Source organism: Buteo buteo, chromosome 1, assembly GCF_964188355.1.
Source record: "Buteo buteo chromosome 1, bButBut1.hap1.1, whole genome shotgun sequence".
NCBI classification, from domain to species: Eukaryota; Metazoa; Chordata; class Aves; order Accipitriformes; family Accipitridae; genus Buteo; species Buteo buteo.
In genome coordinates, this window is record NC_134171.1 from 25,853,739 (window position 1) to 26,142,096 (window position 288,358).

The 288,358-nt window shown below is 38.7% G+C and overlaps 8 protein-coding genes across 19 annotated transcripts; 4 read left to right on the forward strand and 4 right to left on the reverse strand.

Moving 5' to 3' along the window:
- The first annotated feature begins 2,801 nt into the window (after window positions 1-2,801).
- On the forward strand, window positions 2,802-68,506 carry KLHL5 (kelch like family member 5). Of its 6 annotated transcripts, none has more exons than XM_075024525.1 (13): window positions 2,802-2,999; window positions 7,836-7,927; window positions 30,887-31,034; window positions 34,930-35,115; window positions 42,776-42,912; window positions 43,374-43,570; window positions 52,258-52,470; window positions 56,519-56,705; window positions 57,609-57,833; window positions 58,125-58,287; window positions 62,156-62,368; window positions 64,638-64,809; window positions 66,940-68,506. In XM_075024525.1, the coding sequence occupies exons 4-13, from the start codon at window positions 34,973-34,975 to the stop codon at window positions 66,994-66,996; spliced, it is 1,707 nt and encodes a 568-aa protein (XP_074880626.1). In that variant the 5' UTR covers window positions 2,802-2,999; window positions 7,836-7,927; window positions 30,887-31,034; window positions 34,930-34,972; the 3' UTR covers window positions 66,997-68,506. The 6 variants fall into 6 exon arrangements, with proteins under 6 accessions (XP_074880626.1, XP_074880635.1, XP_074880609.1 ...); XM_075024534.1 differs by having other exon boundaries at window positions 34,933-35,115; XM_075024508.1 differs by lacking the exon at window positions 30,887-31,034.
- A 417-nt stretch (window positions 68,507-68,923) lies between these two features.
- On the forward strand, window positions 68,924-116,589 carry WDR19 (WD repeat domain 19). Of its 3 annotated transcripts, XM_075024558.1 has the most exons (38): window positions 68,924-68,992; window positions 70,437-70,528; window positions 70,614-70,679; window positions 70,749-70,868; window positions 73,523-73,648; window positions 76,434-76,549; window positions 77,105-77,220; window positions 78,490-78,570; window positions 80,827-80,939; window positions 82,218-82,391; window positions 83,579-83,649; window positions 84,391-84,563; window positions 84,667-84,781; window positions 85,515-85,621; window positions 86,038-86,160; window positions 87,103-87,252; window positions 87,801-87,948; window positions 88,568-88,772; window positions 89,329-89,488; window positions 90,094-90,204; window positions 90,480-90,589; window positions 91,586-91,643; window positions 92,579-92,725; window positions 92,837-92,919; window positions 94,371-94,454; window positions 95,554-95,700; window positions 96,130-96,254; window positions 97,625-97,737; window positions 98,587-98,655; window positions 101,228-101,305; window positions 106,663-106,759; window positions 108,829-108,953; window positions 109,623-109,704; window positions 110,326-110,476; window positions 112,783-112,906; window positions 114,702-114,778; window positions 115,524-115,644; window positions 116,455-116,589. In XM_075024558.1, the coding sequence occupies exons 5-37, from the start codon at window positions 73,536-73,538 to the stop codon at window positions 115,636-115,638; spliced, it is 3,861 nt and encodes a 1,286-aa protein (XP_074880659.1). In that variant the 5' UTR covers window positions 68,924-68,992; window positions 70,437-70,528; window positions 70,614-70,679; window positions 70,749-70,868; window positions 73,523-73,535; the 3' UTR covers window positions 115,639-115,644; window positions 116,455-116,589. The 3 variants fall into 3 exon arrangements, with proteins under 3 accessions (XP_074880659.1, XP_074880649.1, XP_074880669.1); XM_075024548.1 differs by lacking the exon at window positions 70,749-70,868 and having other exon boundaries at window positions 68,930-68,992; XM_075024568.1 differs by lacking the exons at window positions 68,924-68,992; window positions 70,437-70,528; window positions 70,614-70,679; ... (2 more) ...; window positions 76,434-76,549; window positions 80,827-80,939 and having other exon boundaries at window positions 77,108-77,220.
- On the reverse strand, window positions 113,786-159,102 carry RFC1 (replication factor C subunit 1). Of its 3 annotated transcripts, none has more exons than XM_075024588.1 (25): window positions 158,971-159,102; window positions 152,857-152,985; window positions 151,030-151,105; window positions 148,900-148,974; window positions 135,554-135,783; window positions 134,752-134,826; window positions 132,782-132,859; window positions 131,835-131,922; window positions 131,441-131,739; window positions 130,223-130,330; window positions 129,511-129,690; window positions 129,088-129,192; window positions 127,596-127,992; window positions 126,765-126,874; window positions 125,038-125,152; window positions 124,484-124,572; window positions 123,319-123,456; window positions 122,151-122,246; window positions 121,878-121,976; window positions 121,283-121,437; window positions 121,048-121,165; window positions 119,947-120,092; window positions 119,272-119,485; window positions 118,032-118,223; window positions 113,786-117,499 (listed from the first exon to the last, which is right to left on the reverse strand). In XM_075024588.1, the coding sequence occupies exons 1-25, from the start codon at window positions 158,971-158,973 to the stop codon at window positions 117,404-117,406; spliced, it is 3,411 nt and encodes a 1,136-aa protein (XP_074880689.1). In that variant the 5' UTR covers window positions 158,974-159,102; the 3' UTR covers window positions 113,786-117,403. The 3 variants fall into 3 exon arrangements, with proteins under 3 accessions (XP_074880689.1, XP_074880680.1, XP_074880697.1); XM_075024579.1 differs by having other exon boundaries at window positions 148,855-148,974; XM_075024596.1 differs by lacking the exon at window positions 148,900-148,974.
- Window positions 159,103-164,916: 5,814 nt separating this feature from the next.
- Window positions 164,917-185,102, forward strand: KLB (klotho beta). Its single transcript, XM_075024606.1, has 6 exons — window positions 164,917-165,103; window positions 165,135-165,859; window positions 174,219-174,726; window positions 179,423-179,691; window positions 181,289-182,432; window positions 184,235-185,102. Exons 1-6 carry the CDS (start codon window positions 165,019-165,021, stop codon window positions 184,594-184,596), a joined length of 3,093 nt encoding a protein of 1,030 aa, XP_074880707.1. The 5' UTR covers window positions 164,917-165,018; the 3' UTR covers window positions 184,597-185,102.
- A 2,300-nt stretch (window positions 185,103-187,402) lies between these two features.
- Window positions 187,403-192,876, reverse strand: RPL9 (ribosomal protein L9). Its single transcript, XM_075024617.1, has 8 exons — window positions 192,797-192,876; window positions 192,294-192,340; window positions 192,094-192,209; window positions 191,108-191,203; window positions 190,654-190,786; window positions 189,156-189,236; window positions 188,555-188,671; window positions 187,403-187,518 (listed from the first exon to the last, which is right to left on the reverse strand). The coding sequence occupies exons 2-7, from the start codon at window positions 192,337-192,339 to the stop codon at window positions 188,565-188,567; spliced, it is 579 nt and encodes a 192-aa protein (XP_074880718.1). The 5' UTR covers window position 192,340; window positions 192,797-192,876; the 3' UTR covers window positions 187,403-187,518; window positions 188,555-188,564.
- Window positions 192,877-192,979: 103 nt separating this feature from the next.
- LIAS (lipoic acid synthetase) lies at window positions 192,980-202,913 on the forward strand. Its single transcript, XM_075024653.1, has 11 exons — window positions 192,980-193,091; window positions 193,837-194,009; window positions 194,695-194,788; window positions 195,506-195,586; window positions 195,818-195,974; window positions 196,828-196,885; window positions 197,951-198,079; window positions 198,683-198,828; window positions 200,532-200,602; window positions 201,392-201,503; window positions 202,457-202,913. Exons 1-11 carry the CDS (start codon window positions 193,008-193,010, stop codon window positions 202,507-202,509), a joined length of 1,158 nt encoding a protein of 385 aa, XP_074880754.1. The 5' UTR covers window positions 192,980-193,007; the 3' UTR covers window positions 202,510-202,913.
- Window positions 202,914-207,757: 4,844 nt separating this feature from the next.
- On the reverse strand, window positions 207,758-224,058 carry UGDH (UDP-glucose 6-dehydrogenase). 2 transcript variants are annotated; one of them, XM_075024630.1, is made up of 12 exons: window positions 223,903-224,058; window positions 222,964-223,132; window positions 220,494-220,595; window positions 218,904-219,104; window positions 218,621-218,818; window positions 217,976-218,123; window positions 216,655-216,749; window positions 214,048-214,178; window positions 213,198-213,331; window positions 211,966-212,057; window positions 211,766-211,876; window positions 207,758-209,015 (listed from the first exon to the last, which is right to left on the reverse strand). In XM_075024630.1, exons 2-12 carry the CDS (start codon window positions 223,123-223,125, stop codon window positions 208,905-208,907), a joined length of 1,485 nt encoding a protein of 494 aa, XP_074880731.1. In that variant the 5' UTR covers window positions 223,126-223,132; window positions 223,903-224,058; the 3' UTR covers window positions 207,758-208,904. The 2 variants fall into 2 exon arrangements, with proteins under 2 accessions (XP_074880731.1, XP_074880741.1); XM_075024640.1 differs by lacking the exon at window positions 223,903-224,058 and adding an exon at window positions 223,271-223,857.
- An 8,565-nt stretch (window positions 224,059-232,623) lies between these two features.
- Window positions 232,624-275,413, reverse strand: SMIM14 (small integral membrane protein 14). Of its 2 annotated transcripts, none has more exons than XM_075024667.1 (5): window positions 275,193-275,413; window positions 259,689-259,799; window positions 243,950-243,998; window positions 236,411-236,559; window positions 232,624-235,817 (listed from the first exon to the last, which is right to left on the reverse strand). In XM_075024667.1, the coding sequence occupies exons 2-5, from the start codon at window positions 259,761-259,763 to the stop codon at window positions 235,785-235,787; spliced, it is 306 nt and encodes a 101-aa protein (XP_074880768.1). In that variant the 5' UTR covers window positions 259,764-259,799; window positions 275,193-275,413; the 3' UTR covers window positions 232,624-235,784. The 2 variants fall into 2 exon arrangements, with proteins under 2 accessions (XP_074880768.1, XP_074880774.1); XM_075024673.1 differs by lacking the exon at window positions 275,193-275,413 and adding an exon at window positions 274,926-275,045.
- Between the last annotated feature and the right edge of the window lie 12,945 nt (window positions 275,414-288,358).

The window sequence follows — 288,358 nt, forward strand, 5'->3', positions numbered from 1 at the left end:
TTCATATGCCTTCTAAACAATAAATGAATCATCTTTGTGAAGGAATTTTGTTCTCATTTGTCCAAGAAGATTTTTTAAAAATTAGTCAGACCCTCATTATAAAAATGAGTCAGAACCACATGAGTCAGATATGGAGATTTTATTGTTTTATTTACATACATATGCATTGGGTCCAGGGTGAAGATAATTGTATGTAATACAGAATCTTTAAGGCTTTAATAGACTGTTAATTTGATTTAAAGTTTCTGATCTGGCAAATAAGTGATGTACTGAGTACAATGAACTGAGTATGAGATGTTCATATTATCATTGCTTCTGTATTCTTAAAAGACAACAGATGTGTTTCTGATCTGTAGAGAATCTTCAGTATGTACGTTACTATCCTTTACACCCCAAGAAGGCTGGATAGAGCCATTACTATTCCTATACATTGTAGTCACAATTTTTCAGCTAAACTTTCCAGTTAAAAAAGTGAAGTCTAATTCTGACAACCACCATGATATTCCATAAATTCTTCTTACAGATGAGACTGCAAAGAACATTTCTGAAAAGTTCTGAATAAAAGTACTCTGAATAATGCATATGTAAAAACAATTTGACTCAAATATGGAGTATATATGGTATGAAGGATTTATTTAATTCAGAAAGCTCTCTTCTGATACAGTATTTTTCCCATAACCCATTAAATATTGAGTACTACCAAAATTAAGCAATGCTGTTTAAGTTAAAATAAGAAATGTCCTGCAAACCTGAAATGGCCTTTTTGTCATCTATTTATCTCAGAAGATGAGTAAGCCAGGTAGAAGCAAATACAGTATTCATTCTATAGAAAGACTCTTAATGGAGCTGTAGTGAATATAAATTTGTTAATATGTGTTGTGGTTTAACCCCATACAGCATGTATGGAATACCCCTTTGGCTAGTTCGGGTCAGCTGTCCTGGCTGTGCTCCCTCCCGGCTTCTTGTAGACTGGCTTGCTGGCAGAGCACGGGAAACTAAAAATCCTTAAATAGCATAAGTGCTATTTGGCAACAACTAAAACTTCAGGGTGTTATCAACACTATTGTCACACTAAATCCAAAACACAACCCTATACCAGCTACTAGGAAGAAAACTGACTCTATCCCAGCCGAAACCAGGACAGTATGATATTTTAAATGTAGCACTTTTGCAATGAAAGCAATGAAACCAAAGTAAAATGAACTGATTTTTTTTTGACAGTATGGTACAACAGAAGTACTAAGGATACAAAAAATCATAGGTATGAATTTATAAAATAAAATACACCCACTGCACAATTTATATTTGTCATGTTAGCAAATTAGCTCTACTTCGTGAGAGGCTGCATTGCCCCTTAAGTCTCTTCCATATCAGTTTTTATATTTTTCTGTTTTCAAGGCTGCATGGTGTTCACCCATCCTTTCTGCCCAGAAGGAATGGAGAAAATACTGGAAAATAACAGGAGGACTTTGTCGAGTAGTATGTGTGTCTATCGCTTTCTGATACATGCAGGCTTTCATCGTTGTTGGTAGTGCCCAAGGTCAGAATAGAAATTGCCCTACAGGATCACACTGGAGTTCAGCCTGATACAATAATAGCCTGTGGAATATGTTGAGTCCCAGATTCTACAGAAGGTTTCCAAAAACTCTGCAGTAAGCAGATGGGAAATATCTACTTTAGGACTATTGTGATGGCACATTTTAGTTTAGTTTCTGAGTTCAGGAGGCCCCTGTATGATCCGTCCACATGACCCCCAGGGATACCCTAAGCTTTAGACACTATTACCCTCAGGCAGTTGTGCGCGTGTGTGAACTAGCTGAATCATGTGCATGTGTGTGGCCTGACCTGCCAACTGACCTGAAAAACATGAGTTTTCCTTCTTGGGGACACGCTTCCCTCCACCACACAGCTGGAACAATTAGTACCTTTGAAAACTCTATCCTTCAGTCAAATTTAGTTAAAATTGGCTAAATTGTTTAAAGTCAGCCAGGATGAGAACTGGCAGACAGATGAAGCACACAGCCACGTAGGCCACATTTCCTTACAGAGTTAGGCAAAGAACGCACTCTATACCTCATTACTGCATCAAAATCATACTGCCACGCCTCAGCAATGATGTCGCGCGGCCTTAAATCAGTTTTATCCGTCGGAAGCACATCCAACTGTCACACAGCCTATTAAGCAGGAAAATTATTCTACCTCTGGATGGCAGAGGTCGCAGGTAAGGCGTTGCGTAACATGGCCTGCCAAGGCTGGAGCGTGTTTGCCCATTAGACGGCGAGTACCGGCTGCCCCAGCACCGCACGCTGCCGGGGTTCTGACAGGAGGTTAACGGCTGCCTGGCGTGTCACTGGAGATTTATTTCACTTAAATGGGGTAGTAGGAAGTTACGGAAATGCTTAGCTTTGTGCTTTTGGAAGTCGGGCAAGGGTACCCAGGGACAGGACGAGGCCTTTTACAGGGGTAATCAAGAAACCCCACAAAAGGGGAAACTACCTGCCCCGCCGGGAGGGGGAGCGCAGCGCCGGCGGGGCGGCAGCCTGAGGGGAGCCGCCACACGCAGCCACGCGCTGCCCCGGCCCTCGGGCGCGGGGAAGCCGCGGGCTGGCCGGCGGTGGCGCGCGCCTCCCGCCCTGGGGCAGGAGGCGGAGCCGGCGGCTCGAGGGGGTGGAGGCGTGGCGCGGCGCGGCGCCGCGCCCCGCCCCGCCGCTGGGTCCTCTTCCCCCGCCCCGCCCCTCCCCCCGCGTGCGCGGCCGGCCCTGGGGCCGGAGCCGCCCGAGCGCGGAGGGGAGGGGCCGGGAGCGGGGCCCATGGGGACCCGTTAGCGCCGGGGAGGGATCGCCCAGTGCCCACCGCCTTTCCCGGCAGAGCGGCAGCGCTGGCTGCCGCCGGGGCGGAGTGGGAGGGGAGCGGAGGGGACGGGGGTGCCGGGGCTTCCCTTGCGGTTTTTTTCTTTCCCCGCCCCCTCCCAAGCTCGCCGCCTTCCCGGACCTTGAGAGGTGAGAAGGGCGGTCGGGGCTTGGCAGCGAGAGGAGGGGGTCCGGGGCTGCCGGGAGGGGGAGGAGAAAGCGAGGAGGAGGAGGAGGAGGAGGGCGGCGGCGAGGGCTAGCGAGGGGCGGGCTTCCGCCCTCCCCTCCGCCGGGCTCTCGCCTGCCCGCCGGCTGTGGAGAGCGGCCGGCGTCCCCGGGGGGCGGGGGAGGGGTAACGGGGCTGGGGCGGGAGCCCGCGCCCCGCCGCGGTGGCAGCCCGGCCAGGCGGGGGCCCGGGGAGAGTGCTGGCACCCGCGCGGGGAGGCCTGATGGAGGACGGGACGGGACGGCGGCTGTGGTACGGGGCACGACGCCGACGCGCGTGGAGAGGCGGGGGCTTGTGTCCCGCCGGGCGGGGTATAGCCCCTGTGGCGGACTCGGTTCCAGGCGTTCAGAGCGAGGACCCGGTAAAAGTGCACTTAACGCACTAGGCTGTCACGATCCTAGTGTGAAATAGTGAAAAACTAATTCTTTTTTTTGAGGCTGGTCGAGCAGAGTAGAGCAGCGACTGCCAAATCACCAAAATGGGGAGTGGTGTTACCACACGGGAAAAAAAAAGAAGTGTTGAACATCAAACAACTGCTGTTTTACGTATTATTGGTTCATGTTTTTCCTTAAAGCCTTTTTGTGGCTTTGGGCTTTGAACTCACAGGTCTAGCTGTGTGAACGATGATGTAGCTTAGCAGTCCCGCTGAAGTCCAGCCATCTATGGCTCGTTATCAGGGTGTTTTAGCAGTAATGTCAGTTTTTATCCAGTAATGTTAGAACAGTAAAAAGGGAAGGCATGGTTTTGTTCATTTCTTTTACTTAGAAGTTAATTACGAAACTATAGAAACTGAACTCCAAATACAGACTTATTTTCAAGTAAGAACATCACTCAAGTCTTCTTACTAGCATGAATAGGAATAAAAATTTGAACCATTTGAAAAATGGTTATGTTGGTGTAGCTTTTGTATCTAGACAAACTCGTTGTATTGTGGGGATGGAGCCTTCTTAAAAACAGATCACAAGATGTCTTTTCATGAGCAGTTCATTAATTTTGTCAGAAACGATCTCTGATCTTTTCTCATGAAGGTATTTTTGCATGAGAATTTGCAGAGGCATATGTGGATGAATATTTTTTTTTAAAAAAAAGCTTTGTTCTTGAACTTCATAGGTGCGTTCCTGATAAAGAAGATTGCGTTCCCATCTTATGTTTTTCCTGTTTTCCACTTGCTGAACAATGCTAAGGAGCACAAAGCAGGATAGAACCAAAATAATAATAATAACAACCCTAATCTGAGTCAGTGTTTTCCTCTGCCATGCGTCAGCTTCATTGAACCCTTCCTCAAGTATGTCCTCTGGATGGGCAGGTCCACTACCAAAGCTAGCATATTTACTCCAGGGCAGTAGATTTTAACACATTATGTTTCACAGAAATGCAATGACTGCAAATTTAAAATAGGGAAGAATCTGAGTGAAGATGAAAAAAATCTTCCATTAGGCCATTGTGGTCAAACAGTAATTGCAAACTGTGACAAACAGTGACAATTCATATTGATGAACTTGTTCCAACTCTGGACTTTTGTATCACCAGTGCTTTTAAAAAGATTGTTCTTTGGTTGTGTTGATGTCTCATGTTTTTGTTGATGTAATTCAGTGTTTCATTATATGGTAAAGAAGATTACCTAATCGGATGTAACGTGATCCAATAATGGAAGTTTCTACAGCTTTTAAGAAATGACAATGTGATTTTACATTTCCCTTACAAAACTCTTACAATGGGAAAGTTTGCCTCCTGCCCTGTCAATTAAATTGCCTTTTATTAGAGCAATCTTACCAAGTAGAAGAATGCATTAATTACAAACTTAATTATCCACCGTTTGCTTTTTTTCATAAGAACAAAATCTTTCATTCAAAATTAGCAACAAAGCAACTGCTGGCCATAAATACATGTATTAATTGGCTGTATGGCCTTAAAAACCAATCACATAGGAGAGATGAGGTTACGTGCTCTAGATTGAAGAATGAGCTGATACTATTATTCAGACAGCTAGAAGAACAGAGAGCTTTTGCTAGGACTCAAGAAAAAAGGGACAGTTTATCATCTCTGGAAGAAAGGGTGGGCAATTTGGGAGGAGTACAGGGATCTTGTTAGGTCATACAGAGAGGAAATTAGAAAGGCAAAAGCTCAGCTAGAACTCAATCTGGCCACTGTTGTAAGGGACAACAAAAAATGTTTTTACAAATATGTTAACAGTAAAAAGAATCCCAAGGAGAATATCTGTCCTTTAATGGATACAGAAGGGAACATTGCCACCAGAGATGAGGAAAAGGCTGAGGTACTCAATGCCTTCTTTGCCTCAGCCTTTAATAGGGAGACCAGTTATCCTCAGGGTACTCCACCCCCTAAGCTGGAAGGTGAATGAAGAGCAGAATATACCCCCCTTAATCCAGGAGGAAATAGTTAGTGACCTACTATGCCATCTGGACACTGGGACCCGATGAGATCCATCCAAGAGTACTGAGAGAACTGGCAGAGGTCCTTGCCAAGCCACTCTCTATCATCTATCAGCGATCCTGGTCAACAGGGGAGGTCCCAGAGGACTGGAGGCTTGTCAGTGTGACTCCCATTTACAAGAAGGGTCGGAGGGAGGATCCGGGGAACTACAGGCCTGTCAGCCTGACCTCGGTACTGGGGAAGATTATGGAACAGTTTGTCTTGAGAGCACTCACATGGCAAGTCCGGGACAAGCAGGGGATTGGGCCCAGTCAGCATGGGTTTACGAAAGGCAGGTCCTGCTTGACCAACCTGATCTCCTTCTATGACCAGGTGACCTGCCTAGTGGATGAGGGAAAGGCTGTGGATGTTATCTTCCTTGACTTCAGCAAGGCCTTTGACACTGTCTCTCATGGCATACTCCTTGAGAAGCTGGCGTCTCATGGCTTGGACAAGTGTACTCTTCGCTGGGTGAAAAACTGGCTGGATGGACGAGCCCAGAGAGTTGTGGTGAATGGGGTGAAATCCAGTTGGCGGCGGGTCACAAGTGGTGTTCCTCAGGGCTCGGTGTTGGGGTCGGTTCTGTTTAATATCTTTATCAATGATTTGGATGAGGGTATTGAGTGCATCCTCAGCAAGTTTGCAGATGACACCAAGTTGGGAGGCAGGGTTGATCTGCTTGAGGGCAGGGAGGCTCTGCAGAGAGATCTGGACAGGCTGGATCGATGGGCTGAGGCCAATCATATGAGGTTCAACAAGGCCAAGTGCCGGGTCCTGCACTTGGGTCACAACGACCCCATGCAGCGCTACAGGCTTGGGGAAGAGTGGCTGGAAAGCTGCCCGGCAGAGAAAGACCTGGGCGTGCTGGCTGACAGCCGGCTGAACACGAGCCAGCAGTGTGCCCAGGTGGCCAAGGCGGCCAACGGCATCCTGGCCTGTATCAGAAATAGTGTGGCCAGCAGGAGCAGGGAGGTGGTTATTCCCCTGTACTGGGCACTGGTGAGGCCGCCCCTCGAGTGCTGTGTTCAGTTTTGGGCCCCTCACTGCAGGAAAGACATGGAGGCGCTGGAGTGTGTCCAGAGAAGGGCAACGGAGCTGGTGAGGGGCCTGGAGCACAAGTCTTATGAGGAGCGGCTGAGGGAACTGGGGCTGTTTAGTCTGGAGAAGAGGAGGCTGAGGGGAGACCTTATCGTTCTCTACAACTACCTGAAGGGGGGTTATAGTGAGGTGGGTGCTGGTCTCTTCTGTCAGGTGGCTGGAGATAGGACGAGAGGAAATGGCCTCAAGTTGCGGCAAGGGAGATTTAGGCTGGATATTAGGAAAAAATTCTTTACTGAGAGGGTTGTCAGACATTGGAATCGGCTGCCCAGGGAAGTGGTTGAGTCACCATCCCTGGAGGTATTCAAAAAGCACATAGACAAGGCACTCCAGAACATGGTTTAGTGGGCATGGATGATGGTTGGACTCAATGATCTTGAAGGTCTTTTCCAACCTAAATGATTCTGTGATTCTATGATTCTAAGATTCTTGCAGCTAGTAAAAAAGATCAGACCATGAGAGGTCAAATATTAGGTATCACATTATACATGGAGGTATCTTACAGGGCTATGTTTTCTTTCAGTTTTAAGTGCATATAGTCAATTTGTTTGGTGCCAAGCCAAAAGTAGACACATACACATTCAGCAGGCTAGGTTTTTTGAGTAGAGGTCTTACTTTAAGTGGAAAATTTTTAGTGGCCTGTAAACAGGAAAGGGTTGAGAACCACTGTAACAGTAAGTGTGAATTTTTATACAGCTGCTCCATTTGTTGAAGCATGTTTAGTGGTGGTACTTGGCTTTATTTACCCATAGAGTCAATGTTACTCTTTGGCAACAGTGTTTAAGTGCTTCATGTGGCAGAGCGATTCTTCACTGCTCTTCCCTCCACGGAATTACAGCAAGGTGAAGATAGGGGTGAAAATACACTAAGGTTATTTAAAAAACAAACAAACAAACAAAAAACAGAAAAAAAAAAAGATACTGTCTTGTAACCCCATGTTTCTTGAGAGTTTATGTATTCAACTTTCATGTTAATCTCCCCTCTTTCTTTGGAATCTTTGTTGATGCGTATGTAACTTGAAGTTGTGGAAGGAACTAAGTTGGCAGTTATGCAGTGACACACTTTTATTGCCTTCCTCTCAGAAAGTTTAGGAATCACAGGACAAATGTAAGGAGGTTCTTTCTGAATGGAGCAGGCAATCTGCTTTCAAGTTTGTTTTGTTTTGTTTTTTTTTCACCCCCCCAATGGCTGGTTCTTACTTGTTTGCATTGTTATTTTTCTGCCTCTAGATTTTTTTCTGCTACCTCACATTTTTGGAAAGAGGAAGACAAATGGAACTACACGATTCCTTGAACACCTAGAGATCATTCCAGTGTTTTAGGTAATTATTGTATTTACTCAATTATAACAGTAAGTTATGCTACAAGGAACATGATTTTAGCCCACAAAGGTGCTGGGTCTTCCTTACACCTGAAATTTAATCTTTTTTGTGTTATGCATCTTGTGAGGGCTTCCTTCTGGTAAGCATACACAAGCAGGAATTGACTTTGCTTTTGTGGACTCCACATCCTAGTGTTTGGAATTTTTTTATGTGATTTCATCACTTCTGCTCTATAACAAAGCGTGTTTTATAGAAGACTGCCAGTATTACTATAAACTTCAATTTTAATCTTTTCAGAATGCATGAGAAACCTCTAACTTTGAATCTTTTAATCGTTATAGGAAAACCAGGAAAAGTTGATACTGAATCTTTAAGAGAAAATACTGCTTTAGAGAAATGCTTATGAATAGAGGCCCACCAACTGCACAGTCAAATCTCATTACTCCAGTAATACTGACTGGCTTTCACTTTCTTTCATTTTTTTAGCAGTAAGGTAGTAAGACTGTTCTAAGCTAAAGTAATTTTCAAAGGGAACAGCTTTGACATTTACACAAAGCAAAGGGATAAAAGAATGTTGAAAACATGAATACATGCAAGAATCCAGCTTTATGCGAACTCTCTGTAAAGTAAAATACTGCTGAAAAAATAGTGGTGAGGGTGAGAAAAGCAGTCCAATTAGTTGAGGAATACTAGGTTTTGCCAAAATGAAAAAATCTGCTTTCTTGACTGCAAGATCTCTCTGTTTTGGGAATGTTGATAAAGAAACATACTCCTTTATTGTCTAGAATTTATTCATGTCATGATCAAATACAGAAGAGAGATGGTCTTTCTCACTGTTCATGTCATCATCTGTCACATCACTGGCAATCTACTGCATACATAACATTTTTAACAGTAGATGCTTTAATTTGTTCTGTTGTGTATTTTTCTACCTCTGGTTCTTGATAAACTTTTTGGCTTATTATATTGTACTATTAATTTTATTTTGGGGGGCTGTAACCTTTGACTAGCTTTCCAGGAGCAAGAAGTCTACAGGAATGTTACAGTTCTACGTGCTGGAATAACAGGAAGTCTGTTTCAAATAAATTTAGCCCAGAGTGATAGCTGAGCACCCCCTGCAGTGTCCTTCATGGCTTCATCTGCTGAGACAGTTCTAGCCTAGAAGTACGCAACTCTTGAGAAAATTTTCTTTAAGGGTGATGACACAGTACTTGAGAATTCTGGGTGTAGTTATTACAAGGTCTTGCTTTTCTTTGGGCATTTTCTCTGTGTGGCCATCATATTCATGAGTTGAGAGTCGTGAGTTTGGGAAGTTTAGAGTTTGAGTCTGTTGCCATCCTCTCATTTCTTTAGTGCTCCTTATTAAACTGTTGGGAGACATTTCAGTATTCTTATTTTCTTTTGTACAGATTAATTATAAATGTCTTTCATATTTCAAATATTTACTTCTCGCCCCATTGGTGCACTAAAAAAAGCTAATGTGTTTTTAGTTAGTATAGTGAGTATTTGGGCTAAATGAAATTCATCCTTAACTTCTTATACTTAGAAACATGTATCAAAATAGCACTTTAGTATTCCTATTTCTCTGGTCCCAAAGAAGAAGATGCTTGTAAGACACCTAAGGAGCTTGTTTCAAGTTTATGGTTGCCAAAGCGGTACAGGCTTTGGCAAGTAATTGGCTGTCAGACCACTGGCACTGGCTAGGTAATAATCGGTACCAACAGCAGGGGAGTATTTGGTGTTATATTAGTCTACTGTGTGTTTTCCTTCAATGCAGGCTTATATAACACCAAAACAAGAACCTGTTTCTCACTCTACATTGCTCTTGTCAATACCAAATATTTATACTGCATAGCATAGAATGATGCTTTTGGTACCTGATGCTGCAAACTTAGTGCCCAGATGGAGGTTGGGAGGCACTTGCTTAAGCTTGATGTCTTCCTCTGTGTTTACTCAGGTCTGATAAATTAAAAGCATAGGGATATAAAGAACATGAGAATGAAACTCAAACAAGTGTCAGTCAGTCTTCCTTTAGGTGTGTTGAGATTCAGCTCTGTCTACAAAGATACTGACACTGTTTTATTTATCCTCTCCCTTGTCTGTTTAGAAGCCTTTCCCAGACAACCTGTTAGCCCAACAGCAATAATAATCGGAAAATGATTATCATTGAGTCACGTACGTATGGCATCAAGCAATTGGGGAAACCAGTCCTTCTCGACTGCCATATTTTCTGGGAAATAATAGGCTTTATTTAGTTTCTGGTCATAAAGGACTGATCTCCAGTCAGGCTTTTTTCCCTTTTTCTATTTCTTTCCTCTTCGGTCAATCTATGTCCTTGTCGGTATCTTCCACCACAGATGACATCAACACTTTTCTGAGCTTTAAAAATTATTAGAACTGCTAAGGTTCCCCAGAAGTTACTTTGAGAACAGACTTTTTGTTTTCACTATTTTGCAGTAGTTCAAAATGTGGTAGCTCCACTTAGTAAAATATCCAGCCTCCTCTGGAATGTCAGAATTTTTAGACTTGGCCTGCACCTTTTGCTCTAGTGGTCAGTGAAGTTAAAAAGAATTTGAAACAAATGTCAAAATGTACTCCAAAGACAAGGAACTGAAAAGGTGGATAACTATGGGAGAAATCCTTATTCCCGTCTTACTGCAAAGTAGAATGACTAATTATCAAGCAAAGCTACTGATTAATAATTATGTCTTATGGACTATGCTGGCATTTTTTCAGAGGATGAATTTCTGTAAAGTTAAGAGGGGTATTGATTTCAATCTGTTCAGAGGAATACTTTGCCAATTAATTACCTCTTCTGGCAATTGTAAGTGCAACTACTGTTAAAAATTCTGATGTCTTCCATAACAACAGGATATACTTTGAAGAAGAATTTTTGATTAGTAACTTGCATTATTCCAAGGGCATCTATCAGATTTTCGGAATTAATGGACAACTGTTTATTAAATTGTACAAGATGCTTCTGTAAAACAGTGAAATTTAAGGTAGAGCACTGGCTTAATTTCTTCGGAAATGTGTCTGGATGGAGTTGTCCCACTGCCTTAGCTGATACTTTTGTCAAAATAGTCAATATATGTTGTATTGACTCTATTGAAAATAATTTAACTTAATTTAAAAATTAGTAAGAATTTAACCAACTTGCTTAAAATTTGCAATGCTTTCCAATTTAAGAAATTGCCATTTAAATCAACATTCTACTTTTATTTTGTGAAAACTCCTGTGGCCCTGTATTACACATTCAGTAGCGGTGGTGGTTCTTGAAAGAGTATATCAATTGTTCTAGGCATCTTTTTAGATATAGAATCTAAGTGCTTTCCTACTTCAGGCATAAATACCTTTTAATTTTGAGAAATGTCACCACTTAGTTTCAAAAAGCCACAGCTTGCCCAAGTGTTTTGCATAATTACAGCTTTTTAAGCCTTTGAAAAACATCTTGAAAATGTAAGGTGTTTCTCATGCCTACACTTACTGGATTTTATATGGGAGAGAGGAGGAGCAGAATGTGTCTTACCTAAAAAGAATGAAAGCCTAAGTAACTAACAAGAGTGCTGTGCACAACTTCATGTTTTCAGACCTGTTTCTGATAGTCTTTCCTTAATTATTTCCTGTGGGTTGCAGTTGAAGACTTTTCAGCTATATAACAATAAAGCAATTCTCACCTTGGCAAAGTGTTACACCAGTAGCATTGGAAAGGACAACATTAAATGAAAAATTAATTCATTTTGTGAAACACTGGGTATTATAAGGCCAGAACTGTGATTATTTCTTTCATCACTCTTTGTTTTGTGATTGTAGTATTCTGTGCTTGGTTAAAAAGTAATCCCTCCCCTCCAATCTCAGTTACTTAAACCCATAAGAAGAGAGGCTCTGCAGGAAACACTTTCTTTACTAACTGGTGTCTGAGGTACAACTTTCTTTTGAAATGCCATATTAATAGCAATTACCAAAAAAAAAAAGAGAAAAAAAAGACAGTCTTTTGAAAAGCTAAACACAAAACATAAAAATAGTCCAACTTTGCAGTTGTAAGTTTTCAGTTGCGTGAAATGTTTCTATTTTTGAACTATTTCTGCTGTTACTGCTTCCTGCTAGGTTCCCTGAAGTTCTTTCTCTTTACCTTTTTCAATCAGTTTAATTAATAGGCAATATATTTTAAAAGCCTTACTTAGATGGAGCAGAATGTATTTCCTATTTTTTCTTCCATGTTCCACGCAGTTTTTTCAAAGTGAGAGTATGTGGTAGTATGATCCGCTTATGCTTTTGTAACCCTTTCATGCACAGTGTTGCTTATTGGTGGCCATATTCTTAACTGCAGGAACTGTTTACTCATAACATTTTTTAATACTGACTTTGAAGGGGAAGATCTTGCAGCCTATTGAGCTATAAGCAGTTTCACTTTCTAAGCACTCCTTTATTTTTTTTCTGGCACTTTTGTATCAATTTTCTGTATATGTTGTTCATAAAAGGGAAAGAGCAATGAAGGAAGAAAAAGACAGAAAAGAAAAACTTGTGGTCAGGTCTTTATGCCATCCTGCTCTCAAAAATTTCTTTCGAAGTATGTTAAGCTATCATGCAATCATAGCTATTCAGAACCAAAAAAAGGAGAGAACTACATTATCTCAAATCTCTTTTACGTTACTTTTTAAATGCTGGTGGTTTTTTTTTCTTATGCGTCTTCCATCTCTTCAACCTCCCCTCCTTTCTCCAATATGTTATTAAGCTGTAAGAGGAAATACTGATAACATCTTGATATGGGCTATATATGCATGATAATGATATAATCTGTCTAGTACAGATTTGAGTTGATTTGTGTGGAAATAGTATCATTCATTATTAAAAAAAAAAGTGCAAACCATTCTTATGCTTACAGAACTTGTCAAAGTAAAGCTAAAGTATACCCATAGAACAGATGCAATATTCACAGTACCTGACTATGTAGTATGGTACATATTCATAGTGTACAATAAGACAAGAATCAAGTCCAGAGAGGTTTACTAACCTGAACTGTAAAGAATACAAATAGTAATATGGCTGATTTACACACTACTTGCAAACATTTAATTAATTTGGTATGTGGTGAGGAGACAGAAGAAGCTCACAGGAAGGTGAGGTTTTTGCCAGTGGTTTTGGTGATTGGATTGTTGGCAAGCAAGTTCTTACTTGTTACCAGAGTAGACATTTTATGTTGACTTTTGCACAAATAAGCTATTAGCCTGACAGTTGTCTTCCAGATAAGTAAAGCATTCTACATTGATTATTCATTATATCCATATGCTTTTTTTCTGGTAGATATTATAAAATATATTCTAATATTCTAAAAATAAGTATTTTCAAATATTAAATAATCACTTGGTCCTTGCCAAAGATGAAATCAAAAGTTTAAATCTTGCTCTTCTGAATGCAGTAAGAGAAATGGTATTTTGGATGTAAATGTAATCACAAGCTTGTGCATTCACTATAATTAAAGCATTAAGAAAGTAGAGCATTTAATTATGTTATCATAACTTGATAAGGCTTGGCAAGATCTTCACCAAGAACCATAGCATTTTAAACTTGGAAATATTTGCCAAGGAAATAAAAGTAATTAACTAAAATTAATCCATGAGTTTATAAACATGTGGGCAGATCAAGTGATAAGTAATAGAACTTCACTCTTTAGTACCTCCTGTCACTTCTTAATAGATACTTTTTTCATTAACAAATAAAAATTTAATTGCACCTTTTCATAAGAAATTGACTGATGTTTTGACCAAAGAACAATTGTACTTAAAACAGATTAAGTGATAGTTTCAGTAAATAGTCAAACATTATTGTTTGAAAACTTAAAAGCTCAATGAATGAGAAATATATTTTATAAATACTGAAAGCTAAATTAGGAATTCTTAGAACTTTGTGCTAATGGGGAGGATAGATGGGCAAATGATTGCAGACCATCTAAATTTGATGAGATCCACATGCAGTAACACGACATGTTAGTTTTGTATTTCCCGTAAGATTTAGCCAGAGTTGGTAGGAGAGAAAGAAAAAAACACGTAAGCAAATAATGAAAGTTTTTTCCTAATTACACCGCCGCCTTCTGGCAGTTTAGCCATCTGGGTTCAAGAGTTTTCTTGGTTTTGAGCATGCTACTTCAGTAGTGGACCTGAGGCCCCTGGGAGTGCCAACAGTTTGGATTAGTATCCTGTGTTCCTCCTGGCAGTTTGTTTATTTTGCTGTTGTCTACTTCTCACTCTCTCTGCAGAACAGGAAACATTTTAGGATTCCTGTAAAAACAGGGGTGAGGCAGCTAAGATGGGGATCAGTATGCCTCTTAGGACAGCTGAATGGTTAACTCTGCAACTACTTTAATGATTTAAAGGTTTAATAGGTGGTCTAGATTTCTATCACTGTTGCCTTCTTTCTCAAGGTCATTTCAGTTTTACACAATTGTGGAAGGAACTCATAGTTGTGTTTGAACAGTCAGTTGGATATTGTGATGATTTCTGTTCCACTTTGTTTCCAAATCCTGAGCTTAGGCGATAAAGAGCCACTCAAGCTAAGGCAGTTGTGCATACTCAGAAGCAAAAGATAGGCAACCTGTGAGTCTGTAAGTTCCCCAGACGAGTTGGCTTTATGTCTTTTGGTTTATCAGTTCCTCCCTAATAACATTCTGTCTACTGGCCAATTTCAGTCCAACTCTGACAGAATGGAGCCCTTATTGTGTTTAAATTCCTGAAAGGTTTTGAAAATATGGGTAGATAGGGAAGGCCAAATAAGTAATACTACTTGACCTGCCAGCTAAGGAGCCTGTCTGCTTCTGGGTCTGAATATGACAAAGGATTTGCTTGTCTTGCCTGTCCTGGTACTTAGTAGGGAGGGATATTGCATGCATGTGGGTGAGGGAGACTATGTGAGATGAAGCATGCAGGAGAACTGGAGTTACTGTTAGAAGAGCTTGTAAAATAAATCGTAGTAGGGAACCTGAGATTACTTCTGCATGACACTGCAGACACAGAATGGAGAACCTAAGAAACCAGTTTTCTGATTATATTTAGGAATACATGGTGACTTGATACATAGTTTAATCTAAGATTTAATAGTGTCCAAATACAGAATTAAAGGATATTTTTCCTTATGTGCCTCAAATACATATTATTTTAAGCAACATTGACCCAAGGCAGAGGATTAGTTTTGTTTTAGAGTGGAGGGGATAATTAAATGTAGTGTGATTTGTTCTGCATGTTTTTTCCCTAATAATAATTCCTTGAGCCAAATCACTGGTAAAATCAATGGAAACCTTTAATTAACATCTCTAATTTAATCATGTTGCTTTTGCAACTTTGTGAAGCTTATTGTAACATGAAAAACCTATCAAGATATTATGCTTGTAATTAAAGCAAGTAATACAAGGCATTTTACTGTGTATTTATAAACAAATATATGTATGATCCAATTTAAACATCTCTGGGACTATTTGATTATGAATACTGCTCTCTGGTATTGATCTCTCATTTCAGTGCTTGATTTCAGATTTACGGTTACTGCTGTAAATGTCACTTGTTATGGAGAAATAAGATGAAAGAGTTGGGTTTTCTACTCTATAAGATAATACTTTCCAGTAATGTATATTTGTCAGCTACTAGTGTGTCTAATTATAAACAGGATTTTTAGTAGTGATGGGTGATGATTCATCTCACAAGTCCTTAATCGGAATATGAACACTTAAATGCTCTTTTAAAAATCTTTACTATAATACATGCATTTCGTAAGAAATTGTGGTAATTTCTCTGTGTGGCATTTCTTGTGTAGTCATTGCTTCATCTGTGTTCGATGAACTGTATAAGGAACAATCAGCACTGGCAAGCTGAATTGGAAAAATACTCTTCTGTACCCTACTGTTGTATTAAAGTAAATGATATATATTTAGAGCTGGCATAGAAAATCTTAATACCATAGTGGAGGGGTAAGAATGTGTGCACATATGGTATCCTTTTGATAATGTTCTAACAAAATGCTTCTGAAGTATTTCTTTAAAAAGTAAGGCACTTATTTTGTTTATATCTACAAAAGATGAAAGAAATATTTCATTTAGCAGGGGGATGAGAATAACCTGTTACGGAGCAACGTTTCCATTCAGTAATGTGGAACTGATGCATTGAATTCCTCATCTCCTGTGCACCTAGTTACCATGCTTGGCAGTCATCTTGCGTACTTGTAAAGATCATAACCACAAACTGGCAGTAGATCAAAATGTTTTCTTTTTTATCTGTCTAACCTTGAGCTTACCAAAATGGTTTATTTCTATCCAGCTGCTGGCATGAAGGCACTTAATCCATTTGAGTGCACAAATAGAATTAGGATGCTGATTTGACAGGTTATGTTGCTTTCATATTACTTGTATGATAAATGCAGATTGTTATTAGTTGAAAGAATTCTTTACTTGTCACACCAGCCATTCCTGTAAAGTCCGTTTAAGGAAGGGACATAAGTCTATGGAATAAGTAGCTTATGGTCAACTAGATACTTGATTTCTCTTCTGCCACCTTACAAGCAGATCAGCATTTCACAGAATCACAGAATGGTTGAGATTGGAAGGGAGCTCTGGAGGTCATCTCATCCAACCCCCCTTGCTGAGGCAGGGTCACCAAAAGCAGGTTGCCCAGGACCATGTCCAAGCAGCTTTTTAATATCTCGAAGGGTACAGACTCCACAACCTTCCTGGGCAACCTGTGCTCAGTCATCCTCATGGTGAAAAAGTGTTTCCTTATGTTTAGGTGAAACCTCTTGTTTTTTAGTTGTTGTCTGTTCCTCTGGACACCCCTGAAAAGAGCCTGACTCCCATCTTCTTTGCTCTTTCACTTCAGATACTTGTACACATTGATGAGACCTCCCTCCCGAGTCTTCTCTAGGCTAGACAGTCCCAGCTCGCTCCAACTTTCCTCATATGAGAGAAGCTACAGGCATCTCCATCATTTTTGCTGGACTCTCTTCAGTATGTCCCTATCTCTCTTGTACTGAGGAGCCCAGAACTGGACACAGTACTCCAGGTGTGGCCTCACCAGTGGTGCATAGAGGGGAACAATCATCTGCCTCGACTCGCTGGCAACACTCCTCCTAATGCAGCCCAGGATACCATTAGATGCCTTTGCTGCAAGGGCAGATTGGTGGCTTATGTTCAACTTGGCGACCCCCAGGTCCTTTTCTGCAAAGCTGCTTTCCAGCTGGGTGGCCCCCAGCATGTACTGGTGCATGGGGTTGTTCCTCCCCGGGTGCAGGATTTTGCACTTCCCTTGTTTGAACTTCATGAAGTTCTGAAGGCTAATCTTGCTAGTAAAGACAAAGTCAGAGGTCATTCAGTACCTCAGCCTTTTCCATTCAGCAGCAGGCCTACATTTCCCCTAGTCTTCCTTTTGCCACCTGTGTACCTATACAAATCCTTCATGTTGCCTTTGAAATCCCTTGGGAGATTCAACTCCAGGTGGGCATACGGTGGTAGAATTCTTTATATTGCAAAGATTTTTATGAGAAGTTGTTTGACATCTGTGATGTTACACACAACTGCATTCCTAAAATGTCGTTAAGTGCGTGTTTTGTGTAGATGTAACATTAATTCTTAAAACTAAATAAAAGTTATGTTTCTCATATTAATGAGATATTAATATGGTTCTCATAAACGTTAATTTGATACTTATAAACATTGATATGATTCTCATAAGCATTCTGCCTTTTAGTGTGATGATAGTTGGTTTTATAGTTCGATCATTTCTGTTGCCTTTCTGTGAACCCTGTATTCTGCAACACTGTTTTTGAGTTGCAGTGATCAATTGCACACAAGGAATTCCAGATGAGGTCACAGCATTTGTTTTATAAATATGTAATAAAATGATATCCTCTTATATTGTCTCTTATGCAGCTGAAAGTCTCAATTGGGGGGGGGTGTTAACTGAAGCAGCTAATTCAACAGAGGTCCTCATTGAGAGAGAAATAATGAGTCTCTTGAGGTGTCTTTTGGTGTTAAATCATTCCTTTAGAATGCTCAAGTCTCTATCTTGAAATACTTCAGTACCTGTGGCATTGCACAGCTTGACATTTAAATACACTGTAACTTTTCACCCAGGGACCTCCATGTATTTCTCTGGGAAGTTTGTGCAGTCTGGCATGGAGCACTATCTTGTATTACCTAATAACTTGCAAATCTGCTTCTTCACTGTTCTTTTACTGTGTTGTAATCTGGCAGTTTTATGTATGGGGCCTAATGTAGAAGTGTGAGTACCTGTAATTTTTTACCAAACAAGAACCCACTCTGCTGTTAACAGTGTTGGTAGTGTTGTTCCTTACCCATTTTTTGTGGGTTTTTGAGGAAACTTGAATGTCTCATGGTCAAATCAAGCTGCTGCTGTCTTGGAAAAACGTAAAAATACCTTCTTCAGTTTGTCTGCAAATTTGCCTACAAAGGTGACCTTGGCCATGTTTATATTATCTTGATAAAAGGAAACTATCTCCATGTTATTTTGTTTGGATTTGCCGCAATCCTTCAATCTGTGGTATATGGCCTTTTGTAGCTTTATTAGGCAATACTTTCCTAAACTGGTTCTAAAGAATGGCTTTACTTTTGACAGGACTTCTTTAAATATCTGCAGAATGGCGTTTTTATTATCACTCTTCCTTAACAGTGATCAATTCTAGAGGACATGATTTGTGCTGGAGTATTACTGCCTCCAGATTGATGATTTTACCTTGTTTTCATTAGAATCGGCAGTACCAGTATTCCTGGAGTGTGTGAACTAGGAACCTTTTGCTTGTCTTAATCTTTGTGTGGCTACTTGAGCCTTTGGTACAGAAAGCTGGTTTTGTGATTCCGGGGATTGGCCTTTCACACTGTTGTCCATTTTGTATTATAAATGAGTTTTAACTGAAAAACCACAGCTGACCTGATGGATTCGGTGTGCAAACTTTTTGAGGGCAAATAAGCTTCAGGGGACTTACTGCACTGTTTACTTGGGAATAGCTCTGCATTACAGTTTTACTTGTAGATGATGCAGTTCCTGATAATGCTTGGGTATTACTTGGATAGACAGAAATCAACGTTAATGTTAAAGAAATGTAAATGTCTTGGATCGCAGCTGTTGTTTGGTGTGAACCAGTATGATGCTTTAGCTAAAAAAATCTAGGATCTGACAGTGTAGTCTTCAATTACATATAGAAATCTTTCTCCTCCTCCCCTTTCCCCCACCCCCATCTGAATAAAATAAACAGCAAACCAGGCTGTTGCTCTGTACAGGTCTTTTTATGCTACTGTTAAACTGAATGTTCTAAAGTCAGTGTTTCTAAACATATGTCTTGCACCTCTCAAGGGAAATATGCAATGCAAAGTGGCAGAAAGTTGCCATGTAGTGCCAGTAATTTGGCTGCAGATCATTTCTGCCAGTCAGAACAATGAACTTAAGTACATACAGTCAGTAACTGTAGGGTGTTTTCCTTCTTTTTTTTTTTTTTTTTTTTTTTTTCTTCCTGGGTGAACTATGCTGCTGCTGCTTTAAGGGACTTTTCACAAAACCATAAACCAGAAGTGTTCATACTTACAAAAAACTTTTGGATAGGAAGTGATTATTGTTTTATAGAATCACAGAGCATGAACATACCTATCTTCCTGAAGTCTCTGTTGAGCTATTTCTGTAATTTTGGGGCTGGAACACAGGAATAGGGAAGAAAAAAGAAAGTAAACATTTAACATTTCTTTTAACATAAGTATAGTTACAAGCAGAATTGCAGTTTAGGGTTCACCTATAGCAGTTTTCTTTGAAGTTATTTTAATGCCTCAAATTAATATTTTAAAGTTTAAAAATTCCCTTTTAAAAGTGTTAACATTTTATATGCTTTTTAAGACTGTAAATATGCATTTGATTAATTGATGAACATCTTGTGGTCAGTGAACCTTTCTTATGCTTTAGAATACATATCTAGGATTGCTTAACATTGGCAGTAAAATAATACTTTATCACATCTTGATGAGTCTAGTTATGTCTAAAATATCTTTTTATATTTAATGCTTTTGTTAAGCAGTATTTTTTTCAAGAGAGAAACAACTCTTGCAGTCAGAACAAAGATTTTATCTAATTATTTTTACATTTTCATTCTTAATTGGCACTTAGAAAGATCATTAATATCTTCTAAGGACTAGCTGAGCCTTTATGCCCCTAGATCTTCAATTTTAAAATGGATAATTTTAAATCCATTTGACAGACTAAATACCTTGAAAATATTATGTGTGAGTTGCCCTGAAGTTGAGTGGTGATAGTTTTGTGAAGCCAAAACATAGCAGTGACAGGAAAAGTGTTACCATGAAAAGTGGTGTTGTGATTCAAATCTTAAAAGTGCTTCAAAAAAGTATTCCATAAACATATTTGTTTATTTGAAAATTTAACTGAGTTCCTAGTGAAAAAGGAAAAGTCATAATGAATAAAAGTGCGTAGACCTAATTATTTAAATAATAATTTTTCCATATTTCCCAGTGATGTACTTAATATTTAGAGTGTACCTTCCCTCAAAATATACAGTAGAAGTATCTTGGGAGTAAAAATGTTTTCTAAATTTTAACTAGTTATGCTGGATTGCAATCTTCCTTTAACACTTGTATGAATAAACATATTACATATAATATCAAAGAATGTCAGTGTAGTAAAGTTTTTGGCTAGTAAAAAAAAGATTTTTATATCTCTGTGGAGATAAACTTCTGAAGATGTTGAAAAGAACAATTTATAAAGTTGTCATGCTGTGTTCTTGGTGTTAACTATTTGCACAATTGCAGATTTAACATACGGTATGCATTTAAATGTTTTCCTTTTGTTCACAAGGCAGAATCTGGGAAAGTGTCCCCCACTGCTAACTGCAGGAATTTATTACTCTGTGGAGCTGCTCATGTGAGAGAAGTTGATGTGCTTAAATGCTCAGGTGCTCCACTATTAGGAATATCAATCTGATCAGTCAAAATCGGAGTTCTCAAAATTGTCTTCACAGTAAGCTTACACAACCTCCTTAATGTGAACAGAATTATGTTCCCATAGAGGACAGTGTACTTGTGTTTAAAATGTTATGATTCACCACAAAATAGAAAATGGTTATTCAGCTGCAACAGTGACAAAGGTCAGAAAAGGGTATAAGCACTCTTCTTTTTTCATTAAATGAAAACTTTTGCCTTAGTAATTGAAAAAATATTTCAGAATCTTTGCAAAATCTGTTTATACTTTGTTTGACTAGGATGGTACCTTTCAGCTTACCTTTTTAGCATTTCTCAGAAATGTGTTAGTGTGTTAGAAAGGCATATGATGGGAGGCCATAGACTGGAGGTGGACATTTGAATTTGTGAGCACCAACCACCAGATGAGATGTCAAAGATGAGGTTTGGGTGGTCATAGTAAGTGGAAGTCCTAACAGCTCATCATTTGAGATCTCCCCAAAAATCTGGTAAGTCTCAACTATTATTCATAGTAATAATGATTGTCCAGAACAAGAAGAGGCCCTCAATTATTTCCGAGCAATGTTGTCAATTTAAACTGAAGAATTAAGTGGCATTTGTTTCATCTTGTCATTTGTAACACAAACTTTTATCTAATTCATATGAAACAGAGAAATATTTTAGATATTTATGCAGTCTGTCTTAGAACTGTAATTTGGGAGAGTGTATAGAGGAGCAAGAGTTTCTATAATCTGGAAAAATGAAAGAAAACAGAAAACAGTTTTGTGGTTTGGTGTCTTAAAACTACACCACATTTTGTTTTCTAATCTCTGAGCCCACAGCTTCACAGCCAAAGAAGAGCAGTAATTAGGCTGTTTTTCCCAGTAAGTCATGAGAAAGTGCTGAAAAAGCACTAGAATTGGCAAATCTGACATTGTCTTAGACTTGTACTGGGACAGTTTGAATTTTAAATGAGTCTGCTATACAAGAAAGAGAATCCAGGTCAGTCCTTATGTATAGTGGATTTACCATACCAGCAGAAATAAAGGTATTTAAAGCTTACTTTTCATAGTTAAATGGGTAATTAAAATACTACTGCTGTGATGAATGTTAACAAATACACCAATTGCTTGTCCTGCTTCTCCACATCTGCTTTGATGAACACCTGACACCAACACAAAATGTAGGGAGAGGATAAATAAAAAGATGCGTTTTGTTATTACTTCTTAAGCTGTACTGTAGTTTCACCCAACTTGCGGTTACACAAATGATGGTGTTTGAACACTGCAGTTAAGCTTTTAATGATTAGCTCTATGTGTACGAGATGAGTAGGATCTACGTGTCATATCATTTTGGTTAAATATCCGTACAATTTTTATGCTGATATATTAAATCATTATCCTTCTTAAATATTATCCTGTTTGTCTGTGTTTAAATGAAATCCCCAGCAAAGATGGTAAGAACTTTGTATATTTACCTACTTAATCATCTCACCTTCCAAGTATCTTCAGCTGTTTTCTGGACACGCTACAAAGGCCTTGGTATACAGCTTCTGGTGGGCTAGGATGCTGGCAAGGTACACATTCTGAAATGCAGCATCTTTTTGTAGAGAACAGCTGGAATGCTGTTTCTATAGAAATGAGCTTTGCTAGTATTTGTGAGAAGCACTTTCATAAATAACTGTGTTCTGAGCAATGATGGGTGAGCTTTCCAGGTTAAAACTAGCCCTTTCAGCATTGCGATTCCCCTGAAAACAGCATGATTACAGCATGATTTACTCCTGGCATTGAGTATGAAATGTAGTGTTTGTTTTTTGCATGGTAAAATTGGGCACTGTTTTCAAATGGACTCTGCATATAACCTGCTTTAAAGAACACTGCAGGTATCCTAATTATAAGATCACCTATTTTGTAGCTCATAATGTTCATCTGAGAGATAGTGACTTTCACTTTTGATTAAAACTGTAGGTAGAAAAGAAGCGCTTAGAGATTTCTTGCATATGTGCCCTGCAGAGTTGAACAGACTAACTGAACTGAAGATTGAAAATCTAGATCTGTTTATCAAGGACTGATAAAATCCAGTTCCTCTTTGTTGTTCTAAAATTGTTATTACTGTTTATATGTGATTTTAATGAGTCTCAGCATTTTACACCTAACTAGCTCCGTATGTCATAGAGGAAATAGGCAGTTTTTCATAGGAAATGTAAATTGATCGTTGTGTGTTTTGTCTTTCTCTTCCTCATTCAAATAAAAACTTTTGTTGGATGTTGTAATACATTACGTAAATCACCTATCTAGAGGGAATTCTGTCTCAAAAGTATCCATCTCTCTTTTTCACTGTTATATCACAGTACATTTAACCTGATCTGGAACAGCTGATTGTATATGATTAGAAAGAAGCCTTTTGAGAAGTTGTCTTTTGTCTATTTTGCAGGGGCTGTTTCTGGTGTCTTGGACAGTCACCAGTTAGCTTTTTCTTGCTTTTGCTTTTGGTGATGTGTAAGTGAATGGAAACCATTAGCTCACTTCAGATAGAAATTTTCAGTTACTGCAGACCTACATTTGAATCAAAGCACATCAAGATGAAAGGCTCTATAACCCAGTACTAGTCCCTTGAGCCTTCCAGGCTGTTCTTGTCCTTTTTAAGTTAGTGCGTGTCCTGTAATGGGAAAAAGAATTATTTACAGTTCAGTTTCTCCCCAGTATAATCAGTTATCTTTGGATTGGTTTTAAGTCTTTTCTGTAAATTTATTCTTTAGCAGTGCAGAAAGAATTTAATTTGCTTTTTGCGGGTTTTTTTCCCCTCTGTAGTAGCAAGAGTTAACAGAATAAGAAGCAGAGATGCAGTACAGGAATTACGTTCTCTGTCATTTGTGGTTTAAGAAAAGGGGGCTGGTATTCAGCTCTTGAAAGGGCTTTAATGAATACTGTGTGGTGTTTCTGAAAGCTAATGGTCAGAGGAGAGCAACAGAAACAGCCTTGGAGCTTTTAGGGTAAACTGATTAGCATTTTTCGTGATTGAGGTGATTGTTTCACCTCCTCTTTTTATCTCAGAATTTTTCACCGTCTGTTGCCTTTTGTTTATATTCAAATGACATACCGTTAAAGAAGCCTTTTTTATGCCAGTGCAATGCTTTCTCCCCTCCTTCTGTAGAAAATGTGCTTGCCACAGACAGGCAGAGCATGTGTTTCTCTTGTCTTGGTTGGGTGCGCAAATCTTCTTTTATGTGTGCTGCTTCTTACCCTGTTGCCTAGACGATCACTGGCTTTCACTAAGGATGTCTGGTTCTCGTAAAGAGTTTGACGTGAAGCAGATTTTAAAAATCAGATGGAGGTGGTTTGGTCATCAGGCGTCAGCCCCTACCTCTGCAATTGAAAACCACCAGGGAGACTTCTGGAATAGAGGACAAAATGTAACAACTGGTGGCACAAAGTTTTTAGATTCAGGTAACCTGCCTTTAACATCAGTTGGTTACAGAAGGTCCAGCCAACAGGATTTCCAGAATTCGCCTCCTTGGCCAATGGCATCCACCTCAGAAATCCCTACATTTGAATTCTCAGCAGAAGACTGTGGAGGTGCACGTTGGCTTGACAGACAAGAAACAGATGATAGAGCAAGTGAAGAAGAAAATGAATCGGACAGCAGTTCGTGCAGGTTAATTATTACTTTCCTATTGTGAGAAATGTCTTTTCATTTCGTGTTTACAGATAGCATGCATATGTAGGCTAGCCTTTATTCTAGGTTAAAATGCTTCAGAAATCTAGCAGCTGCTGTGCACCAGGAACAGAAAATTATTTATAATCAGGGTTCTGTGTGTTTACTAGGACCTTTTTAAGAGGCAGCTTTAGTCGATGTGGATAAATAAAGCACAAACATGGATGCACTCACTTGTGTTTTAAATATTATACCAAGTACATGCTGCTATGAACAAGGTGCTGTCCATTACATGGTAATGTTACAGGATGCTTTCTAAATTATTTTGAAGTGACACTGATTGTTTAGTTATGCTAAGAATTAGTCCCATGCCAGTTAGGAGAAAACTATGAAAATGTAGGCTTCTTGTGACTCTTATCTGATGTTTCCACATGTTTCTATAGATGAGGGAGATGAAACTGTAAAAAATACTTAAACTGTAAAACAAAGATTTTATTTTTTTTTTTTGGTGCATATGCAACTTGAAGGAAAAAAAATTATTTCAGCTATTGAAAGCCAAACAATTTGTGCTTTAAAGTTATTGCAGTTATCCATCCAGGTGTCTTAAACTGTATCTAGCTTAAAAAGAAAAAATGGTTTTATTGTGTCTATAAAGATGTTTTGGTGTTCTTCTCTTCCATATCGTCACTAAAGATGAAACTGTAAAATTTGTTCTTAAATGAAAGGTGTTTACCAGTTGTTGTAAATTAGGGAAATTAATAATCTTTCTTGTTAAGTATCAGTTTAATTCTTTTATTTCCTTTTTCTGCATAAGTCAGCCATTCTTCACTAAAAGTAATTTTTCTGTTTTATAGTGCACATAGTGCATAATAGTTAGCTTACCATTTCAAGTAATCTTTATGTTTGCTTTCTCACTTTTAAGATAACTTTGCGATGATATGGCATTTTGGAAAGTATAGCCATTTAAAATGGTACACTGTTTAATAAAGCCTGTTAAGGACAAATCAATCTAGTTAAAGCAGCTTTAGTGTTTTGAATTCCCAAGGAGAAGAATTCATTTAGTGCAAGGGCAAAGTAGTCCGTAATATAAATACTAACTATTTATGGTTTATATAACCTTTAAAGATTCAAGGAAAGGAGGGAGGGTAAAAATGCTGAGGAGTCAACACAGTGTATTTGCTTTTATCACTGAATGGCAAAAGTACTAGAATTACAGGGAAAAGAAATCCTGCGTACTGATGCTTCATAACAGCAGTCTTATCGTGCTGCAACAACTATTTAGCTATAAATAACATATCTCTGTAGAGGTCCTATTTTAAGTGATATTCAAGTACGAATTTTTAAATAGCTGTGGCACTGGATAATATATATGGTATAGGTATAACATCACCTTCCATTTCAGCAATGTCTACTTGTGATGTGAAATTTTTATGTACAGCATTACCCCAAATAGGATATTCTCACCATAGCAAAGCAATCAGTGTAGAAAAACCATGTAATTTTAAGAGAGAAATGTGTAGATTGAAATTAGTACAAATTTGTTCTTAAATGTAGGAGAAGAATTTACATATGACAAAATTTGTTACTTTGTAGAACTGGAGAACTGCAGATACTTATTTAGGTGGTGTGAGAAGTTTATATAGCACTGGGGTTTTTTGTGTTTGGTTTGGTTTTTTTTTTAGGTGGAGTTGTATACTACAGGAAATGCACATAGGATTTGAACTTAGTAAATTTGAAGTATCTTGTTAATTATGTGCTTAATCATCTATAGCATCTAGAGTTATTTGTAATTCCTTTATTCTCTTGTAAGTCTTGCTGGTGTTTTAGTTTCATGCTTAAAAATAAATATTTTAGATAAATTTTGAGTTCAGTGGTGGTACAATTTAATGTCACTAATGGTAATGTAAGAACTTGCATTGTATTGTTACCTGTATCTCTAGTCTCATGGGGCGACTGTACTTAATGTTTTGTTCACTCCCTTTGTTAAGATGTATAAGCTGTTAGGCAGACTACAGAAGTCTGCTTAACAGCTGGAATTTTTCTGATATTAAGAACTTAATTAAATAGTCTTTTTTATTAGTCTAAAATATAGCTTCTTATCTACTGATGTAAGGGAAAAAAACCCCAACACTTTCATCTATGTAGTTTTCAAAGGGCTTTTTACCCATATGAAAACAGTTACCTTCATTAGAAACAAACTGTGCATATGAAAAAATCCTTTTTTTTTTTTTTTAAACTTTTTTTAGACGCTTTGGAGTTACTTTACTTCTTCACTCCTTTGTAACTTATTGCCCAGTTACAAGCCCTAAAAGCATGAAGTGACAGAAGCAGCTCTACTGCTTTGTGTGTATCAATCATCCTTCCTCCTTGCCATGTCATATAGCACAGGTAGAAAAGCATTTAGATCAGGTCTTTGTCATTATGAAAGCTTTAGATCATTACGTGATTCATTTAGAGGAGAGCTGCTGTAGAATTCATTTGTTATTAGTATAGAGCTATTCAGAGATCAGAGCTAGTTGGCTATAATGCTGTTCACATCATACACCTGTGTGTTTATAACCAGCATTAGCTTGAATGATTGTTTACTGGTCCAGTGAGGCTTGAATTCTGTTGCTGGTTTTCATCTCCTAAATTTCCTCTATTGCTGCTGTTTAACTCCCCTACATTCCTGAGGCGATGGTCATTGTTTTGGATTTGTACACTTTTCAAAAATTTTCCAACAGCTGTGCAGACTGTGGTATAGCAAATTTAAGCCCATTAGCAGTAGATTTGTTTTTCTTAACTTTTTGTGGGTGCCTTAGCAGCAGTCTACAGACCTTGAAGGCTCAGTGGATATCAAGCTAAAAATACCTGGAACATACCTAGTATGCAGAGTATTGTATCTGGTTCATTTCACCCAGGCATGCATTAAAATATTGGAATTACTTTACTGTAGATTTAAGTATGGAAATGTATTCAAATATAATATAATATGTATATTTATATTTGAACATTAAATACAAGCCATATTCCAGAATTCATCAGTTGTGTCCTAACTCTGAATAGTTCAGTAAGAAGTCTATAATTGGTTTTAAGACAAGGTCTGAATGTACCAAGTGGTAGCTACTCTGTAGTATTGCTCCTTATGAACAGTCTTGGAGTTAGCATGTTGTAACTTCCCATCTAAGTCTGCTCCCTCCCCCCCCAACAGTTTTCAATCTACAGAAACCTTTGATATGCCTTTTCTTTCACCTCAGTCTTACTGACCTTTGAAGCTGTAAGTTTGTTAGGACCCCCAATTGTGCTGTGTATTTCTGTATATCTTCTATCACAAAATAATGCAAACTGTCAAATAAGGACAGTTGATAGATTCCCTAATTGTGGCCTGATAGTAGTATGATACTTGAAATTAACTGAAAAACTATAAAAAGAGCATTTTTTTTCTAGATATATGCATGAATTAAAAATAAGAAACTTTGTTACTGAAAGGCAAGTTGTTTTACAGGGGAGAATCTCTAGCCTTCTTGTTTCTTTTCTTCCATGCTACTGCTAAAATTCTTTCATTTTCTCTGTGCTTATTACATCTTCACTTGGGTTATGTCCATGCATGTTTGAAAACAGTGCAGCACAATTGTGTAGCATATATGAGGCAGATTTAATCTAGTAAGCTTGAACAGTAGATGCTGTAATGAAGATAAGGTAACAAGAGGCTTCAGCGTGGACTTCGCAAAGCCACAGGGGATTCCAGCTATTTGTTTGGATAGAATGGGCTTCCATGCAAGATAATAATATTTTTGCAGTGATTGTCACATGCTTTGACTACATTAAAGCATGGTCAGGTATATTTTTGTACTACTGCACTTCTTGATCACACTGCAGTATAGATGTATCATGAGGTAGTCTAAGTAGCTGTCTTCCAGACAGAATGCATGTTACTGGTGACATTTGTGTGGATATACAAATTCATTGCACTAAATCCAAGACACCTCCTAGAAGTAAGACAGGAAACATCAGTGCTATAATCAAAGGTCTAGCTGCATTGAAGGATGCCTATGTTATTTCTTACCAAAATTAGAAACAAGCAAAGGTGCAGTAGTATTATTGGCTTAGCAGGCTGTGTATATATGTCTTTGTTGGCCTTGCATAGGTGACACTGGAGTCTGTGCTCCAGCTTGTGTCTGTTGTTACTCGTGCCAGTTAGATTAAGGTTAATGCAGATACATTTGTATTTGCTTGAACCTGTGCCTTTTGATTGCAAGATTGTAATTCTGGCTATTACTATAATTCTTTTCTCTGGCATAGAGTAAAATCACTAGCCCTCAAGTTCACATGCATGTATAGCCTTACTGTGCTCTTCAGTCTCTCCAGAGTCACTTTTGTCCTCTTTCCTTTGTCTTTTTCTTGTCTTGAATTATGATACACTATGGATTTTTAGCAGTCTTTGTTGTTACCATCTATGGCTTCCTCCTTTTATTTATGCTCTTTCCAGCCTTTGAAAGAGTGTCCTGATTTTTACCATTGCTTGCTTTTTCCAAGAAGCCTTTCAGCATCCTTCTTTTCAACAAACTCCATTCTGTGCAGCTGAGGATCTTGTCTTACTACCTTTGAAGAAGGAAATATTTTACCCCTTACAAAGTATAATATAAAATCATGGAAGCTGGCATATTATTATTTTAGTAAGTTGTGTTCTGGTCTCTGTATGCAGTAAAATGTGGGCTAGCTTGAAGACAGCAGTGTAAACAACCAAACTGTTGAAAAAATATTTTTAAAACTATTTTGAAACATTGTATGTAAAAACTGCAATGATGTATTTTAATATGTATCCTAATTTGTCCAAGGAGAGACATACTGTATCTCCTCTAATGTGTATGACCTAAACAATTGACTGCCCTAGCCTAGAGATGACTTGAAATTGCAACAGATCTTCTAATTTTATTATTATCAAAAAAATACCTTGAGATCATGGGTTTGTAACGCAGTATAGCAAATGCAGTGTCCTTTCACAAAGTAGACTATTAGCTTACCTTTTGGCTGCATAGGACTTTTTTAAGTTACAAAGTCCAGCTACTGGAGATTTTTCTGTTCTAGTAAGGGAATAAATGCCTTTGCTGGGTTTCAACAGTAGTGAAACCTATAGCTTATTGGTGATTTGCTACAGTAAATTCTATACACTTCATTTATTATTGCAGAGTTCTGCTTTGATCAGTCAAACATTGGCTTTTGATTTCATTGACAGTATTCTTGGGTTTGCATTACAAGAATGTAAATAGGAGCACGTAATTTATAGTCAGACGTACTATGCATTAGTTTTATTCCTTTTATTGTCTTCTCTAAACACAAGGCTGTCGCACCCACTTTCCTGCACATACTTAATTGTTTTCATCACTTATCTCTAAACCTCTTTTATTATTTTGAACCTTATTTTGAACCTTTTTAAGGTGTGAGTAAAACTAGTATTTTTACTATTTTTCTTCTTTGAAATGTCATACTTACTCTTTTTTCATATCTGTAAACATTGAGATGTCTATATTGGTTTGTTGGTTTTCTGTTTATTTACATGCCGTATTTACAAAGGTAATATTCTTTATGCATGGATTCAGATTTAAGACGTTGATGTCAGTTTTTTAATTTTCTGAGAAACAAAGTGGTGTTCACTGGACATGTACTGAGGACAAAAACGTGCTTTTTTTCCCCATCTCTACAGTTTTGCCAGTGTTTCCTACTTCTAATGCCTTCATCTACACCCAGTTTGTGTTAGAGAAACATATGTAAAACAGAATTTAAACCAATTCTATGCACAGTTTATTCTTGCTCCAGTTCCCATTTTGCACCGTTTTCATTGTACCAATGAAAGCCATTTGGGTTGGTGTACAGTGCTGCCTGGAAATTTCAGTAGCATAGATAGAGCATTTGCTTTTAATTTGGCTTCCTAAAGGGAGCAAGTTTATGCAGTTGTGTTCTGCACCACCTCTGTCATTTCCCTGGTAGCTTTAAAACCCATGGGCCTTTTTCATCTTAATGTGAGGCTAGGCAGAAGTCTCAAAGATAACGTCACTCCTCACAAATGGCAGCTAGTTAATGGAGAGAAACCCAGTTTATTGCCTTCACTGAAAAAGGGCAGAATTCATCTGCTGCAAAGCTGGCTGTGCAACACAGCTTCCCGTTAGTCACATTATTTGCTGTCTCTTGCCTAGTGAGGCAATGCCTTAAGGAATTGAGGGGAAAGGAGAAGAGCTAGACTTGTGGTGGTAGTGGGAATGGGAAAAGGAGATAATATAGAAATCTTTTAAAAAAACAGACTTCATTTATTGATTCTGTGAACTAGCCAGTTGAGTAGATATAGTAACATGTATATTTGGGTTTTTTTCTCCATCAAGATTTTGCAGATAGAAATCCTGTTGTAATGCTGCCTGACTCCTTTGTCCAGTCAAGGCTCTAGTAACAAGCTGCACTTCAACATGTTGCTTCTGTCAAAAGAAATATGACTTTTAATGCAAGGAAATGAGCTGTTACTTGCTGCAAAAGGTTAGTAGAGGCAAGGTGGTACTTACATGTAAGGTCCTCATCTGTACTGCATACCCTTGATCTAACCATGTCACTCTTATCTTGCAGTAACACTACATTTTTGCAGATTCATAGGATTTCATGGTATCTTGTGAAGAAGTTGACCTTTTTTGGAAGTACAGATGAGGTTACAGCTAAATTAGGTGAACGAATCAGACAGTAGAACAGTTTTAAATTTGAGTGAATTTATGCATAATTTTCAGAGATAATTTTTTCAGACAGGATTTTACACAATTTTTCAGAAAAAATATTTTAAAAATCATTTCAAATTTTGGATTTTGTTCCTCTATTTCTGTTTCAAAATGAATAGTTTGAAATGTGTATTTGGTTTTCTTCTTAGTAATAATGAAGTCTTTATTGCTTCATTTATATTTCAAAGACAAACATGGAGACATTTAACCTAAAGGATGCTTTCCTAAAAATAATGTAAAAATGAATAAAATAAAATGTTTGAAAAAAGTTTTGCAACCTTTGTTATAGCCAAGGTTAGTACTTATTGGAATTCATAGGTTATGATTGCTATAAAATAACCATTGTAACTCCTTTAAAATGAATCTCAATGCTTTAAAATAATTAATATAACAAATCCTCTTGATAGGAACAGATTGTGCTTCTCCCCCGTAAAATTTGAAAAACACTGATGCCTCTCTCTTGAGACGGTGAGTTTAGTAAAAGTAGGAGGAGAGAAGGCTTGTGTATGTTATAGTTTGGTTCGGTTTTATATTGAAAACACTGCTGTGGCTTTGTTTAAGCTACAGCAATGAAGCCTGAAACAGCAGCAGGAGAGGTGTGAATTCAGCTCTCCAGTCATCATCATATATGCTTGTACTTTTGAAACTCATTTGTCACCACTTTACTAGCCCACTTAATTGCTTCATTGCTTTGCAATGAACTGTTATATTGGGCAGAGCTCCTTAATCCAAACATCCTGCTTGAAGAAATAAAATCCTTTTAAAAATGAATGTTTTTATAGCATGGCTTATACATAATTTTGATTTCAAAAGGCATACTCATATGTAAGTTCTTTATTAGACAGAAGTTGAAAAAAGCTAGTATCTTTGGTATATGAATGTTTGTCACCAGTGTAGTAAAATGTGTAGCTAGCATGGGAAAAACCTTGTCCTTAGAGTAACTAATATTTTTGCAATCATTCTGAAATTTTACCATACTCAATAAAAATTGGTCAGTGCTAGATGGGATCTTTTTGACATAAATAGGGAAAGAAAAGAAAGGCCAAGAAAAGTGTGATTGAAGTTTAAAAGGAAACCCTACCAACAAACATTCTAAGATACTTGTAATAATATTTACACTTAATGTGTTAAAAATACTATCTTAAATCTTAATCATAAAGAAATATGCAAAAAGGTTCTTTGATACACTTACCTCATGCCCTGATAGTCTTGGTCTTTAATGTAATTTTCGTAGTAGGTGTGTAGAAGTAGCAATACCTCTAGTCTATGAGAGGGGAAATTCATACTAAAAGATAAATTTGAGTCAAGAGCCAAATCCAAAAGGAGCAGAGCTGCCTTGATACTCAGAGCTGCAGGACCTCACAGCTGGGTGTTTGCTCTGAGCGTGGGATTCACAGGTCAGTGTTGGATGCCCAGGTTTCTTCTCTCTAGGTGGAAGGGATGTAGGCCAAGAATTTTGGAAGGCATTTCAGTGCTACTGCTGGCAGAGAGAAAAGCAGGTCCTTCCCTTTCTCTGTCCTTTCCTTGCTTGTGTGTTCTCCCAAGCTGTCATGGCTGTAGCAAACCGAACTGGGAAACAGATTAGTAAAATAGTTTGGGGAAGGAAAGAGATTTTAATTTTTAATAACCAGTTATTGGGTATTAGGCATAAATAGCCTTTGAAGCTGTATCTTTCCTTTTTTGCAAGTGCCTCAGCTGTTAGACTGTCTCTTTCATGTTCTCTTTAAGGACCACTGAAGCTTAATCTTTCTTTCCTTCTCCTTTTCCTTCCTTATGGAAAATGGTTTGTAAGCTACTGACTAGAGGACAGGAATAGGGCTGAACTTCTTCAGGTGAGGGGAAGAACTAAGCTCATCTCTGCTGTGTCCTGAATAAGTGCTTTATCATGGGTAGTGGAAAACAGACACCACTACAGTTATTTTTCCTTAGTGAACAAGAGTGGTGACTGCCACTGAGTTCTGTGCAGAATGTACCCATGTGCAGTCTTGGAGCTACCAATAACTCTACTGAGGGTGTGGTCCAGCAAGGTGCTGGCTTAGAAAGGGTTTTTTTATCATTATTAATGGGGTTAATTTGAGGAGTCTGGGTTAAAATATGGTTCAATCAAAAAAAAACCCCAACCTATATCAACACAGTTGAGGATGTGATAAATTGTGATAGGGAACAAGAATTGCCTAAGCATTTCTTGTTGACCAGCACCCTGTTCTTTCCACTTCTGTTTCTTTTGCAGGGTTGCTGGTTGAAGACTTGCTTTCCCTGAGTACTTCTTGCTCATTCACTGTGAGAATGCCACCCAGTTTTGCCAATATAATGGGGTTTTTTATGGTTACATTTTCACATACCAGTTCCTTGATTCAGTTTCCACAATTGCCACAAAGAATGCTTGTTCCAGCTTGTCAGAGGGCCAGTGATGGAGCAGAACAAGTGACTCATGGGGGGTGAGAAGTTGACCCAGCTTAAATAAATGCCTAACCACAGCTTCAGAGAGCACATTTAAGATAAAGTCCTCTAAAGGAAGTAGGTAGGCAGGTACCTCATTTCTGATCCATTACTAGATTTAGGTTTTAATTAAGTGCCAAATTGCTTGTCCTTTTTAAGCTCTCTGGGCACATGCAAGAAAACATAAACAAAAGAAAACCCTAAACAATAAAATAAAACCTTTACAGAACATTTTCTGCTGAAAATTTAGACTTCAATTTTGAGGAACTCTGTCTTGAAATGACTATTCTAGGCTAAGGACTGAGCTAAGTCTCTTGGTGGATTTAGCCCTGAGCATGCTGCCTGAATTCATGACATCTTTGTGAAAGCAGGGATCTGGATGCAGGTCTTGTGAATCTGTGTCCTTCCAAATATTATGGTAGGTCCAGAGTATTTTATAAGTTGTCTGCATTGTGGAAAAGTAAGTAGTAGTCAAAGAACTGTGAGCAAGAAAAGGTGCTTCCCTCAGTGTACATAATTAGGATTCATCTCCTTTGTCTTAGGCCCATGCATTCCTTTTAAGTTTTCTCTGTTCTTCTTTTCTCCCAAGCTGCTGTGCATACAGACAGGAATATTTTTTCTCTCTGTCCACCTTTGCTTTTCCCCTGTGTTGGCTTCTACTGTGCTAGATCTCATTTCAAACACATAAGGCTTCATGCAGTAGGAGTGGTGGTACATTGATGTGTTTCTTGATGGTTTTTTCTCCTGCATGCCCACACTCTTCTACTATCTCCATATATGCTGAGTTTTGTTCTAGCCACCTTAAGCTAAGTGTGAAGCAAGACTTTAACATACATGTGAAGTAAAACTTTAACATATGTGGCAGGGAGAGGTTTGATTCCTTATTGCATCCTTCCATTGCTTTTTCAGTTTGCAGGGTCTTGGTAGATGTCTGTTCTTCCTTAACCATCTGACAACACTATAGATATGATTACTGAACTGATCTTTGTCTGTCTGCTAGTTGAAGAGTACAACATTAAATGATCCTACCTTTTTCACAAGGATTTAGATTAGGTTTGGAGGAAGAGAGGAAGTATTAATATGAACAGAAATAAAATAGCAAGGGAATATATATTAAATCATGTATGTCAAGTTTAAAATCACATGTGATCTTTTTTTTATCATCTGTAGATAGAATTGTTGTACCTCAATATTGTGTGAACTAAGATTTCTGTTATTGTCTTCAGCAGAACTTCCAACAGCAGTCATACCTTATCACCTTGTCAAACTATGGAGCCTTGTACCTCAGATGAATTTTTTCAGGCTCTCAACCACGCTGAACAAACTTTTAAAAAGATGGAGAATTATCTTAGACACAAACAGCTATGTGATGTGGTGTTAGTTGCTGGTGATCGTAGAATTCCAGCTCACAGGTAAGATTATTATAATTTGAAGTAACTTCATATTTGTTTACAAATGCACCTTCAAAGTGTGTCCTGTGTTTTGTTTAAAAAAGGTCAGAACATCCTTAACAATTTAGAATACTTTAAACATGCTTATGTTTTTTAACATTTATTTGGAAACTAAAAGGTAATTTCTGTCTGTTGTGTGCGATACAGCATCAAAAATAATTGTGATGTTTTCACGTTCTACTTTTTGTCTTTAAGTATATAGTAAGATATTTGCATAACAAAATAAAAGCCCCGAAAGTCCCAAATGCACCCTCAGAATATTATAAGTAGTAGTGGTTTCTGTACCATAGAATGACGTAAAAAAATTTTCTTAGATTTAATTTCTTCTTTGTACTAACAATTAAGTTGTTGGAGTCATAATTAGCAGTAAGGATAGTCTTCCGTCTGCGTAACTTTTTTTGCTCCCATAGTAAGAAGAGTCCTTTGATAGTAGACTACTAAACACTGACAGTAAGTGTTAGAGGGTTAAATTAGATCAAACATTACCCTAATTGTAATCTGTGTAATTAACAAATCATATAGCATGCCATTTAAAAGCTAGGAAAATACCAAATATTGTGAAATAAAAGTATGAATAACTGAAGGACGTTACAGTATTTAGTGCACAGTTATTAATAGTTCGAATAGGAACCTAGGTATAATTAAGCTGTGGTTTCATAAGATTAGGTCTACAACAGAAAGAGCAGCCTAAAGCATTCCTATTTTCCATTGCTCATTCCTACCCCCACAGTGAAACATACAGCTTAATACTGTAATAGTAATAAAAAGATGGGAAGAGGTTGCTGGTTTGGGTTTGGTATTTTTCTTAAAAAGCCAGATCTCTGCTTTTATTCAGATACCATCCACACCGTTGTGCTGACACAACTGAGGCAGTGATAGCATGAGGATGGGGACTGATCTGAGGAGCAGGGAGGCAGTTATACCATAACTTGCTATTGCTCTTAGAGACTTCATTTTAAGAAACTTCATATTTAAATAGTCAAGACTATCCGTGATTTTTCCAAGTTGATTTAAGCAAATCTTAGTGCAGTTACTGCTAAAATGGGTGGTCCTGTTCTCCACCCAACCCCTGACCTGGATTCATTTGTAAACACTTATAGCCACATAGCTGTGGATGATGATGATGAATCTTTTTTGGAGAGACAATAGGGTGAGCAAGATGATTTGGCTTTCCCTGTGGCTACAGGGTTGCTTAAGATTGGTCTTCAGTTTGTTCAAATTAGTTGCAAAACTGTGTTGTCCCTGTGGAAAGACTGAATCAGATGAAAACAGGGAATGCACACACCCCTAGTGGATTTGCACCTGCTGAAGTAATTTAGAAGTCCAAGAGCTTTGGGGTGCTGCAAACAGGAAAAATAGTAATTATAATAAGGAAGTAATTTTACTTTCTTATGTGGCCAAGGTGGCACCTTTGCAGTATACAGTCCTGGAGTATGGTTTATGTAATAGTTTAAAAGTGTAGAAAGGGTACAGAGGACAGCTGTGAAATCTTGTAAGGACTGGAAGTTTTTGGTTTTTTGGTTGTTTTTTTTTTTTTTTTTTGCAACAAAGTAAACAGAAAGACAGCATGCTAAGAAGTTCATTAATGTGGTTCGTACTTGTTTGTTCATTTATTTAGAGACTGACTTTGCTCCTCCGGTTTCTCTTACTGAATCTATTTCTGTAGTGCATTAGGCATATGCTACCACCCGTTATTTGCTCTGGTATTCTCTTCTTAGGAGGAGAAACATCTTGCTGTAGTTGGTATATTGTGTTTTAAACATGCATGAAAGTTAAGGCCAAAGAAGCACACCTTGTGCTTGTAGCAGGAGGTGGGAGGCTTATGATTATCCTGAGTTCACTTTATAATATTGGAGCAACTTAGAAGGAAGCTTTGCCTTTTGCACAGTAGTTCTTTCTCTTTACTGTTTTGTTTTCACAGAGAAACATAGCAATAACTACAGTCTTCATCTCAGTATGTCCAAAGTACCTCACTGAAAATCGAGCTTTTCCATAGTGGGCAAGATAAAGATGGAAATCTTAAATTTGGTTCAGGGTTTTATAGAAATTCAGTAAGAAGACTGGCTTTATGTACTTGTAGTAGCCTATGTTATAAGAAAAAAAAAGTAGGATTTTTTACTGCCTGCATCTAAGTTCTGACTTTTAGTATTGACTGCCAACTGGAGCAGTCAGTGTCTATTTCAGAACACTAGTGATTATTTTATCTTAAGACTTATTAAGCAACAAAACATGTATGAAATAGATATTAGCTTAATGGCTTGGCATTCTAAGATGTGTAAGAAAATAGAAAGTTCACTTGCACTGGACATAGAAATGGTAAGAAAGAACATTTTTCATAATTATTGTCAATCACGCTCCTATATAGAGAGGAGTTTTCAGATTTTCTGGTTTGAACATGATGTTTTTAAAGGTTCCTGTATTTTTTTCTTAATTCTCAGTTTCTTCTTGTGATGATACTTAAATGTTCTGAGGTGTATGATGTATGTTTTTAGAGAGAAAAGAGCAGTGAGTATGGTGCCTGCAATAGTAGTAAACACAGGTAATATATTACTGTAAAATTCTGAAGGGTTTTAGTTTGTACCTATTCAAAGAATTCAGGCTATGAGTCTACTACAAATAAGAGTATCACATGTAGTCATGATTTTTCTGAATAAGACTATTTATCTTCTCATTCTGTGCTGAAATTATAGCTAGGAACTTATTTAGGAGATCAAGAAGCAAGTAGGAAAGGGGAGAGTTCTCCACAAGGGAAAAAATGCATTATATTCCCACTCCCTTAGCCTGTAGTTCCATAAAGAAATTTTGCCAGACATTTAATTAAGTTTTTCATATCAGGTGCTTTTTCTGTGTCCACTGCAATTTCAGATGTCTTAAGTCATTTATTATGTCCCTGTTTATTACATTCACTTAACTGCTATATCCATAATAAAAGTTTGGTTTGTTTTGTACTAACCTGCTGATCAGAACATTCACATAAGAAAAGGGAGGTCTGCATAAATTCCTGGCCAGAGGGGATTTAAAGCCTGTTCTGTGTCCTTTAACCAGCAATCTGAAAATCTGTGCAGAGCCATTTTCTTTCTTCCTGTTGACACTGAAAGATGGAAATACAGAAGACATGGAACTGAAGGAAAGAAGGCAAATGGAAGCTTATGTACTCTAGGGGTTAGGAAGCTTGTTTGGAAGAGCACAAACCCTGGTTTGCAGACACTTTTTATCTTGAGGCTTATTTATCTTTGTACTTCTTTTCCATATAGCTTAATAATACTTCCTTTCTTTCACAGTCTGCATTACCTTAGTTTGTAAGTCCTTCACTGGAGCCTTTTTTTTTTTTTTTTTTTAGCTATGTGTTTATAAAAATTTTAGCACAAAGTGTCTTTCTAAAAAGTCAAAGTGAATAAAAAAAGCAGTTCTATGATAGCTTTGTTAAAAAGGTACTATTGCTACTAACAGTGTGATTGTTTTGAAAAATTTTACTAAATGGTTTATTGTAATCATCGTTTCAATGTCAGAAGCAGCAAACAAATTTTGAAAGGTTTGATTTCCCTGGAAGAGAGCTATAACTGGAAATCATTTTAACATAAACATACTGCATGTATTTTTAGGTATAGCTTGCTTTTAAAAAATTTTAATTTAAATAAATACAGATATATTAATAGTGTGGGGTAGTACTACTTTCATATATTCTTTTTATTACTGACATGTTTTGTTATCAGGAATGGAAATCAGCTCAAGCCACCAGTGTGTGATGTGCTTTGTACTAAGACGCATGAACTATTCAGTATCACCTTACAACTTCAGTGAATACTATTAATGAGTTCCCTAGGACTATTTTCAGCTGTTACAGAGCCACAAACAGGGAGTTTCCTAGGAAGTGTCCCTTTCATCTTTAAGATGTTAAGAAGCTTCACTTCATTCTGTCAGGTGAATCAGGTTGGGAGATACTAAATCTGTAAATTGCCAGGTTTGACAGCTATCATCATTTTATGTAATAAATGCTTTGAAGACCTAGAAAACTGTCTAGATGATGCAGCTTGTGGCAATTCCAACAAGTACAATTTAATTTAGGTGTGCCACCCTGCTTACACATGTTTTACTGGCTCTCAGTAGAAAACTCTTCAAAGTAAGTTAAGCCGTCATGGTGGATCTTTCTGGTTTTGGATCAGTACAAACCACAGAAATTAAAGACATCAGTAGCATTGGAGCCTCCTGCAAGAACAGGGAGATGTACTGAAACACCCAGATTTTGTCAGGATTTAGCCCATAGCTGTTGAGTGTTTTTCCAGAGAGATTAATTGTTCAGTCATCTTATGATCTCCCAGATGAAAAATTCTGGTATTCATGTGTTCCTTTTCCTGTGAACTGAAAAAGAGCAGCCAACCTACTGCATATTATTTAGTAGCCAAATTCTTGTAGTCTTATCTATGCAGAATTGAGGTTTTGGCAGTAGCTGGTTATCAGGTAAGAAAGAGAGTAAATATGTCAAAGAATACAATGCCAACTGTATTAAGATTTTTTGTTGATTTTTTTTTTTAAGAGGCCTCTCTAATGTCAATATATACTGCGTTCGTAAGCATTTTAGTTGAGCCAGTTATGAAAGAAGTATTACTCGTAGGGAAAAAAAAGACTACAAACTCAGAATACAAAACCCATAGCTTTCTTCAGTTTCTAAACTGAGGAAAGGCAGTATTTTATACCAACAGTAGCTCCCAGTGAGCTCTTGGTATGGATGAATATGTTAATTTTAATGATTAATAAACAACACAAAGAGATTCTCTATGTTAAATACTAACAGAGCCATGATGGCTCTATTTAACAAGGAGATCGTGAATATAAGTGTAGTTTTTATAGTCATTGCACAGATTTTCTTTTGAAAAATTATACTTGTCACGTAGCTCTTTTAGAGCTTTTTTTGGAAAAACGTCAAATATGGATGGGGAAAGTCTTCTGTGGATTCTTCAGTTATATGAAGGTATTAGCTGCTTCATGTCGTATAATCTGTATCGAGGAATGCAGTTTAATTTCAGACAGTCCAAAAAAAGGTTGAAAGAAAAATCAGTTACTAGCTATGAGATTAAAAGATCAATGAACAAGTGGGTGTCAAATGGCATGAGTAAAGTAGTAATTGATTTTATTGACTAATGGGAAAAACATAGGACAACAAAATGCTAGTTAGATGAAAGTCTGCCTTTGTTTTCTGTTATGCTACCTTGATGCATTGTCACTGTATCTTTTAATCCCCTTTCTTTGAAAGAACTTTTTTTCTAAATTAGTTGAATTAAGAGAAAAGGGTGGATACCTGTTCTAAGGCTTTTCATTGTGAACATGCTTCTTGCCTAAAATTATTACAAAATTGTTACCAGTATAATTTATGCTTTGGCATATTACTTGTATTAATCTACTCCTGGGCTGCACATCCTGTTTCAGCATAGGCAAGTCACTCTCTGGAAAGCACTTAACACTGTGAATTCTCATGAATCTGAACAAAAGTTTGCAAAAATAGTAAATGGATTGCATTTTGAATTTCTAATAATATCTTTAAGAGGACTTTGAGACTGGAAATTACAGGGAGAAATTTGCTGATATCAAACAGCTGGTAGAAGGTGTTTGTCTGGAGCCTCAGGCTGTTATTTGGCATTTCTTCAACAGTTGTTGCTAAGATATGTACAGTCCAGCCATTTTCTAACTATACTAGCTGCACTGTTGGGGGAACCAATCCCAAAACTGTGTTAAGAATAGGTTTTAGGTTGCTTCCCCTCACAGAGACCTCTCTTTTTCAAGCGCTGTTCCTTGTGTAGAAGTTCAAGTCAGTATTGGCTGAGGTGAATATTTTGTTTGTTTTGCTTTTTTTTTTTCATTCTGTATTGGACCTGCAGAGATACTTGGTTTTTTCAAATCTGTCCCTTCCAATGAGAACTCCTATTTTGTATGTACAAATCTGATCTTGTCATCTCATTCTAGCATCAAAAGCAGTTGCAGAAACTCTCCCTTGATGCTTTACATGAAGGTACTCTCTAATTTCACTAAACTTCTATAGATCTCTAGGAGACAGTATTTTCATTCAAATTCAGGTGTCATTAAACCTGAGGTTAAAATGTCTAGAAGCGATGCCTGGGCGCTATCTTGGCAGAATGTTCTGATTTTTCTCAGCAAGTCAGCCACAGAATATATCTCTTACCTCAAGAACAGTATGTTCCTTAAAAGAACAGAACTTTATTTCTTATTACAAAACTTCCATCATACAAGATGTTAAAATAAAATTAATCTTTTCCCTGTACGCTCTTAACCCAACTCTGTTGCCTCAGCAACCAGAAAAAAAGGGTTACTTTACTGTAGGCCTGACCAAATGGTCAATGGTCAGAAAATTGGCAAGAAAAAAGTAGTTGAAATTAGTCAACAATTTATTACTTTGCAGTTAATTAACTTAGAGACAGTTCTTTGTAGTTCATGACTTTGTGTATGTACCTGCAAATCCTCACCATTAATGTATGTTTAGGCTTACTCCTAAGCACTGGTGCTCACATTTTCAATTAATTTTACTCTTGTTTTGTGGTTCCTGACCTCTGTCATCTTAATGAAGCCAATATAATGAGTCAGCACAGAATAAACTCATGTTTCGTGAAGTGTTAGATTCATTGAATGTGTGCAGATGGACTGTGTAGTGTATTTGCAGAAGGCTTGATTCTTGGGCTTGCAGTTTGTATAGCTTAGTACATATGCAAGTGTATTTATATTTGAATTCCCTGTGAGCAAGGCAACAGTGAACTGCTGCAGCACAAAAATTGATCCAAACCACAAGGCTGTTCCTGGAGGTCTCTTAGGGAAGAGACCAGCAGACCTCATGAATAGTCATGGTAGGTTTCATACAACAGAACTATGGGCTGAAGGTTCCTACTCCACATGGTTTCCTTTCTCTTTCACCTTAGTCCTGTGAACACATACTGAGACATCAAAATTCTTACACTTTGTGGAGTGGCATTGTTACGTGTACTCGGTGTTTCACTCTCAGTAATCCAAAGAAACGTCTGTTGTGCACTAACATGTTTACTTACTCAGCATCTTAAAATACTCAGAATTGTTAACAGAAGGCTGAATACATACCCACAAAAGAGATTACTCTGTCTGTACCATCATGTTTAGTGTGCCCAGTTCTGTTATCAGTATTAGTAAATGAATGCTTATGTGTGCACCAAGAGTTAAAAGCATTTTAAAGCACTTTGAAAAGGACTAGTAAGTCATTCTTTCATGTTTAAAAAAGTAACTGATATAATATAAATGGAAATCAATTCTTTCTTTTTTTTTTAAATTCCATAATGTATTTTTATATTCCATTTCCAATTTATGTATTTTTTGTGGGTTGTTTCTGTGTTGGCTATTAAAAGTCATTGAGCTTTGAAAGGGTAATTCATTTACTTCAGCAGCAAATGTAGATTCAGTAACAGTACTTCATTATTCATAGAGGGGAACTAGAGCATGGAGCAGTTTGTCAATTTTAAAATGTTTTTCTCAGTACGGTGTTTCTTCAAAGGGCAAAGTAATGAATCATAAATTAACAAACATCAGGTTGACTAATTTTTTTTCTTTTCCACTTTGTGTCTCCTTTTCTCTTGCACAATGTACTCAGATTGGTTCTCTCCTCTGTTTCGGACTACTTTGCGGCAATGTTCACTAATGACGTAAGGGAAGCAAGACAGGAAGAAATCAAGATGGAAGGTGTGGAGCCGAATGCATTGTGGGCTCTGGTTCAATATGCATATACAGGTAATTGGAATGAAAATGGGAATTTCATCTGAAGAATTGTCCTCCTTTTGAACATTATATTCCATTACTAGATTTCAAATGCTCTTTAGAAATTATTATTCACATTGTTTAATTCCTTATAAATAAATAAGAAGAAATCATCATTGCCATTACCTGAGGCGACCTGGTAGGATGTAGTTTCTCTGATAATACCATACTCAGTTAGTTAACAAATCATGTTAATGATTTTGAATATGTTAAATGTATCATGACTGACAAAAAAAGGAATCTTATTAGGATTCCCTTTCCTTACATCATTATAGGTACTAATTTTGAAAAGCTGGTTATCAGTTGCTGGGCGTGATGTTTGCTAAGCCTTATATTGTCATATAATCTGTAAATAATTCTGTTGCCTCTGAGTTTTAGGGAATTGAACAAACGATAAGAGAAAACTAATGTGATCTCCTTTTTAATGTTACTAGGTCGCCTCGAATTAAAAGAAGATAACATTGAATGCCTGTTGTCTACAGCTTGCCTTCTTCAGCTCTCTCAGGTTGTAGAAGCATGCTGTAAATTCCTAATGAAGCAGCTTCACCCATCCAATTGCCTTGGAATCCGATCTTTCGCTGATGCGCAGGGTTGCACTGACTTGCACAAGGTGGCTCACAATTACACTATGGTATGTTGTTATTTAAGTATCATCTGCTTTATTTAGTAAGGAAAATACAGAATGTTTTCCTGAATGAAATACTAATGTTTTTCCCCCAGAAAGCCTTGATCACTTTCCAAGCAAGAATGCACATATGTCCCCATAATGAGGAATGACAAAATAACTATAAAGTTGCTGGTTTAGAGTTGGAAGGAAATAGGCAAGCATTACTGGTTCCCTGTAACAGTAAAGGGATTGAGTGATATGCATTTAATAAAATCATTCAAAAACTTGTTCTTATTTCTGTCAAGTCAAAAACTACAAACTTGACAGTGGGCAAGCTGCCATCACCTAGTCCAAAATAACACATTACTAAATGAAACTGTAGAACTGTAATAAGCTGGAGTAACCAGGTTCTAAGTTATACTTGCGGTATGAATGTGGGCATTCATCAATATAGAGTCTGCATTATCCTTAATTTCTTAGTAATGGGATGTCAGGATGGTATCAAACAATTTAATCCTAGGCTAGGCAATATGTGACTAAATACAAATTTGCCAATGATATTTTGAGAGTTAATTTATAGAAAGACTGACCTGCCAACTTAATTAAACTTCATCTTCTTAATAGTCATCCTTTTATTTTAATGTAAAATGTTCTTTTGCTTCTCACGAGCATATTTTAGTAATGTTATCAGCAGCAGGAGGTAGGAGAATTATCTCTGAGGCGTCAGTTCATCTGTTCTTTGCAGTTTTGTGAGGCATTTTGCTCTCTTCTTGATGAAATTTTGCCTATGTAAGCTCTTGGGACCTGAATGAGGGCGTGTAGATACTGCATAAGAGATGTGGGAATGAAGATAGTAATTAATTTGCTTGTGTGGCATAGCATTGCATTACCGTTACACTATTGGCTTAGATCCAAGAGGTGTCATTTCTGTCTTGTAATTAGTATTAGAAATCCATGGCTTTTCCTCTTGCCGCTTTAGTTTTTGTTGGTTTAAAAACTTTATTGTAAATTATTTCTTCTTGGCTTAAAGTAGTTTAGTATGTATAAGTTTAATAGGTCTTTTCTTTTTTTTTTTTTTATATGATACACTGTTGTTAGTGAGTGGATCTCTGATGTACTTAAAATCATATGTACACTGAAATTTACCAAAACAGGTCAATAAGTAGTGTGCAGATTGTAACTTACATGTTTCTATTCTCAATCTTCATTATTGCTCAAACAAAAACAAGGAGACTGCAATTAGGTAGACAGATGAAACAGTAAAGATAAATGCTGCCTATGCCTTTGAGGAGTATTAGAATTAAAGTTGAGCAAGACAGCAATACAAAAAGTACACAAAAAGAGAACCTCCTTCCTCTGACCTATTTGTTCTTTTTCAGAATAAGCGTATATTTTGGTCTGTGCTATTGTCAAGTCCCTTGTAAGTGGACAGCCAAGATCAGAATGGTAATAAATGTTAGACCAGTGCATCTTTAAAGATGAATGTTAGGGATTATAGGCTTACTATTTTGACTGGCAATTTGTGACTTGCAGTGGAAAGGGGCTGTGAACTTTCTAAAAGCCATTCTTTTACAGCACCTATCTTTTTTTTTCATTCAGACCACAGGAAAATAGTTGTATGCCTTTTGGCCATTGTTTACGTCAGTGGCAAAGTTGCTTTTAAGGCTTTGACATGGACGAAATTTAAATTAGGTGGATTTTAAAAAGCTATTTTCAAAACTAATTAGTTGTGCTAGATGGATTCTTCCCAAGGCCTCTTTTAATGTTGTTTAGTTCCAACAGCGACATGAAATTGAATTTTAGTAATAATGAGTAATAGAGAAGCAGCTTCTTTAGTTTGAAATGAATGTTGCTATGGAAACTGCATAGAAATGTATAGTCCAATTGAATCTTCAATTAAAATAAATCCCCAAGTAATTTCATTTGTTTAAAAGCTGTTTGAAAAAAGAAAATGTTCAACAGTAGTAAGTGCTAGCCACTTGATGCTCTTTCCATTAGGAAGTATTAGAGCATAAAGGTTAAGCGCACCTGTAGTACCTGGAAATTCTGTTTGTTAAAACAATTAACTATTTTTATGCTGCAGTGGACAGCAGAGGATTATACTGAGTATGGCATATACTTCTGGCTTTTCCGTGTAATTTTGGTTCTTTTAAAGCACTTGAAGTAGAAGGTAATGAATAATATAAAATACTTAAATTTTAATTTATATACATTACTTTCTATGAGTTTTCCTTTGACAGAAAAAAAACAGATTGCCATATAGCTGTTTTTCTGCAATTAAAACAACTTCTTAGTTTTAAAGGTTTATATGACACATGCTACAATTTGATAATCATCTTAGCTGCTTCATTAAAATAGTTCTTTACATGAAGACTGGAAATTCAGATGAAATGAGCATTTGGTTAAACTGAAGGACCAATCAGTAACTTATCCCAGTAGGCCTACCTCTGTTAATAGACCTGCTTTGTCTAAATAATGTTCATTAGTGTCATTGGAAAGCATTAGCATGATTTTATGGCATGATTTTAATCACATAGTACAGTGTGATTTAAAAAGAAAAAAAGGTATTTGAATGCTGCACTTCATATTAAAGATGTAAGTCGTTTTAGCATAACATACACTTAAGTGTTGCATTACTTTATTGCTTACTGTGTTGACAGTTGATAAGTTGTTTTTTCAGAGGAGAATAATTTTTAAGGTTATCATCAAAACAGGTCAATTTTTGACATGGCAAACTAAAGCTTGAAAAATCCTCAGGATGCATTAAGTGAAACATGAAATAAACTGAAGTGATCAGTAATGGATTTAATGCTGCATAAAGAGCAACTCTGACTCTTATGCATCAGGGTTTTAAAGTACAGTTGACAGAATCATGAGATGTGTCTGGGTAAAGGTATCTTTTGTACAAAGGTTATCCTGTTTTGTTGTAGTTTATATTATAGTATTGGGGTCATACAGTTATAAATTTAGGAATTTTATTCGGCTGGCCAGTAATGTATCTGTTCAATTCGTAAAGCCTTTTTGCACAAGATGCTTTCTGTGCATTTTTCTTTCTGTCTTCACAAAGTCAAAAGAAACACCCCTTTTGTCATCTTGTTTGTTTGAAACAGTTGATAGCATACCTTGAATGAAAACCGATAGCTCCTCTTCCACAAAAAAGCAAACCACAGGGAAGTTAATACTTTCAGATGAGGAAAAGCTAGCCGATGTTATTTTCAGAACATGAAGTGTCTGTGGTGAGTAGTGAGGTGTTCTTAGGTGTCAGTCTTCTTTAATAGCTACATTTTAACTTTCTTAATTGCAACCAAAAAAGAAAAAGCAGACATTCTAAACATTATACATGATAGTGCCTGAGTCAACCCCTGTGTAGATAACTTTGTAATCTTTGTTGCTCAGCTTCCCATGCTTAAAGCAGAGTGAAAAGCCACTTTGATTTTCATCAGAAGTCTTTGGAAGTACACGAGCAGTGATAATGTTACAAGATTCCAAAAAAGCTACTCTTGGAGCTTGCATGATTTCTGAGCACAGCCAATGGCTGTTTATAAGAAGAAAAACTTAAAGGACACTGTCCCACATGACATCCTTGTCTCTAAATTGGAGAGACATGGATTTGATGGATAGACCACTCGGTGGATAAGGCATTGGATGGTCATACTTAAAAGAGTTACTGTCAGTGGCTCGATGTCTGAGGGGAGTGACAAGTGGCATTCCTCAGGGGTCAGTATTGGGACTTTTTAACATCTTTGTTGGTGACAGGGACAGTGGGATTGAGTGCACCCTCAGCAAGTTTGCTGATGACACCAAGCTGTGTGGTGCAGTCAACAACGCAGGAGGGAAGGGATGCCATCCAGAGGGACCTTGACAGGCTTGAGAGGTGGGCCCGTGTGAACTTCATGCAGTTCAACAAGGCCAAGTGCAAGGTCCTGCACATGGGTTGGGCAATCCCAAGCACAAATACAGGCTGGGCGATGAGTGGATTGAGGAGAAGGACTTGGAGGTGTTAGCTGACGAGAAGCTCAACATGACCCGGCAATGTGCGTTTGCAGCCCAGAAAGCCAACTGTATCCTGGGCTGCATCAAAAGAAGTGTGGCCAGCAGGTCAAGGGAGGTGATTCTGCCCCTCTGCTCTGCTCTGGTGAGACCCCACGTGGAGTACTGCATCCAGCTCTGGGGTCCCAGCAGAAGACAGACATGGACCTCTTAGAGTGGGCCCAGAGGAGGGCCACGAAAATGATTGGAGGGCTGGAACACCTCTCCTATGAGGAAAGGCTGAGAGAGTTGGGGTTGTTCAGCCTGGAGAAGAGAAAGCTCCAGGGAGACCTTATTGCAGCCTTTCAGCACTTAAACAGGGCTCCTAAGAAAGATAGGGACAGACTTTTTAGTAGGGCCTGTAGTAATAGGACAAGGGGTAACAGTTTTAAACTGAAAGAAGATGGATTTAGATTGGACATAAGGAAGGAATACTCTGTGATGAGGGTGATGAGACGCTGGAACAGGTTGCCCAGAGAAGTTGTGGATGCTCCATCCCTGGAAGTGTTCAAGGTCAGGAACTTGGACGGGGCTTTGAGCAACCTGGTCTAGTGGAAGGTGTCCCTGCCCATAGCAGGGGAGTTGGAACTAGATGACCTTTAAGGTCCCTTCCAACCCAAACCATTCTGTGATTCTACAGAGTGACAGGTTGAGGCCAAGCATAGAAGCTAGGAATTTTGCAGAAAAACAGATGTGGGACACTTAGACTTGCTTTGTCCTGTAAGGCAGGTGTTGGGTAACAAAAAAATCATTGCATTATGGAGTTTATGATTTGGGAGGAAGAATCAAAGAGGCATAATTGGTCTTTTTTCTTCCAACAGCCAGAACAGTTTGTTCTTTTGGTAGGGAGGAATATGAAAAGGGGAGAGATTTCAGTATTTTTTCGTCCACAAAGGGCCAGACCCAAAGACTGTGTTAGTGCCTAAAATAAGGATTTTATGTTCTTGCACCTGAAATTGCAGTCCAAAATATCCTGCTCAGTAATCATCTAACTTGGAAAATACTCATTTACTTTTTTTCGCTGGTGAAAACCCAAGATAATTCTGCCTTTCAAGTTTCCGAAGTTCTGCCTAGCACAATAGCTCTGTACTGCCTTAGCAAGAGTAAATAGGTTTCTGCATAGTGCCCAGCCTGTTTTGGAATCCAGAAACTATGCAGAGGAGTCAAGCTAGAATAGTTGTACTCTAAACAAACCCTGGCACCAAAAGCATTAGTTTGGTTTATCGCTTAATGCAGCAAAACTGACTAAAAGTAAAGTAGCAGCTATCTGACATCTATCTGACTATTAATACCAGGAGGTCAGATAGCTCAGTTCTTAGTGAATTCATACGTCAGTTGACCAGCTGACTGAAGCAGCCAGTAGACAAAATTGCATTCCCTGTTCTCATTCAGATCCTGTGAGTCAAGCACCTCTTGCTTTTTGGCTGCTGAGGTTCAGAGTTTAAACAGAGCCCTGTGGTTAGAGCTGCCTGTTGGGCCACCTCAGTGTACTGTTCTTCTCAGCCTGCAGGTGTTCTGATGCTCTCCAAGGTTCTAATCCTTCTGACACAGTGTAGAGGGAGACTTAACAATCTCACTGGATCCCACTGTGGGGATTAAGTAGCACTTAGAAATAAGCATCATGATGTCTTATCTTTTATGTTCTCCTAATATTTTTTTGCTTTGTATCAAATCCAAGGCAGGCCTGTGGTTAAGAATATCAGTATTATTCACTCTGCAGTTGCTGACAGGTGAATTTAAGGTTATGATGTGAACGGCCAATTCACAGCATTGAGCACAGGGACTGTGTGTCCCTGTTTTAGCTAATACATAAACCTCAGGCTACTCAATTGATAAAGCTTCCAAGCTCTTTGAGGAGCTAATTTTGGGGGTGGGAAATTATTTTTTTACTTTGAGGACCAGAAAGCAAGGGACTGAAACTGCAGACTGTTTGTTCTCTGAAATATCCTGTTCTTCCACAGAGAGTTCCCATAAGAAGAAGGAAAGAAAAGGCTAATGAGGAGGTTAAGAATGCTAGGAGATACACTGGCTCCTCCTTTTTGTCTTCAGAATCTCTGTCTGTAGAGGAAGAGGAATTGTCAGATTCTGATTATAAAAAACCCCAGACGTAGGCCAAAGAGTGGCTGTATTCCCAGTGGAATGCTTTGATACTATGCTCAAAAGGAGTCCCTGCTTTAAAAATAGAATGGGAGCAAGAGGAAGTTGAACTTGTTCCCATCAGAAAGCCATTGTCTGCAAGCAACAAGAAGGAAAATCAGGCTTTTTACACACAACAGCTGTTGAAGTGATGAAATACAGTTGGAAAAAAGCTTTCCAAAGAGGATCCCTGACTGACTTACACAAGACCAGCTTGTCGTTGCCTTCAGAGACAAAGGAAACTTTCCATGCAGGTGCTTTCCCCTTCCTCTTCCTGTGATCCGGATAGACAATATGGAAAGTTTAAGGTAGTAAGTGTTGGCTTTTCTCTTTGTCAGTGCTCACTGCCTGTTTATTCAGCAAAACTAAAAGCACAGCTCCAGCTTGCATACTCTCTAGGACAGAGAATCAACCAAGAAACAGCAGTGGAAAAAATGAACACAGTGGAATTTTGTGAACTGCATGTTTAAACTCTGGAAATAATTTTGATGTTTTTTCAGCTTCAATTTTACTCCCAAGCATTTGATATCAGAGTAAAATAAATAACAGTGCATGTGTAGCATTACTGAATATTGGTACAGTCCTTTCACTGTTTTTAATTCCTGTATTTGCTCATTTTCTTAACTTTCATTTTGTAATACAGGGAGTTAAACGAAATAAAGAGGAAAAGACAGTTCTATCTACCTTCTAATCTACTACAGTTTTCACTTGGAAGCACTACTTTTGTGTAGCCAATTGGATCTCTCTAGTAGGAAAGCTTTTCAGATGTTAAATGTAAAATTTTCCTTTCCAAATTCTATCCAGGAAGGAATACAGTTAACAGATAACACTTTCAATTCTTTTCCTGATCTCAACTCCAGAGTTACCTATGGAGTGGAGTCACTTTGATCCTTCCCCTTAGGCATCTTGTAGCTATCTTATGTATGTGTGGCTTTCATGTGAGGTGGACTAGTTTACTCCTTATTAGTTTTTTCCTCTTTGCTCAGCATTCTTTAATTAGTTAATATTTTTGGAGTACTGAGGTTTGAAATGATTAGACTAAGCAATAAAAAGGAAGAAGTGTTACCTTTCTCGCTTTGTTGTCATGATGTCCTTTGCATATGCAATGCCAAACTGTACTGTGTGTTTTTGTTGCCATTTTATATGCTAAATTTGTACCTGTTTTGCAGTGCAGGTCCTGCTTCTGCTCCCAAGTTTCTCCCTGTTTTTTTTACCTAAAAATCCTATATTTTTTTTTTCCAACGTGTATATGCTTCTAATCCAGAGTTTTTTCATTAATGTGCAATTCTTTCTTTTTAAATTATTAAACAAGATATTAAGTAAGGCTAATTTTGATATTAGGCTCAGTTAGACTTCCCTGTCTGTGGATCTAATGCACTTTATCCTCCAGGTGTTTTGGAGGTACATGTGATGGCAGAGCAAAACCACCATCCTGTTGGCTAGCTGTGTAGCAATCAACAGTGTGTTTACTAAATTGATTGTGATACTGTTCTATTGTCATTAAGTTACTCTCAGTTTGGAGTATGAGGTTAACTGGGTTTTGAGCTACCAAAATATACGAATATGTTGTGATTCATAGACTGCTTTTACTTCTCTTTCCTTTGCTGCCTTGTAAACGTGTAAATGGGGAGAGAGGATAGACGTGATCTCACCCTTTTATGTTACATTCAGTTTTCTCACTGTAAGTTCATAGTGCTGATTGTGTTTCTACATACTTTTCTGCTGTTTCTAAGTTCATGAGAATCCTTCCAGAATATTCTGCAAGTCCTAGTGTTATGAGGTAGTAGGATATCAATATTGGAAATGTTACCTATTGTGACATTCCTATTTTGAAGTAAGGATTTGTTGCTGAAAATGACAGGATGAAAGTTAGGAAATTGAATCCTATCAAAGTAAATATTGTTAAAAAAGCAAGGTGTGTACAATATTGTGGATTCTTTGTATGTTTTGCTCCCCAGTCAATCAGATCAGCTGTGTAAAACCTATAAAATAGTAAAATAAACTTAAAATAATCCACTTAAAATCAACAATAAACTTGTTAGTGTTGTTTATTTCCTCTGAAAACTTAAGGCCATAGTTTAATGTGGCAGTAATGAAAACAGTTAGATGCGCTCAGTAGCTGTAGCATGTTGCGCTCTCTGCTTGACAAAGCATCTTACATTGTATTCTACATTGTCAACAGGAACAAACTGCACCTTTTTTTTTTTTAACTATACTTCAGAAAGTATTTCTTCAGTTTGCAGTGCCAAGATAGTAACCCCCACAACCCATTGCTCATTTCTGTCCATACACTTCACCCTCAGTTGTTTCAGCACATTTGTCTGTGGGACTGAATGATACAGTTGGGGAAATGATCGGGGTCAAAATAACTCAGTACATTTTTATTTTACTTTTTTTTTCCTCCCAAGTCAGTTCTCCTGTGGTATTTACTGGCACAACTGAGAGATGGCATGAAGTGAAGGAAAAGAGGGGAAAACATAGTAGGAGTCCATAAAATGTCTTCAAAGTATGATGTCACCTGTATTAAAAATACTTTTCTTTTTCAGGAAAACTTCATGGAAGTAATTAGAAACCAGGAATTTCTATTATTGCCAGCCACTGAAATTGCAAAGCTTTTAGCAAGTGATGACATGAATATTCCTAATGAAGAAACTATACTGAATGCACTACTTACATGGGTTCGACATGATTTGGAACAGAGAAGGAAAGATCTCAGTAAACTCCTGGCTTACATTAGACTGCCTCTGCTTGCTCCACAAGTAAATTGTTTGGTTCCTCTCTAGTTTATACCATGGTTACAGTGGGCATAATATCTACAGCATCGATATATTGATAGTGACAAATCCTAAAAGCTTCAGGATTCTTAATGATTTGGATTCTTAGTGCTGCAAATAAAGACTTAGCATGTCGTATAGGCATGATAGTTTGTGTCTGTTTGTGAACTGCAGCATATTCTGATCTTAATCTGAGATCAGTCAGGACACAAGAAGGGGTAGAGCTGCTAGGAAAAAATCGCTTCTGTTACCTAGAAAAATGCTTATCAAGGATGTGTTTGTCACTAGAAGGTGTGTCCTTTTTAAATTTCTTCTTTATGGAACTTGCACAGTTTATTTGGATCATTACATTTCCTTCATATAATTATAGCTATCCTTGAGATTTAGGAAATACAATTTGAATAAATTATTTGGAGTGATTTTTCTTCTATTAACTCCTGGTAAACCATCTTTGGGTACTTTTTTTCTTACCAATCAATACTTTTTCTCCTTCTTGGACATTTACACACAATGTTGAGGAAGACTTGAGCTCAGTTTGTTCAAACTGTTGTGAATTCCAGTTTTCCTAGTCCTGTAGGAATGACCATTCTTGTTAGTGTCATGTGTAGCATTGTTTTAATTATCTGATAGCATGCATTTAAACTAGGTTTGATTTTCCACCCTGCCCCTTCCCCTTTTGTGCTGGCCTTCCTTGCTGGACCTTCATTAGTAATATTTAACACTTACTATACAGTCAAAGGATTTTGCTTTACAGTTTTCAGTTTGTTTAATGAGAATTATCTCTATTAAATGAAGAAAACAGGATTTTTATGGAACCTGAGTAACAAGTAGAATTCACTAACAGAACAAAAACCGAGTTCCATTCATTCATAGTGATAAATCACATACACAGCATTCTGTGTATTACCTCTAATCTGGTATCCTCTTGCTGGATAGTAAGATTCACTAGCAAGCATTTTAGTATTAATATTTCCATACTGATTATTATATATGTGAAATGGCAGGATTTTCTCAGTTGTGGCCTTGACTTTGTAATTCACTTTTTCTAGAAACATAATACAATGTAAGCCACTTGACCTGGAGAAAATAATTATTTCATTGAGCATTTAATTAATTGCTAACTAAGTAACCACTGCTGTTTTCCTTTTACTTAATTGACTGTAACTGAAACATCTTTAGAAACTGAAAGTACAGAATTTATCCCAGAAATATGTACCAAAATCAAATTATGTCCACTCGGTAACTGATTAGGAAAATAGCAGCATGCAACACAAAAGCAATATCGTATTTCATTTATTATTTTTACCTTTAAATTTTCATGTCTTCTCCATAGATATACTTATATTTCAAATACAATATTTTTCTTTAACAAATTAAAGTGTTAAAGCTGTGATTTTAATATGGCAACAATTAGTGCATTGAGTAAATTGGTTTGAAGTGCCCAGAACAGTCTTACTGTTTTCAAAATCATGTTTTGCGTCATGATCACGTGGCATTAGGCAATCTGACAGCAAACATAACCTAATGAAAAGGTTTCCAATTTTACGGTTGAAGGGTTAAAGCTATTTGAAAGAAATGAAATTAGAAAATTGAACAACTTACTGAAATCAATAAAGTTGCAAGCAGAGATGCAAAGAATATTAGATTCATACACTTTAAAAAAAAAACTTGGGAAATACTGTGAAACTGTAGCACTGGAAGAAAAAATTCTAATGAATTGTCAATTTTATTGGTTGTGTTTTCATGCATCTCTTTGTACATAACATTCTGTCATCTCTTTGGTTAATGCAAGCAGTGTCCTAAATATTTGTAAGTCTCTTTTTGCTCTTACAAAGGCTAAAGATGAATATTTGTCAGCTTCTTAAGCTGTAAGGTGGGAAGTCTTCTATCTCTGATAAATTAACGAAAACGATGATTAAGCAATTTCTGAGTTATAAGATGGTTCAGCTTCCTTTTAGACAGAATTCTTAGTACTTAAGTATCTGCACTACCCTTCTCTTCATCAGGTTTCCAATGTCTATAATTTCATGCTAACACATCATTTGTAACTGCTCAGTTATAAATGCTTGTAGTACAAGGAGCTATGCAAATAATAAAACTTGGAAAAAATTGGCTTTCATTTAAGTAAGCCCATTCCAAGTTCTTTGAGTAAAGAATATTTACAGAAAATTGTAATACAGTAGATTTAGTTTCAAGAGCCTGCAGGTTTTTTGAGTACCAAACCAATCTTAGATGGCATTTCTTTTTAACTGAGATGAAGTTGCTTTCAGAGATTGAGACTCTGCTATGAGAAAAATCCATTATAGGTTGGGCGAGTTAGAAACTGAAGAAAATGTAGGTCACATCTTGTTGCAAAACTCATATATACGCACATGTTGTTGCTTCCAATATTAAGTGTTGCTTGTCTATCAGAAAAGTATATTGGAGGTCTGAACTGGTCATGTTGTGTACAAGCCTTAATTTTCATGCATGCAACTATGACAATGTCCAATTTAGGACAGTAGTAATTAATTGATTTTTTTATTATTTTTTATTATTTTTTTTAAACCGTGTGCAATTTTATAGCGTTGCATGCTGGCAGTTAAAAGACAGCCTTTAGTTTACTATTTTATAATCAGAAAGTGTCCCTGTGAAGTGATACAAATGGTAAGTGGTGCTTTGAGTCACAAGAAGAAACAATGGGAAGTCCTGAAAGTAAAGAATGAAAATTAAGTTCTCTCTGCTAATTTACATGAGAACTTTTTAATTTGCTATTTTAAATATAATCAGAACATCAGCCAATTACAGAAATACTGCAAAAGTCAGGCTCAGTTTTCTGAATAGTTGCTGGTGAAGAGCTTTGAAAGTTTTGGGGGTTTTCTTTGGTTTTTTGTTGTTTTTTTTTAATTCTCTCTGTATGTTTTCCGTCATAGTTCCTGTTGGTTGGCCTGATACAGAGATTTCAGACTTAGCAGCCTGTACTTAACCTGTGTTTCTTCTGGAACCGTAGATGTCATATTTGCCACTTTGCAGTCCTAAGGCAGCTCTAAGCCAGGGTTATGCACACCATATTATGCACAACTATTTTATAACGAGTCCCTTTAGTACTCCTGATTACTAATTTCACAGCCATTTTGTACCTGTTATCGGTTGGCTGTCAACAGCTCAACAATGACATCTCATTCTGGTTTGTGGACTTACATTTCTAATATTCACAAAGTGTTTGGATTTTGTGATTGCAGTTCAGAGGCATTTGCCTTTTTCTCATTGTTCTGACAGCTGTCCAGATTCCAATGGGGCATTTCACTTGCTTTTTTTTCTCTGTTACTCAGGCTATGTCTTGCAGCTCAGAAAAATGCCAGTTGTCTAGACTTCTAATATATTAGTAGGTTGAGTGTCCCAACTATAATTATTTTTCCTGCAGTCTGACAAACATGGAGTACAAAAGACTCCAGAATCTTTAAACTTAATAACTTTTATTAGTAGTCTTTATTTAACTTGATTTTATTTAAGTCATATTTAAAATTTAACACTTGTCAAATTTTGCTTGCATCCTTGATCTTAAATTTTTTAACAAAGTATTAATTGATATACTGTGATCGGGGTCACTGTCAGAGTGAGGAGTAGAATATGTATTAAAATATTCAGCCTGTGCCTGAAATAGCTTTTACAGACCTCTGGATTGAGTAAGAGCATGAGGTTAAACTGATTTACATACCCAGACCCTGATTCCATTTCCTTGAACATACCTGTAGTGGTGCTGGAACACCAGATTTTATTTTCTTCCTTTGGACCATTAAACTTAAATCATCCATTAAGATCAGATAGCCTTCCCGGTTTTTTGTACTTAATGGCTTAGCTTAAAAAGTGAATGTTTTGTTTATTACAAGTTTATCTTTACCATAGTGTTCTTTATATGACCATTTTGAAAATACATAGATTTTAAATCAGGCAGTGGAAGTCTTGAGATAAAATGTTTTCTTGTAATCTTTGTTTTTATTCTTCATGTGGTTTATATCAATACAGCTTGTTTAACTTTTTTTCTTCTTCACAGTTTCTGGCAGATATGGAAAATAATGCACTCTTTAGGGATGACATTGAATGTCAAAAACTCATTATGGAAGCAATGAAGTACCATCTGTTGCCAGAGAGACGACCTATGTTGCAAAGTCCTCGCACCAAACCTAGAAAATCTACAGTGGGTGTGTTGTTTGCAGTTGGAGGAATGGATGCAACAAAAGGTATTGGCTTATATAATGATTAGTTGATGAGCTGTTTGGGTTCTTTTTAAAAGGAATGTTTGGTAGATGTTTTTACAACATGTTAATTCTAGAATTCAAAGATTCTGCAGTATAGAACATGAAACGTAATTGTACACAGTTTATTAGGTTAAAAAAAAACTATGTAGCTTTGATAATACTGTAAACATTCTAGAAGCTAGAGTTGTTATTGATTTGAAATTATCAAGGGAATATCTGATTTCTGAAGTGAAATGTTGAACTGAGTGAAAACTAATCTTTACTTACTTGACTGGAAAAGGAAGAAAATGACAGGAAGGGCACAAAGGTGACCTGCACATGCATTAAAAAAAAAAAAAACAAACAAAAACCCCAAAATATGCTTTTTGACTAATTGTTAAATGGTTATGTTAGAGTTACTTGGATTTCCTTTTTTATAGACACTTCCATACTGTTTAATGGTAGTTAGAAGGAATCTGGCAAGTTAGGAAAGTTATGGCAGAGAAAGTGTTTTCTTTTACTTGTTGTTTTAAAGTTAGCACTTTTAGTACTTCATGTCACATAGCTTCAGATTTTTTTTCTAATATTACAAAACAGTTGATTTCAATATATAATTGCATTTCACAAGAGTTGTTTTATATTCCTAACATTTCTATTTCTAAAGGCTTGATTCTGCAAAGCAGTTAGAGATCCTGTTTTTTGTCTTGAAAAGCACTGAGAAAGTCCACCTTTATAATGGTGCACTTAATTCCTGAGGAAGTCAGAAAAGACTTTTTATATACATAGAACTAAAAATATGCTGCAGGATGTCATGCTGTCTTGTGGGATCAACATACTGCTGAAATAAAAACTCCTAATAATTCAGACTTTTTTTTTTTTTAATAACTTGCATATGTTGTCATTCAGGAGCTACAAGCATTGAAAAGTATGAACTTCGTACTAACATGTGGACTCCTGTTGCAAACATGAATGGGCGAAGATTACAGTTTGGAGTTGCAGTCTTAGATGATAAATTGTATGTTGTTGGTGGCAGAGATGGACTGAAAACATTAAATACTGTGGAGTGCTACAACCCTAGAACAAAAACTTGGAGTGTAATGCCACCTATGTCCACTCATCGTCATGGTCTTGGTATGTAGTGTTCTGTGAAGGCTAAATGCATATTTTTAAAAGCTTACCTGTTTTAGGATAGGTCAAAAAACATTCAGAAATGAAGTTTAGGGGGGTGGAAACTTTGTTTTAATGCCAACTGCTTATTGAACGTCTTTTCTCCTTCAGACTATATCCAGCATTGGCTACCAAAAGGAAATTTCTTTTTATTTGTTTTTAAATATTTTGTTGTGCACCCTGGACTGTCACTAGGAAAATGCGATCTTTTTTCCCTTATCCAGAAGTGATTGTTTTTCATATCTGGTTTTTTAGGAGTAGCTGTGTTGGAAGGTCCCATGTATGCTGTAGGAGGACATGATGGCTGGAGCTACCTGAATACAGTAGAAAGATGGGATCCACAGGCTCGTCAGTGGAACTTTGTAGCCAGTATGTCAACTCCAAGGAGCACTGTTGGTGTAGCAATATTAAATGGAAAGTATGTGAAGGCAACTTCTGTTTACTATCTCATTATTTTAATGTAATTACAGGACCATTCTAAATTACTATTCATAATTTATCTTGATAGATACCTGTTGATAGCTTTAAGAACAAAGTTTCTTGATTCACAGAAAAGATATTGTATTGTGTCAAGCAAGTTTCCCCACAGCATCACAGTGTCCCTCAGTATCGCTTATGAGACACCATCTCTATGGCCTAATAAGTAGTTACCATCTCCTTAATACAGAAAGGAGCAAATGGTTGTTCTCTTTCACTGAGACTCCAGTGATTTCCTCTTACTGTGATAGTTTGAACAATCAACTTCCAAAATTACTGTGAAGTCATGGAGGAGTACTCATGTTATACTGCATTAACTCAGAACAGTAAGCTCTGGGAGAATGAATCTAATCTGGAGTGGTATCTGAAATTTCTGCCATAGTTTTTCAGTGAAAATATGACTAATTCCTAATACAAAGCATATTCAGACAACTAGGTATTTTATGTTGCAGTCCCAGGAAATGGCTGGAAGTGACCTCAAGGAGTTCCCTAATCCATTCTGCTACCCCAAACCTGAATCAATTATATCTAAAACCCTCATAGCCAGAGTGATTTTGTTCTTAACTTCCAGTGGTAAAGTTTCCGAAACTTCCCTGAGGAATCTGCTTAACTACTAATACATCTGTGAAGTTGTCCTCATGTGAAGTTTGAAATACTTTTTGCTGATTTATATTATTATTGTTTGCACTATCCAAAGTGAACATGGAAAGCACATCTTTTCTTTACTATTTGCAACAGCCTTTCATATTTAAAGACACATGTCCCCTCAGTATTTTGTCATCAGGACTGAATAACTCCAGCTCCTTCAGTCTTTATTTGTAGACCATGATTCCTAGACTTTGAATGATTTTCATTGATTTCATTTGGACTAAGTGTAATTGTTCTATAGCATCCCCAAATACAAGTGGTACTTGAATCAAGCTGTTATAAAAATAAAGATCAGTTGGAATCACAGAATAATTTGGATTGGAAGGGACCTCTGGAGTCATCTGATCCAACACCAACTCAGAGCAGGACAAAGCTTAAAGTTGGATCTAGTTTCAAAGTTAACTGAAGTAGCTCAGGTCACATCTGAGTTTTTAATATCTCCAAGGATGGAGATTCAATAGCCTCTCTGGTCAACCTGTGCTGATGTTTGACCACCATTGTACGGAACATTTTTCTTCTAATATCCAGTTGAAATTTCCCATGTTTGAACTTGCCTCTTGTTCTTCCTTCTTTCACTGCATACCTCTTGAGAATTATCTGTCTTCTATATAACCTCCCATTAGGTGAAGACAGCAGTAGATGCCTCCTTAGCTGTCTCAAGAATTCTTAAGACTGCACAAAGACAGTGCTTTCGGCCTCTCCTCATATGTCATGTGTTCTAGCTCCCTCATCATCTTAGTGACCATCAGCTCAACTTGCTCCAGTATGGCAAGATCTTCCTTGTACTGAGTGCCCAAAGCTAGACACAGTATCCAGAAGCAGTCTTGTATGTACTGAATAAAGGGGATCAGCTGTCGTTACTTCAAGGGCATGCTGCTGACTCGTTGTCTGCCAGGGCTTCCAAGTCTATTTTTCCGAAGCTGCCTCCTCTCCTGTCAGCTCCCAGCTTGTACTATTGCATGGTAATATGCCATCCCAGGTACAGGACTTTGCATTTGCCTTTGCTGAACTTCACAAGATGACAGTTAGCCCATTTTTCCAGCCTGTCTAGGTCTCTCTGAGTAGCAACCAAGCCCTCCAGCATATCAGCAGCTGCCCTTAATTTGATATTATCAGTAAACTTACTAAGGCTGATTTCTGTTACATCTTTCAGATAATTAATGAAGACATTGAGCAGTATCAGCCACAGTATCAGCCTGGGAGGAACATCACTAGTAACCAGCTGCCAGATGGACTTCATACTGCTGGTCATAGCCCTTTGAGCCCAGTAGTCCTTCCAGTTTTCCGCCAGCCTTGCAGTGGGCTTATCCAAACCATGTTTTGCCAGGGTGGCTACAGGAATACCATAGTAGACAAATCTAACCTGATTTGCTGAGTAGTATTGTGGTTGTGGTAGAATATTTACATTATCTTGACCACAAATTTTCACTTCCTGCCTATGTACTATCTGACACATCTCGCTTGAGCTGTTTGAATGTTGTAATAATTGTAAGGTAGCAAAAACAAAGGGTGCTGTGAGATGTGAAACAAGTCCAGGAATGAGTGGAAATGCTCACTGGGTGCAGGAAGGAGGGAAGAACTTAGAACAACCAGCAAGCAGAGTGCCTTGGACTGCCTTGGAACTGCAGTCTCAGATGCCAAAGTTAGGTCTGAAGCTTCCTATATATTCAGCAGAGGATCCCAGGTGTGGTGAAAAGCACCAGAATTAGAGCCTCACATTTCTCTATTATTATAGAACATTCCTTAGGCTCTTAATGTAGGCAGCAACACTAGATGCCTATAGCTAAAAAACTTAAAAGTGCATGCAGCATTTCAGCTGAGGCAGTGGTAACTTCTGCACTTTCTAGTAATATCTATCTGTAACTCAATATATTTCAGACAATTTGCTCAAAACCTTCATACAGAGAAATTAATATATCTTTCTTCACATCCAAAATGTGAAATCACTGCATAAGTGATCAAAACTCTGTCATGTTTTGCTGGGAGGTGAGATGGGGGCCTTCATTTAAATACTATGTTGCGTAGAGGATTGATTTTTACTCATGAACTTTTTGAAACTGCAACAGGATTTTTTAATATCCTTCAGTACATTCCTTACCTTAAACAAGTTGTGTTATTAAACATGGGATCTTCCATGGAAATGTATTTTTTTTAAAGGGTATTAAAGTTATTACTGAGGACTACTAGGTCAACAATATCTACAAGCTGTTTCTATTTAAGTTTTTTGGTCAGTATATTTAAAAAATCAAACAGCAGTGTTTCCCAAACTGAGGATATCTTGAATAGTGCTTCACAGTAACTGTTGTAAATTGTTCACACTATCATCATATACGGTATCTAATGTTTATTTGATTATTTAACTGTACTATAATCTGCCTTAGGCTATGAAAGCATTTCATTAACAATGTTTCAGGTGATCTTTCAAACTGGACTTCTGATGAGTTGCTTCCTTTTTAGAATGGCTTCCGAGTTCCTACCTTTCCACATAATAGTGCTAGACATTTCTGCTTTTAAGCATAGATTGCTCATAAACTCTGTGCATAAACTCTTTATCAGGTTCGATTATTTGGTTAAAGATTCATCAATGATGGAGTGCTCCTAAACCCAATCTTTTCCTTCTAGCCTTTCCAAAAGTTGAAATCCTTTGTTAATACCAAATGCTAGAAACCTCTTTGTTAGAACCGAGCAAACTAGGCCACCTAGTGGGTGTGAGGGACTTAAGGTAGCACTGTCACTCGTAAACTGCAGCCCAGGTCCAGAAAAATACTTGCGCGTCCAAGATGAGGCAGGGCAGTGTTGTTGCATGCACAGATCCACTACTGAATTTGTCCCTCTGACTGTGTTAGAAATGGGCCTTTGTCAAGTCACATAAGTAATTTTGAAAAGGTTAGCTACATGCATAGGTTGGAACATAAATGCTGTGTTATAGATACCAATTTTCTGTAAATTATTGTTATTATGCATTGATCATGACAATAGGAAGAGGTTGAAGCAAAATCTTATCATGAGTTTTTACAACAGAATATTCTATTGAAAGTTGAAAGTCTCCTTCTGAACTTCCCTTTTTAACAAACTTGAAAGTCCTTTATACGTCACTGGAAACTTTTCTTGTTCAGACAGTATTTATTTACTTTTTTTTTTTTTTTTTTTTAACTTTGTAGGCTTTATGCAGTCGGTGGTCGAGATGGAAGTTCTTGTCTTAAGTCAGTAGAATGTTTTGATCCTCATACAAATAAATGGACCCTCTGTGCTCAGATGTCAAAAAGAAGAGGTGGTGTAGGTGTAACCACCTGGAATGGCTTCTTGTATGCAATAGGTGGTCATGATGCCCCAGCATCAAATTTAACATCCAGGCTGTCAGACTGCGTAGAAAGGTAATATCCTTAATACATCTTTACATAAAGTTATTAATGAATGACTGTATTACAAATTGCAGAAGCACATGTGATCCATAAAATAATTAAAAATGACAGTAAATACTTCATAATGCACTGCATTAAGTCTTTGCTGCCAAGTATTTCTGAAATATGCTTTAATTCTCTTCCTCCTCCCCTGCCCCCCCCCCCCGCCCCAAATTGTAAAACTCTTCTTTCCTGTTATCTCCCAACACTTACAGTGATTATTCATCATCCATCTTCTCCTTCTACTAAATTTCTTTATGCTGGGAGATAAGACTTGCTCTCTACCAAAAAAAAGAAAAAACAAAATAAAACACCCCCTACCCCGTCCCCCCAAAAAACCCACCACAAAACAGAGCTGTAGTTTTCAAACTTTCAGTGTCCTAATAGACCCCAAAATACATATTGTGGCCCATACCACTTAACATACGGATGTTGCACTAAAAAGACCCCGGAAAGGTTTGCAGATAGGTGTTGAGGATTTCTCGGCCGGACAAAGGCATGTGAGCAATCCAGCCGTTATGTGGGAACGAAGCATAAGTTTACAAAACGCTGGAGCAGACAAGGACGCTGTGTCCTTGTACGCTGGGAAAAAAGAAGATAAGAAGAGCTTGACAAACAACACCTGGATGCTGAAGAATGAGATAAGTGACTGCTGGACACCTCGTGAAGAAGCTTGCGCAGCCAATAGAGAATAAGATAGTGTCGCGTGAAACGGGGTATTGTACCAATTAGAGTATTGTATAAGGCGCGTGCACAAGCGCATAAGGTATATAACTGTATCAAACGTTGTAGTAAATGGACTTCACTTGATCACATTGGTCTGTGTGTGATGTCCCTCCGCAACAGATAGGAAGCTACATCTTAGGAAATACCACATTTTTACAGGAATACAGGTAATTAGAAGCCCAAGAGAAAGCAATAGGTCCATGTATTTTTTTCTGCATCAATATTCTCTGAAACAAAGTTACAGAACACAACTTTAAGAAATAGGAATCATTTTGTAATGCATTTTGTCCTCACTCTTTAAGTGAGATGAAATTGAGGACCATCAACCTCATGGAAATGGTTCCTTTAAAAAATTACCAGTTTCATAAAACCACACTAAGATTCTGAGTATTTGTTTACCACTATATTTTGGAATAAAAGTTGCTTTTCCCAGATAAATACATTGGTTTATAAATAAATATAAAATAACTTAAATTGAAAAGTAACTTCTATATGTAGCTCACTAATCACCCTATTTTACTACATTATACTTCTATTTGCAGCATGTGCTTCAGGCAATATTTTTACAATACAATTATGCTTGCATGCATTTCTGTAGTACTTTGACTAGAGAACTGCAGATAAAATTGTTAGAGCTCATTATATCTATGCTCTTCATGCAAGCAAATTAAGACTGGTATCTTCCAAACTTGCTTTTAGCAAGTGTGATCTTAGGATGGTCTCTTAGCCAAATAAGTATTTTCTTTGTATGGTTCTTTAGAGTGCTTCAGAGCTCTGTGATTATAGACGCTTACAGCAGAACTGATGTAATCTTAACATCGTCTCTTTCAGTCAGGTTAAAATATGTTCCTTGACATAGGAATAGCATGAACTCTCCTATGTATTTCTCAGTTTGCCTTGTAAAGAATGTTGATATTATTCTAGAATCACATTTAATGTTTTTCATTAAACCATCTGTCTTTTCCTGTGCTGATGCTTCTGATGATACGGAGCTATGATTAAAGAAGTGCTGTAAATTGTCTTAAGGGTTTTGCATTTCCCCCAGAATTTTCACAAACTGGTTTTGGGGTTGGTTGGGTTGGGGTTTTTTTTGGTTTTTTTTAATGGTAATCAAGTAATTCTCTTTAGTACCACACTCAGCTTTAACAGCCTGTGCTTTGACATTTAGTAGTTATCACTTAGAGCAAGCACTTGCTCTACTACAGTGTAGCAGTAGAACTGTTCCTGGAGCGGTACATTTAGACATACAATAAGAAATGTAGTAAGAGCAGCTGTATGTGTATGTTTGTATTACTATGTGGAAAGCAGCACAAAGTAGATATATAGCTAGTACTGACTGTATTACCAGGTGACTAAAGAAACATTTTCAAAGAGAGTATTTGGGGGAGAAAGTCCTTTGAAATTAACACCCAAATCTGTGCTGTCCTAATAATACCTGTTTTCTACTATCTTGAGAGCATCAATTCCAGTACTTTTTTTTTTTTAGTTTTAGAGCATAACACAAATTATCTTTCAGGTATGATCCAAAAACAGATATGTGGACTGCTGTGGCGTCTATGAGCATTAGCAGAGATGCAGTGGGAGTATGCCTTCTTGGTGACAAGCTGTATGCTGTTGGAGGATATGATGGTCAAACATACCTTAATACAGTGGAATCTTATGATCCCCAGACAAATGAATGGACACAGGTATAGTTTCTGATCAGACTATACACTGCTATTTATCTTGTTATTTCAAGTGTGCCTCTTTTTGCAAGAATTCAAATACTCTTCTAAGATGAGAAGCTTTATTAGGCTGTTATCTCTCTCTCTTTTTTTTTTTTTTTCCTGTCTACCATCTTGAGATGATTTATCTTGAACAGACATTTGTTAACTTCTAATAAACTGCCTTCTTTCTTTGGCAAGAGTATAGCTATTTTCTTTGACAATTTCAACTACTGTTAATAAAATATATTGACATGTTCCCCAAACTGTCATAAAAGATTTTGTTTACATGACTTCCTATTCTGAAGATAAATGATAAATGTAGATTAGTTTTAGCTCTGATGTGTCCCTCAGCAAGTTTATCAATTTCTTCAAGGTTTTGGTCATCTTTTCGTAGATGATCCCTTCCTGATGTGAATGCTATGTGCAGTGTGTGCAACTTCCAGGAAGCTTTTTCCAATTTCTCTTTACCCAGCTCAAAAACAAAAAATTAAAAAAAAAATCTTCAATTCATGATCAGAAACCATTACTGTCAATTCAAAGCTTGGTTACTTTTACTTTTTTATAGCTCCAGGAGTATGCCTCTCTGTGGGAAGAGCACACACAAGGACATCCTGGGCAGGCTGTTCTTTGGTATCTACTGCTGTTTGAGATACCCTAAAAGATACCCTACAAGAGATACCCTACAAAAGGCTGGCTGATACAGCACAGAATCTCTGGGAGACCAAGGCCCTCCTGGAGTCCAGTTGCAGGCCAGGATGAATGTCCAAGGTCATCTTAGAACAGCATTAGACACCAGTATTTAGGCAGCTGAATTCTCACCACCTGAATATGCTATCCCAGTAATAGCCCCAAATTGCTAATTCAAAAAGAGAACTGAATTGCTCTCTGTGATAATCTTTGTAACACAGAAAACTGAGCTGTTTCCCCCCACTTCATAGTGCTGCAAGATCTTAAAGCGTAAGTCATCTAGGACGCTCATCAGAGCTTGGGGCCTTCAGTGGCAGTACTGGTAATGACAGCCCATGGCATTATTTGTCCTGCTAAAGAAAAAAAGTGTACCAGAGGAGAGAAACAGTGCTTCTCACTGTTGCATCTAAACAAATCTCGCATGACGTCTAGGTGGTGACCATCTGTATGTACCTTTGTATCCTTAGCCTTGACCCTCTGTATCTCACTGAATCCTGTGATCCCAGTACATAGGATGGTCTTGAACCCATAATGGAGGGATTTGGAAGTCTCTGTGTACCTTCCTTCTGCCTTGTCATGTCAGCAGTCTGTCACCACTTCATCCACACACAACTCAAAAGAGGGTAGTGGGATTTTCTCAGCTGAAGTTTGTCAGAGCCACAGACAGCTCAGGATAAGTCTATTGTTCCTGGAGAAAAAAAGAAATAGGGGAGATGGCACAAACACCCTTTTTGGTCTCCAAGATAAGCTCTATAGCACTTAGTGTGCTATTCACACACATTCCAATACTATGAAGTTTAAAAGGGGAAGCTAAGATGAGTGTTAGAAACTCCCTTCCTCTTTTCAAGTACAACAGAATCTCAGCAGGAAAGGGTCTTGCTAGAAGTAACTTCTGCTTACAAAAAAGGTATAGAGACTGGGAAATTATTCTGATTTCAAGAACACTTAATAGGATTTTATCAAATATTCAAGTAATAAGGAGTGGTTGCCCCTGTCATGTTTAGCATTTTCTGTTTGAGAGAAAAATGCATCCTTTTGTCAACCGTTACTAAGTTGTCAGACTGTCTAGCTCAGGTGTCCAGTTTGTACCATAACAAAGGATTCTATATCCTGTAATACCAAGTAATTGAAATTATCAGTAAGAATTGTTTCATATTCTTGGGGTTTGCTATTCCTTCCTATCATATAAAATATCTTCACCTTTTCGGTGGGTTTGTATCCAAGTTTTGGACCAATTTGCTAATTTTTTTAAGTCACATTAACAGAGCATGGGTGATACTGTCACTCTGCTACAGCTATACAACTGTTATTACAAGCATTAAACTGTCAGTTTTGGGGGAAAAAAAATACTTAAAGCTGACTGCATTTATCTCACAGATGTTGTTGGTTTGGGGTTTTTGTTTTGTTTTACTTTTTTTCTTACAGGTTGCACCATTGTGCTTAGGAAGAGCTGGAGCATGTGTTGTGACTGTAAAACTGTAAATGATTTTTGCTGTGAAGGTGACATTCTCCTCCATAGACTTGGATTCAAGCAAACTACCAGTGCACCAATAAACACCAAGTGCAGGATATCTACAACGGCAAAGTGTTTGGTCTCAAGCTAACATGTACCTGTATTCTTATGGACCAATATCAAGCACTTTTTAAAAAATCATCTTTGTTACCCATATGTTACAAGAATACTGTTTGTAAGAAAATCAGCTGCAACCAGCCAGTTGCCAGCAGAGGACTTCTGTTTAGGAAGTGCTAAGAAATAAGTAAACTCATTAGTGAACTCTCTATAATAATAAATTGTTACAGATCCAGGGCCTTGATGCCCCAAACATGCAGAGGAATGATGCTATAAATGGATATACTTCCACTGATATAATTGAATCTCTCTCTGGGTGAAACAAGTTATAGGATTTGACCCCCATATGTTTAATTTGCCTATAATAAACATGTTTGGCTGTAGGTATCTGAGCTATTAAAATGCAGGCTGACAAACCAATGCAAACCATTGTAAATGGCAGGTGTAATGCCTGCCTTGGAAATGAAGTTGTGTATTTGGTGAATCTTTTGCACTTTTATCATCATTCCTAGTTTAGCAAACTTTTTATTTAACCAAAGCCTTATTTTAAATATTGTCTTACTATGCTAACAGAAATCTGCTATTTAATAATTTCTGCCAGAGATTTTTGACATCCAGTGTATTTTTTGGATTTTCAAAGTTTTTACGTGAGATGCAGAACATCGTACCTTTTTCTCTACTTTGGTTCTTATATTGGCTTTGCTATTTTTAATGAAAAATCTATAAGCATGAGTTACTGGAAGAATTCTAAAGTGTGATTAAAAGTTAACCAATTTAAGTTTAATATTTGCACTTTGGAATTTTTTTAAGCATTCCATTACATCTAGAGTAATTACATTTTTACATGAGGCTTTGCACTAATTTGAAAAGTAATTTTATAAGCTGAAAATGAGACAATTGTCTATCTTTACAGTAAGGTTACTTCAAAATGTAAAGGGGCCGATCCTGCAAGATGCTTAACTGCCACCACTTAAGCATGTTCAGCACCTTACAGGAGAGTTTACGCGTGCCTCACAGGATTATATCAAATTAGTTACCTTATTTAACAGTTGTTGAATTTTTTCAGATACTTTATAATTTGCCTTTCTTGAGCCCTATGCTGTTACACAGAATTGCTTTGAACGGTCTGAATGTTCTCGAAGAGTCTTTTTTTTATTTGCTTTTCTGTGCCTTGTTCCTTATGTTTCAAGAGCAGTAGGTAATACGTGCGTGTTTGTAATGGAAAATGGGGAGATGTGAGCTCGTTGAATGTTTTTCAGAAGTTTGAAGCGTCCGGCACCCAAAGTCTTTGTACGTTTGTAATTTCAAATGTGTTAATGCCGTCGGTGAACTATTTATTGTTTTAAAAGAAATTACTAAGCGGTGAACCTTTGTGATGAAACCGGCACTGTTCGCAATTGAATACAGCTGAACTTAAATGCAGTGGTGTTGCCTTAGCGCCTTTTCTTCTCTAGCTTGCGGTCCATTTCGTGTACCGGTATCCGCGACTTAGGAGGTCTCGTTAGGAAACGCTGTTTTTACCGCTCCTCCGGTGGGGCGGCCGGTTTTGGAAAACCTCCCTTTTCCTTGCAGCTCTTCCCCCCGCCCCGCAGGCCCGCCGGCACTCGCCGCCTCCAGAGCGCCGGGCGCTGCGCCCGCCGCCCGCCCCTGCCCCCTGACAGGGACCCGCCCCTTGCCGGCGGGGGGAGGGGCCTGCTGCCGCCCGGCGCCTCGGGCCCGCCTCCCCATTGGAGGCGGGGCGGGGCCCCGCCCTCCGGCGGTGACGGCTCTGGCCTTCCTCCGCCCTCTCCGTCTCCGGGGTGACAGCGACGCCCTGGGCGGGCGGGGTCCGGCTCTCTGCTCGGCCGGCGGCGCATGCGCAGGGGGGCGCGGCGCGGCGCTGCGCAGCGAGCGGTGGGCGCGATGAAGGTGAGTCTCTTCGGCCGCCGTACGGGCGGACGGGGTCCGCCGGGGAGACCGGGCCCCGGGGTCGAAGGCGGGCGGGGCCGTGGTTCCCGCTCCGCGCTGCACGCTCCGGCTCCGGGGCGTCGAGCGGGGCCCGCCACGGGCGGGCGGTGCTTGCGGCCTGGGGAGGGCAGGGGAGGGGAGCGGGGCGCGGCGGGAAGTGCCCGCTCGTGCTGGCCTCCAGCGAGCGGGAGCCTGACGCCGCGGACCGGGGCTTCCTCAGGGGAGCCAAGGCCGCTCTCGCCGTCCGCCCTGCCACTGGCTCCCGGAACGGGCCGCGGCAGGCTCCGGCAGGGCTGGTTCTTCCCGCGGCAGTTGCCCGTGCCGCCCGAAGCCGTTGCCCCCGTAACGTCTGCCGCCGCCGTGTCGCTGCGCCTGGCGGGGGTGCGAGAAACCCTACTCGGGCAGCGGTTAAACGATGGGGCCAGCAGGAAAGTTTCCTACTCGAACCCCTTAGGGGGTTTTAAGTTTCTGCGTTACAGTACAGCGAGAGCATGAAGAGCTGGAGCTTGCCTGCGCTCCCATAATGATTTTCTTGATCGTTGGTTTGTTACAGATTTTATTAAATTTTTTTTCAACATCAAACATGGTTGTCCAATGTTCTTTGTGCTTATGGTATGTGGTGCTCATAATTTTACGCTTTTTGTGAGTAAAGCGCAAATTCAGTGTGAAGAATGCCTCAGTTCACATTCACCCAAAAGAAGGGATGGGGGACCTTTGGCAAAGAATTGATTAAGCCTGCCAGGCGTTTGGTGGGCACCAGATGTTGGTGTTTAGCTGATGGTGTGGGAGGGGGAAAGTCCTGATAGCATGCGGTGAAAGTTGTGGGCTTTATCTTACACCTAACTCATAGAAAAATCTTTGTAGGTAGTCCACAAGGAAAAGGAATTTGAGAAACTTTTCCTAGTGGGAAGTCGGAATCTCTTTTTATGGTTGAGTAGCTTTCTTGGCCTTTAAGACCCAACAATTCAGAGAGGACAAAATAGTTATATGTCTTTAAAACTGTAGATGTTAAGCCTTCTGCTTTCTGGTCCCAGATTTTTCCTTGAAAGTTAGAGAACTAAATATTCTCGTCTTTGGACGTGAAGGGGAGAGTCTCATGCAGGTTTTTTTTTCCAGTGAGTCTGTAAGAGAAAAAATAATGCTCATGACAGAGTCACAGTGGTTCTCAATACTGACACCCAGCAGTGGAAATTTCAAATTTTTCAGGACAAACCAAAAGACTTTTCTGTGGAATTTTGGTACTTTGGTGCATTAGAATCACCCAGAATTTGCGTTTGAGGGTTGGGGTTTTTTTCGTCCACAGTACTCATAGTTGTTAACACATTAGGAAGTTCTTTATTGTTACATGCTTATAACTTTAAGATATGTTATTTCCCCCCTTTTTTTTTTTTTTTTTGTCTCCCAGCAAGTATTCAGTCTACTAGAAAAAGCTTGGTCTGGTTCACCTGTGCAGTTTGCTTGGCAGAAAACTTTGGGAAATTTCCTTGCTGTAACAGGGTAAGATTACAAATATTTATTGCATTTGTCCATAGAAATCACTGATGAAGAAAGGGAATTATTCTATATGTTGAATCTTTTTTAGAGGTGATCGTGCTGTGAAAATTTTTGATCGTCATGGTCAGAAGAGAAATGAAATCAGCTTACCAGGGTAGGTATTAAGATGGGTTTAAATTATTTTCTTTGTTGTTTTCTTTAAAATTGCTTCTCTTCCGGTCAGGTGCTTATACAATGTGAGAACTTACGCAGAAGGAGATACTATCTCTGATGAACATACCTGGAAAAGAAGACAAACTGATGAGCATGTATGGGATCTGTGACAGCAAAAGCTGAACTCATAGTAAGCTATCAAGGGTAGTAAAAAAAATATATTCTCCTACCTGAGGCACTACTTATTAGTAATAAGCTTAATCTACTTCATTAAAATGTTAGAAAAAGATCTATCGTATTAAAAGAGAACATAATGAGGTTGTAGACAATATATCGGTGTCATGCTGATTGTGACCATATTCTTGCTACTGTCAGTTTTCTAGCAGTTTGTTATCATAGCCTTACTGAGGAAAGATACCCTTTTGGTTTAGTGCTTTTGCTTATGTCGCTGGCATAATGTATACATTGGCATTTTTACTTTAGATAGAGAGTGTACTTCTGAAGTGAATCTCGCTGTTTTTCTTGCTTATCACAATTTGGTTCACATCAGAGAGTGATGGTGGAGCGTATGAACTGGATTCCTTTCAGGTGAAATTTAAATAGTGGTGTGCTTTGGAAGATGCAGTCTAACTGCTAAAAGGCAATCAGTCCATAGGAACAGCCTAGATGTGGCCCAGAGGAAACCTCCCTAGGTGTAAACACTGTGACATCAGGTCATCATACCATTTTGTTCTATAAATCTACTTTTATTGGGCACCATTACTACCTCATGTAGCAGTAGTTTCATTTGCGTACTCCTCATTTCTTTTTAGTATTTTACCTGCTCTTAGCTTAAGTATTCATGCAAATTCCTGATTTTTTTATTTTATTTCTAACAACCTGATGCATTTTGATTAAGGTAGAGCCCTTAGTCAAGGCAAAACTCCCACTAAGGCTTTAAATCTGAATCCTCTAATCTAGAAGTCTGACTTTCATTTCTAGAATGTCACTTACATATCCCTGTATCGTTGGTAGATATAAGCCAAAATCACTTAGCTCCCCATTTTAGAAATACATTTTTTTTGCAGTTCATGGTAGTTGCCACCTTGCACCAAACCAAGAGATGCATTTCTCATTGTCTTTACCAGACTCGCTTGTATCTTACTGACCATTGCATCTTGCTGTCTCATTTCAAAATCCTGTTCTGGTTAGCTGCCATTCATAATGTGGGCTGGCTATGTCAGTGTCTTTTGCTTGGTAGTATCCATGGCCCAGCTCATTCTGTGCTGTATTTTGCACAATGTATGATAAATGCTTGTTCTCTCCAGCAAACTGCCAAAACTGAGGAAAGCTGTGTGGAATCAGTGGTGAACTCTGAGAAAAGCTTGTGTTGGTCTGGGGATCCTCTACTGTGGTGGGCTGGTGAGGGTGGTGTGACGGGGAGTCTGCCTTACTGATGGACACCGATAGTACTACCTTATTAATGGACAGACATGACCCTTTCCTTCAGGGAAACATATAAACCAGTTTTAAAATAATGTGTTCTCAGGGCAAGGCAAAGAGGAGAAAAAAATTGTATAACCACCACATATTCTAAAGGCTTGTTGACATAATTAACATCTGCTTGTAGTAGTTTGAATAGTACTGACTTTTTGAGCACCCCCCCCCCCAGCAAATCATCTACCTAGATTAGGTAGTTCTTTTGAATTCTTATTTCCAACCTTTTGCTGTGATTGAAGAATAAATTCTCTCTAATTATACTATTAGAATAAAATTCAATTTTTGTGATATACCGTTTAAACAGAAACAAGTGTGCTTATGTGGAGGTTCTCCCCCTCAGGCCAAACTTTGCTTCTTCATTTGCTGGCTAACTGTTAACCAACTGCAATTGTTAACTGCTAGACCTCTCCTTGCTTAAGAATGGAGTTCAGAATGTCAAATATTCTCTACTGTAATAGTTGATGTTATAAGCATCTTCTTACCATTATGTTGATAGATTTTGTTTTGTTTACTAGTTGTCAGTCTGCGTTTTTCCCTATTTTTTTCTTTTTGTCCTTGTTATTCCTGATCTTCTGATGTTCTGATTGGCTGTTAATTATTCATGGGCATGTTTTGGGAACAGACCATACTTATTTGCTAGAATAAATTGCTAAGGTTTTAAAAAGAGAGGGGAAACTGGAACTGAAGGCTTACTGAATTAGTTTACAGCAATGTATGTTGCAGTAGGACACATATGAAATTGCTTGCATTAGGAGTTTTCATTTGAGTGGTAATGAGAGTGAAATTTTTCAGAGATACCTTTTTAACCTGAAACTATCAACTTATCTAGAAAGAAAAGAGCAGTGTCAGACAGCATAGGTTCTTAGTCTGCAGTATATGATGCTTTAAATGTGTTGTAAACAGCACTGTTTCCAATTCACTAGAGACCTGTGGGTAAGTCTGTTGTCCTCTTCATTCTGGGAACTATTTGCAAGTAGAGGTTTTTCCCTGCTTCTGCATAGGTTTCTTGTCCAAGTTCATTATGCTTGTTGAACTATGAGAAGAATAATCGCAACACTGAATAGCTTCCTTACAGGGGATTTTCACTGTCTCTTGAAAATCAAGGTGGCAGTATTTCAAGTACTACAATGTAGGTAGCCATCTCTTTTTTATGACCTTCCTTTCAGCCTCTGTCATTTCGATGAGATTGGAGTAAGGGTGTGGTTGCTATAAAAGTACACTTTACAGATAAATCTGCGATCTGTCACGGGTTTGCTTGGGAGGAGAAAGTAAGGACTGGGACTTCAGCTGAATAATTCTGGCTGTTTCTGTACAATTACAAGCGTATTTTCACATTATTAGTGAAAGTTTGTTTTTTTTCTTCAGTAATTGTGTTGCTATGGACTGGGATAAGGATGGAGATACTTTAGCAATAATCACAGACAAATCTAGTGCCGTAATTCTGTGGGATGCGAACACAAACAAAACAAGCCAAGTAGACAGTGGCATGAGGTAAGAACATTTTTTTTTTTTTAAAGCGTGTATTTGAAGGCTTGGACCACTGTGACTTGTTGATGTGGAGGATATACTGCAAAGATCATCTTGTTATTGGAGTCTTCATAGCACATACACTGTTAAACTAATATGCTACAGTTTGTTGCTAAATTCTTTTTGGTAAGATTTGCTGGTTTTGAAGTGTTTGTTGTGGGTGGGGGTTTGGGGGTTGGTAGGGGATTTGTTTCTTTTTTAATTGCCAACAATGCCAAAGTCTCCAGAGAGCTTCTCTTCAATATTTGCACTCTGTGGTAGCAACAAGGATGGGTAAATTTTTTGTGTATCTGCACCAGCTACACTTTCTCCGAAGTACTTCACACAAGTGAAAAGGAGTCTAAAAGTAAGGGAAGTGATTTAAGTGGTGCTAGGATTTTTTCCCCTTAGATTTATAAGGGGACTAAAATGCTATTCACAAAGCAGACTGGTTTAGGATGGGAGGAGATATCTGAGGTGATCCTACTCTAAGGTTCAAATACCTACCTTTCTGAATTTGGCCACAGACTTAAAACCCTCCTGAGGCCTACATAACAGTCAGGCATTGGGTTCACAAATAAGCTTGGTTTAACAATTAAACTTGTAGCTTCTTTGAATTTATTCCACTAAACTGTTGCCCTCTACATAAACATTCTGTCTGTAGAAAAGAGTGTGGAAACAAATCTGACCCATGTTTGTTAGGGCACTCACCTGAGCAGAGAAACGGCTAATTTTGGATACTGCTGCTATTTTATTTACTTGAGTTGAGACAAAAACTCCTTCTGATTTAACTCTTCATTTCTAAATTTCCTTTGTGTATGTTTTGGGGGGTTTTGGGGGGTTTTGTTGTTGTGGGTTTTTTTGGGTTTTTTGGGTTTTTTTAAGTAGTAAAAGATACCAAAATGGGAGTGGTTTATCCATTAAATCAAAAAAATTCAATTCAGCTGGAAGAACTGAGGGGTGGGGGTTATGTTGGTTTCCATAAAGGTGGGGTTTTTCCCTGATTTATGTTGAAAACCCCATGTCTGGAATATGGAAGTATTCCATATTTCGATTAACATGTACACTTGTGCTTTATAAAATTCATTTGGAATATTGGATACTTGATTATGGGATATTTCCATATGTTACAGCCTGGTATCCTATATGTGTATGTTGAAACTGAACTTAAACTGTACTGAAACAATAAATAACTTCTATACAAGTTATTCCACTACTGAAAGAGTAAAAGAATTGTCACTTTGCACAAAATACAGTGACTTAACCTATACGTGATTCAATGAAGTTATGTTTTGAAGATTGTTGGTAGAATGTTAAATCACATGTTAGAAAACAGTTTCAAAACAAGTAAATGATTGTACATACAAATGAGAAATTTAAAGTGATTACTTCTTCCTACTGACTAATCAATTATATGTAGCATTGTATAGGCATCTTGTTTAGGTAATTGTGGATTAATGAGTTATTTCTTAGTCATTACATTTTTGTCATTATTAGTTATTACATATTATCAACAATATGCCTTTTTTAGCACAGATATTATAATGATTATTGTTTATAATCTTCTTTTCTGGTGGAATACATCAACTTTGACGTTAAATTTTTTTTTTAATGTTTTTCCAAGTAGGGGTTTGGGGTTTTTTAATAGGTCAATTTTAAACTATAGCTATTTATGTAATCAAAGCAATTTGTGAAGATGTATATATATGTTATATTATGTGAAGGAATAGACCATATTGTACCTCCTTTTCATGTGCGAACAAATATTTGGGGGGGGAAAGAGTAACTTGCCAGTATGCAAGCAAAAAAGAGCATAGAAGGTACATATCGGAATGGAGTATGCAGTTATTGCAGTTCCTTCACGATCTTTCTCTCTAATATCTGAGGGAAATTGCTTACTGGAGGCAGTCTCGCTAGAACAGTATATATCAATTTAAGTGCCTAATCCTTCTTGTGTCACAACGTTATTGCTTAAGCAGAATAAGCACTAAGACATATAAAAGCTGTGATAACCACGCTTTTCTGGTATCCTCCTCTTTTTGAAATTAGAAAAGCACAAACAAAACCCTCCAAATATATATTGGAGGTCATTTTATGTGTCAATATCTGAAATCTGTTTCAAATTGCTATTGCATGCTTACAGTAAAATTTAAAAAGATGGGAAAGGCATTGATGGGAATAACTGCACTAATTAGAAAATTCTGATTAAAATTGTTTTGCTTAAGAGGCTTTTCTTTTTTAAATGTGATGTATAATATTTAGCAATGTACCCTTAAATATACACCAAAATAGGCCTTGGTGTATCTGAAACTTCAAGTTAAAATGGTTCTTTCTAACTCACTACATTGACTAGTACTAAACCTATTCTCTTGGAGTTGGCTGAATTCATAGGATTATTGAAGGGAAAAAAAACAATGCAGAAAGTGACTGGAACATTTCACGTACCTTCATGGTATCTTTGAGTGTTTTTTAAAGCTGCATAATTGTCCAAATTACCCATGATTCCATCAAAGATTGTTGATGTTTGCCGACACATTTCCATTTGTACAGGTCTTATTACATTACCTCATACCTACCTTTATTACTTTCACTATATCATGCACACTTAAGTAATTCTGATACTTGTTGTAGAGAACATTTGCTTAATTTAAAAATTTTGCTTGGTCTGTGTGATTTCATAGAACTTCAAAACAAATATGCAAAATGTTTTTATATGTAAGCACATGAAAGGAATCTCTACGATACAAAGTAAAATTTTTCTTTATTTTAGGGATGCAATGTCTTTCTTATTATGGTCTCGAGTTGGGACTTTACTTGCTGTTGGAACAACAAAGGGAAACTTACTTATATATAACCGTCAGACTTCTCGCAAGATTCCTGTTCTTGGTATGCATTGGTTTGAAACTAAGCTTGCACATGTGAAAGTGGAACTTTGCTAATATACTTAGATTCCTTTTTAGTTCTGTATATGAACATGCAAGTCAAAAACGTCCTCATACTGAACTTGCACTGTTTTGTTGCACTTACCAGAGTATTTGTGTAGTATAGTAAGTTAAAAATATATATACACACATACCTGGTACTGCCTCATGGGAAACTTGTGTTATCTTTCTTGAAAAGGATTTGTGTGGTTGTTCTTGTTACTTTTTCCTACCTGCTTAGAGTACCTCTCGGCAGAAGGGTTAAGGATATAGCACAGTCCCTAGAAATTTGATGCAAAGAAATGGAAGAACAGGGGCCGTGCAAGTTCCCGTAAGGTCAAAAGACTCCCATCTGGGAGTAGATTATTTTTTTTTCCTAATTACTCTTGAATTTGTAATTGCTCTAATAAGTTGTTTCACATTCTGACAATCTGTGTTTGAGTGGCCAAATAGAGCATATTTCCATCCGAGATTTTTTTTGTGGTTGTGTTCGTGTTGTATAAGTTTGTTTCTTTTTCAGGTAAGCACACTAAGCGGATTACTTGTGGTTGTTGGAGTACTGAAAACCTTCTGGCTCTAGGCGGTGAAGACAAAATGATTACTATAAGCAATCAGGAAGGGGATACTATAAGACAGGTAGTATTTGTAACCCCTATTTGAATTTCAGGCATACATTAATACTACTGGTTTCCAAGAAAGCTGGGACCTATAGGAGCCTTTTCAATCCTGCTGCTTTCCAGGACAAGGAGCCTTTCGGAAACCTCATGTGGGATGAGGGTGTATCTAAACATCTGAGCCTCTGTATTATGCAGTGTGATTTATATTAGAGTCTCTGCAATTCTGCTGTGGTCCTGCCTAAACATGTTTCTCTCATCCTTGATCCTGATCTGTATCTGTTACAAGAGAATCCTATGAGTGCAGTCTTAGGCTGACTTCCCCAGTAGCAGCGCAGGACAGCTCTCACATGACTTTTTTATAAGGTCTTTAGGAACTACTTTTAGTGTTGGTTTTGCTTTAGATTGGTTAAACAAAGATCTCGCCTCTGATGTGCAAGGATTACTCCTAGACTGGACCTCCATTGCATTATTGAGAGGCTGATTCCAGTGTTTCCTCCAGGTAGACTCAGATTAGCTAATCAAGCTTTCTGTTTGTTTACATGCATCACAGTCCTTCTGAGCAATGTTGGTTGCTGCATAATACACAAATTAATATAATTCACTTTTTTAACTTTAATGGACAGTGTTTCACTCAAGATTTTCAAAAAACCAAATCTTTCATAGTTCATTTTATATGCTTCCATCTGTGTGTCTGAAGATCACAACTGGAGAAGAATACCCTAATAAATTTGTTATGGTATGTTTGTGCTTTAAACTAGCTGGCTTAGGTAGTAAAAGCAGTGTAGCTGAGACAACAGAGACCTAAGCAAGGCTTGCTTATGAGGTTTTATAACCTCATATTGACTACAAAAGCAACTAGATTGCTATCACTGCCTAAACCAGATCAGGTATGTCCATATCAAAATGCATTGTTAGATATTTAACTTGTATGCCTTATTCTTGGTCTTCCTTCTTTGAATTTGCATTGGAGTGACCATGTTTGTGCTGCTTCATTTAGCACTGTCTGTATAATATTGTCTTGCAAGTCTTCTTCCTCATCTGGATCTTTCCTTCTCTATTTGGATTTGTATTTCTGTTTCCTAGATATTTTTTGAGTATATTCCGTGATAACATGTCATTATGATCCAAACTGAGGTCATGTTTTCTCCAATTTTTTTCTTAGTTTTGGCAGTAACAACTCTGTCTATCCTTAACACTAAAATGTACAGGGCAGGAATAATGCAATTATTTCTCATCAGTATTTGCTACATTAACTGTTGATTTCTCAATCTGAACTTCTTTCTTGCAGACCTCAGTGAGCTCAGATCCCAGTGATATGCAGTTCTCAGTTATGAAGACTGATGAAAGAATATCAACCAGGGAAAGCACAGTAAGAAGTCAATACAAAATACTGCAAAAAGTGTTAATCTGATGTTTCAGGGTTTCTGCTGGCAACCAGTATGGGCCAGGAAGCAATTTGTTCTTCCTTAACTTAAAATTTGGTGTTGAAGATATTTTTTTTTCTTTTCCAAAACTTTCCTTTAAAGTAAAGCCATACCCCTTTATTGGTTAAGGATGTGTTCATGAAAAGCACAGTGGTTAGCGATATTACAGAAAACAGAGCAGTTTTGCAGTGGTAGTTATCATAATAGATGGAGACATGTGCAGGGACTTAAAGAAATACATACAATATAAATATACAACAGTATATTCAGTGTGGCAGATGGAACTGGAGCAGGATTGTCAAAATTGCAGAGGTGCTGCCTTTCAGAAGACAGATTTTCAGCTGTCATTTTTGGGAACAGATCACTGTGCTCTCAGTTTTCATCTTAGGCAAACCTGAGCATCTATGAGACTAAAAGCCCTGGTGTCAGCCTTCTTGTGTGAGCATTATCCTGTGTCTGTCTAAATGGCTACGGTTTTATTGTCTTCATCTTTCTTGATAGAATTGAAGTCCATCACATCAGTCAATGGCGAAGTACAGAAAAATGGGGTAATGATAACTATTAGCAGAGCATATTATTAAATGATCAGCAATGAAATACAAGATACAGAAAATCCATGAATAGTAAGGTGGTACTGTGTTAGAATTTGTCCAGATCTATACCCTTATACAACATAATTAAATTCTCACAGATTTGATCTATGGAGTATAGGTGTCAAGAAAGACTTTCTCTCCATGTTTACATTGACAACGACCTGTAAGAGTTTTTTGCCTCTCTGCATGGAGTGAAATGTTATCTACTTCCTAGGAAAATTTAATTAACAGATATTTTGAAAATGCAGGAACTGAGGACTTCAGCCTCAATTTGTTCTGTTGCTTCCTGGGTCATGCAATAGCCTAGGCTTTGCAGGTTTTTATTACAGCTCTCAAGTTTGCTGTAAAATGTTAGGGAACATTCTGTAACTCTGTAGTTCTTGTTTGTGCTTAGATGGTCTGTCAGCAGCTCTAAACCACATAGCATTTATTTTCTACATGTCTGTTGTTATCCGGTAGGCTTGGCTTTATAACAATCACTTCTAGGCTGTTAGTTGTGACATCAGAAAAAAACACCCTACAAGTTGGATCAAAATAAGTAGTACTAGAGTTAACATCTTGCCCTGCAACATAAAATAATTCCTGTAATTTCTTAGAAGAGTTTAAGAAATAGTATTTGTTAAATACTTCATCATTAAGCTGCAATGGAATTATAAGCAAACTGTTTTAAAAGGCAGAAAACATACTTTTTATATTTGGGGTAACTTTAGGAATTATACGTCAGAATTGGAGTTTGTAATTCTGGATTAATGGATGTTTAGGTCAACATATGCCTTTTTTCTCAGTTTGAAAATACTAGCTTTGTATTTCATTCTTCCAGCTCTTATTTTAGGAGTAAACCATTGTCTTCTTTTTAGACAAGGAGAGCTGGAACAGAAGATCATGTAAAGTAAATTTGGAAATAGCCCTTCAAAGTATCTTTGTCAAAGAATAAGGTGAAATAAGCTGCTCCTTGCTATTTCTAAAATGAGAGTTTTACTCTTGCCTGACAATAACGCACACTCTAGTAACAAAAATAATCTTTAAAAAAACAACCAAAGTTCAACTTGTCTTCCACTGTGAAGTCCAGCGTCTCTATAGGATTCATCAAATAAAATGCACTCACCTAGACTGATACCAAACTATAAATATTGCATGTCTATTACAAACTGAACATGCTGTTTCTTCTGGAATTGTCTTTCTATCTTTGAAGTCTCAGCAAGTTACTTGAGATAGCAGTGTTGTGATAGGCTTCAACCTCCTACATAAAAATTCAGTGGATCAAACAACACAACGTACTTCAAGTGAGAGTAGTCCAACAGGATAACCCCCTGTGACCTGCCTTTTCCTCTGAGAAAGTGGAGCTGACTTAATGCTTCTGTAGGGAACAAGTTTTGAATTTGAGATGTGTGTTCTGCAGGGCTTGCATTTAGATCTGTGAATCACTGGCTTACAAGGGGAATATCCTGAAAATCTCTTCCACTGTTAATAAAGATTCAGAATTCAGATCCATGAGATTCTCAAGGATTATTGAAAGTCCTAAATCTCATCTTTTACTGAAGATGTAGGGCCTTATTTTAAAGTGATGCCATTCCTACCAAGTTAATTCTTCTTTTCATTCATTGGCAGGTAAGTGTAGTGGTCGGCAAGAAGACTCTCTTTCTTTTTAATTTGAATGATCCTGATAACCCGATTGATCTGAAATTTCAGCAGCCTTATGGCAGTATTGTAACCTACAGATGGTGAGCAGAACTTTCTTAATGAAACATACTAGTATTAACAAGCTGAAGATTTTCCCAGTTGTTTTGATTAATGCTGGAAATGAAATCATATATCCCTTGCTTACACTGGATTTTTCTTGGACGTATTGTAGCCTTTTTAATAATTCCTTTCCAAGCACAAAGAAGTCTACATTTTGTAATCATTTTACTTGACAATTCAATAGCTATAAAAGCAAAATTTTTCAAATATAATCACTGTTGGTATGCTCAGCTTTAGAACACTAATACTGTTGCTGTCCTGACAGTAGATTAAACTGAGGGGTTTATAGGTTGTTTTCTGTTTGGATGAGTAACTGATGAAAGAGTTAGGGGTGGAGTTGTATACTTCAGCTAGTTCGTTGGTTTACAACGTTGTGCAAAGTTCTTGTAGCCTCCCTGCTATGCAGTCCAATTGGTAATGTTCCTTTAAAGAAATCCCAGGCTAGAAGTTTCAACTCTGTACCCAAAAAGTAGCTGTACTGTTTCTATGTCTTTGGATTATGACACCATGTCTTTTAATGCCTGTTCAATCAAAGTAGAATTGATGTTTATCCCTTTACACTACAACTGTCTAAGAAAACCTGTAGCTATATGCTTCTTAATTTATGGCTACATGTCTAACATGCATATCTGGGCTGTTTCCCTTGCAATGATTTCTTTGCAGCTAAGCTGACGAGATATTGTTTGAATTCATCCTTACACTATTTCTGCCTTAACCTCATTATTTCTACTTGACACTATGAAAAGTAAACAGACTATCTATTCACAATCACAGATTGTAGCTTTGGTACTTCCACTGTGTTTGCAGTAGTATGCCTTAAGGGCACAGTGACTGGCATTATTATTTTTAGCATAGCTTCAATGGGACCAAGTCAGCCAGAACCTTGAAATGGAAGTTTCCATCTTCTGGCATGCTTATTCCAATAAAGATACCAGAGGTCTTTCTCCTGGCATCACTGACTGCCATGTATGCAGCTTGCTGAAAGTAAAGTGGCATTATAGGATGTAGAAAAGAGGATAAAGATGACTTATAAATGAACTCTGGGCACAAACATGGTTTTGTTCTTTAAGAATCTTTGGTTGTTTTTCACTTAATCTATTTTATACTATATTGTTCTATATTATATATATAAATTCCCATAATTTGATTATTTTTCCTATTAGAGGGAGGCATTGACAATTGCCCCAGTAGTCTGAAAGAAAACGCATTTTGCATATTGCATAAATAGATCTCTTTTCTTAATTGTTTTTTTGTAACAGGTATGGTGATGGCTACATTATGATTGGTTTCTCACGAGGGTGTTTTGTAGTCATTTCTACACACATTCGTGAGATAGGTCAAGAAATCTTTCAAGCTCATAATCATAAGGATAATCTAAGCAGCATTGCTATATCACAGTCATTAAACAAAGCTGCATCATGTGGAGACAATTGGTAAGTGGTAGTTTTATGTATAAAGAATGGAATTCATCTCACATAACTGTAGCTGTTAGGCATCAAAGCTAGGCTCCCTAAGGCTTCAAGGCTCCCTAAGAAGTCAGTGCAGAGAAAGTGAGGTTAATTGTTCTGTGGAACTGCCTCTCTACCTAAAGTTTGGAGAAGCTAATTTTTACCAAAATATCTGCAATTGTATTTAACTTTATTGTAGTTAATTGTAAACAAAAAAAAAAATAATTAGACTTTAATATAGATTATTCCTTTTGATTCTTTCTTTTTCTATGTTACTCAGCTACAAAAATGTCCAGATTTCTTTACTATGATTTATCGAACAATTCATTTAAAGCTGTACTGAGTATGCTGATAGCCTGATATCCTCCTCCCTGGTGTTTGGTCTTACCTGCAATCTAGACAAAATTATAAATGTGCAAGCAATTAAGGAAACTTATAGTTAAAGAGACTGGAGTTTTTCCAAAATATGTTGTGCATATGATAGAATATCACCTTTAGCTCCTTGTCTGCTACTCCCTGATTCTGTGATACCTGAATTCTTCATTGAAAAAGGAGCTGAGTGATAGTAGGAGTCAGACCATTCTGTCTGTCCTCAGTTCTGTATATGACCTTAACAGACTGCTGATTTATGACACTTGCACATCAAGAGTGGTATAAGTATGAGCAAAACATGGTGCAACTTCAAGCACTTCAGCTATTGTACAATAAGTATTATTTCTTGAAGGGGTTCTTTAGCATATATTGAGTAACATTACAGCATAAGTAAACTCTCTGTCCCTTTTTATGTGAAGCAAGATTGAAAGCTAGTTTTTTGCATCTGTGCATTCAAGCGGTGTTTGTCCATCAGGAATGTGTTTTTAACCTAATCTGTATTATACCAGGTCAAAAGGGAATAACAGTGTGTGTTTCCCACCTCTGAGTTCTTTCAAATTGGATTTGTGCCTTTTCCTCAAATTTCCATTCTCTGAACAAATCTTTTTGTACAGTGATAGTGATATACCATTTAGAGTGTTGGATAACAATGAGTGTGTGTTGCTCTTTAGGAAAAGGAAGGCATTTTGCATTTGGAGTTTATTTTTTCTCCATTAGGCTGTCTTGATTGGGTTGAGTTTTTTCTCTTTATGATGACTGAGATTTATATTAGTGAGAATGACTGTTTATTTTTGTTTTAGCATTAAAATCCATGATCTGTCAGACCTGAGAGAAATGTATGCCATAATAAACTTGGATGATGAAAACAAAGGTATGTTAACAGTCTCCGTGAGGATAGAAATTTTTACAAATTAAGTAAAACAGAATTTTGATGGTGACTCCATTTACATGAGTGAAAGTACTGTTGTTGGAAAAACTGTGTAAATGTAGAATTTATCACAAATTCCTTCTTTCCCAACTTGTATTTATTAGGGGACCCATAGCAAATTGGGAACATATTTTATTTTGTCTGTTCAAAGTATAGAGAAGTACAGCTCTCAGAATATTCAATCAGTTAGTGTTTTGGGTTTTTGAGTCTGTAATACAGTATATTCAGATTACTAAAATAATATACTTAACTGGTTTCTGCTTTTTCCCATATTTTCTCTGGTGGGTTTTTTTGTGCTTTTCAGCATCTCTTGTACTGACGTACGATACTCAATCTTTTCTCATCCTGATATATAGGATTTGTGCCTGTGGCTTCCAGAACATTGTTACAAGACTATGTTCTTGGGTAATGAGTTACCACCATTATCTTCTTTTGTAATGTCTGTAAATACTTCAGTTATTATCAAGTCTTCACTCTTAGGAAAATGGTAAATTAGTAAGTTATAGGTTTGGTTTGATTGATGCTGGTTAATCTTGAATTATATTAATTGGTTATGTTTGAGTACATTAGTACATATATACCTAGGTATGAATTCCTACCATTTTCACATTTTAAAGTAAAATAGTTGGTTGGTTTTTTGGGGTTTTTGTTTTTGTTTTTTTCAAAAACTTGTGAATGTTTTAGGTGTAGATCAGCTGGCTTGGACAGATGATGGACAGTTGTTGGCAGTATCTACACGAAGAGGATCCCTCCATGTTTTCTTGACAAAGCTTCCAATCCTTGGACATGCTTGCAGTACGCGGATTGCATACCTCACTTCTCTTCTTGAAGTTACTATAGCCAATCATGTGGAGAGAGTATGATAACCTCTTCCTTTTAAACTTCATTTAGATATAACTAAAGTAAGTATTAGTAGTGGATGAAAATGGTTTTGGTTTATTTTGTTTTGTTTTCTTACAGGAGCTACCAGTCACAGTCTCTGTTGAAGTAGAGCCCAGTTTTGTTGCTATTGGTGTTTATCATTTGGCTGTAGGAATGAACAATCGGGCTTGGTTTTATGCACTTGGAGAGAATAGTAAGCATAAATTTAGTTCTCTTAAAACTACTGCATCATTGTGCCTTTATTAATTCGGTATTGTGTTTAGCAGTTCTGGACATTCCACATTGTACAATAACAACTTGAATTGCCGTATGGTCCTGTTAAGACCAGATAATGATCTTCACAAACTGAAGCAGTTATGACAAAGCATTGTAAATAATAGAAGTAAAACTTCACATTCAAGGTATTGGTAATGAAATGTAGAACATTTCTTTTGGGTTTTTTTCACATCATGTTGTTAACCAATGAAGGACTTCTAGGCTTTTGAGACATTATTTGACGGTGTCTTTAAATACTAAGTTTGGCAAAGTACCTAGGGACTATATGATCAGAGGGTTTAAATTCTCAGTTTGGTAGATGTTCATATTGTTTGCATGGGGTAAGGTAAAAACTGGTTATGCTATGTCCAAATTTTAGACAGTGGATTTAAAGCTTTCATGTGTCTCTAAGCATCACCTTTTTTGACTAATAATAAATTAATCAAAACTGTAAGAACACTAGTCAGAGTTGCATAGAAAAACAGTTTCTCTTGTACTTTCTACTCAGTTCTCTGCTAAGAAGAAAGTCTCTGTACATGTGACTTGTCCCCTCTGCTTAGTTGTGAGTTTTTCACATCTAGTTACTCAGCTGCAAATTTAGATGTTGATGAGCGAAGACCTATACGAAAATCAAAAATTTTTAGCTTTTCTTTTCTGTTTGAATTCTTTAGATGTAAAAAAGCTTAAAGATGTGGAGTACCTCGGGACAGTAGCAAGTATGCACCTTAATTCTGATTATGCCGCTGCTCTCTTTGAGGGTAAAGTCCAGTTGCATATGGTAAGAGCTCTGGCAATTTGGAGTGCTGAACTAATGAGTTGATCTGAGCTGAAGAAGTTAATGTAACTTTAAAAATGAGAGAAAATTGAGTGATCTTCAGTTAATGGAGATAAAAACTAAAAATCTTTTAGAATTTTTTTGCTGGCTAATTAAAACATAAAGCTGAGTTCCTGTAGACTTTAGAAACATAACCTAGTTTAGAACAGGTGAAGAAAAAGTGTTTTCTTGTGAACTATTTAACAAGTTTTAGTTTAGAAGTCTCTGTGGGAATTTGACAGAAGCAGATGCTGGGTTTTTAAAGGATGCACCTGCAAGTTTGTTTTCATCTCATTTCCTTACATTTTGATACAGGCAAAACTTTGATACCTCATTGTTAACAGTGGAGTTTTTCAGTTCATTCTATTCTTTATATTTAGATAGAAAGTGAAGGTTTGGATGCTCAGGAAGAACGAGAAACTCGACTCTTCCCAGCAGATGATGATAAATACCGAATTTTGTGCCATGCTTTAACTAGTGACTTCCTCATATATGGTACAGATGTGAGTATTACTTCTGTTTTTAAAGATTTTTTTAGATGGAATATATTTCTATCTGGATTATTAATCATACTTTTAGCAAAAAAATTGTGCTTCTGAGAAGTTTACAGTGGATTATTTTCTATGCAAGGATTTTATGCAAATACAGTCAAAATTGCATCCAACTTCCTTTACTGTTGCATTTATATGAGAAGCAGAGAAATTTTTTTAGGTGTTTCAACAAAGATGGGAATTAGGAGGGCACTGAAGAAGGATGTGAACACATGGATTTTTTTTCCAGAGATTTTCCTATGCATGAGGGGGAGTTTATTTTACTATTTTCTGGCACTGGGAATACAGGCCACATTTGGCATTGTAGTATTGTGCTCTTTGTGATGCAGACTGATGTATTGACCTTCCACAGGAAAGGCAGAATCACTGTCTCCGGTGTTATTACTGGTTTATTAACTTGAGTGGTTTTGCAGCAGTTGAGGCCTTTCCCAGCTCCTCAGTACCTAAACTGGTACTGGTAAATTTAAAATACTAAATTCAAAACTGATCAATTTGATATGTGCAAATTTTACAATTGACTTCAAAGCCACCTTTTACTTTGAGTGTTGTTCTTTGTGCAACACTGATTGAAATACAGCATTAATCACAAATCAGTTTGCTTTTCTCTCCTGAATTAGGTACATGTGTTCTTAAGAATGTGTGGTTCTTCCTTGGAGGCAAATTTTTCAGCTTTGTTTGAAAGTTAAGCTTCTGTCAGCAACAAGGCAGGCATTTCCCCTGTTTAGAGAACTGTACAGTAAATACAGCTTGTCTCCACAAAAACCACCTGGAAGTATTTTTCTTTAAACACTCTTCATGCTTAGCAATCTAAGATGGGAGAAACTACAGCCAAGATAATTATCTACTTGCCACTTACTGATGTCATTATTAGCTTTTTCTGTTATTTCTCATTAGACTGGGGTTATCCATTATTTCTACATTGAAGACTGGCAATATGTGAATGAATATCGGCATCCTGTCAGTGTGAGAAAAATTTTCCCAGATCCCAATGGAACCAGATTGGCTTTCATAGATGACAAAAGTGATGGCTTTGTCTATTGTCCAGTAAGTTAGTGTGGGATACCCATACAATTATATTTGCAAGCAGGCTCTTCAACTATATAGTGTTTTTAATAGAGAATGAAGAAGCTTTTGTCACTCCAACATTGATGCTGGTAGAAGAAATTGCCAAGGAGGCTTGAAGATAACTTAATGGTAATGTAAGAAAATAAAATCTGTCATATTAGATCAGGACAATTTCATTATACTAAATTCCTGATCAGTAATTTTCAGAAATGTATGTGTTTGTGTATTCAAATACAAATATTTTAGCCCATTAACAAACACTGCCAGTTTCACTGCCTGTCCCTATACCTTTTTTCTAAGAAAAGTAAATAACATTCATATAATGTGCATTTTCTCCATTTACTTCCCTTCTGAATTAAAACTATTTTGTTATTCAGAATCGCTGCTTTTAAGAAAACTTTTTCTTAATATAATTTTCATATTTCTGCACTATTTATATTCTTTTTATTTTTAATCATAACTGGGATGAATATTTAGTTTGTCTCCTTAGTCACTTGCTAGTAATTTTACTTTTACATTATTTGTAGGTAAATGATAGATTATATGAGATTCCAGACTTCTCACCAACTATTAAAGGAATCCTATGGGAAAACTGGCCAATGGATAAAGGTGTTTTTGTTGCTTTTGATGATGATAAAGTGTACACTTATGTTTTTCATAAGGATGCTATTCAAGGTACTGTAAATGCTTTTAAAAACTTATTCATTATTTTAGTTAATAAAGTAAAACATGTTCTGAGTCTTCATTTGTCTTGAATATTTTCAGAACTGCATATAAAAATAAATAGTACTACAGAAGTTTGAAGTGCAACTGATGAATAGAAAACTAGTTGCTTTGTAGGTTTCTCTAAAGCTTCAACAAGGCATTTTGGTCTTAATTCCCTAAGCTTCTTGCTATTATAATCTTTTGTCTGAAATTTACATGTTGTACTTCAATTGTATTTTGAAATGTTCATGAGAAAATATTAGGATCGGGGTGACAAAACTTGTATTCACTTACACTGTTAACCAAAATTGTAATCATAGCAATTTCTGTATTTGTGACAGAGAAATATTAAGAAATTTACCTACAAACGTTTGGAAAATGACCTTACTAGTTTAGAAGATTTAAGTTATGTATATTTACTTTACTGAAAAATATGCACCACACAGTAGATGGTGACTACCAGAATTAGGAACCTTGAATTAATGCCCTACAAATCTACATTATTTCAGCTGTGACTGCTTGCTACACTTTATACCATGTAGGGATTTTTTAAATGATGTCTTCTTTTCTTCCTGATCTTTGAATCTAGGATCAAAGATTATTTTGGCAGGTGGCACGGAAGTCCCCTTTTCCCATAAACCTTTGTTGTTGTATAATGGAGAATTAACTTGTCAGACTCAGAGTGGAAAAACAAACAATATCTATCTAAGCACTCACAGTTTCCTTGGCAATTTGAAAGACTTTGGACCTAATGAGCTGACACAAATGCTTTCTCAGACTTTAATGTTGAAAAGGTACATCTGTGTTTTAATTATATTGTGTAAATTGTTCTCTTCTGTGCTTATAGCTCAATACAGCATATCCTGATGATTTAAAAATGTCATGCTGAATATTGATAAATTAGATTGATCCATAGGTCCATGTAGCTGTCTATGCAGACCAAGCAAAATAAGTGACCCAGTGGTGCTTTTTTGTTTTTCCACTGTCAAGTAAAAGCTGAAGTAATTTTTTTCAAGACTAATTTGGGGTTCTATGACAGTGGCTCTTCCAAAACTGGCTGAAGGTGCTTCTTCCATACTCCCCTCCCACTGTAATGAAGCAATGCAAAATCAGTATAATGGAAGAATGCCAGAGTAGGGAAAGAAGATGGTTTCCTGAAAAAGTGTGGTAGAAAGAGAACTGTAAGTTATGCATTTGTATTTGTCCTTTCTTCCTGACACAACTCTTTCTCCATGGTTTAGAAACAAATGCTTTTTATGTTTTCCCTACCATAGTATTAGGAAAAAAAGTGTTTAGAGGGAATTTTAGGTATGAGTAATACTAGTTTTAAACGCTTTTTACCTTGTATAGGTTTTCTGAAGCATGGGAGGTGTGCAGACTTCTGAATGACCAGTCTGGTTGGAATGAGCTGGCCAAAGCTTGCTTACATCATATGGAGGTGGATTTTGCAATACGTGTTTATCGGACATTTGGTAATGCTGGGATGGTGATGTCACTAGAGCAAATAAAGGTAAAAATGTAGAGTCCCTTTTAAATAGGAAATAAGGTGATTTAATTCTTCTTTAAGAATTGCTGAATTGTTATTTTTGTGGGGATTTTGTTTATTTTTAAATAGAAGGTGAATTATTTTCAAGGGAGGAGGTATAGAGGAGAAAGTGTCCAAACCACATAACTCTTGCTTGGTTTTGTCTTGAAGTGGTTACAATCTCTACTGGAATGCACAACATTCCTTTCTGCATTTGCTTCAGAGCAGCAGAATATATTCATGTCTTGGGCATTTGGAGACTTTTTTCCCTTTGTTATTTTTAAGAAAATGTTTAAGGCTGCTATTATTTAAAAAAAAAACACCAAACAACAGATTGCAATTATACATCTAAAAGTGTATGTGAAATAGCACCTTAAAAATATAGTTCTGCAAATTGCTGATCTTAGTGTTGGCTGTAGTGACTTTGAGCAACAGTAAGAAAGTGAGGGCTTTTTCTGGTTTGTAGAATCTGATACACATGACTGTAAAATGCAAGGATATTTTGCTTTAATGTGCTTACTAGATTGTTACCTATAACAGTATTTTTTTTTCTTTTGGGCTACTTTTGCACCTATTATGTCTTTTTACAGGGAATAGAAGACCACAACCTTTTAGCAGGACATCTTGCCATGTTTACTAGTGATTTTAATCTGGCTCAGGATCTCTATCTGGCATCCTCCTGTCCTATTGCTGCTCTTGAGGTATTCATTTAAGATGTGTAAATTTTTTTCTGCTGTTTTCATCTCCACCTTAATGTTGGAATATTTTACCTTCTGATAATTCTGCCCATTTGTGGTTTTGGTCTTGCCATTGTGTGACTGACAGACATTCTTTTAGGATGACTCTCTCTCTTTCAAATTGTCAGAATCTTTCTAGAAGACTAGCTCTATATTTGTATTTAGAATAATATAAAGTTCGTATTAGAATTCAGAATTTGATACTTGCATCAGAAAATGTTACTGTTCTTTGTTAATAGATGCGAAAAGACTTGCAACACTGGGACAGTGCACTTCAGCTGGCTAAGCGTTTGGCCCCAGACCAAATCCCTTTCATATCAAAGGAATATGCAATGCAGCTTGAATTCACGTAAGTTCTCCTGTAAAGCTGCTGTATAAGAATATTAAACCAATACTCATGCTCACTAGAACATAGAATTGAGATACTTCAGCTGACTGCATTGCTGAGAGAGGATTCTGTGAGGTCTTGCAGCTATAGTATGAGGAAGAGTAGTTTTGTAAGGAATACTTCATGCTAGAGACATATGTTGCAACTGGTAGGTCCACTATATAATAATATCTTCTGCTAAATAAATACTTCCTTGCAGACAAGTGCTTGGAAAATAAAGTTCACACCATTTAACACTTCTTACATTGGACAAAAGCCTTGCCTTTTGCCTGTGTTTCCTTAAATACCCAGTAGCCTTCATTTTCTTACATATTTTAGGTAGAGGAGTGCCAAAACTCAAGGCTGCCAGTCCCTGAAAGAGATGGTATTAGCCATTTGCCATGATTTTAAAGTCTATGTTATAGCTAATTCTTCCCAGATGAAACCTGGTCTGTTTAATGTGTAAACCAAGAGGAAAAACTCTTATCTATTAATAGAGTTTTTAGACAACTCCTTCCCCCTAGCAGTGCCCCTGGCACTGAGAGAGGACACTTGTTGATCACAGAAAGGAACAGAGGCAGTTGAAGCAATGCAACCAACTGTAACTTCAGTTCTGAATGTACTTAAGAAAAAAAATTGCCTTTGTGTTTATGCTGTGAAAATTCTAAATAATTTTAGAAGGCTAGTTTCATTTATTTTCCAGAAAAATGTGGAAGTAGAGATGGGATTTTTGAGGTGTACTGTGCAGATAGATTCTTTGCCTGTCTTTCAAGGGAGGTTTATTGGTCTCAGTATAATGGAATTGAGTGCCATGACATGTTGTGTTACTGTCCATCTTTTGCATACTTCACATCCTTGTATGTAGTTGTTATATCTAAAGCAAGACGTGCAAGATACATGCATAATGTATGTGGTAGGAAGGTAACCATCACTTCCTATTAAAAATATTCTTCCATGTAACTTCCAGTTTTCTTTTAGGGGTGATTATATTAACGCTCTGGCACATTATGAGAAGGGAATCACTGGAAACAATAAGGTAATTCCTTTTTAGTAATGGTAGCGTTTGTACTATCATACTACACATTAAGTTGTCATGTTTCAGGCTCATTTGAATTCAGGTGTTTTGGTTTTTTTATTCAGCTCTAAATCTATATGACTGTTGCTTTTGGGATAGTAGTCTTTGCACTTCTCTTATTTTTAATATACAGAATTATGCTTTCTCTAGGTATAAAGCAGTATTGCCATTGTATTAACATGGCATAATGAGACTTAGGCTTTTATAATTTGAGCAGTTTCATAATAGATGTGCAAATATCAGAGAAAATACTGCTAGGATTTTCATTGTTATAACAAAAGTCCTAATTATTCCTTCTGTTCTTCTTTACTGAATCATTATATAAAGACAAGCAAGGATTGTATTAGAAACTAAACATCATCTTCAGCAGATCCTCCCTTATTCTGGCATTCTTTCCCCTAATATTTGCAAAATGTCTATTACGAAGCAGCTTAAATGATAATAGGGGAACATAATAGGGCAAATAGCAATGTTTTCTGAATTCAAGCCATTTTGGCTTTATGAAATATCAGCCGTACCACCTTCAAAAAAAAAAAAAAAAAAAAAAGGAAATAATCCTGCTTGTAGTTTCTCTTTTTCTCTACTGTTGGTTTTGGAGGAAAGAAGACAGTAGTACTAAGTTATTTGTAAAACAGATTCTTCTTGTGTATGCTTGGTCTGGACAGATCTTGTAAGTAAAATGTAAAAATTAAAGACAAAGCTTAAGAAGAAAAATAAGCTGAGTTCTTCTAAATAAGTGACAACCGCAGCTAGGCAAGAATTTTGAGACAAAAATTGATTTAACTAAGTCCATGTAATGTTTTGTTAATTTGTTTCAGTGCGTGGTTACTGTGCCTTTTGTGACCTGATATTTCTGATGTATAATGTATAGTTATTGCTTTTCATTTGATTGCCAGTACCAGGAACATGATGAAGCTTGCCTTGCTGGAGTGGCTCAAATGTCCATTCGTATGGGAGATATCCGTCGAGGGGTAAACCAGGCCATTAAACATCCCAGTAGGTTACTAAAAAGAGACTGTGGAGCTATTCTGGAGAGTATGAAGGTATTCAAAAGAGTTAATAAAGCTAAGGCTGAATATGTGAATTCATTAAGCTATTTATTTATTTGTAATCTTAATTTAGAAATTACATTTTAATGGTTTCCAATATTGTAGCAATTTTCAGAAGCTGCTCAGCTGTATGAAAAGGGACAATATTATGACAAGGCAGCATCAGTATACATCCGGTGTAAAAACTGGTAAGTACTGATTTCAGGGAAGTGTTGTATTGGTGCTCTTTGGAAAGGAATGATTCTCTGAATAGCACAAATGTCTCATTGATTATGTTTCATTGATTTTATTGTTCCCTCCCCCAAGCTTAAACAAGAAGAATGTTCTCTCAGAAGCTTATGTTGTTTTAGATATAGTCTTGCTGTAAGTGGGAGATAGTCTTCCTTTTTTCTTTTTTTTTCTGTTATGTTTAACGTTACCTGCAGTTTCAAGTCCTTTGCGTGTGTTACTGTTTATTTCATTAAACTTCTTCAGCTATAAAATACATAGCTGAGACTGAATATTCAGACAGTTGGAAATGCTTCTAAGTTGCTGGTTCAAGTGGAGTTCTGTATCATGAATAATCAAAATTGCTGGCATTATGTTCAATACATTTTTAATTTTTTTAAAGTGAATTTGATTATTGTCAAGTTTGCAGTGGAAAAGTACAACTTACTGAGAGATTTAAGGCCTTAATTCTTGCCTAATTACATTTTATGGACTTCTAATATTAAGAACTGTTTGGAGCAGAGATCAGAAAGACCCCTCCTCTTTCATACGAGTGCTCTAAAAATTGGGTTGGAATATTATGTTCATTTACTAAGGAAAATTTTATTCCATCATAGAAGTGCCAGTGGCATCAGAACAAAGACAACACTTCATTAAGTAGGATAGCTTGTATATAATGGTAGCCTTGATTTGGACAGTGAGAGGTACAAGCTTTGTTTACCCTAGCAGAAGGAGGTTCAGTTTGGGTAGTGCTCTCTTTTTTAGGCAGAGAGGTGAGATTTAAGGTCAGCCTCTCTTCAGTCTCTCATATCGTTGTCTTGAAAGGCCCACTGCTTAGTTTGCTGGCTCTTATAGACTGTGTCACGGTGTGCAACTCCTGAAGCTAGATTTATGGAAGGACTGACATAGTTCTGTGTTCTTACACACTCTGCTGTTATGGATGGCGTCACTCAGAGAATCTGGTTCTAACTGCCTAGAGTCCTCTGTACAACCTGTGGCCTTAAGCACACGGTCACGGGAGTGATCACAACTGCATCTGTACTGGTGGTCTTTTGTACCCTTTTGCACATTCTTTCAGGTTACTGTTTTAATACTGTGCTGCTTCTGTAGATTAATTAGAGAATACTGGAGGTTAAAATTTTTGGTCTCGCACTTCTTATGCTTGCACATTTCAAACTTAAGCTTTAAGTTTGAAACTTACACTTTCAAACTTCCTTCTTTAAGCCTGTATGTTCATGAAGCAGTCTATAATTTCCAGTTCTTATAAAGTGCAGCTTTTTGAAAATATTAAAGTGCCTTCAAAGCTTATACATTATGTTCAGTTACGTCTTTTTTAGCCTCCTTTTCAGTGTTGATATAAATATGCCTGGTTTACTGAAGAAAATTTGAAACCAGATATATTTATTAAATAACTATTTTCATGTATTTCTAGGGCAAAGGTTGGTGAACTTCTTCCTCACGTTTCATCTCCAAAGATTCACCTACAGTATGCAAAGGCCAAAGAAGCAGATGGCAGGTACGTTTGAATGCCTATCTTTTTTTATAAAACATGTTATTATTATTGTTGTTGTTGTTACTGTTATTATACATTACTCTTTTTGTAAAATAAATTAAAAGAGAGACTTTGTTTTGCATTAAATAGCCTTGTGAAAATGGATTCTGAAATATATAAACTTAAGGTGTTCTGTAAAGATTTTAAACATAATCTAAGGACCTTCGACTAGTATCAAAGATGTGTTTCTAATTGATTGTTCTCCTGTCTAAGCATTAATATATTTTTAACAAAAATCATTAAAGTTTTTAAAGTACTGCACCCAATGCAATATTCCTCTTAGCAGAGTATTGAAGTTGCGTTTGTTTCTAATGACTCTTTAGCTGTGATTTTTAAAAGTCATTCAATGGGGGAGTAATCATGAAAGAAAATTTTTCATTCTAGAACCAAATTATTGCAGCATCTTAATGGCTGCACTTGCAAAATATTGAATAATGTGAAATTATTGGCTGAAATGAAAGCCCCAAATAGGTTATATTTAATCACAGAACGTAGTTTCCGCTAGTCCTTACCTGTAAGTAAATGTGCTTCAGAACAATGATGCTTTATAACATGAAACACACCAAAGCTAAGTGTTTGTGATGATGAGACTAGAAAATACTATTTGCATCAATTGCATAGTGTGAGAAAGAAAAAAATTTCTTGATCTTGTTTACAAAACAGAAAAGAAGTCTTATTTTTAAAATTGTACAACTAGTTATCATCTGTTTGGTCTTTATTGTTCTTTCACTCCCAAGTGATTTCAATGGAGCTGATGGAACAGATGATGTTTGCTGATGGAACAGATGAACCACTTTTAAGATATACCAAAAGGGATGCTGGCAGAGTAGGTCAACAGTATTGTAGTAGACATTTTTCTGTTGTCTCTGCCTTTCATTCTCCCAAGACAAAATGAAATAGAGACAAAAAAACATACTAAATGCAGAACAAGGCTGTTATATGCAAACTGAAAGGAAGGTGTCACAGAGTAACCTCTCAGAAATAAAATACTGTTTCTTTCACACCATATTGTAAAGAGTTACTTAAAAATTAGAAAAACTTACATGGAACCATTATTTTGCAGGTACAAGGAAGCTGTGATAGCTTATGAGCATGCAAAACAATGGGACAGTGTAATTCGACTATATTTGGATCACCTTAATAATCCTGAAAAGGCTGTTAATATTGTGAGAGAAACACAGTCTCTTGATGGAGCAAAGATGGTGGCCAGGTAACATTCATATTATGTGGGTTAAAAGAACAAAGGGTGAAAGAGGCCATACCTATTGGAAGTTGGTGAGGCTTGCTAACGTATCAGACTCTGGTTATTGGTACTTGGCCAGTGACTATATATTCCAGCTTATTGATTTGGGTTTGCTAAAATTTGGACAGCTAAGCAGGTACTGGGTTTTTTTTCTTTTTTTTAACTTTCTGATTAAAAATGTATTAACCTGAAGTAATAAATTTGGACAATAATAAAAGTTGCCATGCTGTATTATTTATACTAAGTTAATTTTAGTAACCTATTTAAAATAATCGAGATCTAAAATAAATCAGAAATACGTCATATTTGTATGACACAAAATATATATTCCTAAAACCTATGGTGTATTCATTATGCTAATTAGTACTAAGGTATTAATTTGTTCATTCTGATTAGATTCTTTCTGCAGCTTGGTGACTATGGTTCTGCCATCCAGTTTCTGGTCATGTCCAAGTGCAATAATGAAGCTTTCACATTAGCTCAGCAACACAACAAGATGGAGATTTATGCTGATATCATCAGTGAGTATTCCAGGTTAATGGTTTGTTTGCAATATGTTTTGTTGTTCTTTTAATTGGTTTAGACCAATTTGAAATCATAAAACAAGGCATGTGAAGTTTTGTTTCCCAGCCTTTTCCATTTCCAGTCACCATGGACAGATTTGGCAATCTGTGTCTAATTCAGGCCTACAAGCTAGGCTTTGTTTTCAGCTTAGGTATCTCCCTTGGTCTTCAGTCTAGGTTGTTTTCAAATCTTGCCTGTGCTAGAGCTTTTCCTGCTTATCCATAGAGATAAAGCATTTGTCTAGACTATTTTCTTATGTCCGCTGAGGAATCCCTTTCTTTGACCTTGACATATGTAGCACTGCTTTTCCAAAACTGAGAATTTTACTGGTACAGTTCTTCATTTTTATTCCCTCTTTTCCTTTTTTCATGGTTCTAGCTCTTTTCTTACATGTGAATGTCACTTATCTTTCCTTTTTTTTCCCTTTAAGGGTCTTCGTGGCCTCCTGTTGTCTCAGCGAGAGACAAAAAGGAGACCTTACTGAGAAGCTGACTTTTACCTCAGGCCATCAAGTCAGTCAGTGGCCAGCTTGTCAATTTGCAATAACCTTTATATTTTTCACCTGTGTCAGGCACTACTCTCTGTGGAAACAGTTCCACATACGTTATCTACCAAATTGTCTCATATTTTCAATTAATCTCTTCCTTTAAAAAATGTATTCTTGTTATGAAGGTTATAAAAACTTGGCAACAGCTAGCTTGGTGATGTACTGTTGCAGCTGCTTGTCAAGGTGGCCACTATTGTTCTACTGTTCCTTATGCTTTCTTCCTTCTGTCCAAAATAGGGTGTCTCAAATTGTAATCTAAGTGGGTAGAAAAAGGGTTTAAAACTAACTCTGGAGTAATGGCTGTATTTGTTTTAGACATGTACAGTAAAATGGAGTCTTGGTTAGAAGACTAAGTAGTATTCCCTGCTACCACACGGTTACATTGGTCCTGAGTCTTGCTCTGTATGATACAGATATACTGGCATATTATTAAACTGTGAAAATAATTCAGGTGATAATCTCATAATCACTTGCTCTGGAAAAATTCATTAGTAGGTCATAGTTATGCCATTTTATTATGTCTGTTAAAACAACAGAAATCCCATTATGGTGTAAAACCTATGGAAACAATTTTTTCACTGCATTATTAGCTCCTAATGTCTGACATTTAGTCTGATTAAATAGGAAAAAACTGTATAAGACATAATTTGAGTCTAGCTGGCTTTGGTTTTCTTCGAATGTCAGTAGAAAAAAAACCCTGTAGAATAGGAATTTGTTCCTTCAGTAGGGCCTTTATCTTAATAAGAATACTCTGCAGTGATTGCTATCTATCTGTTGCAGGTTCTGAAAGTACTACCAATGAAGATTATCAGAGCATCGCACTATATTTTGAAGGAGAGAAGAAACATTTTCAGGCGGGAAAGTTTTTCTTGCTGTGTGGTCAATATGGACGGGTCAGTACTTAATGGATAAAACAGTGATAGTTAAACATTCATAGAAACTGTTCAAAATACAGTACTTCAAAATCAGGGATGTTTCACTTTTAAAAAGTGTAAAAAACATAAGTAAACTATTTATATTTACAATTATCTACATTGTATTCTGTGAATTATGCTGCCATACACAACTTTTTCACAGCAGTAGAGGCTCTAGATGGATCAATGGTATACTATTCTCAATGAATCTCTAAATATCATGAACACAGAATTAGAATTTATTTATATTTTATTAGCTTAACCAATGAAGACTTGGTTGCTAGTTAATTCATTTAATACTGTAGCATGCCCTAACTTAAATCTTTTTTTTAAAAAAATAGAAAATACGTTAATTGAAGTACGTCAATTGACACACTTCCTTTTGGTCAGTTACAAATCAGTGAACTGATGCTTATTAAATGTTTGACCTTTGCATACTGAACACATACTGAAAAAATATTACTGATTTTTGCAAATTACAGCAATTGCAGATGACAACACCTTCAGCTGGGCCATAGGGGGGATCCAATGGCACATTAATCATTAATTTCTTGTCATCATATTGCTGTGAACATCTTTCACAGTTAAATGAAGGTATAGACCAGAATTTGGCAAAGACTCAACTCTTCTTTCTTGCAGGAGTATCTGTAAGAGCAGCTGCTACCTCTATAGTGTATGTGGTTATCATTATGGCTGTAAAATACAGTCAAGATAAGTATTCAGTGTGCCACTTGTCTGTCAAAATGCAGAGAGAAATAACTTGATAGAATTTAGGAAAATGCTAATTTCATGTGTCTCAGTTTTGACTTTTCTTTTGTATCATTTTAGGCATTAAAGCACTTTATGAAAAGTCCAAGCACAGAAGATAACTTGGCTATAGAAATGGCAATTGAAACAGTAAGCAACTTCGCTAAAACAAAAAATTCTTCATCTTTTCAAGAAGTTTACCTTCAGTATTGTGACATTTTCCTAGTGTTAGTGAGTGTGTTTGGACAGATTGCAAATAGAAGGAAAACTGTCAGTGAAAGTGGTATCTAAACATTAAAAAAGTAGAAGTTAATACTAACACCAGAGGAAAATGTGTTTTCAGTCTTTCAAAGGAGGGTTTATGAATTCATTCAGATTTTTGTACTTGTGTGTCAGAGACCCCTGAGTTTGGAATTTTCTTTTTTAGCAATAACTATATATGATTTTTCAGTTTTGCTGATTTTTGCAGTCTGCACACTATGGTTAGAGAGGTCAATATGCCTCCATTCTCACTCTCTGTCACACAGTCACAGAATGGTTGAAATTGGAAGGAATCTCTGAAGATCACTTGATCCAACCCCTCTGCTCAAGCAGGGCCACCTAGAGCCAGTTGCCCAGGACTGTGTCCAGATGGCTTTTGAATATCTCCATGGAGGGAGACTCCACAACCTCCCTGAGCAACCTGTGCCAGTGCTTAGTCACCGTCACAGTGAAAAAGTGTTTCATGATGTTCAGATAGAACCTTCTGTGTTTCAGCTGGTGCCCGTTGCCTCTGGTCCTGTCACTGGGCACCACTAAAGAAAGCCCGGCTCCTTCCTCTTTGCACCCTCCCTTCAAGTATTTATATAATTGACAAGATCCTCCCCGAGCCTTCTCCAGTCTCAACAGTCCCAGCTCTCTCAGCCTTTCCTCATGAGAGATGCTCCAGGCCCTTCATCATCTTAGTGGCCCTTTGCTGGACTCTATCCAATATGTCCTTCTCTCTCTTGTACTGGGGAGCCCAGAATTGGACACAGTACTCCAGGTGTGGCCTCACCTGGAATAGAGGGGAACTATCACCCGCCTTGACTTGCTGGCAACACTCCTTCTAATGCAGCCCAGGATACCTTAGCTTTCTTTGCTGCAAGGGCAGATTGGTGACTCATGTTCAGCTTGATGATCCCCAGGTCCTTTTCTGCAAAGCTGCTTTCCAGCTGGGTGGCCCTCAGCATGTACTGGCACATGGGGTTGTTCCTCCCTAGGTGCAGGATTTTGTGCTTCCCATTGCTGAACTTCATGAGGTTCCTGTCTGCCCATTTCTCCAGCCTGTCAAGGACCCTTCAGATGGCAGCACAGCCCTCTGGTATATCAACCACTCCACACAGTTTTGCACCATCAGCAAGCTTGCTAAAGGTGCACTCTGCCCCATCATCCAGATCAGATTGGACCCAGTATTGACCCGTGGAGTACACTGCTAGTTACTGGCCTTCAACTAGACTTTGTATTATTGATCACAACCCTTGGGGCCTGATGATTGAGCCAGTTTTCAGTCTACCTCACTGTCTGCTCATCCAGCCCATACTTCATCAGCTTCTCAATAAGGATGTTATGGGACATAGTGTCAAAAGCCTTTCTGAAGTCAAGGTAGACAATATCCACTGCTCACTGCTCTCAGCAACCCTATCAGGTGGAAGACCAGTTGCAGCATCAGTCTTACTAACACCTTTTTGTTTTCATCCTTATTATCTCAAAAAATCTCCTTTCCATCCCTAAAAAAAGTAGAAATTTGGGATTAAGCAATCTTTGTTTAGTTATTTTGCTCATGATCTCCAAGATTCTGTAGTCATCAGGTCTCCAGCTCATGCTGCACCTCAGTACGTGTGAACCTACTCTGTTTCTTGTGATTCTTTTCTAGACAATATATGCTGAAAACCTGCCTAAGCAGGCCCATTGCCAGCTTCCATCTATGCATCCACTGTGACTTTCACTTTCTGTCATCCAAACCATTCTCATACTGCCTCTGTATCATTGAAGAACCCACAGCTTTGAAAATCTTGCTAGGTATCACTAGAGTACTAGAGTTTTTTCAGACTCTTTTAAAGAGTAGACCTGACTCTGCTTAGAGATAGCACAGCCACTCTTGAGGCCTTCCATCTCACAAAGCTGTTGGCAGGGCTTGTAAGACTGAAGTTTGAGGTGTCTAATGCTTTCCTCTGGATCCAGATGTTTCAGCCCAAATGAATAAACCAAAGGCTATGAAACAGCCCAAAGACTATTGCTGCAGTTGTACCTTATGTATCCTTGTGGGATCTCAACATCTCAGCCATATTTTTGAGACTATCTCTTCAACTGGCCAGATAGTGCTGGCTCTATTCTAGTGACCAGCACTAAATATTCCTCTGAGGCGCAAGTTATGCTGGGTTGATAGACGTAGCTTTGTGACAGCAGGCTTCAACTCATGGTCCCTAGATTCAGACGCCTTCCCAACACTGAAGCAGAGGAACAGTTCATGCTGGTAGAGACCCATTTAGTTACAGTCCTCTGACATAACACATTAAAAAGTAAATATGAACTACTGCATGTCAAAGCTGATGAAACAAGTAATCATCTGGTTTGAACACACAGAACTAAAAGAAAATCATGTTTTAAATCTATCTAGTTGCAGTGGTTTTATGGAAAGCCTCCTTATGAGTATTTTTCCTTTCTCTTTCATAGCATAATTTCTTCTGTCTTTATTTAATAGGTGGGACGGGCAAAAGATGAAGCACTAACAAATCAGCTGATAGACTATCTTATGGGAGAGAGTGATGGCATGCCCAAGGTACTGTATTTTTATCACTGCTATTGTGTCACACTGTGCTACAAGATCTTTTGAGCTTATTTTGTAAAATTAAAAGTTTTGGTAGACAGATTGTGTTTTAGCTCGGTTTCATTAAGGAGCAAGACTTACATGATCACTCTGTAAGTCATTCACCCAGTAACTTCAGTTTCAGAATGATAAGAAAGGCAGTAACTATCCTAGATGTAATCATCTTTTTCCAAGCTTTATGAAAGCAGGTAGTTGGACAGAGGAGATTCAAATTAACGCTCATACTGAGGGAAAGAGACAAAACTTAGCTGTTTGTTCATGCCAGTTAGCCAGCTGGCTGTGGCCTTTCCCAAATGGATACTCAGCATGTGTGTGTCTCAAGACTAGCTACAGGACTGATCTCTTCTTGCAGTGTGGGGCGTTGGTCTAACTGTTGCAGTGGAAGAAAGTAAGGTAGTATATAGGAGATGAAGGACAAAAACCCAAAGATGATCAGGCTACATTAGTTCCTGTATTCACACATCAACATAAGACGTAAAAAGTTGTGGACAGATTTACAAAATTACCAGCTCCCTGTTGATTTCTGAAGGGATTAATGACCACGTTTTAAAAATGAGCTTAGCTCAAAGCTACTCAAAAATGTGCCACTGAGATCACTTGAAAATGTAATGGCTTCATGCGGATGTCCATATGACAGTTAAACCTTATTTGAAAAAAATTATCTTTCTTTTTGGACTTCTTATTATGTAGAAGTATTTAGTTTAAAGTTTGAATTGATTATTCATAGAGTCAGTTTCATCTGCAGGTATAGGCTGTAGTTCTGTAAACTAAAACACAGACTTTCTGTTCTGGGTTGAAGAATAAAATTACATACTTCATTTATGGTAGAAAATTAAAAAAAACCAGGAGGCACATTTCAAGATTTTTGGTGACAGACCTTCCTAACGTGGAAGTTTGATTAACAATAGGATAATAAAATACTGTGGATGCTGATTTTTATGTTTTCACTCATCATTGTCATAGAAAATCTTCTTTGGATCCTTAGAACCTTACATTTTTTTCTTTTATACTATTTAGGAGGTGCTTTGTGAGATAAGAGGTGCTCTGTGCTATAAGGCTTCTTTTAATGTCATATGATCAACTAATAAAAAGTAGAAAGGACCATTACTTTTCTTCCAGGTTTCCTGCTCCTTTGTTAAAAGCAAACCATTCACTGAGTGTAATAAAAGGCTTTTGGCGGACTGGTAGACAATTTCCTCTTTTTCTCTCTTATATATACGGATTTGGAAGTTGGAAGATACTTGCTGACAGATTTTTGTGTATTAGTTGCCAATGCCATAGGTTTGGTAATAAGAGGATCATTCACAAACTAAGCAGAACATAGATTAGATCTGTGCTATTTATACAATACAAGAAGTATATTTTGACCATATTCTGTTGGTATGATTTTTTTTTTCCAAGACAGATTTAAAATGTCCACTGTAAATATTATGTTAGACATCAGAACAGCAGCATTTGAGGTTAAGATGACAAACAGCTCTTTTGCAGAGTGACTACTGATGAGCTGTCTGGTTTCTCTGAGTTTGAGCTGTGGAAAAACAGGCTTCACAGTCTATTTTTTATGTCCATAGAGCTTATGGTACATTCACTCATATTTGGGCTTTTGTTCATGGAACTAAGTGGCTGAGCCACTTCAAGTTTTACTGCCTGTTACAGCAGAGCTTGAATGTGAGCTATGTGGGGCTGCACCCATGTTTTTCTGCTGTGAAAGCCAGACCTCAGGTGTGGACATTGCAGTCTGCAATTAATTCCTTAGTCAAGGAATTTAAGATCTCATACAAACTCACCGTAAATACAGTCAGGTGCAAAATTACATGTAAGGACAAATAAGTTCTGCCATACCGAGGGGAGTAAGGTTTGGTAACAATGAAGAGGACATGGTCTTCATGCAGTAAGTTTATTTCACCCCTAATATTATAGCTGTGGTTTATGATTCTGTTGCGAGATTAGAAATTCTGGCTCTTTCCTCTTTGTATGGTGCCGGGAGATTAAGGGTTTGATATTTTAGACTTTTAGAGACACTGGACAGTGGATAGCCAAGCCAACTTTGCTTTTATAAAATTAATTTAAAAAAACACCACAAAACCCCTCTGTCTATTATTTACCTCTTATTATTTACCTGTAATTTGAAATGTGAACATTAATAAAATTATAAGAGAAGCAAAACATAGTGAAACAAACGAAATTCAGCTGCAAGAGACCAGAAGAGAATGAAGCTGTTGGAGGCATTAGATGAAAAATCTGTGCAGCATCAGTGTAAGCAAAAGTAATTTCATATTTATGCTGAAAATTGGGTGGACAGAAACTGTAGCATCCATTCTTTTTTCTAAGAGCAGCAGCCTAGTCATCTGGTTGAAAGAAGTGCATAGGTCTGGATAAGGGAAGTGAGCTACAGTGTGATCTCCATAGTGAAGAGGTTCTAAAGATTTTAGAAAACACTTGGGAATTTTGTGAATGCCGTAATTGCCATATTTAACGTTGTTTTGAACTTCAATGTAGAGCTTTCTTTTCCTTGTTTAAAAGCTCTCTCTTGTTCTTCTGAATGCTTTAATCCAATCTGCCATAGTCTCTCTCTGTGAGTAACAAAATTTTCCTTTATCAAATCATACATATTTGTTTTAAAAATCTACTTAAAAAACAATTCATCTTTATCCTTATTATGCTATGGAGACAGTGTTCTTGAAATTATCAAGCCAATGGGGTTGTTTTTAGAGAATAGCAGCTTTTATGTGGTAGTATTTTTGTAAAGCTGAAAAGTAAGAGTGAACCTAAAGTAGCCATGCAGCAGAAACTTGCTAATCCTTTCAAGCATTGATCTTCAAACCAGATCATTGCTCACAGCAGCCTGATTGCTTTAAATCTTTCACAGCTAACTATTTTGTGGCATTTTAATGAAGTACCATATTATCAAAATTATTATGCTTACCAAAATTTTGCTACACTATTGTCTGACTAATTATAAACTATTTCTTAATGTGTTATTATGTCAACTGTTGTATTTGTTAACGTTAACATGTAAAGTTTCTTAATTTGTCATGTGTTCCTTTGTAATTTTTCAGGGAGTGTTAACTAGCAAGATTCTGCTGTCTTCTGTGTGCATATTTTCTAAGTACATGTGTTTTAAAAAGCTGAACTAAATTAAAATCATGGCTATCTAAGATCAGTTAGACTGCAATAATAAATTTTTCCAAAGACCTTAGGAAATGTGTTGTCAATTGAAAATTACTTCCTGCATTTTTTGCTTTTAAAATGGCTGACTTTAAAGGTAAGAATATGAAAGTAAAATATGAGACTAATTTTTCTTAAATGCCTTCTACTTTTATATTTTTTTCTACGTATGACTGCCATGCAAGTCATTTAAATATATTAGTTAAGTATAATTAGGGACGTGGCAAATACCATATAAGACCACTGGTTTGTGCTGGGACAGGATCCTTCTCCTGGTGCAGCAGGAGAAAAAGGAGAAGCAGCCTGGGTGGGGAAGAAGTGCAGCCTTCTGTTATCATCAGTGGGTTGACCATCTGTGGTCATTAGGAGGTGTCAGAAATTGGGAAGAATTACATCATAACCTACCATTCATAATAATTTTTGGTTTACCCCACTCAGGGAATAGCAATTTTCCTTTGTAAGGCAGTTTACAGTGGATAAATAATAAGCAGTAATATAAGTAGTTGTAGTTACTTTATTATCCAGATAACTATTTCATTATGGTTAAGTTATGGTTCTTACGATGTTCAACGTTTTGATCATGTGTTACTTAAAATTCTGCTCCATCAATAGTTTAATTACTTTTGGTCACTTAATGTTTTTCCTTATATTGTGAGTTAAAAAGAAGAATTTGACTTGCCTTTTTTCTTTCTGTATGCCAGTCTTTCTCTCTTGCTTTTATTTCAGTGATTTTTTTTTTTGTCATTTTTTTCCTTGCCTCTCAAGTAGGGAGTTAATCTTTTCAGTCATCTTCTTTATAAGGAAATATCTTTATATCTTTCATATTTCTATTCGTTTCAGTTTCTGCTTTTTTTGCTATGTGTTTGAGACTTACATACAAAACCCACACGGTATTCCAGAGAACAGCACAACATCGATTAACACAATTCTTTTTAAAGAAATTTTTATACCATTTTAACATAGAATACACATCGTAAATGTTTGGGTTTACTACTAATATTGCAGAATTAGTTGGCTTGTGGTTTTTGCTAAGCTGTCTATAAAGACACCAGTGTCTATATTTTTTTTCTGATGTGTATATTTAAGTTGGAACCATACCGTTATATACAATATTTCAGCTTAATTTCATCTTGATTTACTAGTTAAAAGATTATCATGTACAAACTTTACTTTTTATTGATCCCATTTTAGAAATCACTGCTAAAGGTATAAAATAGTGACAGTAGCCCAGGTTTGTTTTTTTTCACTTAGTAGTTCCTTTTCATCATAAGCAAGGTCATTTTATTTTGTATTTAGCTGATTTTTAGGCATAACCTCTTTTGATGATTTTATCAAAATCCTTATGAAAGACCAATTCTCTTTTCTCTTTCTCTTGTTGATTTCTTTTTTTTTTTTTACTAGTCTGCTAGAAATTTGAGTACACATTACAAAAATAGAACTCATGTTCGTTCTCTTCAATACTGCCATCTTGTTTTTTCAAAGTTTTGTGCTTAAATTATTTCACTAATTGTCCTACTGTTGGATTGCCAGTTTTTGGGTGAACCCTTTGCTACATTTGCCATTCTTGAATCATGTAATATATCAAAAGTACATAGTACAGCAAATTACAAATTTTAGGCATTTTGTTAGCTGAATTGTCCCCCTAATTTTCAATTTTTTAGCTGTCGTGGATGTCTGCCATCTGGTCCCAGAACAATACACTCTTTAATGGCCAGATTTTGTCATCCTTATCCCCACTAAGCAATGTTTGCATCTAGATCTGTAACACAATTTAAACATTTCTAGCAAGATTTTGATTTCTACGAGTCCTTTGGTTCTTTTCTGACACCATAAACGCCTACACAGCTGAAGTTGTTGGGTTTCCACCTGTACAGCTCTCTATGTGCCTAACGGTCTGCGGCTTTCTGCGTCCATATTGGCAGGGCTTGGCAACTAACTGCCACAACTCGGTCAGGGTCCTCAATGTGGGCGTTTATCTGACTGTACTAATGGCCAAAACTTGCAGGTGAACATAGCACGGCTAAAGCATGTTGATATGAAGAGCTCTTCTCAAAATAAGCCATCTTGTCTGCTTTAAAGTATGTGGTGGTGGGCAGTATGTATTCAGTTAGCATTAATTGCTTTTGTATGATTTAATTAAGGATGCCAAGTACCTATTCCGCTTATACATGGCACTAAAGCAATACCGAGAAGCTGCCAGAACTGCTATAATAATTGCCAGGGAGGAGCAGTGTTCGGGTAAGTCTGTTTTCTCTGATGTGACAGCATCTCTGACACTACATCTTGCAGTACTTAGGGTCCTGTTATTTATATAGGATTATATTTAGAAAATACATATATCAGTGCTTTTAATTATATTCAGGTTTAATTTTGAATTTGAAGTAGCCTTTGTGAAAAAGTTGGGACTTATACCTGTATATTAAATATTGGAAGAAAATTGTAGAAAATGCCTGCATTCCTTATTACGTTCAAGTAAACATAGTGATTAAGATTGCCTGCAACTTTACTTTTCTGTGTATCACAGATCTTAGAATTGCAGTTGCTACTTTCTAGCCAACTTGGATACTGATCCTTTAGTCTTTGCGCATTTTTATTTTTTTTTTCAGTGGGAGATGTGCACAGAAGATGACTTCTGTTGAAGGATCAGGGACCTGCTTACTTAAGCCTTGTTTTCCCCTGTAATAAGTAGCTGAAGTTAGAAATAGAAAAAAGTAGTAAGAGACAGGGCTAAAAGCAAAATAGCTATCGCCTCCATTATTCGTGCTCCTCTGTAGTCATGACAACAGTCCTATCATAACACTGCTTGCTTTTCATTTCAAGTAAGTTAAGAAAAATATCTATAAAGGAAGAATAGCAGCCTCAGGAACAGCCCAGGCAAATTAACATTCATGGACTGTTCCTCAGCATTGGGCTGAGGAGTGGAAAATCGCTTAAACCCTTGGCAAGCATGATCTCCCAGTTCATCATAGCAATGAATAATGCATTTGGGCTAATTATGTAAGCAGGAAATGTAAAGGCTCAAGGGTTTAAATATTTAATAGCTTTTCTGAATCTGAAAGCTTATATCTAAAATGCAGTATCTCATATTGTATTTCATATTCCCTAATAGTGTAGATGTGTTCTGCAACAGTGTAATAATAAGCACAGTATTTTTTTCATTAAAGTCACCAATCTTGCAGTAACTGTTTCCTTCTCTTCCTTCAGGAAATTCCAGTGAGTTTGATTCTGACGTTTGCACCAATATAGTTTGTTCTTTCCTTAAGAAAACATTTTAAAATAATATTTAAGTCATAGTGTTTGGTATTTTCCTTTGGGTATGCCATTTTATGTGCAATTTTCCTTTAAGTTGTTTTTATGTAATCACATGATTTTAAGACTGATCATATTATACTAAGAGTCAGTAACACAGCATGAAAAATTAATGTTGTTTTCCAGTAACTAATTCTGGAGTGATATTTAGCTGCCTCACACAAATTTCCACAGGTTGATTCAACTGTAGTGTATAACAACATGTAATTGCTTTATAGAGTAAAAATGTTTGCTGATAGAGAAATATGGAGAGATAGAGAAAAAAAGTTTGCTGAAATAACTGAATCTGAAATTTCCTTTAAATGCCTCCAACTGCAAAGAGTATACTCTAATAATGTAATAACATAAAAACAAACAAACAAAACCCAACCCAAAACAAAGCAAGAATGAACAACTAGCTAAGAGTAGACTAACTGTACTAAACACTGGTTGTTTTCAGCCATGTTGATAATTTAATGAAATCCAGTGGTTTCTGGACAATCCTTCATAGTAACCTTGAAGCATTATAATCTAGTGAATTATTATTTAAATTTTAATTATCTCTCTGACAGGTTTTGGGTTTGTTTCGTTGCAGAGGCAAGGAGTTGCCAAAGCAAATGACAAAGTAGAAGTATGTTAAATTAACATTTAAAAAACAGTTTTTGAATATCTGACATAGAAGACCAAAAAGAAGTAACATCTCTAAATGCTCTAAGAATACCTTTTCTCCTCTTTATTGTGGAAGCAATGTATTGGATACAGCATCTTCCATTTTTAAAGTTTCATTATATGAAGTTGTCATCCACATATGTATTTTGATACTGTTTAGATGAGTTCTCTAAGTGTAATTTTTTTCTTCATTTAACTCCCTGGCTGATATTTTTAGGATAAGAAATTGTCATGCAAAGGTTTTTCTCTAAGAATCAACATAACTTCCTGTTCAGATTCCATATATGTCATTAGTAAACAAATTGTTATGAAAAAATAAATTTACTGTTCATTGTTGGGTTTTTTTTAAGGAAACTACCGAAATGCACATGATGTTCTTTTCAGTATGTATTCAGAGTTAAAGACCCAGAAGATTAAAATTCCTTCTGAGATGGCTACAAATCTTATGATTCTACACAGCTATATTTTAGTGAAGGTAAAGAATTGAGAAACTGAATTTATGCATAAGTTGCACAGTCTCTGATTTATTGAACCATACATATGGATGCTCTGTATACATAAATTACATTGTCATGTAGGTTGTATTGCAGAATCCAAGTGCATGCTAACAGCAAGATTCAGGAGGCCAATCCATGGATGTTTCTGCCTCTTTGATTAGCATATTCTTTTTTAAAATACTGAATAATTTAAAACCTACATATGGCTTCCTGTATTTCTTTTGCATTCACACTTACAAATATTATGCTACTAGTACAATTATTGATTATTTAAATTATTAATTATTATCCGTAAGCAGATCACTGCTTTTTCTGTAAATGAAATTAGGCAGGGGGGCTCAAATGATTTCTAGTAGTTAACCCGTGGCCCATCAGGATTTCCATTCAGCCTACAGTCAGCTTCTGGCCTCCTCTCTACCAGCAGTGAGGCAAGAGCAGGCAAATATCGGGCCAAAGGCCAGACAGACTGTTCTGGGAAAGAGCCTCTGTAAAGTCTCTGGTCCTTTCTCTAGTGCATGATCCACTTCTGCTCAGTTTCGTCAAAGAGCCATGGGCACGCAGCTCCGAGAAGGATGAACACCAAGAGCAGGCCGCAGGAATTACTCTCTAAAGGCTGCAGTTAATTCAATATGTTTGTTGTATTCCAGACTCACGTGAGACGTGGTGATCACATGAAAGGAGCACGTATGCTTATACGTGTAGCCAACAACATCAGCAAGTTTCCATCACGTAAGTGCTGGTGGCATAGAAGAGCATGCTTTACTCTACAGGATGACTCGTTAATCGTTGTATTAAAAGGTATATTCTCCTCCTATGATCCTGTAGGGCACGCAACTAAGTGTAAATATACACAGTGTGCTGTGCCATCCTCCACAGGACAGCTCTTTGATATACGGCCTCCAGGATGGGGTCCTCGCCCACCGTAACTGCAGTACTGAGCTGCCTCAACCACACACAGTCTCAGGATCGTATGTAATGAACTGATTGGTTCTGTGACTTTATCACAAAATCTTAATCAGTCTTTTTTGGAAAATACTTTTTGGGTATGTGGAAAATGTAGATTAAAATGTAGACTTTAAACAACACAGACCAGATTTGGGAGAAATGGTAATAATCAAAACATTCCTGCTGCTATGCTGAGCTTCAGGAATACAAGGCCGTGAGAGGTGAAACAATGATATTCTTGTATATGGTTACAGGAATTGCACAAGTTGTGCAACTGTGTACTCTGAGGAAGAAGAAAAATACTGTCATTTTTCATCAGTACCTTTTTAGCCATATTAGCTCTAAGGCTTTCAACATTAATATTGATAAATAAATATTTGACATTATTGTTTCATTCTATTACAGACATTGTGCCAATTTTGACTTCAGCTGTAATTGAGTGTCATAGAGCGGGACTGAAGAACTCTGCCTTCAGTTTTGCTGCAATGTTGATGAGACCTGAGTATCGTAATAAAATAGATCTTAAATACAAAAAGAAAATTGAAGCAATGGTCAGGTGAGCAGTGTTAATCTGTACTTTCAAATGTACATAATGTCAAGGCTTTATTTGTAATGTTATTTTTTCTCATAAAGCCTACAGGCTTTATCCTGTTTTCATGTTGTTTCACTATCTCAAATTTGGAAAGCTAAGAACCATTTCCCCCTTTCTGTAAAAATTACAGGCTTTTCTGTTCCCTTGGATGCGATAAACCTTAAATGCAGTGTGCATGTAAAATGCTTCCTAACCAGCAGTAACATTTTCCATCCTGTCCATACAGACCTAAGTGCAGCCATACAGCTTTAGTTGTTCTGTAGTTAGGAATGTACATGTAAACTGTTAGCTACCCCAGCATCAGCAGTATGCTCTTCTGTGATTTAGACTACTGACTAAATGGCTAGGATAAAAAAGAATGGAAGAGCAGATAAAAGAGATGAATTCTTAACATTTTCTTCCTTATCTGAAGTTCTGTTTTAATAGATCCTAGCCAGTATTTTCTGCCAGAGGAAGAAGTGTAGGTGAGTGTCAGAGCAGGACAAGCATATGTAATGCTTTTCTTATTTATTCTACGAGCCTCTAACCATTTTGAGGCTCAGGGACTTGCTGAGCCCATATGTGTGTTTTAAGGTATTTATTAAGTAAGTTTCTAAGCTCTCCATGAGCTTATCCAATCTCTGCTTGAAGCCACGTAAATTTTTAGTGACAGGTGACTCCTGTGACAGGAAGTTCCATTGTGTCAAGACTGGTCCCTAGCTACTTTAATGTGATGCCTCGTAGTTTTCCACTTGGGAGAGATCTAGCCTTTTCTGTGTCACTTATGATTTTATAGATATTTTTTTTTTTTTCCCATTTCCCCTCTATCCATCAGTCATATCTTTTCAGGACCTGAAGAGTCTCAGTTTACATAGCTATTTTATGGATACTGATTCTTAAGGCCTTTCTTTGAAACTCTTTCCCCTTTTTGGAGGAGGCAGGACCAAAACTACACTTTGTATTTAAGATGTGGGCAACCCATGGATTTATGTAGTAGAAGAATGACTCTGTGTTCCACCCTACTTGATTTGCTTTGACTGTTTTTAAAGCAAGCTGATGTTTTCATAGCATATACTATAATTGCAAGATCCTGCTCCAACGCCACAGCAGTTTGGAGTCCATCACCTTATACATGGAAACTTTTCCAAGAGGCCTTGTTTTGTCTTCCCACCACCCTTGTATTTTCTTGTCACAAAGTTCTGGAATTCTTTGAAGCTGGCTCTGGCCCATATCAGTCTGAATATTACATACAAGCTGTGGCATCGCATTATTTTCACTTGTATTTTATGAGCTTGCAGGACATCACAGATGTGTACTGTGAGAACTGTTTATCCTATTCTGTTTAGTATCTTTTAACCATTTTTTTAATTCATGTGAAGTTCTTCCCTATTACCTGCTTGTTAATATTTCTAGAACATTCCAATAAGCTTCTAAAATATGACATCAATGCTAAAAGCCATGTTGACTTGTTCTTAATCTATCAATCATGTTTATCCGTACCACAGTTTTCATAAGTGGAGACAAAGGAGCAGGCCATCGCGAGGGAAACATACATGCCCAGGCTAATAAAATGAGAAATTAGGCTTTCTACAAAGTATCAAGATAACTAAGGAAGCCATCTATTTGTCTCCAAGGTTACTACCCTAAACATTAGAAAGGATGTATCCTCTCATTGGAAAACATGCCAAAAGTGGATCTAAGCTCTTCATCTATAAATGTTCCATAGAAGATTAAATGTTAAGGTCACATAAGAAAGCTGGAAAAAAGTCTCCTCCTCCCCTGCCCTTAACCCAGGTGCTGTGATGTCTGGATCAGGACCACCCTTCTGACAGACCCATAGATAAAAACAAGTCTGTGAAAGGCAGAGTTACAAGCTGTATAGTCCTACCAGGATGCCAGTTTTATTTGTTGCTTCAGTTCTTTGTGGTCACTTCTGCCACAAACACCAAAATAGTGAAACCACAGGTTTATATTCTATACATATAGACTGAGTTTTGAAAACTTTCAAAGTATTATGATCTGTTATAGCTTTAAAAATGTTGTGTTGTTTCAAATTAGATGGAAAATTCCCTGTTTCTGAGTTTACATAATTGTGATGAAGCTTGGGTGATGATAGTTAAAAGGAATTATCTGGTAGAATATAAAATAGCAACTGGAAGCTCTGCAAATAACACAAAGGAAAAACACTTGCTAAACACAATGCTAAATAAAGGCATTGTAAAACCTCTTTGTTGAAGTTCAAAAAGAGATTTTTTTGTTTTGTTTTGTTCACATTTGTATCTTACTTCTAGACGTCCAGACACAACAGAGACCGAAGAGCCAACAACAGCCTGTCCCTATTGTGCATTCCAGCTCCCAGAGTGTGAACTTTTGTGTCCTGGCTGTAAAAACAATCTCCCCTACTGTATTGCAACTGTGAGTGTCTGCCATGTGAGAATGAATGCAAAGCTTTTCTTTCCTTCTAAAAATAAGTTTGTCTGAACATCTTTGGTTTGGTAGTAGATTCAAGCTAGATGTTTTTGCGGGTTTGTTGGTTGTTTTTTTTCCAAGCTCTTACCAAGTAGAAAACATTCTTGTTGTCTTTAACTATCATAGAGTGGCCTTAGTTGCCACCTGCAAGTTGCAGGCACATAAGGATGACGTTAAGATCATGAAGTGGTTCTGGAAGACTTTGGCTTCCTGAGAAGGCAGGACATGCACCAGGGCTCCCCTGGACACCCAGCGCAAACGCGTTTGGTGCTGTTGGTGCACTTGGGAGAACACACAAGCAGGACTGTGCTGCTGGTGCCTTCCCAAGCCAGGTGCTCCAGGGCTAAGAGCAGAGATGGAAATCCCCCTTTCTTCTTCCATGTACAGGAGCCTGTGGAGGGCACAGCTCTCCTCCCCTAAACTCCAGGCTGCTGAGACTGCAAATAAAAACAAACAAACAAACAAACAAAAAACCCACCACACTTCAAAAATTGATTTTGGAGAATGCCCACAATGTAACTGAATTTTTAGGTGCTTCCAAGGTTAAGTAACGGTTCAGCCAGTGACCTCAGCATTTCTTGCATTACTGATTCTTACCGAAATGAGATGTTATAAACATTTTTGTTTCAGGATACTTTAGAGTGTAGTGAAAAGGTGTATTTCCCTGTGGAAGAGCCATGCACCCCACTGTTACCAATATCACTACACAATCTTTATACTGAGGTTACCTACTGTATAACTAATGCTTTATTTTTCACTAGGTTCAAGTGATTTGTCATACTAGACTTACAAAAAATCAAAATTTACTTGAGCAGGAATCAAATGTTTGAGTAAACAGTCTTTATTAAAACTAAAGAATCAAGCCTTACAAAAAAATATTAATAGCAATTACCTATTTTTTTTACTCTATTGGTTCAGCAGAGTAAGATGACCAGTATATTTTAGAAGTATTACCTTAAGGAAAAAAACAAGGCTTTTAAATGTAGCTTTATGAGCCAGTCATAATGTACATATTCATGTACATTTCATACTATTTATTTAGGCTCCATCTTGGTTATAGTTTATTTACATCACAGGTATTTGTAACATCATTAGGAATGCAGCATTTTCAAATATCATACAAGAGTCAGTGTCAAAACAGCCTACTGTTGCATATCATATTAGAGCAGACATCTCAATATAGTTCAAGGTGCTGTTGTGTTTTATAGTATTGAAAAGGTACATATGAATTCTTTCTGTCAAAAGCAAATTAGTAAACTGTACCAAAAAAGTAAACAGAAATTGGTTCAAGAGGCAAGTGCTACTAGGCAGTCAGTATGTTCACAAATGTGACAGCATTTAATCCAACCATGTGATGTGGCTTTGGGGGCATTTTTTTTGAATGTCATATGCAACACCAAAAATCCCAGTAGATTTACACAGATCTACAGATAACATTCTAGAAATGCCAAACTAAAAGAATTTTACAAGTTGTAATTCAATACATTCCTAGATTTCTTTTTTTAAAAGAGGAATGCAAATTATAGTGAAAACACTGCATCTCATGGAGAGCTCCTTTTCTAGTTACAGAATTTACACAGTAATCAAACTACAGTAACACTATTATCATTTTGGGGTTTTAGTTCCTCAAGACCTTTAGAACTCAGTTGCTGAGACTTTTTCACAATAACAGGTAAAAACCCAACACCCAGTGTACTAGGACAGCACGTGCCATTTAATTACTTGTGCCTTTTCCATGCAGGGTCGGCATATGGTACGAGACGACTGGACAGTCTGCCCACACTGTGACTTTCCTGCCCTCTATTCAGAATTCAAGAAGTAAGTTGGGATTTTTTTCTTTTCTATTGCAGGATTCCACTGTTGCCAGTGTTGTTCTTATTTTAGCAAACTGTTTCATTTGGTACTAAAACCATGTAACAGCTGGGTTGGAAGATGAATCCCACTTACTTGGTAGTTTCATCTAACATACTTGCAGAACATTGCTTCAAAGCGGACCAAAAACTATGACAAAGACCTTGGCCAGGGATGCAGGGCTCCAACAACAGGAACAGCAGTGAAGATGATTGGGGGCTTGTGTAAGTTCTCAACTCCTTCCAGGAAGATGACCTGATATGGGGGAAGGGGGAGAACACAAGCACAGCAGCAGCCACCAAAACAAAATACATGCAGCATTAGGTACAGACCAAGGCAGCAGTAATATCTTGTCTCTGATAATCATCTGTGTGACAATGGGATTGCATAGCTTTGTTCAGATGTCAGGAAGGGTGAAGCTGCAGAACTTCACATTCTAGCCTAAGCTCCTTTGTATTTGTTTTAATTGCCAAATTTTCATCATGCCCATGCAAGCAGCAGCAGCGTTCCTGTTGTAGTGCTAGTTCTCAAGTGTTAGAAATGAACAAGCCAACCTTTGCTCCACCTGGACAGAAGCAGCTGTTGCTCTGGCCTGTATTTGTTACACAGCACAGGTCAGAGCTTTGCTCTAACACCTTCTGCCTTAGGCCCAGCTGTTCCTTTGAAAAATGTTAGAATTATCAGTTGACCAGTCTCCCTTCTTTTAAAACAGCATGTTACAGACTGAAAACATATGTCCAATGTGTTCTGAAAGGATTAACATTGTTCATCTTAAGAAAATAAATGATTGCACAGAGTACCTCAAATCAGAAGATGGGGACCAATAAATTCAGGTATGCGCTACAGCCCGTATTTTTTGCTTAACAGGGCTCATTCTGGAGGCCATCGGGAGTTTTTCCCAGCAAGGGGAAATGCACTGTTCAAGAATTTGACAGCCTGGGTCTGTGCCTCAGATAACTGAGGCCCAGCTGTATCACCTACTTGCTCTCAGGCATGCAAACAGCAGTAGGTTTTGCTACTGCAACTAACCTAGTTGTTAAATCATTCCAGTTGTGCAGCTATAAACCAGTTTACCTCTATGAGCATGTTATCATCTGGAACATGTTCCTGTTTGGAACATGTTCCTAAACACCGGTTGTGCTTTAGTAGTGCAGAGAACAGTTTGAAGATCTCAGCATCATCAAAATTTTCTGCAGATCTACCACTGAGGCAGAGAGATGCTAACTGGAAGGAGCAGATCTAAAATGCAGGTTACATGATCTTAGCATCTATGTTTAACAGAACATAAGAATATATCACAGGATAACAGCAATGTAGTATTGGCTTGAAATACTCATATTTCAAAGAGTGACACCACTGTTCTGTCTATCCAAGACTTCAGTTTTGTTAAAAGAATGTTAACTGAAGCTGAGTTAATAAAAAGTTCCTCATTAATTTTTACTTTTGAAGGCAGATCTACTAATGCAAACATATTATGTGAAAACTTGGATATAGGTCAAAGTAACACAAAAGTGCTATTATAAATTATATATACCACAATAACAATATTTTGGGGGTTTTTTTCTGGTCTGAGAAAACCTTGTAGTTTGCTATCACAGTCTTTGTATCTTGGGATATGACTAACCACTTCTGTTTATTTTCAGAGCTGCATGTGTTGTCTGGCAAGCAGAAGGAAAGCTCTGTCACTATGTTACACATCTTTTCCCCACTAGGATTTTAATAACAACCATGTCACTTCTATTTTGTGATAGCCTGTAAATATTTAGCTTTTGATAAATTTTGTACTTTGATTTATTGTAGTAATAAAACTGATCAATAACTCTTCTTATGCAGCAAAATTTGCATTTTATCTGCACCAAAGACAAACCAAGGAGCATTCTGTGTAATGTCAGTGGCAAAAAAACTCCCTAGTGTTCTCTTTTTCAACATCAGTTCTGAACTTTTATGGCTATTTTCTGTTAAATGGTTCTTACTCTAGGTATTCCTTTCTGGTTTTGATTAAAGATACAAGCACAGGCTCCCTCACTGCTTTTCTGTGTCTGTAACTGAACAAAAGGGAAGTTGTAGAAAAAGGGTAACACCACAGCCTGCACATGAAGGAAAGCCAGAACCTTGGAAGAAAAGGGAGAGAACACTCCATGAACTTAACCAAAACTTTAAAAAACTCTCCTATGAAACATTTTATTGTAATTTTATACACTGCTTAATTTCTACAATGTACAAATATGCAATTGGGGGGGGCGTTGCATCATGTGCTATTTACAAGAGTTCACACCACACAATGTCAGGGGATTTATTAAAAAAAAAGTAGTTAAGTCCTAGGAAGACTTAGCATATACACCAGGTAACTAAGCATCCCATTTTCATTGGGTTCATGCACCCCGGTGTTTGTTGCACAAGGATAACATCGTAGCACGTTAAGAGTAAGTACAGCATGGCATAGTGAGAGAGTACAGTAGCTACATCACCTCTATAAGAGGAGCATTTTCAACGCACTGGTTCTACTTTCCCAGCTCCAGCACTGGATCAGTTTCATGTTCCTGCCAGAAGTTAGACAGGCAAAGCTGCATCCAGACCAAGATTTTATTCTGTTTAATGTCTTGTTTTCTCTTTTCTTTTCCCTTCTTTTTTTGTTGTTTCTTCATTTTTCTCTCTTTTTGGCAGCTTGGAAGACTTTGCCTTTTTTTGCTACAAACAGAATATAGACACAGTTTATAATCCAACTGCAACCTGACAAAAGCATAAGTCAAAATGCATTCAGTGTTAAAAGAAAAAGCCATCTCTTTTCTTCCCCTCCTCTTTCAGGTATCAAGTTTTTAAATGCCATGCAGAGTAGAGACTCTACAATATTCCATCTTAAGGGCTGACCACAGTTCCCCAATAGGCAATATGTACAAAGAGTATTCCTGGCATTTCTGTCTGTGATAACCACAAGCAAAGGCCTGTGGCTGCTTCTCACCAACAGCACCATCCCCACCAACACCTAAAATACTAAGTTTTGGAATTGGATGCAGTATTCTTGAGTTATATTTATATTCAAGCAGAAGACAATGGATAGAAATAAGAATTTTTCACACTACTACTAGTTATGAATTTAAATGTTGAGAGATTATGTATTTTATACTTTTTTTTTTAATTCAGATGATTTTACAAATCCCAGAAAGGTAATTAAGAGCAAACAGTTTAGTGGGGTAGTTTAACACTGAGAAAACTAAGTCACCTTAATCATTGCATCACTTTCAACAGTATCTTGCTCATCCTCATCAGACTGGATCTCTTCCACATTCAAGTCTTCATTCAGTGCTGAGGTCACCACAGATCCCGACTGCCTTTTAGATGGCTTGACAGAATTAAGTGAATATGGAGTCAGATGTGCCTCTTTGTTGTAGGCACGTGTAAAAGCTGCTTTGACCTGTTAGGTTGAAAAGAAACACTATGAGCATCAGCTTAGGAACTGTAGATTGTTAGCTAACCAACTCTTGGCTGGAGATTCCACATCATCTTTTATTTGGGAAGGTGTGACCAAAGATTTGTAGAAGAGGACACTACTTCAAAAGGAGACAGAAAGCATCTAAGAGCTGTATGGCAAAGGCTCATTTTAAGCAAGTCCCACACAATCCTCAGGTAAGAGTGTGCATCTTCAGATGCTTCTCAATTTGGCCTCCAAATAATTTCAGCACTGTTGTTCTGCTGCCACCTGACCCAAGTCACTTACACCAGAGCCACCCTCAGCAGCACCAAACACCTGCCACACTGGAACAGCCTATTCAGACTAGGGGTAAACACCCAAGAGTAGTGTAGGTTTAAGTTATCAGAAAAGATTCTTCTCTTTCCCTGAGCATTTGACCTGGGATGGGGGAGATCATGGTTCAGATCTCACACCTGCCTAGTCTGTAGCAGGGACTTGAGCTTAAGCTCACCTTGTACCAGATGAGGGTCCCAACCACTGAAGTGGACTAGCTGGATACTGGAGGAACACCACACAAAGTCCCCCCAGGGCTGGCAGTTCAGTCTAGCTGGACCATGAAAGACACAAGCTGCAAGGCAGTCTCTTACTTCAGTGCCCACACTGTAACAAATAGACTTGTGCGTCCCTCCTCCTTTGCACAATGGTAAGAAAGGTGATATAGCTTATAGCCAGGAGCTTGCCTGTAGAAAGGTACCGGCTTTCCCAGTCCCTTTGGTGTTCCACTTCTATACCCCAGACACCACCAACTCCCAGTGACCCTTTACACCAGGAACAACAGGTATAAGACTACTGAAAGCTTTAGGGGTATGTTGTATGTTTGACATCTGTTTTGCAAAGACTACCATTAATTAAACTACAGTTAATAAAATTATTCATTTGCAGCTGCACTGTCTTCAGCCTTCCAGCAGCACGTCCGTACCATAGCTATTATTCTAGGATTTCTCTTTAAAACATACAGAAGAAAAGGAAAAAATTCACTAGTGAATTTTACCTTGGGATCCAACTTTGAAAAAGGACTGGGTTTGCCTCCCCACGTGCTTATTTCCATGATATTTTCAATATCTTCTTTCATCAAGCAGTAAGAGTCCATGAACGTTATAGCTTCTTGTACACCATCTGCTCCAAAGTCTTTCAAGGGCTGAACAACCGCATCCCGCAGATATGGCAAATACTCCATATTTACTGTCTTCTTGCACATCTGGGTTCTTTGTCAAATTGAAAGAAGTAAGTAAATCTGTACAACCACCACCACTCACTTCTAAACACAGGCAACCTGTAGGTAGGCCCTCAGCAAATAGATAATCAGCTGCCTTAAGAGTTAACTGCAAGTGGTACCATGCCATTCCTTTTGCCATAGCTGCATTAGGGATAAACCAGTGCAAGGTATCCAAACACTAAACAGTCTGGGGAAACACACCCCTAACTGAGAAACAACCTCAGGGGGAAAAAAGTCACAGTACTGCTGACTACACTAATCAAGTGTTTGCAGCCTGACTGTTGTCCAGATTAAGCACTAAGAAAGTGTCACCAAAAACATACAAGAATATTCACAGAGTACACACTTAAGTTTGTACCAAGCACAGCAAGGAATTAATGGTAGGTAATGAACTACATGAGAACTAAGTATCTTTGTTGATATAAGCCAGAAGAAGAATGTCAGTACTACCTGAGACTCATGTGCATTGCCAGTTCTTGAATAATACGATCATGTTTGCCTGTGGATGAAAACTTCCCCAGCCAGCTGGGAAAGACAGGAAACTGGGACATGTAACCTCTCATCAGCTCCCCCGGGAGAACACTTGCGTAAATAGCCTGAAAAAGTAACACACATGACAAACTCAAACCACAATGAATTAGTCTGAGACCATGATGTACTACCCTACTTGACTACCCCCTTTCATGCAGACAATATGGTTCCACAGTGGAAACAGCTTGTTTTAAGAGAACTCTTTCTCGGTTGCTTGTTTCTGTTTAACCCCTTTTAGGTTACAGCTTCATCTCTTGTACCACCGTATTTGTTACCATGTTCTAAAATACCTGTGAAATTATCTGGGTTTTAAAAGCCATTTTTAAAAAGAAAAAGAAAAAAAAGAAAAAAGCCTATTCATTTCTCATTTTAAAGTGGAGTCAGACAAACAGCTGACTTCACACAAGCGCTGTAGTCTCCAGCAGATGGAGATGGTGAAGGAGACATTTCCAAAGAACACCACAAATCTACATAAACTCAGCTAGATAAGTTCCTAAGCAACTTATCTGTGTGGACCTGCACTAAGCGGGGGGATGGACTAGATGACCTCCAGAGGTCCCTTCCGACTTCATCTATGATACATTTTCTGATGCCAGTCATAATCCTTTAAGCACAAGTCTTGTCAATATTTCAGTGATCATTAAAAGAAGTTACAGTGACGAAGCTTCAGTCCTCTGTGCTTTGGGAGAAATACTGGCCTGGTGAAAGGCTGGGATAGAAAGCACATAAATAAAACTGAGTAGGCTTGTAACTGCATGTCAGAAGTGATATGTGCCATGTGCTCCTATGCTTCTTAAAGAATGGTCAAGCTTTTCAAAGTTTCAGAAGACTTAATTTCATGATACAGAGTGGATTTAACAATATGAATATGGGAGACTGCTCTACTCACCAACACAACAGAGTACTACATGAAGTATGAACTACATAGGTCATAAAATTATACTGAAACATCAGTTTCAAGGGATCAGTCTTTTACACTGGACAACCATAAAGCATGTAAAATTAGTGTCAAGTGCTCACCTGTGTTGGAAGAAGGTTCCAGTTTTGCTTGCTACGAATCTGTTTGTCCACTATATCACCGTCACATATACTATCAGCTGCTCTACTCAAGAGCACCAAGTGCTTTTTCAGATTTCCTCTGGGAAAAAAACAAAGTTGACTGTATTACAAAGCAGAAATATTCCAGGTAGGTTTTAGTCTAGTGTAACTCCCTGATGTGAAAGCCTGTGTCAATTTAGGGTATGGAATAACTCACCCAGCAGCAGCCGGTTTCACATGTACATAGTTCTCTTGGACAAAGAGAGGTGCTAGGGAATAATCATGGAAGAAAAGATCCGATTTGTCTATAAGAGACATACGAGAAGCCTCCTCTCCAGTAGCAAAAACCTTCCGGACAACATCAAAAGGGCCCTAAGTAAATGGTATTTCAAGAAGTTAGTGGGTTGCAGGTCAACACAAACAATAAGACACAGCACAATATCAACAAAATTACTGTAGTTATAGTACACAACAATATCTGGACTCACTAGTACAAGTTCAGTGTTCAGTGTTTCCTTCCTAGTACTTTACCAGTTTTGAGAATTGAGTTTTACTTCCGATATTAAGAGAATTATCTCCTAAATAAAGGACTCAGGATGAGAAGTATGAGCTTCATAATTGCAAATTATCTAAGAGACCAGTACATCAAAATATATCCTCAGTCCTGGATTTACTGTCCTTCAACCATTTGTGCCAAGTCTGACAACTCCCTGCATCTACGCTATCAATGCTTTAGTTCAGAAGATGCTTATAAACCCTAGTGATTATATCGGAATATGACAGTAAAAGCCAATCCAGTATTTTACGCTTACCAGTTTGAGATCCTTTTTGGCTCTGCTGGCATCCGTTTTAGCCTCATCGTAAGTCAATGATTTATCTTTTGCACACCACATATTAAGATTATGTAAAACCTAAAGAACAAAATTGACAATTTGGTAGCATAAGAGCATTTAAATGGAAGACTCAAGCAGAAAACAGCCTGATCTCTATACATAGAAATAATACTGTCCAAATACTACATTGAAGTCAAGGACTTGTACATGACATGCTCTCCGAATGGATACTGATGTTGAATTGGCACTGACCTGTCTGATGTCCTGATTTGCTGCCAGGATTATCTCTTGCATAGCAGGTGGTGGAATTTTTAAACCTTCTTTAAATGCAATAGACATCATGGCACCCTGTAATACACATATTTGAGAAACTGTCACTAGAGAATTCCTGTGAATTCTTCCCTTTACTGTAAAGGGAACTAGGCCTTAAGCCTCATTGTTTCTAAGACTATTCATATTAGACATATAACTAATGATTTGAGATTACTTTAGATGTGATTAATAGAATGCAGGTGCTCATAAAACAATATGCATAAGCTACTTATTTGTTCCATGTGTAGCCCTCACCGTGGCTGGCTTAAAACCCAGTCAAGCTGAATCAACAGAAGAAGGATCATACATCTTAGATCTAAGACGTAAGAATAAGAGTAAGTAATTAACTTTAGAGTAAGATGAATTAATAGAATAACCTGAGCGATTTTCAGAAATTCAAAGGTGATCTTTGGTGTGCAAGAAGATAAGTGACTGTGGTGACCAGAGACCTTCTGCCTACAACCACTACCTTCAGAAGAACCGGGACAAGACAAGTTGAGACAGGAAAATGTATTGGACTTTTAAAACCACTGGAGAACAGAGAACTGAGAGTTCATGGAAGAACACCTAGAACTTCTTTAGACAAATCATCAATTGCATATTGTTTTGGAAATTGTATATATATAGAAGGCGTTTTTGAGTAATCTTTTGCCATTCACTGTGGTGGTGACCCAACTCGGAGTTGTTAATAAAGCAAACCTAGAGAAACCCATGACTAAAGTCCTTTAACACTTACAGAACACACTGACACATCTATGAAAGAACATTACCATTATTTTTCTAGGTTTTTTAAAGCATGTATAACTTAAATTTTCTCTCAAAAACATAAGTCATCCCTTGTCATTGGTTTAAAAAAAAAGTGCATGATCCTTAAAAAAAAAATCTTTGGATATATTTAAGATAGACTTCTAAATCTGAAAGGCTTTGGGATACTTCATTCTTCAGGAAGGAAAAACTCAAGACAATCCATTCTGAAAAGCAGAGTTACTCACTGAGGTGATCAGTTAACTTTTAAGTGGTGGTTCCAATTCTGTATAAATTCCGCCACACAAAGACAGAAGTTACTGATGGTAATTCAGTGCGGCCCATACAACCACAGCCTCCTTACCTTAATCTGTTCTAGACGAGGTCTCTGAAAACGAAGATCAAAACAGTAGTGGACCAAGGAACGAATTTTAGGATGGTTTCGATCATTACACATACAGATGATGGGTATCTTTGTATTTCTAATTAAACCAATCAACTCCTGTGATTTAAACACATTACAACAATCACATTAGACACCTCAGAGAACAGGAATGTTTAAAGTGCCATACCGAGCAGCATTAGTCCCTGCCTTAAATCAGACCTGACAGATGCAAGTCTATAAAACTCTTCCTACTGTAATCATGTTTCCACACAGTGAAAACCTAGCCCCTCTCCTTTTTCCACCTGCTATTCTATTCAGCTGCAATAAACCTGCTGTCTACCCACTTCCAGCAATCATGTTTAGACCATTCTTCATGAAGCAATTAAGATCGATAGTCCAGAGCAGAGCTGTCCACTTGCAGAACTAGATTCATTTGTCCAAAGGCCAGTTTGACCTGGCCTATGCCCACAGTGAGCACACATCTCTCTGACCACACCCTGCCATAAACCACAAAGGAGGAAGTAAAAACATCAGCTCTTCTCCATCCAAGGAGCTCAACCCTGAGGCTTCAGCATTGTTAGGCTTACCAGAACAAACTGCCTGGTCTAACGAAAGTGAAATTCAGTTCAATTTCATATTCCTGCAATGTAAATGTCCGCATCTGAGCTAAAGATCTGTACGCCCTTTATTGTCAAAGTATTGCATGTGACCATAGGAAATCTTCAGAATCCAGAAGTGGAACTGCTAAGGAAAACAAAGTGTTTTCCTATGCCACATTGTTTATTCAGTGTTACCGCCTACTGAAGAGAGTAACTGTCCCTGTCTGATTACAACCTCCCACTGCAGGTAGATGTCAACTGCAGAGACCTGAGGATAAATTCATCTATCCAAGAATAAAGATTAAAAGTGCACACACTCAAGTTCGTCAATCCAGGTTTCTTTTACAGAATTATCTCCCCCCCTTCCCCCCCCGGGTAATTCTTCTTACACAAAGACAGACTTCTAAAACAGGTCAAAAACTGTACTCTACGAAGACTTTCTGCGGACCATGGGTTGAGGACAGTAGACTGGCCTGAAATACTTTGTGCTGTGTATAGTATGCACTCTTAGCAATGGCATTAGCTAATAACTATAGCAGTTTCACCTGAATCCCTCCTCTGTCTTCATTGCCTGCCATACCATCCACTTCATCCATGATCAATACATGTTTCCCGCTAACTGATGAGGATGTGCCTGAAAATGAATATGGACAAGAAAATGAGATGGGAATAAAATAGGGTCTTGAGTTTTACCCAATGCTTTCTTTATAGGTTAGGTAAGCCAATCCTAGACAACTGAGGTGGTAGTGAAACTCTTGCTCCGCCACTTTATCACATGAATCTGTGTTGACAGAATAGAACTGACTGTAACCTCATGTCATTTTCTAAGAAACAAGTCCCATGCAACAGAAGAGCAACTGCAGAGTTCTTGAGTAGTTTGTGCAGATTAAGAACTAATTCTACTGATAGCAGGATTTAATTCCACAGCTGGAGATGAAATAGAACAGCTTACCAAATGAAGCCATCCTTATTAGAACCAGATCCTTCCACGTGATGAGCAAGTTGAATTCCTAACACTATTGTGTAATAAGGAAGCTCTGTCCCTCCTGTAACTGGACTCCTAACACAATAAAAATTCTCCTTCAAACAACAGACATACCAGAACAGAAGTCTTTGATACTGGTGTTGTTAAGTGATTCAGCAACTACTTCCTTTAGACTGTTCTTACTGCGAGTGTCACTGGCATTCAGCTCCACATAGCTATACCCCAGTTCCTAGTCCAAACACACAAAAATGAGAACACAGATCAGTGAAAGAGCATATGCATGCTCAGAATTAGAAACAGTATTTCAGAGTTCCAGAAGAAAGCTCTTACAACACATTTTCACATAAAATTTGTGGCTCATTCTTTTTTCCTCTTATACTCCTTTTCTCTCACACTCCAAAAATATTTATAACCAGACACAGATAAGCTCAAAAGAGAACTTTTTTTAAGGGGGAGTAGGTGGGGAAAGTCAGTGGCACAGATTTAGTTCTGAAGGATTAACAGAACTGCCACGAGGGACAGAAACAGAACTATGAGCCAAGGCTGGCTAAGCTCCATGGTATTTCCAGCTGCATATCAAAGTCTTGTGCACAAAAAGTCAGGACAAGAAACATGCCACATGCCTCTGAAAGCTGAAGAGAAGCTTTTAACTATTTAACAGCTAGGAAACACATCGCTCCCCCAGCAGTCCTAACACTTCAGAACAGGTCTGGGCTGCATGTCAGTCCCTGAAAGAACTTAAACCAGTTGCTCCTTTATCAGCAAACTCCCCTGCCAAGGACATGCCACAAGCACAGCAGCAAGCTGCACACAGCTTTGTTCTTGCAGCTTGAACAACCCAGTTTTGTTGGCTAATCCTGTGGAGCACAGTGAAAAATGCTCTGCAGAGACCTAAAGCAGCTGTGAGCAGTCTAGGTTGGAAACCAGAAGCAGAAAAGGCCATGCTAGTGCAGAAGTGAGCCCAAGTCAGCATATCCAGCTTTTCTGCAGGTCTAGTTTTGGGTGCAGCACCAGCTTGTTGGCACAAAGCTCCATGGTGAGGACAGAGGGTATTGGGAGTTACTCTATACAACTCAAATACTGAGGTAAGTAATCATTCCTTCCCAGCTCGAAGATCAGATTGCTAACGATAGTTTTCAACCCTTCTAAGCTGGTAGTATCATATTCTAAGAAATTTCTTGCAAGTCAAAGAACAACAAAAATAATCTGTAACTTGATACAACACTATTAATAAAGTTACCTTTAATGGTATTTCTACAACATGGAGTTCTCAGCTGATTTTCATGTCACAGTTAGTGGAACACAGAGTTCCAGCAAACTTAGGGAAAAACTAATTTCTAAATTCAGCTTTAGAAATGGACACATAGCCCTGTCAACTTCTCTCATCCTAAAGTAGTACTGAATTTAGAGTGAGTCTGGGCAAGATACCCTTGTATAGATATATAAAAACCATGACCAAGACTGTCACAGAAACTTTCAAAAAGCTTGCCAGAATTTGACTCCCATTAAATTTAGCACAAATATTCTCTGACTTGTAGAACTAGTCCTGAATGCTCACAATTCTTGAAAACCATTTCCGATTGTTCACTGTACTGTGATATGCTTCCTCTCAATACAACAGAAAAAAAATATGCAGACACCCATTGCTACATTCTTGCCCCAGACCTGATAAAGGTATCTAATCATCCACATATTTTCACCTGTAACCCTGTTCTGAGCAGGTGGAACTAGGCTGGGAGCAGACTCTGGTCATTGAGAAGATATCCACGTTGTATCTGTATCCAGATACAGAATCAATATATAATAAAAAGTGCTGGGAACAACTGTTAATATGAACTCACCTTACAAACCAAAGAAGCTGTAGTAGTTTTACCAACTCCAGGCGGACCAGAAAGTAATGCTGCTTTAAAACCAGTACCATCATCTTTGCCTCCAGTTTTATTGGTCTTTGCTATAAAAGAAGATTCCAGGTTTTACCTAGGTATGTATTACAAAACAAACTGCATACTTCTAAAGATATCAAACATCACTGGAGGTTTTCCTCATTTAAGGCCTGATATAAATATCAAAAAATGCATACACATCTACATCCTAACCATTTGGGGAAAAGCAGCTTAAACCATCTTAGTTTAAGACTTGCAGTGATTCTAAACTGAAAAATAGCAAAAGTGCTATTAATATAATACAACTATTTCAGCAACTTCCTCACAACTCAATCATCAAACACACACACACCACCAACAAAACCACTCCAAACAAACTAAACCAAACCCACCACAGAGGAAAAACCCCACTGTGGCTGAAGTGAAACTTAAATGCTATTTTGAACACAGAAAACACTTTATAAGATGACGCACTACACATGACATGGACTACTTGTGAGGCAGAACCAGGACCTCAACAATTCATCCCTTCCCCATGCACGACCAAAGCCCTTTAGACATGTTGCTATCCTGTACTTTCACCATGTGTACAGACAGGTTAGCAATGGCCAATATTTCTCTTGGTGAGAAAGAATTCAGTAGGCTGAATGCAAGGCCATTTTTGTATACATTACTGCTAGGTTATTTTTGTTTCTTTTGGAAAACAGTCACATTTAAGAGATTACCACAAGTCACAAGCAGTGTGACTGGCATGGAAGAACACAGAGAAAAGTTAACTGTGCTGGTCACCTTGTCCATCTTCCGAGGTATTCTTGTGCCAGTTTCTGAGCCATCGGAGCAGTTTATTGGCACAGCTTTGCTCACCCTGCTGTCCAATTATTGCCTTAAGAGATACAGGCTTGTATTTATCTACCCATAGCAATCTCTCTGTTCCATCTTCATTAGTCTCAGAAACCAAGTTCCCCTCAGGTTTGGGGGCTTCTTTCTTCTCTACAGTCTGCCATTTAAAGTCCATAAGCTTTCGAACAGCAGTGGTTTCCTTCTTAACAGATTTGACAGTATCTCCTTTTTCAGGAGTAGACTTATATTTTTTATTATCAGCTTCCCTTTTGAAGGGACTAAAATTCCTTTTTCCAGCTTCAGCTTTCTGTGGTGTCTTTTTAGGTCTTGACTCTGCTTTCTTTGCCTTAGGAAAATAAAGATAAGAAAATCAAAGGGAAATTTCAAAAAACCCATACAGTAAATAAACAAGCTGTCTTTGAACACACGTACAGAAGTGCTTAAGAAAGGAACAAAGCTTATGTATTGATAAAAAAAACCTTCAAGAGAAGATTCCTCTCTGAAAAATAAAGCACTGTTAAACACAATTCCACCTGGTTCTATAGCACGACCCACAAAAAAAGAGGCAGGAAATGTTCTGGTCATTCAGAGCAGTCTCCTTACTCACGAAGCCTGATGCGCCATTAAAAAAAAATAATGCAAAAAACTGATGACTGTCAGGTTGGAACAAGTGGGCCAGACAGCCATGAAGCTCTTGCAAAACAACACTTCCAGAAAGTTTTCAACCCAAAACAATTCAAAGGGAGTGAAAGTAATTAGCTAGTAAGCTTAGAGTTGCTTTTCCTTAAGACAACAATAGTATCTTTATATGCAACAATTCATGTCTAGCCACATCAGAAGTACCAAAGCAACAGCTGTACTGAATGCACAACATGCTAGAACTAACAGAGATTTTTAAAAACATTTTATCAGCCACTACAGACTAAATTTAAATGTGCATAAAAAACTTGCTACCATTTTTACAGTATTCCCTGTTACCTTTAATATTATTTGTTCAAGTACCACATAAAGACAAAATCTGATCTGCATATACATGGTTTACATTTAGGTGTCCCATGTTTACAGTACAATTTTATATTGGGCCCATCTGGGTTCCACACAGTATCAGTCACAATTACTTATTTCAAAGAATAAACAAGTCCTCAAAAGTTTAAAACTGAAACCATCTAAGTAGATACAATTACCCCCTCAGTCAGATACCTAAAATAACGAATAATGTCAGAGTACAAAAATGAAAGGGGGGAGGGGGGGGAACCCTATAGCTCCCAAGTAGAAGTGTTAAATAAAATTTTCACTTTCAATACTTTTAACCTAGAAGGTCAAACTGGCACTTGTAGGGTTACTGTTACTGGAACAGAAGACCAAAATCCCTTTCAATTAAAAAAAAACCAACAAAACAAAGCAAAAGACAAACCAACCCCTAAGTTTATTATAAACAAACCTCTGTTTCAGCCGCCAGCTCATATTTGGACTTTTTGCCTGGCATAGTTCGAATAAGATCAAACAGGCCATCCTCATCAATAACCTTTGTCCCTAAAGTTGATGCCTGGAGCAAAAGTAAGAATTAAAGTTAAGTGAAGTTAGGATTTACATAATTCACTTCATAGTGCTTTCCACTAAAGACTATGTTTAGGAACACAACAACAACAACAAGGTGGGGGGGTGGGGCTGAGGGTGGAGGGGTGTGTGTGTACATACATAAAAAACATGGAACAAAGCCCTAAAACATTAGGCAACGTTTGCTTTTTAACATGCACTTTATTGGTACTACTGCCTCCTTTTGGCAGAGATACTGAACATCAACAGTTAGGTATGAACAATTCACAGTTTCACTTCTACTTAGCTCAGGCACAGGAACACTCACCTTTTCACATTTAGATTGGCCACAGTCTCGCCCCATGACCAGATAGTTTGTCTTCTTGCTGACATTGCCAGTCACTTTTCCTCCATAACGTTCAATCAGAGACTTGGCCTCATCTCTTTCAATACACTCCAGTACGCCTGTAATTACAAATGTCAGGCCTTCCAAGCAGTTTTCAGCTCCCTGAGAACCAGAGCATTGCAGAAAACGCTGTTACCTGATGCAATTCTACCAAATACCTCTTCACCATAAGCTTTTTTAACCCCCTACCATGTCAAATATCCTATGAAACTTTAAAAATAAGCCTATCATATCTAGCAAGGTAATAGTTCTAAAAGTTCAAAAACCATTGAAAGGAATAGCTACCAACAAAACTTCACACATTGTTTACCTGATCAATCATCTCATAACACTCCGTGCTTCAAGCATAGCACGTCAGTCAAATGAGTGACAGCAATCTTCAATTTTAAGACCAGTAACTATTTTTCATCATCATGACTTCATAAACCAAGTAATGAATTTAATTTCTTAGTACATTTCCTGACATTTATTCACTGCTTTCCATTACAATTTAGCTTTTTCCAATACATACTTCCTATTTGAAAAAAAAATACCAGTTTTTAAACAGTTTAGTTGATACTTGTTAGATCATTTATAACAGTAAGTTTGATACACTCCACTTCTTCATATAGAATTCTGCTGTAGCCAAACTTACCCGAGGTATCTCTTTGGAACCCAGTGCTTTTGGACCCTCACGATTAAGGAAGCTTCGGTAGGCTTGATAATTGATTCGCTTCTTTTCAGAGTCCTCAGGACTTACAGACTTGGGGACGAGGGAAAAAAATTAATACACAAATTACATATATAAAAACAACAAAAACTCAAGCATCACAGTTTAAGACATTTTTATGCACCAAAGGAAAAGCAAGTTCTAACACTTGTTTTTAATCTATTAACATACAATACCAAAGCTTGCTCTGGTTTTGGTGCTTGCGTTGAAGTATTTTTTGTTGTTCTTTTTAGAAAGATTTCAAAAACTCACCTGAGTTTAAAAAAATATGTACCCATTTTTTATTGTCAAGTTTCTGTAGATTCATGTGTATTCCACATATACATGCTCACTTCATTCATAAATTGTTGCTATAAATTCACATACTATTTTATTTCAGAATGATGATCAGGTATAGACAAGATCTACTCTTACATAAAGTCTACTTCACAGTATTTCTACTTTTAAGAGACATTTAAGCTCTTTCATCAGTAAAAAATTCTTTAAAACTGACCTCCAAAAAAGTTGCAGGCTCTCCCTCCCAATTACAACTGTTAAGTGTCAAAATTAGATATTTTGTACTTTATGATAGAAAAATATGTTTCAAGGTTGCCAGTAACTGCCAGCCTGTTCAATAATTAGTTACTGAATCAGACAGTTAAAAGAAAACTAAGTTATATTCCTACATACTGTATCAATTGTAAGAAATATACTTCAGAAATAGGAGACGAGGGAGGGAGGGAGGAAAAAAAAAAACAAACTGCCATTTGTCATTCTAACAGCAGTATAGATCCACAAGGTCACCATGCTAACATAAAGCGTAAGCTTTCACTCACTAGGTAAGTGTCAGAATTCCTGCATTATGCATTTTTTCAGAAAAGTTAAACGTGAAGTACTGAACTGATTTTGCAGTGTACATGCATACCTTAATGAGCATTAAAGAACTCTCAGTTCCTTCATGAATTTACACTTTTCCAGCTAATTTTTTTCCTATATTTTTACAATTGCTAGGAACTTAAAGACTTACCAGAATTCAAATTCTTTAAAATTGCCCAGAAGATTCAAAGTACCAAGTTACAACAGTGACACATAAAAAATAATAAATGAAAACTATTTTCCTGCAAACTCCACCAAGACAACTAAATTCATTTTGATAGCTCCTACCTCAGTCTTCTTGGGAGAAATTTTCTCCTTCTTTGGTGTTGTCTTCTCTTCTTTCCCTGAAGTTTTTTCTTTTGATACTAAACTTTGAGCACCTCTTTCCTTTTCAGCAATCTCTTCTTTTTGTTTCAGAGCCAGAAGCTTAGAGCTAGGTTTCAAAGGCAAGGTCTTATCCATCAACTCTCTTGGTATTTTACCATCAGATGATTGTGGGGATAAACGAGAGCCTTTTGAATGTTCAGATTTAGTTTGCTGCTTCGCAGCATAATTCTTTGCTTCACCTGTCGAGTTTGTTGCTTTCACTTGAAAGGAGGCAGAGGGAGGAGAGCACTTATGTAAGAATGTGTCTCATCAATATTACACATTGGTGAAATGTTTTCTGTGTTCTGTGTCCTACCTCTTTGTGACTGCTTATCTCTTTCTGTCACGTTAGGACTGCTCTTGATGCTCAATACTGTTTGCTCTCCTCCTGAATCTTTCCGAGCCTAAACACACAATGCCAAAGTCAGAGATGCATGCCCCAAGCTACCATTAAGTCCAGATACCCGAGTTTCCCTACTGCTAAGTACAACAGACTGAATGACATCTAACAAAGCTGATCCCTACCACAAGTCAGAATAAAAACTCTATCAAAAGGCAGGCAAATGAGCAAAATATGCACTCAGCCATGCAGATAAATTCCTTAAGTCAAAGGCCAGACAAATTTCCAGTTTACAGTAAATTTCAACCCTAACTGGTTTACTGATTAGTCTAGAAGTATTAATATTTGCTATATTCAAATTACTAATCCTAAATTCTAAGAGCCTTGATGTACAATCCAGCCGATATTTTACTGTGCCTTACACCACAAGCTATGAGAACTGGGAAGATTCCCACCACTGGTATCAGTCTCAAAACTCATGATCCCTGCCTTCCTCTTCTCTCAAAGCAAGGAAAGTATTCTCCTCCTTCCATTTTCTCCCACTATTTTTCACCAACTTGTGCCATTGACTCATTTTATTTGATCTGGTCCTCCTGAACCAATGGAGCTATAGCTGATCTAAAGCACGAGTCTTCAGCAACACACTTCACTTGATTAGAACTAGAACTTAAAATCCTGTTTCAAAACAAGCAGATAGCACAAAGATACAATGATGCCTGCTGTCCGATTAGGAAGGACAATATTTTCTGAGTGAGGAAAATCCAGGAAGAAAGTATGAAAAGTGAGTATGCTATTTTCATGCAAATACTTTCTTGCTGTTTTAATGCATTTGTACGGAAGACTGAAAACAAAGGTTAGGTGTCTAAATAAGAACACTCCCAGCAACGCAATTTCTAAAAACTAAAGTTTAAAAATAATTCAACCTTTTTCTTCTGTGGTGTTTCATCCAACATGGCCAAAGTTTTAGCAAATTCTTCATCTTCATGCAGCTGTCTCTCCAGCTGAAGAAAAAAAAAAAAGCAAGAAAGGTATTTTTAGGCTCATGTCTGACAAGTTTTAATTCTACTACAATTTTTTTAAACTCTATCTGCTGCTCAAAACAAAAAGTTTATCTAAAATAAGATAGCACATAGGTGGAAAAAGTGCATCCTACCAGAGGCAAATAAATTTCTGAAGTGGCACTGAAGAATTAATTGTTTCCCCCAAAAAGAGAGACTGAAGTCTAGTGAGAAAAGTAGAGTTTGGATTTTTGCAGTAGAAACATTAATAAGCCTGTATAATCTGTTTTCAAAGAGGTTTTCTGTTCCTTCGTATTTTTTATTGTTGTGTATCCTTTTCATTTAATAAACAATCAAAACCTGAAGGCAGGGTCTCACAACAACCTGCTTGCACCAAGATGCAATCTGTTGGCTTTAGAAAACTTCCAGAAGCAGTCCCAAAAGACAAGTAGGAACAATGCCTATTATGTATTACAATGTCTCAGTAATTAATGTTTCATTCTCATTTACTGCTAGCAATGTATCATATGAAAAAAATTCTGGCAGTTTTGGAGAATTTAGCTACTACCCTTAGCCCAGCTCTTGTTGCCAGTTGTCTACTTTATGGAAATAAATATACTTTAATTTTTTTATATTTCTACTTACAACAAACTTATTTTCTTTGACAGAAGAACCAGTAAGGACAAATACTGCACATGGAAACTGAGAAAGTTATTTATTAATTGTAAAAAACAAAACCAGGTTGGTTTCATTTCTATTTCGCCTAACAAAATAAGTGATAATTGATCATCAAGTTACCTTTCCTATCCAATATGGCCCCTTAGGGAAAAAACTTTTTCTATTCCTGAATAGCATATACTGTTACCAATAAATATTGACAATTGTTTTAACAAAACAACAACAGAAATCCTTTCACAATTGTCTTGAAGTCCAACATGCCATGCTACAAGATTCAAACAGATGACTTTATAAAACCAATATGCCACAGGCAACATTTTTATGTGCCCATAACAATGAAACGCATCTATCTTCCCTGTGTACAGTGAGAAAGGGGAAGGGCAGCAACTACCAAATGCAAACCAGACTGAGGCAGATACACCTGAAATAAAGACCATTCCTTCGATGATACATATAGACAACGAGAGTGTTACAGATAAGATCAGTTCAAATGAAAGACAACACCTTGTTTTTCCTGACAGGTTGTTTAACTTCCTAACAGATTAAAGCTAGATTCATTGCACCTCTGGGGATATCAAGGATGAGACTGTTTTGCATGTACGATATATTTGTTTCAAATTATACTCAATATTACCAATTTATGGGAAATTAACTGATTTTCCCAAAAGCAAGTAAATATGTATGACAAGTGTAACTTTCCCTCATACTATCACTGATTCAAATAGGAAAATTTAAGACATACACATAAGGTTCATTCACATTTTTCTCAACTATAAGAAAACTCAGATAAGTGAAACAAATCATGGATGGCAATGGCTTTTAATTTTTCACTCCAGGGAAGGGAAAAAAAACAAACAAACAAAAACCACCAAACCACACAGACAAAACCACACTACAACAGCAAAAAAATGAGGAAGCAGAAAGTGAGTTCTGTGTGAAAAGCAAGATTATTATAGACACATCAACTGCACAGGTAGAGAAAGTCTGAATAGACAGAAAATAGATTGAGATGTTCTATTTACGTAACTGAAATAATGCCCGTAAAAATAACTGTGTGACTATGGTTGCACATATGTGCAAGAGTTAAGTATACAGATAAATTTTATTACACTTATTTATAGCATACATAGAAAGACCATCCTAATTTCTTAAGGGAAAACAATTTTAGTTAAACAAACTGCTCTTGATATAGAGCAGCAAATTTATAGAGCTCTTACCTCTGAATCTTCTTCAACCTGCAGTTGCCTAGCAATGGCCTCATCATCTAGTGTGCTGTCTCTGCTTTGTGAAGGCTATAGTTAAGAAAAAAAGACCAACAGTTCAGTTTCCCCACTATTGTGTAAATTATAGTAATTTAATCTGTACAGATTCATTTTGTATACTTCTAGAAAAGGACTGCGAATAAGACACGCAGCATTTTATTCCTAGCTCTCTAAGCTCAACACTATTAAACAAGGCTGTTTTCAAGAGTTTTTACTATTCAGAACAAAACCATGCTATAATATAAATATCTCATTTCTTCCAACAATGCTGAACATCTCTGAAGCTATCACAGTTGGCCACTTGAAAGAGAAATCAATAACTACATTGTGAATTTTTAATTTCTTCCACACTTTATTTAGTGCTTTGTTATGCCATGAATATATGTGCCATAAAGCTTGGGAACACAATCTTCTTCCTCTCCCTCCTCCCTTCTGCCCCCAACTATAAGCTATCCCATCCACTAACTAATCTCAGAAGACTACTTATTTTTAAGAAAAGTCACTTGAGAAGAAGCAATAGAGAAAATACTACTTTCAACTTTGTGCTACCTTCTCAAACATGGAAATGCTACTCTAAACTTGCATTTGAGGACTTAATATGCTTGCACATATCATCAGAATGAAATACTTGAGTGGTCATTAAAAAGTAACATTAAGTAGGACAAGCAGTTAAGTACCTCCTTGCAGTCATTAAACAGGCCATTTTGATCTGCTATCAGACACATAAGCAGCCTGAAGGAACATCATCAGTACTCACTTCTTTCCTTTTACTTGCTACCAGTTTCTTTTCTGATCGTTGGACGCTACTTGTCCCAAAGTAATCAAGTGCCGAGGTGGGAGTCTGTTTCACTGGAGATAATGGTTTGCTTTTAGCTCGTAGTTTTACATCTTCCTTTTTCACTGTAGTTCCTGGACAACCAATTCCTGATGTCCCATTCTCCTTCGGTTTCAGGGAAATTCTTTTATTGACAAAGTCATCTTCTTCATCTAAACATGAAGAGTATTCTATTACTTGTGGAACATGGAACTTAAGTTCTATAATGGAACTGTCAAGAGAACTATTTTGGCAGATGACATCAACTCAGATCCTAAGAAAATATTACAGATGTTTAGAATTTATTTGGAAAAAAGGCTGAGTTGCATAACACATAGTATTCAGCATCTTTAATAGCATAGCTCAAGTCTGAATGGAGCACTGAAATAAAGACACATAATATTTGTTCATATGTTCATACATTACCTCTCATTTATAGAGGTTTGCAAAGAATGCCTTCCCTTCTTACATAGGGAAGACAATAAACAGAAAATCTAGGTCACTGAGATTTGAACCCTTTCCTTAATTAATGCAACATCAAATTGAACAGCACAACTCTTCCTTCACATAAAATGTGAAGTACAAACCCACATTTATTTTAGTACTTTATAGGATTAACAGAGCAGCTAATATAGGCTTTGTAGACTTGTATATTCTTAAGAATCTCTCAATATTACACTACAAACGAGGGGAAAAATATTAGAACATCTTATTTACAAAAAGCTTCTTGAATAAGCTTACTCATTTTTAAAGTGCTGCTCATAGCTTATGAATGTTTTAGCAGAAACACTTTAACATCATTTTTTACTTTTTCCCTTTTAGTCAGAGATGCTATGAGCTATTCTACATCCTCTACATTTCTGCACTTAAACACACTCTCCTTCCAGTGCAGTCAAAACCATCTCAAAGAAACGCAGCCATTTCACGGAACACAGAAATCAGACAAGAGGTCAGCATACAAAACAGATTTCTCAAATTGAAAGGAGGAGGAAAAGTGGCATACAGTCTCATGAAGAATTAGCCCACAGACCACTAAACATATACTCAATCTTTCCTTTTAGGACTCCTCTATAATAGCCAGGATGTGGTCTTCCCAGCAATAAAAAAAAAAATAAAAAAAAAAAAAAGGGAGGAAGAGGGTTTGATATCCATGTATTCATTCTGGACCCAAACTCTTCATCCACTCAATCAATAGACAAGAAAGATTACCAAGGACTTCAAAGAGTTTTGTGTCGTGTCATGAAGTCTTACTGACACTTAGACAAATGAAACCCTATCACTGAAGCATGCAAAAACTTACAGGTATCATTCCCAAATGATTAGACTAATATGACAGCACAGAAGACAAACATCACTGAACAAACTTCTTGATTAGTGATAAAAGCATTTTCCTTGTGAACTCATCAAAAAACTCAAAGTGTGCAAGGGCTAAGAAGCAAAATGCAAGAAAATCCCCAAAATGAACATTAGACACAAAGAATAAAGTTCAAAGGCTTGAGAGGAACAGAAACAGAGGCCATCTCATTTGCATGCCTCTAACCGAAGTCTGGTTTTACTTTTCTCAAAATAGAGATGTTTCAGACACTCCCCTCAACATATTATAAAAACAGAATGTTCTAAACATCTGTTTTATAATTGAACTTAAATTGACAGTATTATCACAAAAATGTTTATTTTTCAGTCATCTCTAATTTAAGCCCCCATATTTCTTTTCATACAGAAGTTTTTCTTAATCACTTCCCTAAGTTTAGATGACGTCATGTCTGTCATCTATCATTTTTGTTATATACTAGACAAAGGTGGAGGGAAACAATTATTTTCTGTTTAACATTTTCTTAATAGATGGTAGTAACAAGAGTGTTTTAGGCATCAGCTGGAACCTTCTGCTACTGAACACTTACCAAGCAGAATATAACAAGTACAAAGGGGGATCCTGACTATTCCTAGGAGACAAAGTTCAGAGAGAAAGAAAAATAAAACAAAGATATGTCTGTAAGGGAGGAAATTGGTTCAGCAGTTAAATCAAGAATGCCTAAAGATAAAAATTTATCTATGAGAAAGTGGCATTTTAGCCAATTCAATTCACAAAGCAATATATGGAAGAGAAAATTCAAGTCCAGGCCCTCAGCTGACACTAGCGAGTTTTACCACAGAGCTAAAAGCCTTACTATTCTCAACACGATTTACTTTCCCTAGGCAGCAGTAAATCTCTTGCTGCCATTTAGTTCAATCTAACAAACCATTACATATCTGGGAGATTTGGGCACTGGATGTTTTAGGCTCCTAATTTACAATAGTCTGAATAGGAGACTGCTTATCTCAAACTTAATTTCAGAAATATTTTTGCTTCTTTTGAATTTTTCAGTGAACAAGAAAATACATTGGCAGGAGTAAAATGTACCTTTTACTAGAAATCAACAGTTAATGTAGATGTAATCGCATTTATTTGTCTTGGAAAGAAGATACAAATGCTATTCTGCCCCCCCACTCCCAGCTTTTCTAAGTTAAAAGACTGTTCCATGCTAGAAAAGAATCTTTACTCATCACTATCATTATCAGATCTGCATGAAATATTGATTTTTTCATTATTCACTCACAACCATTTAAACAACAAACAACAACAGGATATTGCATTCTCTCAAGTAGAAAGAAGCAGAGTAAATCTAATGAGGTTTTAATTAAAAAGGATGTGGATTTGAGTCATTTATGAAGCCAGTACTAAGTATTACCAACAATTAGAGCTTTGCTTTAATTATGTCCTTCCTAGAAACAACAGGACTAGAAGCATTTATTGACTGTAAGCAGTTGCTGAAAAAGGACAAGAGACTCACAGCACTTATAAACAGTTTTCTATAAATGTAAATAAAGAAAAGGCAGAATGAGAACATGAAAGGAGTCATTAGGAAACAAAACCACCCCGATTCTATTAAGTGTGTTTCAAAGGATCCTTTAGGGGACAGATACTCAGGCTACAGTTTCATCCCAGGTTCAGGAAATAATAAGCACATCACAAATTTGCTTGATCTCCAGGCACTCCCCTTATTCCAAGTATTTAAGAACATCAACTTTTTCAGTAAAACCTTAACGCTTCTTCCTTGAAAGCTTGTGCATGCCTACTGCCACAGAAGTGAACAGATTTAATCAGTTGCACACTTTCAGTTTCCTTATAAGCATGAAGGTGACTTCATTTACAATTTTGAAAATATCAAGAGTCCCAGACCTCTTGGACCTACACCTGGACTATTCAGGTCAATGTTTCTCAACGCATGACCTGTAAAAGGAGAGAGGCATTCTCATTCATACAAGCAAGCCAGTAATTTGCAGGAAAATTAAAGTGAAAATTTGGATTTTAGCTTATAAAAATTGTAGATTAATTGCATTCTTACAGCAATTGCTACGTGAACAGTTGAGATAGTCTTACATGGGGGTATGGACTTTACAAAGAAACAGGAATCAATTTTATCATCAACTGGATTACTTTTATTTTGCAAAATCTTTGTATAGCAGAACAAGACTATTCCAAGAACAGTATTTCCTGTTTACACAGACACATTTTTTTGTGTGCTATACCATGAAAAAATACCCTGGGTATACAAATTTGGGTTTTTTTCAGGATTAGCTCCAAATTAAAAATGCAAGTCAAGACCATGTATGTTGAGTTTTCTGGAAATTACATAGATGTGACGAAGAGAAAGCTAATCATGTGATTAATGGAACAGACAGGCATGACAACCTGGAGATTGCTTTTAAATATTTTGGATGCAAACACTATACATGAAGCAGGGACCTATTATGCCAGGCAATGTACAAGGCCCAGCTTCCCTGGCAATGAGTAACAATTGTTAAATCCTGTGGGTTTTAAGAACTATTCCATTACATTAAAGCACATCTGGCTTTCATTCTACATACTGTTCTTGCAGTGGCATGATTAGGTTAATAAACTAATGCCTGCAACCCACCTGTAACTATTTGTTACTCCTCTTCCTCTTTCCTATCCTCACCTCTTCTCGATAAGCTTTCAACTGCTGATTACAGAGCAACACGTGCAGTCGTTCCCTAACTGACTTCTATAAAAATTGTCTAGGCTGTTTTAAACATTTGTTTAAATTCAAATCATTTTAAAAAGCTCAGGTTCAGGGATGACCTCAGCCAATCTAAAAAGGGAGCAATCTATTGCAGGAAGGGACAATGGCAACAAGCAGCACAGGACAGATCCTCAGATAGCCTTCAGAACAGCATATTTTATTTGCCTTCATTTATTATTTCTATGCTGTTGAGCTCCTCATGAGTATAGAATATAATTCCCTGGTTTCTATTCTGTTTAGAGTGCAAAATATTTAAGGTAGAGACAACCTCTTACTATGATGTTATAAAACCAACTCCAAATATAGGTAGGGCATCTACAAGTTATGAACAACTCACACTTATTATGATAAACATATGTTAAATTCGTGTTTGTAGACCACTACATAAGGATTTCTATATGGAGCTAAAGGACTACATCCTATCCAAAAGTCATTAAATCTACATTACTTCTATAAAATGACAATATTCTGGACATTCTTCAGTTTCAATGGCACCACATCTGCACAAGTACTTAAAACAGTTCCTATCCTAAAGAACTTGCAGTCTAGAGCAGGAAGTATTGCTGTCCAAGCTAAAGTAAAGAGTGGAGAAAATAGTGTATGTATGAAAATAAGTCATTGTATCAGGCTTTGATTATTTTAAATATGCATTGGTCAGTATTCAACAGTCTCAACACTTAGTAGGATTGAGTTTTGTATTCACCTTTTGCTTAAAGTAAATCTTTAAGCATGACTAGCAAAGTGCATTTTTTCCCCCCATCTTCCTCCTCATTTAAAAACACAGTAGTTACAACCTACATTTCAAAAACTGGTCTGTACAGTCTTTTAGATTTTTTTGTCATTTCTCAACAAGCTAATTGATTTTAGATGTACTACAAACATGCACTTTAAACCACAATTGTTAGCACTCTGCCTATATTGACATGTCAAGGTTCCATGCTGTTATAAAAATATTAAGCTTACAGAACTCTTCCAGCTTTACTCCCCTGAAATCAAATTTACATTTGGATTTTCCAGTTATCAAAGATAATTTCAAGAAGTTGCCTCTGTCATATTTTTCACTTTAAGAGAAAAATGTTCTGGGATCCAAGACCGCAATGCAATAACTGCCACGTCTAATTGTAATTAATACACTTCAGTGCCAAACTACATAGCCTTTGATACCCTTTTGTCTAGTACATACCGAATAAAATTCTTAGTCAAATACGTATACTTATCTTTTAAAAATATCTTTAGAAAGAAGTTTGGGGAGCATTAAAATATATGAGAAGGCTGAATATATTTAAACTGAAGTAAATGATCTTCATCTGCAGAATCATCAATTATAGCAACTCCTTCCAAATGAAATACACTTGCCATAGAAACCTCTGTGTGTATTACTTTGGCATGCAATTAGAAGTTATCAGTCCATTAACTATGTGCAGTTTACTCTAGAGAATTTTATGCACTTGAACTGGTTACTTTTACCATAATAGCAGCTTTATCATTTCACAAAAGCAGATCTAAATCTTCACCATGCAATGAAACTTCATGTTCTGGTTTAGTTGCCTAAAGTTTACTGCATGATAGGAATATTCAGTAATGCCAACTGAATAATTATGAAACAGGAAAAAAAGTAACTTGAAAATAATCCAGGCAAGCATGTGTTCATTTTTTCTAGCTGCAGCTCAGGCAGCATAACTTACTGAGCCACTCAGGACACAGCGTTCTGTTTCAGACAAAATTAACTAGTCTCACAAAAAAAAACAAAAAACAAAACCAAAAAACACCCAAGTCCTCTTTTACATTTTAAAACTAATCCAGCAGATTAACTGAGTCATTTATTTATAAATAAATAAAAATTAAGTGTTACAGTCACAGAAAGTTCATACAGGAAAGTGGAAACTAGGCAACTTCACCTGCCCAATTTTATCATTCAATGCAATATATTGAATTGTTAAAATAAGTTTATGGTATTTCTAAGGAAAGGTCCTTTTTGCAAGTATTGAAGAAAATTTAATTAAGAAGCTCCACAGCTAACAATCTGAACTGCAAGAACTTTTGAAATTCTACCTTTTGTCTTCTGAAAACACTGTATACACTTAAGTGGAAAAATCTGTCACCCATTCTCACACACTTCATGAAAATAATTAAAAACCTGCAAGAAACCTGTAAAAAAAACCTCTTACAACTTAAAAATTTAGCTATTGAAAAATTACAAAGCAAGTTACAACATTATAGATGTACCACATAATACCTATACCATTAAAAATCTCCAATAAATTAATGTGAACTCTGAACCATAACCGGCATAAGGAAAAAAAAACCCACCAAAACACAAAGCTACCTGCAAATAAGTTACTTGTATCCATACCACTTAAACGCCTACAATAACAGTATACGAATTACTGATGATACTGATGAAGTAAAGAACAATGCGTTGCTTTTTTATCAATGGCATAGTGACTTCGTAAATAGAAATAACCTGCACGAGTCAGTATTTTTATAAATTTTTACTCTAAACGTTACTAAGTACGACCTCTGCATTATGATCTTAGGTCCTACCTTAAAAATGTACTGTCTTATGTAGGGCACACAGCACAGAAGTAGTAAGATTTGTTTGCACTTACAGGACTAAAAACGTTAAAATCTGGTTAAGTATTAAAAAATTAATATACCTAATCTTCAACTGGGTTCACAAGTCATGCTGGAGATGGAAAAGAAAACAGACATCAATTGATTGAAAAGAGAAAGGCTGTTCCCTACACTATGATTTCCATGGTACTACTCTAAATGCTCTCCTTTCGAGATCTCAGTTTCTACTTCCCTGTACTACCTACAGTGTCATGACCATTTATGTCACCTTGCTCTGATGTGCACACAAATAGCCAGCAAAACATACCTCTTGCACTTCACCACACTGATTGCATAAGGAGCCAAACAATGTATCAGTGTGGGAAAAGTAAGTCAGGGCTCAGTTGGAAAATAATGTAGATGCACATTAAAGATGAGGCACACAACATTGAAGACGTACAATTAAGTGCCAAGAAATGCAAGATGTAAACACTCAAGGTACTTAATAGATTTACCATGTGTGCATATTTCTCTGTATTTCTGTAATAAAAGAAAAAAACAGCCTGCACACATGCAATTCACTGCTTGTTCACAACAATAAGGACATTCAATTTTTTCATTGTACTGTTAGAAGTGTGCAAAAATTCAACTGAAACACTAATGGGAAAGAAAACCCAATAAAAGTGCTTGTTGTAGTCATGGAGGAACATAATGCTTACAAGAATAGGTATCTTCACAGAACTATCTGGCAATCAGATTAACACTGATATGAAGGCTACCATCTCAGTTCCTTAAAATAGATTTACTACACTTATCCAAGGTGATTTCTGCATTCAGCTACCAGAAAAAGGAGAATTCACTTCATACTGCTTTCCAGGCGAAGAAAGGGATTAAAAAGCATTAACTCTGTCATCCAAATTAAATGGCAAAATTATTCATTTCATCTTAAATTATAATGTAGGGTAACAGCACATGGAGCTGCCAATGCCTCTAAGAGGCTCCCGCATCCAGTCTGCTACATGTCTACAGTCTTTTTATAAAAAGTGGTATTTTATGCCATTATATTTCCCATTAAAATCAATACACATTAACCACCCAAACAGTAACAGTTCTATTAAAACATACCACACAAACACTAACAGTTCTATTAAAACAAACAAAAAAACAAGTCATAAAAAAATTTTCTATTGGAAAAGAAACCCATTTCCTTTTCTAAACAGCTAAAAAAAAATAGTTCGGGCTTTAAAATATTGAAAGCAGCCTACAGAATCAATAGCTTTTACACAAAAGCCATTTTTTAAAGAAGGAACAAGCATGAAGTACATTATGAAAATTATTTTTCCAGAAAGTTTCCTCAAAATAAGTTGACAATTAAAACAATCATTTTGCAATCCAAACATACCAAGTGAACAGCACAGTACTACAGTTAGCCAGCTGCTTGACCAGAACACCTTCTAATACACTTCCAAAAAATAGTAAAAGATGGCTACATACTTGTAAAAGTAAGTGCAACAACACACCCATTATTAAAAACTTAAAATCTAACAGCAATTGTTAGAGAGATTAAACTGTAATTAATTTCATGTCCTGCCATGTTTTGAAGTATAGGCTGACAAAGTAATCCTGAAGTAATAACTCTGTCTTCTGATAAGTGAACCCTATTCATTTTTTATTCAGTTACCACATTTATTTCTCAATACTGCTGTTATCCTAGATTCTGCAGAGAAAAGAAAAAAGATTACCTCTAAGAATAAGATTAAATTTTACTTCATCCACACCCCTGGTTTCCACTTACTCCCCCTATTCAGGGTGGCAGCTCCAGATCAAAGAAGCCAGATACTGTCACACATTTACTATGTTTATACAACACGTCTCACCACTTAAGAGTTTTGAGTACAACAGCACATTTACCATTACAGGACCCTTATGTTGTACTGTTGGTATTCCCAAACTTAACCAAATTAATTTTAGTGAGTCTCACTCATAAACACATTTTACTCTACAACACTAGTCCCTGCTTCTTCATAGGATTTCTGCCAGAACCTATACTCTCATTCTTGAAGTGCATTTCAAGTCAAATTCTGTTAAGGTTCAACTTCATATTCTCAGCTGACCTTTCATACAACACTTCAGAGGGAAGCTGGTACATAGAGCTCTATTTATCACCTTCACCCATTTTTTGTGTAAGTATAGCAATTTCCATAAGTATATAATATGCTAGTATTGCCTAGGAAGTAACAGTGACACTTTTTTATTCCCCTGTAAAAAGTTTCATTACAAGACATGCTTATTCACTGACAATCTGCTGCTCATTTGAACCAGTGTTTGGATGTGGGGACTTTGGCCACCAGTACTAGCACTTCACTGATTCTTTTTCCTGTGGGTTTTTTGCTTGTTTACCCACCCCCCAATATTCTCTATATTAAGAGTCTATATTCAGCAAGCACATTCACAAGCTATTCTCTTCTTGTCCCATCTTCTAAGTTCTCAAGGAACAGTCTTCCAGTAACCTGCAGTCCTACTCAGTTTCTACCACTTTGGTTTACCTAGCTTTATAAATAATTCAGCCTACCATCAGAACAAGCTTTTTTTAAAAAAAAAAGTTATTATTTTGCAATATTAAAGTGATCAAGGTGACTGCTACATATGCATGATTACCTCTACATGATGTATATGAAGGATTAAATATTCACTAAAAATGAAGTCACAATTCCTGCCAAATAACCACCTGTGATGAAACCAGATGAGATTCCACACATAATAATAACATGTCATCTTCTACAAACAAAGCTCAAGGTTCCATACTTCATTAAACAGTCAAACAAAGTGTTATTTTAACAAGTACAACAAACATTTGGATTTTTTCCCAACCCACTAAGACTGTTCTATCAACAAAAAAAGGCTCTTTTTTCCCCCCTGTTACCTGCTAGAATAACCTCACTTTATCTTTGGCCATCAGTAAAGTAAATATTTATTTAAATTAAATCTGTTTCAATAACAAAAAAGTATTTCTTGTAAAATTACAAAAAGCAAATATTCTTGCTTTATTTTTTTGCCTTTAAAAAAAAAAAAAAGGGCAACTTCACAAGCTAATAAGAAACAAAGCAATGCTATAATCTCATCAATCCACGCTTATACAAACCAAAGTTCTCCCAACAGTTTAAGAAAGCTGTATCCCACATAGTTATATAAAAGAGCTGGAAAGAAATTTGAGAAACAACAGGAAGAAAAGTTGACATGAAACTGAAAAATAGGTTAAGGCAATTAATTACCAAGCTTCTACTGACTACTCGATGCCAAAACACTCTTTCAAACACATTGCCACAGGCAGAGCCCTTAAGAGTGGGCTTGACTTTTGAGCAAGTCCAACAAGCGTATTCTTGATTTAAGTTTTCAGCTGCGTACCACTAAAAACAAGAAAAGGACAAATGCCTACAAATTTCATTAGGATCTTTTCTATCTACTATTTCTATATTCCTGTTCTTGTAAAACGTGTTTATTTCAAGCCAATAATTGTATCAATACCATTAAGACACACTCAGCTTGACAGCCCCATTAAGCTAAAGAAACAATTTGTACAGATTAAATAGAAACAAAATTCAAGCATTAAGTCTCAAGGTTATAAAAGCATTGTTTTAGTCATAGACTATTAAGTCAGCCTTGTGTGTACTTAAGACTCTATAGATAAGAGTAACCTTAAGCTGTGGTTTTCAGGGTTTTCACTAATAACCTTGACCTGTGTACCCGTGGTATCCCTATGCAGAAAAACCTGATCACACCACCTTGAATTGCATAATAAACCTAAATATGTACAGTTTATTCCCCAGGAATCTGAACATTTATCTATGCTGGGATCAATGCCATTAAAGATCCTTTTTAATTTGGAAAAAATTGTTGGCAAAACTGTCAAAGGAAACAAAGTTGTGAGTAAAAGGACAAACAAGACAGATGAAGCGTTCAGGATACTTTGGAAAATTGAGCTTATTTGAATACATGACATACAGCTAAATGCCAGGTCAAATATCTGGGACAAGTAAAATAAGTACAGTCCATCTTAGAAACAGCAATTTTGAAAAGAGCCTGAGGAGGAAGAAGGTATAGAAAAAAAGTCAGCTGAGCCACACTTCTAATGTGATACTGCAGCAAATAATCCTTTGTTTTAAAAATACATGGTATGATTATAGGGAGGCAATGTTTATGTTCAGCAATGATCTTACAAAAAAAAAAAATACTATGCCCAGGGACTGTGTCCACTTTTCCAAATATGTATCCTAAAACTCTAAGAGGGATCACAGAAGAACTCCTGAAATTCTAACACTTAAAAAACATGTTTTATCAAAACAGATTTGAATTCAAGTCTGCTAATTTTATCGCAGTTTCTAAGAATCCATACAGGGGAAGTCCTGTGGCTAGTAAAGAACTCTACTCTAGGAGACAAATACAGAAGGCCTGGTATTTACAGCCTCAGCTGAACTCAGACTGGATGTAGTAAGCACATCTAACCACAGCAGCAAGTGACGAAAAGCATTAGTCTTTCTCACTTCAAGCCTTAGTAAGCAGAGAGAGATGCATCACAAACTAGAAGAAATACCTTTGTGACCAAAATCTGTGTGTTGCACAGGTGATCAGAGTATGGTAACCGGTATCCAATATCAAAATACCTACGTTTATCTGCATTGTAACAAATCAACATGAAGTTACAATAGATCCAGTGCAGAAAGAGACCTTTATGTGTTAAGAGCAAATCAGAAAAGAATGAACCTAACAGGACAAGAGATTTAAGCTGGGAAGCTGTCAGCTCCTAGCACTACACCATTCAAAAAGCTTCTAATTTATCAAATTAACTGAGTTAAATTTAAGATACTGAATGGCATAGATTTGAAGTAAGACAGGAATCAAATTCATCCTATCCTCAGAATCTTAATAAGTGTATTTTTTTCAGCTCACATATAGTCTTAATCTTTGCTCAAGTGCCACTAACAGATCTCTTAGTTAAGATGGAATAAGAGAACCAGCAGCAAAAGCAACCCTGAAGTTGTAAGCACTCACATGTATTTCAAACATATTTAAAAAAAAAAACCTACACAGCTCTACATAACAAAAAATGCACATGCATACACATTCAGCCAACCATTCTCAGGTGCCAAAAAAGAAGTGTCAAAGTCCATTTTCAAGAGGTACTGAAATATTAAGCTAAATACTAGAAGCTCTGTTAATTTTCTTCCACAGATGCATTTTTACAGAATTCACAAAACCTGATTATTTTCCCCTATGCTGGTGGCATACCTTTAAAGATGCCTGATTCATAAATAAGACTGAGTCCACATAAACTGATGTTCGCCTATCAAACAACAGTAGCTAATCCCACTGAAACTTTTCCATAACATCTCAAATTTAGTAGAGGAAAATGCACAATATGAAGTAATTGGAAACAAAACTGCTTCATGATAGAATTAAGAACACAGGAAGGCAGCAGAAAATCACTATCAGGTTTTTTGGTTTGGAGCTGTGAAGGAAACATGTTTAATGAGCATTCTGCAGGATGAAACTTCGAGAACAGCAGATGAACGTATCCCCTGTAAATTTACAGTCAAACTCCTCTTGGGAGCACCAAGGTCAAGAATCACACAAAAAGCAACACTGAAAGCAGTACTAAGGAACAACAACCACACAAACAAACAATGAAAACAAATGTACACATAAGACTCTTCAATCAAACTGACAGAATTGGCCTTATCTGTTCAGCTGAATGATACTTATGGTTTGAGTTAAGATCGTGTTTCTAATTTAACTACACAGCTTCTAAAGAAGAGACTAAATCTAAACATAACTGCTAAGCTCTCAGCAGAATTTATCACTGTCACAATTTTTTCAGAAGGCTACAAGAGACCTGAAAACAATGAACAATAGTTAATTCCACTCACTCCTTCCCCCAAGAGCAAAAATAGCTCCAGAATTGAGAAAGCTGAAATCCAAGACTGAGAAGTATGGTATATACAAGGTATAATGCAAGTTTTTATTATCATTGGTTTCTTCCAACTCCAGTTCTTCCTAAAAGTCTAATAGACAAATAATGTTTTTTTTAAAAAAAAAAGTGTTGATAAGGAAGTAAAACACAAAACTCGAGAACTTTTGCAGTCACCAACATATTAGGCAGAGATTAAAGGCATGGAAAGTCATATAGGAAGTAAAATAAAAATCCAGATTTTCAAACCTATTTATGGTAACCAACAGTCACTTCAATGTGTGCTAGTGTGCAGTTTAACTATATTAAAAATAGTTCCTCTACTTAACTCTTTCCCCTAAATCTATGGAATACTCTTAAGCTGGGAAGCGTTAGCTCATGAAATTATATGCCTATTTAAATCAACCTAAGCCACTACCCAACATCACCTCAGTTTTACCCTTCTCCTGACTTTACAATACTTGAGGCTAAACTTCTGAAGTGCTTTTGGTTAGCTTGTTTAAGGAGAACATAATTTGTCTTCCTCAATATTAGGTTTTATGGTCATATTTAAGAGTGTATCAGTCAAACAATCCATCCCATTTGTAACATAATCCACCCCACTACAGCTGAGAACATATAATTATGTATTCTTCCATTACCTGTCTCTGAAATATAAACAACAGGATGCTGCTTTAGAACTTTACCAAGTTTTGAAGTAGCTGCTTTTTTCTCAGGTGGCTTCTTGGATTTTTTCACTGACTGCACCTCCTCTTCTGAATCTGTATTTTGACCACAACATAAATATATATTTCCTCCACATACATACAGGCTTTAAGTAATAGATGACATAACATCAGTTAACATGTGTTCACATATATTCAACTGAGTCAGAAAAAGATATCACATGGAAGGTCAGAGCATGGCTTCATTTTTCTCCATCAGCTAATAGCCTAGCCATCATTTATTCCAGCATATAAATGACTAAATGAAAATTTAGTCAGAACTCAGTCTAGACAGTGGTTTTTGTTTACATAACAAGAAATATTTTGTTACTTATTCCAAGAACTGTTATGCCTGTATAAAAACCTTTCCAAAAAGGAATGCAACTGTCAGAGTACCACAGCAGATTACTTAAAAACAAACAAACAAAAAACCCCAAAACACCACAACAAACTTCTAACATAGATTCATTAGCTTGATTAAATTTATATGATATTATATTATGCTGGTATATTCCACAATACCTACTCCAAAAGCTAACAACAGGTTAAAATAGAATACTGAGGTTGTACTTTGATTTTTTCAGAACACTGGTAGACTGCCGGTCACCTCATCAAACATTCTCCATATCCCAAAAGTTGTCAAGATGACAAGCTTACACCACTGTGGATTACGTATCCCAAAATCCAAATGAGTAAGTGGGACAAACTGAAGAAGCCAAGGCAACTAACAAGTATAAGAGAGGACTACCCTTCAGAGCCTACTTTTTTCCATGATAAACACCAATATACATTGTAATTATATATTAAAAGAAAAAAGAGCAGCTATGGTCAATTGACTTGAGTCCTGACCTTCCCCACACCCCCCCAATAAAAAAAAAAGTAAAAAAATTAAAAGAAAACACACACACTTTTCCATCTTCAAGAACTTAGATCACTACTGCTCCTTTCCTCTCCTACCACTAATGGGCTAGAATTTGCAAAATCTTCAGATGGCATCAGCACTTCAAAGGTAGCAGTTGAGTTATATATCACTTTTGTACTCCAACTTTTAATGAAGAAATATTTCTACTGCTATTCCTCACTGCTAAACAGGAACTGTTTATACAACAGCTTATCAGAAGATTTGAACACATTTTTCTATATACAATAGCTTTATTCTGACAGATGTTTGTGTGATCATTTTTCTTCTACAAGAGAAGCAATCTTCTACTGCTAAGGAGACTGCTTCTAAAAATTCAAGCTGAAGTCTTCAGTAGGAGTCAAAAATCGTAGAAACTCCTGCAATCTTTTCTACAGTTTCACAACTATTCAAGATTCAGAATCCAATCACAGAGGGTTTAAATGACATAACAGCTCAGAAAATTAAACTAACTTGACAGGCAAGGGTTTGGGGGTATTTTTGTTTGGGAGTAGAAGGGTACTTTTTGTTGTTTGGGGTGTTTTGGGTTTTTTTAAGATATAACTGCTATAAAAGGCATTTCCCTTATTATGATATTCCAAGAATATTTTTAGAATGTGATAGCAGTGCTTTGAATTATATTCTGTGTTCCATACTGTAAATTTAAAACTATAGGATGAATATTTACTAGACTTTTTAATAGAGAAAGACACATATGTAAACACAAATTTGCCTTTTAAAACAATCTCCTATAATATGTTCACACAATGCACAGAAGTGTGAAATTATAGTATATGATCAGCTTCCTGTACCCAGCATAGGATGTTATTTATCCCTAGCAGAACAGGAAACATAAAACGTACATAAATTGTGGGGAGTTTCCATCACAAAAAAAAAAAAAAGTTCTGTAGTTTTGATAGAATGTACTATCTGAACTTTTTTTCGGGGGGGGGGGGGGGGGGTGGGTGGTGACAGATGTTTTGTTAAAAGTTACTTTGCACTGTACATTACATGCATGGTACATACTGCACTCTTATTATTATCAAATATATTTAGCTATCCAGCAATAGTTACTGTAAAAAATGTTTTTAATTGCATTTACTAAAAATACAAACCAACCACAGCTTTATTACAGATATCCCATTTACATAATTGACCTTGAATGCTGATGCAAAAGATACAAAGGAGCATTCAGAAACAACTGTGAACACTACCTGAATCGTAGATTATTCTTTTTTTCTTGTTTGTTCGCTTTTGTTTGGAATCATCTTCACTGGGTGAATTATTCACCTACAAGTAACAGTCCATGAGTTCAACCAGTAAACAGATCCTTCCAGCTTTTACTCAGTTACACATTCAAATTTATAAGTTTCAAACAAATTCTAATAGAAATTATTTATTTCCCAACATTGCATTTACCAACAGTCTTGTGCTAACTCATGGGTGGGAGGGGGAAAGGTGCAGGGTAGGGGAAATAAGGAAGAAACTGCAGCAGTAAAGCGAAACATGCTCCAAGCAAACCACAGATGACTATGTTGAGAATAAATATTCAAGTTTAATGTCAATTAAAGTAAATCAAACAGATTTTCAAGCCCTTCCAAGTTTTAATCCAAAAAAGAAATTGCATGGTCCCACCAGAAATAGGGGTCATACAGGCCAATAAGTTACTTGCATGAAATTCAGCTTTCACTTTTGGTTCCATTCTGAATATGACTTTGCTGTAACCACCAGAATTTGATACAACTTCAGAGTATAATATAGCCAATTGAAAAAGGAAAAAAAGCATACACAACAGTTGAAGCTAGACCGATTTCCTACTCAGCATCCTGGTTGCTTGCAGCTTCTCTTCTCACCTGTTAAGCAGCGCAACTACCATAAGAGGTTGCACCACTGGTCATAGTTGACAAACGTGTTTTATCTAGCAGCAGCTAGTATTGAACTGTCTCAAGGAATTTTTTTTTTTTTTTTTTTAAACATTGACAAGTTTTAGATATTTAGAAAAATCACAAGCTGCACAGGTAGAAAGTTTCCTGGGCCTACCAAACTACCAACTATGCATGTTTTGTAGTCATGCACAGCTGTAAATGCTGCTAAAAACATAATTCTAGATAAACATAACTACATGTTTTATAACCTACATTCAATTCTAATCCGAAACCCATCAAATCCTTGATATAATTGGAGAATTGCAAAGTAGAAATAACAGATCACAGAAGATAATTGCCATGTCTTTCAGTTCCACCGAATTGTCCTTTATTTTCACATTGAAACAATGAAATTATACAGCCAAAATATTTTTTAAGTAACATCTTACTTCTTGATTGTGATGCTTCACATTAAACATTCCATCCTATTAGAAATCCTTCCATTCTCCAAGTGATTTTAAAGCCCTCTTCAGCCACTCCTCTTTTTTATACAGTTCAGATTAATATGTAAAGTACTCTGAGACTAGAACCCAATCTAATTTTAACCTGTCATTTTAAAGAATTTGGTCTTTGCAACAGGTTTACACAAGTGATCCCATCCAAGAAAGGCAGTATTAATGTTTCCCCCACAGATGTTGAAACACCTGATTAAAAATCTGGTCAGAGGGCACCTACACCACAGATTTTTACCTTACTTGAAAGCATGACATCTTTCTGATATGCCTACATCTACTGTGCACAAGCCTCAATCTTAATTAAATTAAAAATCAAATAAGCAGAGCTACTTTGGGAACTGTGGGCTACAGCTAAAATAACTTCAAATATAACAGATTGGTCCTACATTAGCACCTAACCATAACAAGTTCTGCCTACCTCTCCTTTGCCCTACAACCCAAATATTTTTTTATCTTAGCAATTTTTTTCACCATGTACAATGTTTTGCTGCTAGAAGTTAATATTAAGTGGTAGTTTCCTCCCATGCCTATGAAAACAACTGACATATAGTCTGGTTTTTGAGTATATGAAAAGAACGATGACTTGAAAAAATGCTAGATACACAAACAATCCTGTATCAGAGAAACCAAGCACTTCACAAATAAGAAAAGCAAAACTAACCTTAGTCTCCTTTTCCCTTTTCTTCCCACTTGAGGATCCTTCACCATTTTTAATTTTTTCACTCTTTTTCACAGTGTCACATGCTTGTCGCTTTCCAGGAGGTACAACACCAAAGAATTTCCGGATATCCTAGTTAAAGGGAAAACAGATTTATAATTTTTTAAATACAGATAGCTCTTACAAGTTTCACACTACAAAACAGCAGTGCACTTAAGTTACTTTCTCAACAGCTCCATTATAATATTTGTTGATCTTGAAATTTTGTTTACAATTAAGAAAACAAAGCCCAGCTGAAGTTAAACATAGCTGTTCAGACACCACACCACCTTTGTCTTTGAATCATAAAAAAAGTTTATTTCTCCCTTAGTTTGACATCCTCACCAACACACACTTGAAAACAAACTTCCACTACCAATGAAATAATAACTTAAGATAGATGTATAATTAGAATTCCTTTTTTTCCCCCCAATCATCACAAACCTAGCCCAAAGTATTTCTATAGTTGAAAATTATCAACTCAGCTATGAAGTAGTGTCCAATGTAGAAAGACAGGAGAGCACCAAGAGCTAGAAACAGTCAAGTAGTGGGACATACTGCATCCTCTACCTTCTTATAGATTTAGGACAGTAGTTCTCATCTCACTAAAAAAATTAGCCAGCAAGAAACAGATTAAAATTTAAACAAAGAGAAAGAACCTAATACAAAAAGCTCCAAAAAGTCTATTTTGTAACCTTATTTTATTGTCTGACCACAGTACAACCATAAAAAGCTTTCTAAATATGTAAGATCAGCAGCTGAAACTTCAGTTTTTATAAAGCACTATTGTACACACAAAACCAAATGTGACTTCTGTTGAAAAAAACAAGTATTTCTGTTTTATTAAAAAAACAGCTACCTGGTTAGTATTACTACCTTCAGGGGTAGCAGCCATTTTAGAGAAAGAAATTACCTCACATGGCCTAAATATATAGCAGGTAAAGGGTGTGGCTCAGTACTACATGTAACCCAGCTGATAGCTATTCCCCATCATAGAGTTCATCTGGGTAGTTCTTGATTATTATAGGGAACTACAAGTAAAATAGTAAATTATTAAGAAATTTCCCTAAAACTCTGATTGACAAGAAGTGGTGTTTCAGGCTCCTTTTCTCTTAACAGTCAGTTCCCTGTGAGTTTGGATTTGGACTATCAGAGCCTATCGGGCTTAAAATCAATGGAATGTGCAATTTGAAAGCACACACAAAATACGGAACATGTTATCCAGCATCAGAAATGTTGTTTCTTGTAAAAATTTAGAGTCTTTATGTTTTACCTGCATATAACACTATGGATTCAGCAAACAGACAGTAATAGACTGCGAAGCATTCTTTCTCAATGAGACTTCACACATTTCCATCTATGGAATTTAAGCCTTGGGGCATAAATTTTCAACACTGCTATTTTACATGTACTCCTACAACATAAACGCAGTACTATATAAGCTCTGAAATTTTGACTGCCGATACCTATAGGTAGCAGGTTTGAAGAAAGCATCTATCTAAAGCAGATTTGTGGACTCGATCACTCAATCATTACTGACTTCTTTTTAGGCTTAAGGTAACATAGGCAACAGAAATACTGATTACTAGTCTCATCAGAATTTTTATGTAGTAAAATAATTTAAATACTTACTACAACACTGCAAAATAAAGTGATGTTAAAGTTTTGGTTTCATTGTTTATAGTTGTTACTTTTAGGCTTAAAATCTTTGGAGAATAATTAATTTTAGATCAATAGTAACACTCAATTCTAGTATTTTAACTAAAATGTTAACTAGTAAGTGAGCTGCTCTGCAAACACTATATACAATAATATTAGAATTTTTTTTATAGACTTATACAAGGAAATACCATCATATCCTGGTTTATGAAATGCAGACTTAATAAAGAAAATATATGAAATTGACCTGTCTGCCCCAGCTTCTTCCACTATTTTAATATCAGAGTTCCTGAACTGCTAAGGCCTAAATTGTAACATGTAAATTATTATTTTCTGCCTCATCAGTTCTCATGAGATATCAAGTTAGCTCTTCATAAATATCTTTAATTCGCAAAATGAATGCCATAGCTATAAGCCCTCTACATTTAACATGCTATAAAGAGGACCTAAACTGCCACTTCAAACTTTTAAAAAATAGTATCTAATCAGGGCCAACTTTACAAGCTATTTTCCCCAAAATCACTTTATAAACACCTAAAATAAATGGGTGACAGTCAACTGCTACTATCTTTTATAATGCAGGTATTATTTCATTAGATTAACAGGTCAAATGAGGATAAACAATTTTTTTTGGTTTTTATTCAAAGCAGCATCTTCTACCCATTTACTAAGAAAGCACCGTCCATAACAATACTGGTTTTTCTCTGAAAATACTGGGATGATACAGCAGGTACATATTCCAAAATTGCCTCCCTATGTTAACACAACTCATTACATTCTCTTGACAGAAACTGCACTTCAGCCCTCAAGAAACAGCAGGTTTTTCTTTTTCTTTTATTGTTACATGCTTGTGTTAAGTTTTTCAGAAAATACTGTGAATATTAAAGCACACAAGCCTCCTAGAGATTTCTGAATAAAAGTTTGTATTAGGGTACTAAATTTTCATTTCCCATAGTGACCATCTACTTTTGAGTGACTAAACTACACAGCTCTAAGCTACAAAGGAAAATTGACATTTATGTACAATCTTCTTCAATCTTCAGAGTTATAAATCCTCCAATCTTCTTCAGCCATCCTGCTTTTCAGAAGAAAAAGCAACCTTGTTAGCCACTGCTGGGCTATAAAAGATGGTGAATTCAGAATTGCTTGGGAGAAAAGTATGCTACAGTGCAACGATAAAGTCATCTTTCAGCAAAGCTTTTATCCAAGAATCATAAGAGACAGATTTTTCGTGCCATTTATTACGAGATGCCAGATAAATCCTTAATTCGTCGCACAACTAACTGCAGAAATGAAGCAATACAAGTATCTATTGAACTGATTCCCATCCAAGAAGTTTGAAGACTATTTATAAAGTATTATATAAGCTTAGATCCCAGACAGGATCACTCGCGTCCATTCTGGGTTTATCTATTTAACATACTCTGATTGACCATCTTATCGGTATATAATGCCACGCATATATATGAGTTCACCAGGTGGAAAAATTGTGTTATGTTTAGCTTTTATCCATGCTCATTCAAATGAGGAGAGGTGTGTACCAATGTAAGCAGCAAGTTTACTTCCAGGACATTCTCCCCAAAAACCACAGGATTCATCAGCCTTGTATATGCTGGAGACACACTCACCAGCACGGCTGTCCCAGGTGGTCCCCTTGCCCAGAAGGCTAAAATTAAAAGAGGTGAGGCTGTATTAATGTGGCTCCCCACTGGTACTTCAGCAGCAGCAACACGACATGTAACTTTGAGCAGTTCCACTTAAGTAAGAGGTGGAACTAAGTAAGAATTTCTTATCACTCTCACTAAATTAGGGGGATAATCGATGCATAACATCGAAAGCTGTGTTCAGGTGCACTGGTTCCTGCTGAGCCATCTTAGTAGTATCATCCTGGTAATGGCTGTGCTGTCCAGTTCTTGCCAGTTTTGACTACTGCTTCAAATCCTCCATCTTATGCAATAATAAAAGACCATAGCAGTTAATCATTTCAGGTTGCAAGTTTTCTCTTGAATGATTTATATGTGTCTGTTTTACTGAGGAGATTAACATGAATAGAAACCGAAACCTATTTGTTAGGTAGTACAAAGACTGGTTATTCAAAGAGTTTGTCAGGGTGACTTTTAAGACTTTAGTAAACGCCCAGCTCAAAGAAGTCAGTTATAAAAGTCATAAACACTCCATACTGGGTTTTTTTTCCTGCATTTCAAAAGCATCCCAAACCAAAGATCAACTACTCCAACACTTTGATGATAGAACCATCTCAACCTAACCATAATAGGCACAGTGTTTTTAGAAGACTAGTGTCCAGTAGGGCAGAATATTTTCCAAAATAACATCATATAATTCAGATTGCACCTCAAAATACAATAAAATATAGAAAACTGAATTTCACCAACCTAGCTCAATGACTTCAATAAAGTAATGCACCTTATTTCAGGTATTCTGAAGTGTGTCCATGAGGGCCTTGCATCAAAAGAATCGTATTTATTTACAGTCTGCCTATTTCAGTGCAAGTTTTGTGCAAACATCAGCTTGACATCTGGTGTATCCAGAAAAATTGCAGAGGTACTATACAGTATTTTTCGAGCAGCATCACAGTTCTAAGTACACACCAGCTGATGCTACAGCTTCAGCCATGAGTGTCTCTCAGCTAGAGGCAATTCAAGCAGCCCCTACCCCCAGTCATTTATTCCCTCAGTTGTACCAGTATAGCTCTCTGCTTGGGAACTGGGTCAGGCCACTAATCTGGGTAAAAGAATAAATCCCTTCTAAGACAAATCAGTTCACTGGGTAACTCTACACACATCAGTTCAGCACAGCTGAGAAGATGCTGCAGAACCAACCCAATGGCGGCTACTTACATTTGGTGCTACATGAAAAAAACTCTGTTTGCAAGGGTATGATATTAAATTCCAATATGCTTGTGCTGTCACTGCACACACAGAACAGGCTACGTGGTTACTAACATCACTATATTTTTGCCTCTATCTCTGCAGCTGCAGCCATGATGGTTGTAGAGCCTCTTCTCTTCAGCACTGAAAAGGGAAGGGGCTGAGGCAACTCACACTCTCCTCAAAACAATGGCTGTCTTCCTCCCATCTAGGAAAGTGGCAGACATTGCAAGATCTGTGACATTCAGAAGACTGCATAGGGGGAGAAAGCCTTTGTCCCAGGAAGGTGGGAAAGGAGGAAGCCTTCCAGTAAGATCAGTTTTCTAAAGAGGTGATGGCAGGGGAACAGGAGAGGCAGCCTTGTCCTCGTGCATAAATTTGAAGTCATCAGCCACCCCTAAAAAACTATGAAAATATCACAGTTTAATAGTTTCAGGATTCTTAGTGCTGGCAAACCTCTGTCAGTACTGTGAAAGACCCAGACTGTATCACCCATCATTGCTGAGCACCAGGTGTAAAATATAAAGAAGGTTAAACTCTATGGAGAGTCCAAAACCAAAGTTGAACCTAACTGGCTTTGAACGGCATTTGCAGTTAAGCCAGTAAAACAGCCGCACAGAGGCTCCATCTGAGAAGAAACAAATTTATCTCGGCCAGAGATGAAGAGGGGATACCATCTTACGATGGCCGCATAACTGAGCGGCACTTTGAAAAGCACACACACAAACACCTATACATTTATATTTACAAACTCTTTGCGTCTTACTGAGGATTGCATCCTTCATTATTTATGAACAAATGTCTACTTCTAGACTTTTTAAGTTCTCTCTTCCCCACTTGAACTGGTTTTCTGCAAACATTGCACACCGTCCAATTCGGCAGCTGAAACGCCCTCGTGTATGCCCTTACTAAAACTAAGGGAAGAGGTAAAACTTCGGCAGGCAGACCGTCTTTGGAGAGAGGGGTTAGCTCGCCCCGCGCGCCTAATTCAACACCCAGTTTCAAGGCGGGGGGGGGGGGCAGCCGGAGAGCCTCAGAGTCTTCCCCCTCGGGGCAAGGGCACAATCGCGGGCATTCCCTCGGCCAGGGGTTTATTTTCCCGGCACGCGTGGGAAGCCCGGCCCGGGCCCCGGCGCCCGGCCCCTCAGGGCGGGAGCGGCGGGAAGCGCGCGAGCCCTGCCGGAGGCGAGGCGCGGCGCGGCGGGGCGGGCGGGCGGCCTCTCCTCCGCAGCCTGGCAACCGCTCCCGCCCGCGCAGGTCTCCGCCGTCCCGCCACAGCGCGGGACCTCCGCACCCGGGGCCGCCCTCAGGGGAGAGGACGCCGGCCCGGCCCGGCTCGGCTCGGCTGAGCCCGCGCCGGGCTTCTTCAACGGCCCCAACGGCGGCGGGGCTGCAGTCACGCGCGGGGAAGACGCCCACCCGGCCCCGGCCCCGCCGCCGGCGGGGCGGGACGCTGCGCTGCGCTGCGTTCCCTTCCCTTCCCTCCGCCCGCAGGGGGAGACCCGCGGCCCCTCCGGTGCGCCGTGCTCACCATGCTGCCAGCGGCCGTTTATCTCGCTAGCGGGACACCTCCGGCTCCATGCCTCCCGCCCCCCCTCCTCCTCCTCCTCCTCCTGCCCACCCCCGCCTTCGCGCCAACTCCCGCAGCCCGGCGCGCGGCGCTGCCGTCACAGCCGCGACGGGCGGGGCGGTGTCAGGGCCCGGCGGGGAGGGCCCGCCCGCCGCCTGGCCTGGCCTGCCCGCCGCCTGGCCTGGCCTGCCCGCCCGCCGCCTGGCCTGCCCGCCCGCTTCGTGTCCCGTGGGCCGCTCCGCTCTCTCCGCAGGCGCCGACGGCTGGCCGCTCCCGCAGCGGGGCGGCGCGCGGGCTTAACCGCTCGTAACCGCCCCGCGGAGCCTCGGCGGGAAGCCTGGGCGGCCGCGGCGGGTCCTGGCCCGTTAGTTGAGGGAGGGGGTATGGCAGCTCGCGTCAAAATGGTGGGCTTCTGGCTGCTGCAGCTCCGCGAGGAATAGGTGTGTCCTCGGTCACCTCTGACAGAGAAGGAGAGCTGACAGCCCTTACTGTTTGAACAGGGGAACAGTGCCAGGCCTCCGTGAGATTGACCGGTTTTTAATGCAAACAAACCGTCCTAAGTACCTGGACAGCTAGGCAGCAGTGCAGTCGCCATGAGTCACGTCGGAATCGGCGCAGCACATAAAATCATTTCCCTGTAGTGAATATGCGTTGGTCCCTTCTTTCCTGGTTTTGCAGGAAGCGTCAGGCTTTGATTCCTCTACAGTGTTTTCTCCCACGCGTTAAGGTTTAGGAGAGCTGAGTCTATCTGCATCTGAGGAGTCCAAGAGAAACTGGAAAGTTATGTGTCCTCACCCACGCACTGTTCAATTTCTGATCAGTTTCCAATGAAATCTTGTATGTTTTCTTCCGGGGTTTTTCCTCTACTTGCTGAACGCTGAGAGAGAATAAACTTGGGCAAACCAAATAAAAACAGTTCCTGCCTCAATAATTACCTGTCTGATGTTTAGATTCTGCCAACCTGCTGAATTGCCAATTATTGCTAGTCTTGGAGAAGAATGGAGAGGCCAAACGGAATTTGTGACATTAGAAATACTGCCGTCGATTTAGAAAACACTCATAAAAAAAAGCAAAGAGTACAAGCTCAATTTGTACTTCTCTGCAATTTCCAGAGCTATCATTTGTATACCTTCTGTATTCACTTCATTTTCTTTTTTTTTTTTTTCAAGAACAAGAGACTGTCTTCTTGGTGGCATGATCAAATTCCAGCGAAGATAATTACATAGGTCAGATCTTTTTGTCCAATCTGAGAAAACATGAATGTTAATGACACCTATTACCATTCCCATTTAATTCTTTAAATTGAACTTTAAGTAATCGTAAGACCCTGTTTGTATAGCAATTGCTGCTGTTTTATGAATGCATATGGTCAAGTGGACTCATATTTTCAACGTTAGCATAGCTTGTGAATTTGGATTTCTGCATAAGAAACACATGACAGAGTGAGCAAGTAAATGCAGACCCACAGCATAGGCTGTGCTTTTCAGCCTGTTTTGCAAGGTATTCCATATGCACTCAACTATAATGGCTATGCAAACAAAACTGGTATCACTTTAGAAAAACATCTCCAGCAATATGTTTGTATTTAATTCTCATTATGTAATTTTTAAAGCTGTGCATATTCCTGATACCAGGACTAAAGAGTAGTTAAAATGGCTGACATTTGTAAGAGCCAGACTGTTGAAATAATGCTAAAAGAGTTATTGCAGGTGGTTATCTCTATTTGTAGTTGATAAAGCTACCTAGAATAACATCCAGCAGCGCAGTATTTGCTTGTGGGCTTGTGACATGTCCATGCTTCTCGGAAGGCAAGATTTTAACCCTTTATGATCAGACTGAATACCTGGAATGACTATATTTCACTCCTGGGTACGGTGGGGAGACAGAGGATACCTCTGTTTCTACGCGCATGGCTATGAAACCACTGGAAGAGGGAAACCTTGCTCTGCAACAGGAAACAAAACTGAATACTCATTGTATTATGATGCACTTTGCAAGATAAAATGAAGGCAATATCCCTTTTGAGTCTGTCATGATGTCATGGGTCATGTTTTAAAGGCATATTACCCAACTAAAAGTACAGTTTTTTAAAAAGTAGTTAAAGTACACTCAATATCATCACTCTATTTACAACTAAGACAAATAATTTTTAAAATTAGACTTGTTTTCTACCTTTCTGAAAATCACAGACAGTTTGGCTTTTTATGTTGTTTTTTTCCAAAATACAGGAACAAAGTGAGATATTAACCTTTGAGCTTGAGGGTTTTTCCCCCTAATGAACAAGAATAGTCCTACTGTTGTTATTATTAGTGAAGGCTTTGTCTTGTTATTGAAGGATGAGGTTGTTTATAAGAAAAACACATTTTCTTATATAGTCTGTTTTCTTTTTGTTAGTATTTTCTTATTTATTTTCAAATTTTTGTATATTGATATGTTGATACAATTTTGGAATTGAAATCAACTTTTATTGCAACTTTTGAAGCAATGTTTTATTTACTGCTCTACAAAACTTGTATTTTGAATTGTTTGAAACTTAATTGAAGTATAAGGCAGGTACTTGTTACTTAACGCTGAAGTACTTTTGAAGTCCATAAGGTAGTGTTTCTTATGTGTTTTAGGGGACAATACCCTTTGATCATTTAAGAAATCTTTATAATGGAACAGACATATTCTGAGCTTCACATGTGTCCAAAGGACATCTGAGGTTAGGAATTGCCCTAAAGAAATACAGTATGGTAATGCTGAGATGATTAAGAAAACACAACAAAAAAATGTTTCCTGAAATTGAAATTTCAGGTTAAATTCTGTATTTTTACATAACATTAATAGGCATTATTCATACTGATTTACTATATTGTAGGGTCTACTTTGGAGGAATCCTGTAGGGAATATTTTGCTTACTAGAGTCTCCAGTAAAGAAAATCAATTTTCTTTCACATCGTAGAAACAGGAATTAGCATTTTGCTGCAGACAAAAAATTCCAAAAATTCTTTGTAAATCTGTGGTCTAGTTTCTATTTACATTAGGCTTTCTGGAGTATCCATCACAACTATGTGTCTTCAGAAAAGACTTGATGCCATCTCAAACAGTTTTTGCTGTATAAGGTAAAGATAAGTGTTTGATTTGCATCACACCACTGAGGGCAATTACATAAGTTGTGCTTTTTTGAGCACCTTGCACTAGTAGATCTGAGCAGCTGATGTTAATGTAAACATTACACTTTTTCTAAGTGAACTTTGTCTTTAGGTCTTTTCTCTCATTTCATTTGCATATTGGGGCAGAGTGAATGTGTCTTAACTCGGAAGCTCAGCCTACCATTGCACACATTCAAAACTCTACTCCTTTCAACTATTGTGTTCAGCATTTCTGCAGATCAAACCCCAGATTTTCAAGCCAAGCCCCTAAAACAAGGAGAGTACTTATTCAGTGGTCAAGTGAAAAGTTGTTTTCATAATTTAAATCACTTGCCTTGGCAGAGGGAAAGATAGAAAAGGAAGTTTGATAGCTAAGAACAGAACTGAATCATCATTAGGCTTCCCAGCTACTGTAACAGTAACGGCAAGTGCCCTGGAGATCTCCGCCTCTCCCAGCCTTGATTCGTTCTGAAACCAGATTCATTAATTGCACAGCCAGCGGCAGGGAATCCCCCTGTGCACCATCATACTGACGTCCACGTATAGCATCCAGACTGGAGCCTGTACTGACTCTGTCACTTGAGCTACTGGAATAATTACTCCCTTCGTCTTCCCCTCCCTTTGCACCCTCACTTCTTAACAGCCCCTGATCACATCTCAATCTTCTGTGCTGTTTTCCAAATTAACGGTCACAGTGTTTCCTTTCCCCAACTCTTTGCTCAGCTAATCAAAACCTCCTTCCAGATTCAAGTCACTGCATGATTCTCATCAGTTAAATTGCTTCCTCTTTATCAAGTAACATTATGGCCCAAACAGTTAAATATGACAAAGCAATAAGAAACTGGATTCAGAGCTTGAAACATTGAAACATTTTCAAACGCTGATTATAGCAGTCATATCAAAAATAAGGAAAGAAATAACAGTTCGTAACTTTGTCCAGATCAAGCATCTGGGAGCACAGGTCTCTGCTGCACCTTTCACATCTCATGCAGATGCAACACCTTGTCTGCACCAAGATGCCACTGGTGCTAATTCTGCTGTAGTTAGCGGGGAGAAGCCTGTTGTCTTTACCTTGCCAATACATTGCCACGGTATTACAGAGCTGTCGTGGGTGTTTTGAACTCAAGCATCTGGTTATCATGGTAACTAACTGCTTTAGAAGTATAGTGGCAGCCATGATGACTTATATTTGGGTTTTCTTTCATAAAGTACGATATATACAATCAAAGCTTTTAAATGTTAAAATAGAAGGATTATGTTTATGCAATAACTATCCAAATGAGCATTTTAAAATGCTATTCCATAGAATAAAAAAGGAACATGTCAGTAATATGCTGTAGACCAACTTGGTACAGTCCCTATCTACTCCTCTCTTTCCCAAGCTGCCTTTGGTAGGATCTTGGCTGAGAAGTGTGGATCTGTTACTTCAGGTAGTTGAGGGAGGCTGGGTTTGTTATGTGGGAGAGACTCGTGTTAGATGCATGGCTACCCCACCAGCAGGGATCTGCAGTGCAGAAGATGTCAGTGGGAGGTTTCTTCTCCATCTGTGGTGAAACTGCTTCTTGCAAAGGCACTGCAGAGAAATGCTTACAAATATGCATTGAGGTTTTGTTGTTTATCTTACAAACAAATAAAATGTCTTCCACCTTCTATTGATTAATCAGCTTTATTGTTAAACTAAAGGTATGTCTCAATGGCATTATGCAATGCCCCAAGCATGCTCTCACAGGTAGCAGGGGCAGTAAGGCGGCAGTAGACCAGCAGTCCGTGTGGACTTCCATGTCTTACATGCCAGCAGGGCTAATTCATCCCAGCTGAGTGCTATACTTAGGTGATAAGTTGTTCCCATGCTCAGATTTCAGTGTGCATCTTTCTTGCATATGAAGTTACTTCACACTGCTATCTTGTTCTGCAAATCTCCAGCAACTGTGGTCTGCATGTGGATACGCTTTATATTACTGTACCTCAAGAAAAGCAAAAACAATAGGCATCAGTCTTACTGTATTAAGTAAATTGACTATATCTCAACACATGTAGTTTTGCTGTAATTTGAAGTATGTTAAAAGATGAAATTATATTGCATAACAGCTCTGTAAGTTATTCGCTGTACTGTTGCCCCAGCTGTGTATACCAAGATTGATAAATTAATCAATACTGAAATAACATTTTTGGGGGCTACTTATCTTTGCTAATTGTGTTTATTTGAAGAAATCCAGAGAAATTGCTTAAGAGCTGGAACAGACCCCTGTTAATTTTGTACTGCTGCTGTACATAGTGCTGTACAGCAGACTTTTATATAGGATAGAAAAACAGTTGCATGTGTTTGAAAGAAATATTGACTTGCTTTGTGTTTTTATAGTTAGTGAGATGTGCTTATGTCTCTTATCCACAACAGCATTTCCCATGAGTCCAGGGAGAATTTTTCAGCAGAAGTAGGATGTTTGAGCAGGGCAGGACTGAGGAATGACACACTGCCCTTCCAGCCATCCAATTACACAGACAGGGTAAATCACCTTTTAATTGGAGACTACGTAGTCTGAATTATATTTCTGCCATGTTTCCTCAAAATACAGCTGCGTGAGGAAAAAAGGATGTGATAGCTTCTTAGCACCCTCTGTCACCTATATTCTCCCATCCGAATCACCGAGCTTTAAATAAATTCATTACTAGCATTTATATTGTTTTGGCAACCTATTTTCCTGCAGTAAGAAACCAGCTAGATGTCTCGGTGGTCATACAGAGGCCACCTCCCTAAAAATTACGCTGTTCTCTGACCTGTTCTAGGTCTCACAGTTCAGGCTAATCATTGACAGGGCTTTTACGATCACAAGCTTTTAGTGAAGCTTTGATAAGACACTCCAGCAGTTAGTGGCAAATGAAGACAGTCTGCACAGCGGGGACTCCAGTGAATGAATGGATTTTTTTCAGCATCAGTGCAAGAAATCTGACTTTTAACACTGGCACTATAAACCGGCATAATGTGTGGCCAACGACTGGAGAGATTTGTTGCTTTTTGGACATTAGTCTTCATAAGGATAGTTACTGGGTTTGCTGGAGAAGGAAGATCTGTGTGGAGGAAGGACCCCCACTTCAGCCCCGTGAGTGAAACACAGGTGTTTTTGTATGACACTTTCCCCAAAGAGTTTCTCTGGGGTATAGGGACGGGGGCTTTCCAGGTGGAAGGCAGCTGGAGGAAGGACGGGAAAGGCTCCTCCATCTGGGACCGCTTCGTCCACTCGGAGTTCAGGGATGCTGACAGCACAGACGCCTCCAGTGACAGTTACACCTTGTTGGACAAAGATTTGTCTGCTCTGGATTTTTTGGGAGTTACATTTTACCAGTTTTCAATTTCATGGTCAAGGCTTTTTCCTACTGGAGTGGTAGCAGCTCCCAATGAAAAAGGACTCCAGTATTATAACACCCTTATTGACTCTTTGCTCTACAGAAATATGGACCCCGTGGTTACACTGTACCACTGGGACCTGCCCTTGATGCTGCAAGAAAAATATGGGGGATGGAAAAACGAATCAGTAATTGATATCTTCAATGACTATGCCACCTTTTGCTTCCAGACCTTTGGGGATCGTGTTAAGTATTGGATTACAATCCACAATCCGTATTTAGTTGCTTGGCATGGGTATGGCACAGGTATTCATGCTCCTGGAGAAAGAGGGAAAATAGCAACCGTCTACTCTGTAGGACACAATTTGATCAAGGTACAGTATAGTAAGATTTTTACAAACTGATCTTGCACTGCCATGGGAAATTATGGGAGGAATCAATCATGTAATCAATGTTTAAAAAAATAATTAAGGAATGTGAAAACACCAAGAAATAACCCTTAGCTAAGGCAGGGTTTTTTTTATTTCCTGATGTTGATTTTATTGTTGTTGTCACAACAGCTGACTCAGTAATTACTTGTTTTAAAGTGTTTGTTTATTATTTTATTTAAATTAGGTTTTGCCTACAAAATCTGACTATTAAAGAGCATGATTTTCCTTCTTTATTCTTTCCACTTAGTTAAACACAGTGACATGACCATTCATTCGGCTACACTGAAATGACTATCCTATTAGTTTAAAATGAAATTTATTTGCATTTGCATATTGGATCAATTCTACTAGCAATAGAGTATGTATATATAAATATTAGTTGTAGCTTAGTAAGATCATATTGCAAAATGTTTATTGCTAAACTAGCAAGGTCAGCAGTTCTTGGGTTTGGAAGAAAACAAATATCCTTTTCAGTATTTGAGAGTTTCAAAATTACATTATTTCCGTGAAGTTTTCAGCATTTTAATTTTTATGTCAGTCTTATTTAGCAGCTGTCTTCTACAGAATTACACATCCAAAAGGCTTGATCCCATGATCGATAGCTTCAACAGCTGCAGTACTGCGTCCTAAGTTCATGGTACTCTTTCTTTGGGAAAGACAAAAAGAGAAGTCTGAAGTGGGTCATATTTTTTAAGGAAAAAGTGCAAACATTGTTCATGGCATTCTCAACAGCATTAGAGTTTACAGCATCTCCTCTGATAGATGATTAATTTAATTCTATAGAGTAGCTAGTTCCTATGCATAGGAGCTTATATTCTTATTTTCTCTTGCTATAATTTAAAACAATTTCCAATAACAGCAGTTTAAGATAAGAATTAACAATATCAATAACAGCATTTTTTTCACCTGTAGTGCTCAAAGTACTTTACAGAGCAGGTCACTGTCCTCTTTCTGTTTGATAGAGCAGCTAGTATAATTCCCCCTGCTCAAACTATTCCTAGCTGTCACGAAGAGAATTTTTCTACTACCTACCATACATTAGAAATATAATGAACAAATAAATCTGAATATATTTGTCCTACAGAAAGAAGTATGCATGTGAGAAAAAATTAATTGCCAGAGTAGTTAAAAATATTCTGCAACTGACCATTTCTATTTCTTGTATTTGCTTCTGGGCTTGAACCCGCAGAGCCTTCTTTTTCAGAGAATTCACACTGCAGTCAGTAGAAGTTTTACACATAGAAAAGTCATCAAACATCCTGAGTCATTGATTTCAGACTTAGCACAACAATGATTTCACTATAGAGATTTGTGAAGCATCTCAAAGAGAACTGATGCTCAATCATTCTTTTTATTTTCAAGTGCTATATAAAATATATTTGATATAATACACATAAAAGATACAATGTAAATTTGTGGCATTGCTTGCCTGCATTTCTGAGAGGTACAATCAAATCTGGGGTACCAGCTAGGCAGTCTCTGCATTTTCCCACTCTCTAAAATCCGTGTAAGCAGCACACACCACATAGGGAGCAGCGCCTCTGCTGAAGAGTTCCAGGAAGCCAAGCACAGCTGGGTCTGATATACAAATTACTAAGTGACCTAAGTTCCTCAGTCAATATTATTTAAATCTCAGATTTGATCTAATAGTTCATTCTAGCTTTAAAGTCTGTGAATCTGAGTATAAAATCAATCACTTAAATGAAAGCCTTAGTGAGACTTTCAGCAACACACAATCCATTAACTAGTTTTTTATTATTTTGGGGCAGAAATTCTTTTCATGTTGTATCTTTCTTACAGCGCCATGAACATTACCTAATGTATTAGCAGTTCTCTCCTGTGGCACTATAAAATTTCTGAAGATCTTAGGTCTTTATGAAGAATGTCATATTTGTAGCAATGTATTTGAGGAACTGGAGTTTGATGTTTGGGGTTAGAGGTGGAATGGAAGCTCTTAAGGAGCCAGTCGACATGAGTACACTCATATATATATAAAAATTAATTTTTTTCTTAATAAAATGTAATTAAAGCCAGTCATTCCACAGAAGTCACAGGTGGTATTGTATGTTTCAAGCTAACTAGCCAGAATCTTTCTCTAAGATTTTTGTGGGTATCTAAATTTTCAGTTTATTTAGTATTGTTGACAATAATATAATGCATTGATGCATAATGAGGATTCGTGTGTTGTGAAATGTCTCTCCTTTGAGAGGCAAGGAATGTTATAAGAATCTCTCTTTAAAGACATTTCACATGGCTTTTTATTTCAGGACTGGTATAGGCAAATCCATTTCTCAGACACTGTATTATGGCTACCTTCTAATTTAGCACTGCAAACCAAAAATGTCCTCCCAAAAATAAGAGATCAACAAAAATGTCAGGTTTTGGCAGTGTGAAGCAAAGCCTGTTAAAGATGTTGAAAAGATTCGCATTTATGCCAGCAACTTTAGGAGGAGCCACATTCTTATCCAGGTCAGGGCATCATTTTTGGACAGGCTGTTGAAAGACAATATTATTCTCCATGCCACACTGTGTACATTAGCAGGTCCACCCATGAAATACGCTGAGCAGGAAAAACAGGTCTGTAGTGGTCAAAAGAAACTAATCTGGCCATCACTGTTACATAGCAAATTGCTGAATAATCATTCTTAAGCCTTTTTGTAGTACCTTTGGATAAACCATAAATGAGGCTCTCTCATGAGTCCTACTTTTAGTTTCATTTACCAGTGCACTGTTGTTGTTGTGGTGTTGTGAAAACTAACCACCCTTTATATAAAGGAGTGCTTTTATGTGATATATCAATCATAAACTGAAGCTAAGTTTCATAGAATCACAAAAACAATATAACAAACCATAAACCTCTGCTCTTTTGGACTTTGGATTATTTTATTGTAACAACAGCTTGAAAGTTGTGGGAGATTTTTGCATCTCTGGAAGAGGGTTGAAGTAATTCCTCTTAAACCATCAATTTTAGTAGGCTAAAGAAATCCAGCATCTTAAATTTCAAATAATTGGCTAGCATAAGGAAAAAGTCCATGCATTTTAGAACTGATTAAAAAATTATCTGCTTCCATGAATGACTGCAGGTAGGTCATTAGGTAGATAATGATCTTATTAAAGCTTTTCAACAAAAGTAGCATTGATCCGTTTTCATCAAGCCCCAGAGCCCTATGGTGTTGGTTGGCACAAGGCCTTGCAGGTGCTGTATCACCTAGTACCTGTGCTTTCCTTCTGTGCCTTGCATCCTTTTAAGGGAATGCCTCAGATAGATACATCTACTTACAGTCCTGCCTTTTACATGGGTCTTGCTATTCAAGACCCATAAAGGGGGCTGGTGAACATGGAAGCAACGGCTGCGATCCATGTGGGGAAAATAACCCACAGAAGAACTCAAAATTTCAATTTAAAAACCATATTTGCATGTTACTATGTATGCTATTCATACACAGAGAGTAATAATTGCCACTGATCATTTTAAAAGACCTGATACTACTTCCATGGAAATGAATAGGAAATTTGAAGTTTGACACTTGTCAATTATAAATTGCTAAGGGGTTCACTTAGATAAATCTCGGTTCAATTTTATGATCATTACCAGTAACACGAGGAGCATGTGGAATCTTATACCAGATGGAGAGTAGACATCAAAAGTGTATCATCTCCTTTCTTCATTAAAGGAGAATGTACTTCACAAAAGCAACATCAGAAAACAGCTAATGATAACATGTAACTTGCCATGCGACACTTGAAAGACACATCAAAGAAGATACAAAAACTATGAGCTTGCTCCTGAGGCAGCTGTCGTACTGGTGCAGAGAAGAAAAAAACTGCACACAGAAAAATTAGATGGATTTCTTTGATTTAACAGTAAATAAATCTGACAAGAAGCAAGGAAGTATAAAGCAGATGAATCATTGTGGCTGTAGCTAAATGAGATACATACCTGATATATTATTACCATTTTCTCTGGATCTAGTTATGCTCTTTTATATTTAGATTGAGGTCTGTAAAGATCACAAACTGCAGTCCAAGCTGTCTTCTTTTCGTCCTCTCTATCAGTGCCCTCCGGAGACTTCTGTCTTTGCTATGTAACAGGCAGAAAGGGCCTTTTTTTTTTTCCTGTTAAAGATCATTCACACCCCTTTTCATCTGGCTAAAAAGCCCAGGAGAAAACTATCAGAATAAGATCTCCCTAAAAATTTTCTTCATGGACACACCTTCATATCGCCTCCTGGTAAAAGGCAATAAATTCCCTTTCAAATATGGTGTCTCCATACAGATCCATTACAGATCAGGTTCATCTCTGTGTCCAGCTGCATTACTCCCAGCTCTTTGGTAGCTCTCACTGTGCTAGGATCTCTTTGTAGACACTGCTGCCTTTGGGATCTTTGGATAAGCATGTCCCAGAGAAGTCCCATAATTCATTCTCCTTAAAAAAAATTTCTCCTGAATGAATGGTGAATAATTCTTATCTCTACATCCAACCCTTTCTTCCCTTCCTCCAAAGAGGCCTCCTTTCCTCAGGATCTAGAAAGATGAAGCTACAGCAGTGCCCGTATTTCTTATACGAGGAGGGAAATCTGTGTCCATGAAGTACAGCTCTAGGGTGGACAGCAGAATTGACTGTGCTTGTAAATGTCTTTGCTGGAATATTTTTCAAACCGTAGTAGCCATCAATGATGATGCAAAATTCAGCACTGATTCACACTTTTTTTGTATGATTTGTTGTTTTCAGGTTAGCGTTCTTACACTTCTTGGAAATCACCAGGAAAAACACAATCCAGATGCAAGATGGTTAGCATACAACAAATTTGATATTAAAGCCTTAGTCCTTCAAACCATGCTCTTAGAAATTTAGTTGCGTACATCTCAAGAGCCCTTTTTTTCTTCACAAGGATTGAGCTTCAGAGTCAGTTTGCAAAATAAGGGCTTTAGCTCTACTGACTACGTGACATCTTTACCACAGACCAAAAGGGCCTTGAACTGAAATATATTCTCCAAATAAGCCACACACACCTACCGTTCTTCTAAAGTGATGTTTAACACCATCATCATCAGACTCTGTATTGTAGCTCTTCATGTTTTAAAAACCAACCAAACACAAAGCCAGAATCATTTTATTAGCATTTTTTAAATTCTAGTTTTCCTAAATGTTCTTGCTCTCTAGCACACTAAAATAACTCCATATACCCCTGACATTGTTTTGTGTGCTCATTGCTGAGACATTCAAGGAAAATTGCTTGACTTCAAGATGTCTTAAGAATTTGAAAGTATTGATCTTTGAATAGTAAGCTATTTGTGTATGGACATGATAAATTACAGGATTAGAGTCTGAAGGGGTATGAGAATATTTCAAGAAGAGAGAAGAACAATACTGTTGTCTTGATTTTATTAAATTGACTTATCTAGCCTTTTTACATGGTTAATACTAACTCACTTAGCACTTTCTATGACTTTCAAGTCTATGGAATAATTTCTGTATTAATACCAGGAAAATATGCTGAAATTAATGTCATATGTATCTAGAATAAATACACAATATTGATCCTGCTTTCACTGTGTACTTAGCCTTGACATTTGTCCTTGATCTAACAAGGAAAGTGAAAGATTAGGGATTAAACTCTAACTGAAAAAAGATTAGTCAAGATTACTCAAAATAGCCAATTCAATGTATGTTACAGCTTTTAAATTGATGTTTGTTTCGTATGTGGTCTTACAAAACAAATTATGTATTGTTGATTCCATCAACAATAGTTTGCACTTAGTGAACATCTTCCATCTGAGAATGTTAAGCTGCTTTAGAGATAATTAACAACTCAAAACAGAATTATAGGCAAGCAAATACTATTGTCTCTACTAAGTCTGTAAAAACCCTTACTACAGAGAGTGACCTTTTTTTTCAATACAGTTAACCTTCAGAATTAAGAGACATCAAGTGACACATATGAATTGGTGTATGGGGATCTTGACTCATATTAAATGTACTTATTTTCACTTGAGGTCTACTCCTGTAGAATTATACCTGTGGCTGTATTCTCTACTATAGACAGTATTTTTGTATTTTTAATAGTAACTTTACTTTCTTCTAATCAACCTCCTGAAGATGCATATGAATACAATGAGTTGTCCCTGATTGTCTTTTATATGTCAATATTGCATTCCAATTAGTTGGGTTTTGGCAAAGCCATCTTTCTCCACTTCACCTGGAAATGTGTAATTGCTAAGATCTACCTGGTGCTATTGTCATGCTACTTGGCACTGTGCGTAATACAGCTGCCCTCAGCAGGGTTTTTCTTGTTAAGCCAACACAACTATATACCTTTGATTAAACAGTGGTGTTAGTAGCCTGTGTCTGGAAAAAAAAAAAAATACCAACCAGGTGAGAAATCACTAGAGGCAGAGAACAAAGCAAGCCTGGCCCCAACACCCACCCCAGGCTAGACCTTTGGGAGAGGACAGTGAGGGTAACTGAGGAGATGGCACTGGCCACTTAAATTTTCTGATGAGACTGGTAAGTAATCTTTTTTTATAGTATTTTAATTGTATCTTCCAATTTGCCTCATGAGTACAGTTTTGCTGATTTCCCTTTTCAGCTACAGAACCTGCATTTCAAAGGTTAATGTTACTTTATCAGTGTTTTCAAAGACAGACCTTGAACAAATGTTACGAGCATGACCTTAGAAACCATAAACAACTGATACACAAAATTTCACAGACTGTAATTCTTTGGTACTCCCTAGCTTAACCAAATATCTACCTGACATCAGGTCTTTTGTTTTTTTAAACTGTCAAGGCTGTGTATTTCTAGATAAATTAACTGAAATTATTGTCAAAAGGTAAGCAATGCTGTTTGGCTTGGTAATGATGTCAGTCTAACTCGGCACTCTGAAGTGTTTCACAATGCTTCTCCATGTTTTTTCTGGGTGCAAACAGTTATTTTCTTTCCAGTTTAAGAGTATAAAGTCACACTTCAGGAATAAGGTAAACCCTGAGTTACTTGACAACTGCTCAGCTGGGAGAGGTCAGCTCCCCTCCCCTGTGTCAGATCCTCTGGTGTAATTCATGCTGCAATCCAGAGTCACCCTTCTCTGACACCCTAGCTCTCCCCTTTTCCTATGGGACTTTGACAATGCTAGTGGTTCCTCAGTCTCGCTTGTATTCCTTTTTTTTGTCTGTAAATTTTGACTGCTGTATTCTCTTATTTAAGTAATTAACAACATGACATTTGATGGTAATTCTGGTGTGTGACAATGTTAAGCTTTCTAAAACATGATGATAATCAGAAAAAATGGAATTAATATGTGATACAAGGTATGCTTTCATTGTCACTACCATGAATAGCAAAACTTCTGTCTGTCCTAGGCCAGTCAATATTCAGCCGATTATGAGTAATAAAACATGCCATACCCAATAGATCTTATGAGATACTGCTGCCAAATTTCCTTTTAAAACCAAAGTGTTGTTGCTCTCTACTTAAAATGAATAAGCCTCATTCTGTGCTGTTGCATGTACTGTCAGAAAAATTATTATTATAGTGGCTTCAAAGAAGAAATTAACTAAAATCCTGGATCAAAATTCTCACACGGAACCGTGAAACTTGACATTTGGGTTCAAACTTTGCCACTGGGTCCTTTCTGCAAGTTTTTACATTTAGGGACTGTGCAAACATCAAAAGTTGAACATTTACTCATATGATTAGGCCAAACTAAAACAAATGAAGTGTATCCCAAGAAAAGGGATGGGGTGGACACAGTTTGATCAGAGTAAATCCAGGTAACCCCCATAGCACAAAGCAGTTAATAGCAAAGAGCCAACACTGACAAAGGAAACATCATTTGAGATGCATAATTTATGGAACAATTGTAAAGATTGTTTAATATTTTAACCATACCAGCAATCACTGCTTGACAAAGACAGACCTAGATGGAACTATCTAGATCACACAGTTCAGATCCCACCATTAACAGCTGTTTAGTCCCAAAGTGTCCATTTAACAGCTACTCACATCCCTGCTGGGATCTCTTGTGAAATTCAGACCTATGTTAAAAGGCAAAGAGCCACAGCCCTAATGTGTCATAGGAACAGCCCACATGAGATACTGAGCATTACCATCATCTTGAGGTACCTTGCAGTATAACAGTAATTGCCCATTACACCTGTGCAGGGTAATTAGCACACCTTAAATGTTTGTTAATATTTCCATAGAAGTCTGCAGTGAATCAGATGCAGCTACCTACCTGTCTAGCTGCTGATGCACACAGATTTATTACAGAGTTACAATTTAATGCTATTTTTCTCTCATCAGGCTCATGCAAAAGTTTGGCATAACTACAAAAAACAGTTTCAACCGTATCAGAAGGGGATGATGTCCATAGTATTGGGATCCCACTGGATTGAACCTAACAAGTCAGAAGATGCTTTGGACATTTCTAAATGTCAGCAGTCTATGGACAGAGTACTCGGATGGTTTGCTAAACCCATCCATGGGGACGGTGATTATCCAGAAGAACTGAAAAATGAATTCTCATTTTTGCCACGCTTTACTGAGGATGAGAAAAACTACATAAAGGGTACAGCTGACTTCTTTGCATTTTCCTTTGGTCCTAATAACTTTAAACCTCCAAACACTCTACCAAAAATGGGACAAAATTTGTCACTCAATTTGAGGGAAGTACTGAACTGGATTAAACTGGAATACAACAGTCCTCGAATCTTGATTGCAGAGAATGGCTGGTTCACTGACAGCCATGTGAAAACAGATGACACCACAGCCATCTACATGATGAAAAACTTCATTAATAAGGTTTTACAAGGTTTGTACACAAGTTAGTTGTTGGGTTTTCAGAGAGCTTTTTAAGATCTTTTGATATTTAGTTCTGTAATGGTTTAATTTTTTTTTTTAAAGAGATAATGGCAACTAAGTTAATTATTAATTATTTATACTGCATGAATACAAGTCATGGATCAGGATCTACTGGTGCTAGGTATTGTACAAACACAGAAAAAACATAGTCCCTGTCCCAGGAAGCTGAAGTCCAACATCTGTGTTTTATTTTAAAACTAAATAAGTGCAAAACTGAGGCAGAAATTAATAAAAACAAATCTATTGGATATCACTTTTCACTGCTGGCAGCCCAACTGTAAAACTGTTGTGCAGGTACGTACCGTGTCAGCAGGGAAACAAGACAGTGACTACAGACTGTCATTGCCATGTTGGGGTCCTACTCCAACATAAAATGTGCGAAGGAAATCAGCAGGAGAAGGGCAATCATTCTTCAGGATTATTGCACACCAAATGGAAAATATGTTTTAAAGACACACTTTTAATCTTGGTATTTGCTGTTCATAAAGTGTACAGGGGTGCTCTCTGAAGGCAAAAGATTTAATTTCATATGGAATATAAATGCTGTTAGAACCTAAAGCCTCTGCAAAATCAGTATTTCTCTTCCCCATCACCCAGTTTGTAGGTTTGGTGCTGGGAGAGGGACAGCTGCTGGTCCTGAGAGCCATGCTCCCAGCAGGCTGTCCCACTGCTGATGCCACACTGCAGTGACGGAATGGCTCAGATCCCTTTACAAAACCTTTCTTATCCTCAGAAAAGGGAAAGCACAAGTAATCATTTACTCTGACACCAAGTCAGGAAACACTGTATCACCAACAAACGTAATTAAGCTCCAAATGAAGATTATTGAGATATATTGAAAGTTGGTTCAAATTGTAAACTTCACATAGTGCAACTGTGCGATACGGACTCATAGAATCATGGAATCATTTAGGTTGGAGAAGGCCTTTAAGATCATCGAGTCCAACCGTAAACCTAATGCTGCCAAGTCCACCGCTAAACCATGTCCTTAAGTGCCACATCTACATGCCTTCTAAATACCTCCAGGGATGGTGACTCAGCCACTTCCCTGGGCAGCCTGTTCCAATGTCTGACAACCCTCTCGGTAAAAAATTTTTTCCTAATATCTAACCTAAATCTCCCTTGCCTCAACTTGAGGCCATTTCCTCTTGTCCTATATCCAGCCACCTGACAGAAGAGACCAGCACCCACCTCACTACAACCCCCCTTCAGGCAGTTGTAGAGAGCGATAAGGTCTCCCCTCAGCCTCCTCTTCTCCAGACTAAACAGCCCCAGCTCCCTCAGCCGCTCCTCATAAGACTTGTGCTCCAGGCCCCTCACCAACTTGGTTGCCCTTCTCTGGATGAACTCCAGCACCTCCATGTCTTTCCTGTAGTGAGGGGCCCAAAACTGAACACAGGACTCGAGGTGCGGCCTCACCAGTGCCCAGTACAGGGGAACAACCACCTCCCTGCTCCTGCTGGCCACACTATTTCTGATACAGGCCAGGATGCCGTTGGCCTTCTTGGCCACCTGGGCACACACACTGCTGGCTCATATTCAGCCGGCTGTCAGCCAGCACCCCCAGGTCTTTCTCTGCCGGGCAGCTTTCCAGCCACTCTTCCCCAACCCTGTAGCGCCGCATGGGGTTGTTGTGACCCAAGTGCAGGACCCGGCACTTGGCCTTGTTGAAGTTCATACAATTGGCCTCAGCCCATCGATCCAGCCTGTCCAGATCCCTCTGTAGAGCCTCCCTACCCTCAGGCAGATCAACACTCCTGCCCAGCTTGGGGTCATCTGCAAACTTACTGAGGGTGCACTCGATCCCCTCGTCCCAATCATTGAATCACCCAGATAGATCCTGTCTTTTCCACATTTTGAGGAGGTTACATTCCAGTATTTGGCTTATGATATTTTAAATACTGCAGTGACACAGTAGGAAAGTCTAGATGCAGGCCTGGATTTGGAGGTGTGGAACAGGTAGATTTCTGGACACATACATAAGAAAATCCATAGTGTGTTGAATTTTTTTAATCCTCTGCAGCAGACCTGGCTGCAATAACTGTCCATGGATTCACGCTTCTGAATACTTGGTCAATGTTCAACCAATAGCTACTTCTCAAGAATTGTCATCTATGTTTTCACGTATGCAGATACTTCAACCTCTGCCTCAAAATACAGTATGCATAACTAATGCATTTTTTGTGAAGCAAACCTTAATTTGTCTGATCATGAATACTACGTGGAACCTATTTTCACTTACAGAGAAGTCAAGTATAAATTTGCTGTTCGCAGCAAAATCAACTACATCATGTTAACCTCAAAACATCATTTATACAGGCCAAATTGCAATGGCATGGTGGCTGTTAAGATAGCATGTAACAGCCTACAGGGAGCTATACTCTTGTGTGTGTGTGTTCAAGGAGAGTGCTGTAAACTTTACGCTGTATGTCTGTAACTCATGGCACTGTGAGTCATGAAAATATGTGATGTATAACATTACCATTGCAATGAACTGACCTCAATTATGATACAAGGATGCAATTGAAACTACAGCTTCTTAGTGGCATGCATACACCTGTCAATGCTGAAACTATTACTTCTGCAGAAGGACTCCAAGGCTCCACCTGTAGCAGATACAGAAATGCCTTGAGATTTCCTTCTGTGGGTGTCACCTCTGGTGACACAGGGAGCTTAATTAACCCCTGACCTCTTCTACCTTCAGCCCCTTGTTCCTGCCCTCAGCCATCCCCTTGGTTTTTGGGAGGATTTTCTCATCCCCACTCTAACATTCAGTGAGGATCCTGACTTGTGTTTCTGCCCTCTCCTTTCACTGCCACTGCAGGCAATGCTACAAACATACTCTCACGCTGACCCACAGGATCTCTACCTTTCACCTGCCTAACTATTAATTCTTCTTACCACAAAATATACATAAAATAGCGCTACCCATTTAAACAGCCAAAAATTCTCATCTAGGCATGCACTATCCTGAGTACCACAGCTTCTTTTGCTTTGACAATTAAACTTAGCTCCCATCCATTCAGTGTGCTTCTAGAAAAAAATATTTTTCCTCAGTTGTCACTTATGCTGTCCCTATATGTCTACTTCCATTTGTTCAACCTTCCTTACTGCAGACATGAAGTACTCATCTTTACTTAGAAGGCCCTTCTGGCCTATCTCTTTGTCCTCTACATCATTCTCCAGCTCTGTGTTTTGCAATTGATATTTGCAAACATTTTTCTACTTTCTCCCACGGCTTCCCTAATATTTAGAAGTTATTTTTCTTGAAAAATACTTGCCATTGTATTGCTTTGCTACATTCCCTCACATCCTTACCAGTATTCTGGCCTTGTCTATCAGCCTCTCATACACTTACATTACAAGCTCTTGGGCTTTATGATTTGGTCATCCAGCAGCTAGTAAAATACCATGCCGGACTCTGACAGTACTGCTGGATACCTTGTTACTCTGCTGCATGAATACAAGTACTGTACAAAACTGCCTCCTGCTGAAGTTGCAGCATGGTGTGACTAACACAAAGAAGTTCAGTGGAAATACAAAATTATGCAAAGTGAAACGTCCTGAGAAAATAAGGCGAAGCAATGTTGGGCAAAAATAGAGCTTTAAATCAGACTACTTCATCTTTATCCCTTGGCTTACTCTCAGTGGACTACAGGTAAAATATGGCTGTCATTCTGCCTGTGTCAAAATCCTCAGTAACCCCACTTGGTCACTGCTTTGCTCTTGATATTCCAGCTCTTATATGGCTAACATGAAGAGTTATTCTGCATTATTTCCTATCTTAAAGCTGGCAACAGGCAGCTAACATGACTGACCATGGGGTTTGGACTTTTTTGTCCAGGCTGCCAGCTGGCACACACTGTAAATAGGTAACAAATGCAGGTTTTACCTGGTGTCCAGCGAGAAGCTGCTCTGGAAGTTCTGCTGCCCCTCCTGGTGAATCGGGTTCCACGTCCAAGAAAGCAGTAATTTTGTCACCTTTCTCAAATATGTAAAAGATTTTATGTATACTCCTTTGCAAGGTGGAGGGACATTAAGATTGCCTGAAAAAACACACGCACTGCACCCATTCTGTGAATAAATCAAGCACTTCAGTCTCTGGGTTGATCAACCCAGCTTCTTCTAAAGTCATAACATGTCCCATAACAACACATCTCATTTTTCAATTTAGAAGCTGAATAGACATTCCTAAATGTTAGAGATTGCAGAGATCTTTCAAATAAAGGTAGAGAGTTTTAGCTTCATGACAAATACAAAGTCATAAACTAGATCAACTGTCGCACCCTTAATTTTTAGTCAAGATTCTCTAATTTTATTGGCATATATTACTTACAAATCATCAAATGCAACTTAAAATCTGGATGTGGCATAATATTACATGTTTGGTCAGAGCAGAAATAAAGCATACTACAGTAATTTAATTTCTTAAGGAACTAGTGATGTACATATTCTTTTAATGAATAAAGACTTAGATATATAATGTCTGTCACAGTTTTACAATGAATTACAATGGGCCAACAACCCTATGAGTGTTGAGAAAACCCTCAAGATTTTCAAAGTGAATAGACCTTTCTTATAAATGTCCCTTATATATGTTAGAGTTCTAAATATAAGACTCATGGATGTTACTTTCTCTTACACAGCTATTAAATACGACAACATAGATGTGTTTGGTTACACAGCCTGGTCACTCCTTGATGGCTTTGAATGGCAACATGCTTACAACATCAGGCGTGGATTATTTTATGTAGATTTCAAAAGTGAAAAAAAGGAAAGGATTCCCAAGTCATCTGCACTTTATTATAAACAAATCATACGAGAAAATGGCTTCTTCCCAAGGGAGTCTACCCCAAGCTTGCAAGCTCAGTTCTCCTGTGACTTCTCCTGGGGTATCACTGAGTCTGTTCTCAAGGTAAGTGTAAAATATTGGGAAGACCGCTGGAGGCAGAGCTATCAACAACTTTACTTTGTGAATAAATGACTGTGTATGGCACCCTGCGTTCAGGAATCTCAATGCACACTGCAAACAGAAGTTAAACCTAGCCATAATTGCATAGGTTCAGTTTTATGTACTTTACAGGTTTTGGCGTGAGCTAATTGCAGAGTGCTGGGTACTCCTGCAGCAGCAGACCCCGCTGTAGGAGCCCTTCCACGGCTGGCTGGCCCTCCCTCGCCTTCCCTCTGCTTGCATCTCCATGTGGCAGATCAGATTAGGGAATTTCAGACCAAGAAGTTGACCCCAAACGATTGTTCCTGGGTTATTTTTCAACCAGGGGAGTTTCCCAATCCAGTTTGCAGTGTGACCATAGGGATGCCTGCGACAGTGCAACAGAGAGGGTGGCACAGGGCAGGGACAAGGTGGTTACGCTGGTGGCAGCAGAGCTACCTGCAGGCTTGAGGTCTCATCTAAAGCTACTGAACAAGGCAGAAACAGATTCCTGGGTTGAGCCTGAGTGCCACTTAAGACAAGTAGGCAACAAGCCATTCTTTAAAAAGACTTATACCACAGGCAAAGATAACCAACATCAGCACATACACCTTTTACCATCTGAGCTCACATTTGAAAACACAACATACCACCTTTTTTCCAAACTGGTTCGTACAGCACCTATTTCTACTTTAAATGTGGTAGATAAGCTAACCGTACGTATAGCCAGTGTTGGGATACTCTTTTTGTCATTGCATACAGAAAGATAGTCCAATGACCAACATCAGCCTCAAAAAATAACAAAACTCTGTAATTTAATCTATTCACAGACAACCATAGTAAAAAAAGTAAAGCTTCTGTATGCTTTGTTAATATACAGCATGGAAAAGCCCATTTTCTCAAAAAAAAATAATCAGATTTAATCCAAATATTTTAAAGTTCACTATATTGTATTCCAAATCCTACAAGAAGTATTTTAAAAAACTGGAATAGAAGAAAAAATCATGTGCTATACAGAACCTTGTTAACTAGTAGGAGATAGTAAAGATAGAACTAAATGCTACAAGCTGATTATGTCAAATATTTGCATAGGCAGAAGGACTATCAGTAAGACCAGGGAACACTATGCCACAGTTTCACAAGGTTGATCTCAGCAGCGGTGCCAAAATAATCTGTGCCTGCCTCGTATACCCCCTGGTGCTTGTTCTTACCACCCTGCTCTCCTGCCAGCTGCGTGAGAACTGCTGTTTGCATGACCACAGAGTGAACTTCATCTGGGAGATGTGTGTGAAAATATATGTCGTACAGGCTGGTGGCAGGGCAAATGCCAGTGTGTAGCTGAATAGAGAGTGCAATTTTAAAGTTTTCTGTAGATGAAGGAACAGAACGGGTAAGATGCTGACCACTACACAGACAAAGCCCATACAGGTGAGTCGGTTATTCTCTTCCCCTCAGAGCAACTAAGCAGGACCTCCTGACATCCAGCACTCATCCTACAGCCAAACACAGGCAGAAATGCAGACTATGAGCAGGCTTTCATTTAATTAAATCCCATTGTAACATACCATTTTTATTTTCACAGGCAGAATCCATGGCTTCCTCACCGCAGTTCTGTGATTCTAGCCTGTACCTCTGGAACATCACAGGAGATGGGCTCCTGCACAAAGTTAAAGGGGTGAAACTAAAAACCCGACCAGCACAGTGCACAGATTTTGTCAGTATTAAAAAGCAACTTGACCTCCTGGAAAAAATGAAAGTCACCCATTACAGATTTGCACTTGACTGGTCACTAATTTTACCCAATGGAGATTTGTCAGTAGTCAACAGGCAAGTTCTTAGGTATTACAGATGCGTGATTAGCGAAGTACTGAAACTCAATGTTCAATCCATGGTCACCTTATATTATCCAACTCACGCCTACCTGGGCCTGCCGGGTCCTTTGCTGCAGACAGGAGGATGGTTGAACCAGTCTACTGCCTATGCTTTTCAAGACTACGCAGCTTTATGTTTTCGGGAACTTGGTGACTTGGTTAAACTTTGGATTACAATAAACGAGCCTAACCGGCTAAGCGATGTCTACAATAGGAGCAGTAATGACACATATCAGGCAGCACACAATTTATTAATAGCACATGCCATGGCCTGGAGAATATACGATGAGCAGTACCGTTCCTTTCAGTATGGCAAAGTGTCCCTGTCCCTGCATTCAGACTGGGCTGAGCCTGCCAACCCCTACTTTGAATCTCATTCAAAAGCTGCCAACAGGTTTCTTCAGTTTGAAATAGGCTGGTTTGCCGATCCCATATTTAAAACTGGGGACTATCCAGCTACTATGAGGGAATACATTGGCTTTAAAAATAGAAAAGGCCTCTCATACTCTTCATTGCCATCTTTCACAAGCAAGGAAAAGCAGCTTGTCAAAGGTGCAGCTGACTTTTACGCACTGAATCATTTCACCACCAGATTTGTGATTCATGAACCTCAGAATGGGAGCCAGTATGAATTTGATCGTGACATTCAATTTCTGCAGGATATCACCTGCCTGAGCTCCCCTTCTCGTTTGGCAGTGGTGCCTTGGGGAATGCGCAAAGTTCTCGGGTGGATTAAAAAAACCTACGGTGACATCGATATTTACATCACAGCAAATGGAATAGATGACCAGTCCTTAGACAACGATGAACTTCGAAATTATTACTTGGGAAAATACATACAAGAGGTTTTAAAAGGTGAGTATATGATAGATTTAAGTTCCCCAGAGCCATTTCCGTGGCACAGACCCAGGCATTCCTTAAGCATTCCCAAGCAGCTAAGACTTGCCCTAGACAGAGCAAGCAGCTCTCGTTGAGATGCAGCAACTGAACATCAGCATTCAGTCCCCTGAGGGGCCTGAATCTGCAGTCACACTCAGGGCAGATACAACACAAAGCAATGACATCAAGCCCCTCACGTGAAACGCAGCTACGGCTGCTTCCCATTTAAACTATGTGAGAAGCCATCTGGGCATGCGTATACAGCAGAGTAGGTATTCAGAAGTTAGTAGGAGATGGCACTTCAGACCAACAACTCTCAAGAGACAACTCTTAATTCCTAGTCTACAAAAAAAGGCCGGAGCCTCCTTCCTTGCTTGCTGAACTAGAGTCATTGGACAGGAAAGCACAACCAAGTCCAAGGAGACCTGGAGGGACATACAGAAGAAATACAGCAGGTCACCGGATTTTTAAGGAGCTGCTGTTGAAGGGAGAGTCAAACTCTAGTTCCTGTTCCACTACTTGCTTTCTCCTGGGCACCTACAGAAATCTAGTTCTTCACTTTAGAGAATTAATAACAGTTATGTAGGTAGAGGACAAAAATGTTCAAGGCAATCATCTTCAGCAATAGCTTATTATATGAGAAATGCTGCAGGGACCTCATTCCTCCCACCCCTCTTCCTGCAACCAAACCTTAAACAGAAAGCAGAGCGCCACAGGATACCAGAAGGGCCTTGGTACCTGAATCATACAGCCAAAACAAGGCATACAATACATCCCTGCACTCACTATTCCCTATTGGTGAGCACTAGGAAGTGCCCTGAACAGGACATGGCACATCTACAAGCTCTTCTGAGGCACCTGTCCCCAAACATAGCCTATGTATCCTGGTTTCTCCTCTCTAGGAGCTAGCTACGTAAAAAATGAGACAGGTCTTACTCATGGCTAAGCATGGCTTCAGATTACTTTTGGATACTAACAAGAAACAGAGCATTCCCCCTCCAGTGCTTAGCTCTTTCTCAATTACTATAAGACTAATGAGCATTTGCTGATCTATTTTCCACTCTAATTTCACACTGCAAACAAAAGAACAGTAAGTTATTAAAGGAAATAAGTTATTAAAGGAAAAGGTTGTTTAAAGGGCCCTTCATTGTGGTATTCCCATTTTAATTTTCAGATAACATGACACTTCATAGTACTCACAGAAAGATCCCCCCAATTTACAATGTTCTTGCTTAATCTGGGTCACATCCCGAACTATGCTCTCTGCTTACACATGAATTGGAGAGAAGTTTACTCACCAAGGACAGCTATTTATGATTTCATTGAAGTGTCTTCACCCAACACTTGGGTGCAGCGGTGTAACATACAGTCATGCACACTGCAGGGCTGAACAGCTGGGTTTGGAGCAGGGCAGGCATTTTCAGAAAGCTCCTCTCATGGCACAGGTGAGTGGCTGCTCCCCTTGAGTCATCACAGCTGGGTTCAGTAAAGAGCAGCATCTGGCTCTTCCCAGCTCAAACCCTGTTCAAATCCAGCTTTCACAGTGGAGGTCCAGAAAATTCCCAATTTCTAATTTTTTTTTAAAAACAATGATGCACTATTTCTACTTAAGACAGCTAAGTATTATTAGAAGCTGTAAGTAAATATTTTATGATGCAATTACAGTTTTTTAATTGATGGATTAATCATTTGAAATCTGAACTCATTACCAGAAAGTTTGCATGTCATACAAGGTTTTATTAACATTTGAATTGTTTTGGTTTTTTTTCCCTTCCCAGCATACTATATTGATAAAGTCAAGATTAAAGGCTACTATGCATTTAAGCTGACTGAAGAAAAATCTAAGCCCAGATTTGGATTCTTCACTTCGGATTCAAAAGGAAAGCCTTCAATAAAATTTTACAATAACCTGATAAGCAACAACGGCTTTCCTGCTGACTATTCAGTCTGCAATCCCTCCAACCAAGAAAAGCAGTGTAGCTTCTGCTTGTTCGTTTCTCAGAAAAAGCCATTAATATTTTTTGCCTGCTGCCTTTTCTCTACCCTCATCTTGCTTTTAACCATTATTGTTTTTCACAAAAGAAAAAGAAGAAAACGTTTTAAGGCAAAAAGGAGCCAGTGCATCTGTGTTTCATTTTAAAAAGGGGGCACAAGCCCACTTTCAGTGAGATCCATTGCTGTTTGCATTCTACAGAGGATGATGCAGATCAGACAACTGTAGAAAAGCACTATGTGAGTCACTCCAGTTATACATACCAAGCATTTAGTTCAAAACCACGAAGTAATCATATGCACAGGAAGAAGAGCTATGACGACATTCGTTTCTGGTCAAATTACTTTTATCCACCTACTGTACATAGAAGAAGATAAATTACTCTAGTTAAAAGAATATTTTATGACTCTCCTGTGCCTTGGAATAACCTTTCAAACAGTGTGACTTGAAAAGAGATATTAAGCTGCGAGAACTAATATGCACTTTTCTATGAACCTCTGGACCAAAGCATCCTGTGATGTATATTCATGTTATGAGTGTTGCTGAGCATGAAACTGCAGTTGTTAGGGTTTACAAATAAAAGTGTTACTAAAACCCACAAACTTTCAACTAAGTACACCACCAAGAATGAAGTGTCCTGGGCCAGCTTCTGAAAACACATCTAAAGAACAAATCCAAGTTAACTCCATTATCGACAAACATACCCATATCTCTTACATATTGGGTGAAGTAGACATCAAATGCTTTTAAGCAAATGTAACTGGACCCATAGGAGACAAGTCAAAATAATATACAAACACTATTTTTCATCTCCAAAATGAGGCAGTCATAAAAATTTTTACTAGCGGAGAACATCGAAATAAATAGTAACTATTAATCCACTCTAGAGAGTGATGAATATAATTCTAAATTGCACTTTTTCATAGAAATAAATACACATTATCATCTTAGCTCTGGTCAAATGCCAATGCAAGCCATGGGTGGGATAAAACCGTAAGAGTTTATTGCTATTGCTGCATTAAACAAAAGCTACCAACCCAGGCGTAATAGTCTTAAAGGATAAATGAATCTCTTTTCTCATTTAAACTTCTCAGGGACCAAACCCAGAGGTTTCCCTTGGTCTGGTTTTGGTCATCTCAAAATGAACTCAACAGGTTTTCCCCATGAACTGCACCATTTAAAATTCACACTGGCCAGCCTTTTTGGTCATTGCATCAGATCATCACTCCCCATGCAGGTACCCCACACCTCTGGAGAGGGGTAGAGAAGCTGCTCTAGGAGTGGAATGAGGGGCAGAAAGAGCCATCAGTTAAATTCCTACTGCCTCCCTCCACAACCTTCCTTTCCAGCACATAGTACCATTTTCAAGACACAGTGAAACCCCCAACCTGTTCCTACTAGAAGCTAGTTACCTCAGTCTTAAGGACCCCAAAACAGATACACGCACTTTATCTGTACCCCAGCACCTCTGAAGACGAGGCATATAAACACATTGTCTTTTCCAACTGCATCTGAACACACAAGATAGCATCAAACACAAGGTAAATGATAATGTATTATGATAAAGTAAACAATAACGTAAATGATGAAGTATTATGGCCACTTACATACTGGAAACTTTGTGGAAGTGCCACTCTGAGGATATGAGCAATTGGCAACCCCAAACTCCCAATACTTGACCCAACCTCGAGTCTCAGTCCATAGATCTATGAGACTATTTCTCCATTATATTTCAAGTATTGGTCAACATCACAGAAGGTTCATTAATTCAGAAGATAAGTAGCAGTAAAATGATGAGGGACTCTGGCCCATTTTCCACTAGAAAATGTTATACCACCACAACTGTTCGAGGTGTGTACATCCTTCCACCACCCAAAGACACTGACTAGTTACCACTCACAGCAACCGTGGAATCACACTGAAGCATACTACAGGGGAACTCCTCTTGAATTCCATGTGCACTGTGGGAGCACGGAGAATTTTGGAACACTCCCTTCTCTGCACGATTTGAACAGCACACGAACTTATTATAAAAATGTTAAGCAGGCCATGTACAACTTCCATGGCTGCAGTTTAGTACCACTACTTTCCCAGGATTAGAGACAGTAGTACCGCACACCCCTGTTGAACTCAGAATTGTGCAAGCAGGTGCTTTGGGCAGTTTTCTGAATTTCTTAGGCATGCATAGATGCTTTCCTGAACATTAAGCTTCAGCCACTTGCTGCCAACTACCTTCTGCACTACCCCAGTATTTCCTGTGAACCTTTTTTCGAAACAATGTAACAAGTGACAGTGTGATTTCTATCATAGTGCAGAAATAGCACAACATCCCCATTAGATATTGCCACATGGCAAGATTAGTAACCAAGAAAAAACAGAGCTATCTCCCCAGATGACACAAACCGCTAAAGTCAGCAATAAGCTCTGCCTGAACTCTTGAAATCAAGCCCTTGGTTTTCTTAATGGAGCAATATAGCTAAGGTATTGTACTTTCAGACTACTTCTTCTATCTCTGTATTTAGTTTAAATGGTCTTACAAATCTGGTTCTACCAATTCCAGTTTTGTTTTTACTCTACATTCTGTCATCGCAAGTCTGAATTCCCCTCCAGAAACTGTACATGGAAATCAGTTTTTGCAGTTTGAGGTTCTGAAATTATGTGAAAGAACACTAGTCTTCTTTCTGTGAGAACAATGCTTTTGTTATTTCTTAATGCTATGATTTAAAACTACCACTTCATGGCTTTACCTGCTGGGTCCATGTTCCACCAGCATGAGGTTTCCAAACCATCAGACTTCCATCTGAATGTTCTGAGTCTGGTGAAGCAACATGTATACAGTGCTAACGTTATCTTGCATTACCCTGTGACAATCTGCTTCTCCAAAAGCCAAAGATCTTGAACAGGTTCATGCAATCACCATTTAGTTCTTAAAAAAAAAAAAGAGGCCAAGATATGAAATATGTTTTAATTTATTAAACATCTCATGGTGTTTGGGTTTTGTACCAGACTCTTCAAGCTGGTCCTTGCTGATATAATGTCTCATGGTCTTTTGTTCCAGGATCCAGACAACTGTAAATAAAGTTAAGAGCTTTTAGAAAGATTTTAGCACTGCAAATGTGAAATTGAAACTTTAAAGACATATGACAATTTATCTGATAGTTTTAATGCAAGACAGACATCAATAGCTCAAAGGGTTTGCTTAATTTTATTCAGACAAGATTACTTAAAGATGCCTTCAACCACAACAGCTCACGACTGTTTAACAAGCAGGTAACAGGTTGTTCTGTCTCTCAGGGAACTCAGAACAGCACTAAAAATAATTTTTTCAGTAGCTTGCAAGTATCTGGTACCTGGCTCGTGATAAAAAGAATTTTAGTTTATGAAACTCACTTTGCCTGCATGCTCCATCTCAAGTTTAGGTTCAGAAGGTACACAGCATTTATTTTATTTGCAGTCAGCCTGTCTCAGTCATCCTGCACAAATGTTCTGTACCATGTATGGAATCATACATAGCTGAAATGCATCAAATTCCTTTAGCAGTTAAAATTCTTACATTATCCCAAAATCCTTGTACTCAACCTCAGTAACAAATGTACATACACAGTGTAAATAGTTGCCATTGTTAAACTGACCTTTGTTTACAAGCATTTACACACAAACCACACAGAAGACCTTTATATATAAATTATGTGCTGACCACTTTTTTTAGTGAGGTCGGTGTCCAACCAGGAGGAACATTATTCTAAGAGCCTTCTCTGTAAAGAGCTGTGAACCAGTCTGTGATGCTAGGTCAGCTGGTTTTAAATTCTCAGCCACCATCATAACAAGCATTCACAGCATACAATACAGCACTTTAGAGTTAGCTATTTCTCCATACAGCAGCATAATACCAAGTTGATGAGAGATGGAAAGTTGCTGTCAAAAGACGTAGCAAAATTTAAGTTTTATGACACCTCTTATGATGCCTTTTACAAGCACAACTGCATCCCTGTGGGGAACCTGTTTAACCACAGCCTTCTTAAAGTAGATAAACCTTGTCAAGTCCCCAAATTGAGTAACCATCTCCACACTGAAAATGTACAATCTGTGTTAAGATGATACCAACCTATTAAGTTTTACTCATCTGCCTGCTGTACTGTTCCTTTCTCAGAGACATAGATACCGTCCAAGAATTTCCTGATATCCTTGTTCTTGACTGTAGTGGCTTGCTGGATCAAGGCAGCTGCAGGCAAAGCAAGACTATTAGCACAAAGCAAGAGGTCTGAACGAACTTGGAGCCTTTGTTTACTCTCCAATATTTCAACTAACAAATGAAACTGTCATCTGGAGAAAGGAATCACCAACTTGAAATCCTGCTGGTTCTAATAAAAACAGAACACATTTTGCTGAGCCTGCCTCGGCAGCCCAGGGCAGTGCCAGTTTATTACTGCACACTCGTACAACTGAAAAGCTGAAAAATTCGGTGCCAAGGCAGCCATCAAAAAAAAAAAAAAAAAAAAGGCAGGGGCTCTGTGGACTTGTAAAATGTCTCTAAGTTTAGAAAAAGCATAGGGAACTAAGAAAAGCAATTATGGTGACTAGAAGAAAAAAAATTCTGAGCTGTCGTTTACCTCAGGGTTTGACAACAACAACAGTTTGCTAAGCTTACACCTCCAGATGAAAGTGGCTGTATCATTGTATCTTCCCACACATCTACTTTCACAAACCTGAATTGGAGACCAATTCAATGTCATTCCCTTCAAGGATCAGCTCATCTTTCTGGGCTTGAGATACTGCACAGGAAACACCTACAGAAAGGAAAACACACAATCTACATTGTTGGTGAAGATGTTAAGCATACTAAAGAAACAGTATTTACGTTCTGTCCCAATTTACAGATCTATAAAGTACTATCTAGGCAATAATTAGCTTCCGTGACTTTGTTAAAAGAGTCCCCCAAATCCCTTCCAAGACTGTCCTCCCTCACGCAGTTTCAGCACTCAAAAATCAGTGCAAGTCATGATCTGGACTGAAAGCAACCAAGTGATAGTCCTACTTAAATGTTACAGCATTAATCACCAACACTGCTTACAGCCAGAGATTTTGCCAGCATGGCTTCGCCAGCTAGGTGGTGCCATTTTCCACATTCTTATGGTCATTAAAACAAAACTAAGTCATTAAAAAAACTCCTGCCCACTGACATGTCACACACCATGTTTATACTGGCAACACTGCGAGGACTCACAAGGAGTAAACACTAGGACATCCAAGAGTCTTAACAGGAAACTTTCAATTGCAAGGAGAATAACACAATCAAGTTTTTACAGTTTGATCTATTAGTCAATAGGTGTTAGCTTTTAAGCCAGCACTTTACTATCTTTGAAGTAAATGGTGACTTAAATCAAATACAATAATTGAACCCACCCTTAATATCCCACAGTAAATCAAAGTCAAAGCCACCCTTAACTCCACACTGTATCTACCAGTGGTTTTGGGCAAGTCTGAAGCTTTCACCTAAAGCTACCCCAAAACACCATCAGTCACACTAAATATCCTTACCCATACCTTCACCAGAAGTGGAATTATTAAAAAAAAAAAAAAAAGACATGGAAAGTCTTCCCTACAGTCCTAAGGTAACTGTGTTTATGACATGTTTTGTCTCCTCCTTTCAGAAGTTTAACAAGCTCCATCAGATGCCTACTCTGTTAGACATTTTGCTAAAACTCCCAAGTATGCAAGACGTAAAACCAACAGGTAAGATGATAATTCTGAAGTTTATTATACATGCTCCTAGACAATCAGGAAATTCAAAATACAACACCACTTCAAAGACCAAAAATATGATGTGGTGTGAAACTAGTTCATGTACAATGTTTAAAACAGAAACACAGATCTAAAATTAAGCACCTGCAGTTTACCAACTATGAACACTGTCAAGATCTCACAATGATGAAAGTAAACACTGGGCTCCTTCTAACTCATATTACAATAACCAGCTCTAAACTAGTTATTAGCTATTAGCTAACACTCATTACCAAAAGGAAACTACAAAAGCATTAATAAATCTAAACAGTGGCAAAGGTATCGTAAGACTACACAAACTCAGACAGGCAAATGCTGCTTCAACAATCACTTGCCATCTCCTGTTATCAATGGCAGTACCCAAAGAAAATAGTTTAGAAACCTTAGTTAGAAATAGTAAAGTACATCTCCAGATAGGCTCACCTGGCCTCATACGGACTCTGCGAATGTACTTCTCTCCCAAGAAGTTTCGGATTTCCACGAGTGAGCCATTATCCTGTATAACTACGTTGATTGGGAAGTGAGCGTACACTGACCTCATCTTGTAACGAAATCCCTAGGATAAAAGACATTAACAGATATTGAAAGCAGAATGCATCCAAAAGGTAAAACAGATGCGTAAAGCTTACTGGAGATATCTAAAACCAAAACATATTGAAAATAGTTTCTTAACAAGGGCAAGCCACTGAGACAAAGAGACATCCAGAGTTTATTGTTCATGCTTTCTTCCACCTGCACAATGTTTGACAGCACGTGCAAAAAAAAAAAAAAGAGACAGAAAGCTACACCTTGGATGCTTAGAAAAGCTCTCACTAAAAGAACAGACTGTCTATTGCTGTCAGTATGATGAGTGATCCTATTTCAAAATAAAACTCACCAGTGTAACACCCTTTATCATGTTCTGTACATGGCTGCAAATTGTGCGAACTGTTGCCAGCTCCTTTCTGTTACCCCACCACTTGTCAACACGTAGCTGTGTTAAAAGAAATAAATAAAAATAACATAGCTTTCAGCTACACTTCAAAACTAGAAACGTTTTTGTCACAAACTAACAGTAAGAATTTCAGTAAACTACTTGGAATCCCTCCTAACAAAAGCACGAAGGTATTTTGTTTCTTTGAAAGACTACTAAAGGCCCACCTAGAAGTCTTTTAAGTCCTAACCCTCAGACATACGAAAAATAATTTTTTTCTTCATATCTCATTACTAACAAATCTTCAGAGAAGCTGGGATAGATATTCTGACATCTTAAACTATAAGATGTTTTATGAAACGCTACACACTGAACAGGTTGTTCTAAAGTCAGTCTCCCAGGTACTATCTATAAACTTTTTAATGGAACACTGTGTGCGGGTACAGTGTTTTAATGAAACACTGAAAAAGTACCCAAAATCAGCCGCTCTTCCCCTTTTTTTTGGTGGTTTTTAAGACAGTACAAAAATATTATGCATTTATTTAGAATACATCTGCTTTCCTGATGCTAACTTGCCAATTCTGGAAATTAAACATAGAGATTTAGTTTTATCTAAATAAAACTAGCCAGTTCATAAAACACAGCATACAATGATCATACAATGATCAATCCCCTTCCCAGTAACTACCTGTCTGTAAGTACAAAAGAATATCAATCAACAAATTCACTCCAATGTATCAGAGAACTTCCAAGAATTCCAGTTCCAGAGTAGGTCCCAATGTTCCATGAGACCAGGCTCTTCCAGAAAACACAAAAACAAGCGAAAAATTAAATAACTTATCTGTGGCTAAAAGTTTTGGTTCAATCTCCTACACTATCAAGAAGTTTTAGAGCTAACTGTAAAGCTACCCTCCCTCTCTGGGCAGAGACATGATCTCCGCAGCGCTCACCTTCTTGTGTTTCTTTCCCAGGAGGGACAGCTCCACATTGATGTGGTTAAAATCCCTTCGCAAGGTTCCTCTGGGGCCCTTTACGATGACTGTCCGGCCCTTCAGTGAAACACTGACTGGAAATCAGAAGGCAGACGCACATTAACCGGCTGCGGGGTCAGCACTACAAAACGGCCTTTCGAATGCACACGCAGACATACCTTGCTCGGGGATGTCAACGGTCTGGTTGCTGAGAATGGTCTTCATCCTACGAAGGATAACCGAAAGAGGCTGCAAACCCTGAAGAGAAAGCCCTTTTTCTGCGCCCCCTCCGCTCCTCCCCCGCACAAACCCTGGAACGCGCAACTACCGAGCGCCCACCCGATGCCCCCCGCCTCCCCTCTGCCACCTCCGAGCCGCCGCGGCGCCGGGCTCCGCTTCCAACACCGATACAACCCGCCCCGGGCCCAGAGCAGCGGCGAGACGCGGCGGCCTCAGCGCTCAACTCCACAGCGGGGCCCAGCCCGGGCCTAAAACCGCCGGGGGAGGGGGGGGGGGGGGGGGGAAGGCGCCATCCCGGCGGCGTCCTTCCCGCAGGGCTGGGGACGGAACGCGGCGGCTGGGCCCGGCGCCGCCCCGGGAGACTGCCCGCGCCCCGGCGGGGCGCTCGGGGGGGCTGCCCGCCGTGGATGGCCCCGGATACCGCCGGCGGCCCGCGCCTCACCTCGCAGCAAGCAGAGCGGAAAGAGGGAGCGTTTGACGTCATCGCGTACTTGTAGCCGATCCGGCCACCCCCTGGCGTCATCGCGCCGAGGTAGCCGTCGACGAGGCGAGAGCAGCCGAGGCCCGATACGCTGTGAGCTGACGGGGGCGGCCAGGCGGGGCGGCCGAGCACTGAGAGGATCGATCGGGCCGGCCGCTCCGCAGGCGACGCCATGTCACTGCTGCCGCGGGGCCGCTACCGCGGGGCCGCCGCCACGGCCGCCCGGCGGCTACTGCTGGGGGGGGCCCAGGGACGGGTGAGTGGGCGCCGCCTCAGGGCGGTGTGCCGCAAGGTGGGGCGCCGGACAGCGGGCCGCGAAGCGTACCCTGGGGTGGGCGTTGCGTCCGGGCAGGTAGGGGGACCTCGGGACGGACCCCCGGTGAGGTGAGGTGAGGTGAGGTGAGGTGAGGGGGCGCGTCGCGTCGCGTCGCGGTGGCAGAAGACGATGCCGTCATCCGAGCTCGTCTCTTGATGGCCGGGGGCTGCCGTGACAGCGGTGGTCGGCGGCGGGCAGAGCCCTGGGTGGCCGCGGCGGTCCGGTGTCGGGACGTGAGGGAAGCCCGTGCCCGTGCCCCCGCAGGCACGCTCAGTGACAGAAAGGGGAGCCACGGACCCCACCGGCTTCCAGCCCCGCTTCCGAGAGCCCGACCCCTGCTACCGTATCTCCACCGAAATAACGACCGTCCGTTCACGGCTCGGCAGCGAGCCCTCGATCCGCTCAACGCCTTGCGTTCCAGCCCCGAAATCTCGAATTAATCCATGCAATGCTACTGATACGCAAAACCTGTATAACTTGGTTTGGTACGAAGGTATTTTGGGAGGGAGAGTGCTTTTTCTTTCACGTGGCTTCAGACGAAGAAGAGAATTGTATGTTTAACTCAAAGGCAATTGGGAAAATGCTTAGACAAAGTGTACATTAACCACTGAAAGGACAAGCAGTTGTTTAGCATATCATGCTAGTACATTTATAATTCAATAAAGTACAGCGTTGCTTCTTTTAGGTGTCTGGGAGCCACGTGTGTAACCAGTACAGGACATCAGGGTCTTCGCCGGAGGAAAAAAAAGAGTTTCTGCAAAACGGACCAGACTTACAAGACTTTGTATCTGGAGAGTTGTCAGACAAGAGCACGTGGGCTGAGTATAAAGGCAATTTAAAGCGTCAGAAAGGAGAAAGGTAACCGTGATTTTAAATAACTGCAGTTGCTTCCACGCACTATCTTGTGTGTTTAGTATTAACTACAAAGCGTATACAATGTATTTTTATTAAGTTCTGCCATACTGGTTTGCAAGTTTCATAATTTTTCAAGAAAGAACAAACGCTTACATTATTAACTTCAAATGCGTAACAAAACATGAAGACATGGTGGTGTTTTCTCACTTGAGTGCCTATGCCATGGCCTGTATTAAATTACAAATGTGCATCAGTAGGTGAGTATACCCTACTTGAGTGTTGAAAAACTATTGTTGATAGAATTAAAGAAAAAATGAAGTCTCAATTAAAAAATACTTAAAACTCCCATATTTCCAGTTATAAATTTGATCAGACTTTTGTGATAGCTGTGTAACATATGCTGCCATTAATTGTTGCAGTCTCCAGTGTGGCACTATTAAATCCCACTGGTGCACATGTTCCAATGACAACAAACTCCTATTCTTGAATGTTGGGATGAGGAAAAACATCGAAGAGAGAAGTCTGTTATGACCATGAATGGTGCTAATATTGGTTGCTGAGTTGCATCAGTTTTCAAGGAACCTTTCCTAGTTGGGATCTGTAACAAATTAAAGTGGATCGATGAAATTAACGGAAGCTTACCCTGTAAATAATTTATTAATTTTTATCTTTGCTTGATGTTATTCAGGCTGCGACTTCCTCCATGGCTGAAAACAAAGATTCCCATGGGAAAGAACTACAATAAACTAAAGAATACCTTGAGAAGTTTAAATCTTCATACGGTAAATCTAGTACCAACCAAGTTTTCCTGTAGAAATAAGGCATTTTTTAGAGATACAAAATTATTTCTCTGTGGAGGCCAGGTAGAAACCATGTCTTGTGTGATCTTCAATGCTGAAACCAAGCCCAATTTCACATTTTTCCTGCTGTGATTTTAAATACTAGGGTTTACTATTTGCATCACCAAAGAGATCAGAAGATGCTATGTGTGACTCTTTTTAATGGAAACACACATAATTTCAGAGTTACATACATGTTTTGCATGAAAAGAAATTCTAGAAATACACGTATTTCATTAAATATACCTTTCAGACAGTAAAAAGTAGTGGGGTATGCATGGAGAGCTTTTTTCTTTTTTTTTTTTTTTCCAGAGTAAGAACATGCTTTGATGCATCATAGGCTTTGTGAACTTTTTATCAGTTTTTAAATTTAAAATGTTAATGACAATCTGTGCTAATTAAAAAGGCAGTTATGTGGTTGAGGAGTTTTTTGGAGTTGTGAAGTAGAGGAAAAGAATGGTAATGGATGTCAGGAAACAATTCTTCCTATTTATTCTAATGACTTCTTACAGAACAACATGTAACTTCATTTCCTCATTTATCGCAGGAGGAATTTATGCTTTGTTTGTAGGCTAGTATTGAAACTCATCAATAATACAATAATAATTTTTAATAATAGTATGGAAAAAAGACAGGTACATTACTGTCTTTTACCTTTAGGTATGTGAAGAAGCACGTTGTCCCAACATTGGAGAATGCTGGGGAGGTGGTGAATATGCTACAGCTACAGCTACTATTATGGTAAGCCATTAACCATTTCTTAAGTATTCTATTAATGTTTGAGGTGTTTGTAGTGTACTGTTGAATCTCTACTGTAGTGGAGTGGGTTTATTACAAGTAATTTGAGTAAAGCACTGTCCTAGGTTTTTTGCTCAGTATTGGGATTTATCTGACCTAGGTCATGCAGCTTTTTCTCAGCTGAGCAATAGTGATGTGTACAATGTAAAGGTAGGAATGTCTTTCTTATTTCAGCTGATGGGTGACACATGCACTAGAGGTTGCAGATTTTGTTCAGTAAAGACAGCAAAAAATCCACCTCCACTGGATCCCAAGGAGCCTTACAACACAGCAAAGGCTATAGCTGAGTGGGGCTTGGATTATGTTGTATTGACGTCTGTGGACAGAGACGGTTAGTATGTTGTCTCTCATCTCTTCCAGTCTAAGCTCTCATAGGCATTACATGGCATAAACACAGACCTCGATAAATATTTATCACTCAGCGCAATTGTTGAGGATTGCTATTTTAAAGGAGTCGACAGTGCTGAAACTTTGGAAAGTTTCTACATATTCTTAGTATTTCTCTATGTCTGGTAAAACATAACAGAAGTTACACTGTTGTTAAACATCAAGAATATTACAATACTAAATATTTTATAACTCATTTTTTGCAAAATACATACGTATACACCATATTCTATTACTTGATTAGCAAAAAAATCCACCCCACAAACATTCATGTACAATACCATTACAGAACTTCCTTCCAAAAACTAAACCTGGAATATATTATACTTAACAAAACTGAAAGTTGCCTTTTTCTAAGGTTGTAGTAGCTCCTTTGTGGTGACACCACATATGTGGGGGAAACCGTTGTAAAGGCTTTTCAGTATGGTGGAAAGTCCAGTGGCTTACAATAAAAGAGAAATAATATATATATTTTAATTTTTGTAGAACTGTTTCTCAGACCAAAACCATAAATAGATGAATTCTGTGCTCAGGCTCACAGTGAACCTAGAGATGGGTAAATTCGGAGTAAACATTTGAAGTCTGCCCTAGATGATCACAGTTAGGCTTTGTGCAGAAGAAAGCTTGGCAGAATATCTGTTGCAAAACTTTGGCATAAGCAGTTAAGATAAGTCTGGGGTTTGACTGCTTTATTATTTTGCATTTAAATTTGAATCTGTAGGTTTTTTGTGGCTTTGCTAATAAGTAAATAAATTTCTTGAACAGAAAGGTTAACTGAGTAATTGAAATGCTTCTAGATATGCCTGACGGTGGAGCAGAACACTTTGCAAAGACAGTCTCTCATCTGAAAGAAAGGTATATTGTTAATGTGTCACTATTATTATTAAAACTTTAGAATGTGGTACTGCATATAGGTCAACACTACCTTTAGCTGGATTATTCCAGGCTTGCAAATACAAAAGTCTGCCTTCAGCCTATCTGTCCCCATTGGGGTTTTTTGTGTTTTTCATCTTTCTCATGTAATGGCCCTAAAATGTTTTGAATTTGGATGCATTTCCAGTTTAGCCCAGGCTTATTTAAAGCTAAGCACTGTATTATTTCTTTGAACAGGCAGCTGGTTTACCAGGAAATGAGTACATACTTTTGAGGTATGCTCATTCTCAAAGCTTGGGGCTCAAACACAGGGGATTTCGGTAACAGTGTCACCACATGACAGAAGAAGTCGGGTTTCTCTTTCAGCAGCGATCAGATTGCTTTGTGCGTTCCCACCATGGCTGTTTCTAAGTCCGTGATTGTACCTTCCTGCTTTCCCTAGCTGTGCCGCCTTCACTCTACATTGGCGCCCTGTACGCCATTTGATAGCATACTTGTCTACCTGCAGATTTAATCCGTATAACCTCATTTAAGTGCTTATCCAGTGTATCTTGGCACTTGAAAGGTTCCCGCAGTTTTCCCAGCCTGCCTTTCTGAGCTGAAGTCTGGCCCCTGGACACCAAGATTAGAGTCCAGGGCAATAATGCAGAGTCTTCTCATCCCAGTAGGCAGGATTACAGCTCCTCTGTAGTTTGGAGCTATGATATGAAACTCACGTTAAGTTAACATGCAATGACGACACCTGAAAAATCACGCATAAACGGTGATTGTTCAAGAGGCGGTTGGAATCGCTTTTAGATTTATTATTTGGCTTTTGTTCTGTTCCAGCTCGCCTCAGTAAAATTGGGAGTTAAACACATGAGGTTTTGTTTGAATCATAATACGAGTATTTGCAGAAATCTGTTGGTTTAGAAGCGTATGCTGAATTAACTCTGCTTATCAGGTCGTTGTTGGTTTAGTGCTGTTCGGTTTTTTTGCTGTATTGAGTTTTTTTAGCCACAGGGACACAAGTCCCATAGGTGTGTTCATTTTGTCTCTCCCTTTCAGGAATTCGAAAATCCTGGTAGAATGCTTGACGCCGGATTTTCGAGGGGACCTTAAAGCTGTGGAGAAAGTCGCGTTGTCGGGACTGGATGTGTATGCCCACAACGTGGAGACGGTGCCGGAACTGCAGAGGTAAGCGACACCGGTACGTGGAAAGGGAAGAAAGGACAAAGGGACAAGGGGGTTTGGGACAGGACGTGGTGTGAAAGGGAGAGCCGGCGCCATGGAGCTGCACCGAAGCTCTCGCTGCCGTTCCCGGACGGGGAGAGCCGGACCGGGCCGGGCCGGGCGGCGCAGGGGGAAATGGCGCGGGGGGCGCCGCCGGCCGGGCCCGCTCCCAGCCTGCCTCGCGCGCCGCCGCCGCCGCCCTGCCCGCCGCCCGCCGGCAGAGGGCGCCCGCGCCGCGCCGCGCCCGGGCCCCCGGGGCGGCCCTGGGGCGGTGTCGCCTGCCCGGGCCGCCTCCGCGCTGGGCCGGGGCGGCCCCGCCCCCGCCGTGGGGTGGGGCCGGAGGCGGGCGGGGGGCGCGGGGGCCAGGGCGGCCGCAGGCGGGGCGGGGGCGCTTCCCGTGGCGTGGGGTGGGGGGCGTTGGGCCGGTGTCCGACTAGGCAGCCAACACCGCCAGGTTGCCGTTTTCGCTGTGCAGAAACTAGCAGGACGCGCCTTTCTTGGCATCTCTAACTTCCGTGCGCCCTTTCGCGCGTGTTTTTTTCCCCCTTCTGCTGAAAATACGAAAAGGAAGGTCCGTGATCCCCGAGCCAACTTTGAGCAGTCCGTACGAGTGCTGAAGCACGCTAAAGAGGTCCAGCCCGGCGTCATTTCTAAAACCTCCATTATGTTGGGGCTAGGCGAGACTGACGAACAAGTGTATTCCACAATGAAATGTAAGTTGGTGTTGAAATACGTGCCAGAATTCACAGCTGTGAATTTTACTGCGTTGCAAAACAGTTGCAAGCACCTTTGCCTCTACGTGCAAATCAGTTTGCTGGTGCGGGAATGTTTTCTAAGCTTTGTGGAAAAAAGACCAGTTTGGTTAAAAAGGATTGAACTTCTGAAATACTTGGCTTCATATGGCTTTCAGGTTCAATTTGACAGGTAGATCCAGCTCATGTTGAGTTCAGTGGAAATTATGACTTTCTTTGAGTGACTACATTAACATTCTTATCTTTGCTGTACTTAAATAATGGGCTTGCAACATAGTTGCCTTGTTGTGCATTCCTTTTTAGAAATAGCAGACCTAAGTGTTTAAAATAATTTATTTCAGCTTACCTAGGTGCAAGAAAAGTTACTATCCTCAGAGGGGTAGCATGTTCTTACATTTTCATGTAAATGTATTTTTAAGAGGAGAAAATTTCACAGTGGCAAGTGAATGCAGTTTGCTTGTAGGAAGAAATTGATAAATCCTATGGCATTTCTCCCATATTCTGAAAGAATGTCTACCTGGTACTTTATTTTGTGTACAACAACCCATATATTAGAATGCAGTGATATTATCTAGTTTTTCTGTAGCTGTCCCACAAACTGGGCCATAAAATTACAGTTCCTGATTTCCCCATTCTTCCTGCCTAGCATTTCCTAGCCACAAGAGTATGAAAGTTCAGATTTGGTGGTATTTGTTTTCAGGCCACTTTCGTGGATGTATTCGGAGACAAAGTGTTACCCACTGCATTCATTCAGTTACTCTAATTTTGTTTTCCTTTCCTCCTGTGGGTACAAGTTAAAGAACAGGTAAATGTGCTGGTATTGAACCAGTTTCTTTACAGAACTGTATTAGTCTAAACTGATAGTCCAGGGTAACAGTGAGTGTGATGATGTAACCAAAACGCAGTCTTTTCTTTCTATTTGACCTGGGGGCAACCAGCCCAAGTAGCCAGATAATACATGGAGATATTAAGCCGATTCCTTAGCCATCCCTTTGTTTGGAACATGCCACTAGCTGCGGTGAACATAATTCTTCAGGCTAGCTGACTGTCAGGTGTCTGGATTTCCCTCTGTAAGCAGACTACCTGAATTCATTTGCTGTATACTGATTCTAGTATATACTCAAATTTCAGCATACAAAGTCGATGAGATTCTGCAGGCATCAAAACAAACATACCTCCTTCAGTGTGTAAAACTGGCAAAAGATGTTGGCAATTTCCCTTGGGTTTATAGCTCTTTAGAACTGCCCGCATCTTTTCAGCATGAAGACGCTTGAAACGGTGGAGAAGTGCCAAGTATATGTGCACGCATCCATTTTTTGTCAAATGAAGGCTCTGACCTAAAGCCACAATGAAAAGCTGTGAGACAAAAAAGACAAGAGCATGTCATCTCTGCAGTGAGACACGTGACTGCAGCGAGTACAGCGCAGTGGTATTCTCTCCAGCTTTAAACTAGATAGCTCAGGTCTTGCAGCAGCTTGGAGCTCAGAATGAGGTATGAGGCTACTCTCATGGAGGTTGCAAGTTTCCTTTGCTGGAGAGCAGAATGTAACCCCCTTGGGGTGCTGTGGAGTGACCTTTGCTCAGACTTGGAAGGAGGGTGTTTTCTAATTGCTGACAATCCCTTGTGATCCCTCTGCCACTAACAGGGAATTTTCTTTTTACAGTATTGCGGGAAGCAGATGTAGATTGTTTGACCCTAGGACAGTACATGCAACCGACAAAACGTCACCTAAAGGTAAAAATGCCTTTAATTTATAGGCAGTCCTATGGTCTGTACCTTGCACAGTCAAGTTCCCTCTTTCAAATTGATACTTGATATGCATATTTACCTTAACTGCAGATGTTGGGAAAAATTTCCTTCCTTGTTTAACTTGATCTTTATCTGTTATGGACTCTTCACTAAAAATGATGTCAGCCATTTAATCCCTTCCATATTCTGCAGACTCCCATTGCTACTTGTTGCTATTAGCTGGGGAGACAGCTGGAGCTGAGGCATGATTCTGGAAAACAAGCGTCTCACTGTGTATCTATCTCAAACATAATGGCTCAGGCCAGCTCCCTTTCACTCTCTCATAGGGTCTCCCTTAATGGTGCCACTTTAGCTGAGGAAATGACCATTTTCTCCTTCTCTAATCTGTCCAGAGCTTGAATCTTTGTTCTGTTACTATCTTTCACTGAAATAACTGTTAGTGAAGAGATTTGTAGGACTATTGGGGTTTTTTTATATAGTAACATGGAGGAAAAAAAATGTTTGCTCGAAAGGCCCTTTCAAAAACAGTCAAGAAGATGATAAAGCAACAACTAGAAATTAAATTCTAAACTTTTCAGCTAAATCTGAAAAGCAAATAAAATGTATTCTTTTGGTAGAAAGCAGAGAGAAAATTCAGTTTGTGACTTGACTGTGGAAAGTTTTGGAGTGTAAAATTTTGAACTTGCCATATAACTGTGTTTCATGTCACTGCATGCTAGCTATAGCCATTTCCTTTGCATTAATACCTGATCAAAATTAATTCTTTTCACTCAGGTTGAGGAGTACATAACTCCTGAAAAATTTAAGTACTGGGAAAAAGTAGGAAATGATCTTGGATTCCATTACACTGCTAGTGGGCCTTTAGTGCGCTCCTCCTATAAAGCAGGTAAACTACTGAAAAGTAGATTCTTCAGCACATAACATTATATAAAGTTAAAATGGTGAAGTAATAAGCAACAAAGCTCACCTTGGCTCAAGGACACCTCATATAGTCATTTTTTTATTTTTTTTTAATTTACACTTACTACCTTCTATAGGTCATGTAAAGGCATCAGTATGACAGTAATTGGTATTTGTACAGTTGCTGTGCTGCTTAAGCTAATTTTTTGTACCAAACCTAGTTTGTACTCTACTTAATACATGGGGCAGGATAAAGGGTACCCAATTTGCAAGATTTCCTTTACATTCCACCTCTTGGATGCTTCGGGGTTTAATGGGGCCCTTTGTGATGCAGTTTTGTTGTTTTAGGCAGAATTTATTTACAGTGCCTTAGAAATAATTAGACACATTTATGGCAGTGCTTTTTCTGACAAAGCACTGAGTATTAAGTAGCAGCTGATATTAATGGAACTGTGGTGTAGATCCAACATCCTGCTTTTTCCTAAAGAGAGGGCAGAGAAGACTCATCTGGGGCACCTTGCTTCTTGGACTGTTTTATTGCCAGCTCAAATGAGATTTATAGCAGGTTTCACTGTAAGTTGCTGATAACTTTATGAAATAGGAATTAATTTTTAATTAAATCAATTCACTTTTGCCTGTTGGAAAGTACAAAGAACCAGAGCTATTTGATAAAATTGGGCCTGAGAAAGATCAGGATTTGGGGAGTGAAGGGGTTGTGTGTTGGGTTATGGGTTTTGGTTTGGGGTTTTTTTTTACGTCCCTGCTGTATGTATGTATGCTGAAAGTACTGTTGTATAGAACTGAATTACTATAAAGTACTGGTAAGGACAATTGTATTGTAGAATAGAATACTTGCATTAAGTAAGGATTTGTATTGTTTTGCTTTACTTCACTGAAATACCTACAAATCATTTTGGTGCTTTTTTGCCTTTTAATTAGGTGAATTCTTCTTGAAGAACTTAGTAGAAAAAAGAAAGACAAAAGCCATCTGAAAATGAGTGAACCTATTTAAAGCAGCCAGTTTTAAGGATCCTTTTTTCAGCGCATAATTATACTCAGTTCCAGAAATGCAGAAGACCAGATGGTGGATGTATGAATAAACTTACTATCTTTCCAGAACACTTTTCTCTCACCAAAACACTTCACATTATTTTACCTCATTTCTTCTGGCAAGGCTACAACTACATAGTACTTCTGGTGTTCAGCAAGAAGCCAGGAGATAGAACTGATTTGGAAGAGTGATGGAACTGAGGTGGAAGAAATGTAAGCTAAAAAAAAAACCAAACCAAAATTTTGACAGATTTAAGTAAACAGGTTTGATACTACCATCAGTGTCGCTGCAGTTAATACTTGTGAAGATGCTAACAGTTAATAATAAATTTGAAAGGTACTGATATTTTGATGTATCTTACCATTATGTAACACAAGCTTGCAGGGGCAAAGGACCAGATTAGGGCTATCTTGAACTATACCAGAGTAAGTGCTGGTAATACTCCTTCAAGAGATGGCATCTCTTACCTGCAGATTAAGAAAATGAGCTGTACCATTCTGATGATAGCTAATGCTTTTCAGGTGCTTGCATGTCTCTAAGTGTGAGCCTTGGTAAACACAAGGTATCAAGTTGAAGAAAACAAGAGCGCTTTGTGACAAGACAATTAACCTTGTGTAGCTACCATATAATTTAAACCATATGGAAAATCAGAGTTGCCGTAACAGCATAAATAGAGCCACCCCTCGTTTGGGTATGTGACTGTAACAAACCCCACTGAGTTGCACAGGTGCTTCTTTGGTATTGGGTATGCAGAAGTGCTGCTATTCTGTACTGTGCTTCTACTCCATAGGTATTGTCTTATTAAAGGGGAGTTAAAACCCCAATCTAAGGGTGTGGTGGTTGTGTTTAATCGGTCTAGTTACATGCCCCCTTGAGACCTGGTCTGGCTGTTAAATCTGAATGTAAAGAAGTGAATTGCATTGTAGATGAAATGTGAAATGCATTACATATTGTACTAAGCTCAAGCAGAAATGAAAACATGGCTTATGGTATACTAGCAGCTATAAATTCTCTTTACAATCATGATTGATAGTTCAAAATGCACCTCTCCCTAATAATTCTCAATTGTCTGCTACGGACATTAGATAACATATTTGAACTGGCTTCAGCTATACCTTCATGAGGTTATTTGGGAAACGTGCCAGGAACTTGTTATCTAGTCCCATCACCGAGCAGGTAATCCTATGGCTGGCTATAGTACTTTTACTAAACTACTGTAATCTATATGAACGAGAATGGACCCTCCACCCACCCCCAACTCAGCAGGATGGTAGAAGGAAGACAGCTAATTAGCAAGTTAATATATAGGAGAAACTTGATATTGTCATGAACAACAAAAATCAGATTATACCACTGAGGGCAGTGATGCACAACTGACACTTCACAAAATGAAGTATGAAGTATAGCAGTATTAAAGCATTATGAAGACAAATAGCCTTAAGCTAGAAGGAATGTACTAATTAAGCAGCATAATGGAAGTGTAAATTAGGGGAAGAGAAGCCTGAGCCATGAGGAACAGAGGGGAAGAACAGAGAAACGGAAGTCATAATAGCTGTACTTTGTAAAAGCAGAGAGAAAGGCAAGGCTTTTTTTTTTTTTATTAAAAAAATATTAATAATGAATTTTAAAATTTAAATGGGGAAAAAAAAAAAAGTCTGACCACTAGTCTTGGAAAGACCAGGCATACTTTGAGCCAAAAATGCCTTGCTTCAGCTGGGGTACATTGAATACCAGAGCAGTGGAAGGTTATCAGCTGTGGTAAGGAAATCCAATACTCCCCAGCAGCAGGCAGGGAGGGGTGCAACATTAACTCCAGGATACCCACACATTTACCAGCTGCCAGCCTTTATTAGAGGTCCTACTATAAATAATGGTTTTGACTTAGCCTACAGAGCAGATTTAACAGAATATTACTGTAGCTTTTGCCAAGTTACTGCTCTTTCAGCATACCAACACCAGAAATATGGAAAAAGGAATTGAGCCATACAGCTATTATCAAACTGGAACAAGAGGACATTGCACAGTAATTATCCATTACTTCTTTACAGTGGGAGAAATAATGCTTCTGGAAACACAGTCCAATGTTATTTCATGTTAGAATTATCTTATGAATTGCTGCTGGGTGGTTTGGAAGATGATGTCATGCTTTTACACAACTGTCTGCCAGCTGGTACCAAGTTTCAGAAGCTACATAAGCTGTTTTCTAACTGCGTGTTTTGCTGTGGTTTCTAATGAAAGCAGTCAATTTTTGACTTCATAGCTTGGAGGGGTGTTTCGTTTTTAAGGGTTTTTGAGGATAAATCCTAAAGTTCTTCTCCTAGTTAGGAAATCCTGCTTTTACAACCCTCTTCCTTCCCTCTTGCCCATTCACTTTTTCCATATCTATATGTTAAAGCACCAGACTCACAGAACTCCAGGTTATAAATTCAGTCATGAAACCTGTGCTATCTCAATTTTGCTTCCAATGAAGTTTCATGTTTAGTGACATTTTCTTTTCGTATGTCAATCACTTCATTCTGTCAGTTTGTTTCACAAAGCAGCCATAAAATATTTTAAGAAACATTAATCTTCCTTGCAATCAGGAAAACATCAAACTGAGTTTTGGGAATATGACTTCAAGTTGACACAGACGCTTTAAAAGAATGAATAGCCTTTTTTAGCATCATTACATCAATCTGCTACACTGTGTGAAGCATAATTAAGTGTTACACAGCTGACTAGAGAACCGCTGCATTTTGCAGTGACTTCAAGTCTGTAGGTTAAATCAACAAAGCCAGTGTTCCCTTAAGAATAGTTTTTAATTTTTTTCCCACTTGATCGATAATTAATATTGGTGTCCCCTTCCTTTAAAAAGATGTCAAATATTTATGCTTCTTTACTACAACACGTGGCAACTTATTGGAGATGTTCAACTTGAAATAGAAATTCTCAGCTTGGAATAGAAAAAGCAAGTAATGAAAACTGACCCCAGTATTCCTAAATCAATCAGATGATAACCCATTATGCTTTCCTGCATGCATTGTTTTACAATTTATTTCAAGCTTTAGCTGTTGAACAAGATTAGAGTGCTACTATGAATTTTAGATCAACAGAAGAACCTCAAGTGATAGAAGCATAAACATGTTGGCCAGTATAAGATCTCACCACTAACTGCTCCTATACTAACTAGTCTTGGTCAAAAATGTGTTTGTTCTATTCACTTGCAATATTCTTGGCTATCATATGCCTGGAACTAGACTAGTTTTAGCTGTATAAAGGGTTGAACACAGTTACACAGAAGAAACAGTACATCTTGCCTGGCATTTACAATTTGTCTATGCACATCTTGGCTAAGAGTTAATTTATGCAGTCTGTATCATTCTATTCATAGGCTTGTATTAAAGCTGGATTTGCTTCAGCTGTTGTATTCACATTTTTGCAGTGAAAAGCAGTGTTACTGTGGGATTGCATTTTATTAAGAACCCCATAAAAAAGAATTTCAGAGCACAGGAGTCCATTACTCATATTACACAGTTCTCATCAAGAATTACATGCTGTAAGATCCCATAGACAAAGACTCAATAGCGTTAAAGCCCATCTCTTACATGCACTACTCAAGCCTTCAAAGCAGGAATGCAAGTCATCTCCAATTCCGATTTCCCTGGCAACTGTACTCTGAAGATGATGGCTTATGATTCACAGTGCTGCCAAAGCTTCCAAAGCTCTTTCGTTTGGCCTGTGGTAAGGTTCTGTTGCGTATATGCAAGGTAAGTATTGCAGTATCCTGAAGGCATGCTCCACCAGCTGTTCAGACTGGATTCATCCCACAATCCCAGTGTCCCACTAAAAGAATGCAGCCACCAAGAAACTAAATAAGCTGACTCTCCAAGAAAGCAAGGCAAATGCCAGTACCAGTTTTACTCCTTGTTGCTCTTCAGAAAGGGTCTGCTGCTCCCCCTTTCCTACGAAAGGCAAGTTAGAGTGATTGCACTATAACAGACTCGCCCATTCTTTGTCATCTTTATGATTAAGCTCTAAGTCACTGTCCAGGCTTTGACTAAGTCTGCAGGAGAAACAGGGTAGGAATAGGGGTATAGCACCTAGTTCTTCTGTCTCCTTGGGACAGCATGTGAAAAGCCACAGGAAGCCTCAGGAACACTGACCAGCCTTGCACATTCCTAACAGGAGGAATGCCTCACTCAGGAGTTTAATGGTTCACCCATCTACTTCAAACTGATGAGGACAGGTCCCATACAGAGGCACTACTATTACAGCTGTATGCAAGTTTCTGAAAAGCATGCTGGTTTTCTGAGGCTTCTACTCACCTTCCCTGTTAAGATGAGCCCTGAAGTGCTGTGCTACCCTGAACATAGTTCAGGACAAGAGATCCTCCAAGCACAACTTGTCAGTATCCTCTTAATCCCCAAGGAGAAATGACCACCCTGCCCTCTCAGGTGCTATGAGGGCAGAGGTAGTTGAGAGGATGCCTACCTGCAAAGACAGGGTGATCTACCAGTTGGATTACAATGCTTACAAATACCACAACTGTATCACAGGGCTGTCCCTGCTCTGTGGGTGTTGTATGGAAGTAGCTCTAGTGAATCAAGAAGAGGACATGGCATGATGAAAGATGACAGTTTGATTTTAAGCCCACATAATTCTCACTCACTTTGAGTGGCTTCTGATGCGCTCCTCACAGAGGAATCTTATGATAGGACAAAAAGCCTGAGGCATATTTGCCCAAAGTGCCAAGTGATCAATGCATAATAAGTCCCTGTGTGGAAGCCATTAACGTGCAGAATCTGAAAGCATCTCGTTCAAGGGTACAGCTATTTCGGTCAGATAATGAACACTGTCTTGTTTTGTATAACAATTTGGGTAGACAAGGTCCTCAAATCTTCAAATAGCTGTCCTAAAGCTTAAATTGTATCTACGTTTCTGTGGGTAAATAGTTATGATAGTAGTCATTACCAAGGTGACGCTGACCTTATGCCCTGTTTAACTATTGAACTAGCATACTTGAAGGCACACCTGTTGAACAAATTCAGAAGATATTATGTGACTAGTTACAGGACAATTCTCTAACATCCCAACACTGCTATTATTCAACTAAGACATCTATGGCTTCTAGTCTGAAATCTGTTCATGGTCATCCTTCTCTATCCTCCCCTCCATTTCACAACCCCATGCAACAAGCCAAACACAAACGCTGTCATCTCAAGGATTTTAATAGCACTGGCCAATTGAGAATAATAAAAACAAGTAGAAATAAAGTAATAATAAAGGTAAAAATATCAAGATAACATAGGAAGTATTCATTCCTGCTAATTAAATGAGGTAGCAAGCTGACTAACTTATGGGGCTGAGTTTTTATTTTTAATAATTTCTTAACAGCAGAGAATAATTTTTTGCAGATTCTTTAAGAAAGCTGCTCTCAGATGAAGTACATAAGCAGAAAGGAAGGAAAAAGATAACCATCAGGTAGCTCTGAAGCCAATATTTGCTTTCTACTTGGACTGACGCCAAATTAAGGTAATTCTGCTTAAATTCCAAGTTAGAACAAGCAGAAAGCTCCTCTGCTGAAGATGAGTTATATTGCTGTAACTGAGGAAAAGCTTGCCCCAGGAATCTGATTAGATCAATAATTTATGTGACTGCACATGGAATGTAGGCAAGACAACCAAAGAATCAAAAGTGAAGAAAAGCCAGTGGATCAGTTCATAGCTCCTAGTCCACTGTCATTAATTACATGATAGATGCCTGCAGAACTATCTGGCCTCCCAACAGATGCAGTTTAGACTGCATCAGTGCCAATTGATCCCAACCAAGACTGGGGTATTATTCTTGCAGTCAGCTCTGTTTTAGGGCTCAACACAAATCCTACCAAATTAACTTAGAACTTATCTTTTGACTTCAACACCAGTTAGAGCAAGCATTTAACTGGGCAAAGAATTACCCCAAAGGAAAATGAAAAATTTTTGAGACCAGAGTTCCTGATCACTGTCCATAACTGGACTAAAGTAAAAAGATATTCTATTTCTTTTGCTTTCCTATCACTTGAAACATTTAAAGTGCAGTTTAGGAACATTTCTGGAAGCAGAAATCTGCAGTTTGAAGGTAACGTTTCCACTTAAAAGATGATTCATTATTAAAAACAGGTCTGTACCATCTTCAGTAACCAAAAAAATTGCTATAAAAATAGAAATTTGAAAATAGACTGAATTCACATGTACCAGGTACCATTTCTAATGTAAAATTGGTTTAGTTTATGAAAAATATCTTTCCTTAAAAAAAGCATAGGCTTACAGTTATTATCACTAAGAAGGTCCACAGAATTCCTTCAGTACCTATTAAACACTATACTCTAGGCTTTTTGACAGGTGGGTCCTGCAGGCTGAACTTGGGAATTTCACATGAAGAAGCAAAAGGAATTCTTTTGGCTGACACCTTCTTCCCAATTGTTTCAATCTGAAAGAGAAAACACATTTAACAAGTGAGTGTGGCAAGCTAACATAATCATGTCAACTTACAAGGAATCTACAAATTAAATCCAGGACCATGACTACATTTCATGAACACTAGAACAATACAAGCCACAAAGCATGATGTGCCCAGGGACAGTTTCTGGGATTGGAGTCACAAATAGTTTAAAAAAACCCCAGCCTTTCACAGGTGTCTGCTTTGCTTATTTAAAACTGTGCCTTGCTAATTTGAACATTTATGTGCTTCCATAGGACTGTCAGTACAATACCACAAAATGTTTCTAGGTATTCGTAAAATGTGGGTTTGGCTTCCTTTGTCTAAAAATTTATACCCAGTAAATTAGAAGCTTTTTCCCCTCCTTAATGCAGTGGATTGTTTTTGAAACAATACAACTCTGAAAGGCTAAAGGCAGCTAACTCTGTATAAGAGAAAGCATGTAACAAAGCCAACACACACAAGTGCCAGGTACTGCTAAATTCAAAGAGTGAGACAGGTTCCCCTAATTTCTAGGTAAGACTAATGTAAATCACTAAGGACAGAGCTTGTAGAAGACAAAACACCAACTAGCAAAACAGTTCAGACACCCAGTAAATAAGGAGAGCTGTAGCTTTCCTCTTGAGTAAGTAGTGCAGGTTGGATGCAAAGCACCAAAAGACAAAATACTTCAACTATTTTAAATTTAACAAAAATTCAATTAATATATTCTAGACAGACATTTGAGTTAACTCTGAAAAGAGTTGTTTAAACAGTCATGTGAGTGGTATGCACCATATTTGCCCATAACAGCTTCAGTTGACTGGTTAAATCAATTTATACATGCCTGTTCACAAACAGGCTGTGTATAGTTTAAGTAGGGGAAAAAAAATATCAAGAGAGAAAGCCTATAGCCATTATGCAAGTAATCACAGTACTCACGAGTACACAGAATGAAACAACTGAAACACGCATGTGATCTGGCTTGTAGATTTTGTTCTGATTATGTCTTGCTGAGATGCTTCTATCAGATTATTCAGGGATTTGGTGATTTTAGTATTAGTCAAACTGTCTATGCTAGAAGTGCTTCAAGCCCTTCAGTCAAGGCTTATTCTGCCTCCCCCACTTGAGACCTGAGCAGTTATTTTTCTCAAATCAGAAATTACTTTACCTAGAATTAGAGCTTCACATTCATATCTCCTGAATTAAGCTTCCACTGTGGAAACAGGTTATAATTGAAATGGTAGGTGTGTTTAAAGTTCTTTAAAATCCAGTTTGAGAAAAAATAAAATAAAAACTGCCCAAATTCATAGATTTGGATTGTATGTAATGGAATTGCTATTGGCATCAAGCTGTCTATGCAATAACTTTTAACAAGGGCAGTGAAAAAGACTGGCCACCTAAAAACTTAAATTGTGGGGTTGTCCATTTAAGACAAAATCCTTTTTATTATTTTATACAGAGAATATAGGTAAATTGTTGAATGCTTTCTGGATGAAAAATCTGGATAATAAACCTGGATGACAAACTGGATTCTGGTTGGCAAACTCATGAAGTGGTTAAAAATTCAACTAGCATTTCACAGAAAAGTCACCCAAGAGCTATGAAACACAAAGGTACAATCTCTGATTTGGAAAGTCTTTAAGCCACAGACTTCAGAAGAGAAGTTTCTAGGAGAAATATCACACTGGTTATAGTTTGATATATAATTTGCTATTAGCTGAGCAAAATGCTTAGCTGAGAAGTTAAGCATTTGCTTCAGGGTCCTCTCTTTGGTGTAAACAGACACCATTGTTTTGATCTTCTGGCTGATATTAATCAATCACAAAGGACTAATCAATCATCTCCTCCAGCCTCCCATGTAACACTTTAGCATTTCAGTGACTTATCTTCAGATACATCTTTGTGTACAATGCTTTCATCTCCAACGTCAGCCAGCCTTGTGCAGACCTCAGGGAGAAAAGTCCAAAACTTCTCTTAGTAGTCTGTCCAAGTGGAGGATCTCACTGGCTGATAAACATTTGTTACCTGCATTACACCTTGTCTGGCTTTAAGTCTCATTCTCATGCCTTGGGTAAACCTGCTTATGTCTTTTGTGAAGAACAAAAAAGGGGTGTTTACAGCTTACATTTACTTCTGAAGGAGGCGTGTTTTGCTATCCCATTACTGTCAATTTTAAAGGCTGCTTTTTTTGATCAGTGGTGTTAAAATAAGGTTTCCAGGTAGGGGCTGTGGCACAGGTTAAAACATACACCAAATGCCAAGCTTAGCCCTTCTGCTGGGTGGTAGCAGCAAAAACTGCAGGACTTGAGGAAACTGAAGGGGCTAGTTTTGGAGTCAAATATCCTGCTGATTACCTAGAATGAAATTAGGAGTGAGATTTAGCAGTTTTTTTACATCTATCTTATAACTCTCCATGATTTCCCAGTCCAAAGCTTTACAGTTGGACTTGATGATCTTAAAGGTCTTTTTCAGCCTAAATGATTCTATGATTCTAAGGCATGCTTATACTCCTGAAAGTTGATGGCATAGTCTGATGTAGCTTGGGTTTTAACAGAGCATCAGTCTATGAAAATAGTAAGGCAATAATGGAGGAAGACAGCACTAGCAGAAAGACTTAAGTACGGACAGGTTTAGATTTAAATCCTCATCTGAAGAGTTTTTTTTCCCTTGCTACTCAGTCATTGCAGATGAAGAGAGAGCAAGAGGGGAAAAAAGCAGAAGGAAAGAAGCATAAAAAGCAGCATCACCCAGATAATTACCTGGAAGCCAATGACTTGTAGCTCATTGTGAAGATCATCTAGAACTCTCCTACCATCAAAGATAAATGCAGGCTTCAGCATCTTCTTATGAATACGTTCATAATCCAACTCCTGTAAAGGGCAATTAAACCAGAGAGAATAAATAAGTAGCATAACAATCCCTCTTTTTTTCTGTAGTTTAAATTGAAGATAACATTTACCTTAAACATGTCCCATTCAGTGCAAATTACAAGGGCATGAGCTCCATCACAGGCTTCATAAGGATCTTTACTGATAGTGACCAACCGAGACACTGTAACAGAAGAAAAATAAAGTCTTATTCTGCATACATCTTTAGCATCAATCTGGCACACTCCTGGCAAATGAGTCTCCTTCCTTCCCCTACACAAACAAGGAGTTTCAAGTCACTCACCTAGAGATATTTTCTATCAAGACATTTGTCACTTTGATTTCACTTATTTAAATGAAAGCAGCTTGTACCTGGCATCTGAATAGAGTCACTAAAATGTTTGAAGTTAAGCATTCAAATTTGATTTAAACTGTCACAAGAGCATCTCTAGAATTAGAAGTTACTATGGAGTGTTCAAATGCCAACTCTCACAAAGGTCATTGTCTGTACAATAGCAGCACAACACAGATCCTGTTTAACACTCAGTTCACACTAAAGAAGATACACATGGCTCACTAGGGGCTGCCTTCATCCTCTGACTGCCTCAGCAGCTGCCTAGAGGCAACCCTCCCCTCCCCCTCTAATCCAAGGGCATGTCAAATAATGTACACCCTTCACTCTTCATCACAGCTCATGTTCCTCCATTGTCTTCACCTCTAGAAGCCTGATCTAGCCTTCTCCCCCTCCCCAATAAGAAAAGCAAACAAAAAACCCAAATACATCCTGCTTCTCCCCAAGATTTTTCTAGTCATAGATGATTACTTTAAAGTTGTCTTGAATTTAAGGGAACAAATGAATTTGGAAGTGATATGAGGGAAGGCAGAATGCTCTACAGTGAATTCCAAAATTATTTCTTTATTTCTACTTTAGATATGGAAGCAAGAATTAAGGCAAGATAGGACTCAGGACACAAAGGAGCTGACAAAGCAACACTAGTCTCTCCTACTTCTGGACATTCTTCTTTCTCTTCCTTTCAATTATGCAGAGAGAAAATTCTTTGCATGTATTCAAATGAGTATTTATCAAAAGAAAAATATACAATAGCACAGAATTAGCATTTATCTATAAAAGCTATGGGGAATGGGAGAACAGTTACAGTAATCCTCTGAGCTATGACAACCTTCTAATAAGTGTAACCAACAGCACATCATTGCCAAGGTGAAGATGTGAAAATGAATTTATAGTATTTAAACAGACCTTATGTATTTTGAGAATAGGGTGTGGAGGGAAGGGGGGAAATAAGCTCTACGTGAGTGTTCTTACCTTGGTTATCTTCTGAGACACCTGGATGTGAGAGATCCAAGATGATTTGTTCCTTAGGTACTTTAGGATCATAGATATGGAGCTTTGCTCCTTCATCCATTAAATACTTGCTAATGTAGATACTGGATGACTCTCTAAGGAAGTGAATCAATCAGTTAAAGAACCAGGTGGCCTGTTCTAAGTAATGAAAGTCTTCATGTGTCATGATATGCAATGTCAGAGCTTTTATACCAGTTTTACATTAAACATCCTAGTGGTAATCCATGCCAGCAGCAAACTTGAAATCTCGAGGGACACCAAGGAGAGCAATATGAAAAATTTACACCTCTCTCGCTGAATCATGCAAGAAAGATACTAAGCTCCAGGACTCCTATTGGCCATAGTTAACAAGGCGTCAAGCTTATAAGCATTCCCCACAAACTGCAGTTGGAGAGTTGTATCAAGTTTGAGCTTTACAGCAAAACAGAATTAACCACCTATGGGAAACAGAGCTGAAACTTTGGCTTCATGTAGCAATTTAGAACCAGTTGTTAAAACGTTGCATTCTTTGCTGTGGAGAATGGAAGGACTCTGTCAAAATCTATCTTTGCTTATGCAAGTTATTAACGACTAGAGTTACCTGCTCCAGCTTCTGAGTGATTCAGGTATGTTGTAGAAGTCAAGAATCAATCGTCTCACCCATTTAAGAAAGACTAATCCTTGCTACAAACCAATTCAGTCACAAGAGGTTAAGGGTCCCATATCTGATCTATTTTTATTAATGCACTTCAGTTGGGGGGGCGGGGGTTAGCTGCATAGCTGGTGACAAGTGTAGGGAATCCACATTAGTGAACTGAATTCACTTTCTTACCTTGTGTCCCCAGTATCCTTTTTGAATGCAAACCCTAAAATAGCAATCTTCTTATCAGTGACAGTATTGAACAAGCTGTCAATAATGCGGGAAGCAAATCGTCTTCTCTGATAATCATTCATGTCTATTACCTGAAATCACATAAAGCATGATGGTACAGAAGGGAGCCATTTTAAACTATAAACAGATTCTTTTAGCAATCAAGCCAAGCTACCCACACAGAAGTTTAATAGAGTCTTAAAAGAGAAAGCTAAGTATTTTTACTCAGTATCATAAGTAACCCAAAGATTAAATTCAGTTAATTTATCAAATTCTCTTTTAATCAGTGACTGTAGATGCATATACACACATACTATCATGTATTATCTAGCTCAAAGGCTAGGATTTTTTCAGATTGCTTTTTTAAAAATCTACAACTTACTGTATTCTAGGCAGAAGAATGGAAAGTAGTTTCAGTGTTAAGAGTACCTGATGTCACATGGACATCCCATTGCCAGATCTACACTTCCTTATGTGCCATGTATAAACAACTGTGAGAACATTTTTAGCCTTTTTAATCCACACTAACCGTTTTCAATACACAAAACTAATGTGGTTAAACCAGATTAAGTGCCTCACTTTTGTTATTACATGAAGGTGGGTTAACTTACTCTGATTGTTCCTGTATTTTCCTCCAGCCTGCTTCATACTTTGATCTCCAGCCCTTAACACACAGAGGGCACTGGATCACTAGTAGAATAGGAAAGGTAGGTTCCCCCAGCTAGTCAGTGTTCAACATGGACTGAAAAGACTGCCATATAGAAATACTGCAAAGAATTGCTCTTAAAACAGCAAGAGAGCATAAAAGCATTAAAAGCACTTTAAACTAGTTTGTTTACATTAACAATGTAACCTTTTAGGCTTTTATTAAATAAAAAACTACCTCCACACAGAGCAAACTGTAAGTGTTCCTATGCCTTTGGGTTACCAAGGTACCGAGTAGGTTGTCTTTTGAGAAGGACCCTTGTGATCATAAAGGACAGAGCCAAACCAGTTTCTCTTTCAAGACAGTATTTATTTTTCCCTATTCATCAGATCATCAGTGAGGTAACATGGTTTGCTCCTGCAGCTCCAGGGCTTGTCTGTTGTCTGCTTACACCTTATAGTGAGTAAAAGCAGTAGCAAGTGTCAGAACCTATGGCTCCTTCTCTTTCCTACTGTGCCAATGCATCCAAGTCCTACACTGAACCAAACCTCTCCTGGATGCTTGTACAAGGTTCATGCAGTATGTTAAGTCTCTCTTCACTGATGGGACTGCAAGCCTCTCCACCATAGACTAGACCTATCCTAATGAAGTACATTTTTAAGGAAGATGTCAGTCTGAATCTCTTCAGAGGCAGGCAGCATAAAACCCATGTCTTCCTTGTCCCAAGCAATTAATGTAAGAGTTATAGTTGCAAGCAAGTAACTATGCCACTGACTAGCCCCTGGCTGGAGGTTAAGCTATCTGAATGGCATGTAGAAAGCTACTGGACATCACAGACAATGTAAGAATCTGACAAGGGTCACAGATAGCACCATGAGAGATGACTGAGTTTTACAAGCAGTTATGGGGGAATTATGAGTGAGATCAAGCCAAGCTTCAGACAACTGGAAGGGAGTATTAGGGACTTTTGGGGGAATAGAACCTTGTGAAGCCAACAGAGCTTAAGTAATACTATGAACAGTGCAACATGGCCATGATGACCTAGGTAATGGTAGAAGAAATACTGGACTTCGATATGGATGTGGCACAACTGACCAATGATGAAAAAGTAATTGTGGGCAGTTTGTTTATTTGGCAGCAGTGTGGGCTGGAGAAAAGTGAGGGGGGGAAAGGCTAGCCAAAAGGAAGATTTAAAAAAAAAAAAAAAAAGGAAAGCTGCTAATAAGGTAGGCAAATCATGTGCTTGGTATTCTGGGGGCACCTTCTAGGCAGCTTTGTACTCGATCACCACAGCCTAAGCTGTTCTTTTGATCATACCACTTATGTCAAAGCTGCTTCCTCAGTCAGGACTGGGAATAAGGGTGAGGTGTTTTCACTGGTTAATAGGGAAACACTTGCTAGTACAGACTGAGCATCCTGGTATTGCTGCATCCGTGCTAGGCCTGAGAGCATCCACATCTTCCCAACCATTCCTAACATTAACCAGGGAACAGCAGCAACCACGTTTATTTAAAAGAACAGCAAGTTCTGCCAAGTTCCGAAAGAAGAGGAACTGTGTAAGCAGACCCTGAGAAAAAGATCATAAGCTCTGAATTCAAAGCGGACAGAGATAACCAAGTGCAAGAGGAAGACAGGAGTCCAGACATGCTTGTACTTCACATTTTCTACTGCTACTTCTAGACAACTTCCCAATCCATTTGATCCAGACAACTTAATTCACCCCAAAAAAGCCTAAGCAGCTAGGAGTATCAAATGCCAGTGTTAGGCTGAGGGCCCTAAAATGTAAAGATAATCAACATTAAGGTATCTGCTCCTTAAAGCTGAAACAGATTATATGTGGACAATGCTCAAAAGCTCAATGCCTGAAAGCTGAATACTGAAGAAACACCACCCCCTCAAAAAAATTAGTGACGAACTTGTACCTGTTGCCAGTAGCGGGCTACTTCAGGTAAGTTCAGTGCCTCACAGAGGTACACTAAATTCAAGACATCCTTCTGAAAACAGCTACCTCCAAACCCTGAAAGAGAAAATGGTTATTTTGCAGGTGACTGAGGTACTGTTCTAACCCCATCTTTGGAATCAAGTAGTTTTTGGCAATCATTGACATAGTCAGCATTGTAATTTTTCCCAGTATTTCACTGCTAGCAAATGAAAACCTTAAGAATGTCTCAAACTTCAACTCCTGGACCTACTTACTTTGTCAATTACAGAAGCCTTAAAATCTGCTTCAGGTCCCACTGAAGTCAATGGAAGTTTTAATCCAGTCTCAGGGAAACATATGGTAAGAGAGCCCCTAGTTTTTTATTATTACAAGTGGGTGGACAAGCTCCTGGGTTTGCTCTCCCCCCACCTAGAGATTTAGATTAATATTTCTCAGAACAAGTATGTTAAGATCAGATTCTTTCCTCCCCCACCTCCAAATGGTTATCTACTCATTGCCAAGAACCAAATGATCACCAGAGCTGACTAAAGGAGAACTGAGACAATTAACAATTAACAGAAGGATCCTTGACCGCTAGAACTTTGCTCAGCAGAGTCCCAGAAGCAACACATTGTAGAAGGAATTATAATAACCTAATAGAAATGTTGGTAATGTATTTACTATCTACTTTTCATTCTTGCATAGACTCTAGGAAAGGTTATATTTAATAAGGTTATTTTAAAGTCACACTCTCTCTTTCTATCACGAAGACTGTAGCCATATAGATAGACTTTAGTCTTCTTCCATAAGTTTGAAAGTTTGTTGTACTGATCACCACTTTATCACATCTTACTCTCTAGTAAATCTAAACAACTGAATTCATCCTACAAATTAGAAGTTGCCATTACACATTCTGACCTAGAGACATCCCTTTCCTCAGGCCACTGGCAGCGACTCCCAAAGAAAATTGCAGCAGTTACAATTGGGAAGACATCTTGGAGAGCACTATCATCAGCGGTGCTCCAGAAAAATAAAGTTGCAGCTTTTCTTTCCAGTGTCCCAGGCAGAATAAACCATGCACTCTGAAATCCTGGGTGTCTACAGCAACCTCAGTCCTAGACATTTTACCAGAAAAACTGATTTATGCTAGTACTCTACAGCAATATTTTCACACACTCATGCTGTAGAAGATTTTGGAGTATCAGATCACTTACTTCAAAACACTACTAGTAGACCTATTGCACTGTTAAACAGAAGCCCACAAGAAAAAAAAAAAAAAAAAAGAAGGGGGGGTGGTGGCAGAGGTGGAATTTTTCATTTACCGACACTGGCTTTGAGAAACTTATTTCCAATTCTTTGGTCTGTTCCAATAGCTCTTGCTACTTCTTCAACATCTGCTCCTGTAGCTTCACACAGAGCACTGATTGAGTTAATGCTGCTGATTCTTTGGGCAAGGAAAGCATTAGCTGCCTGTAAATAAAAAACATAGTAAAGAGAACTTGATTTTTCCAGAAACCAAGAGGGCCACAGACTGAAGGGAGTTACTACTGGAAGGATTACTTTAGTATCTATGTAACTCTGTTGAGATACAAAATGGTAACATAACTAGTTTAATACATAAATGCCAGTTAATGGGATCTAAGGAAAAATAATTTAATGCTTAACTTGCAGAGTTTGAACTGTTTTATGATGGTAACCAGTTTTTGCAGCACTGGAAGTTTTGGCTTAGTAATAAGTAACACACCAATAAAAGTGAGAAAAGGATTTCATGGAAAGTTAGTATCATCTATTAGCCCAGCTGAGATAATTGGAAAAAAAGAAGAAGATACTTTGATACACATACTGGGTCCTCCCAACCTCATGTCTTTCCTAGCTGCATCACTCCGCATCAGTGAACTTGTGCTTCTGAGCTTTATCTCAGTTACACCTTTTGCTCATTGCAGACAACAGCAGTGAGTAACACTAACCAGTTTAGAAAGTTCTGATGACCAAGTATTGGTTGTGAGGATTTTTTCTTTGGGCACCCAGTGCTCATAAACAGCACAAAGAGCACGGACAGCTTTCTGTCCCTCTGGAGAATCATCTCCACCAATAAGCACTCTGTCTGGGTTCTTCAGGTCCTTGATGGCTGTTCCTTCTGCAAGGAACTCTGGGTTAGACAGCACCTAGAGGCACAGGAATAAAGAACAACAGATAAAAGCCAAAAGCAACCACCAGCCTTTAAATACACAACTCAAAGATTACACTTGCCTGCAAATCCAAGTTAGGCTTAGTATTAGCATCAAATATTCGACGAATGCTCTCTGCAGCACGTACTGGTACTGTGCTTTTCTCAGTGACAATTTTATAGCCATTTGAATTTTGTACAATTCGTCTAGCGCAAGCTTCAATGTATTTCAGATCAGCTGCTCGGCCTTTTCCCATCCCATAGGTCTTTGTTGGAGTGTTAACCTAGTTACAAATACATGGAGGGGGAAAGAAATGTTACAGGTCTCATAACACAAGAGGTACTGACAAGGTGAAATTGTTAAGAATGACAGACATTTTCCTTCCCAGAGTCCAACTTGCTTCTACCCCAGAATTATTCCAGTTACCATATCAGATGGCCAGCTATTAGCTTTCTCAATTACCCATTTTGTCTTCTAAAGAAAGCTCATTGACCTCTATCCAAACAGAATTTAAACAAGAGCAATTCATAGCAGCTCTGCAGGCTTCAGTGAAACTTGGTTCTTAGTCTGGAAACACCAGTAATTTCTTCATGATTACAGCCAGTCATCTTTTGTTTTCTGTCCCACATTAGGGGTGTGAAAATTCATGTAAGAATCTTGCAGCTAGTGAGGCAGTTAGTTTAAACCCACTTTGCAGTGAAACTTAAGTGTAGAGCTGCTGAAAACTGCTATACTGCAGTACATAGAAAAGGCAACGTGAGGGAAAACACATCATTTAGATTAAGACAGAGGGTCCTTTTCATTGCAAACTGAAAGAAGAAATGGCAACAACACGTAAAACACAACAGCATGTTTTAAGCCAAGGACAGGTGGCAATATATGGGCTGTATTAGTGGCAGTCATCCAGCCAAGTAGCATTCATTTTAGACTTAATGGAGAAAAATACTATCAGAAAAGACAGCTCTGTACTGAGGTGCCCTAACAAAAAGGAGCTCTCAAGAAAAGAGGACTTAAGTAACAAAAAACTCAACTGTGGCCTACCAAGATGAATAGCAATTAGTTCTTTTGGATTCTGCATTAGGAACAACCTTCTAGATTACAAAAGTTCACACAGTTTATGTTTGATTGGATCCTCTTCCTAGTGGTGTCAACAGCTTAGACATATTAAAGCTAGAAAATATTAAAACCAGCCCCTCTTCCATTGATACACTGTTTCTTAAAAGCTTCTAGAAGTCATCTTTGTAACCCAATAATCAGTATATGACTTTGCATCCCTATCTAAGAACCGTATCAGTATTATTAAAGTCCCATAGATCTCATTTGTACGCTGCAGTGACAGATCTGCACTATATGCTGCTCTAAGACCCCATACATCTAACCAAGCTAAACATCAACATAATTTTGACTTAGAGCCTGTTCATTGTCAAATGTTCTACTGGCTATAAGAAACAGATAAAAATAAAATAAAAAGGTTACTTAGCATTTTTCCCACCGTACACAGAAAGACAAGGAGAAAACTAACACAGTGACATGACATTGCTAACCGAATCTATATGACAAAACAAAACCCTCTTCCTAACATAAAAGCAACATAATTATTTGATAAGGAAGAAAAAGAAAAAAGAAAAAAAAAAGACAAACACATACAACCACCTTCTCCCCCTAAACTTACAGAAATAAATACAAGATCAGCTTCTCTAATGGCATCATCAATACTGGTGGAAAAGAAGAGGTTTCTTCCTCGACAGGATTCTACCACTTCTTTTAACCCTGGCTGAAAAAAGCAGGAAAAAGTTAAGGTTAATACAGTTAGAACAACAGTAAACCGCATGCCCAAACAAATAGCATATCATTTCAGATACAGAAAGATTTTTTTTTCCTCAGTGTGGCATGTTTTCAGTCTGCCAGATGTAAAGTAAAGCTTCTGTAGATTTTAATAATGAAAAAAATAAAGCCCTTTCTTATTCAAAACACATAAAATGCTGTCTCAAAAGTTTCAGCCACACTGAATTATTTGCACAACCAGAGTTTAGACTCCAGTTATTCCCATGCTCATTTCTATTACCATGAGCAACAATTAAAGAAATACTGATAGAGTGATCTTAAGTAGATTCAAGAAGTAAAGTCTTACAATATTCTCTAAGCTGCAAACAAAAGAGGTGGTCCAAACTCTCCTTTTCCTTTCAGCTACACGTTCCATGATCTCCCCAACATCAGATCTAAAACTGATTCAGCACAAAAAAAACCCCCACCACCCACAAAGAAGTCTTCCACCAAATTAGCAAGCCCAGATCCAGCAAAAGAAAGGCAGGGGAGACACACAGGAGATAAAAACCACTCCTTTTGGCAACCACCCATCTTTGGACCAGATTAAACTTACCATGGCACCACACCTGCAGCGTGGAAGAATCACAGGCACAATTTGACAAGACTCTTTCCAGAGACACATACTGTGCCATATCACTTTCCTTTCCCTTAGCACCTCCACTCAGACAAGAGGAGCAGGAGGCTAGGTGTACATGAGCAACCCCCCATATTAGAATGGTCTACAAAATGATTTAACTAAGATATAGTTGTCATAGATAAAAGAAACCTTTCTTTTTTGTTTGAAAAATAAAGTCATACACTGTCACCTGGCAATCAAATCTCCAACTTGAGACACCTATCATGACACAAGATATTTGAGTAAGTGCCAGAAAGGCAAAGGTTCACTGGAGGGAGAGAGAAGAAAACAAAGCAGAAGCTTTCTTACGCAAGACATTTTTGCTGTCTCACTTTATACCAAATACCTACTTAAAAGGAAAACAAAGGTCAGCACAGGCAGAACAATATGTATTACAACCCATCAGATGTTCCAACTATGGTCTTACTGGGATGTAAATAGAAAGGCAGCCCACTAGACAATTTCTGACACTGGAAAGAAAAATCCCCAAACAAAAAAAATACAGAAAACCTCACTGTGCAATGACTCAATTTTATAACTGTCTGAACTAATTCTTGGCAGCTTTTGTACATTCTCTGTAAGCAAAGGACACCATTCCAGGAAACAGATGTTATGAGTTTGCATTTAGTTGTTTTTTTTTTTAAAAAAAACATGCCAAGACTAGCTCTACTTTAACTCATTCAGTCTGTTTATAGGAAACAAAGTACTTGCTTTCACAATCTTTATTCGTGTCTCACCTGCTAATCTGAGCATTATACATATTTTCCTCTGAATAAGTACGACAAAGGAGGCCTATTCATCTTCACTTAAAGAGTCACAGTATAGGTTTGGTTTTAAGAGGGAAGAAACCCAACTGCATTAGTGTTACAGCACAGGCAGGATTCAGAAGACTCCTTATAGCAAAAGAGTAACTGTTAGTACCAGGGAACATGCCTTGTCCTTGGGAGCCCAGTGAAGATAAGTTTTCACTCTCATTAAAGAAAAGAGCTCAAACCTATAAAAACTATATCTCATGAAAGGATGAAGGAAAGAGCCCTATTCTTTAAGGGTGAAAAAGAATGAAAAATAACAAGTGCTAAGAGAAGCAAAACAGAAAAATGCTTTCTATATCTTAAAGTTATTCTGTAATGAAGGAGTGACAGTGCAATACATTTAAAAATAATTTTTATTTGGTCTAGTCTTCCCAGGCCAGATTGGAGGTTTATGGTACAAGTGAATCAGGAACATGACTGTCCCCATCTTACAACATGGTTAAGACGGGCAGCACAGATGGCATTTCGGCAGTATTCAGAATGGGAATAAAGCTTACCACTCAGTATTACACACTCATACTGTGCTACAATGCAGCAGATAATATCTATAACTGAGTAAGAGGACTATGTTGTGATTAAATAGGGTCCCAAAAGAAAGTCAGCATGATTTAGCACAATTCACTATATATACAGTTACATTTTTCCCTACTAGGCCCTTCATATATGACCCTGAAATACTGGCCTGCACCATACATATTAAGTTATTTCAAAAATCTGGTTTAATGAGCAGTCGAGACAAGCAGCTGTTCCAGAATACTCTTTTTGAAGGACATCACCGTGCTATACTTATCAAGCTTCAGAAGTGGGCCATGTGGAAATGCCATGTGGTAGGAGGGAAGCAAATGCAACACTGGTGGGAAGAAGAGACAACAGCGAGACAAGTTTACCTCATAGATTGGGAGCGTATCGGAATTCCAGGCATTGATTCGGGCCTCATTGACATCCACAACAGTAACTTTGATACTGGGACACATCTGTGCAATAACACTACAGGTCGGCCCACCGACATAACCAGCACCGATGCAGCAAATCTTCTTAATTTCAAACATGATTGCTCTAGGAAGAGGAGAGGGGAAAAGGAGAATCAGGAGTTAAAAATGAAAACGCTGGCCAGCAGCTCAAGGAAATAAAGAGAAATAACGATCTGAGACTCTGTTATGCTGTCACAGAGGGAAACATTTTCCTACAGCTGACCTCTTGAAGCGAACTGCCGTTACTCTCTCCCACCCGGGAAGGCTGTGGAGCCCGCCCCGCTCCCGGAGCGCCCGCTCACGCAGACCGTTGAGGAAGCGCTTTCTGTGGTCGCTTCGGAGCCTGCCGGCGTAAATACCACCCCCTTAGGCCGAGAAGCTGCTGATGCCACCACAGTCCCAGGCATGAGCAGCGACCGCAGCCGCAGGCAGCGCACAGCGGGAGGGACCGGCGCAGCCCCGCGGCGGGCAGAGCCGCGCCAGGCCCCGCTCGGCCGGGACCCCCGCGCCGGCCCCGGCCCCCGCCCTGTCCCCGCAGACCCTCGGCCGGGAAAGGCGCCGGCGGCGCGGAGGCCGCGGCTCTCGCCTTCCCCCCCGGTGGAGGGAGCGGGCCGGGAGCCGACGTCGCTGCTCCCCGGGCGGCTGGGGCCGCGGCCGACCGCCGCGGGCTCCATCCCCGGTTCCCGCCTGCGGCGGCGGAGAGCGGCTCCCCGGCCGCAACCCGGCCCCGCGCTCTGGGGAGGGGGGGGGGCGGCAGCTGACGGTAAAGGCCGCCGCCCCCGCCCCGTGGAGCCCCTAGGGAAGGCAGCGGGGGGACCCACAGCCGGCACCGAAGCCGCAGCCCAGAAGACTTACTGCGGGCGGGCGCGGTCCTACCCCGCCGACCGCGAATCGAGCCGGAGGGCTGCGGCGAGGATGCTCGGCGAGCTCAGGGCGGCGCTCCGCTACGAGCAGAGCGGCGGCGGCGGCGGCTATTTAAAGGGCCGCCGCGGGGCCGAGGCGGCTGTTTCATCCCGCGGACGCCGAGCGAAGCCGGCCCCGCCTCCCTCCCTCCCTCCCTCCCTCCCTTCCACACGGGGGGCGGAGGCCGGCGGCCGGCGCGGAGCCCGCCCCGCCGCCTCCCCGCCCCGCCGCGCTGCTGGCGAATGGAGGCCGGACACCTCAGGCGGCGCCGCCGGCGCAGGCAGGGCCCGGCCCCGCCACCGCACGGGCGGCTGAGGGACCGCAGGGCCCCCGGGCCCGGCTGGGGTCTCCGCGGCCTGGCCTCGGGCCGGGGCCTGGGCGGGCCCCGCCGCAGCGTCTTCCTTCAGCCCTGAGGGAGGGAAGGAGGGAGAGCGGCGCCTCTCGGGGCGCTCGGCGCCCTCGGGCGGGACCGTGCCTCCGGCGGCCTTTTCCCCACGCGTCGGTCTGGGGGGGGAGGTGTTACACCTCGTTCCCTTTGCCTTTTTGTTGTTGTTTTGTTTTGTTTTCGTCATGGCGGCCGGCCCGCTGGCTGGTCTCGCTACCGCTTTGTGGGAGATGGGTCGAGGCTGCGGCCTGCCCCCCCCGAGAGCCACTGGAAGGGTCCCCAGACTGCCTCGTCTCTGGTGAGGGGGCTGGCGCAGCGGGGAGCGAGTGCTCCTGCGGGCCCCGCCACGCGCAGCGCCCCCGCCCCGGGCACCTCCGGCTTGGCCGCTCAGGCCTGGGCTCCCAGGGGAGGACGGCTGCCACCCGTGGGGCAGGGGAGTTCGGCAGGGTGCCTCGCTCAGCTGTTCCCCTCTTCCGCCTCGGTGTTTTTAGAAGAGACGGGTTTCGGTGGTCGAATATGCCTGTGAATAATTTTTGGTCCTTCAGCTGCGATTGCTGTGAAGCAATACTCCAATGTTTGCGCTCTCTCCCGTAGTGTAGCGCCATCCCAACAGAAGTGAATAGAAACGTGGATAAGTAACAGTGAAGTACAGTGTTCAAAGTCCAGATTGCAAGCATTGCCAGAGGAAGGAAATACAACGAGCTGTCACTCTTGCCCTCATGAGCTGGGCACTGCCCACGGATCTCCTGCCTAGTTGTGTCAAAGTTCTCAGATACTACTCCTGCCTTTTGTATAAACGTGATATGTTACTAGTATACTTCATCTGACTTTGGGAGCAGAAAGATTGTGAGAAATCTGCCGTCTTTTCTTTCCCGGTGCATTGAAGTTCACTTATACTGCATCTCCTAGAAGCTGGGGGTTTTTTGCTGCATCTGCAATACTGCAGTATTTATGCTTTTAACAGATTACGATTTCTATGTTAAATGTTGCCAAATTAGATGGATAATGTGTGTATGTCCTTGTTAACAGTGCAAGTAAAGTATTGCTTTGTTCTTATATAGCATTATTCGTCCATAGATGTTAAAGTATATAAAAAAAAAGGAATTGGAATCATTGTTTCTGTTTTATATTTTACTCTGTTACTATTTCACTCTGGAGGATCTGATCTTTCCCTAGAAGACTCTGTGCCTGTTTAAGTGAGTACGTACTGTAACTCACTGGTCCTTTAGAAATGATACTGTAATATCTGTGTGTTTCTACTGAAAGAGCCTACTGAGGTTTGCAATCTCAGTGCAGGATCCTAGCAGAGTCAGTGTGGTTTGCCAAAGAACTGCCTGGCAAAGGTGCAGGGTTCACCGTGTTTATTCTGAAGTAAAAACAAGTGATGCCTTGTCTCATTGCCAGTTTGCACAGATGTCTCAATTTTGAACACTTTTTTTTTTTTTCCCTCCAGGGAAGCCTAGGCAAAGCAAATAGAAGCTTGGTGAGCTCTCGTTACTGAGTCAGTCTGACCTATACCATCATCTTCAAAACCCCTGTCTGTCTCCTTAGGTCTCAGAATAGCCCCAAATGCATACATTTGTACTACAAAGAACTTCATCTGGTCCCTCTGTACCTGCCTGCTGCTATCTTGGCAAGGCCAAATCCACTTCAGATCCTTTACGTGGTCCCCCAAGGGCGTTGGTATGGTAAGTGTGCTTAGCGTGTGCCTGGCAAACAAGGAGTGGATTTTCTAAAACCAGTGGTGGTTGCTGTGTGCAAAGCCACATTTGTGAGGAGTTCCCTTTGCTTATTGTTATATGTATGGGTAGTTAGTATTTTATTAGAGTCAGCTAGTACCTCCTAGTTGCTGTGTTTGCTAAGAATGAGGGCAGGAGCTTCAGGGCCTTCGTCTGCTGCGGATGTTCAGGCATACATATCTCAGGAAAGTGCTGCGACCAGTGGGTTATAAAGAAACATGGGGATCTAATTGTCCATCTGCAACTATGCTAATTTGCCAAGGAGCTTGAAAGGGAATATTTTTGGGGTCTGGTAATCATGGCCCTTTCCTGGGAGGAGAAAGGTCTGGGTTGTAGTCTATGATCTGAGAGCTGTTTCCAATGTCTGAACCACCCTTGGAGTAGGCAGTGGACCCCAGACTCTTTTCTCTTAGTAAAGGGCCTTCATGGATAGACTACACTGTCACACCCCCTGCCTGGGATGTGGATCTTGAATTTTGTCTTTCAGAACAGCACAACTTTCTCAGAAAGGGTGATGAGGGCTGATTTTTTTTTCCCTATAGCCTACATTCTGGTGGTGAAAGCACTGCTGGCAGGGGAAAAATGCAGGGCTCAAAGTCACTGCAATGAAAAGGGAGTTTGGGTCTCCCGTCTCATTACAGAGTAAATTCTGAATTACTAGGTAGGGTTTTCTTTGTTTTTCTGTTCAGGCAGACCCATTGTTTACCAGTATGTAGAGTTTTTTTATAACACTGCACAGAGGCAATAAAGCTTATGTAAGGCTTCAGGGCATACCATTAAACCTCCTGAAGCACGCTGCTTGGGAAACACAGCCCTGGGCTGCTACAAAGCAGATGCAGCCAGTCCACTGCTGGACGCATTTTTAAATAAAAGTGTGAGTTCCGCTCCATTTTTCTGACAGCTCAGTGTAGGCTGTGAATCCTTTTGCAGTGCAGGGTCAGTCACTTAAATCACAAGGAATGGGATTTCAGGTGTATGTTTTTCTTTGCCATTGTCAGTTAACTAGATCAGACGGATCCCTCTTGCAGTGTATTGGCTAGCCTGGACCTCACTCCAAGACAGCCTTTCCTTCCCACTGTTGGGGGAGTTTGTGTATCTATCTAACTTGGGGGTATAAATTCCTTTCTGGGAGGCAATGCCTGAAAATCAGGTGAGTAAAATGAAGTTTTGCAATGCTCATTTCTTGTGTGAATGGAAAATTGATAATCCTTCCTTCAAATTAGCAAAACATAATGTATAAAAATTGAAGCTTGACACATTCAGATTCAAGACAGGGTTTTTTTTTTTCTAATAGTGAAGAAAATAAGCACTGAAACAACTCAGAGATGGTCCACCTCTGGAAAAATTTTCTAAAAGATATTTTCTAGTGGAAAAAAAAATTAATGCAAATCCTATGGATGTCAAAAGAGATGTTCATAGTAGTCCAGTTTGGCTTTATAATTTATGAACTTAATATGTATATTATGCAAAATTTTAACTAAAATACCCCCCTTAACTGGTTGCTGAAAGGTATCTTAGCAGGGCATCCATTCAGTTAAACAACAGCATCAATGAAGGATTGCCACTCTTCAAACTACAATTCATGCATTGCAGACTGGGTCAGGAGTCTCCCTATAGGGTTCACCTCACTGTTCATTATTTTTTCAGGTTAAGTTCCTATGTGTGTTGTTTTCGAATGAAAATTGAGAGCGCTGCTGGTAGGACAGATCAGTCACTGTTCCATTCATGCAGGATTTTACATTTTAAAGACTGTCATTTGCATAATAGTTTAACTGTAAGTAAGCTATACTTCCAAGAGCACTGCTCACTTACACATTCTGGTGAGAAATTATCTTTTCAGGCCCTGATATTGAACAGCCTGAACTGTAATTCATGGAACCATCCATGTCCAAGGAAGGTGATTATTAGAATTCAGATGCACCTGCTTGAGGAGAACAGGCACTTTTAGAGTCATTTGTAAATTTTGGGCTACAGATACACATAGGACAGAGTTTATAACCTAGTCAATAACCTAGTCTTAGGGGATGGACTCCAAAAAGTATATAAAATCAAAAGATAGTCAAGTTTTGACAATACATTTCCTTAGGTACCTAAAGGTACATCTTCTGCCTCAGTCTAATCCAGCCTGAGCAGTTCAGTTGCCTGCCTCATATCTAAACTGATCTGATCCTGAAAATGAGCAATACCTTTGTGATATGCTCTCATAGACCTGACCTTTAATGTGTGCTCAGGCAAAGACTAACACCAGCAGGATTTAGCGGCATGCAGTCCAAAGATTTAAGACTGCTTCATTCAAAAAGCCTGGCCAAGGAAAGTGGTAATATCTTTTAATATAATGGCTCAATGGCTAGAGCAGGTACCAGTATGAGATTGGATCCTATGTTCTCCTCTCTGTGTGGAAAATAGGGGAGTGGGCTTGAGGCCACATCTCTGCCTTTCCAGAAACCACTGAGCAAAGGGTGATCTGAATGCCAAAGGTAGGTGGAGGGGGCACTCTTCACCTTTCGTGTACAAGCTGTTCCATTATGTAAGGGAATGATTTATGATTTATGAAGGATTTGGGGGATGAGGGGGAGAGGAAGGAAGAAACGAAAGAGCAAGTGAGCGCATGACTGCGTAATGTCCTGGCTGGCACCCTGAAGTTGGAGATGAGAGGGAAAGCCAGCAAGGAACCCTGCATATGAAAGAAGTTTTGTATCATCTCTAGAGAGTGTTTAATGTCAGACTAATCCCCCACCAGATTTAGCTGATCATTGACTAAAGGCAGCTGTGTTTGTGTAATCAGTTTGTGACACTGACATCTGACAGATTCAACAACAACCATTGTCTGTCAAGCCTTTCTTTAACTTTTGACACAGCACAACCAGGAGGCAACCCCACATGTAACGGGGAAATCTGAGTTACTTGGCAACAGTCCCAGGCTGAGGCACAAAAGCACCCAAAAGACTTGCCCGCAGACCAGTTGGATCAGTGTTTGAATCCATGCTTTGTATTTTACAGTGCTAAGAGGAAGGAAGGAGACGCAGCTAAAGAGATTACACAGGGACGCGTGAGACTGGGCATGCGTGTTCCTCTGGAAAAGGCTCCAACAGCTGCATAAAGCAAGCCATACGCCAGTTTTGGACACAGGCAGCCAAGTGCCCGAGCTCCTGTGTGCGCTCAGAGCCAACAATAACAGTTAACTGCGCAGAGCCAACATTAAGAGTTGTTAGGAGAGACGTTTTCCGCCTGGCACGTCCCGGTTTACGCCCTCTCCTCACCTCCACCTCTCCAGTTCACCAGAACTTTGACTTTGCTGTTTGGTCTGGCAGTTTGACCAAACAGCTTATGATTAATCTAATACAATATTTTTGTTAGTGACAACCAGCACCCCAAACTGCAATTATTGGTAAAATTTATCCTAAAATGCAGTGAGTTTCTGGTCAGGGTCAATGTGCCTGTTTGTATAGGGCCCAGAACATCTGGACAATAATTTCAGCTGGTCTCATGGACAATATTGCAATATAAATAAAAAACAAAAGCCATGCAAGATTAAAACCATGTTTAAAAATCAGAGGAAGGCCACCCAGAAAACTCTGATGAGAATGTCCTCTGAAGCCTTATGCTTTTAGTTCCTGCATGACAATGTTTTGTTTTCCAGTATATGACCTTCCTCTAATTAGATTATTTAAATCTCTCAGTATACAGAAATTATTCACACTTCCTCCCAGGCATGATTACATTTGACAGCCTTATCTATTGTTTAGTAAAAACCTCCTTTTTTTTCTTCTCTTCTGATGTTGTTCTGGAAACCACGCACATTACACCAGACATCAAAGCTGTTCCTTCGGAAGCAGTGCTGTGGGCAGCAGCATTGCTTTTCTGAACGTGGAGCATACTAAATCTCCCAACAGCAGAGCCATTTCAGGCGTAACAGCCATTTCAATAAAACAATAAAGAGCTTTAAATGCTAAAACTAATGCAATGGAAGTAAGAACAGCCAGATAAGGCACTGCTTTTCATTGCAGCCCCATTGGAGAGAACTTGTCTTGTAGCATGACTTCTTTGAAGGGTTTTACTCAGCTGAGTTGCCCCATTGCCTTTACGTGAACAGCTGTTCACATAAAATAAGGTGAAGATTTGATCCAGTGTTACAGTATAGCTAAAAGCAAATTTGGCTTAATCTCTTCCCCTGACATACTGAAGCCCAACAGAAGCGTACAGAGGGTGTCAGAGACAAGATGTATTTATGATTCAAATTGCAAGCTAATATTTGATGAAGTAGGAAAATGATTATTTGGATTTTCTATTTCATATATATGAAACTGAGGATGGATGGAAACTGCATGAAATCACTAGGAGAGCTGAAGGAACAGGATTTTTACTCACCATTACCACAACAACAAAGCAGATTTTGATGTGTTATATGCAGTACTTAGTGTAGTGTCCAGCCCTGTGGGGCCTTCTGTGGATCATTTTCTTGCTAATCATATTCAGTTTATCATTTATCATTTCATCTACAAGTTCTGCTCTAAACTGAGCTCCAACACCTTTTCTAAGGTTTATTTATTATATCAAAGCAATGGCTGTGACCTTCAGAATGTTGTACAATGGTGGGGTTTTTTTTGGTCTGCTTAGGAAACATATTTTCTCGGCTCTAATATCTTCCTTTACATTTTAAGGGTATTTTTTGCACGAGAAGAAATTAATAAACTTCAAGAGTTTTAAAACAGTTACAAGTCTGAAAACTACATAGTCACAGAAATTATTCATCTGTTTCATCATTTATAGCTTGGAGGACATAATAACAAAACCCATAAATGCGAAAGACTTTTTTTTGTAAAGCTTGCTACTTGTGATCTTTGGTTAGAAATTACTGCTGTATTTTCAATTAACATTGTATAAAATATTTTATAATATCACTTTCCATACGAGCAAGAAGAGTGAAACCGTTAAAAAGCTGGATATATATGGTAAATTAATATTTATTGTCATGTATTGAAATACATTTGTTTCAGACACCCTCTTTGACCAATACTCTTGTCTGCAGAGGTTAAAAAGGTAGTGCGGAAGCCAGATTCTTCTAGTTATTATATTTAACTACAAAGTGCCTGCTATGGGAGCTCGCAGTATTTTTGATACAAGATCAAGTAACATGGGTTCGGTTATTCTTCTTGTATGAAAAGAGACAAATCTTCAGCTGATGTTGATGAGTGTAACTCCCTGGAAGCCAGTAAGAGTTGTGCTGTTTTACAAGCAAGGATATGGTCCGCCGTGGGACAGTCCGCCTCTTCCCCCACCCCAAGGTCCATGTCTTTGCAGTGAATTGCACTGTAGGCTGTTGGCTGGTACTGAACAAGTAAGGGTAGAAGGAGAAAAGAATGCAAGTTGTCCATTTTTGCAAGGAACGCACTTCACGTTCATGGAACATTTTGCTGCAATGACTTGATGTATTTCTCCCAAACATCCTGGATAGGATATGAAGTTTTTCAGGCTTTGGGGCAGAGTAATCTTCTCCACTTACCTGGAGGTGTTGAACAGCTAGGCCTCATGCAGATCCATTCAACACAGTTAATTTAAATTTGTGGTGATTTCTTTTCTGCATCACTTTATAATGGGCATGTGCAAACGTTTTAACAAGTGTACTTGTAAGTAAAGTTCAGCTTTAGTTTTAGGGGTTATTCATAAACCTACGTTCGAGTAAAAGGGTAAATCTTGATGAGCAGACATTAATGATCTCTGATTAAGATCCTACAGTTTCTAAATTGATTCAAATGCCTAAAGCATTTGTTATTAAATTATTATTATTATTATTATTACTACTACTACTACTATTATTACTACTAAAAATAAATTCAGATTTTGTTTCTGATTCTCTGGTATTTATTACCACTATCTCTGGATAGCTGTATATTATTTTAAACTCTAATGCTCCCCTGGTGTTCTCCTTTTTTTCCTTGGCTTAACACAGGAATCCCTAACATGGGATCTGAGCTGCTGCTGAGGCAGTGCTCAGCATTTCGTGCTCTACTGCCGGAGGAAGAAGAGTGCTGCACTCTACGGGAACAGTGAGGAAGCAGCAGGTCTCTACTACTTCTACATGCTGCCTCGGATCCACTGGAGCATCTTCCTTCCTCAGAGCAGCTCTGGGTCCAACAGTGCCAAGAACTGGACTAGAAAACAGACTGCAAATCCCCAAAGTAGTAGGATTTGATCTAAAAAGAAGTAACGTAATTGGCACATTTGGCCTCTGTCATTACTTTTCTCAGTGTATTATTTCTAACTTCCTAGGTTGCATAACTACTTTGAAGAGCAAAAGGCAGAGACGTCCACATTGGTCATCAAAGTATCTTAAACCCTGGAAACTGCTTATAATTTGTTCTGACTTGCTTGAGATACATACAGAAGGCAAGCGACCATTAGATAAGTTAGAATTTACATTTTAAGTTACACAGATGACACGCTGTTTTTACCGATACTTTTTTTTAGATTATTTCAAATTACCTTAGAAATTGATAGGTTGGTGCAGTCCTACATCTTATACAAAGACTAAGAGACAAAGACAAAAGGTTACTAACGATTGCTATTTATTTTGTTAAGTCAATAAAAAGTGCATAGTACAAGCCCTTTATCCCAATCCAAGTACTCAGTAAAAGATTACTAGGAAACCGCAAATGGCACAGATGATTTTTTGTTTGGCATGATTCAGACATTTTAAACCACCGATTTACATTAGGTACATCACATCATCACTCTTCCTTTTTCAATCATGAACATTACAAGGCTAAGTGATCTGCAGACAATACATGAATACATATGATTTCTCATTTCAGAGTATAATAATTGTGTTAAGCAGACTCTAAAAATACTATTGTTTTAACAAAGTTCTAAGCTAAGGTATAATTGTAAACTTCCCTCTGTATTTCCCAAGTGGCTACAACTTGCATCTTTTACTAACCGAGCTTAAAACCCTCATTACAGAATTAATCATATCCTGAAGCTTCACATACCACTAATCTCTTCCACACTTCTCAAAATTTACCATAAACATCTGTAACCATGATACAATTATTTCATCGCAAACTACATCACTAAAGGCCAGATTTCTGCCACCCTTACTAAAGCTGCTACTAGTACATTATCTCAGAGTAGTCCCACAAACTTCAGTGCAACTACTTGATGAGTAAGGCACTATTTAACATGAATAAGAGTGGCAAAATACAGTCCTACAATTAGTTATTTTTATTTTAATTAAGAGTGGTGATCTGAAGGTTATTATCTTGGAGAGAGTATCTAAATTTAAAAGGCATACATTTTGATGTGGGATAGTGGCCTGGCTCTTTAGTAAAACATTTTACAATAAAATATTTCCAATGTTTTTTCTTTTACATAGAAAATTTAAAATAGCAATTTACATGAGGAAAGCAGACATGTATAAAATCACTGGGACAATTACTTAAGAGGAATTTCAAGCAAAGACAGTTCATCTAAATGTAAAACACAACATTACTCTGAACAAAAAGTTCATTTGCCAAGACTGCTAGAGCTGGGTGCACATGGTGAGTTTTATAAATACATACACAGACATTTAAGTAAAGCGAGACTGATCCTCACAAGTGAGGAGCATCTGCTGTAAATCTCACCAACTTCCAATAGGATGAGGAGTGGCACTCTGTCTGAAATGAAGCCTATTTTAGTTGGCTTTTTAATCAATTGGAAACCTGTTTTATGCATCCGATAGTGAAGAATTCTGGCCAAAATTCCTCAGAGAAAAGGTCACTGTAGGAGATTATATGTATCTCCTTGTTGGTTCAACAAAATGATGCTGTATTACTCGTTCTGTTCAAAACAGTATCCCAAACATAAATGTACACGGAAGGCAAAAAGCAAGCACAATCAGATTGCTTGTCCCAGTGACATCTTTACACAGTGTTTGTGGCCTGTACACCATTAGACGTAATAGGACAAATTCTCTCAGCTTCTCTGCTGCAGCTCCATTGCTTTACACGGCACTGCACTGATGTCACTGAGAGCACCTGGCCCAATCTTTTTTTTTTTTTAATTTTTTAATTTTTTACACATGCTCCTATGCTTGGGAGCACACAATTCCACAGAAATTCAAAGGGCAGTTACATCAAATTACAGAAGCCTTTCTTCAGGTCTACGCTGTACCTTTACAAGGAGGCTTAGCTGGCCTGCCATTTACCCTGAGGAGGAAAACCCTGCGTCTGTCAGCCATGGGATCTGATGTGAGATTTTTGTTAGAGCCTGTTAACACAAACCTTTATGCATCTAAACAGTCAGTCCCTTCAGCTCCGTAACCAAAGTCCCCATGAAATAAAGGTTTGTAGAGTAAGGCTTTGAACTCCCATATGTCTGTTCTACTGACCTTTATGGAAAGAAGCTTCATGTTGGTAAGATAAAAATGTTCTTTACATTATTCTCATCAATTTTTCAAATTGATCAAGAAAAATATACAGTGTTGCTTTTCTGTACATCTTTAAAATGTTCTTAAATTAATGTACATAAAAAAGTCATTCCCATTTGCTACAATGGGAGATGTGCACAGGTATGTGCACAGCCACACATACGCACACATAAACACACCACACATACAGACAAATATTAGAGGGAAAAGACATGCCATATGTAGTCACCTGCAAATTTGTTATTCTACAATTACAACCAGTAGATAAGGATGAAAATGTTAAGAACTGCTGATAACATACAGGTGAAAAAACCTGAATATCCAGTATATGGTCTATACCAAAAGTTGGTAACCTTGGTAACCTCTTGGTATGATTTCATCCTGTCCAATATACATTACATCACGGCTCAAAACTTGTTAAGATACCAATTATTAAAAGACTATACCAGGACAGAAAATTCTACCAAGTTCTTCTCACTAAATTTCTTGTTTCATAAAGTCTATAAGTAAACAAAACTGGTTTTGGAATACATTTTTTTGATAACACATTGAATAAGATATATAATTTATTAATGAAGAAGATTAAACTGATTTCTTTTTTGGTGGTATAATCTTTTGTGTTAAGTTCCCAATATGTATGTCAAAGCTTTGACAGTGGCAATTCTCACATTCACTTACGCGCGCGCGCGCGCGCGCACACACACATAGTATAATTCTAGTGGACAATCCATGCTTTTGCCAACACCCTGAAAACTATGTTAGTGGTCCAAAGACCAGACTAAAAGCTGCTCTGAGCCCAGGGCAAATAAAAAATAATTTCAATTTTTCACCACATAACTAAGCTAATAGTTGCAACCATAATATAACTCTTAAAAGCATACTGGAGAAAAAATATGGATTAATATGAAGAAAGGTCAGTAACCTTCCATTACTATAGGTGCACAGGGATTTTCTTTTTCTTTCAATGCATATCAGAAATCACTGCAAAGAAATGAAGATCATTGTGACAGAAAGAGACTGAGCGGAATGTCCACAGTAACAGTAACAACCAAAAAACCTCTGCAACACCTTATCATTATTCAAATTACAATCTACTAGGAATTGTAATAACATACAAAGCAAAAATTAACTTAAAATTGAAGTCGCAAAAAGCAGTTCATGAAGATAACTGCTGAATGATAATTCTGCTCTATATAAATCAGAAAAGAAAACAGTATTGAATGGGGTTTAGAAGTAATCTGGTCACTTTGTTCATTTGGTCGTGCAAGGTTTTAACTGCTGAACTTTTCCAATGCTGAACACTCTAGTCCACTGGTGGGGCTGGTGGTTCTTGTCCCTAGCAGTAAGGAAGGAGGAAAAGAAAGAAAAAACCCACATACAGTTTAGAATACACATACCCATAGAAACAGTGCTTCACATAAGAGCATTTAAAGAACTCAGAAGAGTTACATTGTGCTTTCTTTTAAGATCTTTCAGTATCTCTTTCAATATTCAGAGTAAATGCTCGTCAAAGAACAATACTGTTTCCTGCATTGATAGGGATTTTTCCATGACCCCACATCTAGGACAAAGACCACCTTCCCAGTTTCATGCTGTAATTTTGTTTACAGTCTTCTCTTAAAGCTGTGATTTTCCCCTTGTACATAAGAAGGCAGGAGGCAGTTCCAACTAGGGACAGCCAGTGTCCAGAGGACATTATGACCCACACTTAGTCACCCGTGCCTGCTCCATCCCCTGGCAGGCCTCACACTTGGCCTTCGTGATTGTACTTTCACTTTGGTTTTACTCACTTCCATTGCTAATGGAGTTCCAAGGAAATACAGGGAAAAAAATGTAAGGAAAAAATGACTGTAAGATAGTCTGTATTAAAACAAAATACATTTAAGCTATTGTACAGTTTCTCTGCCAGGCACTTGAAGATGTACTTACATTATGAGGGCTGCTTGGCTTTCCGGCTGTGTTGGATCCTCTCAGATTACTAGGTCTCAGTAAGAACAAGACAAGTGCAATCACCACCCAGGCCATCATTATCATGGCAAAGCTGATGCCATTGTCACTGGGGGAATTTGGTCCTGGCACTACAGACAAGGAAAACTCAAGTTATAATACAGAGTGCCAGCAGAGTTCTTTCCCCAAAATGAAAACAAAAATGCAACGTAAGTCTCAGAAAAAAACCTGAAATATTTTTCAGTTGGGTTTTCTGATTACTCTTTCCTTTTGGCTTTGAGACAAGTAATTCCTGGTTATCGTTACACTGTTTTATTATCACTTTTTTTATCCCTTTGAAAAGAGAATCTATTTCAAAAGATTTCACTGGAATTCTCAGAATGACCATGAATATTTTGTAGTTCACATTAACTCCTAATGAACTGGAGATGATAAACACACACTTTGTGTTTAAGAAATCAAACTTGATGCAAAATACATTTATGTGGGAAAAAACCCCCATCTGTATGTTGGTGTTTGTTCTTTGCCTCAAACATGTAAAAGAATAAGACTAAAGAGATGAAAGCTTAGACTCTGTTGTTAGGCCCCACGCAGAGAACATGCTAATTCTAGCAAGAAGGGAGCAAACTAATGGTTATAATTTTGTTGGCTACTCTGAGTTATTTGTTGAGAGTTTGTTTGAACAAGTGTCAGTGTCAATATGCCAGATCTCCATGACTGACCATCCAGGTCATGTAGTATTTCTGATAGCATCAAGGAAAATGTATCTGTCAGGAGGGGAAAAAATGCTGAGGAGGTACATGAAAAAGCGAAGCCCAGGAATACAATACAGAAATTTTACACCTAAATTTCCATACAGAATGGCTGAGACATCAAAGCATGGAAATAAAACTGAGAAAATCTCCTCAGACTGGAGATGGCTGGTTAGTCTTTTTGGATCAAGAAACTCTTGCAAATACCAGCACATTTGAAAACAATAACTTTTCTCCCTCTGAAACATAATTTCAAATAGTCAAACTGTAACTAATGTTGTCAGTTGAAGTGTAAACCAATGTACAGTTAATTACCTATGGTACTTGCATGGCTTCATTTACAATAGTATCTAAAGACCTAACATCTTCATTAATGATCTAGATGATCAAATACAAAGCTATAATGAATAACCTTCAGGAAGAGAAGAGCTGTTCTATTTTATTACTCAAGTTGAAAACTTTAACATGTGGGGAAATTCCACAGAGACACTCGTATCTGACAGATTTTTCAGTTGTCTCAACTCATTTGGATCATCTCATTATGGAGTCAAGTCTGGATTCAGTACCGGTTGGAAGTTGTTCTTATTTAACATTTGCTAGATGTCTTATACCCAGTGAGCTGCTGGAGTCATTTCTTCAAAGGTTAATGCTGATACCAAAGAACCACCCTTATCACTGTCATACAAGGTAGCATTTTTAACAGAGGCTCTTCCATGAAAATGGTTTCTTCATAACACACTTAAGACACAGCAGAGGGGCACTGTGGGGGAGCTTACAGCTATGCCATTCACAACACTGCTGTTCTGGGAATAAGACTTCATGAGTTGGGGCTGTGGGACTGATGTCCTTTACCAACATCACATGTATTCAAAAATGTCAAAGAAGAAAAAAATGTATTATAGAAGTTCATGCTTCTCACAGCACAAACACCACCGTTAACATGTATGAGCAAATGAAACTGCCATACATCTCTTGCCTTTTAAATGTCCAAAATATAGACATTTCAAAACTCAAGAAGTTGCTAATGTAGAGGAATTTTATTATTAGAAGCATGTACAATTACAAGTGATGATTCTTTTGGAGATCCAAGTGAATAACGTGTGCTGTATATGAGGAGAAGATATAGTGCAAAGAAAATACATGAGAATGCTACAGCCTGTAATTCATTAAACTCTTAACATATAATTGATTCAGAAAGCATATAGAATTGTGCAGGTAAAGAGTTTAGACCTGCAATTGTGTTGAGGGAAAATATTATTGTTATCAATATCATATATCAATATTTTAAATCTTGGATGACCTTTATATATGCAATCCAGTAAACTAGCATATAATTTGGCATGAAAAGAACAACTGCTTTATTATGGGGCTTCCAAACAACATTTAGAGCCACCCTGAGACTACCTTCAGCAGCACGTAAGACAGCCTTAGGTACCTGCTTTGGCACATATGTTCAGTAGAATATTCAAAATTCAGATTACCTGTTACACTGGATTCCCTGTACAATGCAAAGAAACAGGGACTGGTCAGACTGCCTTCTAGAATTTTTGCTGAACCATAGTGCACTCAGGGTCCGTGGTTAAACAGGAGTTCGGGTAAGTAAATGGTGCTAGGTCAGCTCATGCCACAGGTCAAGGAAGGGAGCAGAAGGAACCACAGAGGGAAACCACAGGCATTCGTGCAAGACAATTTCTTCCAGCCTGCGTTGTAATACAATTTAGATGGAACCAAATGTGCTGAAACATGTTCTAAACTAAGTTAAGCAAGACAACAGCTGATCTAACACAGCTTGGCCCTGTACTACCTACTCAAAGCATGCCAGATACTAAACCAGCCACAAGACTATTTACACTGTTCAAGAACTGTTAAACCCACATCTCTCACAAATGACCATGTGTTTTAATAAGGACGTGAGATATTTCAGAATCTGTTACTTTAATCTCTTAACATAAGGACATGAGGATAAGCAAAGTCTCACATAGCTGGGGTGAATCACACTTTTCAAAGCTGTGCATCACAAATCAAGAGAACGGACAAGAAGCTGTTTCAACTACTGGGAGCAATAATATGTAGAAGACAACAATCTTTTGCTACAAAGACCTCCATCACCGAGCTCACAAAATAATCAGATAAGACCAGCTTACAGATAAAGAACAGTTGAGTGAAGCTGAAACCAAGCAGGATGGAATTTACGCTGATGGGCAGAAGAAAAAAAAATTTTATTTTTAAGAGTTCACAGCCACAGTGCTTTTACCTATAATTGATATTTTTGCAGGTAATTTAGAAGTGGGTTTTGATTCCTTGAAGAATAAAGGCTATCCTATAAGAGCACCTGTCTATGATATTTTCTAATATTTCCAAATGGATAGAAGATCATCCTGTTCTGACCTCACAGATGAATGTTGCTCCCACCACTCATTTTGATGGATGGATCCGGTTATTAACCTCCAGTGCCTGGGAGACACCAACTAGTACAGAACACAGCAGTACATATTCCTGTGTCACTGAGTGACATGAAACTTATAGTCTCTAACCTGCCTTTCAACACAACAACGAATCCAGCCCAAGGTGTTTATTTTCAGAATATCTGGTCCCCTGGGCTCAGCATACCTATATATCCATACACTCCTGAATGAAGCCCGTGAGCAGTTCTGCCCCTGTGGTTACCTGGAATTTTTTACACCATGGCTGAATTATCTCTGTGCAGGAGGAAACTTTATGAGGAGCTGGTCTGAGATTGTGGGATGAAGTCCCATGGGAGCTAATGACTGTGGTGAATCCTATCTGTTGCTCCACATACGAGATACAGTTCTTTGGCTTGCTTTTTCCTACAGAAACAGAGACTAGGCCACATAAACTAGTCTTATCTCGGAGAGAAATGGGAAGGGAAAAAAAAATCTTCTGTGACAGATGTTTGCCACCTCATTTAATGTTCTACTAGATGGCAGTCAAATGACGAGTTTGGTAAAAATAACTTCTAAAGACTAAAAGTCAAGCACCTCCTGATTGTGCAACTGAGATCTCAAGAATACAATACTAAAATTAATAAATGCCCTTGCTAAATACTCCTTACATTAACTTAATTCTCCTCTTAAAGTGCTATTTTTCATTCAGAGTGAGGCTGTACTCTAAAGAAAAAGAGGAAAGATTGCATTTCTTTTACTGTAAAAGTGTATTCCATGTGGTGCTTTTTGTCTGCCCTTTCATGGTAGAAATATCTCCTTTTGGATCTTCAGCTTTTTACTGTTTAACATCTGCTTGTAGAAAGGCAAAAGCATGCTCTCTGACTTGTGCCGCCTTCTTTTCACAGTGTTTTTATCCCTGCAAGCTGACACTCTTAAAAGGCAGGGATAAGGAAACTGAAGAAAGCCAAAAAGGACTTGAGCAGAGGAAGGGAGAAGGGAATTACCAGAAAAGGGAGGGAATAGTTGGCAGACATTTCATTAGGTTGCTGTGACTCCCCTAAGTGACTACAACTTAAGATGAATCACAGATACGCATTCATGTTAAAATACATAAAAGTTTGGAAGCAGAGTAGACAACATTTGAGACAGTCATCGCTGACCATATTACAAGCCAGTAGAGCACTGCGAATAGTGTTGAAAATATCAATGTGGTAAATCCAGGTCACAACATCTGGGAATTGCTAGGAGACAGAGAAAAAACTCAGGCGGTGGCCCCTCATTTCCTTTGACATGGAAGGCTGACTGTGAAGGGCCATGAGCCATCAGAGCAGCTCAGTACCAGCTGGGGATCCTCCCTGGGCTGGATGAACCGCTGATACTGCAATTGCCACACACTTCAGAGAAATCTTCCCTGCTCCACTTGCATTAGACAGAATTCAGAAAAGAATTATCACGCTTATTCCTCATTTCAAGGGAAACAGTAAGATCTTCTGATTTGCTGAGCATAAACAATCCCAACAGAATATTAAATGTCTTGCATATTCAAAACTTGCAGCCTTTTTTCTCCAAGGCACCCACTGAAATGGAGGGAACAGTCACCAGACTCTGATACATACTTTACCGTCATGGCAGACACTCTGACAGAGAATCAGCAGAGGAACAGCCATCAAGCAGAGTGCCCAAATGCTCCTTGAAGTGGTGCTCATATCCTCATGTATGTAGGAGTACAAATCCAAAAGCACTGGTTCTGACCCTGGCAGGAAACTCTCTGCAGGGTAGTCACTACAATATAATGGTGCCAACAACCATAAATAAGAATTTAGAGCTAATAACATAAAAATGCGAATGAGAGAGCATTGGTGCTATTGCTTTGATCTGGCTCCAAAAACCAAAAAAAGATCTGAAATCAAGGGTTGAAAAAACAAAGTGTGCTCAGGAGGAATCGATGCAGGGTGTTTCTGAGAACTTCCAGCTGGTAGCAAGAGCATAACACATGATGCTGCTGTGACAGTGGCTGAACCACAGCCCTGACGTTTCCCAAAACAAAACCACAAACATCTCGTCAGTTATTCCACAACTGATGCAATTTAAGAATCTGTGTATGACAACATTCCCAGCTGTGCTTCCAGAAGGAAGATCAAATCCTGGGAATGAGCAAATGGGTGGGAGTGAAACAAGCTTCTTCGTGTCGAGGTCCTGAAATGAGGAATGAAACTCAGCAAGTAACAGGAAATGGAGCTGTGGGACCTAGGGAAGAGGAGACCCACCTCAAACATAAGCTCATCACGGTACAGCTCATCAGAACAGGATGAAGCAATGGACAGAAGACTGGTCCAGAATTGTTTTAATCTGTCTCTGAAAACATTTCTAGAAGCTTCTCCAGGCTCAATCTGTTTGTTTTTGCCTTTGACTCCTGGGAGTCTTACAGAGCTCATGTTGGCCCAAGCACAGAATCACAGAAGCATCACAAAATAATCTGACAAATAGGCAGTCAGTGTCATTGCATCAGCAGAAAAATACCTTTGCTGAAACTAAATTTAAGGCAATATAATAATGTAGGAGAGGATTTACTCTATAATTTTTGCTTTGGTTTTTGAAACAAACCACTGGTTTGGAACAATTGCTGCCAAACTGCTTGCATCTGCACAGACGGTTATTGCAAGGATCTCTTTCAGGATGGAAAGCTATTTGCCGCAAACCATTCACATCCCCACTGTACTATAGCTTGGTAGCATGAAAGCTATCCCACAAGCTTTGTGCCCACACATAACAGAACTTACTCATTTATACAGTCTTTAGCCTAAAAGCTTCATAAATATTGATGAGCCAAGACTCCCAAGGCTTGAGTGAGAATGACCTACAATCACTTGGTGTTGACTGTGGACCAAAGCTCAGAAAGCTGGACAGCCTGTCTGTGCCTACTTCTAATAAAGAAAATATTCTGCCTCCTGTCACCTGCCTCTTTCCCTCTCCTACATGTCTGTGATTTTAAAAAAACCCCACACATAGAAGTCTAAGGTGTGGGAGACGAAAAAGCCTCCCTAGGACAGGTGCATTTGGGAGAGGAAGGGTGCTGCAAGTCACAGATGCACAGCATAACTTGGAAAGCCCATAAAGAAAGAGTAAAGCCTGCAGCACTGTTATGGCACATGTGTGCCCCACTCTTTTTTTTCAGGGGTTATCTGGGAAAGCTCATTGCTTTTCCCCTTCAGCCCAACATGGCAATGAATCTGCGACTGTTTCACACTGGGAGGGCACAGTGCAAGTCCAAGCTAGATGTCCATCTCTAAACAGGTTTTACTAGGGAATGAAGAGGGAGACATGTAGAGGGAACATGAGAGTGAACGAAGGCATGCCCTCTCCCCGAGATCCCGGAAACCTTGACCGCACTGCTTTTAGACCTGTAGGAGACACAGGCACCAGCAGCTCTTGCTTCCAGGAACACTGCTTGGGTGCTCCCTGCTCCCTTCAAGCATTACAGTAGTCCTGATGCAGGCTAATTGAGTTCATATGCTCAACTGGTAAAGCAATATAGGAAAACCAGAACCACTTCATTTTTATTTATAAGCATTTGGTGATGTTCCATCTAGACCATGAAGAGTGTAGACAGCGCCTCAGGGCAAGCTTACGTTATTGCATAACCTTTGCACAGCTATGCTTCCTTGCAGATGCTGGTAATATTTGACTGTCCTAGTAATGCTCACCGTTTGGGAGAGTTTTTTAGATGTATTTAACAGCAAATTTCAAGGAAGTGTACACATCAGTACTCTGCTTCATTAACTACACAGCCAATGAGTCAAACAGAAATACAGTCATGGTGTAGGTCAACTTCTCAGTCAGAGCTGGCAGGGAATCTCCTCTTCCTCCCAGTGAAGCAGAATGTTCACAGTACTGACAGTAAGTCACTCAGCCCCAGCCATGAACATGTGTACGTGTGTGTGTGGGATCTGTGCTGGATATCCAGTCTTCACTGGTTAGGCTGCTATGACTGTAAGGGGGACAAATAAAGCCCTCTCCAAATTTTCTCCATAGGGAAAAATCGAAATCATCCTATCTGGAGGCCAATGGTAAGATTCAGCAATGCTTGGGGCCCTATCAATGGTCATGCTGTTATATTGATACCTCCAGCCTGCTCAGTACTGCTGCTTCCATACAATGCTTTCAATGTACAAATGTTCATCTGCATCACAGATTCTCAGAAATTACCTCCCTCACATAACAATTTTAGTACTGTAGTATTTGATTTCATGTAATATGTTCCTATAACATTAAATCAACTGCTACATTTTAAAGACCAGTCACACTGTATTTTAATTACTACTGTTTATTTTACTTATATGCACCTGATCTTGATAGTTACTCACATTCCTGAAGGCATTCTGTGTCTGTGCAGTACGACTGGGATTGTCTCAGCTGCAACAGAAAAAAAAAAAGGTGTGACAGTTAGCAATGTGACTTGGTCAGCTTTTACTGAAGTCATGATTTAGTATCATGTCAGAGCACAAGTTCAAGATAAGGAAGATTATAACTGATCCTTTACTGCATCGCACCTGGCTTATGGTGTGTGAAGAATCCCAGGTATGGAGGTAGTTTCTGAACACTGTTTACATAATACCTTTAAATCACCTGATTAAAGTGTTATTGCTTCCACACAGGTTGGAGCCACTGAATGCCTTTTAAAATTCAAGTTAAAAATCTATAGTGATACAGGCATTCTTAGATAAAGATATACTCTCTACATCCATTTGGGGGATTTATAATGGATAGGTGCTACCACTGTTATCTAGATCAAGTAATATTAAAATACTCTGTGATTACATAACAATACATGATCAGACTGTGATAAAGGTTGCACATAGAGAAGCCGAATTAAAATTTAATATTTAAACTTAGCAATTGCTATTTTTTCCACCTAATATCTTTTTTTAAAAGCAGATTTTAATATGTATTTTACTGGTTTTTCTCTTTACTGAGGGGTAAAATTTAAAATGCCTTTAGCAACTGTAATGACTATTTGCATTTACAGACTAGGTAAGCTTGCTAACTGCAACGAAAGTCAACACTGGATAACCTGCAAATCAGTATAACTATTTTACAGATGACAGAGTCAAAAAAGAAAGACAAATATCACATTCTTTATAAGGCACAGAGAGGTTAAGTGGATGGGATTTAATCTGCTGTATTATGGAAATAGGTTCTATCCCCTGCTTAGGTAAACTACACCAATTAATAATAAAAGTTGTAAAAAGTACAGAATTGTTATGGTGCTGTGGTTAGAACTGACATTTGCTTTTTGACAGGTTTTATGTCACAGCAGTGTCACAAATCCCAACACTTCTTGCCACAACAGGCTGATCTGTTTATTATCAGTGTAAATACACAAATGTAAAAGAGAAGAAAAGATGATGTTCCTTATGAAAGAAATACATGAATAATTTCTACAAACCCAATTTCCCCTTGTATTGGCATAACTAATTTGCTGTATGTAGTCATAATATTATGCAAAGCACATCAAGGAAACAGATGAGCAACCGAAGGAGGAAGATATTTGGAAAAGTTTAAGCTCCTTCCTTTATCATAATGATTTTCAATAACTGACGCATTTGAGAAAGAAAAAAAATGTAACTGGAGATTGATCACATTAATCCTTTCATTAATATATTAAGATCTGCTAGCAAATTTACTGAGATGACAAAGAAGTTCCTTAGGAAGTACTGGGAAGGCTGGATTTAACCTTTCAGCTATTTCTATAGTTAAAAACAACAGCAGGGGAAATTAAAACAAAAGACTTCTATTTGGCTTATTAAAAAAAATAATCTCTCAAACTATGTGTATTTCCTGTCCTTCTTATATAAAAGTAAAAGCTCATTTTATTTTTAAACTTTGGAAGTCATTCTCAAAGGGGAGGTTTTATGTTAGCAATAGTACCAATTTGGAATATCTGACACTGAGATTCCTGAACTGGGAAAACTGAATTATCACTATACTCGCATTTCAAAGAGATAAACAACATAATTAACTTCTGTTTATATAAGGGTTTAATCCTGGAGGGGGCGTAATTTATAATCCCTACTCTATAAAACACAGTTTGCAGATATTCTTCAACACAGAATGATGCCCAGAATTAAAATGGGTAATAGGTATATGATCAGAAATATCATACAGGTCAACAAGCATAGAGCATCCAGTTATCCCTCTGTCCCCAGGATGGCTAGTACTCATACAGCTTATCTAGTTTGACCAGATAGGCAACACTGCCTTGGGGTGTTCTAGCCACAAGACTAGTTGTCTTCCATTCTAAGTGTTACATCCTGTCCAAATACAACTTTTTTAAACCATGCAATTAAAGTTTCTATAAAAGCCATCTCAAAAATGGTGCATGCACTTTTTGTTGCTGTTAACATCCTGTTCTTTCACCTGTCTACCAGATGAGCTTCCACTGCTACTACAAAAAAAAGATTGAGCTCCAGCTTTGACTGACATGAATATGTTAACCACCAGAGAAGCTTATTCAGCAACAACAGAAAGACATTCCGGCTACAGCTATGCCTTTCTTGAAGAACAGTCTCAGGGGTGACCATGATCATACCATGCTTTGTCATTCACTGGCATCTCAACCATTTCTTCATTAAAAGCCTAAACATTGCCTGGAAATGCCTGTTGGCATAGTAGGCAACATGATTAAGACAAAGTAAGTATTAAATCCCTGAGATCCTGTGTGCCCCGAGGGTGCCATTTGATGTTAGAATTCTGCTTACAGGCTTGTTGACTGTAAGATACTGAGTTTTATGCCGTGGGCATCCTTGGTGACTTCTCAAAAGACGTGACAGGCTCCAAGACCTTAGAATGAAAAGTACTGCTGGAAACACCAATAATTGAAATACTTCAGTAAGCAAGAAGTCTAAAGAAAAAATACCATTAGGAGTTGCTCTGCAGACCTCTGCTGAAAAAATTCTCTTATATTAGACTGTACCCTGCAAATATGGAAAAAAGGTCTGCTTGTGTATGGAGGAACAATGTACAGAGTAACCTTTACAAAGTACAGAGCCATCTGTACTTTGATAATGGGGCTGTGCTTTCCAGAGGGCTTGGACAACAGATGCTCCCATTTTTTTCATGGGGATTTAGAAACTAACTGTACAAGGTAGGTTTAGAAACCTCAAATTATGTTGTGAAACAGTAACAAGAGAAAAGTATGAAAAAACTTCAATTTTTGTAAATTGTATGAAATACTTCTAAATTGCAAACAATACATAATCATATTAATCATGCAGACTTAAAGATCCCACCTAAAAAAATTACACTTCATAGTCTCTGCTACATTCATATCCAGCAATACAAATATTTCTTAGAAATATTTCTTAACTATTCCAGGTAATATAAAAATTTCTTAGAAATATTACTTGTGCTGGAGAAGATTTGGTCAGAACAGGACCACCCATAGACTCAAATAGGTTTTAAGAAGCCACAGATCACATGATAAAACCCACACTCAGTATCTTCTCATGCTTACTTCTCCTCCTGACTACAAGCACATGCAAAACCTCAGTATCCATGACCAGAAGCTCATGGCTCTGTAAGCCAGGGAGCCAAGTAACAAATCTGTTTTTAACAGCTCACTGGCAGGCTGCATATTGTTCTCTTGGGATGAAACATGGCAAATGACAGAAAACAAGCAGCAGAAAAACCAGGTTTTTCTCAATTTGCACGGGTGAACTAGATCCTAACTCTGTAACCCAATACAAATCTGATCCCTTGCGGTCACTCAATTAGTCAAAAGCTGAGAAACAGTTCTGGCACATGTATGAAATGCTTATGTAAGTTGAACGGCTGGGAATGGTAATATCTTTTGCTGAAACAAGAATGGTCCTTCTACCAATTAGCTCTCTCTTGATAACTACACCCTTAAGGGGCATAGCAACTGTTGGAAAAAGATTGAATGTGAGACATTTCAATCATCAGGTAATTGAAAAAAGACCAATTATCAGGGACTGGAAAGAAATAGTCTGTTATATTCAGATTTTCTGTTCCGATGTGTAGGGGGAGTTTGGATGAAAGTTTGTGGAATAATAGTAAAAAGTTGAACCAGACCTTCCCTGTTCTCAACAAAACCCTCAAAAAGACTTTCCAAATACACTCTATGTTTTTCAGACTGGGAACACTACAGAGTTGATGAGAAAAATCTGAATGGAGAAGTAATTCTTAGAATATGTTAACTCATATATACTTCAAGGCAATATTATTAATGGTGGTTTTGGTTTTATTCATATTTCAGAGATCCTTGTGTTGTCAAAAATGTGAATTGAGTGGAAGATTAATAGTTGACTGCCTGATCTGACACCTGCTAAAGTCAGCAACAGCCTTTTCATGTTTTTCAGTATATTCGGGAACAGGCCCTTAAAAAGAACACAGAAATTAGGTGAGTGAAACATCAGGACTTATTCAACAAAAGAAGACAAGAATGAAAAATGTTACAAACCTAAATATTTGTAGAAATTATTATTTTCTTCCATTTAAATGAAGATGATTATATCTGAATTTTAACATTCTCTGTGCAATTTGCCATCAAAATACAATAAATGGCTTAGTGCATGTGAGCCAAAAAATGAACTAATTTATCTTTTATTGTCCAAAATGAAGTAAACACAAATTGTAAACAGCATGAAAGCTAAAAGGGAGCTAAAAAGGATCCAAAATTTTCAGGTTTAATACAGTGCAAACTTGCAGGCAATACAAGTAAAAATACTAATTATAAATGTATGCATGCTATTTAAAATACAATCATGAACTTTGATTCCCCCCAAGAACATTTAAAATCTTGAATAGCTTAAGTCAAATAATTTAAATTAATAATCCCCACACCACAGGTACACTTGGTCAATATGAGTATTTGGTTTCTATGAAGCCCCTCATAAGTTCTTGGAACTGGGAGGCGCCAGTGGCTGAATTACAGTAAGTCAGTGTTCACTTACTGATGTATTTTGAATGTAAACCTAACACAATGCTGAGAAAAAAAGAATCATGGAATGGTTTGGGTTGGAAGGGACCTTAAAGATCATCTAGTTCTGACCCCCCTGCCAAGGGTAGGGACATCTTCCACTGGACTGGGTTGCTCAGAGCCCCATCCAACCCGGCCTTGAACACTTCCAGGGATGGGGCATCCACAACTTCTCTGGGCAAATTGTTCCAGTGTCTCACCACCCTCATGACAAAAAATTTCTTCCTTATGTCCAATCTAAATCTACCTTCTTTCAGTTTAAAACTGTTACCCCTTGTCCTATCACTACATGCCCTTGTAAAAAGTCCCTCTCTGGCTTTCTTGTAGGCCCCTTTAGGTACTGGAGGGCTGCTGTAAGGTCTCCCTGGAGCCTTCTCTTCTCCAGGCTGAACAACCCCAACTCTCTCAGCCTGTCCTCATAGGGGAGGTGCTCCAGACCTCTATCGTTTTTGTGGCCCTCCTCTGGACTCGCTCCAACAGGTGCATGTCCTTCTTATGTTGGGGCCCCAAGTTACTTCTAGTGGTAAGAGAGAAGAGGGCTTCTCCTCACTCTTTCCCCATGACACTCAAATTTTTTGCATTGCAAAAATAAAACCAGCACATTTAAAATGGCTCCCAGTTCAAATTTGAAATAGCTCTTCCTCCCCTTTTTTTTCCTTTTTCCAAAAGATACAGCTTTTAGCCCCGCTCACACTAACACAGCAGTGTTCAGATCCTGCTCCTTTGATGCTTTTAAACATGTCATCTTGTGGATCAACAGCATCTACCTACCCATCAAGCATACCTGAGACCTGCCTGTGTCCTGCTGCTACTCTTACAACAGAAGCCATGTTCTGATAGGACTCTGTACAGTTTTTAGCAATGAGAGCCACCACTTTTCACAATCCCCAGCTGTGAACAAAACATGAACAGTCACAGTGAAGGGACACTGCTATTGGCTTCTGGAAACTTTTTTATGAAGTCACTATATTAAGTAGTCTCTATTTTTTCATGTGCAAAGCTACTATGGGCATACAAACATGCCACTGTGTGGTGAAAACAGGGTGTGAACTTTTATTGCACGTTAGTTGCTCCACAAAATCACTGAAGTCCAAGTGAAATAGTAAGCCCAGTGAAACAGCTTCATCTAGCTAAACAGAGAACTTGTTTTTCCAATACAGTGACCTCAGCCACCGGGATCATTTCAGTCTTCCCATGAAAGAAGCTAAGTTGCTTTGCATTTACCACTCATCACAGATAGCTACTGTGGAGAAGGAAATTCAGACTTCTGCCTGCCTTCACAGTAACTTGTTCTTGTGTCAATTCCCTTGCTTCCTCTTCAGAGGAGTTTTCTGAAACTCTTCAGATGAGTTTTCAGAATTGGCTACCCCAGAGTTCAACAGTCTCACAAACCCTGGGACTGGTCGTGCAATCTCTGCTCAGACAAATTTATTTTTTTGTATTAAAGTCAATAGTGTCTTGCCTGAAAAAAGATTAACAGTTCCTATCCAGTATGAACACGTTTTCTTTTTTAGAGTTAAGTGTATTATTTAAGAGTTTAAAAAAAAAAAAAAAAAAAAGACAAAGCATACAAATATCAGGAAGATACCAATGATCAGACAGCTTACCAGTTTGTCATTTTTCAGAAGAAATAATGGCATAATTCCTGTCCAAAAGCACTTTCCAACACCAGAAATGATGTAATAAAGAGGTAACAAAACAAGAAGAACAGGACTAGTGGCAGGAGCACACTGCAATAATCAATGAAGACTAGTGTGAATGGCAGATGAAAGTAAATTGTTTAGGGATAATTAAAATAATTGCCTTTTAGAGTAACTTTTGAGACAGCTCAAAGCAGAAATAAGTCCTCAGAAGAGACGTGAATGAAAAATTAGCAAGTTCATGAGCCACATCAGGAAAATACCTCCACACAAAAAATTGTGATGGAAGAAAGCCCGGAGAGATGTGTGAAACAAACAGATAAATTAGGTACAAAGATAAGAGAGCAGAAATGGATAATGGTGGCAATGAAAAGAAAAGGATAGATAAGTAGGAAAGCAAGGACAAATAACTAACTTGATATGGTCATTCATCCCATGAATAAAAGTAAATTTAAAATGGAATCATAAAGACTGTTGATAGAAAATTTTATGTGATAACAAGGGCAAAATATCACCCCTTGTGAAAATACTTTTTTGCAATTTAGACCAGTTGTAAGCTCTGCTTTTTCTCTCCAACGATGCCAGAAGATGACAACACCATGGCATACTCCCGATTGCGTTCATATGCTTCTGGGTAATGAAATCATTGTTTAAGCTTTGTTGGCAGCCACGTCTGTTCTGTCCAAAGTATATAAACGATTTAGTAAACAACATGATAATAAATTGCTGCGGTAGGATAGGCCAGTGCTGAATACAAGCCAGGTTGCAAATTGAATTGTAGCATTATCTGTAGAGCTCAGATTTAAAGATGCAAAAAATGACACCTACATGCATTATTCTGCTACAAGCTGGCCAAGAGAAATAAGAGAAAAATAAGGGGAAAAGAGGGGCATACCGATGGCATTAAACTGTGTCTTAAACTACATTAGCTTCTCTTAGAGGAACAAATAAGGAAAAAGTGAATGCTGCTTTCCCCACTCCTATATTTCTATGAGCATATGCAGAATTAAAATCAAGTAAATGATTGTTCATACAAGGACAGAATAACAGTTTGCAATAAAAATATGGAGTTTGGTCCTGTGAAGTGACAAGTAATTTTCTCTTCCATGGCAAATCAGAGAGAGGGGTGGTTGGCACCTTTCAGAATAATATTCCTAGATGACAAACCAACTCTTAGGACCCAGAACCATCAGCCATTTATGACAGAGGGAGAACATTAACTCTCATACTGAAAGACATGAAATTTTATGGAGGAAGATGAAGCAGATAAACAAGTCAGAGGGATCACTGTGCAAATAGGAGCCCTGATTTGGGCAAGAACTCATTCTTCCCTTTATTTTCTCATTTCTCCTGGGATTGCTGTTTCACCTCAGTGACATATAGATCCCCCTTTTCCACACTTCCCTCGCTTTCCTACAATCGCAAGACTTCTACTGGTACTTCATTTTATAATTTTGCTGTGGTTGAGGACCTGTGGTATCACTGGCATCCTACTTTTAGTGAATGCAAAGCAGAATGAATTAGCAGAACAGGGAAAGTCAGGGAAAAGAAGATGAAGCAGTGTGATAGTCAGGATCATTACAAGCAGCTCACAGCACCTCTGACTACATGAAATACTAGACAACAAATGGATGAGATAGAATATTACATAGTATTAATACAGAGGCGCCTGAAAACATTCATGAACAACACACATAGATCTCCCAAGAGGGCATTAGCAAACTTTTATCTAAAATACAAAACCAGAATACATCTGGGTTTTTTGACCAAACAGTTGAGTTTCTTCTGTAAAGTGATGCATATTAGCAAATGAAAAGTGTACTCCCACGTAGGCAGCCTTGAGGAAAAGGCTTAGAACTACAAGTTCCAACACATCAGTACCGTTTGCTCTAAGTGTTGATTACATCCACATGTGGCCTGAGAGAAAAAGCACAATTTTCTCCTTTTTCCCTCAAATGAGATGGCTACAACACAGCTCTGATCATCAAACAGAGTTCAGCCATTCATAATACAGGTTATAGCTATTAATTACGTCTGGAATATCAAGCTGACAGAATTTTCAATGCATAATTTTCTGCACTGCTTGCAATACTGTCACACTATGCATGCTTTGAGATGGTCATAAGGCATGACTGAGATCTTTTATATATATATGTGTGTGTGTGTGTGTATATATATATATATATATATATATATATGTGTACTGGTTAAGAAGCAGCAGCTTCCAGCAAACTACAAAGCTCAGGAATGGGAAACACAAAGAATGACAGGCACTTTCAACTTTCAGTTAAGTCCTGATACCTTATCCCTTAGAGGAAAAAATGGTCTCCATGGGACATAAACCCAAGCAGACAACATTTTTCATGGCTTTTTTTTTTTTTTTTTTAATATCCACTTACCTGTCTAGAAAATAGCCTCCGTTTACACTGCTTGGTCTAGAACTAGTTTGTAGGTTAAAGACTACTAGCAGTGCATGAATTCTGTGATAGTTTGAGGGCCTTAACCTGTGCAACACCAGCACCTTGAGCATCCAGCAAAGGCAGGGAAATGGAAGTCAGCGCAGCAGGAGTGCTCAGGAACCGGCTCACACCCTGACGCTCCAACCTTGTGTTTTATTCTTTCGGCCCAGTGCCTTAGGAGGTGCATCAAGTCTTTTTCCCTGCATCTCAGAAGGATGATAGCTTCTTTGTCCTAATGGGCAACTTAAGGTTCAGCTGCTGGGAAAGATCGTTTCTGACCCAGCTTGAACGCCAAGAAATTGGGAATTGAAAGCACAGGTCTGGAAAAAAAAGGGGCAAGTGAGAGCAACATGCAGTTTTCTGCTCCTGGGGTGATTGGCTAAGAAGGGCTATAGACTAGAAGCAGTGACAACTACTATTAAAAAAGAAAATAAATTAGAAGGCAAATGCCGTGGAACCTGTGTAAGAAGTCTCCAGGACAACCTCCATATTTAGAAGGTCACTTTAAAGTTATCACAAATGTATTTGGTATAGTTCTGCTGTGCTTTCAGTAGAAGGCCACGTCAGTAGGGTAACTCACTTTTGCTGGTTGCCTGAGGGACTATTTAAGTCGGGCTTAGCTGTGCTGACATCTTGAGAGCTTTTCAACCATTTGCAGCACACAACATGGATCTATTTTAGTCATCTGTGTTTATTCTGTGCTGTTTGCACAAAGTCTCCCTCAGCCAAGATTCATGGCTATGCTGGATAGTATTTCAGACTATGCCAGTTTATAATAGCAAGACTCTAAAATGATCCGGCCAAGAGAATTACGTGGAACCTCAGTTGACAAAAAAGCGTTTCAACCAATTGTGTTGAAATAGTTTGAGAATTTGCAACTTTTGCTATAAAAATCTAGTGACACCTCAAAATACAAGAGAGATTAAAATAAAGAATGATTTGCTTTCTAACCCCCTGAGTTTTTGAGACATTCAAGCCTTCCGATATAGCAACATAACTAGACACGGGCCATTACTTTGCAATTAGCTACAGAAGAACAAAACACAAGGTTGTAATTCCCACAGAGGTTTGTAAGGCCATCAAATCTCTACAGCAGAAATGCTGGCAGTTTATCAAAATGGGTCCTTTTGTATTACAGAATTAGAAATGGTTTAGGTTAAAGAACATATTGCTCATTTTCATAGAAACTAGTATGAGAGAATGCTGAAGTCACAGTTTCTGTAAAGCAAATAATACTGTATCAGAAAGGGAAAAAAAAAGGACATTTACATCACACAAAGTTATGCGTGTTACTGCCTTGCTTTGACATTTCTGGCCACTCTAAGTAGTCATACGCAGGTCTCGGGCTTCATGGAAGATGCTCTATGTATGATTATCCCCTGCCACCACATACACTGTGTTTTCAGTTTAATTTTCAGACTTGATCTGAGCCTTGTGCTAAGATACTCCATGGATAAGCCGTGCTTACTCAGAGAGCATCAAAGTTCAGAGGAGTAACATAGTGCAATCAGATTTTTGTTTTACAAAAGAAGTGGAAAAAAGGGAAATAAAAAGTTTTAAATATAACATCATTCTTATCTAGAGATTTGCTATCTTCTGCCACAACTAAGACAGGAACCATTTCCTCTGGATACCACAGAATGTCCTTCACCGTGACTCTTTCAAACAACAGGCCCCTTGTCTGACAGAGAACCCCCATTAAAGTACTTGATGCCATTTGTTGTTCTTCATTCTTGAACTTTGGTTCCTCTTATCAAAATAAGTTTTGCAGATGGAGGAGACTGAACAGGAGATAAAGTCATACAAGCTAACAGACCTGTCATTGTCTTTTGACAACTCTTGTGCATCTGCAGAGGATGGAAAGTCTTGTGATATTTTTCTTCCATGCTTGCTTCCTCTTATGGAAGTTCCCAATTACCTACTATATCCATAGAGTAAACAGTGAGCCCAACATACAATAGTCAAATTGTTACACAACACCACCAAATCGTAACAGATGTTGCCATGGGTATTACATACTAGAAATTATGTTTATGAAGTCACAGCCAAAGACTCTAGATTTCTATTGTTTCCTAGGAATAGTTGAAAATCATAGTGTTTGTTTATTATTTACAGTGGCCATACTACAGAAGTTTACCATATGCGAAATTTTCATATTTTGACACCAAGGAGAACCCTGAAAAATCCACTTCTGGAAAATGATAGAACATTCAGCATAAGAGAATTCAATGCCACTTAAGTATGTATATATAAGTTCTAAGAACTGCGGGTATGAACAATATCTCCCAGTTAACCTAACAAGCAGCAAAAAATCTTTTACAAATATCACACGCATTAGAGACATACAGTCCACTGTCTATAAAATCTTTGTGGTATTATGAATTAAGAAGAAAAAAACCCCAACAAAACAAACCCCTGCTTAGTCAAGCAAAATGAAGGACAGAAAATCAAGCCATGCAGCTTAGTAAGAGTTAGGCTTTTTTAAAACAAACAGCTTTCTTGTTTGTAATTTTCTGTGGTGTTACAAATAGCAGAGAGGAAGAAGAGTTCAAATGAAATAGCTTTTCTTTTTTCATTGTATAAGCATTAATTGTAATGACAAGATGAACTGAAGCCTGCATTTCAAGTAGAGATTTAAACTATATGCTATATATAAAAAAAATATAATGTATTCATCCACAAATTGTACTTTGAATGCCAAATACATTTTCTAAGAATTTCAAAGTAAATACACCAATGAAATTAGAAATTAAAAGTAACGCACTGGGAATTAAAACCAGAACTTCAGGTTGTAGAGTCAGACTTTTTAACCTCTGCCTGACCTTGGCATAGCAGCTTCATTCAAATTTCCCATACAGTTAACTCTAACAGAAATCCTGTGTATCTGAATATGTATTTCTAACTCTACATGTAACAGTCATAACTGAATACATCATGCCTTCTTCAGTAGCAGAAGCCTTAACTCTTATCAGTGTTGTTCTATACAGGTATAAACAAATTAGCCTGTGAAGTTTACTTTAACCCAAATGCAAGTTATTAAAGTCTACATCAATCATGTGGGTTTTGCACAATGTCATTTCTGAACTGAAGAATCCTAAAAGTACATTTCTGGGCATCTCTTATAATTACAGTTACTCTGTTAAATTTGATCTTAACTATGAACTTCTGGATTTGCAATGCTCAGTCTGGAGGTAATGACAGCCACTTTGTTATGCAATTTGCTCCAAAACCCTGACAAGTACTCCCAACTACAACACATTCAAATGTGCTCTGGTGTGTTTTATACCTCTCTAGGTTAAAAAGAATCAACAATTAAGTAGGTATAGGGAACTATTCTGGGTATGCAGCATGTTTGGATATTTTTTTTCCTCCCCCAGGCTGAACAACCACAGATTGCCTAGCTTTCTTGTATTGCAATGGTTTTGGAGTAAAGGTTTTGAGGATCCAACTTTTAGAGGTAGTGGGTACCCAGTCTCCACTGAGACTTGCGGGGTTCAGCAACTTTGAGAACCGAAGTTCATGGGTTCCTTTTAAAACAAATAGTAAAATTCCTGTTTGCTTATGTTGTGTAAGATTGAGTGCAAAAACAGCAGCTTAGAAAGCAAACTCTTACTGAAGCATAAAAGTTACAGATGCAATAATGAAGGTTTAGCAAGGCCCCTGCTAAAATCATGCAACAGGTTACCTGAGGATACTCTGGCTGGTGACTGAGACTTTTGAGACTTTTCCTTTCTAGATTCTGCTCAATTATCCCAGCTAGTGATTTGCTCTTATAAATATTTAGGACCATCTGTTTTGCTTTTTAGGATAGATGAAATCTGGCATTTCCCCTTACTCCTCACAGTTTCAAGTGCTAATTGGTATGATCTTTTTAGAAGCCGGACACTGAGCAATAAACTCCATTCCTGCAACTACACAGGAACACTGTTAGACTGGTCTTGGTGACTGCCCAAGAGCGTGCACCTATGATGTGCTCCGTTTACATTCACAATGCAGGAACCAGTGTGCCTCCAGATGATCCATTTGCACCCACCTTACACTGCACAGAGCAGCCCAGGAACAAAATCTCACAGGCCTTTGTGGCACTTCTTCTTACTTTGGACACAACTCACCTACATCGTTCATACCTAGAATCCTCCAGCCACAACATAAGAACTGGCTGACTGGTGCCATTGCGTGTCAATATCTTCTAGCAAAAAAAAAGGAAAAGAAAAAATGCTGAATGGGGGTTGAAACTGAACCATACTGGTTCAGATTTGCATCCGACAAGCCTCAGAGGAAAGGGCAGCCAACATGCATCCTCCCTTCTCCCTCCCAAATTCCTGAAGCTTGGTCCTGGCGGTTCCTTTGTCACCACTCTAGCATGTGCCCAGAGGCCTCAAGGTCCAGAATCAACACAACTGTGGGATATGGTACAAATGTCATGTTGAGGACAAGAGGACAATCCTTCTTGGGAAAGAACATGTGTATGAGGGTCCACATGGGGGTAGCAGGGAGAGCTCAGAATATTTTGAAATTGTGCCTCTAACTGGGAAGCATGAGCTAGGATGGCTGGGCCGTGACGTAAAGGCTCCACAGAAGAGACAACTGTTCTGCACAGAAGCCTCAATTTTCGACGCCCTTGTGCCAACAGCATTGACCTTTAAACAGTGCGTAAGTAGACTGAAGGATGCGATTACACCCCTGTACTCAGCACTTTAAACCTGTATCTGGAATACTGCATCCAGTCTCAAGCTTCCCTACACAAGACATATTTACAGACTGAAGTGAATTCAGCAGGGGGTCACCAGGGGCTGGAGCACTTGCCCAGTAAGGAGAGGTTGAGGCAGCTGGGATTGCTGAGCGCAGAGAAGAGATAGCTTTGCAAGGATCTAACAGCAGCCCCCCAGTACTTACAAGGAGGTTACGGAGAGGACAGAGACAGGCTCTTCACAGTGCTGTATGGCAGAGAGTATGACACATTCAACTAGAACACCAGATGGAAAAAATTCTCTACCACAAGGACTGTCAAACATCGGAGCAGGTTGCCCCAAGAGGCTGTGGAACTGCTATCCTTGAAGCTTTTCACGACTCAGCTGGAAAGCAAGCCTTGGATGACCTGGTCTGAATTCACCGTTGATCCTGCTTTGAGCAGGAGGTCGGCCGAGATAACCTCCTGAAGTCCCTTCCACCCTGAACCATTCTGGTAACACCAGCAAATGGGCACATATCCCTTTCACTTCTTGCACCTCCATCCCCCAAACAAGCCTATTGCCTGTTCAGCAATAACAAAATGAGTCAACCTCTAATGACTTGTGAGTACCAAGAGAGCGCTGGCTGCACCACACTTAGGAACTACCAAAGGGAAATGATATCAGGCCCATAAAGCACATGGAATTGGCTATGCAGACATGCTCTATTTGTCTGGTGTCATTTTGGACTTTGGTGCAGCTGGCCACTACACGGATCTGGGCTGTCTGGCACCTCCAGCTTTGATGGATGCTGGTCTCATGGTCTGTGAGGTGACAAGTGCTTGTCATTTCCTCTTGTCCTTGTGGGGGGTGGTTTTGCCTTCTGCTGCAGCCACTGATGTAGCACTTCCACTGAGAGAGCCTGGTCTGGGCTATTTTGGCTCCCAGTGTGGCCTGTGTGTTTTTGAGGAGTGTGTGCACAGGCCCAGGGGTGCAATGTGAGGACAGGATGGCACAGGTTCTGCAGTGCTGCGTTATGGACATGCGGGGTGAACTCTGCTTACTTCGAGCAGAGTAATTCTGGAAAATGGGGTCAGCCAAGCTCCCTGAGAGCACGCACAGGTACAGCATCTGCCTGGCATCAGGTTCTTCACCTGGCACTCCAGAAGAGATAGTGTAACAATACGCTCCAAGGCCAATAAAGTGTGGATGCTCAGGATTTTACATTCAGGGTGAAGCAGGGCTATATGAGTGTAACCCACACATTTGCAAGAACAAGCTATATATACTTCTTGCAAAGTGCTGTTTAAAACAAGTATGTTCTTTTGTGGATGTATGCATGTGGAAGTGGTTTTATTTTAAGGGCAAGCACACAAATTGATTCCTTATTCCCAGAAATACATTCTTTGGGGACTTACACATTAGCCCTACTCTTATCATAGGCTAGTGGATGTCATATTTTCATGATAACCTTCCTAAAATACTGCTGAGAAATCTCTTGAAGAAGAGCCTGATCCTAGAGAAGATGCTCTTCACACATATTGCCTTGAGCAGTTGATGTACTCAGTAACTTAAAAGAACATTAATTTAGGCCCTAAGAAAGAAAATGGGATAAAAACAAACTTATGAAAATCAACAAGGGGAAGTACATCCAGTGAAGCTGATGTACAATGTGATCTTAAAAACCAGTTTAACCAAATTAGAGTTGTAATCAAGTTCACCTAATTGCTCACAGTTCACAATCATTAGTGTTATTTTAAGAAATATATACTTTTACTCAGGAAAAAAAAAATCAGCACTTTGTAGCTTTCTCTTCAATGGACAGTGAACTAAATTCCATAAGGAAGCAAAGAATCATTGCTATTTTACAGGTCACAGTTACAGCAATGTAAAATAACTTGCTTGAAGTTACTCAACCATATTAATGACACAGCACGAAACAGAACTCAAAACCACTGGATTCTCAACTTCAGAACTTTTTAAAGATTAGTTTTAAAAATTTAGACATTGTTATATTGCCATATGAGTATGTGGAACTTCATGTATGTGCTATCACCTTGAACTCAGAGTTTGCAGGGTAGTTTGTTTTCATGCAGACTAAAAAAGGGTTACAAAGAAACATTTCAATAAGAAACTGTCAAAATGCAGCCCTGGGAAATAAACAGAAAGCTATCATTTGTATTAACTATTCAAAAGCTCATCAGAAAGTCAGATACACAGATTCTAACTGTACACACAACTGAATAAGCATAATCAAAAGCAGTAACTGCAAATCTACAACAGCTGAAGTAATGTCTGAAAAACCACCCTTCCAAATATCCTCATGTTATCCTTACCAGATTAATCAGTCTTCTCATTGCATGTTCATGCGAGCAAATGCATTCACAAGGATCAAATCCACCTTCTGCCATGGTTCTCTGGATAAACCTGAACTTTTCTGTGAACACCTAAGAAAAAGAATAAAAGGACAATGAACTCTTTTTCAACTGACCTTATTTTCCAGAGACTCACACATCAAGTTTCAGTTCATTTAATGCCAGGGTGAAAAAGCAAAACAAAGCAGGGTAATCCTATTATTCCTTTGGCAGCATGAATGAAGAAGTCTGGTATGTGCAGTTACATTTTGATGTTGCTGAAAGCAGTGTCTCACACAGGCTTCTTTAGAGAGCCAAATAATTTTTTGGCAATAATTTATGCATCTCCCCTGGGTTTTCCCATGTACCACAATGAAATACATCCTAACGAACAAGAATGACAAAGATTAAATTCTGATCTCTCATCTGCATAGTGGGACTCTTAAGTGTACGAATACAATTTGAAAAGTCAGGGGAACTTGTACTCCTAAACCCTAACAAACTGTTGGCATTCTCCCTCTGGATCAATGTACAGGAAAATAATTTAAAACCTGGTAAGTTCTTTGCTAAAGGGAGAAACAATCATCCTTATTGTATAATGAAAGCAAGCAGCAGGGGTGCAAAAGTGGATGTACTTGGAAACACTTTAAAAATGGAGCTACACACACTAATTTAAGATCAAAGAAGTAGGTCATACACTTAGCAATACAGAAAGTTCAAAGAAGCTGCAATGGACATGGTGGGGAATCAATTCTATGTTATTCACCTGCTAAAACCATTTACACCAGACATGTCAAGCGTATACAAGCGTATCTTTACTATTTACCAGTAGCATTCTCAGTGATGGTCAAAATGGGCAGCAGATTGCAAGGCATTTCTACCCTTGAGGTCAAATCAGGGATTGATTTCTCTTGAATGAGGACTCTTATGATGTATTCGATTAGTTCTGCATAATGATACTTTCAAAATATTTTTGTTAACTTGGCATCAATAAAGCTGGATTCAGATTGTGTTTGTGTTGCATGCACTGGGGCCCTAATGTGAGGTAACTGGAAAGCTTAATAAATGCAGCAGCACAGAGCAGATACAACCTCTCAATTTCCTAAAACAAGTAGTTTATGAAGGTGCCAGCCATTTGGTAACGTGTACTGAATCAACAGATGGGCTCTGCAGTCATCACCTATAAAAACTTACAGCCTTGATCACACATAAGCATTTTAATGTTTTAACCTCACTAGGAGAAAGAGGAATAACCCATATGACTATAAGATATCTTCATTCAACAGCACGTATCACCACAATAGTTCTTCCCTCTTGGGGGAATAAAGAGAAGGAAAAAAGAAAATGCATTTCAGAAGTCCTTCCTCTATCAATGCCTACCACTCTTCTGTATTACCCTCTGCCATAGCTGAGAGCGCCAGACAGTGTTCTTCAATGAAGAGGTGATCAAGAACCAATGACTGGAAGCTGTAATCAACAAAATTCAAAAGAGAAGCCAGACATACATTTTTACCATTACAGTAACTGACCAGTGCAACAAACTGCCACAGAAGGGGTGGATTTCCCATCTCTCAATGCATTCAGATGTGCTTCAGCCAAACACAGGTTATTGAGTAATGTACAGAAGCACCCAAGTTTAGATATAATGTTCTCCAATATACAGGAGATCACAGCAGATGATCTCATGATTCTTTCTGAGAGTTGATTATAAAGCTACTACATTAACTTCTGTGAAATTATCTCAGAACCACTAGAACTGCACCAATAGAAGAAATTTTTTAACTACACAAGCTCCCTGGATGATATGCCACTTCAACCAGAATAGCCTTTCTAAAACTATCTCAGCATGAGAAATAATGCTGACATCCAAAAGAAGGTATTTGAAGCAGTAAAGTTGCAAAACAGTATTTAATTGTAACTTGAAAGAATTTAGGAGTCAGTAACACATAGTAATGTCACAGCAATTAGTAGATGAGTGTTTATATATGACTACAAGAAATCAAAATATCAGATAAGAGTCATCACCAATGAAACCAGGCTAGCATTCTTTGTAAAGCATACAACTGAAAAACATCAGACAAACGGGAAAATTCATCTGTCATATAACATCATAAATTTAAATGGAGATACACTAGAAGGAATTTACCCCAAGGCATCTGAACTGTACGTGACAAATTACCTTAATGAGCTAAAATAAAGCAGAACACATGTCACCAAGTAAAATGCCATCCAAGCTTTCAACAAAAGATCCCTTATAAGCTTTCTCACCTTCACATGATGCTGAGCTGAAAGGAATCATCCTTTATCTTTCCTTCCTCCAAGCCTATAACAAGCTCTTTCATCGGCAAAGGACTGAAGATGGACCATCTATTTTGGGAACAGCACTAGGTTTTCCCCTGATAAAGATGCTAAACTTGCATTATCTTACTACTTTAAAAAAACCACAGGTAACTAATCCCCCTTTATGCAATTATTTTTGCTGGGAACTGGAGGAAACAGATTTTATACATGGCTGACCAGTTATAAAGAAGAGAGAACTACTCTATATTACACGATGATTTTCACTTGTAAAATGACACTCTCATGTCTGTATTCCTCATTAAAACATTCCTGGCTAAATAACTGTATTATTTGTAACACACTATGAACGCATAAAGTACTAAATATCAACTAAGCTCTGTAATCAGATCCTTAAGTCTACTAATGTTTTGTGACCCTGTGTAAGATTTAGTAATAAGACACTAGCATTTTTATATATCATGAAGCAGGATTCCCTGGCTCCACTGCATGCTCTTAGACAGCCCGTTCATATCAAAATCCTGTTCCAGAATTGCAAGGTGCTTCCTGCCTGCCTCCCTGTACTTGCAATTGTCTGATCTCAAGTCAGCTGCTAACTTGTTCTGCCCAACTCTGACCTCTTTGCTGTGAGTCACACCAGCTCTCCACCTTCTGCAAATACAGTTCTTCTACATAAAATCTATCACAGAAAATGGGAGGATGTGCTCCATTCTTTTCCTAATGACCTGGAGAAAGAAAAAAAGCTTGTGGTTTTATTTTGTTTTACTTTACTTATTTATCTGTATGTTTTCCTGTTTATTGTGTTGTGGTTTAACCCCAGCCAGCAACTAAGCACCATGCAGCCACTCACTCATTCCCCTCCCACCCAGTGGGATGGAGGAGAGAATCAGAAGGAAAAAGGTAAAACTCGTGGGTTGAGATAAGAACAGTGTAACAGAACAGAAAGGAAGAAACTAATAATGATAATAATAACAGTAATAAAATGACAATAATAATAAAAGAATTGGAATATACAAAACAAGTGATGCAAAATGCGATTGCTCACCATTCGCTGACCGATGCCCAGTTAGTTCCCAAGCAGCGATCCCCCCAGGCCAACTGTCCCCAGTTTATATACTGGACATGATGTCACATGGTATGGAATACCCCTTTGGCCAGTTTGGGTCAGCTGTCCTGGCTGTGTCCCCTCCCAACTTCTTGTGCCCCTCCAGCCTTCTTGCTGGCTGGGCAGGAGAAGCTGAAGAATCCTCGACTTAGTCTGAACACTACTGAGCAACAACTGAAGACATCAGTGTGTTATCAACATTCTCCTTATACTGAATCCAAGACATAACGCTATGCCAGCTACTAGAAAGAAAATTAACTCTGTTCTAGCTGAAACCAGGACAATTGTTAACTTGTTTTTCTTGGAATGTACAGAGTAACTGGTAAGACCACAGCAATTGGTAAGGGTATGATGTCAAATACCTGCAAGTACTCTGACTGAGAGAGTTACTTTTACTCTACTTAAAATGACTGTATTTTGGTTTGGCCATATTACTGCTAGCACAGTATTTAGTTCACAGGGTTTACAAGCAGCTGGAAGATTCATTTTGTAAATATGCCAAAGCTCTCACTGATAACAGCTGAGAAGGTATGTATTATGGCCTCTAGACTAAGGAAAATGATAGAGAGCATAATAAAGGAGAAAATTAGTAAACGTGGACAAATATGATGTACCATCAAAGAGTCAATATGATCTTCCCAGTGTAAAGATGCCCACAGAGGCAATCATAAACAGTACTACTGAAATTAAAATACTGTAGTCAGAGCCGGAATTACTATAATTCGGGAGCAAAGTGGAGGATGGTCTCTGATGATTTAAGACAGAAATAAAAGCCCACCATTACCTTTTGACTTGAGCATCTATTTGAAATTGTAGGCAATGAAGCCATACTGAAAAATATTTCTAGTCTCTTGTGATCTAAAAAACAGCATTCTCAGTCATAGTAATTATTGCAAATTGTTTCTTCTTTTATTATCCTCCCCAATCCCAGCCCTACAGCTGCGTATTATATTTTACACACCTTACTATCAAAAAAGCAATCTTTATGGCTACAGTCTGATTGTTTTTTTGTACCTGGAGACTCTTCTGTATTTTAAATTATTGCAATGACTATACATTATTTCCCAAATCAGCAACACCTCTCCTGAGTAAACAGCATGCAGCTGGTGAGCTCTGGGAGACAGAAATTATACTCTGCCTCTCTCCACCCTAATCATTACAAAACTGAATTCCTTTCTAGCATGAAGGCAAACAAGAAGTTTTGTCAATTTTCCATGTGCTGGATGTCCTCCAATGTGACTCCAATACAGTGCTGATTAGCAAGCTTGTCAAAGTGCACATATTGGTGATCTCTACTCGTTGGTATAAAGAAGTGTGTAAAAATATTTATCATTCCAATATTCAAAGAAACACTCACTGTATATGATACATAAATCAGAGTCACTGCAGATTTATCATGGACTAAACCTGGCATCTTCAGCATCAAAACTCTAAGCCCATTAATTCTTATCTTTCCTGGATCCGGGCACTTTTAAAATGTAGACTGTCACACACACGATACATACAATGGCTGAAGATTTCCTCTGCTAAGAACTATTTTTGCTGTGTTGCTGTTTCCTTGAAGATTGAAGGTAAGAAATCTTTGGGAGCAAAATACCTCACAGTACAGCAGACAAGTAACAGAATCTTTCCACATTACTTTAAAAAGAAACAAAACCCTATTCAGCTCCTCATTACTGTTTTTCAGCTAACTGCAATAACTCAAAGCACAATTGTCAAATATCTCTAACAAGCCATGAAGTTAATTTTGCTTCTGAGTTCAGTTTGAGAGAAATGTGGCAGAACAAATTAAAATATGTATAAAATTTAAAATAAAAATGTAGAAAGAAAGGAATGACTTGTTATGCCTCTGCAGGCATTCTGAAAAATGATAAAGGGCTAAAACAGCAGAAGCCATACACAAAGCATGAACAATTCATTGCCCCAAAGATAAAATGTTCATTTTTATCTTACTGTCAGAGGCAGAAACCCTCTCTCCTATACTCTTCCATGATCTCCTAAAGGATCCACATTTCCATAAAAAGGATTTCTTCTCTTGCCTTTTTACCTGCACCTAAGCCATCTTAGTATCTATGTTTTCTTACAATACCTGACCCTTTCTGTAATTATTTTCCTCACAGCACGCCCCAAGTTTGGTTCTTCTGTATAATCTTACTCATCTTCAAATGACTTCCAAGTATTCTCTTCTAGCATGTAAAATGTCCTGTACGTTGGTCTTGTGTAGCATAACACCCTTGCAATCCTGCACATGAAGTCCTGTCCCAGAGAAACTACCAGGCTCTGGGACTGTGTGACCATAGTACCCATTAACCCAGGTGGTAGAAATTTGCTTCAGTTAAAGCAGGAAAAGACTGCTGTGACCAGCTCCTCATAAAGCTCCTGATCTCTGCTTTTATAGGACTCTTTCTTCTCTTCCTTGGCCACTCTGTTCCCCTGGTACCATAAGTACTCCAGGGGCACTTGGCACCTCAGCTGACTCATTACTGGGTGCTTCAGAATGCTTCTGGTACAAGTGGTTACTCCAAAATCTGTTTCTAATCCTGCCTTTTCTAGGGACTGGACTCACTGAACCCTGCCTAGTCACACAAAGTCCAATTCAACATCAATTAGGTATACAGTAAAATAATAGATAAAGGTATCTGCAGTAGGACAACCAACCACAAGGTGCCTAAACATTCAATTCCAGTGAAACCCAGCCAAAGTCAGAATTTTCTGTATTTGTTCTATAACGCATTTTCCTGTTGATAGCCATCTTCTGTAATATTTGCACTTCATGCACACCCACCCTCCCACAGAATCCTGAGTGTTTTGTTTAGCCTATTATTTAAATTCCTATTATTTCAGTTCTACAGCTAAACTTTGTGAGTAAGACAGGCCAGGGAGTTTTATCCGTTGATTTCTGCACCAAGTTTCTCTTCAGACTGGGTTAGAGCATTGAGGGAAAAGTACTATGCATGCATTTGGGGTTTCTCTCTTAAAAAAACAAAACAGAGATACATGTAGATAGGACTGGCTGATTTTACCTGCAAAGATCTTGGTGAAATTTCTAGTTTTTTCAATTGCTACTACCAGAAATGCAGCACATTTCCTATCACCAGAGCAATACAAAGGAGGAACAATGCAGAAATGGTAAAAGGGCCATTAAAAAAGCAAAGGAAGGGAATAACTAAACACAGGATAAAACTACAGGACAGTGTAAGAAAACAAAAGTGTTTGTAGTTGAACAGGGAAGAAATATCATAAAAGGAACTACGGATATAGGGAGAAAATAAAGAGAAAAATAAGAAGTACTTTAAAATAAATATATGCTATTCTGTCTGAAGTTAATGGATACAGGACTCTAAGGCAATATGGGAGGACACTGCACTAAGTCAAAATTAATCCAGAAGCCAAGGGCCTGGTGTAAGAAACCAGTGGAGGTGGTCTGCATTTTTTATGCAAGAGTTTTAAACTGTCAGGGTTATAGAACTGGCAAAAATAAGCTTGAAAATTTCTAAGGAAACTTCCTTTACAAAGCAACTTCCTCTGTTCAAACAAGGCTAAAAATAGGTTCTGTAAAAAAGAAGAATCTTGTATACAAATTGATACTAATTAAAACATTCCAAGGATCTGTTCTCCTCTACTATTGTAATTTAGATAGTTCAAGTAAATATTCCCTCATAGAGCTTAAGTCTGAAACACTGCAACATTATACTTGGCTTTTTTATAATGGTAATTTTTAATCCCTTTTATTAACAATGCAAGAGAGGCTCTCTCCCATCACCTCTTTCACACTTATAGCTCTATCCTACTGAAACAAATACCAGCACTCCCATTGGCTTCAGTGGACCAGGATCTACTAGTTCTGCAAGGTCACAGATCTCTAGAGGACTACTGATGATCTTTTTCTACCAGGCCTCCTCCTGGGCATAAAATAGCATTTTCAGGACAAAAGAAAACCAACTGGCTGACTGGGCAGCAAAAGCAAAACAGCAGGATATAAATGTGGGTCCTGCCAGGAGGAGCACTGCCACAGTAAAGCGTGGCTCCAATTACAGTTTTCTTCAACTAATTGTCCCAGTTCAGATCATCCATTTAGCTTTTCTAGGGGAAAGAACTGCAATGATTTTGATAGCTGATACAATACCCAAAGAAGGTTCCTAGACACAGCAACACTTCCAGAGTATAAAACAATCCTCTTCACTCTCCTTATAATTTCAGGGGCTGGGGGGCAAGCAGCTGATTTCGTACTTGAAAGCATCAGCACGTCTCCCTGGACTTCCAGCTGTAGCCAAATGAGTTGGCAAGTGTATTTTTACACTACAACTATTCTCAGGATATTTAACAAGATCTAAGATGAACTTCCCAATGCAGATTAAGCTAAGCCAGTTCCTTTCCTCATGGAAAAGTCAGTGCTTAACCGTGCACACAGATGTATGCAACTGGTGCTGTTCCTGTTGGTTTCAACAGAGACATCAAGACCAGTAGGAGCTCCACAAAAGAACTGCTCATCCAGCTACATTCTTCTCGAGGCATACTAGCAGGTAACTTTGCTACCACCTCAAAAATCATTTGCTAAGTAGATTATGAATAAATTTTCCAGTGTCATCCATCTGGTGCTTCTCACAAATGCTAATTTAATACAAAACAACTCCTTAAAAATAGAAGCAAACCCAAAGAAGCTAAGAAATGCTGAGCCAGCCACTGAAGGATACTACAGTGACATGCCGAAATCAGGGAAGGAGCTTTTGAGCAGGGACAGGCTCAGAACTGAGAAGTAAGTGCTAAGGATCCTCCTGATGTTTTTTTCTGATGCTCTCACAAGACTAGTGGAGCACTGGTACATCCCTCGTCTCCACAGCACGAGTCCACCGCTGTGTGACCACCACAACATTGTGAGCATTGCTGGGCCACCAGCGTTTTCACTCCAATGCGGACATTTGGACTTGCTCTGAGTGGGTCAGGAAATTCTTGTGGTGACTCTGCCAACACCTCTAGCACCTAGAGCAGTGAAGCAGGGGCCAGAGCATGAAAACTTAGAAGACTTATAATTATGGTCAAAGCCCTTTCACAGCCAAGCATCACAACTCTTCTCTCACTAAAATATGTGAAAAAGTTCACACTGCTTTAAAGGGTGGCAGGATCTAGTAGGAACCTGGCAGGAAACTTACTATTTGTGGACAAGGCTAACCAAGGTTACAGGTATGCTGAGGTGCATCAGTTCAACACAGAATGGTGTATCCGGGAAATACAGAAGATGACACAAATGCTTCTTTCAGTTTAATTAAGGCTTGTCAGTGTCAAGCACAACTCTCACAGGACAAGAACTCATACATTGACACCCCCACTGTTCCAGTTCTGTTTCCCACCTTCCTTTTCATGGCTAGTCCCCAACATGTGAGGAGAGAGAGATTTCAGGCTTTAAGGCTATAAGGCTGATGTCAGTGATGAAAACTGAACTCCCTAAGGGAGCTAAATAAGACCCACCAAGATTAAAAAAAGCTATTTATTTATTCCCATGCAGGTGGCTTAACATTTCTTCTGGGCAAAACACTTCAAAAGGAGCTAATTATGCATATCCAGTCATGGACCAAAAAAGCAGTCCAGCTATTTTAGAATTCATTTACTGATATTTGATACAGAATGTTATTGCCAAACTCCAGCTGTCAGCATTTGGTCATCCTTTTGTTAAAATGATAACATTTTTCTGGAAGAAATCTCTTGGAATATGAAAGCTAATTAAGAGAAGATGTCAATGACAGAACATTGTCCAAGAATAATACCCTCTTGCTGCTAAGTAAATGCTTCAGCTTCACTTTAACATTTATTTCTAGTGTAGGAGACCGTGACAATTGCCTAGGACAACAAAATTATTCTTATTGCACCGAATGACTGATGGCTATTTAATAATTTTGTTTTACATATGTTAATGCAAAAGGGTGGGCTATCCTCTGTAAAATTACTAACATGTATTTCAACCAGCTTACAGAACAAACTGGGAGCCCTCTCCTGTGGTCTTCAGTAAGGCAAGAACTCTCATTGACTTTAACAGGATTTTCCGCTTGAGTGGTAAGTAGAAGAGCCAGCTCCTAGGCAAATTTGCTTACTCTCCTGCTTTTGGTTAGTGTCTCTGGCACTATAGACTCCCCCACTGCTTGTGTCGACACTCTTCCTCCCATTCCCCAGAAACAATTGCCAACCTCCTAAATTCAGCACCCCTGCAGCTGTATGAGCAATGGGCTACTGCTGGAAGCAACGCATATCGAATCTGAAACCCCTGCTGAGAGCACTTCTGCACCAGCACTGAGAGGACACCCACACTGCGCCATGCCAACCAGGGCTGCAGGCTTGTGTCGCAACGTGTTGGCAGGCCTGATTCTGAACAAGTGGCTACACAGAAAAGAGGAGCTGGCCTTCCAGGGAGGCAGACTTTTGCAGGGAAAGAAGAATAAAGGGTCGTCCCTGCAGACGAAAAACTGCAGAGGTGAGCATCTCGCATCAGCGTCCCCATGGGAGTAGAACTGGGAAACTGACTTTGCTGTTGGTTACCTCACCCAGAGAGGTTTTGCACTTAACTTTTGGGCTTCATAATACAAAACTAACTTACTTTAAAAGACTAAGTACGGAAAAAGAATATGTTCCTATAACAGGCTATGTAACCTATCCATAAAACACCTCTGCTCATGTTCCAAGATGTAGGAATCAAGATTATGATTATTATGTTCAAACGTACCAAAGCAGCCTGAGAGCTCAAAGCGAATCCAACTTTAAAGGTCAGCCAGTGAGGCTCAGCACTCAAACTCATGAGTTACCACGGTGTAACAAAGCCATTGCACAGCAGCAGAGCTGCGGCAATGGTCCCCGTGCATGCAATAACTCATTATTTTGAAGTAATTTTTTTTGGAGGGTCAACCATTCAGAAATTCTTAAACACTTCACCTCTTAGCAAAAATAAACATTAAAAAATTATCTTATTCACTCCTTTACAATAATGTACAGTTTCAAAACAAATAAAAATGAAAGTTTTTCTACCATATTGAGCCAGCAAGTGCAGCCCTAAACCATGAGCTATGAAATTTTTTGAAACTTGTTTATTAAGAGTACAATTGTTTAGATTACAAAATACCTTACTAAATCCTTAAAACTGTAAAAATACACTATTTCTTAATGTTACTCCCATCACATACAAACACAAAATTATACTGAAATTCTTTGGAATATTTTCATTTTTTTTTTCTCCAGGGATGACATATGTTTCTAATAACTTGCCACTGAGCAAACAGATTTAGCAGGGTAGCAGCATGCTGAGAAAGATAGCAGGATTTTCAATTTTCAGATGAAAGCAGCTCTATTCCCTGGCAGCCCTACTGCTAACCCCTTTAGGCCAGATCAAATTTTATCTGAAGCTAGCGGGTGCCTGTCTTCAACTTCAATGGAAGTTGAATCAGGTTTTCTATATACCTGCAGTAAACAATTTGAAGCTTATCAATTAGAATATTTTTAATCAGTACTTATACCAGAGGGAATTTGTAGCAATTAACAAGATTTCTGGGCTTGGTTATTTACATATGTTTAGCTAAAAGACGACCCAGTTTTTACCAGAGAATAACATCCATCTAATTCAGCAGACTCACAGACTAGTTTAGGTTATCAAAAAGGAAAGTGCTATGCAAATTATACAAGTCTCCCCTGCACCTACTAGCAACAGATTTTTAAATATGTTACATTAATTTTCACAAGGAAAATCTATGGTACTATTTCACGGGATCAGGATTAGTCTGCAACACACATATCTCACCTTCGGCTCCACAGTTTTCCCGCAGGAAAGAAGGTATTTTTCATCTTTAGACACTTTTGTTCTAGGTACTGACTTGAAACTGAAGCATCCGACAATCTTCATGGCTCAAGAAAAGTCTCTATATAAGAATATTTCTGTATTTCATGGTGCCCTCTGTTAAAAGCTTTATCTAGTCTTTTCAAATAAGGGTGCTTACTGACAGGTGCCATCAGTGTCACCTGGATACGAAAGTGATGAGCCCCTAACGACACCGTAACCACTCACACAGGAATTCTTGTTAAACTAAGGCCACTCACACCATGAAGCTGTTTCACACTTGATTTAGTCCAGCTATTTGAAGAGCTAACCCCCAACTTCACATCTTCATGTAATTTCATTTGGACAGCTGTTTTTTCCATAAACTAACTTTTTAATGGATGAAAACTGACATAAACTATTTTATCAAGTTCTCTAAAAATACTGCCTTGCTAAAAATAAAGCTTTTATGATTAACTGACAGGAAATATACGAACATATAGTTGTGAATATAGGAATAAAAAAAGAGCAAAGCTCTATTATTAGAGGTCTGTATTTGACAAAGATTCAACAAATAAAGTATCGCAGCTGCTTATATCACATAAATGGTTGGTGTTACATTTTTGTACAGCTTTTCTGTTCATTCTGATAAAAATCTTTTCTTTTCTAGGAGAGCTCAGTGCTTTGGATCTGACATTTGTCTAGCAGTTTTATAAAGTAAGAATGAAACTATATTTAGCTCCAGAAAGCCATGGTTTTTAATGCATACAGAGCTGCAAAAGAATCAGAACCAATCTTAATGAGGAAAACTTTTATCAAGCGTAATTCTATCTGTTCCCACCCAAATGGGACTAATTTGTTCCATTATCTATAAAAATACCAGCTAGACACTTTGACTAAAGCCTCTGAAGCGTATTTGTTCAATTAATAACCATGCAAACGTACAACTACCCAATCATGCCAGAGGCTGCTCCCTGAGCATCTTCAAATATTTCATGAAAAGCCATATCAATCATCACTAAGGAACTTTTTTCTTGCTCCAGCCCCAGCCAATACCATGGAATAGGTGGTGGGATGGAAAGAGGAGGATAGGACCATACTCCTCCACTGTACTGCTACTAAACTCCAGCAGAAGTTAAGACTAACAGAGCTAACACAGACTGATCCTTCGCATATCCCTGACTGTATTCCTTCATAATGAGGAGCTAAGGAGTCTTTCTTCAAATGAGGCTCTTTGGGAACTGGGGAAGCTAGCTATTGGTGAGTCAAGGCATACAAGCTGAAGGAGCTATTCTGGGAAAATATTTCCTTTTTTTTTTTTTTTAACTTGAACAAGGACTGCAAAATTTGGTCCTGTGGTATAACCTTACAAAGTTTTCTTAGCTTCCACTGTACCTATAGAGGACTTGGGAGCACTTGGATCTTCCAAGAAGTACTCAGTGCCTTGTAGAGTCAGATGTCTCGTTAACAACTACACAGATCTTTACATATTAATAAATTGAATCTATAACCTAGGATGTTAAAATGGAAGGCGTACTTAACATCAAGCGTAATAGCACATATGTAAATGCATGTATGCAAAGCATGTCTGTAATAGCATGTATGCAAAGCAGGCTCACGGGCTCTCCGATTTGCTTCCCAAGCAGAATATGGGCAGATGACACCAATTTTTCTATGCATAAATGCATCTGCCAAAATATTTTTGTATTTATTGTGATAAGTAATCTGATAAATCTTCAAAACATACATAGTAAGAATCTGATACTTGGTATTATCAGGGCACCATACACCACCTCCATTCATACACGCTTATAAGAAGAGGAAGAGGATCTTGCTACTTTCATTGTACTGGCCCTGTGAAGACTCATGATGTTGTTAGGCCCAATTCTGCTATCACAAACTTCAGCAGAGACAAAATTTGGTCTTTAAGAATGTATGTCAAGTACCTAAAATATCTAGGAGGGAAAATTCTGAAACACAAACTTAGACTTTGTATTATTGCACATCTGTTATGCAAATAACATTCACATATCACTAATTCTGAAGTCTAAATATATGAAAGTAGAAACTGAGAAGTTAGTAACAAAACAAGAAGTCAGTTAGAAACTAACTTTCTCTAAAACCAATTACCAACCCTTTGAAAGCAGGTACAATAGTTACAAAGTGATTAAAACCATAATGCATTTTGAAATTGTTTTTATGTAGACTACTTCTTTAACAACAAGTGTATTATTCTTATTTTTCCCTTAGAACGAGGGAAGAACATGGACTGCAGAATGTTGCCCATGTAATGGGGCCACGCACTTCGGATTTAATGGACTTGATTGTGGTTGGGGTTAAGGTGCTGTAAAAGCATCACAACATGCACGGTATAAGGAATTTCATAGAACCATGTTCATTATATTTCTTGCTATAGTCAGCAAAATAATATCCGGCCAGGCTAAAATAAGATCCACCCAGAGCTACAGAATGGCTGTTACCACCATCTCAGTTCTAAAGCAGACCCTCCGGGCTTATGGTCCTGAGTGGGTCAGGGATGTCCCTGCCCGCCAGCAAAGCACATGCAACAATACTTTGTGGAATGACCAATAACACATCCAGTATGGCTTCGCACTTGTTTAGCACCTTACAGAAAATAATCTTAAACCACTTAAAATAACAAACTCAATACCACTCTAGAGTTAGGCAAAAATTGTAAACTCATATTTTACAAAACGGGGCAAAAAGAACCAGAGGTTGGACTCGCCCACCTCAGTGGCAAGGGAAGGAACAGCGCTCAGGACTGAACGGACTAATGTACTGCTAACACTACAGTCACTTTTATTTTGCCGACTGCTTCTACCATTTGAAGCCACGCTGTCAGTGATAGGGTCACTTTCTTAAATCAATGATCAACAACAACAGCTTGATTTCTTTCACCTCGACAGGTCACAAGAATTAGACGGAATTATCAAGGATTTATTCTCTCTCACTGTATATAGGAAGAAATCAAAAGTAAGACTGATTTCTTCTTTTTTTCTCATTTTGATTTTTTTCCAGCTGATGTCTGCTTTTGGAAAGGAACAGGAATGAATAAAAGTGGATAGGACTCTAAAAGCTAAGCATGTGAAGACTTCTAAGATGTTAGCCGCTAATGCTCACTGCAGATATGTACCTTCCTCAGCAGGCACACTAATAACATTAACATAATAAGTTATTAAGAGCAAAAAAGTTAGATGTCCTCACCTCTAAAAACTGGAGATGGTTTTCAAGACTCACCTATATGCATAGACATGGATGTTCAGCCAGCATACAACACAAACAGTCCCTACACCACCTAATCTATAATCTAAAAGACAATCCTGAAGACTGACTAGACAAACAGGTGTTTGCCACGAAACAAAAGTTTTTGATGTAGGTCATGTGCCACATTCATGTAGAAGCGGTGGTTAGCCGAGGCCTCAGAACTGCCATGGAAGGCAGCGGCTGAGCTGCAGGGCAGGATGTCTGGGGAAGCCGGCACGGTGACAGCTGCAGAGGAATGACCATGGACGATATCTTGTGGTCTCCGAGGCCAACATACCCTGTCCCCACTGCAATCTGCTACGAATCACATCTTGGAGCACACATATGAAGAGTTCCTGGCAGGAATCCTATCTTTAATAAAACAACAGCAGTGTGACGCTGTCCTTTTCCTGAGATTATCTTTCAGAAGATGTTGTTCAATCTCTCCTACTTTAGTTGCACGCGCTTTTCAAAAAGCGGGGAGCAGCCTGGGAGCACGTACCCTGGTGTCAGCATGCCACTTCCAGCTTCTTTACAGAGAGAAAACTAAAACCCTTTAGCTCAAAGTATCAGACTGAGAGCCTTTAAAAAAAAACAAAAAAAAAGAATCGACAGAAGAGTGCCACTTTGCACTAAATACCCCAACAACCAGAAAAACCCAGACCAGCTCTAAAGAAGACGGGCGGACGCTGCCCTGGTGTGAAAAAGAAGAGTGCTGCCTAATCGCGAGCGGAACGGCTCCGGCTCTCCCGGTGTTTACCTTCCCGAGCACCCGGCGAGGCGCCCGGCAGCGGGGACGTTTTCTGCGCTTCAACAGGCTTGAAGTTACCCCGCAGCCCCCACCGGGGGCTCCCCAGGCTCCGCGGCCACCCCCCGCGGGCCGCTCCGCTCCGCTCCGCGCCGGCCGGCCGGAGGGACGGGCGGGGGTGTCCGCGGAAACCCGGCCCGGCTCTGCCTGGCCGCGGCCGGCCCGCGCCCTCCCCTTCCCCGCCGCGGCGCTCCCCCCCCGCCCCTCACCCCCGCTCACCGTGCTCTGGCCGCCGTCGCGGGGGCGCGGAGGGGCTGCGGCGGGCTGCGCGGCTCGGGCGGGCGGGCGCGGGGGCAGGGGCAGGGGCAGGGCGGCCGGGCTGGCAGAGGCGGCCCCGCGGCTCGGCCCCGCTGCTTCGGGCCGGCTCACACGTCAGCCCGCGCCACGAGACCCGGATCTGCCGGCTCCCGGCGGCGGCGGCGGGGCCGGGGCGGCGCCGCGCGGCTCCCGCCCTCCGCGCACGCCCCTCCGCGGCGCGGCCCGGCCCGGCCCGGCCCTCCGCGGGGCGGCTGCCGCCCCGGAACGGGAGCCCGGGGGCCGTCCGCGCCGCGCCGCGCCGCCTCTGGGCTGGCTGCCGGGCAGGGGCAGCCGGGACCCGGCCGAGGCAGGCTCGGGCGCTGCGCGGGCGGAGGGTACGCGGCCGCCGTAGCCCGGCGTGCCGGGCGGTGTCATTTTCAAGCAGCGCGTCGGCCTTCGGTAAAGCCCCAGTAAGTCAGCGCTGAGAAGGGGCGAGGAAAGTAGCTCCTCTGGGGCCTGGTGTGCGTGTGGGTCTGCCACAGCCCCTCGCGGCCAGCGGTCTGCGCCCCCGTCAGAAATACGGTCGCTTTGCTTGCTTGGCCCCCAGCCATCACCTCCGGAGTATGAGGGAATTTACAGTGTAGTTTCTCTACTAGTAGTCTGGAGCCTCTTTAGGAGCCCATGACTCACAAGGCTTCTCGGCAATTAAAGCATCCCTCAAAATATGCGTTTAGATGCTGTGGAATGAAGTTAGAAAAGAAAATTTCTGATCACGGCTGCTTACGTCAGCCAGTTGGGTTTACCTGTGCCTAGGCAAGGAGCTGGGATGTCGTGCTCCCATACGGAAAGATGGACCACATCCTGTCCTGGGGACAGTGATACCATGCCGTAATGCAACAGGGATTACGCAGGAAAGAAAATCTTGTCCTCCGATATTTCCAAGGGTGGCTTACCTCCTTCAAGCCAGAGAACAAGGACAATGCTACAATTACAGTGAGAAAGGAAGGTTGGATGGAAGTTGAGTTCTCACAAGTCCGTACCTCCTCACGGCACCAGTGCCTCATACAGTCTGATATGGCCCACATATGGGGACAAGCTGGGTTGTTCTCATCACTCTTTGCTGTTGTCATGGGGCTTTCAAGCCTCCTTTCATGGCTACATTGTTTTTCTGAAAGTTTTTTTTCTGGCCTTGGGTGTTAAGCCTACCTTACTCTGCCAAGTCTTGGGTGCATTGCCAGTTGGCAGCCTTGCACATCCAGCTATCATCGGTGTGCAGAGCCACCTCTCCCTGTAAGAGGCAGGTAGGCTAACTCTGCTCATTTAGGGCTGGCCCTGGAACATAACCATTCCGCTTCCTGAGAGGCAGCAGGCAGGCTACCTTTGCCTAGCCATGCCACGCAGTCCTGACTTGCTGTGGATCTTGCCTCTCCCTTGCCATGTTTCAGCCCTTTCTCTTGTGTTGGCACCCAACTAAACAGTGGCAGTACTGAAAAGCGAATCAGGGCACTGAAACAAAGCCAGGCCACCACACAAAAAAAAGCTAAAATATGCAGAGCTTGTGTTGTCTCGTCTTTCTCAATCCAGGGAACTGAGCCTCTGGTAAGGCACCAAGGATGCTAAAATTTATCTTTCATTTGGAAATACGAAACTACATCCCTACAATGTTTCCTGGGAGAACAGGTTTCTTGACAGCCTGTCCAGGGGTTTAGAGTGCAACAGGAACCATGAACATCAGCAACACCAAGGTACACTTGGCTTGAAGTTATACTTTGGCTGCCCTGGCCAAACACAAAGCTGTCCAAGGCAACAGTGTCAGAGGGTGGTCATAAGCAGAATGATCAACTGTTAGCTGCATGCTTCCTCCTACCTCTCCCTCACCCATCCTCCTAACCCTTCATTGGGGAACAAGCCATCCTAGAAGCAGACACAGCTTCCCAACACCATTAAGCAACCTTGCCTATCTGTCTCTCACACCAAGCACACAGGGCTAGTTGTTGTTCTAGAAAATGGATCTGAGATCCTGAAATCCCAAAACCAGACAGAGTTTGCCACTAGTTCTGGCTCAAAGAAGAGAGGAGAGCAATGGCAACCGCACAATAGTGGAGAGGAAGCTTCCTCCTATCAAGCAGAGGCAGGAACACTGAACACTTCTATTTTCTTGCCTGTGGGTAAAGCCAAACAGCCCGCTGTTGCTAAAAGGATGGCAAGCACACTTGGGGCAACTGTTGGAACTGAGAAGAGAGTCTCATAGTGATTGATTTCTGGAGAACTGAATTTGAACAATCCTAGAACTGGAAGGGCAAGACTAAGTGAACTGGACAGGCAGTCTCAGATGCCTTGTCAGAAATAATATGAACCTGCAAAGAGTCTGTGGAGGAGAGGCAGGAGCTGACGGGGATGGTGACTGAGTGATCTACAAGAAAGCAGTATGCGATGATGGCACTTGCAGCCAGACCTGTGTTGTCTTCCTCTTACTTTGAATCAGCCTTCTCAAAATTCAGCAAATCACATCTTTCTGGCTCATTTCTTACATCGCCTCATCCAGGAACTCGTATCACGTCTGGTAATCTCTTGAAATTGTCCCTTGATGAGGTGTGTAAGCAGCACTATCTGGCTGGCCAGCCAGCCCTCTGGGTGAGATGCAAGCACTCACAGGAAGCAGCTCCCTCTCCCTATGCTTTTTTCTTCCCCCCATGTTTTTACTGCAAAGTTCTGCATATCTGTAAATAGTTTTACATGACTGGGCTCAATAAAAAGCTGAGCTTTTTTTCAGTATTGTATTCTGCATTATTTGCACTGTCTTTTTGACAGCAAAATGGCAATTATTTTTCTGATTATTTTCCTTTGTTCAACATACATGTTTCCATTGGCATTCTTGGAAATACGGGCCTAATGAAGGATGGATTTGGGAAAGGGTGATCATCATGGATGAAACTTCAGAGTATGAACTGTCAAGGAAGAGGGGCAGGCAATAGGAGCTACAGAAAGTATAGACCAGGAACAAGAGAAACAATGCATAAGTTTATTGCTTTCAAATCAGCAAGTACATATATATATAAGCAGAAGGTAGCTAGGTATTTTGCATTAAACATTCTGCCAGAGCATCCCTCAGAATTTGGCCCTCCTGGTTCCCACGGGCAAATGAACAAGCCATAGCAGGCACTGATTCTATCTCAGCTTCCTACTCCCAGGCTTCAGCCATCTGCTCCCCCTTACACTCACAAATTTAGTGCATGATACAGCAGTAAAATGAGATCCTAATATGGAGGCTGTTTTCAGACTCACTCTATGAAGTCTCCTTTCTGGCAGTGAAACTATGATGAAAACAGTGATGACTTAGGCTACTTTATGAACAAAGGCATGAGATGCATTCAAGATCAGCTAGTAACAAGGACAGAATAGTAAATCCATTGATTTTGGCATGCTGAAAAGAATTGTGCTGCCCACTGCCAAGCTAAAACTATGAAAACAACTCCGCTTGAAGGGCAGAAGATGGTAATGTTCCTTCCACCAATAACACTGTACAATGGAGTAGGGTGGGAGTTGAGCAAAACTTACTATGACATTCTCTACATCCGTCATCTGAAAGTACTGTGGATTGGGCACTTTATAAAGCAACAGGCAGATGTCACATTCCACATCACAGTGTTAGCTTTCAATTTTTCTACCCTGATAGGCAATGGAAAAGCAGGAGTCACGCTGGTGATCTAACTTGCCAAATAATGGATGAGCTTGTTTACAGATAAGCAAGAACATTACTTTTCGCATTCTGAAGTTCTCTTTCTGCTGATGTTCTTCTCATCTTTGCTGCATAACTCATGCCACTAGACATTGTATCGCTCACATCGAGGTATGTTGTGGAGTAGAAATTCTTCATCTGCAGTTCATGCAGTTTCATCAGATCTGAAAAATGGCCTAGAAATGGGGCAAATCCTCTTAATCTAACTCCTTTTCTGTGTGCTCCCTCTTCTCTTATATGCAGACCAAAATGAGTAGTTAATGCTATTCCCAGAAGGAATCTACATGAAACTCTACTGCCAATTTTGACGCTAAAGAGCCACTTGGAAGACGTCTGCAGCATGGTCTGAAAATGGCATCCAGGAAGTGGAAGGGAAAAGATCATAAAGTAACCTTGCAGTAGCAAGGTAGGAGTGGCCTTTTGGCAGCAGCAGCACTGCATTTTTGGAAAGAGGGATCTAATTCTGGAAAAAAGAAGCCAAGTCCTTAGAAAAGTTGCTCACTAACAAACATTCCTAGAATTCAGATGGGCTGGCATCTCACAAAGCACTGGAGAATTGCAAAGCACTTTGGGATACTAGGCAGCAAGCCTGTGAATTAGCTGGCACAAAGACTATATTGTGTACTTGGGTTAATTTAACACAAATTTAGTCATGTGATCACCACTGAACCAAATTTATACTGCCAGATTTTCTGTTACTGTACAGATACAAGCTTAATGAACATCCAACTACAACCTAAGCTGTTAGGACTCACAGAAAAAATATGGCTTGGTGGAAAGAAGAAACTCCACTGAAGTTGTCAGAGGATCTATGGAGGGCTTTTGTGCTCCTGAAGCATCAACACACCAACACAGATTTTGAGATAAATTAGCCACAGTCCAGGGGAAATGATCACAAATGATTGCTGCAATGCTGCCAGATCACAGGTGTCCAATGAAGTTTTCCAAACTAGGAAATGGAGGAAGGAAATCTGAAGTTGAGGGGATGACAAGTATTATTTTACACTTAACTAGAATATCGACTGGTAACTTAGAGTAACTATGAAATGCAAGCAGGCCAACTGGGACACTTACAAGATCAGGCTTGCAAAAAACATTTACAAATAGAGGATTAAGATCTGAACCCCCAAATTGTTAATGGTAACACACACTGGTAAAGATAGACCATCTGAACTAGGCTGAAATAGATCTGTAGAATTAGGACACTAAGTTCTCAGTAACCACACAAGTTAGTGAGACAAAGCTCCGCCAAATTTCATTGTGATTGATAATTATGCAATCAGTGTCAGGAACATATTTTGCAAATACTTTGGGAAATCCCCTCTAAAAATGCAGTCTAAGTGAACCAACACTGGTAACCTTAAGAAATTCATTTTCCTCTGGGGCAGAAACTGTAATAGCAGCTGCACAATTGTGGTGGCTTTCTTGCAAAGAAAAGATGAGAAACAGTGCGAACTGCTTCCTAAGCAACTGTAGTTCACAGCCATAAGCTATCTGCAGCCATAAACTTACCAGCAGCTAACATTGCTATATTAATCTGAAAATTGCTGCCACTCGGGAAAAACACATCTTGTGTCACCCTCTATCTGTGTTCAGAGCCATTTCAGCATTCAGTCTGAAACTGCCTCTGAACATGAGTCAGAACCCTCAACTGTTACAGTTCTCACAGACTTGAAATAAAAATGAATCCCTGTTCATTTTCCAAATGAACATCTAATAGAAGAAGCTGTATCTAATAGATGAACCACAGGCACAAAATGCAAGCCAGTAGATTTGATGAATGTTAGTGCAGAAGAAAATGTAGGAGAAGGAAATGAAAATAAGACCCCAAAGGATTTTTTTTGGAACACTTTACTACATCTAACCAAGAAGCAGCAAGGAGTTAAACTTTTCTGGTCAGGAACTGGGAATTACTCTGATCTGAAACGGATATATGCAGTTTTGCAGCTGGTATTTAGCACTCAGTGTATGACTGAAATTTAAGAGTAACTATCCATTAAAAAGCCAAGGCATTATTTACCAAGAAAAAAGAGAGAACAAAGAGAGAAGATATTTCATGCATCACTGAAGAGGTGTATCAAAAAGCATAACTCTGCCAGTCAGTCCTTGGAGATCAGTATTCTATCACATAAAACGTGGCAGCATCTCCGTATGGACTACAGAGAACTAAATCAAATTGTTGGAAAAGAATCTGATATGTTATCACTGTAAGTGATATTCTGGTTTCTGTAGCACATTCAACCATGCTTTTCATTTTGGATCTTAGAACATGCGTATTGACAAGTGAACTAGAAAAGACTGCTTTCTCAGCTGGCCAAGATCAGTGTGAACATAATGGAAGGGTTTTAGCTCATGCACATTTGCTGTTTGAGGATGTGGTATGATGCAGCTGGACGTTTGCTGCAGTATGCCAAACCTGTTGAACACAGGCCGTAAACCCTGCAAGTGGTTTGGTATAAGAAAGAAAATTAGGATTTACAGAAATTGATAACACTGTGAGGTCAGGAAAAAAAAAAGAATTCTGTAGTATTCAGCTCACACTTCACGGTTTACAAATTTTGGAAAACAACTGCACAGATAAAGGGAAACCATTTCAGTGTTCAAGAGTATGAATTTACATTTTCAGTGTTTAAATGGGTTCTTGTGGTCACTTTGTGTTAAGCTACTAAGGTCAAAATGAGACATAGATGTTGTCTCTAAAACTGGATGGAGGTAATTACTGAAAAAAAAAAAAGAAAGATTTGAAGCCACTGTCGTGTTACAGCATAAGTTCAGCTCCTCTTTAGAGAAGTTCCTGAGGGAGCCAGACTCTCCACAGTGGTGCCCAGTGACAGGGCAAGAGCACTGGGCACAAACTGAAACTCATGACATTCCAGCTGAACATAAGAAAATATTTCTTTACTCTGATGGTGGCTAAACACTGGCAGAGGTTGCCCAGAAAGGCTGTGGTGTCTCCATCCTTAGAGATATACAGCACCCAAACAGACATGGTCCTGCTGGGCAACCTGCTTTGGCTGACCTTGCTTTAACAGGGGGGGTGGACTACATGATCTCAAGAGGTCCCTTCCAATCTCAACCATGCTGTGGTTCTGTGATACTGTGGCACTGAAGAGGGAACCCAGGAGTAGGTACATCTGCAGAGCACTTTCACCACAATTTCAGTGGAAGTAAAATTATTTGGGATGGGTGATATTAAAATACAGGAATAGTAAGACACCTAGAAATATCTGTGCAGGAAGACACTATATATACACTACTCAGTGTTAATATCTTTTAGGTCTGCTGTATGTTTGGGGAAGGGACCAACAGTGTAACGTCACAACATTCCTAGGACTAAAAGTTAGGATCTGTAAAATCCTGAGAGACAATCATACAGCATGACTGAATATCTCCCAGCATGACTAACCTCTAATTGGGGAAAGAAAGATACAGTCTAGAATACTGCCTTTTAAAAGGTGACAACTTCCAGTTTGCCATGTGATCTCTGCACTCTGTCAGGAAGATGGGAAAGCTGTAATAGGGAATTTTATGAGATGGGTTATACATCAGTGAAACTGCTGTAATTGCTACCCCTCATTTGACAAAAACGTACAAGACAAGAAACTCCTTCCATCTAAACCAGATCTTCTGCCTAAACAAAGGCATATGCTACTATTGAAAGACACACAGAATAGTAGGGATTTTCTAGATACTGTTCTGTGAAACATTGTGCCTGACAGAAATCCAAAGACCAGAGAAATTGCTTGCTTTTGCTGTGTTCAGGGAAAATGTACGTTACTCAATACATTAACAGAGCACTATTTGAGCTTTGTTTCTTTAACCTAACTTTATCCTCAATGTTCTCCTCTAATAACTTGCCAGATCCTATGTTCTTGCTAGCCACATGGCCAAACTGGAGGCAATCAGGTTAGGAAAATGACAAAATCAGCTTGTCTTAATTTGTATTCTTGAATTGGTCCTTACTGGTTTCTATGACTTCAAATGCAGTTCAATTAACTTTTTACGTGACTGTGCTCTAAACAGTGACTAGTGATTTAGACTTAATGATTTAGCCCCAAATTATTCTACTGTAGTAAGATTAATAGAAAAGGTTTTTTTCCTAATACAAAATTGTTCTAGTCTCCAAAATGCAGATATTTTAGGATTGTATCAACAGCAATACGGCTTGATAAATTACCCATCTGTCATGATTGAGCTCTTTCTGGATGATCTCTGACAAACTTCACTATTTTGTAAATTTTTATGGTAGACAGGTCCAAAAGACTTCCATCAGTTGTGGATTTGGTGCCTGTCATGACAGATTATACTGTAGTTTAGCAAGATGGCCATCATTATAAATAAGTTCCAATTCTAGTTAGAATTTTCAAAAAGCCTCAGAATCCTGAAATTGCTAGATCAAGCAATAATAGATGAATTCAAGAGCTCCAGATTTCTATTTTATTAAAAGGAATGATATTTTCCTACCTTTCAGGATCCCTAAAAAGTCTTGTGCTTTAAAAAACAGAGAGACCATTGAAGGGATTCATAACAATTGCTGATGCAAAATATATTGGAGTATGTTCTCTCTGTGATTTGGCTTCTAGTAGGTTTCTGGTTTTACTGCATATATTCTTGTATTATACTGTGGTTATTCATACATCTTTGATCCCTATTCTCTTATAGCTGGAAACCTTTTCTGAGTTGGGACCACATGTACTGTGTAACACTACTGCCTGCATACACCTCTCTGCTGCCTGCATTGATGGCTCTATATCTCAGGTTAACATACACAAAGAGGAAGAGATGTCCAGTCTCATCCTTTTCTCCCGAGAAGGCACAGTAGTGATGTAGGAGGACAGTTTGCAACATATACTCCCTGAATAAGTGTTGTCTGTCTCCTCAAAGGAAAAGGCAGGAAGCCAGATGGAAGCATCCTGGAGACCCAAATTTGATCTACATGCTGTCAGTTGGACCACTTAGTACACAATGAGCTTTCCAGCAGTTAGCTTATCTACACTGTCAGGAATATGAAGATATTTTAGCAATTAAAGACCACTACCAATGCTGTGCAACTAGGCTGTGACTGCATTTACTTTTCCTCTAACAGAAAGTGGTTTTATTTTTTATTTATTCTGGATTCCCATATTCATTCAATTGATGCTTCACAATAATTTGCTGTTCCAGTTCTAATTCTAAACTCAAGTTCCCTAATGAGAGACTCTAACTCCACCCCCAAGCAATCATTCCAAAATATTAATGCTATTTTTTCTTCTCTCTTACTTACTCACTGCAGTTAGGTACTTCCCTGGCTACCACTGCACTGAACAACAAATTTAAGCTTCCGGCCTCAAGGTCCTATGTACTTCAGTCCTGATGACATTTATGAAATGGAGGTTTTCTGAGCATCAGCCTGAATCTGATTTCAGCCCCTGTAGTCATTAAAATAGCAGGGATCCTTATTCAGTCACAAATCCTAAGGACACGAGAAGATGAAGTCCAGCTGGCCAGGAAAAGCTGTCCAGCTGCCCTTTTAAGGCAGCTCAAGTCCCTTTTGTACCTATCTATGAAAGGAAGACTCCCATATTTAATTAAATAAAGTTACATAGATTTGATAATGTACTATAAGTTATTACATTAATAGATGGTAAAACAAAATGCTTAAAATGGTACAAATGCTTCACTCAGGGTAGAAAATGTTTCTGAGTGGAAAACAATATACCAGCAATGTAGCATTGTGACTATATACTTTATGTTATTGGCCAAATCCTCTCTTCCCTTATAACTCTAATACTCATAAAACTAATAATAATAGCCATGTTAGGTTGTGAAATCTATTTCTGTATTCCCAGCTTACTTTCATTTTTGAGAGGACCGTCAAAAAGATTGCTATCTTCTTTTTGTAATAGGAATAAAGGAGCATAGCTTTACACCTTTTCCTTTATAAGAAATGCTTTTAGTTCCCTGTAATCAACTTGTCAGTCTGCTGATGCCAAATTTTTCAATGTCACAGCTGAACCTGCTTTTTTTTCTTCGCCTTTCATGAATCCACAAGAAACAGCCCCTAGATCCTGAGGTTTATGTACCACCAGTTGAAAAAATCACTCCTCCACAAAGAAGTGGAAGTTTAAAAACCCAATAATTTTTCTAACAGAATTCAAAGCACTGGGGCTGTTTGTATCTAGGTTTTCCTACCAAAAACATCAGGTTCAGATGTAACATTCATTTAGAAGATATCACCAGGCCACCAAATTAATGAAAAGTCCAGGGTGTCCTGTCAATTTCGAATAAAAGCCCTTAACAAGTGAAGAATGATAGGGTGTTATTATTAAACTACAAAAAATTTCCGCACATGCATTATTTAATGAAAACTTTGCTAAATCCTGTTTAAGCCATAAATTGATTGATGTAAAATCAATAGCTGATTTCTGATCTAACTCCACTAAGTGAGACGAATTGCATCATATGGATTCAAACTGAGTGACTTCAGATGACTCTGATGTTTAGTTAGTACACTTACTGCCTTTTTAAGCATATATATGTAAGCTGCGAATGACATGAAGAATACAATTTGGAAAGTGCAGACATGATGAGTGAATACCTCATCTCTCTACCAGGAACACCGAACAATTTCTGTTTAACTCTTTTAGGTGTTTCTGCCCGCAGAACTCCTACAAGTTCTTCCTCAACACCTTTTCAGGGAAGACTGGACAAGGCAGCAGCGGTGCCATGAGCTCTCTGTAAGGCAAAGAACTCCCCAGCAGAGAGATCCGTATCCCACGAGCAAGCCAATCTGCCCTGTTCCACCCAGGAGAGGGCACTCTTACACCTGTCCGCAAAACCGGACGTGGACACGTATAGGAGGAACAGGAAAGTTAAGATGACAACTTAAAAACTCGGTCAACTTGCACAACCAGTTAGTTATTTTTATGATAAAGCTAATCTTCGGAATGAGTTGAGTCATCCAAACGCTGCCACAACAGGAACACAATATGACAGACAATAAACGTGCAGGCTAAATTTATTCGTAGTCTCTGAAATGTGCTAAATGATATACAGATAAAAAAAGACAACTTCTGGCATGTAGGCCTCTCTGTTAAAAGCTGGGATGACAGAAAGAGAGCTGCAGGTGTGAGTTTGGTGGAAAACGAGGGTTAAATTTAAAAATAACCTAGTTTTATGAATATTATTTGTTGCTGATTTCTCTTTAAATAAAGCATTATTATAAATGAGCACAGGAACATTTAAATGCAAAGTGCATACCATCTAATACTAATACAGCCTGTGAAGTTAATCCTCATACGGATGCCTCATGAAATAAACAAAATAAGAATTTAAAATATGTTACAGGTTCAACCCCTGTTTCTAAAGTGTTTGAAATCAATACACAGATCTCTTGAGACAGCTCTCCTCTCCACTAAGAAATCCTCTGGCAACAATGAGAGAAGATCAAGCCTGACATTTTTTATTTTTCTAAACTAAAGAGGCCAAGATGAGGAGGGGGGAAGTCTTGTTATGCAAGACACAAAGCAGCAAAAAAGGAACAGAATATTGCATGCTGGAAAGTTATAGTTTCAAAAATGGCATTGTCTTCTAATCACAGGGAACAATCTCAATAATTCCAAATTCTGAGTAATTATAATAGAAAAATATCTGACTGATATGAACAGAATAAAACAAGGAAAATATGGAAATGAGAAAAAGATCACCAAGAATCTTAACTTGAAGAACAGAAATTTTATCGTACTTAGTGCTGTCATAAGCCTCTCGGAGTCCCCAGGCAGTATACTGGGGTTGGAGGGCACCCATGGTCTCAGACAGATGAACCACGCACACGATGACTGTACTGTATGTACAGTGAGTCCAATATGTGCGATTTGTGCATGAACAATAGCCACTTTTCCATGAACATGCTGGGAACTGTTTCTTATATATAGGTTGTAGGATAGATAATATTTCCCATATTACATGGGAAATGATACAGTGTTTAGGATGTTTGGTTACCCTAGCATCTGCTAATGCATATTGACAGTTTTTCCATATTAAGAACTTGGACTGAAGTCTTACAACCACTGATCTTACTTTATAGGCACTGATCCTGTAAGCTTTCCTCCTGCAGTAATCTTCCCTAGTTTGAACTTCATTTAATACACCATATTTCCTGCTCCCGCTTCCCAAAGAATTTCAAAGCAGTATGCCAAACATACTAAACAACACGTGGATACCCAGAATTGTATCTCCCCTCTATTAGTTATGATCAACACCAATGGGCAAAAGTATAGACCACTATGCAGACAGTTTGGGGAAGCTGCTATTGAAAGAACTGTTTGGTATAAGACTAAATTGATGATGACATTGATGAAAGAACTATCTCCTGAAATCAGATATAGTACAAAATTTTGTAATTCAAAAAGTGAGCTGACTATGTTCAACAGACTACAGTTTTACATTTTATATATGGATTTTTCAAAGGGTGAAAGACTAATGAGAACTTAATTCAGAGGATAGACACAGGACTCTATTATCAACATACTACAAAATATATTACAAAGTCAGACATGGAAGTCACTGAAAACACAAAGAGGCTATGTTCTCGTTTTTTCTAAGCATTTTCTTATTTTTTTTAAAAAAAACCAAACAAACCTTAAAACTAAACCCAAACCCCAAACACCTATTCAGAGACTGCTAGTCTGTGGTCCTGTTCTGGCCTAAACCGCTGTGGAGTCTTCTGTAAAACAGTAAGCTACTACAGTAAAGTGTAAAACAGTATAGGGGGTATACAATGATAACACCAACATGCTGATTCCATAAGGTACTGATTTTTATGCAGTATTTTAATCCTGGCAAAACTCGCCACTACTCTGTTCTACTCCCCCAAACCGCTTTCTATATCTATCTTTTACCAAAGAGAAAAATAACAGAGTAAATGGTAAATATGAAACAACTGTGAGATAAGTTAAAGATGCCTATTTAAGGACAAGGGAAAGGAATGGGGTATACTATGGAAAAGAGATCCAGTAATTCATAATAATTTGATTTGCTTTTTGCAGTAACAGACTCTGACATTTGTAATCCAAATGAGCACATGAAAATGAACCTAGGTACAAACAAAGCAAAATCATTGCCCTTTACTGTGGCTATTACTGAATGTCTACTACCTATAACATATAAGCATACCACAGGAACACAAAGGATTCTGACACTTGATAAAGGTCATGTTTTCCACTCCATCCAGAGCAAAATCTGAATATTAGAAGCTCAGCTTCTTTCTATGAGCTGTCTGAAAAGACATAAGGCATTTAACCCAGAGATTTTATGTACTACCTTTATAATTTTTGTGTATAGTACTCAATCGAAGCTCAGACACCATAAACCTGACTTTCATCAGTGAGATCTAAAAGGCAGAGAAGAGTTATTACCCTTATTTTACAGG

Bases quoted from the DNA above. Each gene is read 5' to 3' on its own strand.
- KLHL5 (XM_075024490.1), top strand. From the start codon at position 24,154: ATGTCTGGTTCTCGTAAAGAGTTTGACGTGAAGCAGATTTTAAAAATC. The intron at 62,369-64,637 runs GTAATATCCTTA...ATTATCTTTCAG, and splicing joins CTGTCAGACTGCGTAGAAAG to GTATGATCCAAAAACAGATA. The intron at 64,810-66,939 runs GTATAGTTTCTG...TTTTTCTTACAG, and splicing joins AGACAAATGAATGGACACAG to GTTGCACCATTGTGCTTAGG.
- WDR19 (XM_075024548.1), top strand. From the start codon at position 68,939: ATGCGCAGGGGGGCGCGGCGCGGCGCTGCGCAGCGAGCGGTGGGCGCG. The intron at 80,940-82,217 runs GTGAGCAGAACT...TTTTTGTAACAG, and splicing joins AGTATTGTAACCTACAGATG to GTATGGTGATGGCTACATTA. The intron at 89,489-90,093 runs GTAAAAATGTAG...GTCTTTTTACAG, and splicing joins TGTCACTAGAGCAAATAAAG to GGAATAGAAGACCACAACCT.
- RFC1 (XM_075024579.1), bottom strand. The intron at 135,784-148,854 runs GTAATGGAAGAA...CTTCATGTTTAG, and splicing joins TGTTTATATTTCAGAGACAG to ATGAAGAAGATGACTTTGTC. The intron at 120,093-121,047 runs GTGAGCACTTGA...TTACTTTTTCAG, and splicing joins GGAACCTTCTTCCAACACAG to GCTATTTACGCAAGTGTTCT.
- KLB (XM_075024606.1), top strand. From the start codon at position 165,019: ATGAAGACAGTCTGCACAGCGGGGACTCCAGTGAATGAATGGATTTTT. The intron at 165,860-174,218 runs GTACAGTATAGT...TTCTCTCATCAG, and splicing joins TAGGACACAATTTGATCAAG to GCTCATGCAAAAGTTTGGCA. The intron at 174,727-179,422 runs GTTTGTACACAA...TCTCTTACACAG, and splicing joins CATTAATAAGGTTTTACAAG to CTATTAAATACGACAACATA.
- RPL9 (XM_075024617.1), bottom strand. From the start codon at position 192,339: ATGAAGACCATTCTCAGCAACCAGACCGTTGACATCCCCGAGCAAG. The intron at 190,787-191,107 runs GTGAGTTTTATT...CTTTTATCCTAG, and splicing joins TGATAAAGGGTGTTACACTG to GGATTTCGTTACAAGATGAG. The intron at 189,237-190,653 runs GTGAGCCTATCT...TCCTTTCTGTAG, and splicing joins CAGAGTCCGTATGAGGCCAG to GTGTTTCCTGTGCAGTATCT.
- LIAS (XM_075024653.1), top strand. From the start codon at position 193,008: ATGTCACTGCTGCCGCGGGGCCGCTACCGCGGGGCCGCCGCCACGGCC. The intron at 195,587-195,817 runs GTAAGCCATTAA...TTCTTATTTCAG, and splicing joins CAGCTACAGCTACTATTATG to CTGATGGGTGACACATGCAC. The intron at 198,829-200,531 runs GTAAGTTGGTGT...TTCTTTTTACAG, and splicing joins AGTGTATTCCACAATGAAAT to TATTGCGGGAAGCAGATGTA.
- UGDH (XM_075024630.1), bottom strand. From the start codon at position 223,125: ATGTTTGAAATTAAGAAGATTTGCTGCATCGGTGCTGGTTATGTCGGT. The intron at 220,596-222,963 runs GTAAACTTGTCT...TGCTTTTTTCAG, and splicing joins ATACGCTCCCAATCTATGAG to CCAGGGTTAAAAGAAGTGGT. The intron at 213,332-214,047 runs GTAAGAAAGTGA...TCACTTCCTTAG, and splicing joins AAGGATACTGGGGACACAAG to AGAGTCATCCAGTATCTACA.
- SMIM14 (XM_075024667.1), bottom strand. From the start codon at position 259,763: ATGGCAGAAGGTGGATTTGATCCTTGTGAATGCATTTGCTCGCATGAA. The intron at 236,560-243,949 runs GTGAGTAACTAT...CCTTGTCTGTAG, and splicing joins CACAGAATGCCTTCAGGAAT to TGCCAGGACCAAATTCCCCC. The intron at 235,818-236,410 runs GTAAGTACATCT...CCTTACTGCTAG, and splicing joins AGCCAAGCAGCCCTCATAAT to GGACAAGAACCACCAGCCCC.